The 288358-nt window shown below is 40.5% G+C and overlaps 1 protein-coding gene and 1 pseudogene across 11 annotated transcripts; one reads left to right on the top strand and one right to left on the bottom strand.

Annotated features, from left to right (window-relative positions):
• The first annotated feature begins 64988 nt into the window (after positions 1-64988).
• Positions 64989-226352, top strand: LOC135698743 (uncharacterized). 11 transcript variants are annotated; one of them, XM_065218852.1, is made up of 16 exons: positions 64989-65075; positions 65290-66207; positions 98552-98642; positions 116668-116727; positions 152873-153054; positions 181240-181386; positions 182292-182565; positions 196476-196539; positions 196711-196879; positions 196944-197059; positions 197132-197508; positions 197574-197780; positions 208968-209447; positions 224021-224236; positions 224486-224599; positions 224660-226352. In XM_065218852.1, exons 2-16 carry the CDS (start codon positions 66151-66153, stop codon positions 225064-225066), a joined length of 2961 nt encoding a protein of 986 aa, XP_065074924.1. In that variant the 5' UTR covers positions 64989-65075; positions 65290-66150; the 3' UTR covers positions 225067-226352. The 11 variants fall into 11 exon arrangements, with proteins under 11 accessions (XP_065074924.1, XP_065074922.1, XP_065074923.1 ...); XM_065218850.1 differs by having other exon boundaries at positions 224021-224251; XM_065218851.1 differs by having other exon boundaries at positions 152870-153054.
• A 46292-nt stretch (positions 226353-272644) lies between these two features.
• Positions 272645-277446, bottom strand: LOC135698812 (uncharacterized; annotated as a pseudogene).
• Positions 277447-288358: the final 10912 nt, after the last annotated feature.

The raw sequence follows: 288358 nt of genomic DNA, 5'->3' as shown, positions 1-288358 counted from the left end.
TATGGAACGTCATGTACGATGGAGTGCTGAGGATAAGATTCCCAGTAGGCGTGAAAATTGTTGGTTTTGTCGACGATGTCACGCTGGTAGTCTACGGGGAATCCCTCGAAGAGGTAGAGCTGACAGTGGCTACCTCCGTTAAACTTGTGTAGGAATGGATGAGATCCAGGAAACTGAAGCTTGCCCACCATAAGACGGATGTGGTCGTAGTCAACAATCGCATGTCGGTGTAGCCTGCGACTGAAACTCCTGGGGGTTATGCTCGGTGATAAGCTCAGCTTCAGCTGTCACGTAGGGTATGCCTGCAAGAGAGCGCCTACGGCTGTGGGGGCATAATCCCGCATGATGTCCAACAACTCGGCGGTGAGTGCCAGCAAGCGCAGGCTCCTCGCCGGGGTCGTAGTTTTTTTTTTTTTTTTCTTTATTAAAGAGACTTTCAGCCTTAGGCTGGTTCGTCTCTGTCGCGCCGGGGTCGTAGTATCTATCCTCAGATACGGAGGCCCTGCGTGGGTTGCGGTATTGGATATCGACTGCCATAGGCTTATGTTCTTGAGGGTGGCCAGTGCATACCGCACCATCTAGAGGGAGGCCGTCTGTGTCATAGCAGGGATGATGCCAATCTGCCTCATCATTAAGAAGGATGGGGAGTGCTATGACACGATGAGCGTTCGAGGGGCGCGCAACAACGCGCCCGTAGTATCGATTGCGAGGTGCCAGTCGGAGTGGGAAAATTCCACAAAGGGGAGGTGGACCTACCGATTGATACCTTCCGTATCCAGCTGGGTCAATAGGTGCCATGGGGAAGTAAACTTCCACCTGACACAGTTCCTGCCAGGTCATGGCTGCTTTAGGAGTTACTGGCATAGGTTCGGACATGGAAGTACTCCCACCTGCCCCGTGTGCGTTGGTGTCGAAGAGACGGCGGAACATGTTATGTTCGCCTGCCCACGCTTCGAGCCAGTAAGAAGCGCTATGCTAGCGATGTGTGGTGCTACCGAGAACTGGAGCGCTGTGGTGACTGCGGTCACCCACATAGTTTCAGAGCTACAACGAGTGTGGCGTGCCGAGCAGCAGTTGACTACTGCCCGACTAGAGCGTTAGAGTACGGCTAGAGGAGCGCTATAGCGCATAGGCCCCTCCCACGAAGTAATGCTTTCGGGCGGTTCCGGGAAGGTCAAGGGCCAAGGGCTCAAGTAGGGTTTACTGGGTCGGGAGTGAAATTCTCCCAACTCCACACCCTGAGTTACTTTCTCAGGTGTCTGTGAGCAGATTCCTCCTGTAACAAAAAAAATATGATTGGCTGTACATAGTTAGGCCCATACTTTCTCCGGCAAAATGATAATTTGAGTTGTTAACAGTAAAAACATGACAGGGAAAGTTTACAGCCAAAGTTGATGGCCTAGATATCCAAAACCTTATGAAGATTTTATGTTTGAGCTCACGGACTTTACCTGTACAGGGACGATATCATTAGCACAGAGGCGTTGTGTGCCTCATTTGTTTACCTGTGCACCAAGATTTGTTCGTTATAGTTTACCACAACATGTTATTTTTTGTTTTATTTTTCAATGCTCCATGAATTCGAGGGACATATTCTCCATCACTATATTAATCACTACCTAACGTAACATTTGAAGAACCTATCATCTTGTATAAACAAAACTTGTATGGCCCTTTTCGCGCTAACCGAAGTAGGAGGAATTGCAAAACTTAACTAATATCAGCTGAACATTGCATTAGGTTCTAAGTAATATTGATCGATTCTTTTCGTCGACTTTCTATTTCGTTAATAACTTGAGCACATAACCATTTTTTGTTGTGTTTGTCGTTTTAGATGCTACATTAAAGCTTCTTTTATCGATCTGTGTGCTGAAAATACTTGGGAATGTATTTACATGGCCGTGGAGATACAAAGAGAAAGTTGACGGAGAGAATCTGTCAATGTTACCTAGGACCTAATGCAATGTTCAGCTTGAATTCTCGTTTTTATCAAAAGGCTAACTCTTTCGACTGAAGTGTAATAAAGAATATCCGTTAAACACTTCCGAAAACATTTTTTGATACAAAACAAAATTCATAGTCCCCTGGGTAGCGAACATGAATTAATCAACTCTTTATTCATCAGAACAACACTATCAGAATGAACCAGGGGAAGCTCATAAATTTTGACAGGCGCACCGGCGCAACTATCGGTAATTCCGGAGAACTTCGAGATTAGGGCGTGATTGCTTTTGTAAACAAACACTTCATTTGACGATTTCTCGCAAATTAAAGATCAATCTCAAAAACTAACAACACAAACAGGTAGATGAATGGTTCCTCTATCATTTGGTATAGTTTGTTCACGAGAATTTTCTTTTATTCACGAGAAATCAGCGATTGACATGTTTATTTACAAAAGCTATTACGCCCAAATCTCAAAGTTTTCCGGAATTGAGAGATTCACAACTGACAACAGAGTGAGAGCCGGCTTTTGCGCTCTCTTTCTCCATTAAGGTGTATTCAGATCTAAGCGTACATTAGCGGAGCGGAGCAAAATTTGCGTTGGAATGAGAGAGACAACTAGTACTTTTCTCCCTCTCGTACCTTCGCAAAATCTCTCTCCGCGCGTGAAATATCGCTCAGATCTGAATACACCTTTCCTCTCTTTGTCTGCAATCAGATATCCAAGTGCACAGCGAGAAATGCACACTTTGGGCACCCATACATCACAAATGTTCTTCTAATTTAAACTCACACATTCAAACCGGTCTGCATGTATGATAACGTCCAAAGCGTACCAGACTGCTGTTTCCGTGTTGCTCCCGTTTGACGCGTGATTGCTGAAAGCTTGAATTACAACCAGTGGTGCAAACCGCCATGTATTGTGGAAAATTTGTGGTATGATTCAAGAGGTGATAGAAGGCCTGCTTGGCTTACATCAGGCATTTGGCCATTTTTTTTTTTTTTTTTTTTTTTTTTGTAAAATATTGTTTATTTAGGTCTTAAATAACATATTCAAGATATTTAAAAAAATATATCAATCTTCTAGAGTCAAAATGAAATCTAGCTCGCCTACATCTATTATATTATTAATATTCACATTGACAAAGTTGATGTACTTAATGAACGTTTTTAAAATTTGATTTCTTCTCGCTGTTGTCATGTTACCCAAGATTGGCCGTACAAGATCGTCGAAGCTCAGCCTCTGCCAGCCGCCGAGCGTCGTCGTCAATTTTCGCTGGATGTGTGCCCAAGCTGCAGCAACTCGAGGGCATTCGCAAAACTTATGTTGCAAACAGCGTTGCCAGGTCATTTTCAGAAAAATCTGGACCAGTTAAAATATAAAATCTGGAAAAATATGGAATACTTAAAAAAATCCAGTTTTTAATATAATTCAATTGAAATCTAAGTGATGTGCCAGTCTCCCGTAAAAATTGGTCAGTATAATCATCTGGAATTTATTTAAAGTACTACAATGGTTATGAATTACAATGCGACAGTTTTTAAAGTCAGACGCACATCCAACATTTTTAAAAACTGTTGCATTAATGGCCCTTCGCTCATTTTCAACTTCTATTCAATTTTCATACTGCCGTACTCTAACGGAACTATCCACCTACCCTCTTCTAAAGCATTTCCAACGAACTCTGATGAATTACATGTTTAAATAAATTATATAAAGCATATAACTTGTTAGCACTAATCATCCAAAAGCTGAAAAGTATTGACACAATATGCCCAAAAAGTTTAAATATCCATTTCGCAGAATTTCAAAAATTGAGTTAAATGTGGGCAAAATAGTGCAGAAAATATGTTTGGAATTGTTTTTTGAATTGTCATTAAAAGGAATGAGAAGCAAAGAACTAAAAAAATTTGATGGAATGGATTTTTAAACTAATAATCGATGTAGTTCTTACTATTTGATGTAGTACCAGAATTTAAAGATTTTATTAGTTCTAAATAATTCTAATATTACCTTGAGGCTGATCAGAAAAAAAAATATTCTTAACATCTTACTACACACAACACCCAGTAGACCAGTAGGTCATTTTATTTTGACGTAAAATATACCTGGCTAAAGAGGGAATCAAAGTCTAACATCGTGGTACTCACACACAGTTTACCTAAGCTACGGGTAACTCCACTATTCGCATGACCATAAGGAATAATTTTATGCCAAAGACTAATTTTATTATATTACTAAAATGGAAGTCTTATAGCTTCATTTTTGAAGTCTCAAGATCTCAAAATGATTCTGAAATCTGGAATTTATATTTTCCCTGGGTCCCAGATCATGAATGTTTTTGTTAGTCTGAATTTACTTGGAACTCTTCACAGTATATGACGCCCTTTTTTTTAGTTCAATCTTCTCAGAACCATCCGATAATTTCCTTTGAACTACTTTGTAGGTAAGGTTAGAATCGTGTTGAAATCCTCTTCAGTATTTTCTAATTACTCAAGTACTTTGCCAAAATGGTTTTGAAAGTCTCGCAGAAATTGCGCATAATTCCGTTAAAATAACTTAATTTTTTTTATTAAAATGAATCTCCATAGAAATATTGGACAGAATTCCATTGAAATTATTTTCACGATTCGTATCAGCATACTCCTCAAGTTTCATCATAAGAACTATCTATGATTTCTCTTCCGGATTATATTTTTTTTTATCCACAAAATCTCCATGCAACTGTCATCAGAGTTTACAAGACAATTGACACCGTCTTCAACCAGAGGTTGTACAGACTGAATATTTAACACTTGACAACGGGCAACACACCACACCCAGTAGACCAGTAGGGAAATTTTCAGTTTGCCAAAATTTGCACCGGCTGGAGCGGGAATCGAGGCCTCACTTTGTGGCACTCACAATACGCCTGAACGACGGGTGAAGTCACACGACCACGAAGCACACAAAGATGGATGGAACTCTACTCAGAATTAGCTTGAAATTCTTGTTTGATTTCACAAGGAATGCACCTTACACTTCACTGTGAACTATTTTCAGAATTACCTTAAAATTCCAATATATTGGATTGTAAATCAATTGCAGTGATATTTTTAAAGTAACATGTTTAAAAATAAATCTGCGAAAATCTGGAACATATTTAAAAAATCTGGAAATATACGTGGTCTGTCTGTGTATCTGGCAAGATGACTAAAAATCTGGAAGATCCAGATAAATCTGGAATACTGGCAACGCTGGTTGAAAAGTCTCGATTCCTGCCGCACAGTGCTGACAGTTTGGGTCGTTTGCACGGCCGATGACGTTCATCAGTCTACGGTGCTCCGTCTTCTCGTTCACTAGCAGGTAGAGATCAGTACGCTGGCTCGACGATAGCCTTCTCGATGATATGTTCATCCAGATCTTTTTCCAATTGATGCCTGGATGGTTTCGTTCCACTCTGGGTAGCTCAGTTTGTTCCAAGTAGAAACGATGGATTTGATCGCTGGAGGGGTTTTGTTGGATGTGGTGTGGAAATAAGGGAATTTGCTGTGAGAGAAGTTTTAGGCAAGGAAGATCAGCGGGGGGAGGAATATTTTGGGCGAGAAGGGACTGATAATAGGGAAGGGAAACGATCTCCTGCAGGTGACGATTGACTAGAAGTGCTTTGCATTTGATCGCCGGCAGTTGCAGTTTCAATCCACCCTGCCACCCACCACCCAAAAGGGCTCGCTTTTAGGTGCACTATTTTTCATGATAGTGATATCGACATGCTTAGAAATCAATGCATTAGGGATTACGCAGACCATCCCAACTGAATTTAATCCTTTTTGTGGTCTGAAGTAAAGAAGTACAGCTATAATGTATAAAATGTATAAAAATCTAAACGCGTTTTTTTAATTGTTTACACCTGTGTCGTGCACAGGTTGCACATGTGGACGCGACGCCACTGCATTAGCAACAATACATGACTTGACATATTCATTAAGCTTGAATCCATAATTCAGCATAAGTTTCTCGGACCACAATATTGTCTAGCGTCTTCAAATTGTCTTGGAGTTCAGATTATTTGATCTACTGGATCAACCAGGTCTTGCACGATATCTTCAGCAACGATATATGTCCAATCAGATTCATACAGCCAATGCACATCTTTAACGATTAATTTGCAAGTATATAAGTTGTACTACTTGCTGCAGAATAATCACCTGACTGGAACAATGTCTTTAGCGAAGAAACATGTCCAAACAGGTCCATAGAGTTTAGATTCTGTAGACAGGATTGGGTCTAAGTTTTGTGTGCCGGTTGATATGCAACAAGAGCAGTGTTTGTTTCACCAGTAGAGAACCAGAGTGAAAGTGGGTGGCTGTACGGGGAAATTTAGTGGGGGAGAGGGAAAAGAGTGAATTTTCTTTATAGAGTGTAACCACATTGACGGTGTGCTTGGGACGGCACTTAAAAATTTGCTTTCGAGGTGATCTACCCATGTGGTGAGCACATGGAAGTGATCTTAAAAGGCTATTTAAGGTCAAGTGTGCTGACAATAGACGGTAATTTTACAGAAAATTAACAAGTAAAAGTTCCAAAGAGGATAGCTATTTACTTTCTCTACGTTATTGGCTAAGTGAATTCTTGATTATTGCTTGTAGTTATTGGCAATAATTGATTTCCTCTCGCCTCCCTTACTGAATTTCAACGACAGCAAATATTTCATAACGCCTCTGAAAATAATTCTACCAAATCAATTGTCTTCGACAAAGTTGTTCCGAAATGTTGTAACTATTCGTTCCACGTTTACCTGCATTGTTTCATTAATTATCGCCCTTTGCCGGCATCGCCGGAAGTGGCGACCGTTCGCGTCCTATGACGGATTATCGATCGGCTTCGGTCGGTATGATAAATTAGGACTGTACCCACTGTTTACACAAAACAAGTTCGTCTTCCTGCATTGTTATCATTGCCGTCGTCGTTCGTCATCGTTGTGGTTGCCCTTATTTCGGTCTACGGACACGGACAAACAGCAGACGGTTTCGTATGGTTCATATGGTTGCATTCAGGCAACAATGAATACATACACGCGGGGCACATCAACTATGCCAGAGTCGAAGAGGGATGACGAATTGAAGTAGGTAGGTACCCAGTCAGTCATACTAGTAAACAATGTTGTTCACAAAGTTGTTTTGCAGAATAGGTCTGTGTGGACCGGCTCGAAGGGTCCCCGTTCGCGTAGTTGATGTAATTGATTGCCTTCCATTTCGCTATGGAAACAAGCCTTTCGCTCCCACACCCACCTACGAAAGGGGATTCGGATTTCCTCGGATTCCATCAAAGTTGGGGGCAAAATCGACAAAATTGGCATGAGTATGCTTGGTCGCCGCATCGCACATGGCTGCTTTTCTGTTCTAGACTTCCTCCATCTGTCTCTGTCTTTCTGGTTTGCGGTATCAGCGAAACTTTGTTTGCACCATCATAGAGTAGAGCGCCGGGACTGGATGGATGCGATGATGGATTGGATGTTGAGCGGTTTACCCCACGTTTCGAGAGAAAAAAAGGCTTCTCCTGAATAAATATTTGCGAGACTGGTGGGGGCCCCCTTTTCGTTCGGGAGGCGTTGAACCATGAGACACACGAAGACGAATTGGATCTGTCAAGGCAAGTGGACAGCTTTGTACGGGAAAATCAACCTTACGATTGAATTTTAGCACATCTTCTGCAGACCTAAATATACTTCTCGATAGCTCCGATTGGTCTGTAATGTATGCAGGTTTATTTTTCTCCTGGGAAACCATCTTTTTATGAGTTTCTGTTATGTACACAGAACATGGTTTGGGGTCCAATTTGCAATAAAAATCAATGAAAAATTTGGATCGTCCTGCTTTTCAGAACGGTAATGCGATAAAACAGCATGCAGTCATCCGACAATACAGTAGGGTTAACTACCTCATTTCCGGCCTATTAAGCACAACCCGCACTTAGTCTTTCTTAATCTGGCGCAGTTAGCACCAAACGGAATGTTATTATTACTGACGGCTTCCAAATTTATTTAACTCTCCGTACGTACCGTAAGATTTGATAAAGAGAAACCAATCGTTGAGATATTGTCAAAAGACTAACACTGCTTCTTCGGCCTACGGATTCTAAACTCGGCCTAACGCATTGAAACGCCATTGAAACGCCACAGAATTCACTTCGGCCTATCGAATGATGATAAAAATTGATTCGGTCGGAGCGCTTCTTTTGTTTTTGGGAATAATGGGTGCAAACCTTCATATCACGCGTTCTCATTGACTTCGTTCCGTAGCTTATTAACTTAAGTATCGTATCAAACGCATAATTGACTCGTTAACTCTGAAACCATGGATTTATTTGAAGTTTTCTGCTCGATAGGCCCAAAATGGGCGATTAGGACGAAGTAGTTCTCTACCCTATTCGATTTGATTCGCAAAAATGGCACAGTGTTCCATAAATCTTTAAGTTCGAGCAATAAACCGGACCATCAGGGCTGGTAGCGATCACTGCTGTCAGAAATAGTGATTTTAGTGACCATGTTGAATAAATAAGTGACCAAATAGTGACTTATAGTTGTAAAAATAGTGACTAAAAAGTAACCTAAGAGAAGGCGCATCAAATAAATGTTTGATGTTTTAGACTTATTCAATTATTATCTCAAAAACACTTATGTACGATATAAACCTTTGAAACGAAAGATTCAATACAACGTTTATAATCAAACCCACGGTATTAGTCACGGTGTCTACTAACTAAAAAAAACTGAAAAACCAGGAATCCTTAGGAAATTTTTTATTTTCTTAAAATGCCTGGAAGTCTCAAAGAATTAAAAAAAATTTGTAGTAAGGAAATTAAAAAAAAAATGAATTTTTAAATACAACCATTTAATTTTTCTCGTTATTTTCATTCTCACTTTGAACTTGTAAGATTCACAGTGGATTAATCTTCAGTAACAAATAAATTTAAACAAAAAAAAATGTATTTTTTTTTTGGTGTTTATGCATATTTCTTTAAAAAAAATAATCAGGCCTAGTTCTGGACATAACAGCAATAATACTTCAAGAAATTTTCAAGAATCTGGAGTCAAATTCCATGCACTGTTTTAAAGACTCGCGGAATTTTATTATAATTTCTAAGGACCTCATTCCAAGGGAGGTCTGGGAAAAAAATCATTCAGAAAAACATAAAATGTAATCTGCTTTCGAGGTAGTTCTGAAGAATTTTAGATTTCATGTGAAGCCTTAGTTATGAGTAGAATTACAAGAAACCCTTAACTGAGTGAGTTAAAGGAAAACATTTAATGAGACTTCTTAGGAATTTCTAAGGAACACAACTCTTGTGAACTTCACTGGAAAATTTCAAGGGCATTCTGAGGATAATTTCATAAAGTTTGTGGGAAAAATTAATACGGAGCACAAGTCCTTGGATTTTTTTTAAAATACTTAAAGGAGGATTACAATTATATCTGAAAATAACTCCATAACATCTTCAAAGGAATTGCAAAAATAAATTCAGGAGAGTTTGCCAAACTAATTATGAGAAGAAATCTAAGGAATTTCTGAGGAGAAATACCAATGAATTGTTAGGAGACTTTCAATGTGAGTAGAATTCCAAGGAAAGGAGTGAGATTGAAAAGGAAATCTGAAATGAATTCAATGAATACTCGGAAAATCTTTCCAAATGATTTCTAATTTTGGAGAATTTCAAGGAAATTCCGAGAAAAACTAAAAAAAAATTACTTCTGAAGATAGCTTCATCGAGATTTTGAGGAAATCTCCGTTGAATAAGGAGTGGACTGTTTTGAGGTCTTCAGGTCCTCTTGAAAGTTCTCAAATTTTTCCTGAAGTTAACGAAACTGCCTTGAAGTTCTTTTGTAGTTTGATAAACTTGCCTGATGCTCACAATACTTCTCCTCAAATTCTGAACTTTATAGGACTTCCTAAAGTTTCCTCAATTTGTTCGAACGATCATGGATCTCCTTTAAAGGTTTAACAATTCAGTGAAGTTCTCTAAACTTCTTTAAAATTTATGTGACTTCTATAATATTGACGCAACTGCTCTGAGGTTCTCTGTTGTTTTCTGAAATTCTCAAAACTTCTCTAAAGTTTTTGCAGTTCTCATGAAGCTTGTTGTACTGCGCTGAATTTAATTAAATCATCCTAAAAATGTTTAAGCTTAAGTGAACTTCTGAACTTATGCGAAGACCTCAAATAACTTTTTAATTTCTCTGAAGTTATATGAAAATCTGGAAACTGCTTTAAATTTCCCACTAATTTTCTGGAACTGACCTCCCCCTGAAATGTATGCCGGAGCATACTAAACTTCTTTCAAATCCTTAAGCTTCATAGATTTCTATGAAGTAATGTTTCAGAAGACCAGAATTTTTTAAACTTTTGTGGTTCATGGAATTACAACGAAATAATTAATATAGTTCTAGGATTTTCACTGAAGTTCTCAAGATTTTTCTGAAGTTCATAAAACTTCCCTCAAATTATCGACACTAATTTAAAACTTCTTCAATAGTCTAAACATTCCTGGTGCCTAAACGATTTTTGAATTTCTTTAAAGTTCTCTAGACTGCCCTTAATTTATCAGTAGTTTTTAAGAACCCGCAACTTTACTGACATTAATTAATTTGCCTTGAAGTTTCGAAAATTTATACATTAAGATTATTTTACAGATTTCTGTAAAATTTTAACGAAATCTCAACAGCTGAACGTTCGGTGAACAATTTTACTGATTTCCTGTAATTATTTGCAGATATCTGTGAACAATTCACAGATATTTGTGAAAAATTACAGGAAATATGTGAAACTGTTTACTGAACGTTCAGCTGTTGAGATTTCGGTAAAATTTAACAGATTTCTGTAAAAAATTCTAAGTGTGTACGTTAAGTATCAATACCATTATTAACACTCGCTAATTTTCCCTGAACTTATCTATGCTTTTCTATAGTTCTCTAATTTTGTTTAATAATCCAGCAAATTTTCTGACAATTTTCATAATTCTCTGATACTTCTGACGTTTTCGGATCAATCAGAGAATTCTTGGAATACCCTAAAATTCCACGGAACCCCTTGTAAGTCTCTGCAAATTTGCTTAAGTTAATGGGATTATTTTGAAGCTACCTGATCGTCTTCGAAGTACTTGGAACTTCGCTAAATATCATTAAACTATCTAAAAATAGCTAAATTTAGGTCTCTGGAATTTCTTGAAGATATCGCTGCTTGCTAAACGTTCTCGCTTTTTTTTTTTTATTAATGGAACTTCGTTGATGTTCTTTAATCAACTTAGCTAAATTTTCGCATTTTTTAAGTTCTTGAAATCTTCTTGATATAACACCCTTAAAATACCCTCACGTTTTCCGGATGTTCAAAAAATTTGTATCACGTTCCAGGAATTCGGAGAATTGCTGAAATTTTCGAAAATTCACTGAGTTTCTCGAAACTTCTTTAAGGTTCCTAATATTTGCTTGAAATTATTTGGACTGCCCTTTGATTCTCTGACCTGTCTTGATGTTCTCGAAGCTTCCATAAAGCTCTTAGTTCTGCTCGGAAATAAATAGAATTCCCGTAAACACCTTTAAATTTCCCTGAAATTTTCTGGACTTCTGTGAAGATTCTGAAATATTTCTGAACTTTTCATAGATTTTCTGGAGGTCTCTGTGCTTCCCTGAAATTCGCAGAACATCTTAAGGGTTCTCGATTTGTTTTACAGCACATCATGGAACTATCTTGAATTTATCTAAATTAACGATTATAGAATTTAAACTGCTCAAAAAGTCTGTACTAAAGTTACGGGAACTGCTCTTAAGATCTGAAATTCCCCAAATATTTCTAGATCTAGCTTTTCTGAGGTGCTTAGAACTTCTCAAAAATTTGCACAATACCCCTCAAGTTTTCTTAAATTTCTCAAGTTCATTTGACACAGTTGTGAAGTTCTCAAAAATTCTAGAAACTCCATAAAAGTTCCTGAAAAGTCTCGGATGCTAAAAGAACCGCTTTGAGGTTCTTACAGCTTCTAGTAAGTTTCCCATATTTTCAGCATGTTAACTTCCCTTATGTTCCTGCATTTCCTTTCATTCCTCAGAACTTCTCCAAAGTTCTTTGAAATAAATCATTTATTTTTATACTTAAGTCTGGTACTTTTAATATTTTCAATATCTTGAACTTGTACATGTAATACGAAACTTCAAGACATTGAATATTTTTATATCTTGGACTTACTTACTTGAAAAACTTAGGTAATTTTAGTAAATGAGTAGACATCTTGTGTATAGAGAAAGACGATTAAACGTCACAACGCAAAGAATAATCAATCTTCAAATAAATTCACGCTAAAAAAGTTGAAAAAAGTGACTTATTACAAGAAACATTTACTTTAGTGATACTAAAAGATACTTTTTAGTGACTAACTTGAATAAAGTGACCAAGTCATTAAAAAGTGACTCACTACCAGCCCTGTGAATCATGGACCAGTTTGGATTTCTTATTGAACTTTTAGTTGACAAGAATTGATCATTTAAATGAGTTGTCTGAAGAATCTTACAAAACGCGCAGAACCATTCCTGGCAACTTCTTGTGAAATTCTTGGGTCATCTAGGCGGACTCCGAATCCAGATTCTTCTCGTCGAAATGGATAGTAATTTTCCAGAGAACGATATAGGAACTTCCTGGAAGAAGATTTTTTTTTCCTTTGGTTTGTTTTTTCCGTCGATCTTGTTTTCCGTGCTGAACACCAATGCTACCGACGTGCCAGGAAGGCAGCTCCCACACCTGGACCCTACCTATCGACCCATCAACTCATGAACCGGGGACCAACGGCTTTACTTCCCTTCCGAATGATGTGTTATGCCTCAGAACATCCCGGCGTCACCGACTGGGATTGAACCCAGGCCTGCTGTGGTGCAAGGCAATCACGCTTACCACTACACCACCGGCGCCGCTTGGAAGATAATTTTCCATCGATATGCAACATTACACATTACATTTGAGTAACAAAAAAAAAAAAAAAAAAAACATAATTTTGTATTTGATGCTCAAAATCAGCCCCACCAACGCGTTTATGGTTATTGATATGAAAACAACACAGACGATAATGAATATGCATCCACGAATGAACAAAAACAAATATTGACTTCGAAACTTAGCGGGTGTTTTAATCAAGTGAATGTAGTCTTGTCCAAATTTAAATTCATGCAGGTAGTTGGTTTATCTTTTAGGGTTGCCTCCATTTTCAGCTAAGTTGTTCCGCCAGAGTTTCGTTGTTTCCATAGATTGACCACTCCAATCCATCTTCTGGCGTCCATCGCCATCAGAGGAGGTAGGCATTTACGAGCTGAACACCGTCACTTACGGAACGAAACCGGCTCCGTTGCCAGCAATGGCGATCGATATCCCTGGGCAGTTGCTGCGATTACCGAAGACACGTATATGGATGACGTGATCAGGGGCTGCGATACTCTGAAGGAGGCCAAGAAGCTGCAGATTCCGCTAGACGGGATGACAAGTAGAGGTGGTTTTCGGCTCAGAAAATGGACATTCAAATGTGCAGAGGTGTTGCACGGAATTCCCGAAGAGAATCTTGCGATACAAACATCCGAAGGAATCAATCTCAATCAGACCCTTCCGTCAAGCCATTAGGACTGACTTGGCTTCCTAATTCCGACGTTTTCCGGTTTTAGTCTGAAATCCCGCCTATCAATCCAGTTTAAGTACTTACCAAACGTCAGGTTCATTTGATCATCATCACTGCTAAGGTCTACTAGCAGCTTTTGTGGACTTTGGAGAATGAAGATACCGATACCTTCGACGGTGGGTGAATCTTGGAGAAAATTTCACGTCCAACTACCGATCCTTAACGATATTTGGATGGATCGTTGTGTAATCATTCCTGAAGCAACGCAGATCGAGCTTTACTGCTTCTCGGATGCATCGATGAAGGCATACGGTGGATGCCTCTATATTCGAAGCCAGGATCAAGATGTAAATTTCAAGTATCAACTACTCACTTCCAAATCCAAGGTTGCACCTCTGAAAGCCCGATCAATTCCTCGATTGGAGCTTTGTGGATCACTGTTAGCTGCACAAGGTACTCGAGAAGGTACTAAAAGCTACCAAACTTAATTTCCGCATGACGTTTTGGGTAGATTCGACGTGTGGCTTCTCCATCTACTTGGTCCGTATTCGTCGCAAACAGAGTGACACAAATCCAAGCGATTACGGAAGGTTGCTAATGGAGGCACATTGCGGGTGCTGACAATCCAGCAGATTTGGTTTCGAGGGGCGTCGGGCCGAGAGAGATCCTCAACAACAACTTTTGGTGGCATGGGCGAAGCTGGCTAGCTCAGGATCGGAACACTCGGCCAATCTCAGCGGGGAGGAATGCGAAGAGGAAAAAAGTCGGACGGCAGATGTCACCTCAGCTTCAGCGGTTGAAGAGTTCAACGAATGGTTCATTTTCAAGTCAGGTTTCTACATGGTACTGATTCGGTGCATCGCCATATGGTTGCGAATTATGCGGTCACTTCGAAACTCAAGAGTTCTATCTTATTCGGAAGGTCCTGGAAGAATCGGTTCCAAAAGAGCTGACAGTTGTTAGGAGGAATGAACCAGTATCCAGAAGGTTACCCTTGCGCTGGTATGGCCCGTTTATTTGCGAAGAAAGCATTTTGAGGATTGGTGAGCGTTTGACACTACCAAGCACCCTATGATATCTACTGCCAGCACGTCATCGCTGTACCAAGATGATCTTTGACTCAAAGATCATCTTCGTCTGCATCACGCTGGACAGCAACTTTTGTAGGTATCGATCCATCAACGCTTCTGGCCTTTATGAGGAAGAAATGTTGCCAGACAGGTAGTCCATCAATGCCTAATATGCTTCAGGTTGAAACCAAGGCTGGTGCAGCAATTCATAAGAGCGTTACCTGCATCGAGAGTCACAGTTGCTCGCCCTTTCTCGAAAACTGGTGTTGACTACTTTGGGCCGGTGTTTATTCGGCCAGGATCACAGCGTGTTGCTGTCAAGGCATTCGTAAGTGCACATCGAACTGGTGTCTGATTTTTCCACTGACAGGTTCCTGCAAGCACTTCGACGTTTCATCGCACGTAGAGGAAAGTGTACCGATTTGTATTCGGACAACGGCGCTAGTTTCGTTGGAGCCCGAAACCAGCGGCAGGAACTGTTTGTATTATGGAAGAAGAAACAACATCGAGATCAGGTGTCTAGGTTCTGCGAAAATGAAGGGATCGAATGGCACTTCAACCCAACATTGCCAGATATAACGATTTATCGGTATTTAAACCGATTTCCGAACTAGATACCGATATACAAATAAGGTTTCTCAGAATACCGATTTTTGAGGTTTTATACCGATTTATACTGATTTTTTAAATAATCAGAATGATTATTGCCTGCCCGCGCTCTGAATTTCAGAGAAAATTATTCAAATTTTCAAATTTTAAAAATAAAATCATCTTCAAAAATGTCTTATGGATACACTGTCGATTAATGTTTCAATTTCCTCATCGTTTTTGACTACCCATGAATCGATAGACAGTCGATGACTGTTTCTGGTAATTCCGGGGAATCGGGAAATACTTTTTAAACATTATTCAACTTCCTGAATTTTCTTCAAACTTTCCCCTGGAATTTTCTTCCACCTTACATCGTAAATTATTTTTCGATTCCTCTCGGAAACTTATTTCGACTTCCCTTGGAAGCTTCTTCAGTCTTCGCTTGAATGATTCTTCCATCTTCTCCCGCCAGATTTTTTCAACTTTCTCGGAACTTCAGGGATGCTTCCAGATTTTGACTGCGGATCCACACTAGCTGCAGAAACTTTTAAGAAGTTCTGAAACTTCAGAAAAGTCCGGACGTTTGAGTAAGTTTTGATAAAATAAAGAATGTTTCAATAACTTCTGTTAAAATTCTAAAACCCGGTCCAGCGAACTCAAGTGAACTTAATGAATCATCATAAATATTTTGGATACTTCACAAGTCCAAAGAACTTCCGGATTTTTTTCAGGACAGCTTAGTTTCAGGAGAATTGAGAGAACTTTAGGAAGCTCAGAGAACATCAGGACAGATCAATAAATTTCAAGGAAATCGTTGAAATTTAAAGGAGTTCCGAGAAACTCAGGCTATTTCCAAAAACTTCTGCAATGTTGCGAGGGGCTCATGCAAATTTAAGAAACGTAAGGAAAGTTGCATGATCATTAGCACATTGTTGATGAGTAGACTTATGTCCAACCACTACTCGCTAGATGCGCATCTCAATATAATAAACCTCGTGGACAGCAACATATGTCGGTGTGGACACGGTTACGACGACATCGATCACGCAGTTTGGCAATGTACGGATAATGACGCCGCCAGAGAGCGACTTTTGAATACCCTCGAGGCCCAAGGAAGACCTATCAGAGACGTGTTGGGTACCCGCGATCTCTGCTATATGCAGTCGATTTATGTGTTTCTGCAAATGTCTAGTATAAGAATTTAATTCGTTTGTCTTTTGTATCTCTTTATTAGTTTTTGTTTGTCTTGTCCCCCGTCTCAATGAGCCTCATCGTTGCCCACTGGTCACCATAGCCGGTCGAACTCCAGACGAATCTAGAACCACACTACCGTTCATACTGGCGACAACGCTCTGATGAGGCAACGATACCCTACTCCCAAGCTCCTCCCCTTTTCCTATCCTTCGACAATGTACCTCTCTAACCTCGAGTAAGCCGCGAGTATCCGGCCCAACTCCTACTAGACATAGAATTAAGTGAATTTTGTTACAAACAAAGAACAATGAATTATCGGCTCCGTAAAGCTAACGCGTTTGAGCCTTACAAATAAACGAACTAGATAAAAAAAAATAGCACATTGTGAGAATAATTTATGGGAAGTTCCGTGCTTATTAATAGCAGTGTTGATAGCTTTTAAAAATTAGAAAAATCGGAAAATCCGAGAACCTCAAAGCTGATGTTACAATAGAAAGAAAGAAAATCAGAAGCGCTTAAGAAATTTCGTAATCTTCAAGAAAGTCTAGAGACCTCCAAAGTTGATTAGAGATATTCCGATAGTCTCATTATAATCTGGGAAGTTTCAAGTATTTCAAAAATGATCAGAGTACTCCAAAACAGCCCTATTAACTTAAAGAAAATTACAAGAACTTTTAAGGAATTCCGAGGAAATATGGAATATTCCTAAGTACACTTCAGGAATGTTCCAAAAACTTCAGGGGAATTGCGGGATCTTCGTGGATATTTTATGACCATTTGAAACATTTTCTGGATCATTAGATTCATTAAATCATTAGAACATATCCCCCAGGAGCTCTTTCTTCCAGAATTATGTCCTTGTTTCTTTCGGCTGTTCCGTTAGCGCTCTGGCTTTCGACTTTCTCCAGAATTTTTATTTTCCAATCTACCTTAGGAAGTTTCTGCCAGCGTCTCCAGGAAGTTTATTTCGTCTTAAACTTCTCCCAGAAATTTCTATCGCCTAGTCGTGGATTTTTTTTTACTTCTATTGGAAGGTTTTTCCAAGCTTCTTCTGGCTTCCCCTGGAAATGGCTACTTGTTGAATTTACTTCCGATTTCCGAAACTTTTCTGCCTGTCTTTGAATTTTTAAATCTGAAAGTTTCTTTAAATTTTTGCCAGAAGTTTCTCAATTTATGTCTTGGAAGTTCCGCTGATGATTTTCCGACTTCTCTCAGAACTTTCCTCAAATTTCCTCCAGGAGAGCTTATTTCTTCTTTCTCTTGATGTTGTTTCCAGTTTCCTCCAGAAGCTAATTCAAACATTCCACGGAGTTTTCTTCCGGAATTTTCCGAACATAGTCCAAAAGTTAAAATTTTCTATATCAAAAACGGCAAAAATATAAAATTAATTGAAATAGTAAATACCGATAAATACCGATTTTTTAAAACCAACACTGCTTCAACCCTCCCAGCCCACACCACTTTGGAGGACTGTGGGAAGCAGCGGTACGATCGGCAGAACATCATCTCCTACGGGTCATCGGTTATAACCCAGTCACACTGGAAGACATGAATACGCTGTTGGTTCAAGTGGAGGGTTGCTTGAATGCCAGACCTCAGGCTTCGATTTCGAAATGATCTCGATCCGTTAACCCCAGCTCATTTCTTGGTTGGAACATCCCTACAATCGTTTCCAGAAGAAGATCTTCGAAAGGTGTCGACGAATCGCCTAAGGCATTGGCAGTTAGTGCAGCAGCAGTTTCAACATTTCTGGGATCGATGGAGGAAAGAGTACCTTTATCAGTTGCAAGGCAGATCCAAGCGCTGGAATCTACCTGCTACAATTGAAGTCGGAAGACTAGCCATCGTGCAGGACAGTAATCAACCACCGTTGGCGTTGGCGTATCGAATTATAATTTTGTATACCTTTCTCCTATCCCATCCCAATCGAGGAGGATTCTTTATTTTCAGAAACGGATATTTCTGGGTGGGTTAGCATGTCTGTGAGGAACACCCTAGCACCATCTTATCACCGTAACAGCCGACCAGATGATGACTCCGGCTATTGTTCTGGCCATAGATCGACCGGCAGTTGATTTTAGAGCCAGAACACTTTGGATTTCATTAGCATACGGGCAGAGCTGTTACAAGATTTTCTAAATTCGATCCGCGAAATCCGCGACTTCAAATGCTAATCCGAGACAAAAAAAAAACTGTTTTCATTGCCTAAAAATAGCATTTGTGTACTACTGCATGGCATTTCAAGCTTATTGCTTCATATTAGATTTTTGCCTGCGCTCAACTTAGTGTTCTTTGAACTACTTTCACATTTTAATCGTGAACTTTCTATGCTCTTACCATCCTATGCCAAAGAAAGTAGGCACATTTTGCAACCCGAAAAACTAATAGACCGGACGGGAATCGAACTCAGTCACCTCCAGCATGAAATTGCTTTGTAGCTGCGCCTTTACCGACTGTGCTTAAGGAGTATCGTGTGTAACCTTTGAAAAAAAAAATAAAAAATAACAATGTATCATCTTCAGTTGATTATGTATAGTATAAATTCTGAGAAATTAGTGAACATAATAAAACACCCTTATATTATGAGATTCTATGTATACCGGAAATTATGGGTTTTCCAAATCGCCCAGGACATCTGTTGATTTGTTCTACTAGATCAACCAAGACTGCAATAATGTCTGTAGTATCAACAAAAAAGTGTCTATGTGGATCATGCATGATCTATTTCCGAGTAATCACAGTGTCTATGTGGATCATGCATGAACTATTGTCATGTATACCAAATGTTCTAAGTTCCCAAACTGTTCCGGAGTTCAGATGATCCATTCTACTAGATCAACCATGACTGGGATAAAGTCTGTAGTATCGAAATATGTCCAAACAGATTCATAGCATCTACATGGATAATGTTTAATTATGTCCACGTATACCAGATGCTCCAGGTTCTCCAAATCGTCCTGCAGTTCAGATGACTTGTTTTACTAGATCAACAAAGACTAGGATAACATCTGTAGTATCGAAATATCGATTTGGAAATCCTAGAACATTTGGCATACACAGAAATAGGTTGGCATGATCCAAATAGACACCGCAACCCTGTCTGGGCATACTTCGATACTACATATATTTAATTAGTCTTGGGTGATCTAGTAGAAAAACAATACGATCCCCAGAATGATTTCAGAACCTATAACATCCCGCATACGTAGCAATAGGTCGGGTACAAACCACATAGACACCTTGAATCTGTTTGGAGTCCTGGTTGATATAGTAGAACAAATCAACTGAACTCCAGGACGATCTGGAGAACCTAGAACATCCGGTATACATGACAATTACTCGCATATATACGATTCGTTCATGATGTGACAACGAAAAATGCTAAGTTCATATTGGGAAAAAAAAGTAAAATGTCTCACATTGGACAGACCTCATGGAATTTCCATGTAAATCCGGTGTGACTTATGGAATTGAGATTATTTCTCGATTATTTGCAGGGTGTTTGGATTGAACCGGTAAAAAATTGAGAGCCAAATGAACAACAAAATTGATGACAGCAAAATAATCCGGGACGGAAAGGTTACATTGAATTCCACAATTTTTGTGACAGCACATCAGTTTCTTTGCGATTTTCGCGACATCATTTAATGTTTCCGCGACTGAAAGTTCAAATCCACGATCCGTTCCCTGTCGACTAATCATCCAACGATTGAGTTGGACACCAAAGGTTCGAGAACCCTCCCCCCTCTTTAAGGTAGGGTGGAGGGCTTCCATACAAATGAAACAGAAATTTCTGCACAACACGAGAACTAATCAAACAAATGGAACCAAATTTGGCATGTGGATTTCATAGGGGGTAGCCCCTTAGATAAGACGGGGGGCTACGTACAATATAGCATGCTTTTTTTTAATTGGCGCATAAACTTAAGCTAATTTTGAATCCCGAGCAAGGCCGGGCACACTCAGCTAGTAGACATCCCAAGTAACATTGCAAGTTTTATCGAGGTTTTAAAGCATGCTACAAGTCTAAATCACGGTCTTCAGAACCCTTATTAAGCCAAAATTGTTACTTGGGATATAAATACAACGTTAATTTGTAACAGTTGTCTTAAGATCAAGTCAACAAAGCGTTTAAAGTTTTGATCATCACTCGCCGCAATCTTCCACACAAGGTGCAACAATTGTCCAACCCTTCAATGCAAAATTGCCATAAGCATCCAATTCGACGTGCTTGCAGTTGAACGTGAAAAATGCAACGTCAAAAAGCAAACTAACCCCCAAATGGGCGCAGATGACCGACGAGACGCGACGCAACGGAACTAAAGTGCTGACTCGTCCCCGCTTGGGTCCGGTGGAAGTGTGACAATCGTTCTGTGTTTGTTTTATTTCACCTCGAGTGATTTTTCCCCGATTGGTTCTCCCGAAGCCTCGTTTATTCCCGGTACGTGACACGGGTTAAGCTGAATGCTGGGAAAATAATGGGACAACGCTGCAGAGAGCCATTCGAATGGACGCTGAACAGAGGGCACAGCGTTTCGATTCTTTTCTTTGTGGGCAAATTTGAACTGGTTTTCGGTCGCAACTGTTCGGGTGGTTGGGGTAGGACGGACAGATAGAAGATTTATGGCGAGAGGAACGTTGCGGTTTTTCAAATTGAAAAGGGATTTTTTTTGCAAGCGAAAGTCATTAGGCGATTAGTTTTGATTTGAGTGATAAATGTTACTAGCACAAATTACCGAATGGCACAATCTAGGTTAAGTAATTTCAGCATTGACTAAATTCATAGCAGTATAGTGTAACTTGCCTATCCTGCACCAAGCATTCAATTCAGATAAACAAGATGTGCATGACGTTAAGACTCCGCTCGATTGAACATGAAATTCCCTCGAATGGTTGTCAACTTTACGTATGGCAATTACACCCATTATCGCTCCATCAATTGCTCATGAAAATTTTACCGACACATCCATCAGCAACATCTACACCGATTAAGTCAATACCCACGAGATTGCACATAAGCCGACCGCCGCTCAGTTGAGTGTAAATAATCCACTAATCGTCGTCGTCGGTTGATTGTTCCAATCGACTCCGTCTGTGTGCACGCTAGGAAGCTTACATCCCAGTAACAACACGTAATTGACTACGGGTTCAATTGTGCGAACAACTCACCCGCAGTCGGGAAGCACTTTTTAATTACCCACGGTTCTAGCCCCTTTGACGGATGGATGCACCTAGGCCTCAGTACATTGTTTGAGAAAATTAATTGTCGTGATTTATCGATCTGAGCGTGTGGAATTATTACCTACGAGCCGCGTTGGAACAAAGAGATTAATCTTGAAAGCCTAATTCCATCTCGATAATCTCGACTGTTCCAAGTACTATCGACACAACAAACAAAATCTCGCTCCGGGTGCGTCTTGACTTGAAAGCGTCTGCATCCGGCAAGCAACATGAAGTGCATGCCCTACTTTTCCTATGGCTTTTGCAAATCCATCTCATGCACACACTCACACACGCTCGATTATCGATTACGTTACAGAGCGCAACTTGGTTACAACATATCTTACAAGGCTTCCCGGGATTTCTTCGGCAAAGCCGTATAGTAACAGAGTGGCACTGCACTACGAGTGACTGACAAACGACGGTAGATGTACCTATCTACTAGTGTGAATAGCGAGGCAAAGTGTCGCCCACTGTGTATGTGTTTTCGATCTTGGAAGAAATGGGAAAACATTACATAAACCAACTGCAAGCGCCGTGCCTTTCTTTAGATTGTCTATGAACACTCCATCGTTCTCGTCGTCGTCCTTGTTGGCAAGAAGTTGCGGTGGGTTCGAATGTAATCGGTTTGTCAGTTAGCAAGGAATGGGGAGCCTACTCCCATATTGCTACTAGTAATTTGAATGTCAATAGGGCAATTAAGGGTGCTCGACGTTAGGCATGAATGCGTTAGGCACAGCCCAAGTAACAATGTTGGTTTTATGAGGGTTCTATTAGACTATGTTTAGACTTGTAGAACACTTTTAAGTTATGAAAGACGTGTTTATCGTCAAGCACTGCACTAAGTTATACACAAACAGGGCCAAATTATTGGTATCATTGCCAAAGACCGGAATTTTGGAATCTTTTGAACTACGCAGTATATAAAGTTGATGAACCCAAGTAACCAAAAGTTCTAATAAAAGGCTATTTGTGGCTTAAGCAGCTTGGTTGAAGCTGGTCTATAGAATGCTAAGCAGCCTCATTTTTAGGTCGTTATAAGAACTTGAAAGTTCCGGTACCATAATTGAAGAGCATTCTAAGCAGCTTCTGGCGGAACTTGAACGGAACTTTTAGAAAATAAATTAAAAAAGCTTTTTGTCCTCTACATCAATTCTATATTCAGTTAGTACTTTTATGAAAGTTAATTCGAAAGTCAGGTATTAATGTGTATTGATTTATCAGCATTAGTAGTAGAATTGGAGCTGTTTGAAGAATTAAACCCAGTCCTTCTGCGTGAGAGCCCCAGCACGAACCGCTACGTCATCTGATATTATTCAAGTTAGCTGTTGTCCCGCCTACTGTTGGAGTTTTCAGTGCCAGCTGACTGGCTTGAATATAAAACACAACACCTTGATGAATTTTAAATTGGTGTTAGCCCGCATGGTATTCCAGCACACTTGTTCGTAGATCGCATCCCGAATACACAAGTTCGAATCCAGGAAATTACTCTTTATTTTTTATAGGTTTGGATAGAATGTTGATGCACTGCATAAAAATAAGAATTATGATTTATGACTGATCATTTCATATTTACGTACATTAACTTTTGTAACTAATAAAGACTTGTACGGATTGCTTCATGTGGCTTGAAAGTTCTGTCGGAACTTTATTTGAGCTCTATGGAACTTAAAGGTTCGGTCGGAACTTTATTTGAACTTTATGGAACTTGGAAGTGAGTTTAATCGTTGAATGCGGAACTTTTGGTTACTTGGGCAGCTGTTGCACATAGGTCATTCCCTTGGTTGTGTAATATTACACAGAATTTGTGAACAAATTTTGCTATAACATCAATATTTCATACATCAGCAAGAATTACTTTGATCGATATAACAACTATTTTTGCTGTGTATTCCTGGAGATATGACCAGATCATGTTTAGGTCAGAAATTAGAAGCGACATAATAAATTACTATACATGAGAGTTCTAGCACAAGATGGAAATCATAAACCATGGCCCACGTAGTAATGGAACAAACTCTTTTGCTTATTACAGCGCTCCAAGAGGACGTTTTCCGAAACTTTTGACGTTGACAACAACAATAACAATAACAGAGTTGCAAACATCTTTGGCGGTTTCTTCACTAAACTCAACGCTCGGAGTGGTTACAGCCACGATTTCACTCGGCTCGATGCATTTTCAGTTACAATCGAATCCGTTCAACCTCCGCATACCCAGGGCGATCCTTTGGATAGACTTTTCTCACAAGTCGAATTGTCCTTCGCACTAGCCAGTGGAAAAGGAAAATCAGCTGGTCCTGATGAAGTCGGGTACCCATTCCTTCGCCACCTTCCACCTATCGCCAGAAGGATCCTGCTGAAAAACTACAACCGAATTTGGACAGACCGAACCTTCCCCGCTCAGTGGCGACATAGTCTTGTTATCCCTATTCCTAAGAAGGACTCCGTGCGAACGGAACCGAGTGGATATCGTCACATATCCCTGACCAGCCGATGCAGCAAGGTCATGGAACGGATGGTCAATCGAAGACTAACGCAATTCATCCGAAACAACGACCTCCTCGACCACCGACAACATGCTTTTCGCCAAGGATGTGGCACAAGTTTTTATTTCGCCACTCTCGGACAAGTTCTGGATGACGCCCTCGAAAATGGCCTCCACGTGGACTTGGCCACGCTGGACCTTTCGAAGGCGTACAACCGCACTTGGACTCCGGGGGTTTTAACAACACTGGCCAGCTGGAGCATCGGCGGTAACACCTTTGCCTTCATTCGCAACTTCCTCACGAACAGAACTTTCCAGGTGTGCATCGGAAATACAAAATCAAACTCTTTTCCGGAGAAAACCGGCGTTCCCCAAGGCTCCGTGCTGGCGGTAACCCTCTTCCTCATTGCCATGAACGGAGTCTTCGAATGCTTACCAAAAGGTGTCTTCATTTTTGTGTTTGCGGATGACATCGTCATTCTCACAACAGGGCATAGACCCACCCTGATCCGCAGGAAACTTCAAAGCGCAGTGCATGCTTGGGCATCATCCGTCGGATTCGAACTATCGCCATCCAAGAGTCAATTCTCCCACCTATGCCTAGGAAAACACCGCGCGAAAAAGAATCCCCCCAAAATCGACGGAGAAGAAATACCTTTCGAGGCCACGATCCGCGTTCTCGGAGTATATCTAGACCGTCATCTGAGTTTTCAGTTTCACTGCGACCGGATAAAAAAGCAATGCGAAAGTCGATTGAACCTGTTACGAATTATCGCCAACAAGCACACCAACAACAACCGTGACGTTGGGCTGCGTATCACGAAGGTACTCATTTGTAGCAAACTGCTCTACGGTGCCGAGTGTAGAAATTTCGATAATGTAACCGATAAACTCGCACCAACTTTCAACCGATGCATCCGCCGTGTGTCCGGTCTTCTTCCTTGCACTCCCGCAGCATCCACGTGTGTCGAGGCTGCAATCCTCCCCTTTCGATACATATTCGCAAAAGCCGTATGTCCCAAAGCCACTAGTTTCCTGGTGATGACGAGGGAGTGTTCCTCCTCAAAGAGGCAAACAAGCTCCTTCAAGGTTTCACCCACCAGAACCTCCCCCCAGTGTCTAGGGTCCACTGGGTCGGAGACGAAGCGTGGGACCACTCTCCACCTAAGATCATATGGGCATTAAATAAACCAACCAAAGAAAATCTGAACCCCCACACTGTGGTCCCGCGCTTCAACGAGCTCATTAGAACAACGCTGAATGGATACGAGCTCATTTATACGGATGGTTCAAAAACAGCGAGCGAAGTCGGCTATGGCGTATTCGGCCTCAACCTAGATACCAGCAGATGCCTTCCTAAGCCTACATCGATCTTCTCGGCTGAGGCAGCTGCCATCTTCTCAGCCGTTGCGGAGTCCAGTTTTTCCTGAAAGGCCATCATTACCGATTCGGCCAGTGGGCTGAAGGCCCTTGAGAGTCCGAAGAACCGACACCCGTTGGTGCAAGCAATCAGAATGGCTTCCAACAGCAACACCGTATATGTCTGGGTTCCCAGCCACTGCAATATTAGTGGAAACGAGGCTGCGGACAAGCTGGCAGCGATCGGCAGATCGAAAACTCCAGTGGAACCGGAAGTCCCTGCAGCGGATTTAAAAATCAGGATCAAAACGATCATCGCTTCGGCATGGGACAAGGAGGGGGCTAATACCCGAGACCCTTTCTTAAGCAAAATAAAAGGAGATACGAAATGCTGGTCCGACACCAAAAACTGGAAGGACCAGAGAGTACTGTCCAGATTACGCTGCGGCTACACCAGATTCTCACACGATCTCGGATCCCGTGATGGATTCCACAAACAATGTATGGGGTGCTCAACCAAAATGTCAGTTGAGCATCTCATAATAAATTGCCTTGCACATCAAAACCTCCGAGACCAATACGGTATCGGTCTCAGCATCAGAGACGCACTATCCAATGACCTAGACAGCGAAAGATCACTTCTCGACTTTCTTAAAGACACAGGCTATTATCAATATACGTAGAACCCCGCAACGAACAATGACACGACAACGGACGAACGACGGCACTTGGACAACACCAGCTCTCTAAATGACATGTCAAACGGAAGAACAACGATGACAACCCCGCAGGCTACGGACATTGACACTCTCTCTCGGAAATTAGCCCCAACTTCGTTCACCTTCGTTCCTTACTGTTAATACAATCGACACAGAACTCTGAGATACTTAAACTCTGTAACAAACACTATGTAATTTATTTATTTTCTCTATCCGGGACCCCCTCAGGAGCCCCAATCCTTCAAAGAGACGAACCAGCTACAGGCTGAAAGTCTCTATAATAAAGCAAAAAAAAAATGACAGAGTTTTTTTTCAGATCATTAAACGCTTTTGTTTTGGAGACAGACCATGCAAGTGAAGCGTAGAACAAAATAACAGGTTGTATCCAAGAAACGACCGTATATTTTATGTAGGATTACGTGCTCGGTATCAAAAATCGGCGACTGTGTTAGGGAAAGCACGTTTTCCCATCACGGAAACACCTAGTTTTCTTATGACAAAATTACGCATTTTCGTGCACAAAACGCACGAAATTTTTGGTTTATTCAATAGATAATAAAAAAAGCAAAAATTGACTGGTGGAATTTCTTGCTAAAATTTTCCAATCGCGAGATATTCTCCGTCAATCATATAAATTCGAGTTTTCTTTTTCTTTTTCTGGAGACAACCTTACCTTAAGAATGTGTATGTACCACTTCAATACTGCACAATACAATTTGACCACAAATGTTTGGTTCCTGGGTACATTATCAATGAGCTTTGGGGGTGATGTGGCTGGCAGCAAGGCAAGCGAACGTTCAATGAAAATTAACTCTTAAACAACGATATTTAATGGGTGTCCTGAAGAGGACCGTTTTGTTATACTCATGTTGAGTAGGGTGTTCAACACGGATGAAGCTGGCGAGCTGTATGTTGTTTGGAACGAGGTTGACAAAAGGGGGAACTTCGGATCAGAAAATGGCTCCACTTTTCATTGGAGCGGTAGAAGGCATATTCTGCCTGCAGTTAAGATAGGCAGCATGCTATGATAGTGCTACGAAGAGCTACTGAATCTTATCAGTAACGGTGCGGCTTCTTCCTCTTTCTTCGGTGACTGGACGCTCATGTGGGCTGCAGCTCACTACTTGCGGGCATCCTTTCGTTGTGTACTGGAGAACAATGTTCAATGCCACACACCGAAAGCACTGCTGCTGATGACGACCAACCGTACACCCCCACACACGGTGATTGAATAAGCACAGTTCGGCGAGACCGGATGCACTTTTTTGCAGGCAATGGGTGATAATTTTGATCACCATGACAACAGTTGGACATTTGTGTAATTTTCAATAGTGACCTATTGAACATCAATAAAATGGTTATTTGAGTAGATTTGTAGAAAAATTACCAATTGATTGGCTTGTTTAGAATTAAAATCCATCCACTATCGACAGAGTTATTAGTGGTCAAAACCTGACAACTTTTCGTAACGTGGTCGATTTTGGTTTTTTGAAATTGCACCCCCAATAAATTGCTGAAAGACGTAATCCTACGTCAAAATCGTGCGCAATTACCTGGCGAATCCATCGTGGTCCGCGTCCAAGCTGGCTAAAGTGTTGAATTTTCCTAGAAACAACGTATGGCGCGTGCTTAAAACGTACAGGGAAACCTTGACGACGAATCGGAAGCCTCAAAGTAAACGCCGGAGTGGAACTGTCAACCGTCAGCTACATGGAGAAAGGTCGTGAGGTCCATCAGAAGCAATCCAGATATGTAAAAAGTATGATGCCACCCGTAGTACAGTGCAGCGAATTCTATACCGCGAAGGATTACCGTGCCAGTGGCAGCCAGAACCCGTACTCGAAAGCTGTATGGCAACCTGCTGACCAAGTCCGGTAGGTGCATACTAATGGATGATGAAACCTATGTATAGGCCGATTTAGGACAGCTTCCAGGACCAACATTTTACATGGCGAAGGCTCGAGGAGGATAGTGGCGCCGGTGGTGTAGTGGTAAGCTTGATTGCCTCTCACCCCAAAAGGCCTGGGTTCAATCCCAGCCGGTGCCGCAGGGATTTTCTGAGGCACAAAATCTCTGATCACGTCTTCCTTCGGAAGGGAAGTAAAGCCGTTGGTCCCCGGTCTATGAGTTGATGGGTCGATAGGTAGGGTCCAGGTGTGGGAGCTACCTCCTGGCGTCGGTAGCATTGGAAAACAAGATCGACGGAAAACAAATAAAAAAAAAGGCTCGAGGAGGTGTCCCTGGCAGATACAAATTTGTTTTCGCGGATGAATTCGCACGCAAATCTACGATCTGGCAGGGAGTTTGCAGCTGCGGCCAGAAGACAAAGGTTTTCGTCACTGAGAAAATGATGAGCTCGGAGGTTTACAAAACTGATCAAAACGGCAGCTTCTATGAAATGTCGCCCATGGGTAGAGTTCATGGGCATATGACCAAACCCCCCCCCCCTCCCTCGCTTCAGCATAGGATCCAGGCAGAAGACATAGTAAGGAATGGGTTTTCGGTGAGCTACACTTCAGTACAGGCCTGGATTTTCAAGCTTTCTTAAACCTGATCATACACATCATCATTCTCTGCTTGACCGTCAAGCAGTACAGTTCGGTTTTTACTCGCTATCTTGAGTTGTTCGCTGGTTCGTTGCGATAGTATTCGCGCTCTTTTTTTCGCGGTGTTTGGTGAAGCATCGCACGACCCCAGCATGGGGAAACCACCGCGTGTTGACGCGACTGCTATTCCGGCCGGGAAACGATCACGATCGGTGGAAAAGAAGGAGAAAGTTCTACCGTTCTTCGTAAAAGAATTTCCAGAAGGCTTGCGCCTTTTTCTTTGGTAAAGGTATCAAGTGTACCATGCGCCTGTGAACTGAAGACTTCAAGCAGATGGTTCCAACGATGAACCACTACAAGGCCGTCGAGGCGTTGTTGAAGCAAAAAAACGTGGAGTATTTTTCCTACAATATTGAGGCGACCAAGCCGCTCAAGGTGGTCTTGCGTGGCCTTCCCGACATGGAAACAGTCCCACTGTCGGATGAATTGAAGCAACATGAACTCAAGCCGATCCAAATCTTCAAGATGAATCGTCATGACGCTGCGTGACCAGCGTATCTGGTCCACGTGGAAAGGAATACAACATGCTTGAAGAACCATCAGAGCATTCGGGCCGTGATGTCATCCAATGTGTGAACTGCATGCTGTTCGGGCATGGAACGAGAAACTGGCCTACCGCTGCAACAATTGTGGCAAGCAGCACGCACCTGAAGTCTGCGAGCTAATGGAGCACGCAGATCCCAAATGTTCCAATTGTGGTGCAGCACATCGCACAACTATAGCAAGACATGTCCACTACGCAGAAACAACCTGGTCGCAGAAGGGTGCCTGCCACCTCCCAACGGCGCCAAATTCCGGTGCTACCGCCACTTCCACTCAACAACCATTTTGCATCGGTCCCTCCAACATCTGGGGTACCTAGGTGCTCCCCCTTCACAAACGACTGAGAACGCAGACACTTTGCTTACAACGGCGGAACTTGTTACACTCGAGACAGAAGTCATCATGATCATTCTGTCGTATCCCTCATCAATAAGTATGGACCGTGAAGCCATCAAAATTTCCAATTGGAACATTTGCTCGCTCAAGACCAAGATCATCGAGTTCGTTGAGTTCCTCAACGAACGAAACATCGATATCGCCATCATCACCGAAACGCACCTAAACCCGAGATTAACGTCCAAACCAACTCCGGTGGAGGAGGAGTGGCCATCGCTCGAAGGAGGAACAACTACTGTCGGCTGCTGCCGAGCTTCCAGCTGAAGATCATCGAAGCCGTAGGGGTTGAAGTTCGCCATCATTGCGGTTTACTGCCCCAAACAAGTCAACATCAAGGACAGGTCGGCAGCAGACCTGCTGTGAAATATTGTCAAGCTAACACGACGGCGGGAAAACGTCATCATCGCTGCCGACCTGAACACCAAACATCGAGCTTGGGGTAACAGTCAGTGACCTGCAGTACAACATCTTGAGTCCGGACACTCCCCGGTTAAGAAAGTCCGGTGCTCACGCCATCATCGACATCTACATCAGCAACTTGGCCAACAACATCTCGCAACCTGTGGTTTACCAAGAACTCAGCTCGGACTTTTGTCTCTCTTTAATAGTTTTTGTTTGTCTTGTCCCCCCGTCTCGATGAGTCTCATCGTCGCCCACTGGTCACCATAGCCGGTCGAATTCCAGACGAAACTAGAACCGCACTACCATTCATACTGGTGACAACGCTCTGATGAGACAACGAAACCTTACCCCCAAACTCCTCCCCTGATCCTATCCTTCGACAATGTACCTCTATAACCTCGAGTAAACCGCGAGTATTCGGCCCAACTCCTACTAGACATAGAATTAAGTGAATTTTGTTACAAACAAAGAACAATGAACTATCGGCTCCGTAAAGCTAACGCGATTGAGCCTCCCAAATAAACGAACTAGTTAAAAAAAACACTCAGCTCGGACCACTATCCGGTGGTGACCGAAGTGGGTTCGTTCGTGAACCGATTCAAAGCTTTGCGACACAACCTTGACACCAGTATCGAATATGACGTCCAGCCGGAAACGACCGGTGCCTGCGCTTCATCGATGAAGCAATTTCCCGGGCCAGGGAGCAACATGTGCCAGTATCCATACAGGTGAGTAATACTCTGAATCTTAACAGCCCAACTAAAGACCTCATTAGTATCCGCAACACCATTCGTAGGCAGTACCAAGCCAATTGCAACCGTTTCAAAGTCATTCAGGCCAGGGCCACCCTACCCCTTTCCTCTCTTCATCGGAATTCGGATCCATCCTTACTCATAACTCCAGTTGAAAAGGCCAATGCTCTTGGTCAACACTTTGTGAATTCACATAACCTTGGCCAAGTCATGGAGAGTCCTCACGAGCCTGCAGTATCGGAGGCAATGTCTAGAGTCGTTGCCACCCCCGTAGTTCTCTCTGACGAAAGTAGAATATCGGCTGATGAGGTGATGGAGTGGTCAACATCGAGTTGAAAAACTTGGGTGTTGACTTGCAGTGGTCTTCAATAAGTGTTTGGTGCTTGTATACTTCCCTTCATGCTGGAAGTTAGCCAAAGTCATTCCAATCCACAAGCCTGGCAAAGACCCTACAGAACAAAGAGATGCCAGATTTTTTTCTATGCAATTCCGTAGACTTATTCAAATCTACGGATTTCTACGGATTTTTTTTAGTCGGAGGTGATATTTTTTTTTTAGTTCTAAGGTGATATTTTACGTTAAATGATAAATCGATGAAAGAACTTTTGAAAAACTACTAGGGACAGGCCTCTGGGGTTGTACGCAATGGTGACGTAGGACTACGTGGTCTTACATAATAAATGTTATTTGCAGGAGCTTGTGTTTTGTGTAGGAATAGAAATTTGGGCGGAGTTATCTCTGTTTATACTCTTTAGTATGACTATGATTGCCCTGAAAAGGGCCGATTGTAGTACAGGCATGAATACCATGATACTGTTGAACCTGTAGTTTTTGCATACTTTCACTGATTGCTTCCCGGGGATCCTTGTTCAGCCATAGGAAGATGTGCGCGTGAGGACTTCCACGGTGCTGAAATTCAATCGTGTCAACCAGCTTGTTGAAGTACACGCAGCACGTGACTGGATCATCATTGACCAGAGTTGCTCTTTGTAGTGCAGTCAATTCCTGGATTGGATCTGTTAAGTCATTGCTATTGTGTCCTTCTGACAATCGATGTAGAAGATTCAACAAATGGGGCCACTTCATCTCATTTGCACTGAGTGTGAGAAACATCGTAGGCTTTCCCAATTGTCGCATCATGGTGAACAAATTTCTCTTACTTTGTTACCAATACTGTACTGAATTCGGTATAGATTTGAGGAAGGATTGATTTCACTCAATGCACTGCTCGATGAATAAGGCGGTCCTTAAAGTTGACACGTGTAATGTTTGTGGTCCCCGTGCACTTAAAAGTGCATTGCAAGCCTTCGGAAACTCTAAGGCGATGAACTTACATTGTCATATACAACAAATGTTGTGGTTTGGCCACACGCCTGTCTTGACGACGAATTTCACTGGATGCCATCATGAAATATGTCACCCGAACCCCTGACTTGAATTTCCGTAGATGGCCGAAACATATGGCAGGAAAAGCTATCTCTTCGCCGTGCTCGTCATATATTAATGACAGAGGAACCCTGTTTTGCGCGGGAGCGATCTCCAGGCATTTGTCCTCATTCCAAAGGAGCGTTTCCTGTTGCTCAAGCAGCAATTCTGTCTCATTATCCACGGCAATGCTCTATTTAAGGATCCACTGCAGGGGTTTCAAGACCATCTATGGCGATCTGATCAATTGTGATCCCGTAGCGGTGGTACAGTGGTGTCGTAATCTAATAAAAGTCACACTTTAACCGTAGCTTCCTGTATAAAGCTGGACAAGTACGACGACTTATGGATCACGTGGTTTTTGATGAACACGTTGAAGGCCTGATCATCATCGAGCTGACGGGGAAGAGAGCGTCGTGGTTTATCAGAGAGGGGAAGCTTAGTAATCCCCATTGCCTGCCCATGGCGCCATTCTATCGCGGCATGAGCCAGCAACGCCAGCCATAAACCTACCGTCTCCAACACTCCACTAAAAAGCATGAAATTAAGCCCGCCTACCAACATTAAGGTGCAAAAACTAGCCAAGGGGAGGGAAATTCGGTTTATAGGCATTATCGAAAATAAAAGTCTGCTGCACGGAGGAACTGACAAAATTGGGTCATTACTGTAGTTCCGAACAACCGCCGACCTGCATTGATTTGCTAATTTCTGTTTATTTGAGTTCTATTGAAATCAGTTTCAACCAAATTGATTTAAATTTCTCGAAAAAAAAAGAGCAAAAGGGAAATAGTCACCCTGATAAGCGAGGTATCGTTAATGGCTAACGTAGCTACTAGAAGATCCATACTGAGCCAACTGTAGCAACCACGAAATGGCATTGCAAAATCACAATTGCCACTTCCTTACGCCGGCCGTTTCCTACATCATGTACCGGAATTTATGCACACCATCGGTCTGACGTCCGTCCAACGCATTCAACGACAAAATGCATACATAGAAGAGAGAGGAGCGAGCGTCACTTATGCTCTTCAAGTGACACAGTTCCAGAATATCGCTAGATAGGTACCCAACGTTAATTTTAAGTGCGCACAGAGCTTTTTTTTTTACTGCCGTAGTTGATTCCGGATTCTATTCTAATCGCTCCAGAGCACTTTTGTTGCTATGTCAGTCGCAGTAGCAATCACCTCACCGTACTCTCTCGGGGTTGGAGTGACATGCCTATTACTTTTCCAAAGTTCATTTCAATTTCAAATGACAGATTCGTCGAAACGGTCGAAACGCGATTGGCAGCGGGCCGAGTCCAACAGGGGAAGACGACGACGACGACGACGATTGATGAGAAGCCCCATAGAAGCAGCAGCCAGCTCGTGGTGGTATAACTCTTATTGAAGAGTTGTTGTGACGCGCACGAGTTATGTTGATTTCTTGTGCGTTTTTTTTTTTCTGGAGTGGGACGTCTCAAGTCTCGCAACTGGAGCGAGCATCGGATTAACGGTGATTTTTCGTTTGTTTGTTTTTGGGGCTTCAGCGTAAATACTGAACCAAATTATGGACCGCCAGCGGAAGCAGTTTCAGTTTGACACTTGGGTCACCGAGCGGGCGGATCGGATACCGTAATGCTGTGAGAGAGGTGGAAAATTACTTCAAGCTGAAGCTGGGACACTTCTGATTCTAAATTCTTATCGGTGACTCAGACGAAATTTCGATTGCTTATTCCAATCATCCACATTTCTATGTTTACGACATGCTAAAAACAAAGTCTCGCAAAAAAGGAACCCAAATAGAAAACGACACAGACTAAGCTACCTACACACATCAGAGCTCAGCTATTCGAAGGCAGTTTTTTTTTTGTTGCCTTCGTTACGTCACGAACAGAACACATGGATCGTGTGTTTGTGCGGTCGGCGGTGGTCAGTAGTAAACGAAAACAAAATATTATTCATGTTTTCATCTTTGCTCGTAGCCCTTGCCGTTTCCCCCGATAGCATACAACTAGTGGCGGTTTGTGACTATAGAGTATGTTGCTGTCTCCTTTGCTGCTGATGCTCATAAACTGTGTGAACTCGTGCGTGCTGTGTGCCGTGCGGTGTGCTCGGTTTTCAAAGTTAGCTCGGCTTTAGTAGAGACGATCTGGGTAAACATTAACGGACGAGGAAAATTTGAACCTACGATGCAGATTATAGCGGTAGGCAGGATGTTTTGAAAGAATGTGCATACATAGTTTGTGCGAAACGCTGTACCCAACTATGAATTGATCAGAATATTATTAAATCTAGGTACTATACTGGCGGTCTTCGGAAGTCGGTCCCATTTGCGTTTTTGTTACAACTGATTTTTTTCAACTGAGATTTAGATACCATATACCCATATTTTCATAATACTAGATGAATTCAACAACATTGTTTTGGAAAACTTTGGAAAATATACAAACGGGTTGTGCCATTAGAGCAATTCCCTACGAATTGGCAAATCGGTTTATTGTTGTATTTTTTGATTTGGTTGAAAATTTGCAGAAACGTTTCTTATGACCGACTATGCTATTTTGCATCTTCATATCGCCAATTTTAATCCAGCCTTATTTTTGAAAATGGCCTATAGAAAAAAAAATCAAGCTTATCTTCAGAAAATGTTTACTCGAAAACTGTTTGCCCGATCGGTTTGGTGTCTTTGGCAAAATTGTAGATAATGGATGAGACTATTTGAAAAAAATATGCACTCTTAAAAAATTACCCAACTTTTTTTTTTAATTTCAAATAAAATCTTAAAAACAATTTTTCTCAAAAAAGGATTTTTTGTATTTTTTTTTTTATTTGTTGATAGGTTTTGGGGGACAAAAAATGCCATCTATTGCACTATAGGTCAAGATGAAGAAATGATGGACAAAAAAGTTATGTTTTTTTTAAACTCAAGTGTTTGTAAAAATATCCAACACTTGGTCCAATTACTTTTTTGACTTTATATAATGAAAGTACACCAAATTAATAATAAAAAAGCACGCAAGTAATTTTTTTCTAAGTCGCACAGTTTTCGAGATGTAGCGGTTTGAAAGTAGATATTTTTAAAATGCTGGTAGTTTTTACCATTTTTAAATGTATTTCGCCGTTATCCAGTTCCAGGGCTGTTACAAGAATGTCTAAATTTGATCCGCGAAATCCGCGACTTCAAATACTAATCCGCGACAAAAAAAAACTGTTTTCATTGCATACAAATACCATTTGTATACTATTACATAGCATTTCAAGCTTATTGCTTATGGCATGTTATATTTTTGCCTGCTCTCAACTTAGTGTTCTTTGAAGTACTTTCACATTTTAATTGAGAGCTTTCTATGCCATTACCAAGGAAATAGAGAAATTTTCCAACCCGAAAAATTAATAGCCGGACGGGAATTGAACTCAGTCGCCTCCAGCATGGACTTGCTTTGTAGCTGCGCCTTTACCGACTGAGCTAAAGGAGTATTGTTTGTAACCCTTGAAAAAAAATTAAAAAATAACTATGTAGGGGAAATGGATGTAATGTCAGCCTAAATAACCCTAATTTGAACCCATACATAAATTCAGCAATCGACTAAATTTTCAATAGGGACCAAAATATCAATAAGTACCGTTCCAATGACGCGTTCATTTATTGCGCATTTTGCACCTTACTGGACTCTGCACTTTGAAAGTGCGGGGATGAAATAAGTGCGGGCCATGCGTATGACAGATAGAGTTGTCAAAGTGACAGTTATGCTTATCCGAAGTGAATACAAAAACATTGGCATTTGAATGTTTGTTCGAGTTACAAAACACGATTTTTTCTACGAACATAATATTTATTCAAATATTTATCGTAAATTATACTTGTTTACTCCCTGCCGGTAAGTAAATACGTTATCTACAGATCGACCAGTTCAATACTAAATTGGTTGTAAGTTGCTTTATTCATAAATATGTCTGTTTCAGTTGATCATGTCTAATGTATTTCTGGAAAACGTTCGTGGTCGGCGAGCCAGCTGTAATACGAAGTACCACTGCCTATATGGATACTATTTTCTGAGAATTTCAAGGACTAATCTGTCCGTGATTTACAAGAAGAGTAAAACTACAATTTCGAGCTGGATTCTAGCTTACGAGAAGGATGACTTGGTCACGGAGAAGCAGCGGAAACAGATTTACAAAAAATCCGAGCAGAGCACAGATACTGGATTGTACAGCAGTACCCGAACAATCCGGTATTATTTTTAGATGAATGAAGCAATCTATTCTATCGGAACTTCGAAGTGACAATAAGTGCAGCGAGCATATGCAGAATTTTGCATGCAGAAGGTCTGACATGGAGCACGAAATCTTTCGTTTTTTTTTTTTCGGAGCTCAATTCAATAGATTGGGATTTGTTCAATCTCGTGTTTTTAGATGAAGTGTCTATAGATAACCGCGATATGTTGCGCAACCGTGGTTATGGGGTTAAAGGAGAAAAACTGGTTCTTCGCGGTGAATTTGTTAGGTGTCCAAGAGTGTCATTTTTGTGTTTTTTGGGGCAGAATGGAATGCTGGACAGTTTTGAAACGAAGGGAACATTCACTAGAAAAATATTTTTAGAATGCTGCCGTTCATTCGCTCTTCGAAACAAAAAGGTATGTCGCTTTCCGGGAGCGAATTCTGTGTGGATACTAGATGGTGCTCGTATCCACTGTGATCAGAACATCGTATTGTATTTGCGATCAATCGGAATCATTGCAGTTTTTCTTCCCCCATACTGTCCTTTTTTAAATCCGATTGAATTGGTATTCGGGATCACCAAAAATTCAATGAAGCAAACCTACAATGAAAACCGAAACGAAAATCTATCTCATGTAGCCATATCTACGTTCTCAGCATTTTCTTCTAACGATTGTACTACAATTTTCCGGCACTGTGGGTATCTACCCAGGGGAACATTCAATCCTACAGTTGGTTTGTCTAAAACCATCGAAAACCTAAATTTTGAATCTAATATGAGTGAGTAAGTGAAGTAATGTAACAGTTTATTTGGAGCAATAAAACCATGATAAAAATACAGATCCGTGTTTATGCATGATCAACATCTTGCATGTCAACAATTCGATCTGCTAATGTGTGGCTTAACTCGTTCTCTTCTGGGCGTAGAGTTTCGGACATTGCGGATACTAAGCTGGCATTTATTGTTGAACTAGACCGTAGTTCATTGATTCGTCTTTTTACTCTTTGTCCAACTTCAATCAGGAGATCCACCTCGGCTTCCAGTTCAGCTAGTTCAGACATAAATCCATCGTTGATCGTGCTTGCTACAGACAACCCACTCCGGGTTGTTTCCATTCTAATAGCTTCTGATAATGGCGCCGATCGGAAGAATTTCAGCAAAAAATTCGGAGGCATTTCAGACAATCGGCGTTCTCGTTCATGTGGAGAAGCCGAGTGAACGTAGTTAGCCCAGAGCCTCCAGGCACTTGAATGTCTGGTGAAATGATGTCCATGAAGATCCTGAAGTTCCTTTGCCAGATTAGTCAAGATCTGATTGTTTGGTGTTCCTGAACGATCTGCGTTTTGAAAACGAATTAGTTGTGTGTCAGCCAAATCCCAAAGTGATCTACAAGACACTGTGTTTGAATAGATGAATCCTTATATCCTTCTCTTTCCATGATACGAGTAGTTTGCTATCAATTTGATCGATAGTAAGACGTCGCTCATTGCACTGAAATCAGGATCATTATCAGCCCATGTCGGAACCTGCACACCGTTGTTTTCAACAAATACGATTTCCCGACACAAGACAGGTTGCAAAATCTTCCAAACACCTCGCATAATTTCCTCGACCGAATTCCCGGTAACTGTTGCAGAAGAGAATTGACTTCCCGAAGTTTCACCAACAAAACGTCGCTTGAAGAAAACTGCACGGAGAGCAAGTTGGCTGCTGGCTGGTTCACGAAGCTCAACGCGTTTTTCTGTTTTTTTCCGTTTGTTTGAAGATTTTGGACCAGAATTTTCCTTGTTGCTGACGTCACTTAGTGGATCTTTATCAGAAAATTCCTCATCGAGAGCTTCGAGTAGGTACTCTGCTTGGTAGCTGCATTCTGGAACGTCTTCAGGGAACGAAAACGTTTCGTTCTTTGAATCCTCCTCGTCTGCATCCATGGTAGATTCTGCAAAGAGGGTACACAAAACTATAAATTCTTAAGTCTTAAGATATTTCCGATAATTTAAGGGGTAAAACTTACATATGATGATTGTTCCGATAATAATTTCACTTCTTCTGATCGAAATCGTAGCTCGCAACTGATTTTTGTTCGGAATCAAAACAACAACAAAGTGTCTGTTTTGGTTTTTGTAGTTGTTTTGATTTCAAGATCTTACACTCTCATTGCATTCTACTCGAAACACGTGTAAAAATTTTGCAAACAATTCTAAATTACTTATTTGTGAACAATTATATGGTTTTCCAAGTATGAATTAGATTGAAAATGATTTTGAGACGTGTTTAAACTCAAATGGTACACCTTTTTTTGTTTCCAAATGTGTTAAACTCAATAGCGTTCTAGGCGTGAAATAACCAAAAAGTTCGTTGTTTTTCGTCAGCGTGCCATCAAAGTGCGACTCAAAATATTCCCAAAAATCCAGTCACCACTGCAACAGACAATAGATAAAATTGATAAATAGCAGATTTTTACCGATAGGCCCAATCTTAGATGCATAGGCCAACATTAGAGCCATTTCCCCTATCAACTTCAGTTATTTATGTGTAGTATAAATTCTGAGTAATTAGTGAACATAATAAATCGCCCTTACATTATTAGGTTCCGGCATTATTGAATAATTCCGGCTAAGATTTGATGAAACATTATTAAAAAAAAAAAAAAAATATTTTGCTGTCCTAAACATTGTTGTTAATTTGGCTCTAGTTTTCTCAATTTTTTTCCGATTCAAACCAAACACCCTGCACATAATCGAGAAATTTATTTATAAGCTACACTTGTTGGTTTTGTATTTACACGGATATTCCTTGGGGTCTGTCCAATGGTGAGACATTTTAATGATATTTTGTTTATTTATAATATGAACCTAGCACTTTCGTATATCTGTGACTTTGTATATGATGCTCGACTTATTATTATGTATACCGGAAATTATAGATTTTCCAAATCGTCCAGGACATCATTTGATTTGTTCTACTAGATCAACCAAGACTGCAAATAATGCTATTTCCGAATAATCCAGATGTTCAACGTTCTTCAAATCGTCCTGGAGTTCAGATAATTTGATCTACTAGATCAACCAAGATTGGGACCACGGCTGGCAAATGTGATTTTCAATGAAAGATCTCACGCGATATTTACAGAGATACTTCTGTCACTATCATTGGATGGGAAAACGATGACAGAGATTTCCTTCAAAATCTCATCGAATTTGTTGTCATGACAGAACGTGACAGTGTTGTAATCATCGTAATTACTAGTTCATTTAATGCTATTAAAGTTACTTGTACCGAGGAAATCTTAATAATATATTAACTCTACCGATTTCATACGGTTGTTTGCTAAAATTCACCTGAAGCAGTTAGAAATGTTGATGTCAAAACCGTATAAGATTTATTCTCATGAGTGCTTGATCATTGAAAATTCGTGCCTGTTGTAACAGCCCTGCAGTTCCAACAATATTATTTTCGGAAAGATCAGAAAATTTTACAATAAAAATGGCTCATCGATATGATCTAAATTATCCGGAATGTGTATGTTTTAAAACAATTTATTTTCTTGCAAATACATATTTCGTTCGTTAGCATATGCAAAGAACTTATAATTGCGATCTTTTGAGAATGATTTCATTTATTTTTACATTGTTAGATTGATTTAGTTGTAATAGAAATCCATGCTTTAATTCTTAGTAATATCAACAGTTTTCTTTTCATTATTACAGTTTGAAAAGTGTCTGACTTCTATTTGTCTTTCAGAAATAGAAATAAATGAGTGGTATTTTTAAGTTCCTTGAATGGTTATACCCCTTGAGTATTGTTCGTTGAGCTCGTGCTTATGAGTTTCATATTCTTCAGTAGTTGCATAAGAAAAGAAAATTTGAGTCAGCTGATCCTCAGTTCGCTTCTGAGCTCAATCGTATAGTTCCCTTGCATTTTTTATCGGATGTTCACGTTCTCTAGCTAGACTAGCTCTGGTAGCCATACGTTTCAGTGTTCCTCCTACTTCGGAAGGGAAGTAAAGCAGTTAGTCCCCGGTCTATGAGTTGATGGGTCGATCGGTAGGGTCCAGGTGTGCAAGCTTTCTCCCTGGCGTCGGTAGCATTGGTGCTCAGTACGGAAAACAAGATCGACGGAAAACAAATCAAAGGAAAAAACAAACATGATTTAGCGTGTTGGCGATACTGCCATACAATGAAACCACTGGAAGCGGATCCCGTTCTGATGGACGAGGCTTATTGGATAGCGGAAGATAAAGTGTACCTTTTATCTATAGTTTTATGATGTTTTGTATAGTTAACAAGAATCCTCGGCTCTGTAAAGTTTATGAGCCTTATCAAATAAATTAATAAAAAAAATCTAATTCCGGTTCCTTCAAGTCATCTCGATTTCAAAAATACTCATATTGAGAAGAGCTTTGACTGTGTTGAAAGGAAATAATCCTTTTAATTCCGTTATAATTGCTTATCTTTTGATAGATACGCGTATTTCGTCAAGTACTTGCAGACTTCATCAGTGCCAAGTACTCATATTGTGGGGTATTTGACAGTGGTTCCCAGTTTTTCTATAACCGGCAGCAGTCGTTTTGGATTTCAAAATGGCGTTAGAGGTAAGTTCCCAGTAACTACACGTCACCCCGATGTCAGTATTTTCCAGATTTTCTCAAACAGGAAGCCAGGAAGGATTTCAAAATGCTGTCAGACATACATTTCCGGTTCCGACACGTCACCTTGATTCCAAACATACTCAAATTGTTAGGTATTCCCAGTCCCTACACGTCACCTCGATTACATAATTAGCCATTTTGTGTTGTGTTGACCGTATTTTCCATTTTTCCAGAATCACAAAAGAACTTGTTGTTTGTAATCTTCTTCTTAAAAATATCTTGTTATTTGGGATTTACTTCGTAATAAAGGGACGTAAACTGAATACTACGTAAAACTTAAATTCGCAAACAGAGGCTTCAGTGTACAGCACATTCGTGAAATTTTCGGAATCTTTCATAATTCTTCGGAACTTCTTGAAAGTTCCTGCATTAATTAATGAAACTGTTCTGATTAAACTGGGTAAAAATCTTTAAACTTCTCTAAACATGTCTGAGCTTCCCTGCAGATCTCGGAACTTTGCTGATGTTTTCGGAAATTACCTGAAAGTTTTTTCTAATTTCCTGAACGGCTCAGTGCTTTCCTGATGTTTTCGAAGCCACCATGAAGTTCTCGCGATTCTCATGAAGTTCTTGGTAGTGTCCTGAAATTAATGAGGTTGATCTAAAAATTCTTGAACATCCCTGAAAATCTCAGAACTTCTGTGAAGTTCCTAAAATATGTTTAAGTGTTACTAAATTTTGCAGCATTTCTGTGGAGTTCCCTAAAACTCGTGGAACTTCTTAATGATAACAGACGAACCAGCCCAAGGATAAAAGTCTCTCTAATAAAGCAAAAATTATACTTCTTAAAGTTTCTCAAAGTATTACTGACCGTCGTGGTGCTGTCATGAATTTATCCACTCAAACCTTCACAGATCTTTAAACATTCCCGAAAGTCTGAACGTTTCTGAAGTTATTGTGGCAGACCTGAAGATCTATAAGCACCCCTGATGATCTCAAGACCTAGATTCTTTTAAGTCTTCACAATGTTTCGTAAGTTCCCTGAACTTCTCTGAAGTTTTTAATGACTTATCTTAAGTTCTATTTTTAACCTAAAGATCAGAGAACTTCAATTATGTTCTCTAGACTTCCATGAACTTCTCGGAACTGCTTAACTGATGTTCCCTTAATTTGCAAGAATTTTCTATCAGGGTTTCTAATTTTTCAAATAGCTCTCGGAACTGCTCTAATGTTCCAACAATTTTCCTGATATTAATGGAACTTCCCTGAAGACCGCAAATTTACAGAAATTCAGAAATACAGAACATTCATAAAATTCTTAATATATTTCATAATTCGTCGGAACTTCTTGAATGTTCCTGCATTAATTAATAGAACTTCTCTGAAGTTCTGCGATCATCCTTAAAACATCCCTGAGAATAATGAAACTGCTTGAACATCTTTAAACTTTTCTAAAATTCTCTGATCATCCCTGAAGAAATCGAAACTTTGCTGATGACTTTGGAAGTTCTCTGAGTTTCTTGGAACTTCTGTTAAGTTTCTGTAATTAACTTGAAGTTAACTGAACGGTTCCTGATGTTCTCGCAATTCTCATAAAGTTTTTGCTACTGCCCTGAAATTAATGGAATTGTCTTAAAAATCTTTTAACATCCCTGTTAAACATCTGATAAGTTCCCAAAAAGATGTTTATTTTTTTCTAAAATTTTCAAGATTTGTGTGGACTTCCCTAAAACTCGCGGAACTATTTAGTTTTTTAAAATTTTGCTGTCGTTCATAGTTCTGTCCAGAATTTATCGAATCAAACCTTCACAGATCTTTAAACATTCTGTCTGAACGTTGCTAAAGTTATTGTGACAGCCTTTTAGATCGATGAGCTCCCCTGATGATCTCAAGACCTAGCCTGAGGTTCTTGGAACTTCTTTGAAGTTGTCACAAATTTCCTCAAGTTCCCTGAACTTCTCTGAAGTTTGCTTGACTTATCTTAAGTTCTATGGATATCCCTGAATTCCTAGAACTTGTTATAAGTGCCTTCAGTTTTCCTGAAGTTGATGGTACTACCTCTAGGAGCAGCTGTACTCAAAATTAATATTTATGCAAACCAAGTAAATTTGAGTGACTCGTACTCAAAAATAATCAAAGTAGTCTGACCTTATATTCATCAACAAAAATAAACTACAGAGTGAAAATGAGGAGCAGAATCAGAATTATTTTCTTATGGGCCTTAGCAAGAGTGAAAATGAAGTGAAGTCAACACGTGTCACTCACGGTGAAGTGATTGCAATGTAAATCAAATGCAAATCACTTCAGGGCTGGTAAATGTCATTTTCAAAGACAAATCTCATGTGATATTTTCATCCAAATCTCATCGATTTTTTTGTCGTGACAGAACGTGACAGTGTTGGGATCACTGCAATTACTAGCTTATTTAATGATATTAGTGTTGCATGAACCGCGACAATCTTAAGACTATATTCACTCTACAGATTACATACTGTTGTTTGCCTAAATGAATCTAAATCAGCGAGATATGGTGATGCCAAAACCGTATGAGAATTATTCTCATGAGTGCATGATCATTGGAAAATGACAAAAGGCTCATGTTAGGTAGTTTCGTCTCGTGATAGTGAGAGGACCTGTTTTCTCATTGTCATATGACGGTCGTGATATTTTCCAGCTCTGACCGTGAGTGATAAGTCGTCACTTCACCGTGAAGTGACAACGGTAAGAAGGGCCTATATTCTTGTTACAAATCGTTATTTAGTCTATTGAATTAATTAGCAGCATACATCACCCCGATAAGTGAAATCTAAGAACTTCACTAACATGAAAAATGTATCCGTACCACCCGGCAAGACGTGCTTTATGAGGCTTTATGTGCTTGGAAAATCAGAGGATCTGCATGTCTACAATTGCAAATTGTAGCATCTCAAATAAACATGAATAAGTTGAGAATTCAAGATCGATGGGAGCTATATTTGGTTTGATCGAAACATACAATTTTATATTCGGCTATTCGATGACAATGTATTGCTTTTCTAAAGGGTGTCCACGATGAAATTGCCACACACAAAATTGATTCGCAAAATTCGAGTTTTCATCCGATTGCCATCAAATTTTCAGGGATTGAGAAATAACTATTAAACTTCATTTTACCATTTTACTCGTATTTTATTTACAGTCCATACGCAAATACCCGCACCTTGGCCTTAACCCCGGCCATAAGATTCTGCACAGCCTGTGAATCAACCGTTTTTTGCATGTAAACCCATACTTTCTTCAGTTCCTCGACTGTCTTCACTACCTTAGGTCGTTTAAGAAGGTGCTGCTTCATAATCGCCCAGTACTTCTCGATGGGGCGGAGCTCCGGAGTGTTGGGAGGGTTGAACATTTTCGGCACGAAATTGACCTTATTGTCCGCATACCACTTCAGCACGTCCTTGGAGTAGTGGCATGAGGCCAAATCCGGCCAGAAGATTGTTGGGACGTTGTGGGCCTTCAGGAGAGGAAGCAGCCGCTTCTGGAGGCACTCTTTTATGTACACCTGTCCGTTCATCGTGTCCTGGGTCACGAAAGGTGCACTCCGCTTCCCGCACGTGCAGATGGCTTGCCAAACCAGGAATTTCTTCGCAAATTTGGACATCTTCTGAGTGCGGACATGCTCCGGAACGCTGAACTTATCCTTGGCCGTGAAAAACAGGTTGCCGGGGATCTGTTTGAAGTCGGCCTTCACATATGTTTCGTCGTCCATGATGCAGCATTCAACTTTCGTCAGCATGTTGAGGTACAACTTCCTGGCACGGGTTTTGGCGGACTTGTTCTGCTTCTCGTCGCGATTAGGGGCCTTTTGTACCTTGAACGTTCGAAGCCCAGCCTTAGTTTTGGTCTTCTGGACAAAACTTCGGCTTAGGTGCAGCTTCTTAGCCACATCCCTAACGGAGGCGTTCGGATTTCGGTTGAAGGCCCCAACTACGCGGTTGTGATTTTTGGTGTTGTACGGAATACTTTTTCCTTCACTTCTGGGCTTCCGATCGGTGGTAAACCGTTCCTCGAACCGCTTAATCACTCGCGACACCGTGGAATTCGCGATTCCCAACGTTTTAGCGATGGAACGATGCGAAAGATCCTTGTTCTCGTGATGAATGCGCAAGATTTTATCACGCACGAGCTGTTCTTTCGACTTCATTTCCGCGAGTTTTGATCACAGGACTTCAAAACTTGCAGGATGTAAATAATGCACTATGAACTAAATCCACCCAAATTTTCATTAAATTCTACCCAACGGTTAAAAAGTAAGAGCAATTTCATAGTGTGGCAATTTCATCGTGGACACCCTTTATTAATCTCAGGTCGATCTTAGGGACAAATATAATTGCTTATAGTTATTTTTTTCTAAAAATCATGCGAACTAGCAACCAAATTAATACAAGGATTATTTTTCTAGAATAGAATTCTCTGAAAGTATTAGTGCAGAACTACGAGGTTGCTGGCTCAATGTTCTGCCCTAATTCTTGAGCATTAAGACAAATGTCAGAGAATACTATTACAAAGCAATTGTCGTAACTTTGATGCCTCTCGCAGTTTTAAACTGCGGTCAATTTAACCAAAAATGTACTTCAGCAAATTGGTCATATTTTGAATCTGCAAATGCAATAGTCAACGTCGACCGATAACAGGTCGCACTAAATTCGGATGCACGAAGAAGTAGGAAGATCATGGCATCTACGGATGGTTATCCAGTGTAAACCACATTTTTCTCTCTTTATTTATACAGGTATTCCACTAAGACGCCCACATTCATCAGGATTCACCATTCGATAATGGGAAGCAGCAGAATTTAGAAATATTTAACATCGTTGAAAGTCTTTGTTTGACAGTTGGGGAATAAACACAAAAAGGTTGCTGTGTTACCTTGAACCTCATGTTGAGCAACTCGAGTTGCTCAAAATTAACTCAAGTATTACTCATGATCAAAAGCTGTCTTGCCCCCAGTCCTACCTTTATGTTTTCAAAGCTTCCCTGAAGTGCCCTAAATGTTACAGCAGTTTTCTTACTATTAATACAGTCTGTTCATGAAACTTTTCCCAAATCCTCGGTATTTCCTTTCATACCTCTGAACACGTTGAAAGATCCTACAAGTTTTGTTGACTGCCTTCAAGTCCACTACTCTTCCCTGGAGTTCTCGCTACTCTTCTGGTGATGTTCCAGGAATTGCCCAGAATTGCCAGATCAGCTGTTATTACTCAGAGACCCAACAGATGTCGCTTGGGACTAGCATTCATACTCAATGTGTAAGCACTGGTGATCTCGAACTAAGCAATACCAGCGTCAGCCGCGTCCGAATGCAGGTCAAGAAAGCATTGGGTAGGAATGTGTTGACGTGTTACTCGCTATGTTGGAAGCCGAGGAGTCATCTGCACTACCACTATAAATCAAGGGGATGTTGGATAAAAGGGTTGTGTATGCAGCAAGGTTAGTTTTGGCAAACTGAACGCTGAATTACAGTGATGGGTTCGAGCTAAGAAAAAAACAAAAAAAGGCTGCTAACGAATGTTTTGGTCAGTAAGCAAAAATGGTTGCTCTTAGGCTACCGAGCCCCACATATCGAAAACGACGATGATTCCACAAAACATGATGAGCAATCAATATGACTATGGAACTCTTTAATATGATGGCGACTGGGTTTGATCCCACGATTTTCTGATCAGCAAGCAAAAACGGCTGACTGCTTGGATTACCCTAGATTGAGAAATCTCCTGCCGAAGTTCAGAGAACTCCTGCTGAAGTTCAGAGAACTTTTACCGAAGTTCAGAGAACTTCTACCGAAGTTCAGGGAAGCCTTGCCAAAGTTCAGGGAACTCCTGCCGAAGTTCAGGGAAGGAATGCTGAAGTTCAGGGAAGCCCATCTGAACCTCAGGAAAGCCCTGCCGTAGTTCAGGAAAGGCCTGTCAAAGTTCAGGGAACTCCTGCTGAAGTTCAGCGAAGTCCTGCCGAAGTTCAGTTTCTTAGGAGGCTTTCAATGTGAGTAGAATTCCAAGGAAAGGAGTGAGATTAAAAAAGAAATCTTAAATGAATTCAATTAAATTCTGAGAAACTTTTCATTTTTCGAAACTAATTCATAGCTTCTCTAATAGTCTAGAGTTTCCTGACGTTCTAAAAACTGCGCAAAATATTTCTAAATTCTCTTTACTGCCCTGTACCATAGTATTTTTTTTTAAGAACCCACGATTTTACTAGAATTGATTAAATTACCTTTGAGTTCTACAATTTTCCTTAAGTTTTATAAAGTTTATAAACGCTCACGGGACTTTGCCTTAAATCACTAATTTTCCCTGGAAAGTCCAGCCCTAAAGTTTTTCATGCTTACCTGAATTTCTCTAAATTTATCAAATATTCTGGCAAATTTTCTCATATATGTTTATAATACAATGAATCTTCTCAAGTTTTCAGATCAATCATAGAATTCTTCGAATATCCCATCATTCCAAGGAACTCCTTGTTAGTCGCTGCAAATTTCCTTAAGTTATGAGGATTTTTAGGATTTTATCTGATCGTCCTCGAAGAACTCGGAACTGCACTGAATATAACGAAACAATCTGAAAATATCTAAATTTCTTAGAAGTTCTTTGGTATTTCTTGAAAATATCGGTGCTTGCTCAAATTTCACGCATTTTTTTAATAACTGGAACTTCGTTGATTTTCTCTAATTAACTTAACTAAGTTTTCGAAAGTTTTGAGGTCATCCTTGAAATACTCTCACATTTTCCGGATGTTCATATAATTTTTATTGCGTTCCATAAATTTTTTCTGAGGAAACCGGATATTCCTGGAAATTTTCGTCTAACTTCTCTAAGGTTTCTGCAATCACCTTGAATGTTTTTTTAACTGCCCTTTAATTCTATGATCTGTCTTTAGTTCTATGATGTTCTCGGAGCTTCCTTAAAGCTCTCAATTCTAATGAAGATCTCGATTCTGCTTTAAAATAAGTGGAATTATCGTGAACACCTTTAAACTTCCCTGGAAATCTCTGGATTTCTGTGAAGTTTCTGAAATATTTCTGAAGTTTGCATAAATTTTCTGAAGGTCTCTTTACTGAATCTCTCGGAACATCTTAAGGGTTAAGATTGTTTAGCCAATCCAATAGTCTGGGCTAAAATTTCGGGGACTTACGCTTAAGATCTCTGGAATCCCCTTTAGAGATGAACTAGCCTAAGGCTAAAAATCTCTTTAATAAAGAATTAAAAAAAAAAAAAAAACTCTGGAATCCCCATGATCTCCATATCTAGTTTTTCTGAGATAAATAGAACTTCTTAAATGTTTTCACAATTTTGCTAGTATGAAACTTCAAGCCATTAGAAATGTTGTGATCTTAGACTTACTAAAATGAAGTGAAGCTGTTTCTTTAAAACTGATTATCGTGTCTTAAAAACGTTTGCGTTATGTTGTTGTTGTTTTACAAAAAAATAATCATATTTTTTACGCATTTCATAAATAGATTTCTTATTAAAAAATCTGGAAATTACCCGTCAAAGTTTTGAAAAATCCTGGAAAACTCAGGGAGCTATATTTAGTCAAATGAGTCGACATCCTGTAGATAGAGAAAGACGATTAAACGTAAAAAAAAAACTCTATACAAGGTCGTCAACTTCGAATTGTTCAAAAATTAGAACAAAATGTAGGCCTTTTCTACACACTGCAAGAAGAACGATCAATCTTGAAGTAAATTCACGTTCATTTTTTTAAATAGTGACTGATTACAATGAAGTGACTTTAGTGACTTGGCCTTAAAACAGGAGACTTTTTAGTGACTTGCTTGAAACAAGTGACCAAGTGACTCGCTACCAGCCCTGGAACATGCTTTCTGGAATTTCAAATTATGTTTCAAAATGAGCAAAAGCTGAAATCACAGCAGATTCAACAGTTTTCATTGTTTTGATTCAGCTTCAAAGCAAAAACAATATCATTATGAAAATACCAAAATATGACAGAAATAAAACATTTTAACTATTCACAAATTCATAGAACTGGTTATAGAAAAACAATTGATTATAATTCGACACCTACTCACTACAGAAACATTTCCACCTGTACTTCCCTGTAAAGTCATATTACGCTTGACCATGCTTGAAAGTGCTCAATCCTGACTTATGCCCTGTGTTTAATTCATTTTGTTATTCATATTCATAACACCAACCGCATACAGAACCCTTCCTGTCATCATGACCCAGCTCGCGCTTCGTCCAATTCAGCGTATCATTGCAATTAATCTCTCAACGTTGTCTGGGGTCAAACATACGAGAGCGAGACAGCGACAGTGGGAACTAAACAAAACTGCAGTACCAAAAAAAAAAACCCCCCGTGTGCGATGCTGGGAGCTGTGTGAGAGATGCATTGCAAGGGTAGAATAATTACTTGTGCTTTTCGCGTTCGGGGTCCGGATTCTCGCCACCTGATGTCAGAATTTTCTGCCTGCCCTGCCTCTCGCCGCTGTCGGCTGGTGTCGTTTGACTGACAATGCACTCACTCGCAACTCGGGGTACGCCAGCCTTTGATTGCGGTTGCAGTGCAGTGTTTAGCCGCGATTCAAATGCAAGCCGGATTTACACAATCACTGAAAATTTGCCTTCTGCCTTATGAGCTGCACCAACAACTTCTTTTAAAATCATCCGGGAATAACACAGCGAACAACACACTCACAGAACTGGAATAATACCGTGAAGAACGGAGAATCCATCGAGGTCACCCGCTGCCTCCGGAGGAGGTTTTAATTTTTTGCTCACTCTTTCTTCTTCTCTTCGCCTCTTCCGACGTTGGTTGGCTGGTTGTCTTGTTTCCCGACTGACAGACAAGCAGACACACGGATTTTTAAATTGCTCGGTCAAACTGGAACGCCCGGCCAGGACAGGCCGTTTTGCGCTGATCGATCGCGTATCGATTATCACCTCACTGGAATCAAAACATTTCACTTTTTCTCAGCCGGAAGAAACAGCACCAATTTTAAGGTTCTACAAAGGGTAAGTAATTTTGTGTTCTTCTTCTTTTTTAAATATCATAAAATCATCATCATTAGTTTACACATACATTCATATATTATGAATACGAAAATTTAAAACATGTATTTCGTGGGTAAAACACGAAAATTTCCTGGGTAAAACACATTCACTGCATTTACTTACTTGTGTTCTTCGAAGTATAGCACAATTAAACGCAATCGAATACACGAAACTCAAAACAACTGCTTCACAAAACTCTTGGTGAACAAAATTCATCACAAAGAAAACCATTTCTACTTTACTGCTTTGCTAGCAATCGTGAAAGTATCATTGAAACAGCGGTGCCAGATGTTTTGCCTCTAGCAATGAATTTAAGTATATTAAAACAATTAATTGCGAAGTCTGCCTTATTAACATAGATGAGTGGATGTATTTAATGGTGGATAAATATCAAAAACTGATTAAATAAAACATAAATGACCATTTTAAACATTTTACCGGTCCAATTAAAAAAGTCACAGAAGATTGAATTCAACACTAACAGGGTTGATGGCAGCAGTGCACGTAGCCTGTTATACACTTTCCCGCTCAGGGGTGTAAACAAACTTGCATACAGCGCAGTCTGGCAGTGCTTATGTTTTGTCTGCTACATTCTTATCCACTAGATAGTGTGACATCACATTTGCTGTTGTATTGAAATGAAGGAAGAAAAGAGATGGTTAAGTTTTCCTCACCATACCAGTTGATATTTATGAAAAATGGGCAGTTTTGGCGTGCGGACATGCACTTCCAATGAATTTTACCAATACATTTAGAAAATGATGATCGAAGAATATTTCAAAAAGAAGAAGTAAACAAAATAATGACCCTTTGTAGAACCTTAATCACTCGCAACGAAAACATCTCTTTTTCAGCTCCTGCCTGGAGAAGACACGCACCAACACAAACAAGCGCACTGGCGTCGACGGCGGTCACGGCACGACTCTTCCTTCAAGACCGTCAGAGATGTGAGAGTGTCGCTGCTGAGGATAAAACCCCACAATAATAACAATAATGCCTGACTCTTGAATGGGAGAGCACACAACTCCCGGATAACAAGCGACAACAGAGGGCCCCAACGCGGCGGGGACACACCACACGAAATATCGAGCGATCCAACGAACGACAGCGACGAACAACCGAACTCACGGGCAGTCCGATGACAAATGAATCGCGAGAGAGGATGCCACAGTCAACAAAGCATAGAGCATCACCGTCGTGATCCCGTTCTGCTGGTGTGAGTGTTCAAGAGAATCACTAGACTAGCTGTCAATTCCGTTGCCTTTGGAGATCATAAACGACGCGAGTGTGGGTGTGAATGTGAATGCGCGAAGAATGAGTTTTGTTTTTCTTATTTTATGCTGCCGTGAGAGTTTTTATGTAGGGAGATGTGAGCTGAGAGAGCGAGAGAGGAAGATGCTCCAGGTGAAGTAGGGAATACGAGAGAGAAAAGGTGGATGTCTTGGCTTCGCACGTGCGCAGAGGGCGGTTTGTTTGCGTTACGTGCATCATACTGGAACGTCAAACAGGTAACAGTGGTTGGCCTGTGGAAGATGGAGAGTTAATTTTAGTTGTGTTACAGAGCAGTGATGGCGATATAAATCCTGAACTTCTGCAACGGTTGGAGCAGACAAATAATACACTCAAAGAAAAGTTAAGTGAATTACAAATAATTGCTTCATAATTTTATACGGTGCCTAAACACAGCATGGCACACTGTTCGGCACGATAGGGCACACTTTGACAAGTATGACAAAAAGAATATAATATAAAGCGGCATCACTAAGGTTGACTACTCGATTGAATATTTTGTATATTCAAAAGTGATTCTAGTGAGAGAATTTTTTTGTCAGACATAAAACTTGCAGAACAACGAGTCAATAAAAAATTAAGAACAAGAAACCGGTTTCGAGGATCGTTCGAGAAAAAAAAAACTGGAGGTATTCTCATCCGGTTCACAGTAAAAATTCCAGCGGCTCGTCTTTTCATCCAGAACAGCTTCTATTCGGTCTTCACATCAATCAAGTTCAATCAAGTGGACGGTTGAAAGGGTCTTGTCGATATGGCAGTCAGGACGGCTGAAATGGGTTACCTCCAGTAATGGTTTGTCAAAAACCTTGAAGTCTGGTCATCCAATATGACGGTACAGTTCGGAATGCTATCGGCGAAGTCGTTGGGTCTTCCTATAGTACAGACTAACTGGATCCTGTGTGCATGAATCAAACCTGGAGACATTGAATGTCAGTTTATGTACGCAGGCTTGTAATTGCTGTGACCTTCTGAAAGCAAAATTGGCAAATTTTATATGTCATATACAAACTTTACCACCTCTTCTTACATCTTACAAATAAAAACTATCATTATAGTATCTCATTGTTTCATAATTACGAAAAATAGCATTTTAGCTGTAATGAGCAATTGCAAGCCTGTATGTACGTTCGTGGTACGTATCCTTGTTGGTGTAGGATCTTGCCACCAGATATTTCATAGTCTTTACGGAATTAAGTTTATGAAATACACTTAGGTTTGTTTTACCACTTTTTATTCACTTCCTTTCGTCTTAAGGAAATTTGCAGCGACTAACAAGGAGTTCCTTGGAATGATGGGATATTCATTATATTATAAATATGTATAAGAAAATTTACCAGAATATTTGATAAATTTAGAGAAATTCAGGTAAGCATGAAAAACTTTAGGGCTGGACTTTCCAGGGAAAAATAATGATTTAAGGCAAAGTTCCGTGAGCGTTTATAAACTTTATAAAACTTAAGGAAAATTGTAGAACTCAAAGTCAATTTAATCAATTCTAGTAAAATGATGGGTTCTTAAAAAAAATATGATGGTACAGGGCAGTAAAGAGAATTAAGAAATATTTTGCGCAGTTTTTAGAACGTCAGGAAACTCTAGACAATTAAAGAAGCTATGAATTAGTTTCGAAAAATGACAAGTCTTTAGAAATTCAATGAAAATAATAGAACAAAATTAATTGTTTAGTTAATATTATTTTAGACTAATTTCGAAAACTCCAAAGACGCACAGAGAGCCTCAGAAACATTTCGAGAACTTAAGGGAAGATCCGAGAACTTCAGAAACCTATATGTACATTTCGGGAGCATTTCAAATAAGTTTAGTAAAGTTCCAAAAACAAGGGGAATTCCAGGGGAGTTCAGTTCTATTAGTTTCACTAAATGATCAGATGTATTCAAGAAGTTCCCAAATTTTCAGAGAGCTTTAGAGATGTTAAGAAAATTATGAAGGGTTTTCACAGAAGTCCAGAAGTTCACGGAAGCTTAAACATTGTTAGAATTAAGTTCAATCAAATTCAGGGTAGTGTAACAAGCTTCATGAGAACTGCAAACACTTTAGAGAAGTTTCGATTTTTCATGCATATAACTATGAATCTCAATACAAACGAACGATAGCTATCATTGGATATTACTAACAATTTCATTTGTCATTTCGTATGAAACTCATAACGTATATGAATGAATAATATAGTTTGAGTTGATAAATTACTATATTAGTGATGGTGACGATTAGTACTTAATCTCTCTCTAACGACAACGATTTAAACTGCCCGACGTTTCGGCCATGGACCATGAACCAAAACCTAATCGCAGATTAAATCGTAGCCTTTAGAGTGAGATTAAGACTGAGAAAGCCGTTAAACCAAGCAATTATTTATTATATTTATTATATTGAGTGAATATAAGTGAGTGAAGTGACAATAGTTATCGCGTGGTGGCGTGATACTCCACGAGGTGACTAGGATCACTTCACTAGTTACCTCACCTTACTAGTGAGTAGAATAGGCTGCTGTATTAAAAAATGTGATTTTGGATTTTTAAGTATAGTGTTTATTCACCTAATAACATAGGGTAAACGACGGTTTTGACAATACCTTTACCTTTTATCGTCCCCTCTGTAAATGAAGTCCTTGAGCACCCATTTTTTGCATAATGATACATCATGTCTCAGAGCATCGACTGGTCAAATTTGAGCACTCAACGACTTTGTTTACCCCCCTCACGATAGTATGTAAAGGTATTGCCGAAGCTGTCATTTACCCTAATTATTACATTTATTTTATTTTATCTCCTTGACAAATATTTTTAACTCTACTTGACAAACGTATACTTATTCCTAAATACAAATTGGTTATTGACATCATGTAAACTGAATGGTGGACCATCTAAGTCTTCTATGCTAACTAATAACATTGTCTTCTCTCTTTCTATTGCTTCGTATACCACATAGTGTTCTACGTAACCTTTTATTTTCCATTTTCGGCAAACTATATAAACAGTATTCTCATCATTCACACACTCTTCTATCTCAAATAGTTTTAAACTGTGCCCATCTGTTTGCGTCACAAATTGACTTCCACAAAATAGCGTTCCCTTGAATTTACAAGAATAACTGGAGCTGCGGCTGGTGTCAAAATTGATTCCGTAATTGAAGGTGATTCCGATTTCTGTAAACGAAAATAGTAAAAATAACGAATCAGCTGGGATCTTTATACTTACGATTTTTCGGGTCCTCTTGTTTGCTGATACAATCATAGAGACCGCTTCCTATTTAAATATTTTTACTGATGCATTAAATTATTAAAACAAAAATTGAATCTGACACTTACCCGATCAGGTTGTAACTTTCGGCGTGTTAATGAAGCAGATATTGGTAACGCAGAAGCAGCAGCAGCTAGTTTAGGTGTCTGCAAATGTAAATAAAAGAGTAGACTTCAATTGAACAATAAGATTTAAATGTTACTTACGGGTTTGCGCATTCTTGCGCCACGTCGTGAAACTGGATCCGCCATCTTGTGTTTTGTTGATGTTTTGATTTGCACTGTCATAATAGTGTTCATAAGATGATCGTATGATTTTTTGCCATAAGCTGCGCCAAAATAATTCATACGATGGGTTTATGAAATTTGAATGTTTTCCGTACGCTTTTTATTGTATCAAATTATGAATACCATAAATGGAGTATGAAAACATAAGATACTTATGAAATTGGTTCAGGCTTATATTTCCATGCGTTCATACGATGGGGTTTATGAAATTTGTAGAGATAATTTCCTCAGTGTACATGACTCTATAATCCCTCTCCTAGTCTACGGTGAAAAATAGAATCATTAACATTTTGACATTATAAATTATAATATGGATGAGAAAAGAAAAAAAAAAAAAAGAAAGAAAGAATGCCCTTTTATTGTGGAGATCAAGTTACAAATTGTACCGCGATGGCATTTTCCGAATCCTTGAAGGTCGCCAAAATTGAGCAATGCGAAGGGACCCACGCGAAGGTGATGATGAAAGAGCGCACGCATAAAGCACTAAGCAGTTCTCGTATTTTCAAGAGAAAATACGAGAAGTGCTTTACCGGCCTAATGGAACGGATAGCCTCGACAGAACTGAGACTATCCGTAAAAATAAAGTAGTGGTCTGGAAGAAGTGAAGCAATAGTTTCCAAAGTGTAGTGAATTGCTGCCAGTTCAGCCACATACACAGAACAAGGAGCTTCAAGTTTTCGAGAGGCGCTATGAAATTCATTAAATACACCAAATCCAGCGGACTCCTCTATTAGAGATCCATCTGTGAAAAACGTTCTTGCAGAATCAACATGGCCAAACTTTGCAGCGTATAATGACGGAGCAATCATAGGACGATGATGCTCTGGAATTTCGCGGATTTCCTGCGTCATAGATAAATCAAAATTCACTGAATTGCCGAAATTGGAGAAGACTAAACGATTGAGAATATTTCTTGAAGGGCTGACATCCTGTGTTAAATATAGGCAGTACAAAGTCATAAAACATGTTTGAGGATTTAGCTCCAGAAGCTTCTCAAAGTTTTCGATCACCAGTGGGTTCATTACTTCGCAACGGGTGAGGAGCCTCAGAGATAACTCTGAAAAACGGACGGATAGTGGCAACATGCCCGCCAGCACTTCGAGACTCATAGTATGAGTCGAGTGCATGCATCCTAACGCGATACGAATACAACGATACTGGATCCGTTTCAGCTTGATGATGTGCGTTTTAGCTGCCGACTGGAAACAAAAACTACCATATTCTAAAACCGATAAAATCGTTGTCCGGTACAACGTCAGAAGATCTTGTTGATGGGCTCCCCACCACGTTCCGGTAATTGATCGAAGGAAATTGATCCTTAGTTGGCATTTTCGTCTCAGATACTCAATGTGGGATCTCCAGGTGCATTTGGAATCGAACCAGACCCCAAGATATTTGAAAGACATGGAATGAGTGATCGGCTTACCCAAAAGTTGAAGCTTCGGTTGTGCTGGGCTATGCTTCCTAGAAAAAACGACCAACTCAGTTTTCTCCGTGGAGAATTCGATACCTAGCTGAATAGCCCAAGTAGACAAATTGTCCAAGGTATCCTGTAAGGGTCCTTGCAGGTCAACCTCTTTTGGCCCTGTGATAGACACTACGCCGTCATCTGCAAGTTGTCTCAACGTGCAATTGTCACTAAGGCAGACATCAATTTCTCTAACGTAGAAATTGTACAAAAGGGGGCTTAAACATGAGCCTTGGCGGAGACCCATGTAGCTCAATCGAAAAGCTGTAGAGTTTCCATGAGAAAGCTCATATGTTTTTCTGACAGCAAATTGTACAAAAAATTATTCATTAATGGAGACAATCCACAAGCGTGGAGTTTCTCTGAAAGAACTTCAACGGATACTGAATCAAAAGCCCCCTTGATATCCAAGAACACAGAAGCCATTTGCTCTTTCTTAGCAAAAGCCAACTGAATTTCCGAGGAAAGCAACGCGAGACAGTCGTTCGTTCCCTTACCCCTACGGAAACCAAATTGAGTATCTGAAAGAATGTGGTTCGTCTCAACCCATTTGTCGAGGCGAAAAAGGATCATTTTCTCCATCAATTTCCGAATACACGACAGCATCGCGATGGGCAGATACGAATTGTGATCCGACGCGGGTTTATCAGGCTTTTTAATGGCTGTCACCCTCACTCGTCTCCAATCGTCGGGAACAATATTGAGCTCCAAGAACTGATTGTACAAGTTCAACATGCGCCTCTTAGCGACGTCTGGGAGGTTTTTCAGCAAGTTGAACTTGATTCTATCAGATCCCGGGGCAGAATTGCCACACGAAAGGAGAGCGAGTGAAAGTTCCACCATTGAAAAAGGCTGACTGATTTCGTCTACCGAATTCGCGGTTTCGCGAGGAATCAACTGCGACGGCACGGCATCCGGACACACTTTTCGCGCGAATTTAAGAATCCATTGATCCGAGCATTCCTCGCTTTCGTTGTTAGTAGACCGGTTACGCATTCTTCGCGCCGTACTCCAAAGCGTATTCATAGACGTTTCGCGCGACAATCCGTCTACAAACTGCCGCCAGTAACCCCGTTTTTTGGCCTTGATGAGGCTCTTGAGTTCGCGTTCAAGAGAAGTGTATGCGTTGAAATGCTCGCGTGTTCCGCGTTTCCGAAAAAGTTTAAACGCGTCGGACTTTTTACGGTAAACCTCCGTGCATTGTTGATCCCACCAGAGCGATGGTGTTTTCTTACGAATAGACGATCGCGGCACCGGTCGTGTTTGAGCTTGAAGTGCGCTGTCGACGATGAGATTAGAGAGGAAATTATATTCCTCCAACGGCGGAAGCTCTTCCACTGACGATACTGTATCGTCTATCACGGATTGAAACTTAGTCCAATCGATGTTACGGGTTAGATCATACGCGACGTTAACGGATTCTGACGAGTTGAACCCACTGGCAATCGAAATTTTGATCGGCAGATGATCACTACCGTGCGGATCCTGGATTACATGTCAAGTGCAATCCAACGATAGTGAATTGGAGCAAAAGGTGAGGTCTAATCTGCTACCATTCGAGGATGGACCAGCCAAACGTGTTACTTCTCCATTGTTAAGTATTGTCATGTTGAAGTTGTCGCAGAGATCATAATCAAAGTAGAACGGTTATCATCGTACAGCTCCCCCCAGCCTGTACCGTGGGAGTTAAAATCTCCCATGATCAACCATGGAGCGGGAAGTACCGCACATATGTCGAAAAGTTGTTTGCGATTAACAGAGACTCTAGGAGCAATATATACAGAAGCAATACAAAGGCTCTCACCTTTAATGGTAGCCTGACATGCGACAACTTCAATACCGGGGAATTCGGGAAGATTCACTCTATAGAAGGAATGGCACTTTTTGATCCCCAAAAGTACCCCTCCTCCACGCGAATCCTCACGATCCAATCGAATAATGTTAAAATCATAAAAAGGGAGATCAATTTCTGAAGTGAGCCATGTTTCACAGAGGGCAAATGCATCGCAATTATTGTTATGGACTAAATACTTGAACGAATCTAATTTCGGAATAAGACTTCGACAATTCCACTGTAGAATAGTGATCAAATCCCCGACCTCGTTTGGAAAATTATCCATCGAAGGAGATGATAGCTGCCAGAAGGGGCCATTTTGAAGTCAATTGCTTCAAGAAGGATTTCACAGTGGGAAGCAATGTGAGGACAATGCTTTTCAGAGGATCAGAAATGTTGAGGTATTTGAGAATACCGTCCACAATGTCATCAAATGAGAACAACCCAGATGAAGAAGGGGTTTCTGTTCTTAAAATTGGGGCATCAGGGGTTTTGGATGTCCCCGGAAGAGGTGGAAAATCCTGGGTATAGTCAGTTCTGCGGAATCCAGGAGGAGTAGAAATCTCCTTTTTTCCACCACTCCTTGATTTGGGCAAGCTGATTTGGGGTTCTTTATTTGCAATAATCCGCGAACGGATGCGCATTCGTTTCCGTGCAGAACCTTCCGGAAAACTGAAAGATGTTCCCTCCTCAGCCAAGTCAGAGTCAGTCTCGTCATCTGACAAAAGAGAAAAGGGATTTTTGTCATTGTTCGATGGCGTGGCTGTCTTAAGCATTTCTGCAAAAGACCGCCTGGAACGTTCCTTAAGGGAGCGTTTCATTGTCCCCGAGCTGTTTGTACGCCGGGCACGACGAGAGAGCATGAGGAGGAGTTCCGTTGCAGTACACGCATTTTGGTGCAGTAGCTGCGCAAGCGCCATCCTCATGCTTCTCCCCGCATGTGGAGCAGCGTGCCTTGTTGCCGCAGTGGGAGGCCGTATGCCCCAACCGCTTACAATTCTGGCAGTTCATGACCCGAGGTACAAACAACCGCACAGGAAGACGAAGTTTTCCCAGCTCGATGTATCGAGGAAGGGCAGATCCAGAAAAGGTCACCCGAAACGAGTCTGTGGGGGTAAAACTCTTTTTACCCTCGCTGAGCGATACTGACTTCATTCTATGAACGGCCAGTATTTTTACCGGAGGAAGCAAGGGGTTCTTGAATCGGTCAACCGCTTGCTTCTCCAGTATCTAGGGGTTCAGGCTCGCCTCAGTGACCACACCTTCGATCTCCACATCAGAGGCTGGAATGTACATCCTATATTCCAGTGTGAAAAACTGGGAAACAGCAATTTCATTGGCCTGTTTCAAGTTAGCGACGGTCACACGAAGTTTGTTGTGCCTAACCTTATGTACCTTGCATAAATACAACTAAATCTCAATGTTTTCTAATGTTTGACAACAGGAATACATTTGATTTCGATGCTGATGTAGACATCAAAATCAAACGTTGAACTAATGTAAATTTTTATTAGGGAAGAATTAGCATTGCCTGCTCCGCAATCATTCTCCCCGAAGCAGAAAACAGTGTTGATCCGTTTTCGGACGCGATTCCTGCTTACCTGAACAGAGCATTTTTTTCAATGATTTCCATAGATCTTGTTTTCCGTGCTGAGCACCAATGCTACGGACGCCAGGGAGGCAACTGCCACACCTGGACCCTGCCTATGGACCCATCAACTCATGAACCGGGGACCAACGGCTTTATTTACTGCTCCCCGGCTTCACTTTTAGGGCCACAATTAAATTATGGACAGAAGTATATAAATGAGTTTGTTATGATTTCATTTATAGAGAAACCTGCCCAAAATATGTGAAAAATAATATAAAAACTAATATTGTTCCATCAGCGTGAAGGAATTCAAAGAAAAAAAAAATATATTAAATAGCATTGATTTTCCACCAAAAAAGCTCAAAACTACCACTCACTCATCTGGTCATATCTCAAAAACTATTTGTCCAAATCATTTGCCCTTGATAACACATTAAGTAGAAGAGTTTTCCAAAGTGTGTGTGTGTGTGTGTGTGTGTGTGTGTGTGTGTGTGTGTGTGTGTGTATTCCCTCTAACCCCCACTGGCCGGCAGTGTTATTATGGAAGAACTCTCTCTACAATGTCGCATTTATGGTCATTGTAGACAGTTTTAGTCCGGGAGTTAGAAGGTGATAGCTCTATTGCAGATCCAGCATCCCATTTCAGAATTTCTGGAGAGTCACGCCCATTCCGAGGTTACTTTCACTCACAATAAGCCCCGCATGTATGCATGACCGTTATCAAATATATATTGGTGATACATACACGCTTCTAGGTTCTTTCCAACCCTGGCATGTATTTAGTTTAATTTTGATATTTAATTGGTAAACAAAAAATTGGACAGCTCTCACCATATTCTGCTCTTCCGCAGCCATTAATTGCTTCCTTTGGAATCCCTTGGACTTTTTCTCTAACGCTTAGTGTTTCATTCCGTGCTTGACCGGCAATTTCCTTCCGTAGATCGTCCTTGGTTGGTTGGTTCTAATACGATTCAGCCTTTTTTGGTCGGTTTGATGTTCACCATATGTTATTGAATTGCCATGATGATCTGGGACTAGGCTCACGTCCAAAGTCGCTGGTCCACCGAGCGCTCCGTGTGCGAAATGAGAATGAAAGAAATACGAAAGGATCAGTTTCAAGAAGTGACAGTTTCATCAGATTCCCCAACTAACCATACTCAAGCAAAGTAAGAATATACAAGGTATATTGCGACTATATTGTTATTTGGGTACTCATATGGCCGTCAGAATGGTTCATCGGTTGCGAAGTGAAGTATTTCTGAAAGTGATGCGTTATATTTCTCAATGTTTTGATTTTATCCTAACGTTACCTCGATGTTATATCACAGCCATACATACACAACACATTGAACGCCATCTATCGTATATACTTTCATGAGCAATACACTCAACAGATGATTGTAGTGTGTAAACGTCAAATGCTTGGTAATTGATAATGTGCACTACAAGTGGCGGTACTACCCAGTGATGCAAAATATCATGACACTCACGTGACACTCGTCTTCGCATCAACCGACTATTGCTGACAGATCGTTTTGTCACGCAGTGAGAGTTAGAGCCATGGCAAACAAAAATCACCAGTAATGGTCGCTGCTCACAAGCAAAACGTTACACTCGCTGCTGATGATGAAAATCACAACGAAAACAGTGAAGAATTCTGCAGTACGATCATGAGAAAAAGCGAAACGACAGGAGAAAATGAAAACAATGCCTACGCATTCCAGGTTCATCTCGGCAGGCACGACAGTGTGAGTTACAAACAAAGCAGGCAACATGAAACGGAAGCTGTTGGGTTCACTCACCAACACACTCACATAAGCAAGCAAAGCAGCAACTGCTTCAAAACGAGCACAGATGAGTGTCGTGATTGTCGGGAATGACCAGATCGGTGATGGATCACAACAGAAGACGACATTCATCAGTTGCTTTTAACTTCTTTCGTCAACTTGATGGATGGTCATGGAGAGAGCTTCGACGAGCACATTGATAGGAATGTACAAAGCGTTACTACCATCAGCTGTTTGGCGATCGTGATTGTGATAGGTCGCAACTCTGGTACTACCAATTAAGAAACATTTAAATTTACCGTTAAAACGATTTCGATGAACGTTTTAAGATTGTTACGTCTGCTTGTCTGTGATCATACCTTCACTATCGCAACTTCGGGTAATCTGCGAAAGTACTTGCAGTTTTCTCAGGCACTTTTGATCTAACTGCAATTACTCTCTCATACTCGAAATGTGCCATGACCAAATTGGCACAACTGACCGAAGCGGAGGGAAGTAGAAGAGTTTACCAAACTGTATTGAATCAGCCTGTTTACTGTAGTTACTATAACAAAAACAAAATGTGGGTACACCTATGTGAATTTAAATTAAAAAACCTTCAAATTGACGTTCTAAAGATTACAAATAGCTTATTTGGTTGTGGATTAATCTCTTCTGAAAGATGTAACTTTTTAAAATCTAGAAAATCTACACCCTAAGTACTTCAGAGCAAAATCAAAAAAGACGTTTGTTCAGAATGCCAAAATAAGCACTTTGGCCAAGTTTGGCTCAAATCAGTGACATCGACCACAGGTGATATACCCACTTGAGCTGGAATGACCCATATGTGATATTTTACCAGCGCCGAATCCTATCTTATGTGACGAAGACGAGTTCTCGTTGATGGGAGTGGATATCCACGTTTGATGAGTTCATCATACCCTCCTTGACGATTGTTTCACAGGACCACTTCTGCACTTTACGGACATGTTTGGAGAGAAGGTACAGCTGATCTTCACGAAGGTACAGCTGATCTTCACGAAAAATACTGTGCTCCACTTTTTTTCGATTTCTGGATTTCAGTTTAAAAAATTGTGTCTTTCACCTGTTACAAATCGTATGAAATAAATATGTTACGTTTTTTTTTAAATTTGGAATAAAAAAACACACTTCGGGTTAAAAATGTCTTAAACTGTCTTCGAGCGTCAATTGAATTGCATGTTCGTAATCTGCATTAACAATGGAACCCAAACCCAAAATTTCATCAATTTCGATACATTGGAACTACTTTAAATAAGTACGATTACATTTGCAAAAATCAACTTATTGGCACTCTTCGGTGTCACTTTGTATAAAAGCAAGCTGTCAGTTTGTCAGTGAAGTGTCAAACAGTGAAGTAACTATTTTGCTTTAAATCTTGATTTGAAAATCGAGATGAAAGTGTGTGGGTTCGAAAAAAATATCGCTGTGCTCAGAAAACGAAGTTCTTTCAGATGATATATAAAAACCGATATATTTTACAAAATTAAAGAACCCAATTCTCGAATAGGTTCGAACTTATTACATTTCTCAAAAGATTTCATTTCCGGACCGCTGGTTTGTGTCGTGTTTGTGGAATTAATTTCATATAATTCGTATCTCAACCTACATCGAGGAGCTTTTCACTTTCATTCATTTGATCGGTAAAATTACGTTTCTCACTGTATATATTCAATTTCAGAATCACAATCTTCATTCTCGTTCGGCTCTCGCAATGTTGGAACAGCTGTTGAACCATCCACATTTTTTCCCAGTTGGGACATGAACCTAGAATATCAATACGTGCACATTGAGGATTTCGTAATCTATGTTCCAACTTACGCTGCAAACTCTTGAACTCTCTTTAACTTCAAAAAGTTCAACATCGTCTTCATTTTTTACGCAAAACCTAATCCAAGCTAAACGAATTATTTGGTCTTTCGGAAATCGGAAAAGCTTTAAAGTTGGATTTGATATTGAGTTTCTACCACAGTTTAGCGCTTTGTACTTCATATTCACAATAAAAAAAATGAACAGTATCGATCACTTCAAAGCACGCAGTTCATTCCACTTTCGTTTCGCAAATAAAATTCCCAAATAACATCAATATCTTTCACGTCAATGTGGATTTCGGCATCACTGACAGCTAGATCGGTGTGTTCTGTCTGTCTTCATTTTTCAACGATTGCTACTGTCAAATCGACCAATAAGCAACTGGCTCGGATTTGACAGAAAATTGGCTCGAAATCGCTACCCGATTGTCAAATCCCATCCCAGATGGCTTCCTGTACTAGAAAGTAGTACATGTTGGATGGTATGGTACTGGATAACTTCATTGACATCTAAATAAATCTTAAATCATTTAAGTTTCAGTTTAGATATTTTTCTTATATGAAATGGTAAGTCAATAGCATCCTAAGAATATCTAGAGCATGTATAACACATCTAGATATAAACGTACTTTGTATGTATAATTGTCAAGATAATCAAACGTCTGTGGAAACGAGATAAATCTTGAACACACTGTAGTCTCTTTTTATTTTGTGATCTACACGGTTTTCATAAATTACGAGGCATATTTTACGTGAATTTCAGATTTTACGTGTTTTTTACGCGGATTCTGGAATCTACGCGGTTTTTTTTTAAAGAAAATTTACACGTTTTTTATCGGTCATTGAAGTCGGTTTTCTGCTAGCTCGCATCAGCGTGCGATGATTTCACATGTACCACCTGGCATGGAATCCAAGAACTACTCTGCGAGCTTTTAAAGTCAAACTTTGAAACCATTTTACGCTTTTGCATATCAGTAGCGAAGTATTGAAATGTACAGTTGGTAATCAAGAACGACATTGCATCATTTGTATTGATTTGTTTTTTTGAGAGCAAATTTGGACAGTGCAGCAATCGAAACTATTTACACTTCATGAATCTTCAAACGAATGCATAACGTTCATTAGTTTCATTATCCAAAATTGTCCACCCTCCCAACCAAATCACTACAACAAATCACTGTGCCATACTTTCACCCTACATAGTTTGACGCAACCGGCAAACAACAACCAAAAAAGAACGAAGCGAGAAAAACGTCAGATAAAAGCTCATGCGCCGCACAAACAAACACCCAACTCCATATAAGGGGTATCGATTTTCCACCCTTCGGCAATCGCCCCCTTACAATCGCTCGCCTATATTCTGGGCCACAGTCTACTGCATGCATGCGTCGCATGGTCAGGATAAAAAGGGATAGGATTTTATCCCCGTCGGATGGTCGTCGTCGTCGCCGTTTGTGTATGGGTTTGCCATAGGCCAGCCATCGGGATCGGTCCTTTTGCTGCGTTCAATTTGTCTCCAGCCATTAGCCGTGCAACATCAGCGTCGTCAGTCGTGCCTGGTTGGTTCAGTCGGAAATCAGTCACCTTTTTCAAATCCAAATCCGCAATCGATACATCTGCAGAGGGGTGGAAAAAAAGTGCACAGTTTGGCTGCTGGATTTGGGTGGTTTTCCGAGTTTTCCGAAGGACTTTTAGGATCTGGAAAGTGACTTTCGTTCTGCCAGTTCGGCAGTATTCAAGGATTTTTCGGGCAATTTTCTTCTTCTTTTCCAGGCTGGATGTCCATCGTTAATAGTGAGATAGCCACTTCTGTGCGCTAGAGCGAGAGCAAACGGAAGAAGTAAGCGGAAGACGAAGAAAAGTGGTTCACTGAAGTGTTCGGAAGAAAATTTATCGATTGGGTATTTCTGTCTGCTGCCAAGTCGAAAAGGGAGCCAGCAAAGCAGGGAAATCCCCGCCTCAGTGAGTGCGATAGTCCCTGGTGGACACAGGTGGGAAGCAAACAGGGCGAAATGTGGTGAATATTATAGAAGCAGGGCAAAAAAAAAGTGCGTGTCAGTGTGAGTAGCAGCAAAAAAAAAAGTGCTTGAAGGAATTTTTCCGTCGCAGTCGGTCGTACCTAGTTGTGAAATTAGGAAGGATTATTTCGAAAGAGTTCGCAGCACATGCAACCAGCAGAACGCGGAAAAAAAGTGTGTGGAAAATGATCTCATTTAATAGTTCGCTGAACGCCTACTCCGGTGTTTGATTGAGGAGGGCTTCCACGAGCGAGGAAAATCGATAAACTCGGATTATCATCGGCTCGGCTGACGAGGTACCTAATAGCTTTGCACTTTACACACAGAGCATATACGTAATCGCACGGGGAAAGGAGCGACAGACGGATTTCGTCCAACAACAGCAACAGCAACAGCAACAACAACAACAGGCCTACCATCCTAGACGTGTAACGAACCGGTTGGATAGACCGAATCCCCGACCTCCTAGCTCCGGTCGGAAAATCTTTCATCCACCTTATCCGCACCACTCTCACTCTCGAAGCCCTCGAGGTGCGCTATAGCTCTGCCGAAGGGGGTGTGCGTGCGATATTTTTTCTTCGGTGTGTGACCTGTTTATCCAAGAAAACCAGCCTTCATGATCGGATCATTTTGGAATCTGTGTAGAGCGTGCCCATCAATGCCTGTAGACAAGGTAGGATATCTCAATTTATTTTCCGCGGTGTGGTTGTAGACATAATGGGGGAGGGCAGTGATTTGACATTTGACATTTCAATTCCCTTCTCTTATCTATTTTGAAAATTTGCTTCGATCAGACAGGGTGGAATGTGGCAATGGTAGTTCGAGGAGAAGTGACACACGGTTTTTTTTTTGTGATACAAATCTTCAATCAAAGTTACTGAATGCAATGATTAAAAAATCTCAACTATATAAGAAATTACTTCCATATCAAACTAAAGTTGCGTTTATTTAATTAAAATTCATGAAATTTCCAAAACACGATGCACAAAAATGAAATTGACTCATATACAAATGAGAACACCTGTGTCAATTTTGAATTGTTTTATCAACGTTCGAAAAGCGTCATCAAGTAGGGGTATTTTTCCTCTTCCAGCTGGTATAAGGAATCTATCGAAAATAAACTGTAAACCAAAATTTCCTTCCAAATCCATATAAAACTATATTTTATTAAATGAAAAGTTGCTCGATTCTGTGTGTCATGTTCTTCTTTATAACTTAACATAGTAGAACAAACCAAAAAATACTTTATAAGGGTCGTCTGATAGATTGTACACGCTATTTTGAATCTACCCAGTAACTGGGTTAATGGCACCCAGTCTTGTAGCCAGGAAGGAGTTGTCAAAATCTGGGTAAACTAGCTTTGTTCTGATGAGTAGAATCTACCCATATTCTGGGTAAATGGTTCTGAGTGAAATTTTCCCAAACTTCGACATGGCGGAGCTTGTTTACTGTTCAAAATATCCAGTGAAATGTTTACTGTTCAAAATATACAATTCTGACGCTAAAAATGTTACAGCTACGGAACTGTTTGTATTGCGAATGCTACCGGCAGCTATAGTTAGTAAGTATATTGTTAGTTTGTGAACTTTAAACTTTCTTATAATTCTAGGTTATCCTGACATTCTGTGCCGCTTTTCTTGATGACAAATCTTTGTTGTTGTTCTTATTTAAAAAGTTTATTCTAAATCAAATCTCATTAAATGGTTAGCATTTGTAATGATATCCTTATTTGGGAACTACAATGCCTTATTTCATAGTTATACATTTTTTCGACAAACATTAACAGGCTAGATTAGCCGAGAGATGAGCTATAGTCGGGTGAGATTATGTTTGATAGAGCTGCTGCAGCGGTCATATCAACAAATTTCTATTAAATGGGTAAAGTTTACGCAGTTATCAAATGTCGACATCTGAGTAACCGTTACCCAGTTTTTTTTCGCAAGTACGTTTACCCAGATTTGGGTAAATGCATGTTTACCCATTTTTGGGTAGGTTCAGTTTTGACCGAACTGGGTAGACTCTACCCATTTTTGGGTAGTTTTCAAGTAGCGTGTAGTTCAGCTTTCTCGGACAGTGCATTTTCGTGTTTTTTAACGCATCGTTACAGTATACTTTTGACTATGTCAAAGTTTTAGAACTCTTAATATCTTTTTGAAGACGTTCTTTACGATAGGCTGCTTCGATGCACCAAAAAATGTAGAGTGCGCTTTGCGATTATGAGAGGAAACGTCAACCAAACCGATTGTTTACATCGATATTACATTTTTTACACAGTGTGCAAAACAGTGAGGTTCATTGAGTCATTTTGATATGAATATGAACGGCCATCTGGCTCATCATTCACTGCCTCGTGAGAGTTTGAATGATTGAGAGGTAAACGAGTCACTGACAGCCGAGCACTCAGTCAGTAGCTCAGTCAACACGTTTATTCTGCCGTGATATTTGTTTTGAATGACTGAGGACTGACGTACCCAATATTTGTTTTGAATGACTGAGGGCAAGACGGTTTTATGACAGGTGGGCAGGAACTCACGGTCTCCCAGTATTGGTGAGTTCTTTGCCGTTAATGTTCACGAAAAGTTCACTATTTTGCTATACAGAAATTCAAAACAAAAATTTTTATCTGCGGATTTGAACAGTTTTTGACCTGTTTCATACTACCGGAAGGTGTATGCTGGTCACAAATGCCGTGCCAAACTGATTTCCTACTCAATTAATCAATCTTTGATGTGAAATTCGCTAATAAACACGAGGCGCATTTCTTATAGCAAACATGCCATAACAAAATGTTCATGGTTCATTTTAGTAAACAAACTAACACTTCTTCCGACTGTGGCACCTATGTATTAGGCGCCGAGGACTGAGCGTACATTTTATATGGAAAAATTACTCAATTATATGCTGTGTGACGAAGGCAAGCGGTGTGCGTCGCCTGCTCGTGAGTGACTGAATGTTCTTGTTGGCTCTTTCATTGCCTCGTCCTTTGAAGCCGACGCACAATAGATACGTTTTCAGGTTTTTTGACAGTTTGCCCATGCATTATCTGTTCAAAAACCCGAAAACGTATCTATTGTGCGCCGGCCTTTACCGTTTGATACAAACGGTCTGCACAGAGCAATGGATTGAATAGTGCAGTGCTTTCACACTCAGCTTAGGCAGTCAAAAATTTTAAGCTTTTTTTTACATATCAAATAAACGTATATGTTTATGCCTATCTTGCAAATATCCATCGGGAGTGATCTTATTTTACTATTTTCCACTTAGGTCAGAACAAATCTCAAGTTTTTCTTTTGTCAAGCAAATGTTGGAATATCACAAAAAAAAAAACTTTCAGTGTATGTTTATTTTTTTTAGTATCGCTAATTATTTTGGGTATGGATACTCGCTTTGCTAGAGTTTATTATGTTGTAGAATATCACCTTACTATTTCAAAGATTTTTTACATAAATTGGCACTTGACCAGTACGGCATGCCAGGTCCTTGAAATCGGATCAGATTCAGTTTTTGAAAACGGATTTCATCGAACATCATTCCTAGTCTTGTTTGGAAACTCACTAGGTAAGCCGCCTTCAATCTGATCGATCCCTCTTGTTCGTTGTGCACATCTTCGTCTTGTTCCAGTCGGATCACTACCAAGAACCATTTTCATTGAGTCGTTATCCGACATTGTTACACCGTAGTCACCAGATTTTTGCATTCGATCTAAATTTCAATCTTTGAAAAATTGGCTTGTATTTAATAAAATTGACCTTGCTCAATCCATACGTGAAAGTTGAACCGGGTTTGTTATTCGAAATAATTTTGTTTTAGAAATTTGGGTTACCTTTTTCTGCAAAGATGGATTATGATACCGTCCTTTGAAATTTATGCTTAAATTTTATAGAATTGACCTTGCTGAATTCATATGTGATGATTATTTTTTACAAACACACAAAGCCAGGTTTAAATTGAAAACAAAACTACGATTTTTTGTAAAAAAATGGTTTTTATGTTCAACCAAGATGGATTTTGGTTCCTTACTTTGAATATTACGCTTGAATTTTGTTGAATAGACCTTCCTGAATGCACACGTCTAGTTAGATTTTTTTGGAATACGCACAATTGTTGAAAACTGAGTTTAAATTCAAAAAGGACGTATTTTAAGTATCAATTTGGGTTTCCTGTTCTGCCATGTTATATTTGTATAGGGAGGAACTATCGAAAACAGAACGTTTCGTTTGAGGTATTCCGCTTGATGGTTTATCCGGAATTTAGCAATACCCAAAAATCAATTGCTTTGATCCCAATTAGTGTCAAAAATCACGGTTTCAAAGAAGTATAAGGCTAAAGCGAAGGCTAAGAAAAAATGTTAGCGTTTGAAATATACGTTTTAGATGTAATGTAAAATGTATTTAAAACGTTTTATTTTTTGGTTTATTTTTTATTGCCCGGGGGGGCCCTGACTGGTTAGATTGATTGATTGATTTATCTTTATTTAGGAGCCTTTCAGCCTGAGGCTGGTTTGCCTCCAAGGTTGACTGGTACGAGCATCGAGTGACAAAAGAAAAACTTGTGAGTTGTTCCGGCCTTATCTAAACTGATTTATAGCTAAACTAAGGCTGTGAACCATTTGCCGAGTTAAATTTAACATTTTGAAAGTTATTTCTTATGTTCTAAATTCCCGTGCTGTCGATCGACCGGTTTTCGAGCCACGGTCGTCAAAATTTAACTTCTTGTCTGTCAGAAATAACCATGCTTGGATAGCAGGGTTAATCGATATCTTTCCATCTGTCAAATTTTAACCAAAAGTTAAAAAAATCGCCAAATGGTTCAGAGCTTACGCAGTTGAAATGTTATTCTTAGTCTTTTGAATTATGCATATACATTTTTTTGAGGTGGTATTAAACTTAGAGTTTCTAGATCATAATACGCCTTTTTAATCGAGGGGGGTGTCACATCTAAATCTCGATTCCAGATGCTCAAAAAAGCTCACACTAGCAAATCAATCTACGAAAAATATTCTTTCACTTCTCACATCTACTTGCACCGTGCATCATCTGCATGCATCATTCAATCTTCAGAATCGTCATCAATCTTCTTTCTATCTACTCTGTATGCGCGCAGATAACCACAGCAACACAAAATCTTTCCGGCATCGTAGATAGAGACACCCCCTCGTTTTTAATAGAAACAATCGATTCAACCCCTAGTGGTGAAAAAGAGAACGCCAAAAAGGGTGTTTTCAGTGTTCACTCGGCTGTCGACAAAAGCAGACCACTCTCGATGTGTGCTACGCGATCGTCTGTTTTCTCGGCAGCAACCATTGTGTGGTCCTCCTCATTGTTCTTCATCAGCAGTTCTTTCGGTCGATGCGTCGTCGACTTTGGAAAGCAACCGTTTCGTGATGAGTGTGTGAGTACTGACCACGTTTTGCGTCCATTGCTGCAATGGACGCGCTTTGACCCTCGTTGGCGTACAACAATTTGCCATACAATGAAACTACTGGAAGCGGATCCAGTTCTGATGGCGGAGGCTTTTTGGATAGCGGAAGATAAAGTGTTTATTGTGTTGTACCTTTTGACTATAGCTTTAAAATGTATTGTATAGTGACCAAGAATCCTCGGCTCTGTAAAGTTAATTCGGTTGAGCCTTATCAAATAAATTAATTAACAAAAAAAAAGGGTGTTTTGAACAGAAATTGTTTCCGTGAGGCATAGGAAGTGGAACACTTTCTCACTTTTCCTGACAAATTGATTCATCTGAAATGTTTCAAAACTTGATAGGCATTGGCGTAGCTAGACAATTTATCTGGAGGGGGCCTAGATAATTCTGGAGGGGGTCTGGCCCCCCTGGCACCCCCATTAGCTACGCCAATGTTGATAGGGTAAACGCTCCTATAGTTGCGGTACGTTAGAAGCGTTGGCTTCCATTTATTAACGTCCTTTTAAACAAACCACCTTGAGAAGGTGGAAATAGTTCATTCAGGACGGCTTAGAAGCGTTGGGTTCCTATAGTTGTGTATGGAGACTCCGTTCACAACTATAGGAACCTAACGCTTCTAACGTACCGCAACTATAGGAGCGTTTCTCCTAAACAGTTGAAAAGTTTAATTCTGTGTCGTTTTGCAAGGATCCTGTTGGTGAGAATAATGGAGAATTAGAATAGTACCTTAGTAGTTATGATCTTCCCGATTTCTTGTGTGTGAACAGATCTGTGGAAAATCGTAAAATAAGACAATTACCGATGGAAATTGGCAAGATGTTCAATGAAAAGTGTTCAATTTGGGTTGTGTATACATCCTTATTCAGATTAAAACAAACCGTTTGGATGACGTTTCCTGACACTCAAAAAATTTCACACGTTTGATCGAAGTGTTTAAACACTTGATTTTTTAAATGCAGAATCACATTTACTTTAAGTGTATTTCACCTTGGTTCGATGTGTTATACACGTTAATTTAGAGTGTTTCAAACTTTGAAATGTTGAAAATTTCACGCTACTGTTCAAAACAGATGGATTTAAAGTGTTTTGCATTTCAATACGATGTGAATTGCTTGCTCAGAAAGGTAAACATCGAAAACAAGAGTTGTGACTTTATCCTATATAACATTATGAAGGTGGCATGCAACTTACCTTTTCCCTCAGGGGCTGCCTGCTCTGTCGATTGAGAGGTTACGTTGGGCCCGCGCCGTCGCTCGTTGCTCTCTGCGTCGTCGCAGGCGTCGGGGTACTTTCTGCAGGGATTCTTGTAGGAATCCTGTGAGCACACGTGATTAATATTTTTGTTGGCACACTTTTCGGACGTAGGTTCAAAACTTCATCCACTCGCGCACTATTGTGGACCGTTCTAACGGCAGATTCTGGTCTGGTTTCTCGAACCAACACTAGGATCACGAAGGAGGCAATTCTTCACTCCTTCGCCTACCACACACCCGACGGACACTCGCGAACTACCAATCCCATGCAGTCGAGAACGCCTGTATCTAATGGCGGGGATTGGGGACTAGCTCGGCGGCAATTAATACACACGCCACTTGCAGGTTTCGGGATACTTCGTCCGAACACCAGAATTACGCACTATCGAGACTGGGTTTAGCTTCTTCTGGCCAGGTTAACAGCCCGTTTCACTCACCACACTAGGCGTCACACACGCGAAGGCAAAAATCCGTCTTTCCTTTTTCTAACACTTGACTTTATTCCGCGCGTCCGTACTATCCAAAAGGTTTTCCACAAAAAAAAAGACCCATCAAGCGATCGAGCGCCAATTTATCTTCTCCCTCGCTCGCAATGGGAGGACTGAACTTCCTTCCCACACACTTTTTCCAACCCTTGAGAAGGGGTGGTAGTTGTCTACTCGAGCAGTTTTGGTAGCGGACGGCGCTCAAATAGGCGAGTTTATTTTAAATATTATAACAATTTCTAGTTCTAACTCCTATCTTTCAAACTATTACAATAATGGGTATATTTTAATTTAATTGGACATGCTCTAATGTTACACCTATTAAACCGCCTCATATATGAGAACAACCCTGGCACAGTGAGATAGAACGAAGACTCCGGCAGCAGCACACCCCAACAGTCCATGATCGAATCCCAAATCAGACCCATTAAAAAGATATGTGATAGCTCTGGCCTCTGGCAGTTTTGATTATATATTTGTCGATTCATTTTTAGGGTCGGCAAAGTAGAAGTCGATAAAGTAGAATATTGTAGAATATTGTAGAATATTGAACTATGATGCGCAAAGCTATTGATATCACCATATAAGGCACATATAATCCAAGTGTGTCACAATTCAAATCCATAGTGTTCATGCATGGTTCATAGCATAAGATTCACACATGAAATGGATGTGTTTCACAATAAGCGCAAAATTAAGTGTGAGACACATGATGATGGCGTGTGGAATTTTTTGAGTGTAGATACTATAGATTCCATAGATAAGCGGAGGCACAAAAAGTTGTTTTGGCAACCATGAAAAAATTTGAAATGATTTTACTGGCATCCGTAAAAATGCTCATACCATCATCGAGCTCTTCGTCGTACAGTTTTGTTTTGTTTCATGCGGAAAATTTCAAAATTAAGTGCAAAGCAAATCTTTGCAACAATGAATCGAGGAGTGGTTTGCATTATGTTCTCTTCTTCCGTTTCTACGCGAAATAAATCGGAGTGTTAGTGTGGAAAGCGTTTTGTAATCATAATATTACAATACTTCTCCCACAAAAACACCATGATGACGCCATGCTCGTTTGGCTACATTAATTGACAGTTCGTTTGGCTACATTCTACTTTTCCTCCGCTTATCTATGGAAGCTATAGCACCGACAAACTGACATGAATGACCATAGCAAAGGCAATAAAATTACTGACCAAAGCACACTACTGACATCTGTCTCCGTGTTCGCGGGAAATATTTAGCTAAGCCTTGAACCTGCATGCAAAAGTTATGAATTGGTTCGTGTCTGATCTATTCTGGACAAATTATTTTTATCTAGATCAAAAAATCCTATGGTTTGGCAGTTCGGATCACTGCACATTTAAATCGACCGTTTACGATTTTCGGACATAAGCCAGAATCTAGGCCAGAATTAAGTGTCATGTCGGTTTGTCGGTGGCTATAGTATCTATAATGAACAGCAAAAGGATGCACGGAGAACCAAAACTACCCAACGGTTGAGTTCTTTAAACATACTTTTGAGTTGATGCCTCTCACTTTCTCTTTTGTTGATGTCAAGAACGAAAACAGCAAAACAACCCAAAATTGAGTTGTATTCACCCAACTCGAAAGTTCCGTGCGCAAAGTTAAAATTGAGTAAGTTGTGTAAAACTCAATTTTGAGTAGTTTGAACTTGACGTTAAGTGAAAACAACTCAAAAGTATGTAATCCTGTTTACATGCGAGTGAATGACAACAACTCACAATTGAGTAGACGCTAGAACTCTAAATTGAGTTGGCGCACGGAACTGCCAACCTGGATGAAAATAACTTAAAATTAGGTACTTTTTTCTTTCCGTGTAGGCGAATCCTATAGAAATTAAGCGATTGTTTCAGCCTCTGGCGGTGAAAAAGAGTGATTTTCATCGTAAAGCATAGGAAGAGGAACATATTTTCACCTTTCCTGATTAACTTATCCACCGCAGGTGCTTGAAATTATTATCCATGTGGAATATTTTGCTCTCTGTATCGGATTTGCAGTGCTTTGGCTGGTGCGAACTATTCCAGCAGTAATGATCTTCCGGAATTTTAATGTGTATAGCACAGAGAACAGATTTGACTATTCGACTTAAGCGCCACTAACGGTGACTTCCCCTCTTAAAAACCCTCTTGGCAAACCTGATGGCGCTGGCGTAGCACAATTTACACTAAACAATAAGTGCTGGTAGCGCCAAGTGGCAATTTTTGACAGAATTTTTTTCGATCCCTGTGCCAAATTGGTCGAAAGTGGAAAATTTATAGAGGATATCAGGAGATGTTAGTGCCACGTAACGGCGATGTTCCCACCTCGGTTCCCACTTATCTTTACACAAGTTTCTGACCGATGTTGGACGTCTGTTCTCTGTGTGAATAGTCTCAAATTTAAAATCGGCGGCAATAATAGAGCTAATAAACTATAGAGGAAGAATAGCGCTGCCGTCGAAACATCTTTTCCTTACATCTAATAGGGACACAACTGTCAAAGCGAGAAAAAACTATTATTCAACATCAGAACAAAGGGAACAACGCAAGGAATTCTTTCGACAGTGTTACTATTGAAACAGACGTTCAAGTTCGATCAAAAACTTGTGTAAAGTTAAGTGGAAACGTCGCCGTTATGCAGCGCTAGCATCTCCTGATTTCCTCTATAAATTTATCACTTTCGACCAATTGGGCGCTAGTATCGATAAATTATCTGTTGAAAATTGCCACTTGGCGCTAACAGCACTTAGTGTCTAGTGTAAGTTTTGCAACGCCAGTGCCATCATGTTGTCAAAGAGGGTTTTTAAGTGGGGAAGTCTCCGTTAGTGGCGCTTAAGTCAAATAGGAATGTTTACACAAGTTTTTAGAGAAATTTTGTTCGAGCCTCAATGTAATGTAAACAAACGGTTTGGTTGACGTTTCTTCTCGAACTCACGTGGTGCACTCTACGTTGGTGGTGCATTAAAAAGGCGTATAGGGCACCACGCGAGTTCGAGAGGAAACGTCAACCAAACCGTTTGTTTACATCAGAAGAAGGATTCTTCACAACGCAAATTAAAGTATTTTTCATTGAACATCTTTCCAATATCCATCAGTAATTTTACGATTTTCCACACATCACTGATTAGCACCTAAACTATTCACACACAAGCAATCCGGAAGATCATAACCACTAAGGCACTTTTAAATTTTCCATTTCTCTCAACAAAAAATTCCTGGACACTAGCAGGATCCTTGCAAAAACGATACAGAATTAAATTTTTCAACTGTAAATCAAGTTTTGGAGAATCTCAGATGAATCAATTTATCAGGAACAGTGAAAAAGTGTTCCGCTTCCTATGTCTCACGGCGAAAATTCTGCTAACAACACTCTTTTTGACATTCTCCTATTTACCACCAGAGGCTGAATCGATCGTTTAGTTTCTATTAAAAAGGCGTATGTCTCACGGCTGAAATTTCTACTAACAACACTCTTTTTGACGTTCTCCTATTCATCACCAGAGGTTGAATCGATCGCTTGGTTTCTATTAAAAAGGTGTATCGTCTAGCGCACTCTACATTGGTGGTGCATAGAAATAGCTTATGCCATGTGCTAAATATTTGCACGGCGCACAGTGGGACCATTCTGAAAAAAAAAGACGAAAACCATTTTCACACTTTTCCCGATGTTTTAGCGTTTAGGTGTCTTCGAAGAAGTTTCATGAAATGTTATTCTTAGTCTTTTTTATGCTTTTACATTTGTATTGAGGTAGTATTACATTTAAAGTTTCTAGATCATAGTACGCCTTTTTAATCGAGTGGGGCGTCACATCTAAAACTCGATTCCAGATTCTCAAAAATTCTCACACTAGCGAATTAATCTACGAAAAATCTTTTTTCATTTCTCACATCTACTTGCATCGTGCTTCATCTTTTTGCAGGAATTCTCAGAATCGTCATCAATCTTCTTTCTATCTACTCAGAATGCACGCAGATAACCACAGAAACACAAAATCTTTCCTGTATCGTAGATAGAGACACCCCCCCCCTCGTTTTTAATCAGCTGGGTGACATGCCGCCATGTTATTGAAACCAACATCTGAAACGTCACAATTCCAGTGTGAACTGCAAAAATGGCGTGACTGAATTTTCTTATTTTTATCATATGAAATTATTTTCCCTTTTATGCCATATAAATGGTTGACTTCGTGGTAGAAAATCAGAAAATAATGTTTTATGAGTCCTAAGTTTATTTTTTTACAAAATGTAAGCAAAAATATTAAGAATATCCATAATATCAGTCACGCCTTTTTTGAAATTCTGGCTTGAATCTTCTATTTGTTTACAAATTATGAGCTGTCAGTGGGGCCCGCAATTCGCGGACCCGCAGCGATGTTAGCTCTTTTCAAGGCAAGGCAAACAAGATAGGGATGCCACCCAGCTGTTTTTAATAGAAACTAAGCAATCGATTCAACCCCTAGTGGTAAATAAGAGAACGTCAAAGAGAGTGTTTTTAACAAAAAAAAAAAAAAAAAAAAAATCCGTGAGACATAGGGAGTGGAATACTTTCTCACTTTTCCTAACAAATTGATTCATCTGAGATGTTCCATTCTCGATTCTTACCGTGCATGCCTGCACGGCTAGAAAAAAGTACCCAAAATTAAGTTCTTTTCACTCATCTCGGCTCTATAGTGCAGGAACCCAAAAGTAGGTAAAGTGGGTCAAAGTAATTTTCATTTACTTGTGTGCAGTTCGTATGGAATTTTCCACTAGCTTTTTAACCAAAAGTAAGTTCGTTGTACCCAACAGTAGGTAAATATGATTATACTCAACGTTGGGTTCCCACACTTTACTACCCCTATTGGGTGGTTTTGCTCCTTCGTTTTTGACAACATTAGAAGGAGAAAAGGAGACAAACTAGTAAAAAGTAAGTAACAGTGAACTGGCTGTTGGGTACTTTTTTCTTACCGTGAGGGTTTGTTTTCGTTTCTTTGTTTATTTATAATTCGGTTGGCAGTTCTAACAGCAAGCAAAACACTTCTCACAGCTTAACAAAAAAAATCATCTAACTAACAACTCGTACTAATACCATAGAGGTAACTCTATCTAAGACTAGAAGGTCCCGAAGAAACGTGCTCAACTGTTTGTTCAGCTCTGGTTCTTCGGTCCCAAGCTAATCGATGCACCCCTCGAAACATAAGAAAATCCACGAGTCCCTCATTTTATCTGTCAAACTTTCATAGCGAATCAAAACAAACATAGTGCAGTACACTCAAAATAATTCGACAGTGAGCATGCATAAGGGCCTATACGCGATGATCGATTCTCTTCATCGATTTTCTCTTTGCATTGCTACAGCTAAGCGAAACAATTTTGTAGAATTTATTCAATGTAGAGTTGTAACAGGTTGCATTGGCTATCAAAAGCAACAGCAAACGCACCGACAAACGTTAAATCTAGCGAGTTATTAACAAAAGAGAAAATCGATTAAGAGAATCGATCATCGCGTATACGCCCTTATGAATGCTCACTGTCGAATTGTCACGTCAAAGCTACGTGAAAACATATGTGGATTTTTTCCATCGCACTTTTCACGTAACACTTACGTGATTTTCATGTAGCGATGAACGCATCCATTCCCACCATTTCCACTGGAGTTTCACGTAAATATTACGTTATTTTTTAGTATTATCTACGAAACCTTTCAGTGAATTTTAAATGAAATTATGATACAATTTATGTTAAAATCTTATCAAAAGTAATTAGAATTACTGTGATTTAATTTATAGTAAATGTTGCAATAATTGCAATGATTTTTACTTAGCAATTATTTCAAGCATTAAATGCTATATGAATATTACGCAATTATTGAAACGTTATCAGGATTAGAAAAAAGCCGTTATTTTGTCCAATGTTTATTATTATAATGACAACGAATACTTATTGACTATTTAACAGTGGTTTAGAATTATATGTATTAAACCTATTTTTGACACGGAAGAAGTAATGTATCGTCCAAAATCTGCAACAAATGACCGGCGATCTCTAAATCACTTAACAGCTCTTGCAGTGCGGTTTGTACGGTGGCCATGTTGGTTATTTTTTCATACGTGTGAAACACGTAGAAAGAACGTGAAAGTAGAACTGTCAGTATCGGCAGGATGATGTTCCCAACGTACGTGATTTTCACGTAAGTGTTATCGATTAACAAGGTAGATGTGAAATGTGTTTCAGATAAAATTCAGATGGTAACAACTAAATTCTACTTGTGTCAGGTAGCCTCACAACCAACAATACTTTTTTAGATCTACGTGATTTTTCACGTAATTTTGACGTGACAATTATTTTGAGTGTGCTAGAATTTCGACTAGAATGGGGTACGTTAATCGATTTGCTTGGGTCCAATAGGCTAGTTAAGTAGTGAGCCAATTCAAAATCGTTAGTTTCCACCGGTTGCTATTACCGTTCTTTGAATTTGTTTAATAAGCGTTATGTCCTGTTAATTGTTTATAGATAAATATGTGGACGATAAATTAAATATATTACACGTAATCTTCAAGTGCTGAGGCTCTAGAAAGCTGCAAAGCTTGTTCGACTTGAATTGAAAAAAATGAAAGCTAGCAGTCTCTTCGTCGCATCGATTTTGTCGATTGAAGCTGAAATTATGACGCCCTGATCATGGGGCCACGACATAACTGCTTTGAATAATGCTGTTTCAAAGCTTCGGATAACAATAGCAGCACTAATTGAAGACTATATACATATGGCACTGCTGGGGAAGATTTTCATCCATGGGATTCTTTGTTGTAAAATTCCGAAATGTCACCCATGTGGAGTTCTTCAGTGAACCACTTTACCATTTCCAACCATACGCTCGTGGATCGACGGCCCTTGATGCCGCCACACTGCACTCTTCCATTATCGCTCCAGTTCCTCAATTTCCCAGTGTTCCACATACTCGTTTTTAATCGGTCATAGTGTGCCTGGGTTGGCCCGCAGTACCGGCGGCAACGACGTACAGCGCAAGCTTCCTCACTCTAAAAAAGTGGCTGGATATTGTGCCGCACTTATCTTCCGCACACTCACACACACATACACATCGGTCGGGGAGTTGGCTTACGTTTCGCCGTGGATAAAATTTCGTCCACCTTCCACCGTCACGTACCTGAATGCTCGGAAAATGCCATTTTTTTCCTTTTGTTCGGTGACCAGCGAACAGCTGGGGCGCATACCTTCATAGTTGGGGCCACCTTCTTTGAGGAGGATGACGCAAGAATGGTCTCCGGTGGGTCGTAAGATTTCGCAATATTCGATTGGAAGAAGATGGCTCCTGTTTTTTATGAGCTCCCGATAACGGGTGGGTCTTGGATAAAGTGCCATTTAAGAAGGATGCTTTGGGCAGTTACTGCGGTTGTGCGTGTGTGTGGAATTAAAATCTCGATTGAAGCCCTTTCGTAAATAAACAAATGTATTTCAATCGTAAAAAAAATCGACATCCATGATTGATTTGTTTCTTTGAAAGTCAAATTACTTCAATTATGAATTAGTACCTATTCTGCATTCGGACGGGCACAGGACCCCCCCACCGGCGCAGGTACAGGTGAATCGTGAAAAAAATGTTACTTCATGCAATCATTTTGGTTTCCCCAATGAACTATGCGGGCATTTTTCCATCGCGTGCAGGTTCCGCAGATTGACATGACGGTAATAACCTCAATCGTTGATTCTGTCCGAGTCCGAACTGGTACCGGGCCACACCGTAGATAGAAGTATGTATACCTATCTACGAATCAGTATGCTGCTATTTCCAGCCAAAGCATGTGAGCAAACACATTAGAAACGAACCGGGCGACCTGCGGACGCTTGCCGTACAATGGCACACGGAGCGCCGAAAAAAGTCAATATTTAGAGAATTACGTCATTTTCGGATCCTTTCGAGCCTGACGGTTGCTTCGTTGGTTGCTGCTGGCCATGCGGGGGGAAGTCTTTTCCGTCTGTGTTCATTGGGGAATGGAAGGACCAGTGAATAGCTCGAGGAAAATTGCTTTTCTTTAGAAGGAATTCGCAGTTTGGTTATTCGATACACTCTAACATTATAGTACCCATTGATGAGTACAATTTCACCTATTTTGAAGTAAAGTAGCTTACCCACTAATGGGTAACAATTACACATTTATGGTTAGTTGCACATTACTGGGTAATTTTTTTTTACCAATTTAATGGGTAAACCTACTTTACTTCAAAATGGGTGAATTTGTCCCCATTAATGGGTACTTTTCAGTTACAGTGTATTAAACACAATTGGAAAATAAGTGGGGCTTTGCGTTCTCTAGAATAGGTAGTTCCGGACTTTATGCTCAGTTTCTGTTTATTTGTTTCCTGTGCTTTGTGGTTGTTTTACGTCTTCTGTGTTTTCGGAGTCTTTATACGAAATTTTCCAATTTATCTCTTTGTGATATTCATGACTTCGATTTTAATAACGAAAATAACAACACAAATTTCCATCCCGACTAATGGTGTAAAATCGATAGGATTTTTCTGAATCCAACAATTCCCGCTGTCTGGGAAGGGACACATCTCCGATTTCAAAAACATCAATGCCACCACCGCCAATCAAGTGCTCAATAATCCTCCGGAATTGATTCGGAAGCCCTAAGTTATCTGTTCCCTGTGCCGCATTTGATCAAGAACCGGAGCGGAGATGAATGCTTTCAAGGTTTTTGATTTATGCTCTGGTTTTGGCTGACGCACAGATTTGCTTGTTATCGGTTTCTGTTCACGGCGACGGAGATCCGACGGAGGGTATCGGCAAATGGCTTTGCGTGTCTATCTGTCACACACGTTCTCCGGGGTTCATGCTTTGCAGTGGCGCCCTATAGGAAGGCTGTGTCTGTGTCTGTGTCACGGAATAGGATCAATATTTGCTTGTTTACTGCTCTCGGCTCGTTGGGTTGGAAGTCCGACCCTTGCTCCCAACTGAGGAGTGTTGTTTTCATGCACAGACATTTTAGTTTTGGGATGTTCTTTTGTCGTATAATCGATGTGCAAATGTTTATTTTCGTACTTTCAACAATAAGAAGCTCAGCCGCTTGAATTCGATTGGCATTGGAAATTGAAAATTGGACCCATAACTGACTGGTGCTCTTGAGCTACTCAAGTTTTTTTTTAACAATATGTGAGGAAAAATATTTTCGTTTTATTCCAGAATTCATCAAACAAAAACAAGGGAAAACCAAAATTACCCAACGGATTAGATTTTGAAACCTTACCTTCTACACAGCAAAAAAAAAATAATTCTGATATCACATCAAAGTTGATGCACTTCAATCGTGTCAAACATAAGGTGTAATATTACTTGCTAAAATGAATAAAATTATCATTAATACTGTGCATGAACTAACATTACGCTGCTTTTACTGCATTTGTTTATTTTTATGGCAAAAAAATTAGTGCATCCTCTTGGATGTAATATTAAAATTTATTTTTTGCTGTGTAGTAAACCACAAGTTTTGACTTTAGATACTATAGATTCCATAGATAAGCGGAGGCACACAAAGTTGTTTCGGCAACCATGAAAAATAAATGATCTTACTGGCATCCGTGAAAAAAGTTCATGCCATCATAGAGCTCTTCGTTGTGCAGTTTTGTTTTGTTTCGTGCGTAAAAGTTGAAAATGAAGTGCAAAGCAAATCTTTGCAACAATTTATCGAGGAATGGTTTGGTTTATCTTTTCTTCTTCCGTTGTCCGCGAAATAAATCGGAATGTGGAGTGTGGAAGCGTTTTGTGCTCATAATATTACAATACTTTTCCCTCAACCAACACCATGATGACGTCATGCCAAAAATTTATTTTAAGTCGGATTTTCTTGAAACTTTCAGGGAATGAACTAATACATATGGATTATGTTTCGGCATAATTACTTTATTCAATTTCCTTTCCATCGCTGAAAACCCGCACCTTTCCCTTAAGACCCCTCATTACATTTTGTGCAATGGTGGAGCCGACCTTTTTGGTCACTTTCATCCATTCTTTCTTCAACTCCAGCTCGTTCTTAAACACCTTTGACGATTTTCGAACTTTGGCCTTCATTATGACCCAAAATCTTTCCACCGGACGAATCTCTGGTGAATTTGGGGGTTGGCGGTTTGTGGTACAAAAACAACTTTATTGTCTCTGTACCAATCCAACGTCGATCGCGTGTAATGGCATGATGCCAGGTCCAGCCAAAATAATGTCTCGCCTCCGTGGGACCGCAGGAAGGGTAACAGACGCTTCTGGAGGCACTCGGTGCGGTAAATTTCGCTGTTGATGGTACATATTGTGATGTACGATTTACTCAGTTTACCGCATTGGCATATGGCCTGCCAGAGCAAGTATTTTTTGGCGAATTTGTATACTTTCTTCTTCCTTATGTCTTCCGGAACATCAAACCATCCAACATCAAAACCCCGGTATCTACTTTGCGTCTGCCTTGATGTAGGTTTCGTCATCCATAACCACACACATCGGTTTCGTTAACCACTCTCGATAAAGCTTCCTTGCGTGGGATTTGGCCGCCGTGTTTTGTTGATCACGCCGGTTCGGTGCCTTCTGGACCTTGAATACACGAAGCCCAGCTCGTTTCATGGTTTGCTGAACGAACCAGGCGGAACACTTTACCTTCAGAGCCGCGTCGCGAATCGAAAGGTTCGGATTACGCTTGAAATAATCCAACACCTTCCGGGTTTTCACAGGGTCAGCTGTCTTCGATTTTCTTCCACTTCCAGCCCGCCGCTTGGTCGTCTGGGAATCTTTAAACGATTTTATCACCCGAGACACAGTTGTATGGGTGATTTCCAGTTGTCTTCCGATCCATCTCATGGTCGCAGTCGGATTTTCCATGACGGCGCGCAAAATTCTCCGGCGATTTTCTTCTTGTTTCGACACTCTTGGCTCTCTTGGCACTCTTGCCCCATATGGCACTCTAGCCCCACCCGACCCTACTTACGGTGTGTGATGTGGGTGTGTAGTGTGAGGGGGCCGGCCGGCGACGTTGGGATCAAGCTTCTGAGCGGTTGATGCTGCATGCGATGATGGTTACAATCGGGTGATTTTCGAGCTCGCTTCTAGCACTCGTTCCACGACGAGCTGGGAAAACTGCAGGCTTGTACGATCGGTCCACGTTCAATTTTGTTTAAGTTCATTTTATTGATAACCTTGATCGTTATTAAAAAAATTAAACATTAAATAATTGCTCAATCACAGCAACTAATTCCCTTTAATTTGTTTGTATTCAAAATTTCAGCTCAGAACGAGTTGTCAAAACATTTTTTTGTGAGCAAACAGCTTAGATTAGTTGTCACTATTATTTTACAATAGCTTTTAGCAGTTTTTAGGAGGAATGACCGGTTATTGCCACTTTTATTCATGTTCTATGGCTTTTTTCCTTTAATAATGGCAATTTTGTAATTCAAATATCTCGAGTTAAAAAAATGATACCTCTTCCATTTTTTCAGCAAGTATAGAACCAAATTTCTTCTTTCCATTACTTTCAATAGATTTCCAATTGGTTTGCGCGTTTCAAAGTTATATTAGTTTAAAAATACTTGTTTCAAACCTTAAAATGACTATATCTTTTGATTCAGTGGTCCAAACGTCATAATTAGGTGATCAAAATGTGTGTTTTTAAAGTTCTAAAAGTGTTCTGAAGAATACTTTTCTCTAAATACAAAGCAAAAAAGGTTATGGTCAAAAAAACTGTTTTTTCATGAATCACCCTAACCTTCTTGTTGTTTCAGTTCGTAGACTGCGTAGATGATGAGATAAAAATTTGACGTCTTGGACAAAGTTGCTTGGTTTTGCATCTTCTACAACTTTGAAGAAGTAAAAAAAGTTCCGAAAATTTTCCTTGAAGAGTTAGATTTTTGAAGTCAGCCTAAAACTGGATCACCCTAATGACTGATCCAATGAAAAGATGCGTTTTTCATTATCAACAATTCTTTTCAAGACATTAAAACGCAACAACCAGTAGATTTTGCGAAAAACCCGATTTCCATGTATTTTTCCGCTCTGGACCACTGTGCAGTGGTTGTTAGGATAAAGAAAATTTTTGATTGAAATCTTCCTCATGACTTACTAGTTTCCAACATCCTCCGGGCCAGCAACGAAACTGGCCTGTAGAAGAATTATCTTCGTAATCGGTCTACCGTATGCGTGATAATGTTTGCACCATCGTACAAATAAGGTTCCTGTTTCACCTGTGCATACAATGCCTTGGTTTTCTTTGCATGAACGTAACCTATAGCTCATACCATAGTAGGCTGTGTATAAAAGAAAATGATTTACTTAGTTTGACAGTTGCACCATGACGAAGTGGCAGCGTGTTCGTGATTTGTCCCAGGCGCAAATGTCGCAAAAAGACATTTCAATCGCCGTGGGAGTGTCCCGGTGGACCGTCAAAAGGGTTTTAGACCGAGAAAAGAAAGGACAACTATCCGCGAAGTCGTCCGAGGTCAGCTCTGGTTCCGAGGGTTATCGCTGATATCAAAAGGAACATTCGGGTGAATCTAGTGCGATCAATAAGGAAAATGGCAAAGGAACACGGGATCAGTGACTTTACGGCACGGAAGATCGTAAAGGAAGATTGCGGGGCGAAGTCGAGGGCACGGAAAAAAACTCACATGATGACCAACCGCATCCGGGAGCTACGAGTCGAACGATGCAAGAAAATATTGAACTTCCTTAAGCGAAAAAATCCGGTAATCCTGTTCACCGACGAGAGCATGTTTACCGTCGATCCCGTATCAAATTCCAGAACCGACCGGTATATTAGTTCTCTTCCGGTAAAAGACGTGGCCGACGAGCACAAGAACGTGTATCTGACCAAGCATCCTGCTAGCGTTATGGTGTTTGGATTGACCCGGTGTCCATTCCAGAAGGTGACAATGTCAACACGGAGGTCTACATCGGGATTTTAAGTAAGTATGTTCTTCCGTGGATCAAAAAACAGTACGGTCCGAAGCCAAATGTTGTATTTCAACAAGATGGGGCTCCGTGCAACACCTCGAACCGCACTCAGAAGTGCTTGCAGGAACATCTTCCGTTCTGGGCGAAGGTTATGTGGCCGCCATCCAGCCCCGATATTAATCCGCTGAATTACTCAATATGGCGCGTCATGAAGGCCAAGGCCTGTTCTAAACGCCACCCGAGTACCTGGAGAGAAATGGATCCAGACTACATTATTAGAACCTGCCGTGCAGTCCGGAAGCGTGTGGATACCGTAATTGCAGCAAGTGGAAACTCGAGCGATGATTAACATAGTTTAAGATTCTGAGAAACCTATCACTTATGAATAAATAAAAAAAACTCGAAAACAAATTTTTTGGGATTTTTTTTTTTAATTTTGACATGGCACAATGATACAAACATTATCACGCATACGGTAAGGTACGTTGATCTTGAAGTGCGTATCTTCACTGTCCAAACTTTGCCATCGGTTCCATGGTAAGCCTTCTCGATAATACCTTTGGGCCAGCATCCACGATGCAGGTTCTCATCGATGACCATCACCAAATCAACTACCGCGTACTCGTAATAGTTTCGGTTGTCTCTCCATTTACAGTCAGGGATCCTTATTGCCGGTATCCCTTATTGCCGGATCCTTATTGACGGGCTATTCGGGAATAAGGATACCCACAGTTTATGGGATTTTCACTTATAGGGGCTGTGGTGGATTATTTAATTTGTGTTAATATATAGAGCTATACTTCGACAAAGTTGTTGTACTGGGATAGATCAACAAGTCTGTGTCATTGGATTCAGGTTTAATTGGGAACTACGCCGCTAGAGGCGCTTCACTTTTATGTTACTTATGACGGGCGCTATCATATATGGACCTTAGGTCCAACATAGAATATTATGTGATCCTGGCCATATAGAAAGTTACTGTCTTGAGCAAAGTTGTTCAAGTGACCAAGTCCTTTTGGATGGTGGCCATATTAGTTCAGAACTCTCTCACTACACGGCGCTAGTGTGCACATGAACTTCCTTAATATGTTATGTCTGGAAAGCTTGTCCAGACATAACATATTAAGGAAAGATGTTGCTGTGCAATGTGAGGACACGCAACGGAATATGGATGATGTGTAGAGGGGCTGTTAATCGATTTCGGTCGCCATTTTAAAATCCAAGATGGTATCCATCGGTTCAAGAAAAACTGTCAAATACCCTACAATATGGCTATGGACAGCTTCGTATCAGTGTAGCATCCTTGCTATTCCATACCATTTGCATTTGGACAGTTTGATGTTGGCAATAAACTTTCCTTCAAATTCCTCAATGTGCTGAGCAGATGTGTATGTTTCTCAAGAACATATACTCGCCAGTTCAGACAACTTTTAGGTTTGCTTCGTGTGCGACCTTCATTGCATGCGGGTTAAACTGGCCCACAAAAATAAAAGTTCTAATTTTCCACTGGCCAACCCCTAGATTTGTGCCATTAAGTGAGCAAACCACTCTCTGAAAATTTCATCTTATTCGGATGTAACACGAGCTGGCGCTTTGAGTTTGAATTTTGTATGGAGAATTAGGATAAAATACATGAACAAATGACACTGCTACACTCTGTCGATCATAAAAATGTTACCTTATTATCGATTTGAGTCAGATTTTCAAAACTTGTAGTACAATCAATGAGCAGCAACTTTGCCCAAGATTGCATCATGAATCCAGTTAGTTTTATTGAGATATTCGCATTTGAATGTATATGAGCATTATGTATACCAACCAAATCTCCTACATGCACATTAAACCAAAAGTGCCAGCCCGTGTAACGTAAAAAAGAGCTGAAACATTCAGAGAGTGGTTATCGCACCAAAAGACATGAGCCTGGATGTTGGGCTGTGAAAAATATGAAATTTTATTTTTAGTGGTAATCTAGTTGATACGTTGCATAAGCTGCCTGTATTTTACTGCAATATACGAGCAGAATGCACATCATTAATTAATATCTCCATAAAACTAACTTTAATCGTGATACTGTTTTGAGCAAAGTAGTTCCTTATAGTTTAAACTACGTGTGCTGAAATTCTGAGCTTAATAGAGTCTGCTGAATCAGTTCTATGCCCAAAAGAGTGAAGTAATGTTATTTCTCCATACATTTCAACCAATATCCCCATAAAAATTGAAATCAATAGCGCCAGCTCGTGTTACATCCTAATGAGCTGAAATTTTCAGAGTATGGATATCTCACCTAATGGCACAAATCTAGGGGTTGGCCCGTTCAAAAAATTATAAAAAATTTCCCCCATATTAATGTGGGCCAGTCTAATGCGGGTAGTAAACATTATTATTTGTCATCCGAGAGTGCGCGAGTAAGTTGTTATGGTTTGTTTGCCACACTCCGAGTGAGAGACAACAACATTATTGGGCCTTATTACGGTTGTCACTACACGGTGATAAGGATTTGATACTCATAATAGGAGCCGTGATTGCCGTACAAATCAAATGGGAATCACTTCACCGTGACGACAAGTGACAAGTTTTCATCGTGAAGTGATTAAGAGATGAACCAGCCTATGGCTAAAAATCTCAATAATAAAGGAAAAAAAAAAAAAAAACATCGTAAAGTGACATCCGTAATAAGCCCCATTATGCTTTCCTGCGACCTTTCTCAGGGTGCGCCAACGTTTAGGTTTTGTCTTATTATTATTATGACCTAAACATTGCTGTTCACTTCTGGTCGAGAACTATTTTTTAACTAAAAAAAACTTTGATCTCTATAGAAGTGTAAACAAACCACTTTCAAAGATTTTTGATTCCCAGCGCTGGAGACGTGCTAGCGGCCCCAACAAACATTGGAAGCGAAATAAGAGCTTATTCAGGCAAAAATATGTTTCTTCAGCTAAAAAATAGCTTATTCAGCCCTTAATCAACACAAATTGTTTGTTGGGGCGTGCGAGGGGCGTACACATTTACTTTTAGTCAGCCTTTATTAAACAAGTTGTACTTGACGGAAGACGAGAAAAGAAAATTGATCCTGCACACTGTTTTGTTGATGGTGAACAGCTTTGTTTGAGTCCGCAGCTGCAAATTCCTTGCCAGATCATCAGTTTTCGCGCTGAATTTTCTGGGAACAACACCCCGTGCTGTGGTCAGATAAATTTTTTGTCCGTGAACCTGCCTGAAATCCATCTTGACATAAGTTTCGACGTCCATGAGAAGGCCCTTCGACAGAACACGGTCATACACCTAGTAAAACTGTTTTGATACAGCACTTATCGAGACGACACATTCATCACTGACACACGTGTAGTTTCAAAACAAATCACTGTCAAAAAATGTCAAATCCGACGACAAGAGCCGCTGCAAACGGCGCCGGTGGTGTAGTCGGCGCCGCCGGGATGTTCTGAGGCATAACATCTCTGATCACGCCTTCCTTCGGATGGGAAGTAAAGCCGTTGGTCCCCGGTTCATGAGTTGATGGGTCGATAGGTAGGGTCCAGGTGTGGGAGCTGCCTTCCTGGCACGTCGGTAGCATTGGTGCTCAGCACGAAAAATAAGATCGACGGAAAAAACAAACCAAAGGAAAAAAAAAAAAAAAACAAGAGCCGCTGCTTAGACTAAATACAGTGTGCGGATTCTAAGTGGACCAGACTTTATAGACACTTAAGGTGATTTATTTTGTACGTAGAAAACCGGAAAATGCTCATGTTCACAAAATTTGAGACCAGCTACGGCAGATTATTGACGAATACTAATTTCCACATGAGCTAACGTGATTGTTAAAAACGAAGCTGACTCAAGTGATGTACGTTGTCCGAGTTTCGAGTATACTGGCAAGGAAAAAAAGTTGATTGACATTTTTTTTCCGGAGGGTTTTCACGATCTCAATTTTGTTCAGTAGCATCTTTTTTTCAGCCAACTGGCTTTCTAAATGGTAGCCTAATCGAGTCAATTGAGAGTTATCAAAACAACTTTCCTAAAAGCATAGATACTCCAGCAAAACCCGAAAATGTAAAACCACTCTCTCCAATCAAACATTCCCTATGGATCTCTTTCCCTTCCTTGCACACACCCAACTGCACATTCCTACATATGGATGTACATATGTATGCGGCGCACGCACCTGACAGGAGTGACACGTGGAAAATCATGTGTTTCCATGTAGGGTAATAAATTGGGAGCAGTATCTAAACGATGACGAAGCAGGAGAGCAAACTCCATGCTTGTGCGGCTGCACCTATGTGCTCCATCTGCGCCAATGTATATAGACGACGTGGAAAAATTATCTGAAACAGGTACCCGGTTCCATCCGTCATCGTATTAGTGCCGGCCATTGAATCGGTTGAATTTCACTGAGAACAGTAAAAGTTCAGAGCCACTGTGTGTGGTACGGGTTGACGTACATAATAGATGGCGAATGACTTCGCCTGTTCGAATATGCGAAAATTGGTTTGGCAGAAAATCAGTTGCTCAATATTCAGTAGGGTTAGTGGGGACAAGGATTGAAAAATGGGCCCATAATGTTTTGCGTTAAAAGAGTTGAGGTAGGGTAAACATTTACTATGGCATAATCGCTCATTTTGGGCCTATCGAGCAAGAAACATCACATATGTATCTACGATTTCAGCGTTAACGATTCAATTATATGCTACAACGCAAAGGTTTTAAGAGCGCAAGTACACCCTTTTTATCGAAAACAAAAGAAGCACTCCAAGCGAATCTATTGTTCCATTCCATTTTAACTTTCATCCGTACGACGAAGACAATCCAATAGGCCTTTTTAAAGCACCTTCAATGTAGAGTGCACCAGGCGAGTTCGAGAGAAAACGTCAACCAAACCGTTTGTTTACATCAGAATAAGGATTTTTCACAACTCAAATTAAAACATTTTTCATTGACCATCCTGCCAATTTCCATCAGTAATTGTCTCATTTTACAATTTTCCACAGATCTGAACTGATTTACATCTAATTTAGTCACATACAAGAAATCCGGAAGATCAAAAGCACTAAGGCACCATTCTAATTTTCTATTTTTTCTTCAAAAATATTCCTGAAAATTAAAAAAAAAAAGTGGCTCTTGCTTACCTTACCAATTAGGCTAAGGCCTTGTTGTCCTCTGCTGTCCGAAGAATTCGTCTCCGATCCATGGCCACACTTCGCCAGTCTCGTAGTCTGCGAAGGCTCCGCAGGTCGCCTTCTACTTTGCCCACTGCACGCCTCTTCTTCTTGTTCCTGTTGGGTCGTTTTCGAGAACCATTTGCACTGGGTCGTCGTCCGGCATTCTTACGACATGCCCAGCCCACCGTAGGCGCCCAATTTTCGCAATGTGAACGATGGATTGTTCTCCCAGCAGCTGGTGCAATTCGTGGTTCATTCGCCTCCTCCAAGTTCCGTCATCCATCTGCATTCCACCGTAGATGGTACGCAACACCTTCTGTTCGAAAACACCAAGGGCGCGTTGGTCCTCCACGAGCAGTCTCGTGGCTCTAGAGGACCACCGGTCTAATCAGCGTCTTGTAGACAGTCAACTTCGTGCGGTGGCGAATTTTATTCGACATCCACCCAGCGTACCCCATGCTAGTCGAAATTAAAATACTACACTATGTTTGTTTTCATTCGATATGAAAGTTTGACAGATAACAGGGGCTCGTGGATTTTCCTATGCTTCGAGGGGTGCATTGATTAGCTTGGAACCGAAGATAGTACCAGAGCTGAGCCAAAAAATTGAACACGTTTCTTCGGGACCTTCTGGTCTTAGAGTTACCTCTATGCTACGACTTCGAAGTTGCGTGGTTGAAGTTCGTCATAGATTAACCTAACGCAGCCCGGGAATCCGAGCGATTTACAGTTCCATGTTCCGAGTTTCCAATCGTAGTCCTTATTTTGTCACGTAGGTCTGTGCTGATTGTTCCGATCCGTATTTCTTTCTTCGGTATTTGTAACTTTACATTTTTCCAGGGCGGCTTGTTGGACTCGCCGGGGGGAGAATCGTGCACATATCTATTTAGAGTCCCATGCTGCCACTAGAACGGTGATCAGCCGCTTCTAACATGGTGAACAGACGCTCGGATATGGTGAAGAATTTCCTCTATCACCGTACTATGGTTACTGTGCCAGTGTTCGCGTCGCACCTCTTCACTTTGCTATTGCCGGAATGGCAATATTTTCTAGGCTACGCCATCCAGCTGTGTCAATGTTTCAGCTGGTAGTCTTTTGTTATCATATGACTCGGGTAGGCGTGAGATAGGAACTTGTGAGGACCAGAGCTAGGTATATCGCTCCTTCCATTTTGTAGCCCAAAAAAACCATTGACCAATGGATGAAAAAACTAGTTCATAGGCGACTTGATGCAAAGAGCTAGAAAAGCTTTTCAACAAGCTAAATCAACTCAAACTGGCGATCCAGCCTTGCGAATGGAGAAGTGGAAGCCGCAGAAAACTATGCCTATGTAATGAGGGGGGAGCCCAAGTAACAGTGCAAGTTTTATTGTGTTTTACAAGCATTCTACAAGTCTAAATATTGATCTACAGAACCATAATAAAACACAAATTGTTACTTGGGAAGAGATTTGCGAAAAGAAACAGCAGATTGACCAAGGAACCACGATTCATTCTGCTTGTACTGGGGTCACTCCTAAATATCCGGGAGAAACTGAGCGTGTAGCGACCACAAAATGCAGCATCATAATCATTTTTGATGCTGGATTTTGTGGTCGCTACAAGAATTACAATGAATTATGTTTTGGAGAGTAGAAAATCATTGAAATTTGATCAGCAGGAATTTTTGGAGAAGCTCCCGGTAACCATCAACTGACTGAAGAAACTGGAAATGCTTGTTGTGTCCATGAACACCAATAAGGAAGGGAACCCCTGGTTTATTTTGATTTTTTTGACGTCGTACTACGTCTGTGATTTCTATATGAGGGTACACTTTGTGAAAACCAAAAATGGTCATGTAACAAAATTATGAAAGATTTTGATCGTTAATAACTCAACTGCCCCTGGACCAATTTCAAAATTTTTATCACCAATCGATCAGAAATATTTCTACGCATGTGTGTATGTGTGTGTGTGTGTGTGTGTGTGTGTGTGTGTGTGTGTGTGTGTGTGTGTGTGTGTGTGTGAGTGTGTGAGTGTGTGTGTGTGTGTGTGTGTGTGTGTGTGTGTGTGTGTGTGTGTGTGTGTGTGTGTGTGTGTGTGTGTGTGTGTGTGTGTGTGTGTGTGTGTGAGTGTGTGTATTCCCTCTAAACCCCACTGGCTGGCAGTGTTATTATGGAAGAACTCTCTCTACAATGCCACATTTATGGTCATTGTAGACAGCTTAAGTCCGGGAGTTAGAAGGTGATAGCTCTATTGCAGATCCAGCAACCCATTTCAGAATGTCTCGAGAGTCATACCTATTCCTAGGTTACTTTCACTCACAATAAGCCCCGCATGTATGCATCACCGTTATCAAATGGATATTGGTTATATATACACACTTCCAGGTTCGAAAATATTTTTTTCAAACTTGGCATGCATTTAGTTTAATTTTGATATATATTTTTTTTATAATTGGAAAGCTCTCACCATATTCTGCTCTTCCGCCGTCGTTAATTGCTTTTTTTTTTTTAATCCCTTGGACTTTTTCTTGGGTTACTTGGGTACTCATATGGCCGTCAGAATGGTTCATCGATTGCGAAGTGAAGTATTTCTGAAAGTGATGCGTTATATTTCTCAATGTTTTGATTTTATCCTAACGTTACCCCAATGTTATATCACAGACAAGCAGACACAACACATTGAACATTTATCATTGTAAATCCTACCGCCATCTGTCGTATATCCTTTGGTTGTAGTGTTTAAACGTCAAACGCTAGGGAATTGATCATGTGCACCACAAGAGGCGGTACTACCAACTAAGAAACATTTAACTAAGACCAAATTGGCACAACGACGCCCTATACGCTCTCTGAACGAAGCGCAGGGTATCAGAAATATTTCTACGCATCTGTTAAAATTTAGACTTTATCATTTTTCAAAATGTCGCTATTTAAAACTACACGAATGTGCAACTGTTGCTATGATTGTTAAAATTATCACCGAATGCTTGCGAAAAGCGATTTCGCTAATATAGATTTCAAAGTTGAATTCCATCCGGTCTCACCAAACGGTGTTTATTCAATCACCGCGTGGTGAGTGGTGGTGTTCTCCAGTACACGTCGAAAGGCAAGCAGCTAGCTAGCAAGGCTGCCCTCAACCGCTGATCGGATTCAGCTCCAATCACGTGGCGTTGAACATTGTTCTCCAGTACACAACGAGCTGCAGCCCACATGAGCATCCATAGAAGGAGAAAGAAGCCGCACCGCTATTGATCGGAATCAGTAGCTCTTCGTGAGTCGCTGTGGGCCATCTATGCCAAGCGCGTCATACTTAAGAGTATAAACAGAGAGAACCCCGTTAAAATTCCTATTCCTACACAAAACACAAGCTCCTGCTGCAGTTAACAAATAACATTTATTATATAAGACCACGTAGTCCTACGTCACCATTGCGTAAAACTCCGTAGAGTCGCCCCTTGAAGTTTTTAATTTGATTCCCATTTATTTTGTATTGGTTCTGAAGACCGGGATTAGGCATGGGATATCATTTGCATTCATTTCGTGCATTCATTTACATTCATTTGCCCCTAACTTTTTTATCAACAGAATACAGCAAAATAATTAATTAATTTAGCTTTATTTAGGAGGCTTTCAGCCTTAGGCTGGTTCGCCTCCAAATACCGCAAAATAATGTATAGAGCTTTTGTAGGTTATGCTATTAGCTACAACTTTTGTTAACAATTCAAATACGTATCTCTTATGCATGATGAACCAGAGCGAACAGAACCCACTTCTATTTTTCAATGAATGTATTTTACATTCACTGAAAAACAGTAACAAGTTCTGCCCGCTCTAATTCGTGATGCATAAGAGATACAGATTTGAGTTATGGGCAAAAGTTGTAGCTAATAACAAAACCTTCTTAAAGCTCTATACATCATTTTGCGGAATGCTGTTGATGAAAAAAGTTAGAGGCAAATGAATGTAAATGAATGCATGAAATGAATGTAAATGATTTTCCATGCCTGACCGGAATGGCATCTCTAGTTTTTTTTCTCATGGATTTATTCTTTATGGATTAGCGGTCACCATTTTGATAAAAAATTAGTGGATCTAAATTTTTGAATCTGAAATGTTTGGACAGGGAATGGATCAGGTCATCCATCCGGATTGGAGATGGCCTTAGGTAGTGTTTTGAAACTAAACGAAAACTGAAAAATACAGAGGGAAGGGCGGTCAAAATTGAGGAAATTCGCATACCTTAGACGAACACCATTAGGAAAAATAGACGGATTTATGTTAAGACACACAAATACACTCAACAAAGACACTTAGCTTCAAAATTCCTGAAAATGGTGAAATAAATCAAACGTCAGAGAGTTGACGCAATACCACGATTTTGTTGCTTTTGGAAGAATGAAAATTTTCAAGACACCAGGCGCGAGCTCTCAAATACTTCTTTAAATCTCACTAAACAATCTTGAGGAAAAAATCTCTCCACCATTTCCTACACCATTTCCTACACCATTTCCACCATTAGTTTCACATTTTCAGAACCATCAATTGGGTTGTTTAACTTCGAAAAATATACCGATTTTTGTACATCATCTGATTGAGCTTCGTTTTTTGAGCACAACGATATTTTTATCGGTCCCGTAGGTCGATTTTCAAATCAAGATTTACATTTTTGATCGTTGACACTAAATCCATTCGTTGAAAGCTCACTCCCATACAAAGTCCTACCAAGGGGCACTAAGATAGTAATTTTTTGCTAATGTAATCGTACTTAATGAAAATAGTTCCAGTGTACCAAAATTGATGAATACCCCTAAACAACCCAATTGAAGCTTAACGCTTAACGTACCCCATTCTAGTCGAAATTCTAGTACTACACTATGTTTGTTTTGATTCGCTATGAAAGTTTGACAGATAAAATGAGGGGTTCTTGGATTTTCCTATGGTGCGAGGGGTGCATCGATTAGCTTGGGACCGAAGAGAGTACCAGAGCTGAGCCGAAAAGTTGAGCACGTTTCTTCGGGACCTACTAGCCTTAAGGTGGGCTTAAACAGGGCAAGTCAATTGATCTACTCAGTTGAATTCAATTGGCTTGAAAAGTTGAGGCTGGTTCAACTTTTTTCAATTCAAGTGAGTTGATCAAGTCAGTAGAATGGCATGGTTTACACGTTCAATTCACGTGCAAGTCAGTTGAATTCAACTGACTTGCCCTGTCTAAACCCAGCTTTAGAGTTACCTCTATGGAAGTAGGCTGCGCTGCAAAAAATGACGTGTTTTTGTTTTGCTGCGTCGTTTTCGTTCTAGTGAAAATGTTATAAATTTACAATTTCATTTTTTAAAAGTGTTAATTTGAAAGTACATAAGTGATGTTGAAAAGTGCATTAAGGGGGTAGTACACTTTGAACGTCCAAAAAGTAAGGTATTTTCGTTAATTTTTTTAAGCAATAAAACACTCAGGGAGGGCAAATATGTTATAACCCATTTATTAGTCATCCTTCGAACTACAATTTGTATTTGTATTTGTATGTAATTTGTATATAAACGGCGTGGGAAAATACTCCTTTCCATGTGATCCTGGAACATAAATCGAACAAAAATCCTGATTATTAATGAAATTTGAGTTAGAAATACGTATTCCGATTTTTTTTAAATTAATTTTTTCAAAAAGTTGTGGTCTTAGGAAAAAAAAAGTCCATTTTTTCACCCTAAATGCTTACAAAATCGTTGATTAAAAATTTATTTTTGACAAAATCGAAAATGTGCATACGCATTTTTAAGCAGAATTTAATTCTGAACAAGAAACAAGAAAGCGATATCCAAATTTGATGATAACTGGTTAGAGTTATTTCCCACGCCAGTTTGAAAACCCCCGTTTCGAGATAAACGCGTTTAAAGATAAAATTGCTCTCTCAGCACGTCGATACATATTTTAGGAAATTGCTTCGTAAAGCGGTAAGGAATATTCTGGCGGACTTGGAGTCTTTTCTAAATTAAAGTATACATCCCAAGGAACATTTTAAGCCAAAAAAAAATGCATTTTTTTGAAAAATCAAAGTGTACTTCCCCCTTTAAGTGTAAATTTTCAAATTCTTATCTGTTGCATGTGGTGCCGCCTGTTCTAAACTACGCGTAGTTACGCTCAGCTAAGTTTATTTACCTTTTCGTTCCTCTGTCCTCGATTGGAAATATCCATCTAATTCAAGACAATCATTTCAAAACTTACTAAATACGCGTCACTCAAGTATTGCACTACTGCTTGATTGAAAGTTTCAGTACAATATCAATGGTGTATATTTACATCGATAATGTATTGGAGCGGGGCTTATCATGTGTGATAATAGCTTCGAAATGCTTGCGTTCTTGAAATAGGCTATTGTAGCTGCGGTAGAGCTGTCACCTTCTAATTCAAGATTCTTGCATTCATAACAAATCAGGGGAAACATGTCAGAAGGGTATAACTCGAAACGTAAGCAATGACTTTGAACGTCGATTTCTCGTGAATGACCACACACCCACGGAATCTGATTACACTAGCTCATAGAACAAAAATTTCTCTGTCGGAGAGGTTTGTTAGTTTGAGTGGGTAAGAAACTGACGATCCAAGTCATTGTTTACGTTTCGAGTTAGACCCTTCTGACATGTTTCCCCTGAAATGATTGCAGGCAGAAGTTATCCATAATGCCACTGCCAGACAGTGGGAGTTTGGCCAAGGGCGAATCTTCATTTTAATCTACGATTCCACATACTATTAATAACCTTTTACACATGAGAACCTCCTATCGATCAGAATGAATTGTGCATATGTTTAGGATCAACAAACATTTTCAGGCGCAAAGGAGCAACGTTTCTTAATTCCAGAATCGGAAGACTGTTTTGAATAATATGTTTAGGTAATGGGCAGCAACTACTTACAGCTTCTGTTTATTAAATGCTTGATATGACGATTGCCAGCAACGCCGGCTGGGCGTATCCTATGGCTTACCCTCCCTACTAATAAAAATCCACCCTTCCCGTGACCCGTAAGTGTCGGACTAACATTCCTCCCCTTTCCCCACCAGATGCAAGGACGTGGCCAGGACAGCACTGGTCTGTTGGAGGGAGGCGCATCATTTATCTAAGAGGTAGTAATTAATCACAAATTGCTATCTATCAGCAACGGATGAAGGTGGGTCTCCTTCTTAACAACAGTTTGGAGCTCGTCCCACCTATGACATTGTGCAACCTTGTTTATGCTATGCTATGCTATGCTCTTCAAACGATTATAGCAGAATTATTTTATGCATCGCTCTCGTTCCGCTTTTTTATGCCAATAATGAGCAAAAACGAAAAACGCAACATTGAAACGTTATTTTCCCTCTGAACATTCCAAGATGATAGTTACAAAAAAGTTTTCACTGCAAATTGCAGTTTACTAGGCTGTGCCAAGTTCTTTCTGGTAGCGGAGGCGGAGAAGTTTTCCAAACGATGCACAATCTATTTTTATTCCGCTATCCCTTTTGTAGCGCCTTCGCTTTGGATAACGATTTCCAACCAACTGTTTGGCTTTCTTGGCTCCATGGAGAAAATCCTTCCCTGCCCTCTTGAGGCTGGGGGCCCAAGCACTTATTTCCATCGAGCAGACAGCACACTCCATTTAATGTGCTACGGCAACGGATTTCAAAAAAAAAGCAGAAAACAGAAACCAACCCAAGCTCCCATTTCCATATTAAATCCATTTTAATGCAGTCCGGTTCCTTCCCACAAGCAGGACTCCCGTGCGAAATGGTTATTACATAATATTTCTTCCTTTTTGTACTCGTTTCAGCTCCACTCGGAATACAGAAGCACCTATCGATGGCACGAGTACACCGGGGGTCCCGAGGTCGTCCGCAAGCCACCTGTGCCAAATCAATTCGGTAATTACACTCCATGTTTTCTGGGGGCGGCCGTTCGGTGAATGAGGCGACGAAATGGGGTTCTTTCGGGGTCCGCCAATGTGATTCTGTTTTCAGTTCTTCCTTCTATCACCACCAAACAATAGTTCTCATGATCTCTCACCAACACCCCTAGAACAGTGAAGATAACCGTTACTTGCATAATTGGTCCCACGCCATAGCAGGGCGGTTTTCGCTTGTCTGGAGAACATCCGGAGCACCATTTTATTCGTCACTTTATTGTCCCGGCCGGTTCTTTCTTTTGCTTTTATTTCTGTCGTCATTCGTTAGTCGCACTTTCCGATTTTAGTGTTCTTAGAAAAGTGATTGTGTGCGAGGGTTGGGTGGAGGGGGGGGGGGGAGTGTTCCAAATTGAATCGTTGTTAGTGAAGAGTGTGACATAATCGTACGAGTCGCACAACACTCTCCTGCTAACCCCTAAACGGGAGGACCTAAAAAGGAGCACCGAGCAGCCGCGTCTGGAATGGTCGTAAAAGTGTGTTCTGAACGACCCTAGAGCCGTGCTGCTTTATTTTATGGGTTTTCTCCAGGTGGGGTTGGTATTGTTCGCGGCCAAAAGTGGAGCACGTCTGGAATAAGGGAGTAGTCGGAGCATTTCAGTAGTGCAGTAGGTTGTAAAGTAGGAATTATTAATGTGACAATCTATAAAATTATGCCTTGCTTGAAGTGGTGCAAGTCAGGCCGAAGGATGTTTCCAGCTGTTTCTCCATTTTACTATTATGCTGACTGCTGGTAGCGAGATTTGTGTGCGAGTTGTAAATATTTTGTTTTTCATGATGTGATGAACGGTCAGTTCTAGAGAGGAGAACGCTCTACTCGATAAAATCATTGAACCCAAATTGATGTGTAATAGCATTTCTATACATAATTAACCGTCAATTTTGAATAGTTTTCGAATGAGCTAAACTTCTTGTATTTTTTTTGCCATATACACTTTCTAAGTAGAGTAGGGTTTTGATAAAGAGTCGCAAATTGTTGAGATATTGTTTAAAATCTAATACTGCTTCTTGATTCTAAATTCATTCTACGAGTTTCAATTCCGTCCTAACACATTGAAAGGCCATTAGGAAGCTTCGTCCTACGGATAAACGTAGAAAAAGGGGATTCGCTAGGAACGCTTCTTTTGTTTTGTAAACCATGAGCGTGAATATTCATACAATGCGCTCTAATAAGATTTATGTCGTAGCTAACGAACTAACGCATCGGAACAAACCTTTTGTTGATTTGTGCACGGTGAAATAATTGATATTATTGATCTTTTATGATCGACAGAACGGAAATGGTCGATAACGACGAAGTAGCGCTCTACCCAATGCCTCCGGGAAAATGTGTAACGGCCAACTTGCAATGTTTGAAAAATCATAGCTGAGCCATTCATTGACGAATTTCAAATCTATTGGGACCATTTGAAACTTAATACTTTACACTTAGAGGAATGACTACAGAGGAATGATTTTGCAAACATTGACAATTTGCCGTTACCCATTTTAAATAACAAATAAAAAATACCCTCTTCTATATTTTGTAAATTTGTTTCATTAGGAAGCATGCAAAAAATGCTATCCTCGGTGAAATTTCCTAGTTGGATCCTAAAAAATTAACCTTTGCGTGCCTAACGTCTAAATTTGCATATATTTCATCATTCAATTATCTCTAAAAACAACATATCTCAATCTTTTTCAGAAATATATTCGCCAGAACGGAATTATTCCGGTTTCCGTTGGGGTCACTCTGGGTCGGCATTCGGCTTTACTGTCCTGTAATAATCATACAGTCGGTGAACATAATATTTCCTCACTCAAATTTTATAATTGGACCATTCCAGGCTATACCGATGATCCATAATCACATTGGACATCCCGGAAAAATTCCCGACCACGCTTTCCGGGGCGTGTTCCAGTGCCCCTAAAAATGTTTCAATGCCCCCGAGGAAACAAGAACCATATCCATATAAATTAATATAAAATGGCAACTGAACACATTTAACACACAGGACTGAAACATCGTCAATCTGCAAATAAATCGCATGAAGTCAAACTTACTATAGATCACTACGCGAAACCTAACCTAAATCTTCCCATCTCCTTTCCTCACTCGCAAATAATGACAGTTATGACGGGTCTGTTTTGGTCTTCATTCGTTCGTATCTCTTTCATTCTCATGGCGAAAGGAGAAAAGAAGACGGCGAAATGCTTTTGCGTGCTGTGCTTTATTGAAGCTCTGATGCTAATTTGACAGCTCTTGTTGTTCGTTTACGATTATACTTGACTTATGTCACCCCGCAAAACATTAAATAAATATAGTCTTCTAGATCATGACCAAGTAAAGTGTGATTCACGCAAATTTTACGTGCCAATTCTTTTAAAAATTATTTTATTAATTTTTGATTACCTTTGCGGACTAATAAGAGTGATTTGAGAACATATAATTTTCGTCATCTTGCCGCTTTTAAAGTTGCGAGAATTCGATGTAAATTTCTTAAAGCCTGACCCAACAAGAAATGTTTCCAATTAGGTTAGTGGTTGTCGAAAAATGTACACTTTCAATAGGGCCATTACCGGCCGAGTTCTACAAACTCATGAAGTTTGATATTCTTGTCGGGAATGGGTCATTTCCTCGGAGGCACCAGGACATGCTAGGCATAGCTAGTGTGACCGTGGACTGTCAATAAGGCCATTACCGGCCGAGTTTTGTAAAATCATGAAGTTGTATGTGTCGCACGACGGGTTTTAATTCTTGTTGAGAATTGGCCACTTTCTATAGGGTACCAGAACATTTCCAGAATGGTCAATGTGACTGTGGTCTCGCAATAAGGCAATTTCCGAATTTTGAAATTTTCGAATCATGTTTTGTAAAATCTTGAAGATTGATATGACGCACGACGATTTTTGGTTCTTGTCAAGGGGCAAGACAGCTCTTAATCAAGAGCAATTTCAGACTTGCTGTTTAGGCACCTCGAGTAACTCACATTGCTCAGTGGGCAAGATCACTGTCATTTGCTTTCTCACTTTTCTTCGGTTTCTCGTCGGCGAAGTCGATAGCGATGATCCTGTACTTGGTCAGATTAGATTTACTATCGGCCCATTTCCTTCCACTCTTTCTGACCCATATGCAGGATTAAATTTCGTCCAGTAGATCAATGCTGGAATTGAAGTCCGGACGACGATCGAGGATCTTACTCACCAGCTTCGGCGGTGGCAGCTGACTGGATACTCTGGCCTCTTCTATCCAGCTTTCCATATTTGGTAATGGCGGCCTGTTTGCTTTTTGACACTAACTGGAGGGCGTATACGCTAAGATTATTTTACAGATTTCTGTAAAATTTTACCGAAATCTCAACAGCTGAACGTTCGGTAAACAATTTTACAGTTTTCCTGTAATTATTTACAGACATCTGTGAAAAATTCACAGATATTTGTGAAAAATTACAGGAAATCTGCGAAACTGTTAACTGAACGTTCAGCTGTTGAGATTTCGGTATAATTTTACAGATTTCTGTAAAAATTTCGAAGTGTTTATGTTGTTCCATTTTCTTCTGTTTCTGAGAGAGGGAAAGGGAGGGGTTAAAATTTGAACCTCCATATAGTTTCAAAAAGCACAGTAAAGGATACATTTATTCATACAAACAGGCTGCCATTACCGAGCATGGAAAGTTGGATACCGGTGATTTCACGTTCTCCTCGGTGGACATCTGAAAACGATTTCTCTGGTTATTTTATGAGAACAAATAGCCTGTGTCCACCTACATTCAGTTAATTCACATCCAACTTTTCGAGACGGAAGAGTACGCACAAAAATCACTTCCAAAACAGTTACAGAAGCTGGTGACGGTGGTCCCCTTTGAAATTCTTCTTAGCATAGTTCGAGCCGTTTTCCGGACAAATTCCTGTTGATCCAAGTGGTATTGGAATACACATCGTTTGAATAGCAAATCTGAACAATCTTACTATGTTTACAAACAAAACTGACGTTTAATACGAGATAAATCTTTTCAAAGAGAGTAAACGGAGTGGGCAGAGAGAAAAAAATTGATGAATTTCGAGGTACATTGAGTTACTCGCTGCAAAAAAGCGGGTCAGAGTCGAGCTGTTTCACCCCTTGGTTCTTGTTGAAAATTGGCCACTCCCCGGGGGCACCGGATCTTTTCAGGGATGCCTAATGGACCATCGGTATAGCTGCCATTGGTCCAATTACATCATTTGATAAGAAAATATGATGTTCAACATTTGCGTAAATATTACATAACAGTAGCCCCAACGGAAACCGGAAGAACTTGGGAACCATGTATTTATCTTATTTTTTCCAGACAGATTCCAAAACTTTAATAGATTCCCGACTAAATGCAACTTGTTGTGCAGAAAAAGATTGTGATATTATGTCTCTAAAGCTAATTGAATTTGGAAATCTATGTATATTTAGACGTTAAGCACGCAAAGGTTAATTTTGGTTTGAGTTGTTTTTTGGCAAGAAAGGTTGAACACAGAACTATCCAGCTTTCCATGCTCGGTAATGGCGGCCTGTTTGTATAAATAAATATATCCTTCACTGCGTTTTTCACACTAAGTGGAGGGCGTTACTAGAATTTCGATCTATCAAAAAGTGGAACCAATTCAATATATTGTAGACCAAAAATTGAAAAAGTTCTACCAACTTTTATAAACAAACCGTTGATTAATCTTTTCTAACCAATCGAATGTAAATTACCAGCATCATTGGATAGGGGAAACTTTCCCCAACCAAAAGATGTTGTTAGTTTGCGTAGGCGAGCCTTGAGTCACGAGAAAAGGCTTTTCGCAGCCCGCATAATCGTAAACAATAAAAGGATGATTCACAGTATCATTACGTACCATAAATAAGTATATCTGGACTATTCTAGTCAGCGTGTATAAAAATGATAAGCATATAATACCATGAATTCTCCTGAAGATACCATATATTGTAATATGCAAAACAACTATATGGGATAACGGCGGTTAAGTATAATTACCATTCCATAAGGTTGATATTTTAGAACAAAATTTCAGGTTTACTGTAAGACATATAGCTTTTTTATAATCAATTTTAAAATCATAAAACTATATGTCATAACATTCTGGAACATTTGGATTATTAAATTTGGTTTTTAAAAGGAAAGTAAACGTTATACTCTGTAAATGGTTTATTGAGGTAATTTAACATTCTGGTGTATTTTCTAGTTATATTCAAACGATTAAATTCCATAAGGGCTCACCATATCCCATATAGTTTGTATTCATTCCTTTTTCTTCGATCAGGGACTATGACTGATCTTAACCTTACAACTACTGACAGTATGGTACCATTATTTAAGTGGTCTGCTAATATAGTGGTACCATGTTGACAGTAGATGTGCGATCGAATTCAGCCACTAATTTATTCTTAAGAAAAGCCTTCACTCAAACACCAAAGTAAATTTTCGAAAGAAATTCTTTCAGCATTTTAAGCTTTATTAATTAAGCTTTACATGATATTTCGATTCCCAATCAACTGTCAATTCTATGACCGCGCCTTGTCCGTCTGTTTTCGGGTGTATTTCAGGCATTTGCTTATCAATCAGGTCCAGCCTCGATCCAGCTCTTCGCTGCCGTCGCCCAGAATATCCCGTGAGTCGATTTGGTTGAAGTTTCCATTTACAGCCTCTGATAATGCTACGAAAAATGCACCCATCATTTCGAATAACCCTGCCATTCTCAGCAACTTCTGCTGGTACAATAACAGAATCCTGCGTAATCAAATCCAGCGATACGATGATATTTGAGTATTTGGCTTCTGCTTCAGGTGCAGCTGTAGATAGATCAGCTAGAACATCTTGCGATTTAATGACAGTTGAGTCCCCAGCTCTGTCTACCACTGATAGGTACACGTAGCCGATTCTTGATTCTCCTTGTGCTGCTTCAAGAGAATCTTGCGATACGATGATCGGGCCTTCAGCTCTGTCTGCAAGCTTCTCCTTGTCCTTAAGTGCAGCTTGCAGCTAAAAATTTAAAGTAAACATTATTTATGGATTGTTCATTTTTTCTTACAAATCAACTAACTTTCCAACGCACGCAATTCTGCTACGTTCAGCTCATACGCAGCTTGCACTTGTTGGCGTTTTTTTAGCCCGGAGTGCGGGATTCTAGAATTGTAGATTTTTTTGTAAAAAAAAATAAGGTGAAACAATTATAAAATACTCACTTTTATCTTGTTTTGCAACAGGTAGCTGAAGTTGCTTTCTCTTTGGTGGTATTGTTAGGCTGGTTTTTCAATTTTTGCGCTAGCTTGTCGATGAACGCCACTCAGAAATTTTACCCTTTGTGGTGTCAGCAGCAGAAAATCGAACGATGCTCACAACTACTAAAAAGAAAAACTATTTGTGGTATCAGCAGTGAATCGCAATATGATAAACATTATGAGTGTGCTCATAGTTTGTGTAGAAGTATTTGTTCAATGTTATGAACATGAGCATAAACGTCACCACTTAACGTTACAAGCCACAAATAATATTTGGCATACAGTAAACAATAACAATAATCAACGCTACTTGGAAAATTTATCTTAACGTTATTGCTTCTGTGACCATCCAATTAAAATTAGGTAGCGTTTACGAGCTCAAAACATTCTGACGTAGATTATAACACATTATTCCAACATTCTATGGGAAAAAGTAGCTGCATGCTGTATTGTTAATTTGGGATTGAATATGGTATGTGATTATTGAGGAAGACCAGTTTGATTGTAAATTGACGATAACACATATAGTAACGATATATTTTATGTTAAATTTATAATGAGTACTTTTCAGCAAATAGTGTTTGATTATGCGGGAGTTTTGTTCGCAATAGCTGATGTGCTCTTTTCTGTTGTTGGTCGTGATTTGTTCAATTGGTTCCGCTATTTGACAGCTCAATTGTTTCCCGAGATTCTAGCCGCCAGACTATGAATGTAGCGACTGTACACGGTAACCGCAAAATACCCAATAATGACTACAAAGTAAGCATTTTCGAGGGAAACTGGGACTACCCATTAAATGAGTAAAATGTTACCCATTTATGAGTAATTACAACTACAAAAATAAGTAGTTAGTATTCATTTTTGAGTAACAAATACTCATAAATGGGTAATATGTTTACTCATTTAATGGGTAGTCCCAGTCTCCCTCGAAAATGCTTACTTTGTAGTCATTATTGGGTATTTTACGGTTACCGTGTAGGCGTATGTTGTTCCATTCTCTTCTGTTCCTGGGAGAGGGAAACGGAGGGGTCAAAATCAATGCACAATGCTAGATAGAGCTGGAATTAGGGCGTAGCAGCTTTTGTAAACAATGACTTCTATCGATGATTTCTAGGAACTCAAGGCAGACCAACATAACCATCGGATAGTGGAAGTCTTTCCCTACCCGAAGAGGATGTTGGTTTGCGTGGGCGAGCCTTGAACTTCTAGAAATCATCGATAGAAGTCATTGATTACAAAAGCTGTTAGGCCCTAATTCCAGCTCTATCTAGAATGAAGGATACATTTATTCATACGAGCATGGAAAGTTAGATACATTAGTTGGTATTATGCTTATTATAAGACCATTGTTTCAGGATGTGTTCCATTTGGTGAATTTTCACTTAAATTTGACAGATGGAAAATTTTCAAATAAACCTGCTATTGTACCGGACTTATTTATGACAGACCAGGAATCAATTTTGACAAACACCTTCCCGAAAATCGGACCGTAAATAACAGAGGAATTTTCGAACATTATAATTTATTTTCGAAGTGTATAATTTAAGTGAACATTCACCAAATGGAACACAGCCTCATACCCCGTACAGACTATGGCTTATATCATGTAATATAGGCTGTCTTGCAATGAGCACTCATGCATCTAGTTTACACTGGAAATCCTATGTATGAGTGCTCATTGCAAGACAGCCTATATTACATGATATAAGCCATAGTCTGTACTATAGATTCCATAGATAAGTGGAGGCACAAAAAGTGTTTTTGGCAACCATGAAAAATAAATGCTCTTACTGGCATTCATGAAAAATGTTCATGCCATCATAAAGTTCTTCGCTGTGCAGTTTTGTTTTGTTTTGTGCGCAAAAGTTCAAAATGAAGTGCAAAGGAAATCTTTGCAACAATGAGTCAAGGAGTGGTTTGCGCAATATTTACTTCTGCCGTTTTCCGCGGAATAATTCGGAATGTGAGTGTGGAAAGTGTTATGTGCTTAATATTACAATACTTCTCACGCAAAACACACCATTATGACGTCATGCTCGTTTGGATACACTAACTGACAGTTCGTTTGGCTACATTCTACTTTTCTTCCGCTTATCTATGGAATCTATAGTATCTTTAATCAGCATGAGCCCTGTTCCCACTTGTTTAGTTGCCAAATTCAATTTTCGCTTGAAATTGGTCAGGTCAATTGCAGTTCCGTTCTTTTTCTTCAGTGCTTCACAATTGACCGGTATGGGCCTCAATTGGCCTTAATGGTCGGATCCATCTTCTTGGGAACCACTGTGACGCCATGTTCGCTGTACCACTGCTTGGTGGAATTTGAGCAGTGACAGCTTGCCAAGTCCGTTTCAGAACGTCACACACCGTGGATTTCGACAAATTTAAAAGTTTTGATTTGGGATTTTCGTTTGGAGCGTGCAGGATCGAATCGCGACGTACGGTTAAGCCATGATGTAAACAAATGAACTTATCCTGACAACCAATGCCTACTGTGATTCTCTACACTCTTATGCCCCGTACATACTATGGCTTACATCATGTAATATAGGCTGTCTTGCAATGAGCACTCATATATAGGATTTCCAGTGAAAATTAGATGTATGAGTGCTCATTGCAAGACAGCCTATATTACATGATATAAGACATAGTCTATACGGGGTATTAGCATGCTTCAGTGAAGTTTTGAAAAATTATACTGCCTTAATGGCAGCTAGTTTAATGTGCCGGATTTCTTCGTGTTCAACCTTTAGTTCAAAGTTCACACACATCTTATGTGGCTCTAGCATACATGGCGAATGAGAACCAACTGAACTTGCCTTACGGTTTCCCAGGTTTTTCCAGGAAGAAATTCTCGAATATCACGGAATTTCCATTTGTCATTAGGCTACACGCTATTTCAAAACTACTCGAATATCTCGATAACCTAGAATTAGGAGAACGTTCAAAGCCCAGTTACTAACAATATACTTTCTAACAGTTCCATATCTGTACATATTTTAGCATGAGATGTATACAGAATGCAAAAAAAGTTTATCCACCCCCCTACCAATTAACATTTTTTTTTTGTTTTTCTGGTGAAAATCAGTTTAATTTTATGAGTGTTCCTCCATGATTTATCAATTTATGTTTATTTATCACATTGCCGTTGAAAATACGGCGTTTATATCTTTTCTTGAGATTTCATGAGATAATTATGAAAAATTGTAAAAAATTCCGCAAAAAAAGTTTATTCACCCCCAAACGGATACTATGATTTAAGTGTGTTTTACAGAGTAATGGCAACAATTAATACGAAACTAACGATTTTAAATTGGCTCACTACTTGACTAGCCTATTGGTCCCAAGCAAACGATTAACGTACGCCATTCTAGTCGAAATTCTAGTACTACGCACTGTTTGTTTTGATTCGCTATGAAAGTTTGACAGATAAAATGAGGGGTTATTGGTTTTTCCTATGTTTCAAGGGGTGAATCGATTAGCTTGGGACCGGAGAGAGTACCAGAGCTGAGCCAAAAAGTTGAGCACGTTATTTCGGGACCTTCTAGTCTTAGAGTTACCTCTATGGTATTAGTGTGTATTCTGCAACTTTATCGAATGTAAACATTGTGTCTACCTGTCATTTAGTGCTCTTGAAGTTTTCGTGCTCAAAATTTCAGTTTCGTATTCAAAATTGGAAGCTATTTGTTGCAAAATGCCCAAAAAAGCACAAATTTCGATCAGTATCCGAAATTTGATTATTGAACATCACAAAACTGGCAAAAGCCACCGTGATATTGCCGATATTGTCCAGCTTCACAAAGATACGGTCGCTAGGATTGTGCAGATGTACAAAAAGCGTGGTTCTATCTCACCAGCTAAGCGATCGGGGCGTCCTTCAAAGACAACTGAACGAATTGACAGAGCTATCGTGAAGAAGGCGGAGCTGGACCGAGGACTATCAGCTCCGAAAATTGCGAAACAGATTGAAAGCGAGTTTTCCATTCAACTGACATCACAATCCGTACGAAATCGTCTTCATAAGAAAAGTCTTAATGGCAGAGTAGCGATTTCAGGCAATTTGCTGTCAAATCCGATCCAGTTTCTGACTAAGAGAAGAGGAGAGAATACGGGGGCGAAAACGGACCACTTTTCTGTCAAACGCGAACCAGCTCGTGAGTGGCTGATTTGTAGTGCGTAAGATACACTCAAAAAAATGAGCACGTCACTATAATGTGTTTCACACTTGATTTCGCGCAAATTGTTAAACACATCTATTTCATGTGTGGATCAGATGATACAATCTATTCAGTAACGCTATAAAGCCATTTGAAACACATTTGGATTTCATGGACTTCAAATGTCAGTGTCAACAACCAATCACATAATTGTCGAATATTCTACTCTCAACATCATATTGTCTATCGTATATGAATTGAGTGTCCTGCATAATATTAATCTTTTTTTTATAGTTTATTTAAAATGTTTATTATTAAATTACAAAAGGTAATAATACTGAACATTATTGAAATTGATTTTGTTTGGTCCAGACATGCCTCGTTCTTACTCCCGTTCTCCGTTACGGTCGAGAAATCACGCGAAAAGAACACATATTCCTCCAGCTGCAGTGACTACGACTGGAATCGCCATGCGGATGATCGTTCTTCCAAATTTCGTTCGACAACGAGTTTACGAAAATTTTGACAAAAATTGAACTGCACCTTTCTTCTTCACCAAAGATCATCTCCTTGCCAATCCTGGATTACATCAGTTCTGAATAGAAAAAGTTGTTTAGGTGGCATACTTTGAACAAATTACCATCCCGATTTTGTTTGCAGTAAAATTAATCCAAACTCGGTTTCACAGTACACACTTAAAAATAACTACTTTTACACGAGACGTAATGTATATTGGACGTAAATCATAGAACGTAAACAAACATTTCATGTAAAATTAAGTGTTCTCAAACCGAAACATCAGCTAGTCGACGAAGAGAACGTTTGATTGAATTGATTTTCACGTTTCTTTCAACTGATTCTTATGTCAAAAGGCCCGCTTACATGTGTCGGTCTCAGGGAACCGAAATTTACATGACTTTTTAGTAGTGTGTACCTTATCTGTTGCTTAAATCAAGGATGTATCAAGAAAATCATTCATAAATTTCTATTATGAATTACCTGAACAATATCGTGAAGATCACAGTTGCTTCTTCATCAGCTAATTAACCTGGGATAATACGGAACGAAATTTAATAACTCGAATCAACTTATGCAATTGACAGGTGGCAAACAAAGTTCTGTTGTTTACATTTGCAGAACAAGCAAATCATATCGTGCTGAAATGCAAAACACTTAAAATCCTTATGTTTTGAACAGTAGCGGGATTTAATAAATTGTGCAAATGGATTCAACGTGCAATGCACTTACATTGATATGGTAAGATTTTTCAACATTTCATAGATCAAAACACATAAAACTTAAGTGTAAAGCACTTCGAATGAATGTTTAAAACACATCAAATTAATTTGAATGTGCATTTGAAAAATCAAGAGCTAAAACACATGAATCAAACGTGTAGAATTTTTTGAGTGTAGAGATAAATATACACGGAGATGAAAAACTACCCAAAATTAAGTACTCTTCCCTCAATTCTGGGGTTCAGCCCAATAACCCAAATTTGAGTAAATCGCATATAGTAGTTTCCATTTAACACCAGCAAAAACAATTACCTACTCTTAAGTTTATTCTACCCAAAATTAAGTTTAATTAACGTAAATTTGAGAATATGCATTTTACTCAAAAGTAGCTTATTGGGCTGAACTATATCGTTGGGTCGAATCTCTTGTTCCTTTTTTGACAACAATAACGAGTGCAAGTGAGAGGCTGAAGTCAATATTAAGTAAAAAGAACTCAAATTTTGGGTAGTATTTTTTCTCCGTGTAGATATAGATAGAGATAGAGACAGCGATTAAAGAGTAAGAAGCCAGTTGTCACCTCTTCCTCATTCACGGAGAAAAAATACTGCCAAAAATTTGAGTTCTTTTTACTTAATATTGTGTTCAGCCTCTCACTTGCACTCTCTATATTGTTGTCAAAAAGGAACGAGAGATTCAACCCAACGATATAGTTCAGCAAAATATGTTACTTTTGAGTAAATTGCATATTCTCAAATTTACGTGAATTAAACTTAATTTTGGGTAGAATATGCTTAAGAGTAGGTACTTTTTTTTATGCTGGTGTTAAATGGAAACTACTATATGCAATTTGCTCACATTTGGGTTATTGGGCTGAACCCCAGAATTGAGGGAAAAGTACTTAATGTTGGGTAGTTTTTCACCTCCGTGTAGGTTTCTGATTGGTCGATTTGCCAGTAGCAATCGTGGAATAAAAAGGACAGAGGGATTGCATCAGTCTGGCTGGCAGTGATGCCGGAATCAATGTTGACGTCAGTGGCTTTGTTAATTGTTTATATTTGCGAAAGGAAAGTTGCAAAATTGAGAGCACTGCGCGTTTTAGGCGATGGATATTGTTGTTTGCTTATGGTTGTTTTTATTGTGTTGAGCAAAAATGATGTACAAGCTGCTAAGCTGCGGTAGAAACTCCGAATAAAATCCAACTTAAAATCGAAACAATATTTTACATTCCTGCCATCATTGGTCAACCTCGTCAAATGCCACGCACAACTTTCCGAATGGTATTCTTCAAAAACATTAAGGCTGTGAACCATTTGCCGAGTTAAATTTAACTCGTGGTTAAAAGTGACATTTCGAAAGTTATTTTCTATGTTCGAAAATCCCTGGGCTGTCGCTCGACCAGTTTTCGAGAAGAACTAAGCCAAGGTTGTCAAATTTTAACTTCTTGTCTGTCAGAAATAACCACGCTCGGATAGCAGGGTTAATCGATAACTTTCCATCTGTCAAATGTTAACCAAAAGTTAAATTAATCCACCTAATGGTTCAGAGCCTAAGAAGAATGAGAAGCTCGATTGTCAAGTTCCGTCCCGGGTCATAATCACGCATTTCCGTTCTATCGAGTAGAAAACATCAATGATGTCAATGATTACAATGTGCACTGATTAATAATACGTTTGCATCGCTACTACAGTTTAAAAGCTACAAAACGAAGCCTATAAGAGCGCAAAGCATGAATATTTACATCTATTGTTCTCATAAACAAAGGAAGCGCTCCTAGCGAATCACCTTTTCGTATCTTCGTCCATATGACGAAGAAAATTCACTAGCGTTTCAAATAAAGCCCTACAGTAAAAGTTTGGACGACTGTCACCACATAACTGAAAAAAGCTGTTCCAATCGAGCAAAGCGGTGCATTTTGACGATTCGATTGGAACAACTTTTGACAGACGTCCATACTTTTTCTGTAGGTTTTAGTTTCAAAGCGTTTGGATGGAATTGAAACTCCTATGACGGACTTGAGAACAAGAAGCAGTGTTATATCATAGAGGTAACTCTAAGACTAGTAGGTCCCGAAGAAACGTGCTCAACTTTTTGTCTCAGCTCTGGTATTATCTTCGGTCCCAAGCTAATCGATTCACCCCTCGAAACATAGGAAAATTCACTAACCCCTCATTTTATCTGTCAAACTTTCATAGCGAATCAAAACAGACACAGTGTAGTACTAGAATTTTGACTAGAATGGGGTACGTAATCGATTTGCTTGGGACCAATAGGCTAGTCAAGTAGTGAGCCAATTTAAAATCGTTAGTTTCGTATTGATTGTTGGTTATATTGTTAAATATCTCATCAATTTGTGACTCTTCATCAAATCTAACGGTACGTATTGAAAGATAAATAAATTTAGAAGTCATATTTAGTGGAAATTGTTTTGTTCAAATCCGTTCAAAAAAAAAAAGTGTCAAGCACCAGTCGTGCTTAGTAGGACGGAAATTAAACCAAAAACCCTATGTGTTTACTATGCACAGTTTGAATGCATATTGCCAAAATATCACTCTGATCGCGGAAGTAAACCAAACAACGAATTTTTGATCGACGAAAGAAGATAGGCCACAGTAAAACATTAATCGAGGATTGATCAAAAATGCAAATTTCCAAATGTTGGGTGTATTGGTCCACCAAAAACGTGGATCCCGTTGCGAATTATCAGTTGAAGAAATTCCAAATACAGAAATCCCCTGAAATTTGCGGTGGATGGTGCCTTGCACCATTCCGCGGCAATCCTCCAACTAACTGACCTGTCAACCATATACTAGTTGCCTACAGAAGATCAGCTCGATAGGTTGGAGGACAGCGGGGAAATACCTAGCGCTGGGTGAGGACTGTATCACCCACCCTGCTATTCGGGGGATTCCTGTGCAGAATCTGTACTCATATCAACCTATGAATCATGGGAAACCACAGAGAACAGACGTCCAACTCCGGTCGAGAAACTTGTGTAAAGATAAGTGGGAACATCGTCGTTTCGAGGCGCTAGCATCTCCTGATTTCCTCAATAAATCTTCCACTTTCGACCAATTTGGCACTAGTATCGATAAATTTTCTGTTGAAAATTGCCACTTGGCGCTACCGGCTCTTAGTGTCTAGTGTAAGTTGTGCAACGCCAGCGCCATCAGGTAGTCAAAGAGGGTTTTTAAGTGGAGAAGTCGCCGTTAGTGGCGCTTAAGTCGAATAGGAATCTTTACACAAGTTTTTAGAGAAATTTTTTTCGAGCCTCAACGTCTGTTCTTTGTGGTGAAACCAAACTCCTGATAGCCTCGTTTAAGTGAATGACTTTTATCAGACTCTGGAGGATCTACAAGCAGACTGCACAATGGTCCCAAAGCCGTATTAAGACAAACATGTTTGTGCCCAAACCATCAGTTTTATGTATGTGGCGTCTTCGGGAAAGTTTCTTCATAGGTTTTCGTCATTCTTTTTATGCTCGTGAAATTAGGGTGGTCCATTAGATTGGTGAATTGAAAATACAAATTATTTGTTATTTGAGATAGACCAATGTAATGTTCTAAAAAGTTTTAGAACAATCAATTTGAAGCTACTTTGCTAAGCACCAATTTTTTTTATCTCTTATGGCTTATGAGTTATGATTATTTTGAATAAGCAGGTTAGGGTGGCCCCTAAAAACAGTTTTCTTTGTGTTCAGATCAAAATCAAGAAACACCTGTTTTGAAGCAGGCCGTTTATCGCACAGCTCAAAACTGTGATTTTTATAGTTTAATTAGTTAATAGAGTAGTATAAAATAGAATTCAACTTACATTTAATAGTGCTCTTTTGTTTACGTCTTTGACCTGACAAATTCAATTAATTTCGCGGACCTGAGCCTAAATTAAAGAATGCAGTTATTGCATATTACATCTGTTCAAATAGTGTTACTTACAAATCCCAAAGAGTAATTTTATAAGTTCACTAAGTAGCAATAGTAAATGTAATTAAATCGTAGTCAATTAACTTTCACTGATTTGCTTTTCTGTTGACACTTCGACTCCTTTTTCTTCTCCTTTCCACATCATCGATCCTTGCGGTTTGACAGCTGTCTAGGCCGCCCTTGACGTTCGCCTCTTGTTCTCACTTCTTAACAGGCCCATCAGTGAGCCCACTGGCGTTGTGTCCAGCGGCGGTGGCAACAATTTGAATATATTTTCATACGTTCATTTCTCGTAAAAGGCACTTTTAGCACTTTTAATAACGCATATTTTTGCTGAAACAACCAGGTTGATATCTTTTTTGATTAGAAAGATATTGGCGATTTTCTTCGAAAAATGACTCTTTTCAATTGTCAATCTCTTTAAATGGAACAATCCGATATTCTTACTTTTAATCCCATTTGAAAGATCATTTTGTCTTCTTTTATTGGTGAAACATCTGTGAGAGTGGTTTTTGATTGAAGTATTAAATTTAATTTAAAAAAGTCATAAGAAAATAGCCATAACTTTTCAAATAAAAGAGATAACATCTTATTTGCTCGAGCAAAAATATGCGTCGTAAAAAGTTCTTAAAGTGTTTTGAACACAGTTCTTTCGAGAAATGAACCTGTGAAAATATATTTAAAGAGAACCGATTTTTAGGGGCGACCCTAAACTGCATATTAAAAAAAATCATTACTCATGAACCATACGAGATAGAAATATGGTGTCTGGAGCAAAGTTACTTAAAATCAATTGTTCTACAACCTTTTCGAAAGCTGCATTGATCTATCTCAAATAATAAAATGTTTATATATTCAATTCACCAATTTTATGGCACGGAATGCTTCACCGTTTATTTCAAACAATATGAGAAAGGAACCTAAAAATAAACTATCACAATTGTCTTCCATACATTGATTTCTCGCAAAAATCTTAGAACTTTAAATGGCGCATTTTTTGCTCAAGACACCATATTTCTATATCATATGGTTCATGAGTTCTGATTAGTTTAAACATGCAGGCTAGGGTGGCCCCCTAGAAAATCGGCGCACTACAAATATCTTTTTATTCGTTTATTTATCGTAGAATCTTTGTTATTGACACATTTAAAACTTTTTACGACGCTGTAGAAATTAAGTTTTTAGCTCTTTCATACGAAAAGTTATGGCTAGTTTTTGCTGAAAAATATGACTTTATAATTAAAAATGAAATGAAGTGCTTTAACCAAAAAATATTCTCGCAGGTTTTCACCAAAAATGAATAATAAAACCATTTTTCCAATGGAATCAAAAGTTAGAAAATCGGTTTGCTTCATTTAGAGATATTAACAGTTGAAAATAACCATCGTTTCGGAGGAAATCACCTTTATCTTTCTAATCAAAAAAGATAGCAAACTGATTGCTTCAACAAAAATATGCGTCATCAAAAGTTCTAAATGTGTCCACAACCAAGTTTTTACGAGAAATGAACGTATGAAAAGATATTCAAAGAAAACCGATTTTTTAGGGTCACCCTAGCCTGCTTGCTAAGAAAAAATCATAACTTATGAAAAACAAGAGAAAGACATTTGGTGCTTTCAGCAAAGTTGCTTTAAATTGATTGTTCTACAACCTTCTAGAACATTGCATTGGGCTATCTCGAATAATAAAAAAGTTTGTATTTTCAATTCACCAATTTTATGGACCACCCTTATTTCACCAAAAATATGAAGATTTTTTCCCACAAAAAAACTGACGGTTTGGGCGCAAACAGTTTTGTCTTCCTAAATACGACTTTGGGACCATTGTGCACTGCACTTTAATCGATGACCTGGTTGCTCTTTCCACTGAACGCACATGTGCTGGGATTTTGCAACTGTTTTCGGCTAACTCTTGCATGGCTGGAGAGCCGGATTTTAAGTTATGAAAGCCATCAAAGGGTTCTTTGAACGAGAATTTCGTTTGCATTAATGCCACCACACAGTTGAAGCTTTCCACGGTATGGGGAAGACCACCCAAAATGCACTCCGGGGTAAAACGCCTGATGCGGTTTTTCATAGTTTTGTCGTTTTAAATTCATGAATTTGATGAACAGCATTACTAGGTCAGTACTTAGCATTTCTTCACAAAAAATAAATCCTACAATTAGTAATGGGAAAGCAACGCAAAACCACATCGGGAGTTTTATCTCGGTGCATGTTGGCCTGTCGCACCCTATATGGTATGAGCAAAACGGAAAGGATCAACATGGGATTTTCCTTCCATTCAGAACTAATGCTTTCTGATGCTTTCGCCCTCTGCGCGCCAATCAAATACTGTCTCTACTAACAATTTCTTTCAAGCAAATATACATCTGGATTTTCTTCCTCTCTATCTCTATCTCTAATGCAAAAAATCCCACCCCCGTCGGTGCATCGTGTTACAGCCAGCTCCAAGGTGGATCACTTTTTCTCCAAATCAACGGAGGATGATAAATTTATCGAAGGTGAAACTCTCCGTCTATCGCTTCAGTCTCCTCCAGCTTGTCTCCCTGCCTGCCTATTGCTCTTCGATATTTGCATTTAGAGACTGATTAAAATGTCTGCTCACCAGCAGTATGCGTTGATTGTGTGTGCCTGTAATGCCATCTCCCCTGTAGCTCTATCTTTCTTCCCCTCCTCCAAACTTTTTTTTTTTTAGGTTTTACCCTCATTACAACTTTTCTGTGCCTCAGCATCAACTAACGACTTTTTTTGCCTTGAGCCTTCTATGTGTAATGTATGCAATTTCTCATCCTGAATTTCCTGCTTGCTTGAAGCTTTCCATATGATTGCGGTTTATTGCTTGCCGTTCCTTTTTTTTGTATACAGGATGTGTCCCTTTCTAGCCTTTTCATTGCTCGTCCTGCGAACTCCGAAAGATACGTTGGGGGGAAAAAAGAGGGTTTAGGGATTATTTTGCTTCACTCCGGAATAATTATGACGACCAAAATGTGCATGTGAGGGCAACACATTCAGCTTGTAACTTATTAAAAATAACTCAAATTTTGGCCAAAGGGTCCTTCTAAAAAAAAAACCTTTCATGTTACTTAATTTTTCTCAGATGAACACGATGTCCGGACAATTGATGAACAATAATTGGCAATAAATACTATTCTTCAGATGTCATGCATGGGCCCATTTATTGGGACTTGTCGGTTGGAAAGGAATTTTGCTATTCAAATCGAAACGCCGAACCCTTTAACTAATTTCCATAGTTGTTCAAGCGAATAACTTCCTCGCACAATCCACAAAACAATCGAACCCACATCACCGAAATTGGGGAAAAACCCCCATAATAGCATGAAAGAAAACTTGACTGATCTGCTGGGAAAACCCAGAAAAAAAGGCCCAATACACGATTTTTCGCTTTATTATACAACAACTTGTCTGAAATCTCGTCCCTGTTCCGGTTCTTACACCCACACCGCTCATGATTGGGAAATCTTTATGTACTGGACGTAGTCGGCAATAATGGACGGGAAGTGCGGGTGACTCCTCACGACGAGACGTGTTACATCATCAATCACTTTCTGCCATGGCCAAGTTTGCGTGTCTGCTGGTCTGAAAATAGCGATGGGTCTATGGATCCGTCGGGATATATTAGGCTCCGAAATATATGATGCAGATTTAAATAGAAACAATTTATCAGTTCGAACACTTCTACGAAACATCAGACTCATGTCGTAGCAATTGCGAAAAAACAATCAAACCCCTACCATCATCATGACACGAACGGAAGATGCCCTTTAGTCGATGAAATTATTTACTGAATATCGCATGTGAAAACGAGAGCGAGGAAATGCGAACACCTAAATCTTTTTTATGACTCGGAAAATTGACAGCAATGCCATTAGGCGGAGCTTTGGTGGGTTATTTAACGGTCATTACTGCCAACGATTAATTAATTTTTGGGAAAATTAATGGATTTTATCGGACGCATCTCCAGCAGACCTGTGGAGTCGGGCCGAGGTCGGGTTGGGACCGGAGGAATTTTAGAAGTATCTGTGGTTAAAATCAGAGGTATGCTTTCTATTCAACAAACATCATTGGCAGTGACTACGAGTCCGGATCCTACCACAAATGCCTCCATCTCGGACTCCGACCCGGCTCCGACCCGCCTCCGCAGCCAGGATCTTTTTCGCTCAAAACACATTGGTGTAGCTAGAATTTTTTTCTGGCGAGGGTCTAAGAGGGGCCTGTTTCAATTTTTAGTATTGCTAAACTACCGTCAGATAACTACTCGTGAAAATGCTATTCAATCAAATTGCGGCAAGACAACTAATAATATTCCCTTTTAAATATATAATATTTTTGACAAATTTTAGATCCCCTTCCACCTTGTAGCGACATTTACTATACCTAATACACTCTCCCAAAAATGCTGCGTCATTTATGCAATAGGCATAATCCTGATTTTCAACAAGCAATGCTCGTTTGTTCAAGTTTTTTTTTTATAACTAAATCACTTTGAGTCCAGATCTTATTAATTTAAGGGTCTCATTCATTAATTCATAAAAATCAGAGTTAGATAAGGTATAAAAGATTTTTGTTTTTAGATTTTTAATATTTATCATCAGTAAAATCTCAGGCCTAGGAAAAATAAATTCAAGGTCTTTGAATTTTTTAATTGAAGCCTGCCCACGTTAAATTTTCTGACACTTTTTTTTCAGTGTAGTTTTTGAAATATTTCACAAAACGCTGAAACGTTTCACTTATATGACAGCTGAAGCTATTTTTGTCCCTTGATTTGTTTTCCGTCGATCTTGTTTTCCGTGCTGAGCACCAATGCTACTGAAAAAGGAAAACGGAACGAGAGATTCGATTTTCTAATGACTATCGTTCAATAAGCTACTAGTGAATATATCCGGCATAACATTTGATAACGGCATAAAAGCATTTGTAAACAAACTTTCGAAGGCCCTTTACGCGCGAACCAAAGTACGCCCACGCAAACTAATACCACTTTCGGAAAGGTGATAGTTATCCCTATCCGATGATGTTGTTCCTGGGGTACTTTGGTTCGCGAGTAAAGGGCCTTAGAAAGTTTGTTTACAAATGCTTTTTTGCCGTTATCAAATGTTATGCCTGATATGAGATATTATCAAATTTGAGCCAATTGAACTTAATTTTGGGTAGAAAATACTCACGAGTAAGTAATTATTCTTGCCGTAGTCAAATGAAACTACTTTAAGCGGTTTATTGAAAATTAGCTTATTGAACGGAACATGGGAGATGAGTGAAAAGAACTTAATCTTGGGTAATTTTTCGGTTACGTGCACGCAAAAGTATTTTGTACGAACAGCAGCAAAATCCAACGTAGTCGGTACTCGATCTCGACAAAAAGCTAAAACTGCCGATGGTTCCGTGTTTAGTGTGCGAAAATCGTTTGACCAGCACTTAACTGTGGATAGGAAGGTTGGAAGTGGAACAAACCTAAAAGTATGCTCTCGAAAAATGGACCAGAAGGTGGTAGCCATTGTTGAGCTCCCAATAACCCCAATTCAGTCCTGCATACTGCCGCCTTCGTTCATCATAGTTGTCTCGGCCCTGAGGTTGGCGGTGACATAATTTGTCAATTCATAAAAAAAACAACCACTGGATAACTGTTCAAAAGACAGTTTCAACGTGTTAAATGCAGTGTCTTTTAAATTCTTTAAGTGTTGCTGAATGTTTGATTTGTCTAGGCATCAAATTAAAATCATTTATTTCTTTAAAATAGGGAAAATTTTAGCTGTGGCAATACCTTAACCTATTATCGTAGCAAAGGTACAGTCCTGGACCGTATTTGCTCTGTTCGAAGAAAGATCTTCTCTATCAATGATCGATGCAGAGCTGGCTGAACAAATGGAGCTAATCGGTCCAATATCTCCTGTGACCTACCGCTGGACAATACATATTTTTCAACACATATTTAGTAGTAAGCATCGATATTGGAAGGATTAAGATCCACTTCTGGATGAAGACAAACTGATCGACATACAAAATGCTGAACTCAAAGTGCAAATTGATTCCAACCACGCTGGGTTAATAGTTCCCCTGAAAACTGTGCAGTATTCAACAAAGGGTTCACAATTGACGCGCTGTCATCTTGGTTGGACAATACATGGTGAAATAGAACCTGCAACAGTGGAAATCGCTGATAAATTTCACGTTTTCATCTGCAACGATCAAGATTTGGAATTGACCAAACTAATAAAAGTAATGTACAAGGTTGAAGATTTTGGTTTCAAGCAACAAGGTCCAAAGATGTCCGAAGAAGACAAAAGAGCATTGGATATCATGAACAGGACGCTGAAACGTTGTGGGGACCGTTTTTTTTTTTTTTTTTTTTTTTTTAATAATTCGTTTATTTTTCCAGGCTCATTTGCTGTAGCTTTGCGGAGCCGATATTCATTGTTTAGATAACAAAATTACTTAAAACTAACGTTAGTAAAGCGGGGGCCGATTACTCGCGGCTATCTCGAGGTTAGGGGTAACAAATTGTAACAAATGGATGGCAGGGTAGGGATTGTGAACACAAGGTTTGGAGAGCAATGTGCTCTTGATCTCGAACTAGGCGACACTCTGATGAAAAAGACAAACATGGGGGTACACCGATGGGTAGCTAACAACTTGGGAGAACACAAGATGACACTAACTTCTAAATCCTCAAATCTATCCGTTTTAAAAACACATAAATTAAATTCAAATAGTCAAGGTCTCGGCTCGCCAAGACATCTCTAACGGGTATCGCGGGTTGTTTTCCTCGGGCCCTGAGGGATGTGGATAACTCAGATCTGGCAACACGGTGTAAGGTACACGACCAAACAACATGCTCGATATCGTGATAACCACTGCCACACGCACATAAATTGCTGCCTGAGAGCCCAATTCGATAGAAGTGCGAGTCTAACGAGCAGTGATTGGACATAAGCCTTGAAATAACGCGTATAAAGTCGCGGCTCATGTCCAACCCTTTGAACCATGGTTTGTTCGACACCTGTGGGAGAATAGAATGTAACCATCTTCCCAATTCACCATCATTCCATTTTTGTTGCCAACTGATGAGGACTTGCTGGCGAGCAATGGAGAAAAATTCGTTGAAGGCGATTTGTCGCTCAAAAATATCGCCTTGCATAGCGCCCACCTTAGCCAATGAGTCCGCTTTCTCATTACCCGGAATTGAGCAATGAGATGGGACCCAAGCTAAGGTGATAGTATAGGAGCAGTTAGATAAAGCACTCAGTTTAGATCGTATTTCAGGCAGGAAATACGAGGAGTGCTTCATCGGCCTCATTGAACGAATAGCCTCCAATGAGCTAAGACTATCCGTAAAAATGAAATAATGGTCAGAAGGTAGTGAGGCAATTCGCTCTACTGCGTAAAATATAGCAACGTATACGGAGCATGGTTTCTGCAGTTTATAGGAGGCGCTATGAAATTGATTAAATACACCAAATCCAGTGGAAGCATTTATGGTTGACCCATCTGTGAAAAATCTTTTATCGTTACTTACATGGTGGTACTTGATTGCAAAAATTGAGGGAACAACCATCGACCGATGGTGATCTGGTATTCCATGGATTTCTTGCATCATGGTCAGATCAAAATTTACAGAGGAACTATAGAAGGCTTGGAAGCAATCACGATTGGAGATTAATGAAGAAGGACCAACCTCCAGCGTCATGTACTCATAGTACAAACTCATGAACCTTGTTTGAGGATTTTGGTCGAGCAGCTTCTCAAAGTGTTCTATTACCAAAGGATTCAATACTTCACAACGGATGAGGAACCGGAAAGACAGCTCAGCGAAACGATCTGTCAGTGGGAGAACACCCGCGAGTACTTCGAGGCTCATCGTATGCGTCGAGTGCATACAGCCAAGCGCGATTCGGAGGCAACGGTATTGAACTCGTTGCAGCTTCAAGATATGTGTTTTCGCCGCGGATTGAAAGCAGAAGCTACCGTACTCTAGAACCGACAAGATGGTTGTTCGATACAACCTGATAAGATCTTCCGGGTGTGCTCCCCACCAAGTTCCGGTAATTGTACGAAGAAAATTGATTCTTTGTTGGCATTTTTGTTTTAGATACGCAATATGTTTTCCCCATGTGCATTTGGAATCGAACCAGACACCTAAATACTTGAAAGATATACTTTGAGTGATTGTTCTACCCTTTAGTTGAAGCTGTAACTGTGCAGGATGATGCTTCCTAGAAAAAACAACCAACTCAGTTTTCTCCGGAGAGAATTCGATACCCAGCTTCATAGCCCAAGTAGACAAATTGTCTAAGGTATCTTGCAATGGTCCTTGCAGGTCCGGTGCACTTGGCCCTATAACGGACACAACGCCGTCATCTGCAAGCTGCCTTAGCGAGCAATTTTCATCAAGACAACCATCAATGTCTTTAACGTAAAAATTATAAAGAAGGGGGCTTAAACATGAGCCCTGGGGGAGACCCATGTAACTAATTCGTGAAGTTGTCGAGTTTCCATGAGAAAAGCTCATATATTTCTCAGACAACAAGTTGCTCAAATAGTTGTTCATAATTGGTGAAAGCCCACTATCGTGGAGTTTATCCGAAAGGACATCGATACAAACAGAATCAAAAGCCCCCTTAATATCCAAGAAAACTGAACCCATTTGCTGTTTTTGCGCATAGGCCAGTTGAATTTCAGTTGAAAGCAACGCAAGACAGTCGCTCGTTCCTTTGCCTCTCCGAAATCCAAATTGCGTATCTGAAAGTAAACCATTCGACTCGACCCATTTGTCTAGACGAAAAAGAATCATTTTCTCCAACAATTTCCGTATACAGGACAGCATCGCGATGGGACGGTACGAGTTATAATCCGACGCGGGTTTACCGGGTTTTCGAATGGCGATAACTCTTACTTGCCTCCAATCATCCGGAACAATGTTGTGCTCCAGAAATTGATTGAATAAGTTCAACAAGCGTCTCTTCGCGACGTCTGGGAGATTTTTGAGCAAGTTGAACTTGATTCTATCCATTCCTGGAGCTGAGTTGTTACATGAGAGGAGAGCAAGTGAGAATTCCACCATCGAAAACGGAGAATCTATTTCGTTACTACCCGACGGACTATCACGAACGTTGGTTTGAACCGACACCGAATCCGGGCAAACTTTCTGCGCGAAGCTGAATATCCAACTGTCTGAGTACTCCTTGTCTTCGTTGACCGGTGATGACGCGTTGCGCATTCTCCTGCCGACATTCCAGAGTGTTCTCATCGAAGTCTCTCTCGACAAACCATCGACGAACCGACGCCAGTAACCGCGTTTTTTGGCTTTAATCAAGCTCTTAAAAGTTTTCTCGAGGTCGGTGTACCGCTCGAAATCCTCGACCTTACCGTGTTTGCGGAAGCGTTTAAACGCGGCGGACTTCTCGCTGTTCGCGTCGGTGCAATCCTTATCCCACCACGGAGTGAGAGGTCGTTTGCGAACGAAAACACCCGGAACGCGTTTCGTCTGTGCTTGAAGAGCGCAGTCAACGATAAGTCGCGATAAAAAGGAGTACTCATCCAGCGGAGGGAGTATGTCAACCGAATCAGTACCACCGAGAACCGCGGACGCAAATTTTTGCCAGTCGATGTTTTTCGTGAGGTCGTACGCGATGTCAACCGAGCGAGTGGAAGATGAACCATTGGTAATAGAAATTTTGATTGGCAAGTGGTCACTACCGTAGGGATCTTGAATTACTTTCCACGAGCAATCCAACGATAGTGAACTCGAACTGAGGGAGAGGTCTAATCTACTTTCTCTTGCTGGAGGTTTGGCCACTCGTGTTACTTCCCCAGTGTTTAGAATTGTCATATTGAAGTTATCGCAAAGGTCGTATATCAGGGTTGAGCGGTTGTCATCGTACAGTTCCCCCCAGCCTGTACCGTGGGAGTTAAAATCTCCTAATATCAACCGAGGCTCAGATAAAGCTGAGCAGATATCTGAGAGACCTTGGCGAGAAATCGCAGTTCTTGGAGGAAGATATACTGAGGCAATACTGAGGCTTTTACCTCGAATATTTACCTGACATGCGACAACTTCAATGCCTGTCACGGAAGGCAGATCGATTCTATGAAAAGAATGGAGCTTATTAATCCCGAGAAGCACCCCTCCATACGAATCTGCTCGATCAAGGCGAATAATGTTAAAATCGTGGAAAGGGAGATCGGTGTCTGAAGAAAGCCATGTTTCACAAAGAGCAAATGCATCACAAAGTGAGTTGTGAACTAAAAATTTGAATGTGTCAAGTTTCGGTATAAGACTTCTACAGTTCCACTGAAGAACAGAGATCATATCCCCGACCTCATTCGGAAAATTATCCATCAAAGGATATGATCGATGCAAGGAAGGACCACCTAGAAGCTAGTTGCTTCAAAAGAGTTTTCACGAATGGAAGCACTAAATTAATAATGTTCCGAGTTGAGTCAGAGACGTTGAATATATTGAAGATGCTCTCCACAATTTCAGAAAACGTGAACATGGCATCATGTTCTTGCTGATTATTCAGCTGTTTTTCTGGCTGAAAAACTGGGATATCTGGGGTTTTAGATGATCCCGGAAGTGGCGGAAAGTCCTTGTTAAAATTACAAGATTTAAATCCCGGTGGTGGGGGTTTTGGTACATTTCCGCTACCTCTTAAATTTGTCAAGGTAGGTTGGTAGTCCATACGAGAGGCCTTACGAGGTTTTTGGGTGACGTTTATTTTGGACCGCTTCCTCGTGTTGCCATTAAAGACAAAAGGACTACTCTCACCCACCTCTGAGTCAGAGCCCTGATCATCATCTGGCAGGAGGTGGAATGTGTTGTTGCTTTTTGGGGTGGTTTGGGAAGATGAAGCGGTCGTTTTTAAAATTTCTGCTAACGAGCGCTTAGAGCGAGCTTGCAAAGACCGCTTTAGTTTTTCTCCCTGCTGTTTGTACTTCGGGCAATCACTCAGAGCATGCGGAGCATCCTTACAGTAAACGCATTTTGGGGTAGCATGACAAGGACCCTCCGTATGCTCCTCCCCACATTGATCGCACCGCGGTTTGTTGGAACAAAAGTCCGCGGTGTGACCTAGTTGTTTGCATTTCAAGCAATTCATTACCCTCGGTACAAACAAGCGTACAGGTAGTCGAACCTTCCCAATTGTGACGTAGTCAGGTAATGCCGATCCTGAAAAGGTCACACGAAACGAATCTGAGAGGGTATACTTTTTTTTGTGCCTATGTGCGACACTGACTGCAGTTGAATGCAGTCCAGTATCTTGACTTTCGGGAGGGCACGGTTTTTGAAAATGCCGAAAGATTCGACTTGCAGGAAATCCTCACAAGTCAGACTCGATTCGGTGACCACTCCTTCAATTTCTACGTCACAACTGGGGACGTAGACTCGATATTCGATCGAAAAAAGCTCACAGGCAACAATCCGGTTTGCCTGTTTCAGGTCATCAACGGTAACGCGCAGTTTGTTTGACGTTACCTTAAAGATATCGGTTACGGCCGAAAAATGTTTTGTCAGATCCTTCGAAATCCGAGAAATATTCAAAGGTTTTTGTTTGGGCCGGAAAAAAACAACCCACGGACCTTTTGAGTCGCTTGGGTAAGCTTTATGGCGGGGGGTCGCAGAAATTTTTAAGGGAACGGTTGGAGTAGGGGGAACAGGTGGACGAGGGGGCGATGGTGGAGAAGGGGGGGCAGGGGGTGAAGGAGGTTGTTGTTTAGACATCACCTTTGGGTAAGCTCCAGTGCTCGTTTTGGGGTCCGAAGTAGAATCCCCTGAGGTATCCATTTCCTCTTCAGTGAGAAGCAGATTTTCGAATGATGGAGATTTAACAGACTCATCATCGGAGATATCTGCTAGCGAAATACCCCCGCCATCAGTGGTTTCATCCATTGCGGGGTCTTAAGTACCTCCGCAACAGATTTCGACATAAAAAAGGAAATATATATATATATTTATATATATATATATATATATATATATGCGTTGAGAAAAAAAAAATAATAAATAAAAAAAAATAAGAAAAAAATAAACTTATCCAAAAAATATAACGGTAAAAATAATACTTAATCCAACAAAGCAAAAAAAAAAACTTTAAAATGGAAAAAAATAATGCCAGGAAAGTTAATCAACACTATAGGGAGATTAATCAACTTGCAAAAAAAAAAACAGTAAATGAAAAAAAAAGAGAAAAAAAAAAAAAAAATGAAAATTTTTTCAGGAAAAAACAAAAAGGTGTCAGAAAAGTTAATCAACACTGTATGGAGATTAATCAGGTTGCGGAGAACGGAAGATAACCGTTTGTTACTTAACTCTCCACACAAGCGCACGGAGTGTGGCTGATGACGATGATCTATCCTGATGTGAGAATGATGGTGATAATCGTTCTATTGTTGCCCTCGAGTGTTTGCAACAAAGCACCGGCTGGCTCGCCGGCTGGTGAACTCGATGACCTTGAGTTTGCCGTTTCGTGATGCGATGAAACTTGTTGGTTAGAGATGTACAGCTCATCTGCCGGACTCGGCCGGAAATGACTGCTTCCTTTCTCGAACGATTGAGCGGCAATTACAATTCCGCGATGCTCACTGCACTGTTGTATACTACAACACCACTCAGTATGAAAGCGGATTGAAAAAAAACCTCAATAGGGGAAAAAAACTAGTACCGATTACGGAGTGCAAGCAATACTTGACCGAAACAGTCGAGCGTTCGATGTGGAATGGGGGACCGTTTTGAAGTTGGTCAAATCTATAAATGAAACAACTTCACGTTTCGTGACAGGAAGCCTCGGGCTCTTCGTCGTCTGGCTATTATGGAAAATAAGATAGATTATGACCCGAAGTTCGCTTAACAGTATTGTCAAAAGATCAAAGATTATGTGGCAAAGGGCTATGGGAGGAAGCTGAAACGTGGAGAATTGACTGAAACACTAAATACTTGGTACTTGCCACATTTTAGTGTTGTTAGTGCTAACAAATGGACGCCAAAGCAAAATCCCACAGTTTTACCTTGAATGTTTTGTTGCTAAAAGGACCAGATTTCGTTCCGCCATTAATAGGCGTACTAATGAGAGGGAGACAGAAAAAGGTGGCTTTCATGGCAGATATTAAAGAGATGTTTGATCAAGTCCTTATCAGATGGTTGGATCAAAACTCTAAACGTTTCTTCTGGCGTGGCATGGATCGTACTTCAGCTCCAGCAGCATACGTCATGATGGCTATGATTTTCGGTGCTGTGTCGTCTCCGTCAATTTATAAAGAATTTCAATGCGAAGGAACTTGAAGATCACTTTCCTGGAGTAGAACGTGCAATAGTCAAACATCACTACGTGGATGACTATTTTGATTCAACAGACACCGAAGACGAAGCAATTAATCTTGCAAAAAAGGTTATCGACAGAGATGCCAGATTTTTTCCATGCAAGTCCGTAGACTTATTCAAATCTACGGATTTCTACGGATTTTTTTTAGTCAAACGGTTTTTGTTTTTTTTTTGTTCTAAGGTGATATTTTACGTTGAAAAGAACTTTTGAAAAACTACTAGGGGGCTGTCTCTTTGTAGGGGTTGTGCGCAATGGTGACGTCGGACTACGTGGTCTTATATAATAAATGTAATTTTTTAACAGCAGCAGGACTTGTGTTTTGTGTAGGAATAGGAATTTTATCGGGGTTCTCTCTGTTTATACTCTTTAGTATGATTGCTCTGAAAAGAAGCTTTTGATATGAATTTTAGTTGGGACATGTTCAGAAATTTAACTCTTTTGGAAAATCTTGGTGGCCTTGAAAAGTGCCGATGGTAACACAGGCATGAAAACCATGATATTGTTGCACCTGTAGTTTTTGGCATACTTTCACTGATTGCTTCCCGGGGATCCTTGTTCAGCCATAGCAAGATTTGCTATTTGCAGTGCAGTCAATTCCTGGTAGGATCTGTTAAGTCATTGCCATTGTGCCCTTCTGACAATCGATGTAGGAGATTCAACAAATGGGGCTACTTCATCTCATTTGCACTGAGTGTGAGTGACATAGTAGGTTTTCCCAATTGTCGCATCATGGTGAACAAATTTCTATTCCTTTGTTGCCAATACTGTACCGAATTCGGTATTGATTTGAGGAAGAATAGATTTCGCTCAATGCACTGCTCCATGAATTAGTCGTTCTTTAAGGTTGACGCGTTTAATGTTTGCGGTCCCCGTGAACTTGAAGGTGCATTGCAAGCCTTCGGAAACTTTAAGACGAAGAACTTTCATTGTCATATACAAAAAATGTAGTGGTTTGGCCAAACGCCTGTCTTGACGACGAGTTTCATTGGATGTCATCATGAAATATGTCACCCGAGCCCCTGGCTTGAATTTCCGTAGATGGCCGAAACATATGGCAGGAAAAGCATATACATAATGACAGAGGAACTCTGTTTTGCGCGGGAGTGATCTCCTGTTGCCCAAGCGTTTCCTGTTGCCCAAACAGCAATTCTGTCTCATTATCCACCGAAATGGCTTGGGACCGAAGATAGTACCAGAGCTGAGCCAAAAAGTTGAGCACTTTTCTTCGGGACCTACTAGTCTTAGAGTTACCTCTATGGTACGAATGCCGCCATGTTTCACGCACAGTATGACATATTTCATTGGGATATTTCATAGGAGGGAAGAGCTACAGAGTCGCCGTCAACGTCAATTCTGTCAAAAAGCGGATAAGTGAGCAAGAAAACGGTTGACAAGTTACAGGGGTGTATTTTACTTTATGCTTCTTTCCCTTCAGTATCAGATTATACTCTAGATTATAAAATTCGAATCTGAAGGGATAAGTACACTGAAGATAAAAAAAAAAATCCGTAGAAACTGTACCGAATTCCGTAGATTTTGCCTACGGATCCGTATTTCCGCAAAAAAAATGTAAAATCCGTAGATCTACGGAGATTTCCGTAGATCTGGCATCCCTGGTTATCGAGGCGCACAAACAAGGTGGGTTTAAGGTGTGTTCAGACTTGAGCGAGAGCGAGAGTAGCGGAGCGGACTTCGGGTATTCGGGTGCGCTCGGCTCTCTGAAGATGGCTTGATTGCTACCACGCCACAGCGGGCCACAAAAAAAAAACGTTCCCGACGATATTTTTCTGGCTCCGCTTGGCGAAAATTCTTGCTCTCTCACTATCTCTGCATAGCATCGGCCGAAGAGAACGAGAATTGACAACATAAAAAATAGGTAGGTAGGTACTGCATGACTGCCGGAGTGATTAGTGATTTAGGCGTAATTTTAGTAGAACACCCAACAAAAGACACCGAATCGGCGAATCCATTGAGCGGAAGGGAGAGAAGTAGGTAGTGGTAATAAGTCGATATCCCTTTTATTTCATTGCACGCGCAGCTCAGCTGCGGTGCTATTTAGATGGAGGAGTGCGCAGCTTAGCTACTTCTGCATGCTACTATGAAGAGGCTAGCATCCGCGTCTCTTATGTCGTAAGAACCAGTGCTACGAATGGGCAAGGGGGAGCACGGGCCACACACCGTCTCTTATAATTCAATAATACATTACACAGTCCACAGATGTTGTTATTCCAAAAACCTTCACAGATCCAGTCCACAAATGTAATTATTCCAAAGACCTTCAAGTCATGCATTAGTACTCTTCTGGTTGATAAGTAATTATTCTGAAGATCTCATATTGTTCAATAGCTTAAATCATTCCTCTAAGATATTCTTGCAAGAAAGTCGGTAGATCAATAATAATAATAATAATAATAATAATAATAATAATAATAATAATAATAATAATAATAATAATAATAATAATAATAATCTGTAGGGAGGCCACCCAACCGGGAAAACCGGAGAACCGAAAAATGACCGGTAAATAGCCGGACAAATGCATTCAATCTAAAAATATTTTGGTACATATTTTCGTTGAGTTCTGTTAATGTGTTAACTAAATATTCTATTTCCTGTTCTGTATTTGATCAACTGATGGTCTTTGGAATAATTCCTGATCACCGGATTTTCTCGCAAGAATATCTAACAAAATTGATTTGATTTTTTTGAATATTACTAGTTTACAGAAAACTAGAACTAAAAAAATGAAATTTCACTTTAAAAAAATGTGTTTACCAAAATAAAAATATCTCCGACTGTATTTTTTTATTATAAGGTTAAATTAGAGATGATAAAAATTGCTTTCGATCGTTGAAAACCCATTTTTAGTGAGATTAATGGTACAACCACTACAAATATATGCAGGGCTGGTAGCGATCAATGCTGTCAAAAATAGTGATTTTAGTCACCATGTTGAAGAAATAAGTGACCTAATAGTGACTTATAGTTGTAAAAAAAAGACTAAAAAGTGACCTAAGGAGAGAAAATTTGTCGAAAAACAGGAAATTTTATTTTTAATAATTTTCTTACTAAGAATACATTTAATATTCCTAGTTATTTTCATTCACACATTGAACTTTAAAGATCCAGAATGGAGAAATCTTCAGTAACAAATACAATTTTAAAATTCAGAGGCATGTGAAGCCTAAGCCCAAGATAGTAAACTCCAATCGAATTTTCATGAAAAACCTCCGTTGAATATGGAATGGACTATTTTGAGGTCTTCAGAACTACTGGAAAGTTCCCAAAATATTCCTGATGTTAATTAAATTACCTTGAAGTTCTTTTGTAGTTTGAGAAACTAGCCTGATGCTAGCAATACTCATCATGTTTTTAACTTCTCTAAACTTTTTCTAAAGTTTCCAAAATCTAACGAACATGAATCTTCTATAAAGTGTGAACCTTTTTTAAAATTTATGTAATTTTCTGTTCTGGAATATCTCTGCTCTGAGGATATATGTTCCTTCTTGACGTTTTTTTTGTTTGGAGCTTTATTAGCGAGATCAATTTATTTCTCGAAGCTCTTAAAACTTATCTTAAGTGTTTGCAGTTTTCATGAAGCTTGTTGTACAACCATGAATTTAATTGAACTGTTCTAAAAATGTTTAAGCTTGCGTGAACTTCTAGACTTATGTGAAAAACTCAATAATTTTCTTAACATCTCTAAAGTTCTCTGAAAATCTGGGAACTTCTTGAAATTTCCCGCTAATTCAGTGAAACTAATGGAGCTGAACTCCCCTGAAGTTCCCTTTGTTTTTGAGCTTTACGAAACTTTTTTGAGATGCTCCCGAAATGTCCGTTAAAGTTCCTGAAGTTCTCGGATCTTCCTTGAAGTTCCATAGACTTTTATGAAGTTCTCGAAAAGTTTCTGTAGATCTCTGTACTTCTATGAAGTTTTCGAAGATATTCTGAAATTTCAGGAACTTCTCTAAGCTTCCGCAGCGAAATAATCAAAATAGTTCTATGATTTCTCAAGATTTGTCTGAAGTGCAAAAACTAGCTATTGGGTCTCAAAATATTTCTCAATTTCCTTAAAATTCTGTAGACTGCCCTGAATATCTTAGTATTTTTATGTTCCTATAATTTTTATTGCGTTCCAGAAATTTTCTCTGATCAATCCGAAGTTTTCGAAAATAACGGTTTCTGCGATTTCCTTGAAATTTTTAGAACTGTTCTCTGATCTGTCTTGATGTTCTCGGAGCTTCCATAAAACTCTCAACTCTAATGAAGATCTCGGTTCTGCTTTAAAATAAATGGAATTCTCGTAAACATCACATCCCTGGAATTCTCTGGATTTCTGTGAAGTTCCTGAAATATTTTTGAAGTTTTCATAAATTTTCTGAAGGTCTCTGTAATTAATCTTTCGGAACATCTTGAGGGTTCTCGATTTTATTTCAGAACATCATGGAACTATCGTGAATTTGTCTAAACTCACCCTTATAGATTTTTAAAGTTTCGGGGACTTCCCCTTAAGATCTTTGGAATTCCCCAAAGATCTCTAGATCTCTAGCTTTTCTGATATCAATAGAACTTCATTAAAGTTCATGTGCATTGGGCAAAACTCATGTTGCTTTAGTTCTTGCCAAATCAAGAGTGGCGCCTCTTAAATCGCAAACGGTTCCCAGGCTCGAATTACAAGGATGTGTTCTTTCTAGTCAACTGATGAAGGTGGTACAAGAAGAAGAAGTCGTCAACGTACTTTTGTACGGACTCCAAGATTTGTTCGGCTTGGCTATGTACAAAGGAAAAACTGAACGCTTACGTGGCATCCCGAGTAGGAAAAATTGAAGAAAAAGTCATCTAAATTTGCAAGCATCAACGAATGGCTGAGTGGTTCAGAGTTTTTAAAGCTCCAGCAAAGTGAGTGGCCAAATCAAGAATGCGTAACAATGATATCAAATGAATTCGTCAGTCGGAAGTTGAAGCTGTAAAAGAATCGGTATACTATCAAGTTTGTGAGGATACCATGGATTTGCCCAATGTCAGTAGATTTTCCGACTACAACCGTTTGATAAGATCGACAGCTTGAGGACGACCGGTTATGTGAAAAAGTCAAGCCGATTGTTAGCATACTCTCCCATCATGGTAAAAGGATGAAAGGTCGCATTCAAGATAAGAGCAAACCATTTGATGTGAATAATCCTGTAATTCTATCAGACAACCATAATTTCACGAACGTACTGATCAAGACAGGATTGGAAACTATTATAAATAACCAAGCCAACCGTTGCGCACATGGGTAATTTACCCCAAGAACGGACGACCCCCTTTGTTCTTCCTTTTACTTATATCCAGGAATCGACTATTTTGGACCACTAACGGTGAAGGTTGGACGACGTTTAGAGAAGCACTGGGTTGTACTCTTTACATGCATGACAAGCCGAGCGGTACACCTTGAAGTGGTTCCTTCACTGGATACGAGCAACTGCATAATGACCATACGATGTTTTATGGCAATTCGTGGTGTTCCTCAGAAAATCCTTGCTGACAACGGAATGAATTCTACTGGGACCAATCAAGAGCTGAAGAGGATGGTAAAGGAGCTTGACCAGCAGAGAGGCGTAGAGTGGTTCTTTATACCTCCAGGTGCGCCTCATTTTAAAGGGTGCTGGAAGCGTTTAGTGCGTTCGGTAAACACAGGTCTTCGTGCTATGCTAAAGGAGAGAAGCCCTACTGATTTGGTTCTGCGAACAGTATTATGCGAAGTAATGAACGTTGCCAACAATCGACCATTGACAAATGTGTCGGATGATCCTCATGATCCTGAGCCGTTAACGCCTAATATGTTATTACTTGGACGAAACAACGATATGCAGCACGATCACGATTTTGATGAAAGCAGTTTGGTGACTAGAGCCGCCTACAAACATGCACAAATTTACGCTGACCGTTTTGGGCGCAAATGGGTGCCCGCTAATCGCCCAGAATTAATCAAACGACATAAATGGAAAGACAACCGAAACTATTACGAGTACGCGGTAGATGATTTGGTGATGGTCATCGAGGAGAATCTGCATCGTGGATGCTGGTCCAAAGGTATTATCGAGAAGGCTTACCATGGAACCGATGGCAAAGTTCGGACAGTGAAGATACGCACTTCAAGATCAACGTACCTTAGACCGATTACGAAGATAATTCTACTACAGGCCAGTTCCACTGCTGGCCCGGAGGATGTTGGAAACTAGTAAGCCATGAGGAAGAACAATCTTCATTATCCTAACAACCACTGTGGATTCAAGTTCAATAAAATCTGTTATCCGATAATTATCGCTGTGTTTGATTCTACATTTACAAGTTAAATAAGAAACCAGAATTTTTACGAAGAAGAGTTCCTACCGTAATTTGTGCAAAGAAGTTTCAGTCATGTCCCCAGGTGAGCGAACTGTCGGTGTGATTCCGAACCAGCCGCCTGAAACAAATGGCATCATCTAAATTCTTAGCTGTAATGAATAGCACAGTATCATCTGCAAAAAGATTAATGTCGCAAAATTGTAAAACACGTCGCCAGTCATTAATATACATAATACATAACAGGGGTCTTAATACACTTCCTTGGGGCACTCCAATGCTATTCCCCACGGAACTGGAAATATATTCATTAAAAGCAGTCCTTTGAGTTCTGTCAGACAAATAGCTTTCAAACCATTTAGATGCAGTGCTCGTGATTCCAAAGTGTTTGATTGATCTTAACAATAAAGGCCTAATTGTTTCAAAAGTGCTAGGATTGATTTTGATAAGGTAGAACTATACCAATTTTCACGAAACTCTGTAACTTTTTTCTATGGAATTGCTGATGACCTAGTTGCAGGAAAAATATCGAGCAAATAAACAAATTTTAGATTTAACCGCTCAGAATTCGGTGAAACTTTGCATATATGTTTGCTAGGGGCAATGAGCCAAGTTTTTGCTGGAATTCAGTCATTTTGACTATCACCTATTTTTTTTTAAATGGTGAGTTCGATATTTTTGAATAAATTGCAGCACGAAAATGGTTCATCTAATCAAAACGACGCTTAAAATAAAGTTCTAGGAAACGCACTGGAAAAATATCACCTTTTTTTTCCTTTGGTTTGTTTTTTCCGTCGATCTTGTTTTCCGTGCTGAGCACCAATGCTACCGACGTGCCAGGAAGGTAGCTCCCACACCTGGACCCTACCTATCGACCCATCAACTCATGAACCGGGAACCAACGGCTTTACTTCCCATCCGAAGGAAGGCGTGATCAGAGATGTTATGCCTCAGAACATCCCGGCGGCGCCGATTGGGATTGAACCCAGGCCTGTTGGGGTGAGAGGTAATCACGCTTACCACTACACCACCGGCGCCGTTGTAAAAAATATCACTTGTTATCGTCAAAAAATAAAAATAAAATAAAACTTGTAAAACTTCTATGACCAAAAAAGTAAACTAACTTTAAACTTATGGTTATGTGAAATGGACACATTGTGCACTTTAAAATTGACCAAAATCGTAGAACATAAACTTTAAGCAAAATTTTTGGACATTGTTTTCACGAAATAATTCTGTTATTATTGGATTTTCTGAACCCCATCGATATTTTTTTTTTCAAATTCTTTATAAGCATGATTTCTAGCCCGTAGACTAGTTCAACACGGGACTAATACATCTGTTTTCTGCATAAAAAGCAGTAACAATTACTTGCGGAAAAACATTTAAAAACTTTCGTTGAAGCTCAACGAGTTTGGAAAATTTTAATGTGTCCATTGTGTCCATTTAAGAAAATTTTAAAAGATCCAAAATTTCCGAATTTTTGCATAAATGTGAATCATTGCCCATAACAAACAATTATGCTTAGGGTGGGTCATTATGATCATTTCTTCAAAACAATGCGGTTCCATTTGGGTTCCTGAATAGCATTGCAAAAGTTGGGGACGATTGCATTTGAAATTTGTATGGGAATTAGTATAAGAAAACACACTTTTTTCCAAATTCATTCCTAGAGACCACAATTTTGCTTGAACGATTCAATTAATCATGCAAAAGTATAGATAAGAAAGTGCCTAACAACTTTGCCGAATGATGTACGTTGAATCTAATTTCCGAGTTCAATAAGAAATCCACCCCTGACCCACTTCAATAGCAATATTTTGTCCAGGTGATCGAACAGAATCGAAAAGAGCACGTAGAATGTATTAAACTGAAATATTATCATTACAATCCTATGACATTTATGTGGAAACGGTTGACATAGTATATTGCATCAAAATAGTAGAGAAGAAAGAAGGGGTAGAAAGAAGGTAAATGTTTTTGTAAAACCTATGCGCGCATACCTACAACTTTACTTTCATTCATACAAGTGAGGGTTGGAGGTGAGACAGTAAGACCCCCCACCCTATCCAATTACGCCTATTGGATAGAACAAATATTTTTGAATAACACATCTTAACATACCAACTCGACAAGATGACAAACACCGAAGTTATTTCAGTTCGAAGCTTTACTTCCAATGATATGAGTGAGGGGGTGGGGGATATAATAAACCACTGCCGCTAATTAATCTTGCTACGCTTATGATATTGAGCAATTGTTTTTGAATAAATTATCTTAACATACCAAATCAATAATACAAGAAACTCCGAAGTTATTTCAGTTTAGAACTTTACTTCCATTGATATGAGTGAGCGGGGCGGAGGGAGGTTATCGTAAGAACCTGCCCTTTTTAACTACAAATATGAGATAGAGCAATTGTTTTTGAATAATTCAACTGAATATGCCAAATTGATAAGATGAGAAACTCTGCAACTATTTCAGACCAACAATGTTGGCAGAAAAAGTGATTTTTGGCACTTAATTCAAGCCAAAAATATTTGAACAGTTATAATTTTTTTTAGAGATAGTCGAACACAATGGCAAAGTTGTTGAGTACTTTCTGAGCGACGCCGGTGGTGTAGTGGTAAGCGTGATTGCCTCTCACTCCACCAGGCCTGGGTTCAATCCCAGTCGGCGCCGCCGGGATGTTCTGAGGCATAACATCTCTGATCACAGGGAAGTAAAGCCGTTGGTCCCCGGTTCATGAGTTGATGGGTCGGTCGATAGGTGTAGGGTCCAGGTGTGGGAGCTGCCTTCCTGGCGTCGGTAGCATTGGTGCTCAGCACGGAAAACAAGATCGACGGAAAACAAATCAAGGAAAAGTACTTTCTGGACTATATCTGTACATAGTTATGGGCATGATTCAAGGTCCTATGAAAACCATCTTTTTCCGATAGCTTTTTTATTTCAAATAACTCTTGAAAGTCATCTTCTAGAGACATATAGAAAGCTTTAAGACACATAGTTCATAGCAATATTTTTTGTCTGTATCTCTTCTAATAAAATAATGTACCCAATTATAGTAAAAATTATGAATAAATTTAGATTGATTTTATGCGAGTTAAAAAAATGTAATACCTACATTTTTTTCATATTATTGAAAATAACATACGCTCTTTCAAATGCCTTAAAAAAAAACCCTTTTTGTTTTGTTTGCCCAACCAGTGATATTAACATTTGAAAGGGCATATTTTTAGTAGAAAGATGTCAATAACTCTTGATCGGCGAAACATATCGACAAGCTCGTTGCAGCGAAAAAGTTGCGCATTCGAAAGATCTAAAAGTTATTTGAAAACACCCTTGCTGATAAATTTGAAATAAGAAAACTAGAGCAACACAACTGTTTTTTTAGAGACACTCTAACTCAATTAAAAAAATAGCTCTAAATCGGTCAAGAGAAGTTCTTTTTTACAAAGTTGCTTAAAATTAGCTCAGCTATAATTTTGCCGAAAAATGTATACCTTGATTTCTACAAACAAAATAGTTAGATTTTTGTTTTCAATGATAATAAGAACTACCCTAGAATTAATTGTCATAAAATGAGGGCCTAGCTATAAAGAACAGAACTATGTAGAAGAGACTTCAGGGCTAAAGTTTCAATTTCGGGCTCAACAAATATCCTTCCACTTAAATCTGCATGCTGGACCACTGTGCACTGTATAAAGATAACTATTTATATTTAGATGCCTTGGCTAATTTTTATATGAAACAGTACACAGTAGCTTCATTTGCTCAGGAAACGAAAAACAAATTTCTCTTACTTCCAATGTAAGGTTAGATTTATTACATCCTCTGCATATGTTTCATACAACAAATGTAATGGCAGCTCTTGCAATGGACTGCAACGTACAAACAAGTTTTTCCAGAATACATATTATTGTATAATACCTTTATGATATGATTTTCTAGTAGCAATGCATATCTAATCTAATTGTGTCGCGAAACATTGCAAATCCGGCATACTTTTCATGCAAATCTGTAATAGAATCTTACATTTTCGGGTTGGGTGAAGCGCTTTTTTGAAAATCACGAAAAATAGAAAACGCTTCCTGCACATAAATTTGAATTTTTAAAAATTGGTCGGAAATGTTGCTTCCTCTTCAAATTTGGTTCAGATCAATAGAAGAAATCAATTCCGTCGATCTTGTTTTCCGTACTGAGTACCAATCCTGGCGACACCAGGAAGGCAGCTCCCACACCTGGACCCTACCTATCGATCCATCATCTCATGGACCGGGGACCAATGGCTTTACTTCCCTTCCGAAGGAGAGATTGTATGCCTCAGAAAATCCCGGCACCGCCGACTTGAATTGAACCCAGGCCTTTTGGGATGAGAGGCAATCACGCTTACCATTACACCATCGGCGCCACCAAATTTCACGTTTGCTTCTTTTTTCTCAATCTTGACTCAGAATGACCCATGCATAGAAATTTACAGATTTATATCTCTATTTAGGCCAATTTCACATTTAACAGGACTGATTATAAGCTCGAGCGCATCTTGAATCAAATCACTGTTTCAACTTAAAGGCTTCACCTACTGGCCTGCATCTTATTCCTATAATCCGCAGACATTTGGAAGCATCTCCTATCCGCATAACCATTATTCGCCCATTTGTTGTTGAGATCAGCCGCATTCTGCCTTTTGCTATTGATCGATGCGATAACCCACAGTTCTGCCGTAACACAATTCCACATCCGTTCGGCTTAGCAAAGCATGCTCAACCCGGTTCCACATGGCAAAACTTTTGGCATCTACTCAACTAGGCAAATCTCGAGCATGTGTGGTGCCAAAACAGATGGAAATGGATGCCCGGGATTGCCTTAATTAACCTCGTTCGGTATATCGGCCCGATAACCCGAATCGATTAGCATATTGCTATAATGGTTTGCGAACGTTTAAAAGTTTGATGAACGCTTCTCCGCTGCAGTCTGGTAGAATTGAATTGTCCCGCGCCATGATGATTCTTGAGGAAGGCAATTTTCCGCTGATTGAAAATCTCCATATTCATAGCCCCGCGTTGCTTCGTCTCAACCAGTCATCAAAAAATAATTCCACGGTGCATTAATAGCAACCGCCGAAGGTATGTGGGAAGTTATAAGCCATACAAGCAATTCACCCTTCTTCCACTTGAAGCAACATTCAATGCTGTTTATGTGATGTGCTTTCGCAGTGGTAGGTATCCCCATTTTCATATGTAGTCGTTATATAGTGCTATATTGGAAGCAGACAGTGAACAAACATCCCCAATAAATTGAGCTATTTTCCTCGGATGATGGTTCCATGTTTTTGCGTCATAAAAAAATCCGATCGGTTCATTCCCACAGTGTGATAGGTTGCCACAAATGTTATACAAGGGTGCGTCTTTATGACACATAGTCACGTATGACAAATATCTATTGTAAGAATGATTTCAGAGAGCCGGTAGGGGCGAATTTGTGAACTACGGAATTCGATGCGTTCAATTTTCTAACATCCGCCTTAACACCCAGGATCTCGTTTCCGGCTTCTGTTTTAATAAATGTCAAACTTTTAAATTTATGCGCTCGCCGAGACCTCGCGAGATCAATCTTTGTTGATTCTCATTGGTGTTCACATCTGCTCAAGCACATTACCATCAATTTCGTTCGCCGTCCGCTGGCATAAGCATAATTTAATTCGTGTCAAAATTTGCTACGAAAAGGCTGAGATTTTCAGCCTGACAAGGCGGCGATGAACTCATGCTGTAAATAAAGAGGAAAAATGACGACATTCTAACCTGAACCCGATGGTTGGGGTTGTGTAAATAGGCGCTGATGGACTCAGACACATGCTACATGGCTATTTCCTCTCTACGAACCATGAAATAATCATTGAAGAAGGCTTCACTAAGGATGTCAAATAACTGGCCTATGACAGTTGATAGGCAGTCGGTTGAGAATTTCACCTACGGTTGATTGTAATAGTTATTGCTATACCACTACAAGTGGGATGAAGGCTTGATTCACTGACAATCTATGTTCATTGACTTGTAATTTAATTAGCGAATAAATCTACATGAATTCATACGATGAAAGTCGCTTGAAATTCTTGAAAATAAACCTTAAGGATAATTGAATATGAAAAATTTGAAGAACTGCACGATTTACAACCACGGGAAGTGTACCAATTAGGCTCCACTAATTGGTCATACGGCCTAAATCATATTCAAAATAAGCTTTTCCAAATTTTTCAACGAAGGCATATAGAGCAGCTTTGAGACTTGTATCTTGTGAAATTTGTACATTTTTTAATTTAATGAAAATGTTGAGGTTTTAGGCCGCCTGGCCAATTAGACTACCACTAGAGCCACAACTGGCACACTTCTCCCATTTGCTTAATTTTTTTTTTGTATCAAAAACGCAAAGGTGGTGCGCAGGAAGGGTGGGTGATGAAGACTATCTAACTCATTTTTTCCTTGTTTCAAGATCATCCTCGGTGGACAAAGCCGAGGCATAAAAAGTAACAAGGACTAAGATGTGTTCCTTTGAATACTGAAAAATCCTGTTCCCCAAGTTAGAAGTAGTCAGGACTAGGAATCGGCAGTAGATCCCTTAACGTACCACGAAAAAGGTGATTTACCCACGTTATCCAGAAGCAGCTGTAACTATTTATTTCAAGCAACTATTTACAAGCAAAAGTAATCGATTGGTTCTTTTTTCTTCTCTAAAGAGATTTTCAGCCTTAGGCTGGTTCGTCTCTGCATCGTTTGGTTCTATTTTATAAGTTTGCACCAGTGGAGTAAGTCGTACGATGGGTCTTTCCATGGTTGAGCCTCAATCGGTTTTATCGGCTGCTAGTTCAACGTTTATCGACGGTTTCGCTTTACATGGCCTCACGCAGATCAATGGTGTAACGAATATGAACGCTCGCTTTTTAGACCTTGTTCTGTCTAACGAAGCTGCAACTCTGGCATGCACCGTTTCGGAAGCCATCCCAAGTAACATTGCTAGTTTTATAGTGGTTTTAAAGCATGTTACAAGTCTAAATCATGGTCTACAGAACCCTCATAACAACTTGGGAACCACTGATCTTTCTTGATGCAGACCACCCTGCTTTAGACGTCCTGATGAGCCTCCCAGTGCCAATCGTTTTTGAGGATTGTTCCGAAAATAATCGTACACTGGATTTCCGTCGAGCCGACTATGTTGCGATTAATGCTGCTATTTCCGGTATCGATTGGTGATCGATTTGTACCTATTGCCACCCCACACCAAAGCCACCGTGGTCTAACGGTCACTTGCGTTGACTGAAACGGTATAGGGCTAAATCGCTACGAAAATACTCCCAAAATCGTTCGTACATTACGAAGCAGGAATACATCCGCACGACTATAGGAAATTCAAAAGTTTCCAGTATCGACGATATGTCTTTCGTACGTAATCATTTCTTCGAAGAAATCCAAAGCGTTTCTGGTCGTTTGTAAATTCTAAAAAGAACGAAGCCGGTTTGCCATTGTCAGTTCATCTCGGTGAGCAAACCGCTAAATCTGAATTGCTCAACATTTCATGAGTTCGTTCAATGAATATTCGGCCTCACCAAATCAAGTCACGATTGCTATAAGCGATTCTTCAACAGTTGCACTTGAGCTCTGTCCGTCAATCTAGCTCTTCAAAGGTTGAACCTCTCGCTTGCTGCCGGGCCAGACGGCATTCCTGCGTCCGTTCTGAAGCTGTGTTCGGAGTCGTTGCTCACTCCCTTGGTGAAGTTATTTTATCTGTCACTACAGGAGAGTAAGTTTCCTGAGGCGTGGAAATGTTCGTATATGTTCCCCGTCCACAAAAAAGGTGATAAAAGGAATGTCCAGAATTACAGCGGAATCACATCACTATGCTGCTGCTCCAAAGTATTCGAGATTATCATCAACGAGGCGCTCTTCAGCTCTTGTATACATTACATCTCCACGGCTCAGCATGGATTCTATCCAAAACGGTCAGTTACAACCAATTTGACCGAATTCGTGTCACTCTGCGTTCGGACCATGGACTCTGGCGGACAAATCAACGCTTTTTACACTGATCTCAAGGCTGCATTTGACCGAGTAGACCTCAACATTCTTTTGAGCAAGCTTGAGAAACTCGGAGTGTCTGGATCCTTCATCTCGTGGTTCCTATCTTACCTTACGAACCGTTCGCTTTGCGTTAAGATTGGAGCTTCTCGTTCTGAAGTGTTCACGAACGTTTCCGGCGTTCCCCAAGGAAGTAATCTTCGACAACGAGCTTTCGTGTCTACTGCCACCTGGATGCCGGCTTTTCTACGCTGACGATGTTAAAAATATTTGTGATTATCAATTACATCGCTGATTGTGAGGAGTTGCATCAACAAGTGCAATGTGATATTATTTCACCACAAGCAAAACCCGATAATATTTTATTATTCCATTTCCGGGCAAACATTAGTGAGGATTAGCTAGGTCAAAGATTTGGGAGTAACACTCGACAGTGAATTGGCCTTCAAACCGCACTACAATGACATTCTGACTAAAGCTAACAGGCAGCTTGGCTTTATGTTTAAAATATCTGAAGACTTTCGCGATCCGAGTTGCCTGCGGGTGCTGTACTGTTCGTTAGTACGTTCAATCTTAGAGTATAGTGCTGCCGTCTGGTGCCCATACCAAGCATGCTGGATAGCCAGATTTGAGAGTGTACAGAGAAAGTTCGTTCGCTACGCGCTTCGTCATCTGCCTTGGCGTGACACGGCTAACTTGCCGTCTTATGAAGGATCGCTGTCGTCTGCTTGGAATTGACACCTTGGAACAAGGGTGACGGAACGCTCAAGCTGTGTTTGCTGCTAAGATCATTATCAGCGAGATTGATTCCCCCGAATTACTTCGGCAGCTTTTCTTTTACGCACCTGAGAGAGTGATTAGACAGCGTAGTTTTGTACATCTCGCAGCTCGTCATCGGCAATATGGGTTGAATGAACCTATCCGAGCCGTCGCTAATGCGTTTAATGACGTCTATGCATTGTTTGACTTTAATGTGCCGTTTACTGTTTGTAGGACAGTCTTCTACCTGAATTGGAACGTGTCCTGTTTTTGTTTTAATCATACTTTTTTAATTCATTAACAAAACGATATGTCAGATGAATCATTGGGACAATAAATAAATAACTTATACCCATAAACAAATCACTAAATCTATTTTGCGTTGTTTTTTTTTTATCGACACTTTCACCTACGCCTACATCTGTCTTTACTGTACTGAGGGTCACATTACGAAATCGAAAATGAGGCATGTTACGAAATTTGGAAAGCTTTCAAACTCATATTTCTTAAACCCCTTAATGGGAAATATCCCAAGTAACATTGCAAGTTTTATGGAGGTTTTAAAGCATGCTACAAGTCTAAATCATGGTCTACAGAACCCTTATAAAACCGAAATTGTTACTTGGGATGTCATGAAATATGTAATTCGACGGAGAGTTTATCCAGCATTTTTTTTGTGATTAAAGGGTGGAACGAGCAATTTCTGTTTAGCGTGCATTTAAAAAAAATAACAATTGTTGATATTCGAAGGACAGCGATGCCGGTGGTGTAGTGGTAAGCGTGATTGCCTCTCACCCCTAAAGGCCAGGGCTCAATCCCAGTCAGCACCGCCGGGATTTCCTGAGACATAAACTCTCTGATCACGCCTTTCTTCGGAAGGAATTAAGAGCCGTTGGTCCCGGGTTTATGAGCTGTTAGGTCGATCGGTAGGGTGCAGGTGTGGGAGCTGTCTTCCTGGCGTCGGTAGCATTGGTACTCAGTAAGGAAAACAAAATCGACGGAAAGCAAATCAATGAAAAAAAAGAACAATAATCGAAGGTGTGTCTTCGAAGTCCCTTGCCATTTTTTGGTTTTGGAATTTTGCATTCTGTTTTTAAGATGGCTACCAAACAAGATAATCAGAATTTTAAAATTCTACACGCGCATTCGTTAAATTGTAATCATTAATTGTGAAGGATTATTTTAAATAGGCTCCTGGTCAAGTATCTTATAACTGCAACCGGAACAGAAATAGTTCAGGACAACTTAAGAAATAATCAAATTAAATTTTCAATAAAACTATATGATCGGGAAGGTGATTTTCACTGGAGAGCTGAAGAGCGATTATCTTTGTGACAGCTGGCGTCATCATCCAGAATGTTTACGTGAGCGAGTTTTTGAACAAATGCGTATTGTTATTTATTAGAAACCAATTATACCCTAAGCTGTGTTGGCCTGATGCCGTATCTTGTCATTGCGGTAAAGTTAAATGACAATTGTATGAAATCAACAACGTTGCAGTTGTAGCCAAAAACTAGAACCCGCCAAAGTTATTACACTTTGGCCATTTTTAAAATATTGAACAATCATCACGAGAAACCTTAAGAAGGATCCATTAAAAGTTGATATTGCGAAAACAAAAATTAACAATAATTAAAATAAAATGGCGTACATTGTCAAATGACTTAATTTAACAATACAATAAGGTTGTGCAAAACTATATGGAAGAGTTCAACCGTGAAGCTCGTTAATTAGTATTTGGCAAAGCATAAAGTGAACTCAAGAACATCATGGCTTCATGTGAGAGTAAGCTGCTAAAATAACATGTAATACATGATTAACAATAAACAGTTTCGGCTTGGCAGTCTGGCAATCACTCAATCAGAACAAATTAATTTTGTAATTTGTCCCTACGTTTCGGCTCTGATTAGGGCCGAAACTGTTTATTGTAAAACCTCACAGTCGAACACTCCAACACAATATACATGATAAATTTATCAACATTATTTTTCTACACTTAATTTTGCGTGACTACTTTTTCTTATTCCTCCCTTATAAATAGTACAAATAGTGAAAATAATTAAACAATAATGAAATTTGACGAACAACATAGAAACATTTCACGAACTAATCATAAAAGCGGACGGATGGGAAAATTCTATATTCCCTTGCACGGACATCACTTTCGAGCTGATGCGTAAATTTGCCTCCCACATCGCAATCTGGCAAGACGGTGTATCTCATTGGAGCTTGGTGAAAACACTCAAATAAAGAAAAAGGAAGATCAGCGGAAATGTTCGTTCACAAAGAGTCAGACAAATCACTTCCACCATCAGTCTCTGCTAAACAGTCAAGTTGGTCGAAGCTACCAGGCATCACTACAATTTGGAAACGACGTCTGGACCTTAAGCGGAACCTTAGCGGTGGTCTGATCTAGATTCAAATTTATGTCACATTTGACCCAGCTATAATGAAATAGATCAAACTGTGTGCTAGCGCACTGGTTGGTATATTTTTTCCGTTCTATTTCTAACGTCAAAATAACTCTCACAATCTACAGTTTTAATCCAGGAAACTACCATGAAATTGACCTCCGATGGCCACCTCAATCTCCGTTGCCAGCAGAAATTTCGTAATCGTCGAGTTTCCGTCCGAATCGTTTGACACCATCCGAGCTACATTATCCAACCCCCTACAATGAGATACAGTTCTTGAAACTATCGGAAACTTCAGCAGCGCTACTGCTCCATAACATATTTAAGCTCCTATTATGCAACATCGAATGCGGCAAGGTGGCTACAAATTTAATGCCCCCAAACCAATCATAATTTCCTGCAATGATCAACTAAAAATTGGAGGGTGACCCCGGCGTAGTGGTTAATATCCATACCTCTCACGCCAAAGTCACGAGTTCAAATCTCACCCCCGGACAAGGCACGAATGACCCAAGAGTGTTAAAGTAACAATTCAAAAAAAAAAAAAAATAATTAAAAATCGATTAACAAGTTTTCGAACTAACAAGCCGAATTGACCTGCAATTGGGAACATGCGACTTACCTTAATGACTCATCTCAGGGGGAGCCTAGCTTCCGTCTAAAGGGTTAATTTTTACGTTGGGAGAGGGGACTCTCCGTTCCGCTGACACACCAAAATACACCACCTTCACGAATGACCCTTATTAGCACGAAGCGTCCACTCGAACCGTACTTTTTTTTTTTGGTTTTCGCACCGGACCAGAAAACGGGGATTATGATTCTTCACGCACTAGCGTCAACTACGACCGTTATCTTCCTAGAGGCCGAACCGCTTCCCTCGCGTCGAGCAGCCACTCTCGTTTACACCCGCGAACGAATAGAGGCGATCGCCTTCTCGTTGTACACTGGCTACACCTTTAGACGGACTCGATTTTCGACCTTATCGTTGGGAGGTTGGTACGCAAAAGACCGACGTCTCTTTTTTTTCGATCCTTTGGGCGGAAGCTGCCCACCGATCGTTCTCTGCGTTTTGGACGCCTCCTTGTGTCGGAGTGGGGTTTGGGGTTTTGCGGCAAGCCGGAATACAATTTTATTTTAAATTTATAAGTCTAATTCCTACAAGCAGTACAAAAAAAAAAAAAAAATTGGGAATTAATTTTTGATTATCTATGGGACATTGCAAATATGTAGCATTATCCAGAAAATATTCTCTATTTTCCGCTACATGTACCAAGCTTAACTGTAGAGGAAAAGGAGGAGCCTAGAAGGAGCTGTCAAATTAGCACCAGAGTACCAAAGAAATTTCGAGTTGTTCGTAGATGACTTGCGTTGAAGTCCTGTGGCATTATCCAATGCAATCTGTTCAGCTTCTTCCGTTTCCATAATCACTGCACCGTAAACCAGTGACTTGAAATCCTTCTCTGCGCGGATCCAGGTCTAGAGGAAAAATTAATAATCCCAAACGTACACTCCGAGCACGGTAAATAAGGTATCGTGGAGCTTCCGGCCATTATTTTCCGCGATTGAATAGATGGTAATGATTTCGTTTGTGATCCTTTCGTCAGCAACAGCAGCACTGGTATTCAAACTCCGCCAGTATCAACAGCATTCGATGACCACGATGAAAAAATCACAACGCCAAAAGAAATCAAAACAAAACCTCAAGTGAAACAGCTGTCAAACTGGCTTGGAACAGTGTTTGCCTTGATCCAAATTCAGTCCAAAATAGACACAATTCCGGAGTGATTTGAGATTTGGGCGTAATTGTATTTGTAAACAAACAGGTCAATCGCCGATTCCTCGTGAATTAAAGCTCAATTTTATAAACAAGCTATACCAAATGAAAGAGGAATCATACCTCTACCTCATAGTGCTATTAGTTTTCAAAATTGAGCTTTTATTCGCGATAAATCGGCGATTGATGTGTTTGTTTACAAATACAATTACGCTCAATTCTCAAATCACTCCGGAATTGCCAAAATGGCCACTTCATGGTATAGTGCAATGTGATCAATCTGAGTCTTTAACCAGCCTTGGCCTGGAACGAGACTTTTCGTCTAATGCAAATGCGTAAGAAGAAAGAGAAAGCAAATGTTCACATCAGTTTACGAAAAAATATCGCCGCACATTGGAGATAAAAACACGAATTTTCTAAAAAAAATAATGAACTACTGATCCCCCAGAAGAAATTTAATAAAAAAAACCACTGAGGAAACACAAAAAAGAGTTTAACTTTTAGTCATCAGTTTTGCATGAAGGTCTAAAAATGTTATGTACCAACGTGTTCGGTATCGTGATAACTTTTACCACAGCCACACACTTACCTTATTGAAAGAGAGCGCAATTCGATATAAATGTACGTCTAACGAGCCGGAGCCGTGAGTGGACATGATCAAGAATAATGCAATAATGTTTTCGACAGTAGATCTATTTTTTCTTCATCATGCCAGCAATGAATCTATATGGTCGTGACATTACCGTTTCAAATCCAATATAAAAGTAACGTTTTTCAAAAATGTTCTTGGATCGTGTGTTCAATCATGTTTTCAGGGCATACAGTCAAACTGACTAGCCCTCAACTGAGCTGTCAAAAGACTCGCAGGCGAAGGTGCATGGAATCCCTCCACTTCGCATTTTCACTGGTACTGATCAACATTGGTACTGGTTGTTGGGTTTTATAAGAGTAATTCAAATTGATGTTTTTTTTCGACACTTCAAAGCAATCATAAAACCTTTCATAAATCAAAATTGCATTGGCACCAGTTGGTTTTATAGCATGATTTATCAGGGTATAATAGATAGCTTTTAGTGTATTTTATAACTTACTTTTTATGACCGTCATAAAACTATAATAATTGGCTTTAGCTGCACTTTAACCTTTAAAATATTCGAATAAAATCGATCAGTTCTAGATTTGTTACTTGGGATAGGTATTTAAATGATAGCTCCTTATAAGGAAACTAGAACAGCAGGTCAATCTCAACTGATATTTTATTTTATTTTTAAACATTATGAATGATGCGTTATCATATTCATGCACAGGGAAAACGAGCCAATTTTCTACTTCAAATGATGTTGAACCCGTCCCTGCTTGGTGTACATTATGACCACATCCTGTACATGACTTTCGAAAGATATGCTTCAGACTAGTTTAAAAATTCACTTGCAGGATACCTGAGACTGATCGTCAACTTGTTATTTTTTTCTCGAGACAATATATGACTTTGGCTCATGGCAGGTGAGCACATTTCCTGTTGAACTGATGATTTCCATCGTTCCTCGTCGTGATTCAATTATTTTAAAATATTTATGTTGTGTAACCACGTCGATTTCACACCGTGTAATTTTTGTACTACATTGACCCGAACCACGCTTGACTCAAATAGAGATCTAGCACTTATCTCACGTATCATTGGTCATGTTGGTTCGGTTCACTTATAGATTTACATGTTCTAGTGAGGGCTCGAGAGAAAGAGGCAGTTAATCAGACGCCATTAGTACCCTTAATTCAAATAATTCTACAACCCACACAAAACAATCTACAGAAGTCATATTCATCATTCTCTATATTCGGTCTCCAACAATGTTCCCCACTGGTTTCAACTCTTTCCGGCTGCTGATAGACCGTTGCTTTTCACATCACGAAAGGCTAGGTTTCTAGTTTGCATTGGAGGGCATTATAAAACCCTAATATCCAGGACTTTAATTATCCTAAGAACACAAGAAAAACTTCGCACCTCCAACACTTCTCGCGTCATCCTCAATCGGCTGGCGAACGAATAGTATAAATTTGAATATCATTTTTTCTTCACATACGTCCCACGACGGTAGTATTCTCCGAAGTTATTTTCTTTTTTAGACATGGCATTCCTCCTTGGTTGCCACTAGACCGATTTATCCTTGCGATTACAAATCAAAACATTCAAGTTGTCAGAAATACCGGGTTGCCGGGTTAGTTATTTTACAAACAATCGCAGCTTGCTCTATGACCGGCACAATCGACACTCCTACGGCACACTGATAAAAAAGATGATCCAAGATTGGTGTGCGGAGTGACCTACCTCTTGCTAGAATTAGTAATTTGCGAGAAATCAATGTTTGCCAAGTTAATTGAAAAAAAAGCCGATATGTAAGGAGTCACCCTAATTTATTTATAAAAACCAGTACAAAATGTGAACCGTGAGAGATAGAACATTTTGTTCATCAGCAAAGTTGCTTGGTATTCAAATCTTGTAACAGCAACCTGAACAGGAGCTTGATCGTAATTGTTTCGTTTAATAAGAAGCTCGGTGGTCTTGTGGCGACCTATTTTTACCTGAGCAGAAAATCATGGGTTCAATCCCAAGCTGCTTCACATTTTTGAGCTATCGTCTTTCTTTCATAATATGATATAAAGCAAAATGAAATTCGGTTGCAGGGACGAGTATGCAAAAGAAGTAATATTTGAGATTCAGGGAAGACGGGTTGGTCGGAAATCCATATCAAATCCATCTTAAGAGAAGTTTTTGAGGTCGTCGCCGGAATCAAAACCTAGTCACAACAAGTTTAATGGCAATTTGATCGTACCTTGATTTTGTGATATAAAGGGCTTGGTGGCCTAGTGGCGGCCGATTTTGCTTACTGAGCATAAGACTGTGGGTTCAAACACAAGCTCCAATTTACCAAAATAAATCCTGCTGCAATCTCAACCCTTTTATCAAACATTCCAGTGATTTCTAGTGGACGTGCAGAGGTTTTCTCGGCTTGCATTAAAGCGAGTATTATGTCAACATATTCCTATCCACTCCATTCTTGACCAGCATTCAGACGTCACTGGCGCTGGTATTGCCTAGTTTTAGATTACCAATATTTACACATTGATGATGATTGCTAGTCCCAAGCAACGTTTATTGGTTTTCTGTGTACTTACAGCTTATCCGGCAATAACGGAGTGGCATCCTCAGGCGGTCAATCATGCTCATGCTCCATATGAATGAGATCACGATCTTTCAAATGCAACTAATAACATACAAATCTACTTGCTCCATTTTGAGATATCAACATGGGGAAAAATTATATTTTTCATCAAAATTCATTTACAACTTGACAATAAACCGAATAAGCAAATTAGTTACTTCAATAAAAACATGCGCCATCGAAAGATATAATTGTATTTAGAAGCAAACATTTGCGACAACAAATATTTAAAAGCGGTCACCCTAAACTATCTTTTTTAAAAGCAGTATAAAGCGAGGGATGAAACATGTATTTGGAGCAAAGTTTCTGCAAATAAATTGTTCTACAACTTTGTAGAATATTGTGCTGGTCTATCCCAAATTACTAAACATATTTTGAACTCAGTAATCATAGGCACTACCCTTATTCTACTTGCACCAAAAATTGGCCAACAAGTATTTACAAACTTGTCTGAAGACACCATTTGCCTAAAACTAACGGTTTAAGCGCAAAAATTTGTGTCTTTCTTAATACGGCTTTGTGTACTGAGGTAAATCAGAGCTAAACTGTCGACGCCATCAAAGTGATGAGCAATAAATAGCATACTGGTCACAAATTGGTTGTTGAAACGTCTAGGCAACTTATTTCAGTCATAAACAAGTTGCTGCAACTTTTCATAATGAAAATGTGCTACTCGGGGGAGGGAGTATGAAGGGCTACTGTTGCGGGCACTGGCAGCACTACCACATCTACTCCTCGGTCGCAGTTGGTTCCCTCGGCATTGGAAGATCTCGCCTCTGCCTGACAGCTTACGTCAACACGATGGCAGCCCACTTGGAAACGGAACCTTGTCATGACCACCAGTCTTCACTGTCCGTTTTGCCAAAAATCTCTGGTAGCAGAGCGATCCAACAGCTACCTTTCCTATTATTCTATTAAACAAATGCGTAAAAGCCCGAGTTTGAGCTTGGATTTAATGCATCAATCCCTACGCAAATACAGTGAGATCTCGATTTCGCAAACACGAAACGGTATATCAAAGAACCCAGCATTGTATTATTAAACTCGATGTTTCTTAATATTGCAATCACTACGGAAGCCAATGAAAGGACTTGCAGGAGACCAGCTTCAAGATACGGCTGTAATAAAACTAGTAGAAATCAAAAAAGGCACAAACTACGTGTTGCCAACATCGAGATCTAAATGTATACTATAAAATCAAATTATTTGTTGGGGCGACCCCGGCGTAATGGTTAGCATCCATATCTCTCACGCCAAAGTCACGAGTTCAAATCTCACCCCCAGACAAGTCACGAATGACCCAAAAACGTTAGAGTAACTATAATAATAATAAAAAAAATATTTGTTTTTATGAATCGGAACCGAAAATCGAACGTTAATAATCAACCCAATCGATTTCTAGTGTGTTTGAGATCGATTCATTAAATCAATAGATTTATGGAGTTTCAATTCAAAATCGCCCATTTCTACACAGAAAAAAATTCTGAATATTACTGATGATGTATTTATTTTCACCCAAACTACCAACATGCAAGAAATATTGCTCACAAAAATGGATGGTTGCATACAATATTTAGAATATTTCATGACATGTCTCATAGCTTTACATGATCTAAAATGTAAACTTGTATGGAGTGACGCACGTGACGCTCCATTTATGTGCATCATATTGAATAGAAATTTACACTGCTTTTTCGAAGGGTAAAGTTACGGGATATCTGCTTAATAAGAACCTGAAATTCAAGCCAAACAATGCACAATGTCCTTAGTAACATTGACAGATACTCTTAGACCATGTAGGACATTTTCAGTTTTTATCAGCACACTGTTCAATGAAATCTCTAGCATCAAATATGACAAACACAGATGAAGAGAATCGATCAATGTTACTTAGGACTTTATTTATTGTTCGGATTGAATAGAAATTTAATCTTATCACCAAATATACTATAAATACGGTCAGAAAGTTTCTAAAACCATGATCATTTAGTTGGTTGTATAGTTAGTTTGTGCAGTAGAATCATCAAGACTGTTATAGGTTACAGAGACGAATGATGATAAGATACAAACAGCAACGTAATTTTCTAAACATATACTGGGGGTCGATTTTCCGGTTCTCACTGTTTCTAATCAAGCAGCCAATCGATATTTCAAGAGAACTGAAAATCACCCCTCATGATTCAAATGTTACAGTCAAAGAACAGCCCAATTTTCTAAGCAAAGACATCAAAAATCGATTTGATGTGCGTCAACACTTGTTCACTCAAATCAATAAGACAAAATGTGATTGACACTGTTTGCCATCATTCCTACTAGAACTAATAAATTTTGTGTAGAATATCCATAAACCACACTAGATGCTATTCCACTGATACAAACATTTAGTAATCACCATCCCCGTAGGACACGTAGCGGCGCAAATCAGTTCCCTTAGCGGTAATGTACTTAGATAGCTTTAATGTTTGTTTGCTTGGGGACCAAACTCTGTCCGGCCATTATTCGACCACCATCGATCAAAATTCGTCATTGTCAATTGTCACAGACAGATTTCGATCCCAACCGTCAGCGTGCATTTGTTACATAACTAATCTGCCCTAGATAGTGAAATTCGCCATAGCTGTAGCCTGCTAGCTTAGTTGCTCTGAACCCCGCAGAAATCCATCAATAACCAGTTCTAATAACATCTTCAAAAACAATTTTCCCATTTCCATTTGCCACAACGACGCTGTCCGTCCTCGTGCGCAGCAGCTTCGGTCAACGAACCGCCCTTGCCGCGGAGGAAAAAATGTCCGGAACTGGCCTACCGGACGCACGAGTTCATGGCGGCGAACCAGCGAGGAGGCAACGAGTCATCGGCGGCCCAGGCAGGAGGAGGAGGAGGAGCCGGTCACGATAGGCCCGATGCGGCGACGACTCACTCACGTGCTAGGGTAAGTACCTTCCGTGCGGATGCGCCCTCGATGTCCTAAATGTACCATTTTTACGAACATGTGGATGTGTCCGATACCAGTTGCGAAGGGACAATGGTGAGAAGTTTCCGGTTAAGGAGCACTCCCGGTCCCAGCTCAAACTACGACCACCGAATGCCAGATAAATGAAAATCAATGTTGTTTTCTTTGGTTGATTTTCCTCATTTATAGTTTTGATTTGTTTCGCAACGAGCAACCACGGCGTGATGGATTTATTTTCTTTTAGTGAGAACAGATTTATCAGAACACTGACTAATCAATCAGCACCGTTTGCGTAGGAGTGATCCGTGAATAATCTGAATTAATTACAGTGGAAAGCAAAGGCCATTAAATACGAATTACGTGCCGTTGTTGGCAGCTGAAAGCCGCAATGACCGGGTCATCAATTTCACACCGCTCCGGTGTTGAGTTGAAGGTCGACCGGCTTGTTTGGGGGTTGTGGGCCTCTGTTCCCATGTGGCATCTTCTATGTAACAACGGTGTAAGTGGTCAGGTGGCCAAGTTACACGATTTGCCACTTGGTGTTCATTCGTGTATCGGGCTTTTGGGATGGAAAACCGTTTAATTTTGGAATCGAAAAAAAAAATAGATTCAGGGCAGATTACGTGAAAGCATTTTGGGAAGCAATGGACTCAGGGGTGGCTTTTGAATCTTCTGACTAATTGATTTTTCGTTTTAACGCTGTCATGTTGTTTGTGAATATTTGAATAACAGGATTTTCTTATATATGTAGTTTTCTAGAACATGGTTATGTTTATAAATTCCTTTCTTTTGGTAAAGTTGTCTTAATGTATGTTTACGCAGCAAAAAGTGTTTAAAATCAATTCTACACACTTAAAAATAACTATTTAACACATGTTTGCCGTTGATTGTGTTTACCATTTTAGGAGTTAATTGCCGAATAACTTGAATTAAATTGGACTGATTGTGTCTACTATCTGGAGCTGATGATATTACGATGGTGGGAATTGCCTTTTATCGAAGCCAACAAATCAAGAAGACTGGCAACTTTGCCAGAATCCAAGCGACAGATACAGTAGCGCTACACTTGAGTAAAGGTGGAAGCAACGCATAGAAAAATTAGCAAATACACAAACCCTTCTTCTGAGGATGTAATCTTTGCTATCAAATTCGTTCGAAGCATTTACCTTTCAGCGGCAGATGGCGCAATTGTACCTGTCTCATAGCGTTCGTATGAGAAAATGGTAGAGTTGCCAGTCTTCTTGATTTGTTGTCTTCGCTTTTATGGTATTGTTCACTGATTCCTGTTATGGTTTCGATCGCTTCGATGGATGGTGGCATACTAGACGCACTTGGTCACTTTGTCTTTGAAATTTCGTAGGTGGAGCACTTTTGCAGCATTGGTAAGAATAGGAATGAACGTTCTATAGTGAATCCTGCACACTAAGATTTTTTACAGGAGTCAGTATTTTTTTACGGGTTTTTTGAATTGCTGAAAAAGTCGGTAAAAATTCAAATGACCGTTATCCGTATGGAATCAATGAAATCGACCAATTTTATTTTCTATCATTAAATGGGGTTAACAGAACTATGCATGTACAAGTTCAGGACAAATTTTATCATTAATAAATTTTCCACAGATTTTTAAACTTTTACCGAACAGTTCCGCAATTCAAAAACTCGGTAAAACCGTACTGACTCGATTAGTGTGTATGTGATGCTGTTCCTTCTGCTGGGAGATTCGTTGCGGTGATTGTGCCGTATGTGACAATCCTGGCCTGACTACGCCCAGTCGAAGGCCTGAATTCCCAGAGGAATGCAGGTAGGATTTTTGAATTCTGGTTGAATCTCGGTAGGAAGGCTGAGCTCCGAATTTGTTCTCACCTTCAGTGAGCCAAAACCGGGGTGATTCAACCAGATATCCTTCTACTTGTTACTGTCTGGATGATGTCGATGGTGAAGGTGATTCTTTAGGTAAGCTTTGATAGGAAAGTCCGATTGTTCGTGGCTGTCCGGTCCGGTCCGTCCTCAGGAGTGGATAACGATAAGTCCGCAATCATGGTCACGGCATCAATGATTCGTCCAGTGGTAGATCAGGACCCTACGTTGTGATTTGATGAATAAAATACGATAATGATTTCGGCCGTCCTGTCATGACAGTGGCAGATGCTACTGTGTTATGTTTATTGTACTCGTATTTCAGAGACAGCACATTACAGAGAAACAGTAAGAACAAGTGGTGGTATCTATCGATTGTTAGGGTTGATATAATCTACTTAGGGTCAAGGCGGTTAATGTCGCTTGCATTAGCAGTTATCTTAACTAATTTCTGAAAAAAATTACTTGTGTTTTACCCAATTAGTATCAACGTTCCGTCATATCGTATCTTCAAGTAATCTTTGCAAGCGCCACATTCGTTCAGGCTCTTTGGAACTACATGTGATGAAATATGAAACGCACCTTTTAAAGTGAATTTCACATAACAATGTTCAATACTTACTCACACATGAAATCTGCCTCGGCCAACCTGGCAGAACGCGCCCTAACTCTCACCGAACCAAAGGGCAGGACATGAAAGTGGAACCAACATGATGTGCATAAACTCGATAAAACCAACTCTAAGACCAGAAGGTCCCGAAGAAACGTGCTCAACTTTTTGGCTCAGCTCTGGTACTCTCTTTGGTCCCAAGCTAATCGATGCACCCCTCGAAACATAGGAAAATCCAGGAACCACTCATTTTATTTGTCAAACTTTTATAGTGAATCAAAACAAACATAGTGTAGTACTAGACTTTCGACTGTAATGGGGTACGTTCTTCGGTGTACTTGGGACCGATAGGTTCGTCCAGTGTGAACCAATTTAAAATCGTTAGTTTCAACCGGTTGATAAAACTGCGTAGGTTCTCGTGAAATACAGTGACCGGCACAAAAAAAGATCCACCAATCGAGGATAGCCCAAAGATTTTCGATGGTGTTCAAATGGGGTGGCTATTCTATGGGCTTTATGCACCAAGAACGGAAAAAGTGAGTGTTTTATTTGCCGTGTGCTTGGGATCGTTATCCTGCTGAAACGTGTCCCATTTTCAGAATGGATTCTTCCAAATTTTCACAATGAATATTGATAAACCCAGGCATGGAAAATCATTTACATTCATTTCGTGCATTCAGTTACATTCATTAACTTCTAACTTTTTTCATCAAGAGTATTTTATGAAATGGTGATTCAAACTTTTATAGGTTTTAATATTGTAGCCCGTCAGCCTTACGAGCTTTCCGTTGAAAGTAAAATGGCTTAAGCGCCACTCCCGAGGGAGACCATTTACCAATTTTGAGGTTGCCCGACCGTATGAGACCTTGCAGGATTAGGTTCCTATTTTTCCCAAATTTTGGGCGGAAAGCGAGTTGGCTGACTAGAGCTATTCAATTAGAAAAAGTATGTCACAAATAGTGAATTAAATGCAACTGAGGAGAAAATGCTGCCAATAAACCGCCCGGGCCAAGATTAACCAATGCGAGTGGTTATCATCACAGGCAAAGACTCTACTTTCACCCTGAGAAAACCCGTGTTAGATTTGGAAGTTTTCCAGTTGGTTTCGGAGCCAACCTCTCCAGTAAAAACCTCAAAAGAGAAAAAAAAACTACAGCGGAAAAAAAACCGGTCACATGAAAATCTTCCAAACAGATTCACTTCTATCTCATCAAGGCAGATCTATAACAACCTTTTTTGGCATAACGAAATTACAGGACTTAATTGCATATTTGCCTATTCAAAACCAAAGAGAGCTTTATTCCATAATGTTTATTGTCTAGGCGCGAAAGTTCATGTTCTGTTCATTTTGTTTGCTTTGTCTACCTAAAGGGTGTCCACGATGAAATTGCCACACACAAAATTGATTCGCAAAATTCGAGTTTTCATCCGATTGCCATCAAATTTTCAGGGATTGAGAAATAACTATTAAACTTCATTTTACCATTTTACTCGTATTTTATTTACAGTCCATACGCAAATGCCCGCACCTTGGCCTTAACCCCGGCCATAAGATTCTGCACAACCTGTGAATCAACCGTTTTTTGCATGTAAACCCATACTTTCTTCAGTTCCTCGACTGTCTTCACTACCTTAGGTCGTTTAAGAAGGTGCTGCTTCATAATCGCCCAGTACTTCTCGATGGGGCGGAGCTCCGGAGTGTTGGGAGGGTTGAACATTTTCGGCACGAAATTGACCTTATTGTCCGCATACCACTTCAGCACGTCCTTGGAGTAGTGGCATGAGGCCAAATCCGGCCAGAAGATTGTTGGGACGTTGTGGGCCTTCAGGAGAGGAAGCAGCCGCTTCTGGAGGCACTCTTTTATGTACACCTGTCCGTTCATCGTGTCCTGGGTCACGAAAGGTGCACTCCGCTTCCCGCACGTGCAGATGGCTTGCCAAACCAGGAATTTCTTCGCAAATTTGGACATCTTCTGAGTGCGGACATGCTCCGGAACGCTGAACTTATCCTTGGCCGTGAAAAACAGGTTGCCGGGGATCTGTTTGAAGTCGGCCTTCACATATGTTTCGTCGTCCATGATGCAGCATTCAACTTTCGTCAGCATGTTGAGGTACAACTTCCTGGCACGGGTTTTGGCGGACTTGTTCTGCTTCTCGTCGCGATTAGGGGCCTTTTGTACCTTGAACGTTCGAAGCCCAGCCTTAGTTTTGACCTTCTGGACAAAACTTCGGCTTAGGTGCAGCTTCTTAGCCTAACGGAGGCGTTCGGATTTCGGTTGAAGGCCCCAACTACGCGGTTGTGATTTTTGGTGTTGTACGGAATACTTTTTCCTTCACTTCTGGGCTTCCGATCGGTGGTCAACCGTTCCTCGAACCGCTTAATCACTCGCGACACCGTGGAATTCGCGATTCCCAACGTTTTAGCGATGGAACGATGCGAGAGATCCTTGTTCTCGTGATGAATGCGCAAGATTTTATTACGCACGAGCTGTTCTTTCGACTCCATTTCCGCGAGTTTTGATCACAGGACTTTAAAACTTGCAGGATGTAAATAATGCACTATGAACTAAATCCACCCAAATTTTCATTAAATTCTACCCAACGGTTAAAAAGTTAGAGCAATTTCATAGTGTGGCAATTTCATCGTGGACACCCTTTGCCTAATTGCCTCTACCTTTCCCTCTTTATCTACCTGTCTATCGAGCGTGTGTGTGTTGGGTTATGTTCTGGTATGTTTCATCCTCCTGTGCGTGTTCAAACGGCTCTCATTTGGGTTCACGTGCAAACGGTTAGAATGTGTACGCCTCGCAAGACCGGAAAAGTGCTACGGTTGCGGGCTCTCAAGTTTCAAGTCAACATGCGCATGGACGAAACATTTCACAAGGGATTCATTCAGTACTCACGGACCATTTATGCTGCAATACAGATGACGGTGATGCGGCGGATGAACGGAGGGGTTGGCGGTGAATCACCCGGTGTCTTTCCTTCACGGATACAGGTGGAAAATGCTGCAGATGAACGCGTTGGTCGGTTTAAAAACTCCTGATGCTACTGACGCGGTACGATAGCTGATCGCGCTTCGGTCGTCCCCAAAAAGATGATCGCGGGTTTTGTTACTAATGTGGCCGTTTCGCCCTGCCTAGGGCGCGTTTCTAACGGTCGCGGCCCTCTTCCGGCGTACCCCGGGTTACCTTCGAAACCGACGGTGGGGCCAGAAATGGTCACTAGCTGAATGAGTGGTGTGTCGGGCGTGCACAACCTTCGCCACGAATCTTCTTCCTCCAAAATCACTACACACGCTTCACACACTGCTCGGAACGAATAATGCCTATCGAAATAACTTACTAAACACACCACGGCGCGAGATTACGGGTGGACCACTCCTGCCTCTTCCACTGATCAGTCCAAAGTCTATGCTCCTTCTTCCGTGTTGCCTTGATGGCCGTTCCTATCACCCGATTTACCCGCTCGGTGTTGTTGACTTGCGGATGATATGCGGGAGTCAACCAGTGATTTACGCCGTATCGCTGCAGCAGATTTTTGAATATCTTCGAGACGAACTGTGATCCGTTGTCCGTGAGGATGATCTCCGGGACACCAAACAACCGGAAGATCATATTCTCCACAAATTCAACTAGTGGCTCCGCTTTAGCCTCCCGAAAAGGCTGAACAAGGACAAACTTGCTGAACACATCCGTTGCTACTAGCAGACAGGTGCAGCGATTTCTTCCCGACGCTGGTAGTGGCCCAATGTAGTCCAACGTGACAAATTGCCATGGGTATTCCACCGGTTTCTGCGATCACATTGGAGGTGTCACGTTAATGTTTCCTGCCTTGGTCGTCTGACAGATCAAGCACTCCCTGCAGAATTTTCTAATCTGCTCGTTCATCTTCGGCCAGAAGTATCGTTCCTTGATGGTGGCTAGGGTCTTCTCGAAACCGAAGTGGGCTTTGCCATGCTCCTGCTGAATAATACAGATCCTTTCCGCTTGCATGGGAAACTGTTTCCACGAGAATCAAGGGTCGTTCTGACGGCTGGGACACTTTACGTACTTCCAGATTTTCCCGTCTATCACACGATACTCGCCATACCGCACGGCGTCGGCTTGGATGTTTGTCGCTAGTTCCTCGAACTCCGGATCAAGCTGGATAGCCATGACCATCTCGATCGATCTGGACAGACAATCTCTCTGGTAGAACCCAGCAAGACCCATCAGTCTACGAATGTCAACCCATAGCGTAGTCCAGGATTGGTTGAATCCTTGAATGGTCAATGGAGACGCCTCGCTCGGTCAGCAAATACCCCAGATACATCACCTGTTTTCTGCAAAACCTGGATTTCTCCAACGATATGGTTAATTTTCCCTTCCTCAATCGTTCTGCTACTATTCCGAGGAGTCGGGTTTCGGTGGCAATCACAATGTCGTCTAGATAAACAAAGACGAAGGGTTGAAGGTCGAATCCAATGACCTTGTTCATCAACCGACACATCGTGAAAGGTGCGTTTGTTAATCCAAACGGGCACACCTTGAAACGGAACAGCCCTTTCGACGTTCGGAACGCAGTGTAGTTCCTGCTCTCTTCGTTTAAAGGGATCTGGAAATAAGCATCCTTTAAGTCGATAATTGTGTAATATTTTGCATGGCCTAGCCTGTGGAATATATCCTGCATGTTTTGCATCGGATATGCGTCCTTGACAGTCATCGCATTTATACGGCAGACACGTATTTTCCCATTGGACTTCCTCACCGGGACCAGCGGGTTAGTCCACTCGCTGTAGCATTCTTCGATTGCGTCCAGCTCCTTAAAACGCTCGATCTCTGCATCAATCTCCTTCTGGATGAAAGGGGAACATTTATAGATTGGTTGGTTCCTCGGCTTAGCATCCTCCTTGTGTACGATCTCGTACTGGATTAGGTCGGTTCGACCTAGCTTCCCATGGAGCGGTAAACTCGAACTCCTTAATTGCTTCGATTAGTCTATTTCTCTCGCTTTCCGACAACTCGTGTTCCGTCTCGATGTTTTCCGGTACTGGTTCTGCCGGCACGTTACGTCGGTATGTCGAGTGTCTCATCCGGCTCTTTCTCTTCCACCTTCGGTAGCTTCCCTGTTGGTTCTATGTTGAAGCAGATGTACGGCTCTGTCACAGCTTGTAGGGTCTCGATTTTCTCCAGTCCGTTCCCGACGTTCGGTTGGATTCCAAAACTTTCCCAAAAATCCGCTCCTAAACTGAGAGTTCTAAAATGTTGTTAACCTGGAGTGGTACGAAGCCAACGGAGTCACTTTCGTACCCAAGTACATGAACCCCCCTACGCATCGGCAGGGTTGCTTCCACTCACTTGCTATAAAAACATATTTTTCGGAATTATGCAATCATTAGATGGTATAATGATATGTTGTACTTGTAAGTAACGAGGAGAGGGTGTAAAGTATGTGTTTGAATCATAAAACCTGTCAATTTCGCTTTCAGAGCGACACAATAAGCGATCTTATGATTCGTGAGCGTTCACTCAGAGTGAGCACTCACGAGTCGTAAAATCGCTGATTGTGACGCACTGAAAGCAATATTGACAGATTTTATGTGTCAAACACATACTCTACGTCCTCATCTTCTAACTTACAAGTACTAACTATAACTATACCATCTCATGATTTCATAATTCCAAAAAACATTTTTTTATAGCAAGTGAGTGGAAGTAACCCTGCGCATCGGAACTAAGGCCCATCGAAAAATACTGGGCTATTATGAAGCAGGCACTACGGAAGTATCGGAAGGTCAAATCTGAGGAAGACATGAAGAAAAAGTGGGTTTCCGAAGATGTTGCACAGAACCTTATGAGTGCAGCGTACGGTTATGGTATTTAAGTTGAATGAAATAAATATGCCAAAAGCTTACTAATGGGTTTCTACAGCATTTTTTTTTCCGTGATGCAATTTGATGTGGGACACCCTTTATGTAACGCTCCATTTATGTGCATCATATTGAACAGAAATTTACACTGCTTTTTCAAACTGCTCAATGTTTTCTACGTAGATCGAGTGATTTCAAATTTCAAAACAATGATTTTTCATGATATTGAGGGCAGTTTTTAAATCGATTCCAAAATGCTAGCGGGATAAAACGTCTGATTCATGGTGCAAAATACACCGCAACATTGGGGTAAAATGGTACCGCAAATGATTATTCCTTTATTAAACATCAGACATACGGTCTCAATAGAGCGTTAAACTGGTATTCATAGCGTAACACATCTTAAAAATATACGAGAGATCAATATATAATTAATTTACTCTCGATGATTTTAACAGCTGTGTCATGTTTTTCACAAAATACAATTGTTTAAAAAATCAGTATGCCAATACATGATTTTAGGATCAGGAATTATTTGTGAATCCTCCGGATGAAAACAAACAGAGACCGTTTCCCGGAAAACTGAGAAATAGTTATCGTTGTTTTCCTACATGTTGGCATTTTACCCCAGGGGGTGAATTATGGGCCGTTCTCCTCTACGTGAAACTAAGGCTCTCGGTCACCTTGCCTCAAACTGTTTCGATTTTTATAGTATACTTTTCCACACAGGTACTCTGCCCGATAAAACACTAAACCATCGTCGCCGTTGTTGCTCTTGTTGACACATTATTTTCGTTGTTGTTATTGTTGTCGTTGTAGATGTCGGTGTCATTATTTTAAATTCAATTAGTTTTGTTTGTTCGGTTCGTTTGGACATTAAACACATATTTGATGAAACTGTACATTTCCTCACCTATGAAGCGATGGGTATTGGTCTGGTGCCCGAGTTTCGTTCCCACTAATGGACATTGAACAGATTCTCCCTACCATACATGTACGTAGGCACTAGCAGCAAATATACATGTACTTATCGGACATGCACCTGCCAGCTGCTGCCCAGCCACTTCTGTGGTTCCTCGTAGATGCGGAATAACACGGTTTCGTATTCCATGAAACACGTAAATAAATCTGCATAGAAATAAATCTGGCTGGCAGTTTCTCATTTAATAGCCCTTTGACGGCTCTCGAACGTATCGATTTTCGCGTTCGTTGCAATGTGCCTTATAAATAAAACATTTCGGAACGGTTGTTCAGATGTGGAAGGATTTTTTTTAATGGGAGAAAGTACTGTTTTGTACAATCATACAATCACAAGACAGAGCCAATTGCTTTCGTATTTGCACGCGTGTCATTCTCATTTCCATTCATCATTGCTCTGGCTGGGCAAGAACACAATCGTTGCACACGCACACACACACACACACATACTCACATCACATCGCATTCAGCACAAACACACTGAAGCAATGAAAACACAGGCGCCATAACAACATCATGTTTTTACGTTCGTTTCAGTTTAAACAAAAAAGTAATAATTTCCACCCCAAATTCAATGTTGTCGTAATTAGAGTACAAACAAATCAGTAGTGCCACCAATAATTGGCATCCCGCTATTATAAATGTATAGTTTTTTTTTTTCTTTCACCGCAATTAGAAGTAGTGGTCCGTTGTGTTTGTTGAAATCATTATCCGTTGAAGAATGTTAATTAAAATGAATACGTTATTTGAAATATCATGGAACGGAAATTCCAAAACCAAGACAAACCATCATCCGGTCGCGGATCTCTTACTTGATTTGTAGCTTAATTATCGTTTCATCGTTTTTTCATCAGTTTTGTTGAGTTCGGTCCTTATATTAAGAAATATGATAATCCATCTGTACTGTAGCATGTGCCGTTGTGAACAATTTTTATCTTTCTCAAATTGGTCGAATGCTGTTTGGGTTTATTGTTTTCTTTTGTTTTTACCGCTATGCTTACTTCAATCATTAGTATGTAGGATCGTCATCGTCATCCAATCTTGCTTAGCTTTTATACAAGTTTTTCAATTGTTCATTATACTTAAGGAAACAGCAGAGGAAAAAGAGAGATCTTAACGAACGTTCTATTTTTTTAATCAAATCAAAACAAATATGAATTAAAGTAAAATTAATTTTATCGCTGAACTTTCCAAGTGATAACATTTTAATACGATGAGCAGCTAATTAATGCACATTTGGGTGCTTCATATTGTAATAAAAATATTTGCAATCTTAAAGGCCACCTTTTAGTTTGATTGATAACCCAAAATATAAGCCTATTAAAAAAAATGACAAAAATGATGAAGGTTTAGCGGTCGATCAAATGGCCTATAAGATATCATTTATTTTTTTTTTCGAAATTAAGCACATTAATGCACATGCATTACTTTTTGAGCTTTCAACTTATTTATTAAAGAAATAATAAATCTTTCTATGAAATTGAGTCATAGCTTACTTTCAGTAGACATTTAAATTTAAACGTTTCTGTTGCATAATAGGTTCAAAATCAAAATATCTATTGGTTAAGGGTCTTTCCAGTTTATCCATAAACAACATTTTAGCTTCGAAATACACTGGAACCTCTGGAACCGGGGGTTCGCAAATAGAATTTGTGCGTAAGGAGCTGTTCATAAACTACGTAGACTGATTTTTAGAGGTTTTAGACTTCCCCGCGTAGGTAATGTCCCCTAAAGAGTCTACATAGTTTATGAACAGCCTCTAAAACTACAAGGTACAGCCCTATGGGGTTGTACGCAATGGTGACGTAGGACTACGTGGTTTTATATAATAAATCTTATTTGTTAACTGCAGCAGGAGCTTGCGTTGTGTAGGAATAGGAATTTGAGCGGAGTTATCTCTTGGGTGGTGAGACCAGTTGGAATTCAACTTTGAAATCTGTGTTAGGGAAATCGATTTTCTCAGGCAATCGGTGATAATTTTAATTATCATAGTAGAGTTGCACATCCGCATAAAAGCATATCTTTTGACAGATACGCGTATTTCGTCTACTTCTTGCAGACTTCATAAGTGCCAAGTAGTGTGTTGTGGTGTTGAGTACTTGACTTGGCACTGATGAAGTCTGCAAGTAGTAGACGAAATACGCGTATCTGCCAAAAGAAAAGCAATTATAACGGAATTTAAAGGAAATAAACCAACCCACTCAAAGCTCTTCATAGAAAATTACTGTCACAATATGGGTATCTTTGGAATCGGGGTCACGTGTAAGAACAAGAAATCCATGTCTGACGCCATTTTTAATCGGAAACCTTCAATTAAATAACTGGTGATGTGCATCTAGAACACGAAGTTGAGAGCACGCAACAAGCTAAGATGCGATAAGCAATAAGCTTGAAATGTGAAATAGAAGAAAAATCGTCCCTCATCAAAAGTAAGAAAACAACGTTCAATAAACTTCTTATCACCTTAATATACCTATCTTCAAAATAAACATTCCATCAGCACGAAAGAAGCCAAAACGAATGCCACGAAACCTGTAATTATAACTTCCGGAACAGTATCCCTACGCAGACTCGGACCAAAGTTCGCGATTTCCGGTTACCGTTCTTGCATGTTGTGCCGGACATGGAGAACATTATTCAGTTTAACTACGATAAACGAACCAAGGATACAAACCGCTGGCCTCATTATTTACGGGTTTGGATCACAGGTTGATAAGCTCTAACCACTCGGCAGATGGTGTACAACGGCTCAGAAAATCATCAGCAAGTTGCTGAGACATGGGAAATCGTACCATAATAATTAACCATATTCTCGTTCACGTTCGAACCGTATTTTCCATTCGACTGCAAACGAGAACATGGATGAATGTATCCTAAGGACTATGAGGAGAAAAATGTGCACCATATTTGAGGACCAAGCTTGTATACACTAGGACCGTTTCACTCAGTCAGGAGTATACAATCCTAGACTGAGTAAAATTTTCATGGATTATCTCCATGTTCTAGAAATTTTTCCTGATTTTCCGCGGCTGCTGTCTGGAAGATTCAACTAGCTTTTGAGTAAATCCGTGTACAATGCAATGGAAAACCAAAACATAATAATCTTCCTCTTCGTGCAACTGCGCTCAACTACTTGACTATCATCTACAAGTCATGCAAAATTGTGTCTTCATCTTAAGCATCCCAACCACCACCACCACCAGCAACTTTGCACAAGAAACCAATTTGTTTTATCTTCAATGGTTCATGTTTTACAACAAGTTTAGGGTGACTAAAGTAGGTTTTATCATAACTTTTTCCACATTGATTTCTTGTAAATTATGTATTCTAGTTCCTTTCAGAACAAACTGACTACGTAGGTTTTTGCTGAAGCTATGTTACTATGCTGCTATCTCTTTTTGGTGGAAAGCTATGCACGATTTTCGTCAGAAAAGTAGAATGGTCTGTGCCTAGAGGCACGAACGGAAGCTTGACGTAGGACCGCTAGTGGACGGGACAAATATGATGAACCTTCAGTTCTTTTAATTGATCGATAATCTATTATCTTAACTCTTTCCGTTTTTGAATTGGTGGCCTTGAAAAGGGCCGGTTGTTTTTCGAATGGTGGCCCTGACCGTTTGGAACGGATACCGTGTAACTGATGAAACAATAGTGATTATTGATACCTGTAATTTTAAAAGCTTGTTTGCGACATAAAATTCAGAATGATGATATTACTACTTACCTACATCAGCAAGTATAGGCCGATGGTAAGAGAAAAAGTTGATGAATACTTTACATCTAAGATCTGGAATATGTAGCGCAAACACCGTGAGTGGTCGTAGCAAACGTGTTTGCTCTTAGTTCTTTTAATTATTCGAAAATATATTATCTTAACTCTTTCTGTATTTGAATCGGTGGCCCTGAAAAGAGCTTTTGGTTATTCAAACGGTGGCCTTGAATAGGACCGTTTGTTGTTTTTTCCTAGTGTCCATCGAAAGGGTTGTTGAAGTTGGAGGGTACCGTACGAATAGGTACTAATCACTGATGTCTCAATGAGTGGGGAGAAGAGCCCACCTTCAATTCACGAAATTTTAACAATAGGGAGCTGACAACTCCACTCTCCCCATCCAAATCGCTTCAATCAGGCACCTTCCTGATGGTTCCACCCCCACAATGCATTTACACGATTATATGGAATGTGGAATATAAGAATATCATACTATGATTTTCTGCTAAGTAAGCAAAAACAATATCTGCAGGGAAATCAAGCATCTCAAAACCACAACACACGACGACAAAATATGATTAAGTTTTCACTTGGTATGTAATGAACAATAGATATATGCGATAATTCATATAGTCTCTGCGGTTGATGGTTAATGTTAAAGGTCAAAAACTGAAGCACTAGTACTAAAACCATAGAGGTAACTATAAGACTAGAAGGTGCTCAACTTTTTGGCTCAGCTCTGGTACTCTCTTCGGTCCCAAGCTAATCGATTCACCCCTCGAAACATAGGAAAATCCACTAACCCCTCATTTTATCTGTCAAACTTCCATAGCGAATCAAAACAAATATTGTGTAGTAGTAGAATTTCGACTAGAATGGGCACGTTAATCGTTTGCTTGGGACCAATAGGCTTGTCAAGTAGTGAGCCAATTTAAAATCATTTGTTTCGTATTGATATCTGGGCGCAGAAAAAAATGGATGTATCTCGGAACCATCTTAATGAAATAAAAATGTTGAGTGCTCAAAATGAAGTTCATTTATTGAACTTTAGCGTAAAAAATTATTCCGATTTGGTTTTGATGAAATGTCGAACTTTTCTTCGAATACCACTAATCATATTTTGGACATTTCCTGGCCCTTGTATATTGAATGGGTGCGATATCCTTCGCAGGTGTGGAAGCTGCCTTCCTACACATTCAATTGCCGTCAATAGTTGGCAATCGATGTCCGTCGGTGATTGGCACTAGATTGTGGAACAGAGGCCGACGTTAAATAAAGGAAAAAAGGAGAAGATATTTTGGACATTATGTTGGCCAACCTGATCGGCCGTTTTGACCAACCATCTCTTAATCTCTGTCGCATCCCGAGTCATCTTTTCACTCTTCTTCAACTTCTGTTTGACAACTGTCCAATATTTCTCAATTGGGCGGAATTGATGGCAGTTGGGTGGATTGATGTCCTTTTCGAAGAAATCTACTCCGTTGTCTCGAAACCACTATAGAACCATAGAGGCAACTCTGAGACCAGAAGGTCCCGAAGAAACGTGCTCAACTTTTTGGCTCAGCTTTGGTACTATCTTCGATCCCAAGCTAATCGCTGCACCCCTCGAAACCAGTGTTGGAAAAGTTCGCGATATTTCACGAAGTTCACCAAGGGAAAAGTTCGCGAGTCATAGGGAACTTTGATGAACTTTTCCATCACTCCTCGAAACATAGGAAAATCCACGAACCCCTCATTTTATCTGTCAAACTTTCATAGCGAATCAACACAAACATAGTGTAGTACTAGAATTTCGACTAGAATGAGGTACGTTAATCGATTTGCTTGGAACCAATAGGCTAGTCAAGTAGTGAGCCAATTTTAAATCGTTAGTTTCCACCGGTTGGTAGAACATCTCCGCTGTAGAGGCAGCTTGGAAAATCAGACCAAAACTTTACAGGTCCATTGTGAGCCTTAATTTACGGAAGAATCACTGGCGTGCACAGGGTGGGGCAAGGTGGGGCAATTGCCCCACCTTTTATAAATAAGATTTTTATTTGCTCGTTTACAAAATTATGATGTAAAATAGCTTTCTTGATAACTTGATTTTAAGATAAAATAATATTTCATAATATAAGGGCACTGGAAACCTTTTATTGCGTCAATTCGTGGTGGTAAATCGAATAAAAAGCTTTTTATCGAATATTTCTGGTGTAAAAATGTCATCAAGGTGGTGCATGGAGGGATTAATCAAAATTAATAACTCTGGTGTAAAAATTGAATCACGCTAAAAATTTGGAGGTTCACATTTAACTGAAAATTTCTGGTGGAAAGTTCGCAACACTGAGGTGAATGTAGAAGCAAGGTTTAATCATTTTTCTGGTGCATAATTTGCATCTTTCTGATGAATGCGAGCTTCATTGAAAATTTATGGTGGAAAATTTGCACCATTTTTGTGCATTAAGAGGCAAAGCCTGAAAATTGCACCACAAAGGTGCATGGTGAAACAAACTTTACTGACAAGTTTTGGTGCACCGTTCTGGTGAATGCAGGAGTATGCTTTATTGAAATTTTTGGTGCAAAATTTGCATCGCTCTGATAAATTAAAATATTTCTGGTGGAAAACTTGCACTGGTATGGTTAATGAAGGCACAAACTTTATTTAAAATTAAGCTACATTGAAAATTTCTGGTGGAAAATCTGCACCGTTCTGGTGAAAGGATGGGCAAGCTTTTCCGAAATTGTTTTGTCTTAATTTTGCATCCTTTAGCTTAATAGAGAAGCAAATTTTAATAATAATTTCTGGTGTAACATTTGCACCATTCTGATGATTGGAGGGAAGCTACTTTACTGTAGATTTATGATGAAAAATCTGAAAATAGGGGCAATCTTTATTTGGTGGAAAACCTGCAACATTCTGATGACAGGAGAAGCAATCTATATTGAAAATGTCTGGTGGAAAATCGAATAAGGAAATCTGCAGCAATCAGAAGATTGGAGAAGCAATTTTTATTGAACAATAACGGTGAAAAATTTGCATGGTTCTAGTCAATTGAAATTTTCTGGTTTAAAATTACCTGACGGCAAGTTTGTATTGAAAATTTCTGGTGTAAGATTTGAAACAATCTGCTACATGGAGGGGCCAGCTGAATTGAAAATTCCTTATGCAAAAATTGCACAGTTCTGGTGAATGGTTCTGCTTTATTGAAAATTTCCGAGAAGAACCTCAAGAGTAATGAATTCTGAGGACAGTTTCAAAAGAAAAGATTTCTGGGGATGATTTCATGAAAATTCTGTGAATAATTTCTAGTGCATTCTGCAGATAGTTCCATGATAATTTTGAACATAATACCGAGAGAATCAAATTTTGAATGAAATTACAAAGGGATGTTGAGGAAAAATTTCAAGGATGTTCCGAGGGTAATTTCAAGCTCATCCTAGAAAGAATTTTTGGAGAATACTGAGGAAATTATTCTGAAATATTAGGGGAATTTCAGTTCCAAGGTGTTCTGAAAAAAAAAAAAGTTCAAAAATATTCCGAAAAGAGCCTCAAGGATATTGAATTTTTAGGACAGTTCCAAAATATTTCTGTTTCAAAGAAAATTCTGCGGATAATTTCTAGAGCATCCTGCAGATAGTTCCAAGATAATTTCGAAATGAATACCGAGAAAATTATGTAATATAGACTGTCTTGCAATGAGCACTCCCATATAGGATTTCTAGTGAAAACTAGATGTATGAGTGCTCATTACTAGACAGCCTATATTACATAATATAAGCCATAGCCTGTACGGGGTATAAGACAAAGCGGCTACAAAATCACTATATAATGGAACATTTCATCGATATTGTGCGCATACTTTGTAAAGGTGGCCGACCACTTCGTGAACATTCTGGGAAAATGTGCCTCCCAGTTGGTGGCTAACTACGATCCTGTGCTGGAAAACACTTGGCGGAAGGTGTCAAAAAATGCCAGTACACAAGTAACCGTATTCAAAATGACATGATTACGTCGTTGCACAATGTAATGTTGCGGAACATTGCGAAAACCTTGCGAGGAAAACTAGTGGCAATCATTGCAGATTAGACGAGCGATTGTGGCCACCCCGAGCAGTTGGTGATTTTCATCAGGTATATTGATAATGATCGGCAGACGGATACATTCGTGGGTGTGAGACGGGTGTTGACAACAGACGCGATGACCATCTTCAATACCATTTCTGAGGTCCTGACAGCGATGCAGATTTCTTGGGAGCAGTTGATGGCAGTAGAAACACTGGAATAAGAGACCAGCGGAGAAAAAAAACATGAATTTGGCAACACGATAAACATCAAAGCAATCCTGGCATCACTAACATTTGTAACTGCTTGCCAGTGACTTCGCACGAGCGAGTTCATGAGTGATTGTTAAACTCCTCCCTACCATTTGTAAACATTGCAGATTGGAACCGCTTTTGACAGTTAGATTGGAATCATAACAGTGTATCCGCTGGTCTCTTATTCCAGTTTTTCTAGATGGCAGTATGTTTTGACAGTTCCAGCACGATGGCTGGCAGCACTGCTGAAGTACAAACCAAGTGCAAGGACAAAAACAGCAATATATTTTTATGAAGAGCTTTGAGTGTGTTGGTTTATTTCCTTTTAATTCCGTTATAATTGCTTATTTTTTGACAGATACGCGTATTTCATCTACTACTTGCAGACTTAGATTGGATTGATCAAGAGCAATATACTGTTTGTTCACTGCTATGCGCACTGTTTCAACCTTGTACTTGTTGACGCAGTGTGCATGCGAAAGGAGAATGTAATTCTTATTGGTCATTTATGTCGGTTTGTCGGTGCTATCACTACCAGCTGATGTGACTTCAGCTGAATCCAACCACCAAGGCAACAACATTGCAGCAAATGTATCATTTCGGTTATTATTGCATCCATTTGACGAACCGGTTATCATCGACATCGTCGATGGGATTAAATTGTCAATTCCATTGGCTGTCTGAAAGCAGTTTGCATTGCAGAAGATGAATCACCACCGGAGCAAAAAATTAACAAAATTAGCTAAATTGAACAGTAGGCAAACAGTGGTGGATGGACAGCACCATCCACCACGCACTTTGAAGTACTCCCCATCTCCAGATTAAATGCACCATAGAAAAAAAAATTGCCCCTCCTTAACAAGATCCCTGTGCACGCTAGTGGGAAGAATACGTTTTTTTCAGGCACTCCTGCTTGTACATTTTGGGATCCATAGTCTTGTTTGCCACGAAAACCTGGGTTATTTGTCCGCAGCTGCAAATACCTTGCCAGATCATAAGCTTTCTTGCAAATTTATCGGCAAAAACGTATTTGAACTTGCAAGGGACATCACCTCAACCACTGGCTTAATAGAAATTTATCTCCTGGAAGCTGCCCATAATCCTTCGTATTTTGTAAGAACCTAATTGTACACCGTCCAGGCCACTAGATTCTGTCCAGTTTGGTTGCGTACTGGCCCGAAAAGATCCAAATTCTTCTCGCTGACGAATCCTTCTGACGGCGCTTAGTTCCTCTTGCTATGATCCTGCCGATCGATAGTATGCCACTCACGCAAACGCTGCACCCGGTCAATTTAGTCAATTTCAACGACTTCGCGATTTTCCACGTGAGTGTTCAAAATTAATTTTCCGTTCGCGGCTTATATCAAGTGTAACTTCTTTTAACAAAAAAATACATTTCGTTAGATCAACGTGGATTTATTTCCGGAAGGTCTGTGGCTACTAGCTTGCTGATTCTAACTACTACCTGTTTTCGGCTATGGAAGATAAAGCACAGGTTGACGTAATCTTTACGGACCTAAAGACTGGAACGAGCAAAAATTGGTTGACAAAAAAATCGTTTCTTTCAGTCAAACACAAAAATCTTCTTATTTTTCTTTTGGTAGTTCAGTTCATATATTTAAAGGAAAAAATGTTCGTTTATTTTTTGGTTTGCCAAATCCGAACTGCCATACCTTCCGCTTAACCCCGTCCATTAAATTTTGCACAGTGTTCTCATGGACCTTATTCGCCGCCGAACGCCAGTTAGATTTAAACTGCTGCTCGTTTTCCATGGATTTATTAGTTTTTTTGAGATTCCGTTTGACCGAGGCCCAATACCATTCGATAAGGCGGTGTTCTGGGCTGTTGGGAGCGTTGTGGTCTTTGGGTACCACAACCACGTTATTCGCATCGTACCACTCGATTGTCTTTTCCCATAGAGGCAGCTCGCCAAGTCCGGCCAGAACATCACAGGTCTATTATGTTGCTTTAGGAATGATAGCAGCCACTTTTCCAGACACTCTTGGACGTAGATCTTTTGATTGATGGTTCCCGTAGTAATGAAAATGCCGCTTTTTAGACCACACGTACATATGGCCTGCCAGACGAGATATTTTTTTGGGAACTTCGATAGTTGATGGTTTTGAAAATTTCAGCCACCTTCCCTTTTCCTGATGGGATATAAAACTTATGTCCCGGAAGCTGCTTGAAATCCACCTTCACATAAGTTTCCTCGTGCATGACGACACAGTTGAACTTTGTGAGCAGATTCGTATACAGCTTTCGAAACCGCTGCTTTGTCGACGTGTTTTGTTTGTAATCTCGGATCGCCACCTTCACCTTTTTCTAAACGTCAACACACCAAATTTAGGTTTTCAATATCAGTAAAACGGATTGCTGGATCATGACCAGCAATCCAATGCTTTACTGAAAAACAGCAAACGATATTTTTACTAAAAACATCAGCTAACATAAACTAACACCCAGTAAAAGAGCTGTCAAACTGTTAGCATCACAGTCGCAAGTATTTTTGCATTCGTACACCACCATTCAAACAGCCGGAAGAGGAAGAGCTAAAAAACTACAAAATAGATAAAATTATGTAGGTAAGGACACTGGCTCGGACACTGGTTATATTTAATAAACGATACTTGGAAAGGAGTCTGACGATTTTATCTTTATTATTCGTATATTTACAGAAGCTTGAAGCTCATGTAGTGAAAACAAATTCGATTTACTGAATTTAATTGTTTAATCAGCAAAATGCTGCCAAATGTCAAAATTTTTAAGTGCTGAAAGATCAGTAAAGAAATATTGCTGATTTTCAGTAAAAGGTTGTCATTTTGACAGAAGTTGGAATTGCTGAAAAAATCAGCAGCATTATTTTGCTGGAATGTTTGCTGATCTTTCATCAAGTCTAAAATCAGCAAAATTGTGCTGATGTTCAGCGATTTAAATTTGGTGTATAAGCAACCCGGCTCGTTTATTGGCCCGCTTCACAGAAGTATGGGAGATTTTGAGCTTGCCAGTGACGTCCCGGATGGAGAGGTTAGGATTCCGCTTATATTTCACCACCACCTTCTTCGTCGTCGCTGCCACGTCCGGATTCCAGGCTTCCTGGCGGTCGTTAAAACGTTTGTCACGGTCGATTTGGCCACATACAGCAATTTTGCCAACTTGGCGTGTGAGAACGGTGGATTCTCTTGCTGCGCGAGCAAAATTTTGACACTCTGCTCTTATTGCTTGGACGTCATTTTGAAAACTGGAGAGCAAACGGTGAAAACTCATCACAGCAACCATTGTATATACACTCAACTTACAAATTCGTTCCAGACTTTAAAGGCGGTTTTTGACCAAATTGATCATAAAGTGTTGCTCTGCAAGCTATCGTGGTTGGGAGTAGGCATACCAAAATTACCGCTTCATGGCAGTATTACAACGGCTGTTGCTTTCTTTTTCCTCCGACAGCCTTGCGATTGAGCTTGTGCAGTACACGACAGCTCGTTCTTAATCATGTATTTAGTTCGTTCGGCTATGACAGCCTTGGATGGTCATTCGTAACGTTCCTCGTACATACAACAAGCAGTCCACCAAACTGCCGATTCGTTGCTGCTGTCTTTAAAAAAATTTGGCCCGATATTGACCCGACATATACACATAATTGACCCAACATTGACCCGACATTTTTCCGAAGTCGATCATAAATTTACTTTCTATTCATCCGACTTTGAGCCGACATGTCTGTTCGGAATATTTTTTTTTGGGTTTCAATTGTATATAATGTCTCGTGACAGCCTTTTCGTGACAGCCACTTGGGTAAGCTGAGGGATGTCGTCGGTTTGTGAAGGCTGTCATGAAGACAGAAACATTGAAAAGCTGGTCATAAAGAAATGTATAACTACAGCCCATTCAGTTCACTACGTTCCAAGCAGTGTTGGAAAAGTTCGCGATATTTCACGAAGTTCACCAAGGGAAAAGTTCGCGAGTCATAGGGAACTTTGATGAACTTTGATGTAACATAAATGAATAACTCTGGTGGAAAAATTGAATCACGCTAAAAATTTGAAGGTACACATTTAACTGAAAATTTCTGGTGGAAAGTTCGCAACACTGTGGTGAATGTAGAAGCAAGGTTTATTCATTTTTCGGGTGCATAATTTGCATTGTTCTTATGAATGCAAGCTTCATTGAAAATTTATGGTGGAAAATTTGCACCATTCTGGTGCATGAAGAGGCAAAGCCTGAAAATTGCACCATAAAGGTGCATGGTGAAACAAACTTCACTGACAATTTTTGGTGCACCCTTCTGGAGGAGCATGCTTAATTGAATGTTTCTGGTGCAAAATTTGTATCACTCTGATATATGAAATGAACAGAAAATTTCGGATGGAATACATGCACTGGTCTGGTAAATGTAGGCACATGCTTTATTTAAAATTAAACTGTATTGAAAATTTCTGGTGGAAAATCTGCACCGTTCTGGTGAACGGATGGGCAAGCTTTTCGGAAATTTTTTGGTCTTAAACTTGCATCCTTCTGCTGAATAGAGAAACAATTATAATATAATTATATGATTATAATTTCTGGTGTAAAATTTTCACCATTCTGATAATTGGAGGAAAGCAGTGATGGGCAAAACACCGGTACATCACCGGTACGGTTTTCTAAAGCATAACCAGTGTGCTGATCTGTTGTACCGAGTGTATGGTGCTGCTGTCGGTTCGGTTTGATAGTTGCAAGTAACACCGCACCGTGTTCACCAGTTCGCTGCACACGGTGCGGTTCTGATTTTCCAGTACCGGTGTTCTGTGTTCACAAGGATGATGTTTTGAATTCAAGAACCGATCCGGTACTGTTGTGTGTTTATGTGCGTGGTGCGCATTATTCAGAATTGCCAGTGATGGCAGATAACTAAACAGAAATTGTATTTGATGAATAATATTATGCAGTGTCAAGTCGAAATAGCGGTTTTTGAATACAGAAAAACTGTGAATTCAAATGATGTATTACGCAATGTGGGTATTTCCAGAATCGGTGTGACGTGGAGATCGGAAATCGTCAACCAACGCCACCTTGAAATTCAAGATAGCGGCTTCCGGTTAAAGAAAAAAATTGAAACACCTTTAAACACCTGTCAAATACCTTTCAAAATGGGTATTTCCGGAATCAGGGTGACGTCTTGAAACCGGAAATCAATGTCTGCCGCCATTTTGAAATCCAAGATGGCGGCTTCCGGTTATATTAAAACTGGGAAATAATGCCAAATATCATTCAATATGGGTATTTTTGGAATCAAAATGACTTATATATACCAGAAATCAATGTCTGACGCCATTTTGAAATCCAAGATGGCGGCTTCTGGTTAGATTAAAACTGGGAAATAATGCCAAATATCCTTCACAATGGGTATTTTTGAAATCAGGATGACGTATATATACCGGATATCAAAGTTTGACGCCATTTTGAAATCCAAGATGGCGGTTTCCGGTTGTAGGAAAGCTGGGATATAAAGCCAAATATCCTCCAATATGTCTATTATTTTTGGAATCAGGATAACGTATATATACCGGAAATCAATGTCTGACGCCATTTTTAAATCCAATATGGCGGCTTCCCTTTATAGGGTATAGGGTATAGGGTATTTTTGGAATCAGGATGACGTCTTGAGAACGGAAATCAATGTCTGACGCCATTTTGAAATCCAAGATGGCGGCTTCTGGTTAGATTAAAACTGGGAAAAAAACTTTACACGTCATCCCGATTCCAAAAATACCCATATTAAGGGTATCTGCTAGTATTTCCCAGTTTTTCTACAACGAGAAGCCACCATCTTGGATTTTAAGATGGCGTCAGACATTGATTTCCAGTCTCTATACGTCATCCCGATTCCAAAAATACCTATATTGAAGGATATTTGACATTATTTCCCAGTTTTTCTACAACCGGAAGCTGCCATATTGGATTTCAAAATGGCGTCAGACATTGATTTCCGGTCTTTATACGTCATCCTGATTTCAAAAATACCCATATTGAAGGATATCTGACATTATTTTCCAGTTTTTCTATAACCAGAAGCCGCCATCTTGGATTTCAAGATGCCGTCAGACATTGATTTCGGGTATGTATACGTCATCCTGATTCCAAAAATACCCATAGTGAAGGATATTTGGCATTATTTCCCAGTTTTTTTCTAAAACCGGAAGCCGCCATATTGGATTTCAAAATGGCGTCTGACATTGATTTCCACTCTCTAGACATCACCCCGATTCCAAAAATACCCATATTGAAAGATATTTGACATTATTTCCCAGTTTTTCTATAACCGGAAGCCGCCATCTTGGATTTCAAGATGGTGTCTGACATTGATATCCGATCTATAAACCTCATCCTGATTCCAAAAATACCCATATTGAAGGGTATTTGCTACTATTTCTCAGTTTTCCTATAACCGGAAGTTGCCATATTGGATCCGGTCTAAATTGGTCATCCCATTCCGAAAATACCCATATTGAAGGATATCTGACATTATTTTCCAGTTTTTCTATAACCAGAAGCCGCCATCTTGGATTTCAAGATGCCGTCAGACATTGATTTCGGGTATGTATACGTCATCCTGATTCCAAAAATACCCATAGTGAAGGATATTTGGCATTATTTCCCAGTTTTTTTCTAAAACCGGAAGCCGCCATATTGGATTTCAAAATGGCGTCTGACATTGATTTCCACTCTCTAGACATCACCCCGATTCCAAAAATACCCATATTGAAAGATATTTGACATTATTTCCCAGTTTTTCTATAACCGGAAGCCGCCATCTTGGATTTCAAGATGGTGTCTGACATTGATATCCGATCTATAAACCTCATCCTGATTCCAAAAATACCCATATTGAAGGGTATTTGCTACTATTTCTCAGTTTTCCTATAACCGGAAGTTGCCATATTGGATCCGGTCTAAATTGGTCATCCCATTCCGAAAATACCCATATTGAAGCGTATTTGCTAGTATTTTCCAGTTTTCCTACAACCGGAAGCCGCCATCTTGGATTTCAAGATGGTGTCTGTCAATGATTTCCGGTCTTTATACGTCATCCCGATACCAAAAATACCCATATTGAAGGGTATTTGACAGTATTTCGCAGTTTTTCTACAACCAGAAGCCACCATCTTGGATTTCAAAATGGCGTCAGAAATTGATTTCCAGTCTCTAGACATCACCCCGATTCCGAAAATACCCATATTGAAGGGTATTTGACATTACTTCCCAGTTTTTCTATACCCAGAAGCCGCCATATTGGATTTCAAGATGGTGTCTGACATTGGAGGCGAACCAGCCCCAGGCTGAAAGCCTCCCTAATAAAGATAAATAAATTAATTAATGGTGTCCCGCATAAACAATAACCATAAGATGCGCCTAACCACCAATTCGGGATATCATCCCAATTTTATGTGGTATGGTCGCACCATCTAAGATATCGTCAGTATATAGTACACGTTTATTAGGGGTCTGACATTGATATCCGGTCTATATACGTCATCTCGATTCCGAAAATACCCATATTGAAGGGTATTTGCTAGTGTTTCCCAGTTTTCCTACAACCGTAAGCCGCCATCTTGGATTTCAAAATGGCGTCAGACATTGATTTCCGGTATTTATACGTCACCCCGATTCCAGAAATACCCATATCGAAGGGTATTTGACAGGATTTCTCAGTTTATCTGCAACAGGATGCCGCCTTCTGGATTTCAAGAAGGTATCGGTTATCGATTTTCAGACTATAGGCGTCACGCGGACTCCAAAAATACCCATATCGAAGGGTATTTGTCAGACTTCAAAATGATTTCTAGTTCCTTCGCTACCAATATTGTCTATCAAAATATTTGGCAATTGAATTAATAACTGTCGCTTGGTACAAATATTTTACTCACCGTTTTGGGAGCACTGCTATTTAATTCTTGCCAATGTTCCGAACCAAGAACGGTATACCCGGTTTTGGTAACATATAATTGAACCCTGCACACCGTTTATATCTCGTGTACCAAAACCAAAATTCTAGCACACCGGTTTTCGGTTTTCAAGCTGCGGTTCTGAATATCAACTCGAAAACCGGCACACAGTTTTGATTTAGAACACACTGGTACACTAAAACTCAACCGAACCAGGGTACACGCTTACATAAACACAGGAGTATTTTTTGAACACGAACCAGCACACGGTGCGCACCGGTTGGTTCAGTTGCCCATCACTGGAGGAAAGCTGCTTTACTGAAAATTTATGATAAAAAATCTGTAAATAGGGGCAGCTTTATTTGGTGAAAAACCTGCAACATTTTGATGATAGGAGAAGCAAGCTATATTGAAAATGTCTGGTGGAAAATGGAAAAAGGAAATCTGCACCAATAAGAAGATTGGAGAAGCAATTTTTATTGAACATTTACGGTGGAAAATTTGCATCCTTCTGTTCAATTGAAATTTTCTGGTTTAAAATCTCCTGGGGGCAAGTTTGTATTGAAAATTTACGGTGTTAGATTTGCAACAATCTGCTGTCTGGAGGGGCAAGCTGAATTGAAAATTCCTGATGTAAAAATTGCACAGTTCTGGTGAATGAAGGGGCAAGTTTTATTGAACATTTCTGGTAGAAAAACTACAACGTTTTGGTGAATGGACGGACAACTTAAACTTGACTTCCTAGAAGAACCTCAAGGGTATTGAATTCTGTAGACAGTTCCAAAATAAAAGATTTCTGAGGATGATTCCATGTTAATCCTGCAGATAATTCCAAGAAAATTTCGAAAAGAATGCCGTGACAATTTTGAGTGAAATTCCAAAGGGATTTCAAGCAAAATTTCAAGCGAATTCTGAGGATAATTTCTACTTAATTCCAGTAAAAATTTCTGAAACTCTAAAAGAATTTTAGTTCCAAAGTGTTCTGAGAAAAGTGAAGAGTTCTAAATATAATTTCAGTGGACCTCTGAGAAGAATTTAAAAAGAGCTCTTAGGAGATTTCTAAAAAATCGGAGAAGAACCTCAGGAAATTGAATTCTGAGGACAGTTCCAAGTACTGCAGAAAATTTTAGAAAGGTAACTGAAGAATATATTTTTATTGGTTTAGATTTTTAACCTGTAAAGAAGAGCATGACGCAAAAAATTATTACAATATTTTTCTATCAACATATTATTCCAACTGTAACTTTATGAAACTTCCAAGAAATTGTAGAAACTTCAAAAACTATTTTCTATGTTATTCTCGATTTTCAGAACCAATTCTACACAATCAAACATTTCGCTCGACGATCCGATTTCTACAGGGTTCAGAAATTGGAAGACAGCGACCGACTTGCTGGGCAAACAAAATCGCAGTGATACCCATGTTGGTAGTATGGAAGCGTGGAAATTTTTTAAAACCATGTACTTTGTTTGTTCACTGCTATGCGCACTGTTTACATGCGAAAGGAGAATGCGATTCTTATTGGTCATTCATGTCGGTTTGTCGGTGCTATTACCATCATCTGACGTGACTTCAGTTGAATCCAACCACCAAGGCAACAATATTGCAGCAAATGTATCATTTCGGTTAAAAGCCTACTATCACAACTTTTTAACGAACCGATCATTATCGACATCGTCGATGGGATTAAATTGCCAATTTCCATTGGCTGTCTAAAAGCAGTTTGCATTGAAGAAGATGAACCACCACAAGAGCAAAAAATAAATAAAATTAGCTGAATTGAACAGTAGGAAAACAGTGGTGGGTGGATAGCACCATCCACCACGCACTTTGGAGTACTCCCCATACCCAGGTTGAATGCACCATAAAAAAAATTGCTCCTCCTTAACAAGATTCCTGTGCACGCTATTGCTGTGGCGTGATCCTTTGAACCTTCCAGCGTATCCCGATAGATGCCGTCTGCTTGACCTCCAAATGTTTGATCGAAGACGTAAGCCACAACAGACTACGTTTATAGCTAAATTACTCAACGGTGACGTCGATTGCTCTCATCTTCTGTCACTGCTTGATTTCCATGCTTCAGGTAGGATGTTACGTCAGCAATCCCTGATGCAACCGAGCTTTCATCGTACTCTGTATGGCTACAACCAGCCTATTTGTGCAATGCTTCGTATATTTGTATCCGTCGAGTCCGCGTTTGATTTTGGTATGTCCACACCTCAATTTGTGAATAGAGTAAGAAGACTGAACCTTATTTAAGATAACGAGTAGTTTATTCATTAGGACAACTTTATCAGATGAATTAATAAATAAATAAATAAATGACTCAAGCTTTACCTCTATATGTTCAACATGACGGAATTAGGCGGTTAGGCCGAAGTTTTCTCTCTATCCTACTCGCTAAAATTTATAAAATGCATGCATTATGGAATCTTAAACAATCGTCACAAAAAACAACTCATGTTAATAAAGGTGCTCAAGACCTCTAAGAATCTGATTTGAAAATAACTTTGCTTATATTTTATTTATTATGAGATCTCTCTTGTTCCGAAACAATTGCATCGCCTAAATCATTACGTTATCATTAATGAAAACTCGGCTTTTGATTAGATATTTACATAATTTATTTCATTTCCATGAAAAACATACACACCACATAAAAAGTTCACAACACAATCGCAATTATTACAGATGCCAGTTTTTGCCTTTTATTGTTTATCGCTTCGTCTTTAAAAACCATTTCGATTTGAGAGTACAGTTTCTGCCAATACATACCCAAATTTTAAGACAAACCCTTACAATTAAAAACAGAACATATTTTCTATTTTGTACCCCAACCCCAACTCGACCATTTGGAAAAATTCGAAAATAAATTAAAAACCCGATCCAAACTCAGAGAACCGAAAAAACAAGCAATATGTATTCATTTTAATTACAGTCTGAAGAACGCGGAACGACCCCTTCCCGTCGCAGTAAATCGGAAGGACCACCAGGGGTCGCCAACGGACGGCTACCGACCGGAACCGGAATCGCTAACGGAATCGCGCACGAGCCGGTCTCGGTCGAGGTCAGGGCGCAGGAACAGGTAGGACACCGCCGACGGTCTCAGTCCGCCGACGTCGATGTTGATGAATTTGTTGTATGATGTTATGGGCCGGCTTCCCTGTATAGAGCGTGAGAGTGAGTGGCTGTGTGAAACACCCTTCAACACACTGACACTTGTACACCACTGACTTTACCACCGATGGCAGAATGCTTTGTTCGAGAATTATGAACCTTTGGTGTGAGAATTGTATAGAAGATTGGACAGCTTTCAGTAAGAGTGCACCTATGATTTTGGTTGAGTGCGTCCTGGATTGTTACTTTTAAGATACTTTACACCCATTGCCATCTTGATATTGCTTTTGATGTCGTAAGAAAACTGCCTCTGTATCTGTTTTCTATTTGAAGCTTCTGTTTTGCAGTTACTCACGCGGAACAAGTTGTTTGTTATCAGTTTGGTTTTAAATTTTCAGTTCAACCGTTTTGTTTGTCGTATGTTTTGTTTATCCGAGTATTAACTTCCAAAGAAGATGTATCGATCGCATTACATTCATCATGAATCATCGACATATGAGAGACACTGGATGCATTCTAGGTGATCCCAAGCGGAATTGATGTACAAAATTTGTTAAATATAATTGATGGACTGTGTTTAAGGTTTCCCTCGTATGCTTGAAATACTTCAAGTCATTTATGTTAGTTAAGAAATTTCAGTCTGAATCTGCAACAAACTTAAAAAGAAAGTGAAACTTCCCACAAAGAACCGGACTGAAATTGTTTTAGTATTAAGAAATGTTCTCAAACACACACATCATAAAACATATCAAAAAATAAAATTGCAATATCCAACTAATCGCATTCTCCCATTTTCTTGTTCTTCCTTTTCTCTCTTTCTTCCCCGCGGCCACACATACAACATCCGATACGACCGTACGAACCAAATTGCAGCCGGGTGAGTCTAGTGGCCTATTCAAAAAAACTATTAGCAAATTGAGCACAGAGTATCGCCTGCAGTTCGTGTGGCCCAACGTGCGCAGGGCGATCAAGGGGGCCGGTGGGCCGTCTGGCCGGGAGGATTCGGTAATCGAGCCACCGCGCAAGTCCCTCTCGATGGGTGCACTGAAAGCTGCGCAGGCCGCCGCCGCCGCCGCCACCAGTAGCAGCAGCCACCATCAGGCGGTACCCACCGTGCATAAAAAACGAACCACAAACGAGCGAGAAGGTGCGCGAGACAGAGAGCGAGCTAATACCAATGTACCGACCGTTGTACCTCTTCACACACATCGCCCTGTGCCCCCCCCCCCCATTCTTTGATTAGAGACTTTTTCCTGTTTTCTTCTCTAGTGCGGGAATTTCCGATTTCCTATAATATGCTAGTTTCAAAATGTTCAGAACCGACGGGACACATTTCGAGTGTTTCGAATTTAGATAGCGCCTGTTCTTTACTGGTTGAAATTGTGTCCTGAGGCTATTTATCTTCAGCTTGGTTGAAATATTTACTCTTCTTCATACCTTAGTATCGCTCCCGTCATGATATTTAGTAACTCATTCCATTTTAATTGTATAGCCTCTGGTAGAGATGCCCTCTCTTCGTTATACGTCATTTCACTCATACATAAAACCCAGAGATAGATAAAATACAACCCATATTTAATCATTTCACAATCAACTAATACAATTAAAAAGAGTAAGTCTTGTAAATACTCCAATTACTATAATAAGGTTTAATTGTTTCCTCGCAGAGTCCTTTTTCATGCAATTCAAATGTTGGATTTATAGATCTATAAATCACAGCAAACATTCACTGTTAGTTTCAGTCAAATACACACTACGAAAAGTTCTAGATAGAGTTGGAATTAGGGCGTAACAGCCTTTGTAAACAATGACTTCTCTCGAGGATTTCTCGAAAGTCATGGCTCTCCCTGGCAAATCAACATCACCATCTAGTAGGGAAAGACTTCTCCTACTCGATGGATATGTTGGTTTGTGTAGGCATGCCTTGAATTCTTTGAAATCAACGAGAGAAGTCATTGTTTACAAAGGCTGTTATGCCCTAATTCCAGCTCTATCTAGAGTTATGGAAATTTTGCCCCCCTTATACTAACAAATGTAAGTGGCCCTTAAGCTGGGCTTAGACAGGGCAAGTCAATTGATCAAGTCAGTTGAATTCAACTGACTTGAACGTGAATTGAACGTGTAAACCATGCCATTCAACTGACTTGATCAATTCACTTGAATTGAAAAAAGTTGGACCAGGCTCAACTTTTCAAGCGAATTGAATTCAACTGAGTTGATCAATTGACTTGAATCATCTAAACCCAGCTTTATGGCATAAGACTTAGTTGAAAGAGACGAGCAAATACATTCAATCAAACGTACGTTTCGTCGAAATCCGTATGTTTCGATTTCGGAACACTTAATTTCACATGACATGTTTGAGTACGTTCCACGACGAACGTCAAATATGAATTACGTCACGTGTAACAATAGTAATTTTGACGTGTGTACATTTACAAATCCTTAATATTTTCCCTTATTAAATGTATTGAGGAAAAGGGCCCTGCAAGGATTCACCTTAACAACAGAGTTACTTATTAAATTATGATAGTGTGGCTCGTATGGTATGGCAACGGCAAATTGTATTGTTTTATTCTAGTGTCCAGTTTTAGTATTTTATTCGCTTATGTTCCATTTGGATTTTTAGCCCCGTTTTTCACAATTATTATAAAACCTATCCCATCTGAGAAAACCCATTCTGGCAGTGGAAATGATATAAACTTTCCAATGTTTGGTAATCCCGCTGACTAGCGTGGAGATATTTGTAAGACTTTTCGTCTCACAGTTCAAGCTGTCAATTTATTGTGAAATGTGTGCATCTTCTTCATAAAATCAAAAGGCATGCTTCAACCGATTGAAAAGCTCACATAGACACGACTCAATTACGAGGAGAACCTACACGGTTCATATTTTTATTTATTTATTTGGGGTCATTCGTGACGTGTCCGGGGATGAGATTTGAACTCGTGACTTTGGCGTGACTGGTATGGATGATAACCACTGCACTGGGGCCGTCCCTTAGGGTTCCCATTTTTTCAGATCAATGGTTGGTTCTTCCAGTAGCTGGTGCAATTCGTGGTTCATTCGCCTCCTCCACGTTCCGTCATCGATCTGCACTTCACCGTAGATGGTACGCAGCACCACGAGCATTGTCCAGCTCTCGTTGCCGTAGAGGACCACCGGTCTAATCGTGCGGCGGAGAATTATATTCGACCGGAGCGTCCTCCGGAGTCCAAAGTAGGCACGATTACCTGCCATAATGCAGGTAATCTGTAGGTATCATTTTCAGCGGTCACCAGTGAGCCCAAATGCACGAACTCGTCGAACACCTCGATTTCGTCACCGTCAATCTTAGCTCGGGTTGGGAGGCTAAGATTGTCTTCCCTAGAACCTCTTCCTCGCATACATTTCGCCTTCGACGCGTCCAATCCACCTAGGTTCAGCCTTTAGTCTGATGTACGTTTCCGTCATCGTCTCAAAGCTTCGTTCCATGATGTCGATGTCATCGGCGAAGCCTAGAAGCTTGATGGACTTCCTGAAGATCGTGCCCTTCGTGTCTATCCCAGCTCTTCTGATGACACCTTCAAACGCGATGTTGAATAGCAGACACGAAAGTCCATCACTTTGCCGTAACCTCCTCCGAGATTCAAAGGGACTCGAGATTATCCCCGATACTTGAACAACGCACATCACTCGATCCATCGTCGCCTTGACCAATCGCGTCCTTGTATCCGGAAATCCGTACTCGTGCATAATCTGCCATAGCTGATCTCAATCGATTGTGTCGTATGCGGATTTGAAATCGATGAACGAATGATATGTGGACACGTTGTATTCGCGGCATTTCTGCAGAACCTGCCGAATCGCGAAAATTTGGTCCGTGGCAGCGCGAGCACCCATAAATCCCACCACGAACTCTCTTGCAAATGGTGACAGGCGGTGGCATAGAATTTGGGAGAGTAACTTGTAGGCGGCGCTCAGCAGTGTGATCGCGCGGTAGTTACAGCAATCCAACTTGCCGCCCTTTTTGTAGATGGGCATGCGACACCTTCCATCCACACCTCCGGTAATATCCCCTCCTCCCAAATCTTGGCAATTACCCAGTGCAGCGCTCTAGCCAGTGCTTCACCACCGTATTTCAATAGCTCACTTGGTAGTTGATCTACACCAGTTGCTTTGTTGTTCTTCAGCCGACCGATCTCCTCCTCAACTTCTTGAAGATCAGGGGCCGGTAGCCTGTCGTCTTCTGCGCGTGCTCCAAGGTCTGTTGCCGTGCCACCTTCGTTTTCTGCTGCATCACCGTTGAGGTGCTCGTTATAGTACTGCTTCCACCTCTCGAGCACCTCACACTCGTTCCTGAGAAGGTTACCGTCGAAGTCCTTGCACATATCGGCTTGCGGCGCGTAGCCTTTGCGCGAACTATTTAGCTTCTCGTAGAACTTCCGTGTGTCGTTTACGTGGTGCAGATTTTACAGCGCCTCGCGATCTCGGTCTTCCTGCTGACGCTTCTTCATTCGAAAAACCTGTTCCGCGCTTGTCTGTATCGCTCCACATAAAATCTCGTGCGGTGTTGCAGCATTCTCGCCCGCGGTGCATTCTTCTCCTCTAATAACAGTTTTCATTAGCCGTCAAATCTGTAATGTTTTCGGTCCGGGAGTATGTGACAGTTTTTTAGAATCTGAGAGCCACCACGTTAAATTAAACAATGGCGTCGGACATCGATTTTCCGTTCTAGACGTCATCCCGATTCCGATAATATTCATATTGAAGGGTATTGGTAGTATTTCCACCTCTTTCTGAAATCGGCTGCCACCATCTTTGATTTCAAGATGGTGCTGGAAATCGATTTTCGGTCTCTGGACGTCATCCCGATTCAGAAACTATACATATTGAAGTGTATTTAGCAGTGTTTCCCACTTTTTCTGAAATCAGCCAGCGCCATTTTTGATTTCAACATGGCGTTGGACAACATTTTTGGTCTCCAGACGTCATACCGGTTCCGAAAATATACATATTGAAGGGTATTTGGCAGTATTTCCAACTTTTTCTGAAATTGGAAGCCGCCATCTTGGATTTCAAGATGGCGCTGGATATCGATTTTTGGTCTCTATACGTCATCCCGATTCAGAAAATATATACATTGAAGTGTATTTGACAGTATTTCCCACTTTTTCTGAAATTGGTAGCCGCCATCTTGGATTTCAAGATGGCGCTGGATATCGATTTTTGGTTTCGAGACGTCATCCCGATTCCGAAAATATTCATATTGAAGGGTATTTGGCAGTATTTCCCACTTTTTTCTGAAATAGGAAATACCAATATTGAAGGAAATTAACATTATTTCCGGCCTTTTTTAAATCTGACCTCCGTTTTAGAAGGGATGGTTTCTTGTCGTGATCCTACTTTTTAAACGACCTATAGACTTTGTCTCAGGGAACAGAATGAGTGACATATAGAATAGATATAGAATAGAATAGATAGTCGCGACTGGATGGATTCTTGATTTTGTCGTGGTGATCTTGTCGTGCGACAAGAAATTGTTGTTTGACGAGAATTTTCCAGGATGACCATTTTTTAATGTATCTTGTCGTGCGTCAATGACAAACGCGACAATTCCCATATCTGCTCCTGCTGCTTAAACCAGGCCAGTGACAAGGCCTATACCAACAGCAGCGTTTGACAGTAGGCAGCATGTCCCGAGCTCAAATCATCTATTTTGCTGTGCTGGGCCAGCTGTCACTGTATAACATATTGCCGGTTTAAACGGTTGAAGGAGTGTGACGTCAAATTTCGTTGTCCATTTAATCAGCCAGAAAACGAAAGAGATGATAAATTGACTGTGCCTCACCTGTTTACGCTCATTGATTTTCCATATGTGAATCGAGATGCGAATTTGGTTCCAAACATAAACAAACCATCTTTGCTTACGGCTTTGTTGTCGTTTGAGACCAGTTTTTCGAGGTATAGGCGACGATTGTTCGTGCCGGCGCCGGTGGTGTAGTGGTAAGCGTGACTGCTTTCTAACACCCCAATGGGTCTGGGTTCAATCCCAGCCGAGGTCGGTGGGATTTTTCTGAGGCATAAAAATCTCTGGTCACGTCTTCCTTCGGAAGGGAAGTAAAGCCGTTGGTCCCGGCCCATGTGTGTTGAATGGGTGCGATATCCGACGCAGGTGTGGAAACTGCCTTCCTGCACATTCGATTGCCGTCAATGGATGGCAATCGATGTCCGTCGGTGATTGGCACTAGATTGCGGAACAGAGACCGACGTTAAATAAAGGAAATAAGAAGAAGAAGAAGACGATTGTTCGTATCTGACAGTCATCTAACCCAGCGTTAATCTCAGTGTTTGCAGTATGAACTAGAGGTGGTAGAGTGACGTCGTCATTCGCTTGCTCAGCAATGTTTACAACATTTTTGCTTCTAACACCAACTTCACTGTTGGCCCGGACTTTATATAAAAAATGCACACACAGATCACAGCACGAGTTGAACTGCTATCGTTGAAATCGAAACGCGAACTGGTCTAAAGTAGGGGAAATGGATGTAATGTCAGCCTAAATGCCCCTAATTTGGGTCTATACATAAATTCAGTAATTTACTAAATTTTCAATAGCGACCAAAAATATCCATTAGTCCCAATGACACGTTCATCTACATAAAATTTACATAGTTGAAGATGCTAATTTCAAATAACAGACTGTAGTGGTAATTTTTATACGATAGATGGAGTAGATGAAAGCATAGAGTTGATAGTTCCGTTATAGTACGGCAGTGTGAAGATTGCATATAGATATTAGAATAGCGAGCTAGGACAACTTTTAAGGAAGGTACAAATCGGTTTTTTCATCTCTCTTTACCAAACTCTCCCTTTGGAGAGGGATGGTGAGGGGTGTCCCCCCCGCCACCACTGGCAAAAAGAGATGAAAACCGACCCGCTCAAGTACCAACGGTGTGTTTGAAACAGTTCTACCGGTTTTTTACCGCACTTCAGTTGTTATTTGAAGGAAGGCATCCAGTCGTAGGTTTGTACCTTCCTTAAAAGTTGTCCTAGCTCGCTATTCTAATATCTATATGCAATCTTCACACTGCCGTACTCTAACGGAACTATCAACTCTATGCTTTCATCTGCTCCATCTATCGTATAAAAATTACCACTACAGTCTGTTATTTGAAATTAGCATCTTCAACTATGTATGTATGTTTCCTGTAATTTAGCCTTAATGATGGATTATTTTCGTCATCCGTGAGCATATCAAATTCATTATTCAAATAAATTTCATCAGAAGGGAGATCAAGGGATTACCCTTTTCTGTTGCGCTTAGGCGCCATGGCGACAGAAATTTTTTTATTCAAATCGACTTCCAAGCAGATTACAATATTAATCTGAAGGATCGAAGAGAAATTTTCCAAATCGTTATCCAAGCAGGATTACCTCGGGTATGGTACAAAATCGACGAGGAATAGGAAACGAACAAGATACATAAAAAAATTGCAGGTAATATTGAGCACTGAAAAGTGTAGTTTAAATTTGTCGTAGCTTTAGGTAGCAGTAAAAGTTCCTTAAGCAAAAAGCAAATAAAACCGCAACGCAAGAGACCACGATGCCCGATGGACAGAACAAAGTATGTGTTCTTATCCAATGCATTATGACTAGAAAGTCATTTGGTTAGTTTTTAGTAAGACAGAACTGGAAATCAGAAGAAGATGAGTTGCACAAGTTAATTATTGACATATGATCTGAACTCAACTAGTATTGCAAGTTTAATCAAGGTTTTAAAACAAAAGGCTGTGATATAACCAAAATTTCTGTTTGGGAAATTAGATTTCTCAAATGTGCTAAAACTCATCAGAATATTTATTTCAATGATGACCAACAACTGCTCAAGATGGATTAAAATTATTTCAATAGCAATTAAGGCAACAAGTTGCAAAAAGAAAAAAAAAAAAAATCAACACGAGTCGTAGTTTATCCTTGCCGAGCTGGATAATTACCACGAGTGTTGAAATCGAATTTTGCAAAGCCCAAGTAACAATTCAGTAACGATTAGCATCCACTCTGATTTATGATGGTTTCATAACGGCAATGAACAATCCATTTAGTTTAAATATAGCATTTCAAAGTGTAAAACATTCCTGCTTAGTAATTCAGCTTTTTGCTGTTTTAAAAACATTTTATAGTCTGGCAAGAAAGTCAAAAACTGTCTTGTTTTAAAAATAAATTCAAAACAGTTATCAATCCCTCCTTAAAACTGTTCTGTAATTCAAGCATAAACGTCAGTACCAATTGTTTATTAATGTCTTGATGAAATACTTTATATACGTGTTCTATCATTATAAAAGCAACCATAAAACCATTAGGTTTTGCATTAGAGCAAAAAGCATTTATTGTTGCTTTTTAGGCTTTTAAAAGTGCATCATTAACTCCCCAATTACTCTGGTTCCTCAAAGTTGATAAATGCAAAATTTATGACAATGAAATCTCGAAGGATAGATGAAGTAGGATGAAAAATTCAAGTCAATTTCAGCAAAATTTACTTCTTTAGAAGAACCAGCACACCATCAACGACTGACCATCTGAAGGAGAAGAGCAAACTGAGCGGGGCCATAAAACATTGTCTAAAGTTGAAAAACATACCAGCCTTCCCCAGATCTTGCGAAAAGATGACAACCGACAGCAAACCACTGAAACTGTTAGTTAGCGGAGATTAACTGGTTTTCGATCCATAGCAGCGATTTTATTCGGCGAAAGAATCAACTCTTCGAAAATTTCATTCAAGCGTACATCTCTGCATCGTTGGATGGTGCAGTTCTGTAACCATCCGGAAGAAGGGTATCTTTTTCGGGAACGATTGCGCTTTCAGTTGTTCGAAATGCGAAATGTTGTACAACAGTATCGCAAACTGTCTGAGTAACCAATCTCACAATCTATCGGGAGAAAACTACCAGCGCAACTATCGAAAAATAAACAAACTGAACGGGTTAGGATCAAGCAAAATGGCTTTAGATAAATACAATTCAGCCTGAAAGTTTTCTTCATAAAAGCCATGTTAAGGAATTCTTGAAAGCAGAACAACTTTTTTCACAAATGCCCCATGAAAATCAACTGTTATGCCACCGCCATGCCATGTTACAATTAGTTTGCTTGTTTTTTACAATCTTCGATTTTCAATCTATATTTCCTTCGATATAACTATATTTTGGTAAATTTAGCAATAAGTAAACATTTAAATGCGAAAATAATAAAAAAAATCTCGGCCAGGCTCGATCTGAAGAATTTTTTTTTCAATCGACGTTTTACGAGGGTGGACTTAAATTTTTCGCTTTTTTCACGTAATTTTCACATAAAATTTAATATGGCACTTAAAACTAGGCCACTTAAGGAGAACTATTGTAATAATTTTGGATATTCAACAATGTTTTTATACCATCAGTTTCTATTTTAATTATTTTGATAAAATCGGATTCATAAATCCTTTGCTATCTTGATTGATGCTTTTCTAGTGGATTCAGCATGCGGCTAAGGAAAATGGCTCGGAAAGGGTTTTTATTGTTGCTTACAAATGGTTCTCAATGCGTTCGTCATACAACCTTTTGCAGTAAATCAATCTTGAAGAGCTTCGAGAATACACCCTTCAGAACCTTCTCCAGGATGGGCCAACTAGACATATTCTAGTCTTAATGAGGTTTTGGTGGATGCACTAATGACAAAATAACCTTCACCAGGGTTTTATGAATGCTGTTTAATAGTTGCTTTGAGTATTTCATAAAACTTAAAATGTTACTTGGGAGACTTGCATACACATTTTTTTTGCACTCAAAAGAGTGTCGAAAAGTAGAACTTTTCGGCACTGAATGCTGAAAAGTAGTACTTTTCGCAAGGGGTAAGTCACTCCGCACACCAATCTTGGGTCATATTTTTTTTTCAGTGTGCCGATTGTGCCGGTCATAGAGCAAGTTGCGATTGTTTGTAAAATATCCATCCCGGCAACCCGGTATGTCTGACACCTTTAATATTTTGGTTTGACATCGAAAGGATAAATCAGTCTAGTGGCTTTTCGTATTTAAATCTCTAAACCTGGGTTTAGATTAGGCAAGTCAAATGATCAACTCAGTTGAATTCAATTGGCTTGAAAAGTTGAGCGAGGTTCAACTTTTTCCAATTCAAGTGAGTTGATCAAGTCAGTTGAATGGCATGGTTTACACGTTCAATTCGCGTTCAAGTCAGTTGAATTCAACTGACTTGATCAATTGACTTGCCCTATCTAAATCCAGCTTAAGTGAACCGAAAAGTGAACTGCTGGTCTGAGTTCCTCTCAAGGTTACTGATATTCGCATCATTTCTCTCATATTCGTTCATCGTGTGCGACGGTACTCGAAGCATCGGTATCTCAGCCAAACTCTTGAATGATGTGGATGCCCACTTAAGAGCAAATCGTAAAGAATGCTTGGTGAGAGAGGAATGTGAGTGCCGATGCACCACTCAAATCGTCGTGCTTTATGCTCTTCTTGTCTTCGTCGTTCGCATCGCGAGCAGTGGAGGGCGTTCTGCTTATACTTTATGGGGTGTTTACATTTGTGTGGATTTAATCGCGCTAGTGTACTCACCAACTAGCACGAATTTCTGTTGCTCCTGAAATTTCATGCTGGTAGACGCTGATGCCCTGTTTACATTATGCTAGTGAGCTTTTTTGCTAGCAGCTAGCTCATTAGCACTGGTGAAATAGCATAAGTGTAAACACCCTATTAGTCTTCATGACGATGCGAATGGTTTTTCGCATCAGCGTGATGATCATGCGTTGATCCTCACGAAGATGCGTTTAGTTCATTCTTCAACGCGAACGGGAGTAGTTGATTCGACACGATGAGTTGTAAAGGTCGTGAATCGTTGCCGAAAAAAAAATATAGTGATGAAGTGGAAGAAGTGGCAGGAGTCAGGAGTGGATAAAAAAGTTGATTGATATCAATATTGATAAACGGTATCCGTATGAACAAGAAACGCTAATTTCAAACGACATTTTCTCACAATCCATCCGGATGTGGCGATGGGCAATCGAGTACCACTTAGCGAACAAAAAGTGCAAAAGTTTTGGTGGACACAGCAGGGAAGAGAGTTCTTCTTGGAACACTCATGTTAGTTGCTGAGAACAATTTGCCTTTTTGTTATCCGGAATGGAAGGCAATTAAACCATAAAGTTAACTCTAAGACTAGTATGTCCCGAAGAAACGTGCTCAACTTTTTGGCTCAGCTCTGGTACTATCTTCGGTCCCAAGCTAATCAGTGCACCCCTCGAAACATAGGAAATCCACGAACCCCTCATTCTATCTGTCAAAATTTCATAGCAAATCAAAACAAACATTGTGTAGGACTAGAATTTTGACTCAGAATGGGGTACGTTAATCGATTTGCTTGGGACCAATAGGTTAGTGAAGTAGTGAGCCAATTTAAAATCGTTAGTTTCCACTGGTTGATTGAACTGTTGAATGAACCAACTGCCGCCTCTCGTTAGTGGGGCAGCCGATATAATTAGAAAAGAACTTATGATGATGATGATGAAACTTGCCGGGTTACTTCGCAATAAGCTCGATTTCTTAAAGATGGACTCTGCGATGTGTCACGGCAAATCGGTTTTTGCGATAAACCTGACTGTATCCAACGATGAAGGCGACGTTCACATTTACCATCTTGGTTAGTAAGTCTTTATTAATGTATCCAACTAACTGTAAAGAAAACATAAACTCGATTACAAAATGGTAGTTGAGAAAGGAACACAGTAACCTCCCGTTAATTCGCACCTAGTTAATTCAACGTCCAAGTTATGATTAAAATTAAGTTTCTAGAATAAGAGTTAGTTAAAAAAACTCTGACGTACAGAAATGTATAATTTTATTCTTGCTCGAAAACAGTGTGGGAAGGTGGGAGGTTTCCAACAAAGAGCAATGAACTATCAGCTCCGTAAAGCTAACGCGATTGAGCCTTCCAAATAAACGTGCTAGTTAAAACAAACTTCAGTGACCAGCAGTGCCCTATTTTATTTTCAACAATCAAATGCCTACGAGACTGAGCCGAAGTTGTGCCGATGGATGTGCCCAAGCTATAATTTCGGCACAATGTGCTGAGTGACTTACCCTTTGACTTTTCGACATTGTTGTTTAAGTCATACAAATTCAGTCATTCAATAGCAACACGATATAGTGGTTCTCAGAATTTCGTAACAATGGGTAGTTTTGTTGCTTATCGAAAAACATAGGACCGAATTTTTTTATTTTCTCATCAGGGAGACAATTCCATGTTAGGGTGGTCCAAAAATCGATTTTCGCCTTTTTTTTTTCAAAAAATGATTTTTAAAATCATTACCTTTGAACCACTGAGCCGATTTGAATGATCGAAATATCATATGAAAGTTTATTAAAAATACTTTTCAGAAAATATATGCCAAGTTTTGTACAGAAGAACTTTGATTGTATTTGTTTTTTTTATGGTTTTCATGGTTTGTAGACAATGGGCGTTATTGAAATAAGTGAGTAATTTAACCATGTTACATTCAATATGTATCAATGCAGGGTAATCTAGTCGTATTGGAGTAATGAGCGATATTTCTAAACATGATAATTTCTAAAAATCGTAACTCAAAACCGAAGAAAAATACAAACGATGAAAACCATAAAAAACAAATACAATAAAAGTTATTCTGTACAAAACTTCAATTTTTAAAACTTTTAATATTTATTCTAAAAAGTATTTTTAATAACCTTTCATTTAACCTGAGATCGGCTCAGTTGTTTAAAAGTTATGATTTAAAAAAATGTCATTTTTGGGAGAAAAAAAATAGAGAAAATCGATTTTTGAACCACACTAATATGGAAATGGTCACCCTAATGAGAAAATAAAAAAAGGGTCTAATATTTTTCGATAAGGAAAAAACTACCAATTGCTACGAAATTCTGGAACCACTATATCGTTTTGTTATGGAATGGTTGAATTAGGCAATTATGTTTTTCAAAACAGTATCAAAAAGTGACACTTTTCAGTAATGAGTTCTAAAAAATAAATTTAGGGATGCTATAGACCAGGCTTAATTGGTTACTGATCATGAATATTAAGTACGAAATGTTGAATAAAATGTATATCAAGACTTCTTTTAATAAATTCGCAACTTTGAGAGCCGTAAGTAGATTCAGTTTATTCATTTAGTGTGTTAAAACAAAAACTGGGTAGACTTTTTTAAACGAAAAAGGATTGTCGCATGTTCGTATTTGTATTTCATATGCGCTAGAATTTGATAATTGAGACCAAATCATAGAGGTCCCCACCTTAAAAAATAGACCAGGGGTCCCAAGGGTGGTTAAAACGGCCCTGACCATGCCAGGCCTGGTCTGAATAACATCCAATGATGCCAAATATTTGAGTTGATTAAAATGCTGGATTGGTCCAAATACAAACCGCATCACCATATAAATATCTGATCTTTTTTTATTGTGCTGTGTTTTTATTAGTACAACTCTTTCTGAATAGGCCTTGACATAAGCAAGTTACACTGTCAAACGGAAAAATGATCATTAAATTCGCCAAAATAATCACCGAAAGGGTCATAAATTCGCCGAATCGTACTAATTTGGTCAAGTAAAAAGGCTTTTACAACACACAAATGACCTTTAATCCACCAAAATGACCACAAAACCACTAATTTAGCCTGGAATAGGCCATCGAATCGTTGTTAAAACGGTACAATGGCAATGTTCAACGTTAAAACGGACATTATAATGCCAAATAGGCTTAAAAACGGCTGATGGACCTTATCGCCATTGTCGCCCTTATATCGAAAAAAAGGCGTAATGTAGTATTTGTATCATAACTGTGACATGTTTTGTACTAGATCTTTTTGCACATTTCACCATAAAAGCACCAAATGAAGTATTGAAACCAGCGCTGAAAAATCTCGACAATACGCAGCGATGTTCAAAATTTTTCTTTGGTCACTCATTTGAGCCTAACAGTCATCGTCAAAGCAAACCATGTCAATTGTCAATGACAATGCTGTCAGTGACGAACATGTGCAGATTTTTGTATTAGCTAAACTTGAAACGGATTTAAATTAGTTGAGCAAAACAATTACGTTAAGCCGTTAAAGTGAACAAGCATCTATGTCCTGAACGTCTTGGATAACAATAATGTAACTCAGAATGCACAAAATTACACTTTTTGTTACCAGGTGAATCTTTGTCATTGACGAAAAAATGAATAAGTTTTTAACAATGGTTTTTTGAGGATAAAGTCTAGTCACTGAATGTGAAATACAATTTCGTCAATACGCGCGAAAGTCTGTCAATGACAATGACAAATCTCAGCACTGCTTGAAACTCCAAATGTCCTCGGAAGACCTCAGAATATCTTTTTAAATTCCCGAAACGTTGTTCAAGGAACTTATTTCACTCTCAGACTCAGCACTGTAATCTACTCGTAATCCAATCGAAAATGCTGCCTTATTTTTGGGTGGTTTGTTTCACACTTAATTAACCTGTATTACAAATTGTTACTGACGTGTCATACCTGCCGCACTGCCATTATTAATAGGATCTTTACTAAGTGATTATCCGTAGTAATCCTCGAGTAATTAACCCCTTACCACGTGCCATTAGAAAAAAAAGACCAAAGTCCTTGAGTCCCCGTGGAAACAATACTGCATTACCAACATATACACACCCTTCATAGAAACCGATGATATCCCAGCAATAATAAACCACACTAGAAACATGCAAGCGACCAATGTCTGCCCCCTCTCTGCTCTTGCGAGGTACCTTTTTTTCCACCTCGGATTATAACAGTTACATGCCAGCGATCAGTATTGTACTAAATTTTCAAACCAAAACAAAAAAAATATACTGCTAGTTACCGTATATACTCTTCTGCATCACGTTACATGTTGCTCTCTCTATATATGTATGATTTAATGACTTCTTCTTGCTAGCGTTCTTGTCGGTGATTTTTAACGGAACATTTCACTTTTCATCTTGTTCTCTTCCTCTTTGTTTTTATATTTCCTTTCTGTTTCACCTCCATCTAACCCACTTGCAGCGAACGCTCACGAACTGGAACCGCTGGTGAACGACGTCGACGCCGAAAAGCCGCAGCATGAAAAGTAATTATGGTTCACTTTTACAGCCCACCATCTCCCCCCTGCATCCTAGCAAGAGAGGGGGGTTTGGAAAATCACTCCAACAAATCAACCAATTTTGCTAAATGCGTTTCTTCTGTTTTCAATGACAATAACGCGGTAACTCTAATTTTTCGTCCCCCCCCCCCCCGCAAGACGCGACATGGTGGTCGAGCACAAGCTGAAGGCATACAAATCGGAGAAGGAGCGATACGGTTTCGAACCGGAAGCGGACGGAGGAGCCGCCTTGCGGAACAGTGCCGCCATGGATAGCGCCTGGTACAAGGAAGTGCTGGAACTGCGGAAGAAAGCCGGTGAATACAGGGTAAGGCAGGATTCGTTATTTACATACAGAATTGAATTATGATGTTGTCCGATTTTGGTTACAGAACCGAGGATGGGGCGGAGAGATCAATCCGGAGCTGTTCAACAAGCAGCAAGAGCTCTGGGAACAGGTGTCCAGGCGAAGCTCGCTGAGTGCCCTGTCGCTGGCGTCCAGTGTCAGGTGAGTTGTGCCCACTACGTTGATATTATATATGACTAGGAGCAAGTTTACTAAAAGCATAATTAATTTCAGACCCATCACCAAAGAGGAGAAGGAGAAGGAAAACAACAAGAAGAGTTCACCAACGAAGCCGTACGCTCCGGGCCGCGGTAAGATTCCCGGCAGTGCACGGCCAGTCGAAATCGGCAAGACCCTTCCGGACGGATTGGCGTTTTCCCGTAGCCGAAAGGACAACATTCGACACCACTTGGAGCGCACTACGGGTCCGGATGCCGAGGAGGGAGCTCTGCTACCATCACCCACTCGGGAGAAACTGATGCCAGCGATTCCCCGATCCAAGGGTGACAGTCCCCAGCGGGGAAGTCCACAGAAGACGGGTCTCTCGCGGCATGGAAGCCCTCAGAAGGGTAGCCCTCAGAAGAGCAGCCCCAAGAAGATATCCAATAAAGGTTCGTTCTGCGGTAGGATCTCCCGAAATGAACAAAGAGTCTAAGCTTTGCTTTTCAATTTTTAGGACGATCGCAATCGGTCGGTCCGACCGTTGCACCCGATGCCAGCGTACCCAGCGTACCCAGCGTCGTAGGAGGTTCACCGAAGCGTCAGATTCGCTCCGGTAGCACTGCCACTTCCTCAACCGCTGCCTCGGCAGCCAAAGCGCACAACAAGAAGACGCCTACTACGGCCACGACCCCATCGCAACCGGAGCGCCGACCCAGACCGAGTAAGTAATGGCATTCCAAGCTGCCGGAATACGTCACTATCTCTCTCTCCTTCTCGATGTATGTACATGTAGAGCGCGCCCGTATTAGACGATTCTTTCGCCCGTTATAACTCGAAATGCGGGTCTCTTTCTTTCTATAGTTAGTTTTCTTTGATTTTCACTCATCCTTACGGTTTAATTGTTTTGGTTCCACTTGTTTTTTTTGTTCTACCAACAACACTCTACGCCTTAAGTGTGTGGGAACAAAACCCCATTTGTCCTGGAAAGTAGAGCGCACACACACACACACACACACACGTTAGCAGAAGGGAAAAACACACTAAACAATCCACTTCCACATACCAGCCTATGAACGAACACAAAATGCGATACTCCAACTCCGTTCTCTCCTGAATGTTGAAAGCATGCAGTTTAGGCCAATGTACAGCATGAACGAGTACCAGAAAAAATCTCTTTAATGTTTTGTACTTCCAACCCCCACCCCCCTTCTCCACTACTTAAATCTCTATCGTCACTTTTCATCTTCCCTCTCTTTGTTTCCCTCTTCATCATCTGTTCGAGTAAATTACAAAATGTGCGTCAACAACCGTAGGTTAGTAATCATACCTGGAACGACAACGGTTAACTGCTTTCGGTTATGATGACCACTCGCGTGCACAGGTTGGGGGTAGGACTAGTTTTAACCTGAATTTTGGACCTTACTCAAATGTCGCTTCAAATACTGTTGAATATTTTTTTTAAACTTATTGAAAGATTTCTAGAAATATTTCCTTGAAAGAACGTTTCTTACGTGCCATCCTCAAACAACATTCACGATATATTAAGATCGTCCTCTCCCCATCAACATTCGAGGTTTTACAAGCCAAAAATAACAGATGAAGCAAAAACTGTTACTTGGGCCTGGATTCTCGGAAAGAGCTTTTCCTTCAAGTGATTTTGACGTAGGACTACGTCTGTGGTTTCTATATGGGGGTACACTTTGTGAAAACCAAAAATGGAACATGTAACAAAATTATGAAAGATTTGGAGCGTTAATAACTCAGCTGCCCCTGGACTAATTTCAATAATTTTATCACCAACCGATCAGAAATATTTCTACGCATCTGTTAAATTTAATACTTAACCATTTTTCAAAATGTCACTATTGAAAATTGCACGAATGTGCAACTGTTGCTATGATAACACAGATTTCAAAGTTGAATAGCATCCGACCTCACCAAATGGTGCTTATTCAATCACCGTGTGTGGTGGTGTCCGGTCGTGGGCATCATCAGCATCAGCAGCAGCAGTGCTTTGGGCACGTGGCGTTGAACATTGTTCTCCAGTACACAACGGAAAGCTGCCTGCAAGCAGCGTGCTGCATCGCACATGAGCATCCATAGAAGTAGAAAGAAGCCGCACCGCTATTGATCGGAATCAGTAGCTCTTCTTGAGTCGCTATGGTCTGGGACGGGACTTGACAATCGGGTAGCGATTTCAAGCCAATTTGCTGTCAAATCAGAGCCAGTTTCTGATTGGTTGATTTGACAACCGTGAAATAAAAACGACAGAAGGATCGCATCAAACTGGCTGACAGTGATGCCGGAATCAATGTTGACGTCAATGGCGTTGTTCATTCTGGAGTGAGATTTGGGCGTAATTGCTTTTGTAAACAAATTCGTCAATTACTGATTTCTCTTGAATAAAAGCTCAATCTCACAAACCAACTATACCAAATGATAGAGGAATCATTCCTCTACCTCATAGTGTTATTACTTTTCGAGATTGAGCTTTTATTCGCGAGAAATCGGTGATTGACGTGTTTGTTTACAAATACAATTACGCCCAAATCTCAAATCACTCCGGAATAATTGTTAATATATGCTAAAGGAATGTTGAAAAATTGAGTGTACTGCGTTTTTTTAAGTGATGGATATTGTTGTTTGTTTATGGTTGCTTTTATTGTGTTGAGCAAAAATTATGTACACGCTGCTAAACTGCAACAGAAACTCCAAATAAAATGCAAAATAGAAAAAAATATTTCACATTCCTGGCATCATCGGTCAACTCCGTCAAAGACCACGCACAACTTTCCGAAGGGCATTCATTTAAAACATTAAGAAGAGTGAGAAGCTCGATTGTCAAGTCCCGTCCCGGGTCCATCTTTGTCAAGCACGTCATACTATAGAGTATAAACAGAGAGAACCCCACTCAAATTCCTATTCCTACACAAAACACAAGCTCCTGTTGCAGTTAACAAATGAGATTTATTATATAAGACCACGTAGTTCTACGTCACAATTGCGTACAACCCCATAGGGCTGTCGAGCGTCGTCGAATCTATCTGACATGACCTTCTCCGATTTCATGAAACTTGAAAAATTTGCAGAGCTTCAGGAAAGTTCATAGGCAGAACATCAAGGAAATTCGCATAACTTCAGAGAAATTTGCAAAACTTCAAAGAAACTTTGTCTATCTTCAGATAACTTTTGGAGAACTTCAGAAAAATTCGTAGATCATCAAAAACTTTGCAGAATTTCAGAGAGGTTCACTGAACTTCAGCAATGTGCAAAACATCAGAAAAGCTCGCAGAACTTCAGGAAAGTTCGTATATTATCAAAGAAATTCAAGTTGAACAAGAATATCAGGGAATTTTGAAGAAATTCATATCTGTTGCGTGTTGAGCTGTTGAATAGTTCCAGAACAATGAGCATACTGAAATCTTGGGTATTTAGGACAATTTCTGAGCATATAATATGGTTATTTTCGGAACAGGGACAACGCGTAGATGCCGAAAATCGATATCCGATGCCATTTTGGAATCCAATATGGCGGTCATCTGGGTATTTTCGGAACGGGGACGACGCGTAGATGCTGAAAATTGATTTTCAATACCATTTGTAGGCTATGTGACATTTCTTCTGAAATCGGAAGCCACCATCTTGAATTTCAAGATGGCGTCGGACATCGATTATTGGCTTCTAGATGTCAGCCCGATTCCAAAAAACCCACATTGATCGGTATTTGACAGTATTTCACAGACAAAGTGTTTGCGATTTTCAGAGTTGATTGGAAATGCTATCTAACATGAAGCTTTAGTGTGATAATTTATTAGCTAGATAATGATCTTAGAAGAGGGTAGGTGTATAGTTCCGTTAGAGTACGGCAGTATGAAAAGTGAATAGAAGTTGAAAATGAGCGAAGGGCCATTAATGCGACAGTACAAAGTCAAACGCACACCTTTTGCCTGCACTAGATTAAGAAAGACTAAGTACGGGTTGGGCTAAATAGGCCGGAAATGGGGTAGTTAACCCTATATCATTCAATTGAGTGTAACCTACACACAAACGGAGCTCTGGTCGACAATCCGGCGAAAAAGCTAAGCCAACCCGACACCAACCTGACTTCTATCAAACCCCAACCCGATGTTGACCCGACATTGACCCGACATTGCGTTTAAAATTTGTATGGAAATTAGTATGGGAAAACCAACTTTTTTGCATTTTTATCCCTAGAGACCACAATTTTCAAATATAGTCCAGGAAGTGCCTAACAACTTTGCCAAAGGAAGAACAAAGCTATAATGTATCTAAAAAAAGTTGTAACTATTCAAATATTTGTGGTTTGATTTAAACACCAAAAATCCCTTTTCTGCCAACACTGCCGGTGTACCAATGGGAGTCAAATTCCAAACTGAAATATTTTCGGAGTTTCTTATCTTGCCGATTTGGTATGTTCAGATGAATTATTCAAAAACAATTGCTCTATCTCATATGTGTAGTTGGATGGGAGGGGGGGGGGGGGGGAGGAGGTAATAATATATCCCGTCTCCCTCACTCATATCAATATAAGTGAAGTTTCAAACTGAAATAACTTCGAATTTTCTTATCTTATCGATTTGGTATGTTCAGATAAATTATTCAAAAACATTTGCTCAATCTCATTAGGGTTGTTAGAGAGCGGGGTGGGGGAGGTGTTTCAGCTTACTCTATAAATAGTTTTTAAAACGAAAATTGTTGTAGTGTAAATATTTAATATCCACTTGTCCGTGCATTTGTTAGTGAGGAGATGTTGTTTGAACTATTAGCAGTTGGAAAATTTTAAAATTCTATATAAAGCTTTTATTTGAAATATTTTACTGCCATTAGGGCCACCCGCATATAGAAAACGCAGAAGTAGATGAGATACAACGAGGAGTTGCTTGCTTGATGGTTGTCAACATATGAGGGGTGAATATCAGATATTTATCTGAAATTGTATATTGCACCAAAAGAGTAGGGAAGGGAATGGGGGTACTCGCTTTACATCAAATGTTTTTGAATAACCCATCCAAACAACTCGAGAGCTTGAGCTTGCTTGAGCTTGATTGACCGCCCACGGTTGCTACTCTGTTACTGCCAGATCAGCTGTAATTACACAGAGAACCAATAGACGATGCTTGGGACATCCTCAATGTGTAAAAACTGGTGTTCTTAAATTAGGCCATACCAGCGCCAGCCACGCCCGAACACAGGTCAAGAAAGGAATGGGAAGGATTGTGTTGACATGACACTCGCTTTGATGGAATCACTGGGATGTTGGATAAGAGGGTTGGGTTTGCAGCAGGGTTCGTTTTGGTAAACGATAAGCTGAATTGATGTCCTAACGATCATATAACGCGAAGGAGCTTGGGACTAAACCCACGGTCTTCTGCTCAGTAAGCAAAAACGTTTGCCACTAGGCAGACGAGCACCTTTTTAATCACCGAGTTGCTGTTATTACCATGTAGTCATATTAACAAATAAAACGATTGACGAATCTTGAATGTGGATGGGCCTGAGATTAGACTCATGATGTTCTGCTCAGTAAGCAAAAACGGTTGCTCTAAGGCCACCGAGTCCCTCATATCACATAATACCGTTGCTCAAATTTGTGTATCCATTCAAACCCGGAACCAACGACAACAACGAGTTTCGCAAAATACACGATACACAAGCGATTTTACCATAAATCTCTTTGATATGTAAGGACCTGGGACCGCGTTTTTCTGCTCAGTAAGCAGGCCACTGTAACCGACGATCTTTCAAATCCGAAAACTAAAAACTACGAAAAAGTACTTAGGACTTCATTAAGTTCCACTTTCACGCGACGTTCAATGACAGGGTCCTATCCAGGATTACATCTGAAAAATCCAACTCTGGCCAACGCCCACCTAAACCTGTTCTAATCCACTTGAAATGACTAACGAATGGAAGACTTTGACTACCCAGCCATGCAATAGTCTCATTCCGTGCCTTATGGCAACTTGATGATTCTATTGCGCTCATCTTTTGGCACCACCCAGGGGAGACTTGGTCCTGTACCCAATGCTTAACTTATCTCCATTCCACTCAGCTACTCGCAATTTCTTGTGATATAGTGGGCGGAATATTATTATATGAGACAATTCAATGCAGACGTCTTTCCAAATTTGGCAGATCGACAGGTAATCGGTGAGTTACCACGATAGTTGCTATTCAACAACTCGACAACGTCCCATCGTCAACGCCTGCTATGAGAATTTCCCATTGCAGACGCCAACGAAATAACGTCATCGAGCTATCGATCAACTACCCTGGTTATCGCCTGGTACCTTATAGCACGATGCTAGGATGCGAACCGGAAGAATCGATGAGCTACCTCTCCCCCTATGTTAAGCTCACCTAGGTATAGTTTAATAAGTAGCTTTATAAGTATTTTTGAAGTGACAAAGAAACTTCCCTGTTCGGCGTCTGCCAACTATCAATTTACTTCTCCTATTGTTTTCGTTGTTTACAACCCCTGTCCGCTTTATCCTTTCATCGCGCGGAAATCCCTCGTATGCCGGTGGGTGTGGTTGCACTCACTCGTCAGTGGCGTAGATCAGCGGTGGGTGTACGTGACACACATTTGAAGCTGGCGTAACCAACAACTCTCATCATGTCTTTCACAGTAGTACTGTCAACCTCATCCACCATCCTTTTCCATCACTTCTCCAAATCAGATGGTGTTTTGATTGTTTTGTCACATTTCTTCAATTTGCGCTTGATAATTGCCCAAAATTTTTCAATGGGACGAAAATCTGGACAATTTGTGTGGATTGATGCATTTCTCAATAAAATCGATATTATTCGATGACATCGCGGCTGTAATGGCAAAGTCAGGCCAGAACTTTACGGGACCTTCGTGTGATTGAATGAACGGCAAAATTATGTTTTGGAGACAATCTTCCTTGTAAAGTTGTCCATTGACTCCAGTGATGAAAATCTTTGTTTTCTTTCCGCAACTGCAGATGCCTTGCCAAATCAGCAACTTGCAAGTGAACTTATCTTCAAAGACTTTTAGCAAAGTAACAGTTTTGGCCCGGGATTTGTTCAAAGTCCATTTTTACGTAAGTTTCATCGTCCATCAAATCACATTCGTTATACTTGGACAGAACTTGCTCGTACAGCTTCCTTGCACGGTTTTTGGCAACCAGGTTTTGTTTCAGCGTCCTGTTGGGATGTTTGCTGGCATGGTACGACCGGAAACCTACTCGCATTCAGATTCGCCGAACTGTACTGTGTGCCACACTGAAACTTTTTGCCAAATCACGACCGGAGATCCCAGGATTCTTTTGGATTGCCCTTATGACCTTCACTCGTAGTTTTCGGTCATATGTTCCACTTCTACGTTTGTTTTGTTTTGCACGATCCAACGTTATTGTTTCCCGGTATCGGTTAAGCACGGTATTTACAGTCGATTTTGGAGATTTGAGAGCCTTTGCAATCATTCCTCCTGACCACGTTGGATTTTGCACGTGAGTGTGCAGAATTTTTACACGAATGTCACGTTCCATCTTCGATAACTTTTAAACAAGTATAGGAATCCTGATGAAACTTTTTCTACTAAATAATCCTTCCGGATCAAAACGCTGTCAATAGTTTCTTGGTACGACAACTAGAGGCGCTACAAAAATTAAAAAGAAGCGACCAAATACTAACTGGAACATACCTTAGGTGGTGATTAAGTTTGAATGTTATCTTTTGTTTTAAAAAGCATGTATTCAATTTTCTATTATGTATTGAAATTCAATAAAAAAAATCAAAGAAATAAATAATGGGCTTGCAATTTGTTATGCTGTGCATACTTTAATATGGAAGGCAACATTTCCCTCTTTGAAAAGTTATTTTATAGGGGAAATGGATGTAATGTCGGCCTAAATGTCCCTAATTTAGGCCCATACATAAATTCAGCTATCGACTAAATTTTCAATAGTGACCAAAAATATCTATTAGTACCGTCCCAATGACGCGTTCATCTAGATAAAATTGATAAATAGCAGCATTTTAGCTATGGGCCTAATGTTAGATCCATAGGCCAACATTAGAGCCATATCCCCTAAATTAAGGGGCTACGGGTCATACGGAGAAATGAAATTCGGGGTATTAATGGAATTTTGGGAAGTGGAATCCGAGGTAAAGGGTGTCCACGATGAAATTGCCACACACAAAATTGATTCGCAAAATTCGAGTTTTCATCCGATTGCCATCAAATTTTCAGGGATTGAGAAATAACTATTAAACTTCATTTTACCATTTTACTCGTATTTTATTTACAGTCCATACGCAAATGCCCGCACCTTGGCCTTAACCCCGGCCATAAGATTCTGCACAACCTGTGAATCAACCGTTTTTTGCATGTAAACCCATACTTTCTTCAGTTCCTCGACTGTCTTCACTACCTTAGGTCGTTTAAGAAGGTGCTGCTTCATAATCGCCCAGTACTTCTCGATGGGGCGGAGCTCCGGAGTGTTGGGAAGGTTGAACATTTTCGGCACGAAATTGACCTTATTGTCCGCATACCACTTCAGCACGTCCTTGGAGTAGTGGCATGAGGCCAAATCCGGCCAGAAGATAGTTGGGACGTTGTGGGCCTTCAGGGGAGGAAGCAGCCGCTTCTGGAGGCACTCTTTTATGTACACCTGTCCGTTCATCGTGTCCTGGGTCACGAAAGGTGCACTCCGCTTCCCGCACGTGCAGATGGCTTGCCAAACCAGGAATTTCTTCGCAAATTTGGACATCTTCTGAGTGCGGACATGCTCCGGAACGCTGAACTTATCCTTGGCCGTGAAAAACAGGTTGCCGGGGATCTGTTTGAAGTCGGCCTTCACATATGTTTCGTCGTCCATGATGCAGCATTCAACTTTCGTCAGCATGTTGAGGTACAACTTCCTGGCACGGGTTTTGGCGGACTTGTTCTGCTTCTCGTCGCGATTAGGGGCCTTTTGTACCTTGAACGTTCGAAGCCCAGCCTTAGTTTTGGCCTTCTGGACAAAACTTCGGCTTAGGTGCAGCTTCTTAGCCACATCCCTAACGGAGGCGTTCGGATTTCGGTTGAAGGCCCCAACTACGCGGTTGTGATTTTTGGTGTTGTACGGAATACTTTTTCCTTCACTTCTGGGCTTCCGATCGGTGGTCAACCGTTCCTCGAACCGCTTAATCACTCGCGACACCGTGGAATTCGCGATTCCCAACGTTTTAGCGATGGAACGATGCGAGAGATCCTTGTTCTCGTGATGAATGCGCAAGATTTTATCACGCACGAGCTGTTCTTTCGACTCCATTTCCGCGAGTTTTGATCACAGGACTTTAAAACTTGCAGGATGTAAATAATGCACTATGAACTAAATCCACCCAAATTTTCATTAAATTCTACCCAACGGTTAAAAAGTTAGAGCAATTTCATAGTGTGGCAATTTCATCGTGGACACCCTTTAATATCAATGAGTCCTCTTCGTGCATCTCAGAACATGTCAGAACAACAACCCAAGTAACACAAATTCATAGAATTATGTTGAGTAAACTTCTATACAACCAAATCAAGCCATACAAATGTTATATAAACTGTTCTAGAACATGTGTGTTGCTTGGGAAGTGACACCACAGAATGAAAAAAAAAAAAAAACCAAAAAGAAATAAGAATTTAATGTTCTAAGTAGATTTTTCGAGCAGTTCTTTGGAGTTTTGATTTACTGAAAAAAATATCCCAATTAGCAAATTTGCCATGAATTTACACTTAAATAATTTTATTATTTTATGATTTTTCGTTTTCTAAACAGTGAGAAGCCCATCGACATTCTGCCAAATGACATTCTTTTAAATTACCAGAGCTCTATTAATGATGTGTATTTCAATATTAAGGTTTACTTCCATCCCGGGAATGAGTGAGTGATAATTCTCGGAAATCGAGTATCTCCAAACCGAATAGGTATAAACTCGATTCTGAATAATCATATAAGTGTTGGAAACAAGGCCATTCAATTTCGTTTTGAACATCCATTTAAATGAAAAAATAGCCGGGAGCCCAATGAGTTTTCCTGAACAGCCTCTTTCCTAAAGTCTTTCAATGAAGAAAACATGTGGCTGATGCATCCTACCAACTCCTCTGTTAAACTTCTAGGAATTTTCTTCGTTAATATTAATAGGCAAAAGCCTGCCCTTCCATTAAACACCTATGCACGCCAGTGGATGAGACCTGCGAAGCTCTAAGGGAGTCCCCTATTCAAGCACTTTTCCATTTCAAACGCGAAACGAAGGATAAATGAAGATTGGCATCCACCGCAACACCTTCAGCTAGCCAGCAGAATAATAGCGGTAAACCTCCACACGGACGACGAGATCGACTCAAATGAGTGGATTTGCTTACAAAGCGAATGAAATTTTCGGATCTTTTCCAGGAAAATCAATGAAAATTTTACTCAGTCTAGGAGTATACTAATAGACTGAGCGAATCCTCTCGCGATTTTCCTAGTATTCGAGAATGTCTATCTTGGAAAATCTCGGAAAATGCTATTCACTTTGTGAGAAAATCAACGTTTTGCAAAATTGAGTAGAATTCAACTCAATGTTGAGTCGCTTCCCTTGTCCGTGCAGTTTTAAAAACACAAGCACACTCACACCCCACACAGTGAAAACAGGAAAAACCTTCTAACGCTTTCACTTTAATTCATCTTTATTCCGGTACACCCGGAACTAACCTCCCAAACCACCCTCAATTATCCTCTCCTCAAGTGTGGTTCGTTCGCTCGGTGCAGAAATAGTTTAGCGCAGTAGTCTTCCTTGCTCGTCCTCTAGCTTAGTCTGGAATGCGAAACTGGAATCCCAAACTCCGACGCCGGTGGTTATTGTCTAGTAGCAAGCGGATGGTAGAAAGGTGTGGGCAAGATTGTCATCGCCATTATCAACTTTCACACTCCTAGACACTTGACTTACAACAACCAGCCAGTTGCTCCGGGGAAGCAGGGAGAGTTAGCTTTTTGTTTTGTTTTGTTCGTTTTCTGTTCAATTTTTCCTGGTTACGAGGGATGGAGTTACATCATATGTGTCTACAGATATATACATACATAGATATACGAGATCCGCATACAATCGGTAGTTTTCTAGCAAAATGGATGGATGTCGTCTTCCTTCTGTGACAGACAGACGGTGTATGTGTAGAGATAGATAGATGGGTAGATATATAGAATAGATAAATAGGTAGATAAATAGTCGGATTGAGATAGTTTGTCACGGCGGTGTAATCGAGGTTGGGATTAAAATCCTAGAAATGATTGGAGTGCCTTAATTGGAAAAATGCTACTTTGACTTTCAGGCTTGATGATTAAAAGATTACGTTTCTATTGGTATGATATTTACGGTGCACAATTCTAATGAAATTATTAACGATACTCTAACTACTACAAATAAGGTAGCGATCATATTAAAGATAGGTTTCGTAGAACTATTGATTAATAACATTCGTCAGTACCCTCTGGGTGGACTAAGTTCTTTATATAAATCGTTGGAAATAATTGTCTTTTTGATCACTCAAGTTTTACAAAAGCAAATCACAATTTCTCAAAGCATAGCAATGCTCTCCGATTTATGAAGGCGTTCTTACCTACAACAAAAATCAACACGTTCCAATTCTGTTCTTTACATACATACTCATCCGAATCGATCATACATCATCCCATCAACTCATGCATTATCATTGTTCACCACCATCACGGTTTTCCCCTTCAGTTACGCTTCCTAAGTTTCCTTCCACCCACTTCAGTAGCAGAAAGCTCTTTCTCTATCTGTCACACTCTCTCTATCTCTCTCTCTCTCTCTTTCTTAGTCTCGATAGAAACATTTCATATTAATTTGTTTTCTATTCTTTTCCGGATTACTTACCATTTTTTTCTAGCAACCCTATCCACAACCACCAATCATTCCCGCTCTAAGAGCAACACTCTGCCCCAAAGTGGCCCCACCAGAGTGCATTCCGCTCCTCCCAGTAGACCCCCGGTGGCGACCTCGACCACCACCACCACCACCACAACCACCACCAACAACAACAACAACAGCAACATCCAGAACAACAATACCATCAACAACAATAACAATAACAATAATAATCATCTTCCCAATCAGACCCAAGTCCCACCACCGCCATCTACCAAGCCCGATCAATGCAATAACAACTCCATCCCCAACATCACATCTTCCACCACCACCACCACGACCCATCCTTCACGCGCTAAGCTCACACTCGGTACTAAGATTGGCTCGCAGAACCGGCCTCGGGCGGCCAGTGCCAGTTCGACGTTGAAAAAACTAGAACCCTCGTCGGCGGCGCGCAAAACCGCCAAAGGCAAAACCGAATCGGGACCCAAATCCGCCGGAAGTAAGTAGCGAATCGCTTGAATCAGACCCAAAACGACTGAGACTGAGTACAGTTTGAAATTATGCCTCACCCTAATTATACCACTGCTAATGCATACTCCTGTCACCCCTGGGGACCCTCCGCGATCGGTGTGCCACGGCACGGTACGATCGGGAAGGGACCAGGATTGTTTGAAAGCTTTTCCTCGTCCTCAGAAAAAAAAAAATAAAAGAAAAACGAAAATCATTGCACATAATCCCGACCTCCCAAAAACAAAAAAATAGCGTCAAAATTTGCCACCGTTTTCGATACTCATGTCCTTAACTAAGTTATAGTGTGCGTGTAACGTTTCCTTCCAAATTTCTCCGGACCTACTGCGAATTTCAATTGACAGAGCAGATTGGCCTCATCTTCGCGATGAAGGCTGCGCGCGGAGAATCTGTTTTTTGGTGTTGTGTTTGAGTGTTGATGTTTCTCTCAGTTGTAACTTGTAGTAGTGTATCGTAGTGGTCTTAGAACCTACTAGCTTTGTTTCCAGTAGCTTTGTTTTCCAGTGTTCATGTCACTTTTATTTCCAGTCATAGTGTTTGTGTTTACTCATCTCATTCATAGATTTGCTTATTTTTTTTTTCATGATCATATTTCAATGTTTAATCATAAATCAATCGCCGTTTGGGAAGAATTTCGATATCTGTAACTGGCTGTAACGTGGGGCAGTTCTACTATTTGGAGAATGTAATTGTTGAGCAATGATGGAATATCATTGGTCGTGCGATCGATGTACTTAGCAGTGGTGGTACTGATTGCTCGATTATGGGCCAACCACTTACGAAATACCAATAAGCGAAACTTAAAATCCTCAAAACACTAAGAACCGAAAAACCACTGCTTCACCCAGCAATGTGAAAATCAGGTAAGTATTTATGGAACCCCAGGTTTCTTTATTCTCGTACCTACACGGCAAATGTATCTAATACTTATGTGAGTCCCGTTCATTCAAATTTGCAAAAGCGCAGGTGGCTGATAGAATGAGAAAATTTTTGCTCAAATATGAGTACATGTCACTCATATTTGAGTGAAATTGACTCATATATGAGCGTTAGGGGGGGACTCACTGGGATATTGGGTAATAGGATTGGGTTTGCAGAAGAGTTCGTTTTGGTTAACGATAAGCTGAATTGATGTCCTAACGATCATGTAACGCGAAGGAGCTTGATTGAGATTGAACCCACGGTCTCTGCTCAGTAAGCAAAAACGTTTTCCACTAGGCAGTCGGGTTCCTTTTTAATCATCGAGTTGCTGTTATTGCCATGTAAGACTTGTACTCGCACCATTTTTATCCGTGTGTAACTTTTTTTTATCCGTGGGTAAAAATTGACGAAAATTTGTGTATAACTAGTTTGGAGTGAATTGTTTACATGTGCAAAATTTCATAACAATCGGTTCAGTGGTTATTGAGATGTCATCGAAACAAGAAGAAAATCGCCGGAGAATTTTGCGCGCCGTCATGGAAAATCCGACTGCGACCATGAGATGGATCGGAAGACAACTGGGAATCACCCATACAACTGTGTCTCGGGTGGTAAAATCGTTTAAGGAGTCCCAGACGACCGAGCGGCGGGCTGGAAGTGGAAGAAAATCGAAGACAGCTGACCCTGTGAAGGCCCGGAAGGTGTTGGATTATTTCAATCTTGAATGTGGATGGGCTTGAGATTAGACTTATGATGTTTTGCTCAGTAAGCAAAAACGGTTGCTCAAAGGCCACCTAGCCCCTCATGTACCACATTATACCGTTACTCATGTTGTTATAACTATTCAAACCCGACACCGACGACAACGACAAGTTTTACAAAATACATGATTAACAAGCTATCTTTCCATACATTTTTAATATGAAAGGACCTGGGACCGCGTTTTTCTGCTCAGTAAGCAAGCTACTGCAACCGACGATATTACAAATCCGAAAACTAAAATCTACGAAAAAGTACTTAGGCCTTCATTAAGTTCCACTTTCACGCAACGTTCAATGTTTCGATTTGCTCTTTACGCATTGTTCAGGCAACCATAACATGCTATGACCGACGTGACGATTTTTTGAGCCCTGGTTAAACAAGCTATTTAAATGAAAGGACAGAGATTCTGGACAGCCACCGACGACGATCAGCGCTTCCCGTGCTGGAGGTTTGCCACATCATCAACACAGACAAAGCGGTAAACAAGCGAAGCGATTGTGACAGTTTGAGTACAACTTACGCAGGGATATGACACACACTAAGGAAAACGAAAACAAACCAAATAAATAGATTGACAAATACCAACCAACTTACACCCAACAGACAATTAGACCCACAAATGTTACCCACTTGACTAGAACGATACAAAATGACGCTTTAAAACCAAAGTGACTAGCGCAAAGAAAGTAGTGACCGAATGCTTTTCCGTTTTTTTTTCGTTTGTCCTGTTTGATAGTAATTATGACTGTAGAATGTGTATTTAGACTCCGACAACTAATTGACGATTAATTATAGATAAATTGATGCAAGATTTCGATCAAGTGACGATAATCACTGTTAATCACAGATCACCTGACCAAAAACGTTATTTTCTGTAAGTCACCAAAATTGTAAATTTTGAAACATCTTCAGCTATGTAACAATTCTTTGTAGATCCCTTGAAAAAGATGGAATATACCATTGAAACGTTGGGAGTAGAGGAAAAACATCGTTTTACTCGCTAAAAGACTGAAAGCCGATAAATAAAATTACGATTTCGAATATCACTGTTTATGTCATCAACAACAGAAATACGCGATAATTCATATAGTTTCAGCGGTTGATGGTTAATTTTAAATATCCTAACGGTACTGCCTACGGTGACTACGACACGGCGATAGCGACAGCGACTACGACGGCGAATATGACAACGCCTACGACGTCGACAACAGCGAATTTGTAACTTACCATTTGTCTAGGATATAACAGCTTTGCCCGGCACCTCCACTTGAGCTTCATGTCTGCTATATGTCACTGTTTGCAAAAATGTCTAATAGCAATTACTATTCTTGTAATACTTCCTTCAACGAAAACAAATTTTCTCGCATTGCCATGGTCAACTGGGAGGAGGTTTGCGTCTAGTGCTTTCTCAAGGAACCGTTCACGGCAACCAGCTACCAGCCTTCCAGTCTTGGGCGTATCCAGCGAGGCATCCTTCAGATTGTTCACAATCTCCAACACTGGCGAGAGACCAGCAAACGAGCACTTTCGCAAGCCGTAAACTCGCTGATTCATGGCAACGTCGGCCACCAAATCACCAACAAAACTCACAACGGACACATTATCAGCACTTTCCTCGGCTGATTTGCCAACCGGACCGTTTTCAAACTCGCACACGGTGACGAGACTCCCGATAGAACTACACGCCGAAAGCGTGACATTCGAACACGGTGAACTGGCCTCCCGGGAGGCAATGAAAATCACAAGCACACTTACACACCACTGGTTACAACAAACACACGTGCAAAGAAACCGATCCAATAAACGTCACTCTCGCAAAAGCAAACCTGTCGTCGTTGAACGGCAAAAAAAAAGAACTCGGTGAGCAATTTTGTGATTCGGAATTTCCACTGAAAATCAACCGGAAATGCATGAATTTCATTACACCCAACTGCGAAACACGTTCAGAAGCACTTTTTGTACACTTTCGGTATCAATTTCGGTCGAAAACACTTAATTTGTTGTAACTTACAGCGCGTAAATAAACTGAAATTTAAAATTATCACTTGCAATGCCATGAATTTCAGCGGTTCCAGTGGTGTAGTGGTAAGCGTGATTACCTCTCACCTCAGCAGGCCTGGGTTCAATCCCAGTCGGCACCGCCGGGATGTTCTGAGGCATAACATCTTTGATCAAGGGAAGTAAAGCCGTTGGTCCCCGGTTCATGAGTTGATGGATCGATAGGTAGGTTCCAGGTGTGGGAGCTGCCACCTTGGCGTCGGTAGCATTGGTGCTAAGCACGGAAAACAAGATCGACGGAAAACAAATCAAGGAAAAAAAATGCCTCGAATTTCTGGTCCGGGAGAAAAAGTCAAACAACGCATGATGCTTGCAAACATAATGAATCACGTTTTTCTCGATTCTAAAACTTCCCGGAAAGTGAGAAAACCACCAATCACACACGTATAACCTAGAGTCGCTATATTCATAGTCTGGCGGATAGAATTTCAATCTATCATAAAGCGGAACCAATTCATTGGCATCATTGGATAGGGGAAACTTTTGCCAACCCAAAGATGGTGTTAATTTTCGTAGGCGAGCCTTGAGTCACGACACAAGGGTTTCCGAAGTTTTGTTCGCAATAGCTGATGTGCTGTTGTTGGTCGTATTTGCTCGATTGGTTCCGCTATTTGACAACTCAATTGGTTCCCGAGATTCTATCCGCCAGACTATGAATCTAACGACTATAGTATAACCGTCTGGGAGGCAGAGTGCCAGCGCTAATCTGGCAAATGCAGCCGAAAACTATGAAAGCGAACGCACGCACAAAACAGAGAGCAAACTTAAAACACAACCGTATCCGAAGGGGTTCGAAACTGCACTCCCTTTACAAATTTTAGTAAAGCTGGGTTTAGACATGGCAAGTCAATTGATCAAGTCAGTTGAACTCAACTGACTTGAACGCGCATTGAACGTGTAAACCATGCCATTCAACTGACTTGATCAACTCACTTGAATCGAAAAAAGTTGAACCAGGCTCAACTTTTCCAGCCAATTGCTTTCAACTGAGTTGATCAAATGACTTGCCTAGTCTAAACCCAGCCTTAACTTGAGTCAGATTAATTTGCCGCTTATGTTGCTCTTGGTCCCACTCAATGTCCTTTATATAAGGTCCGATCCAACAGGCTTAAAGGTTTAGTGGTTTTCGTATTCCATTGCAATGTTTATCTTTTTACACGAAACAGCTGTTGGCAGTGCTGTCAATCTCACTGTTTGCAGTATGGAATGTTGTGGTAGAGTAACGTCGTCTCTTGAGTGCTTAGCAATGTTTAAAATATTTTTGCTTTCAACACCAGCCAGACCTTATATAAATGTCATTGGGTCCCACCGTCTGACGCTATCTGGCTGTCAAATTAAATTTCCACTTTCTCCACTGCTTGTTCTACTACCGTAAACGCCAAAATACACGGTTCATGTGATTTGATAAAACTAGGCTGACTAAAAGTAAATTGGTACGCAAAAAAGGACTTGTTATTCGTGATTAAATAAGTTTAAAAAGTACATTCATTATGGATCAAAGTGCAGCCCTTTTGATTCGTCAAAGCACGGTTGTACAACGCTTTTTGGCCACAAAATCTGGTTTGGATGTTTACTGGCTTTGTACGACTTGTATCCTGCCCTGGCAAGGATGTTCCGCACCGTTTGAAAGTTGGCGTTGTACCTTCTGGCCACATCTCGGATCGAAAGACCGGGGTTGGCTTTAACGCACCTCAACACCTTGCTGCGCAGCTGACGATCCCTGGTTTTCGTAGGTCCGCTGATTCCTTTCCACACTCAGGGTTTCTTCCTTGAAGGTTTTGAGCACTCGACAAACTGTTGTTTTCGGCATCTTCAGCCCTTTAGCAAGCTTGGAACCGGACCAAACCGGATTTTCCAGGTGTTTATGCACAATAGTTTTTCTTCTTTCGAGTTCCATTTGACATTATTTCTGAACACAATCGACTGCTTTGATCATACTTGCACCAATTGTTCTCCTTAGAAGTGTAAACAAACCACTGTCAAAGATTTTCGATTCCCAACACTAGAGGCATGCTAGCAGCGCGCAAGGGACGTACCAATTTACTTGTAGTCAACCTTTATCTATTGCACAGAGATGAATGGATGGTTTATTGTCCCACTAATCTGTTTACCTCTGGCTCGCACTCCTTCAATTGAAATGGTGCATTAGTGTGCGCCGATTAAACGTCACGGGCGTTCATTTTGCACTTCAAGTGTGTTGACGTTGTTGGCGAGACCCGTCGCTAAGGAGCGTTCGACTACACTGAGGAAGAATCATCATCCATCAGAACCATTTATGAATTTTAGCCACAAGAAATCGGTATGAGTTTTATTGATTTGCCTTATGTAAAATAATGTTAGCAAAAACACAATAAAATGGAGCAGACTAGAATCGAATCATGGACGTTGAGATTACGGGGCCCGTGTTTTGACAAATCGTCTTTCAACGCTTGGCAAAATTAAATGGTTAAAGGCGTATAAGAGCTACCTCATGTTAGACGAAAATCATTCATAAGTCACGCTTATGAAATTCATATGTATCGTTCATAAGTCGAGCCTTATGAATTTCATAAGATTATTTGCCTCGATGTAGGTAGTTGAGCTTATTTTGCATATCAGTGCGTCGTTGCTAATCATCATCAGCCTAATCGAAGTCGTTGAGATGCCACATAGTAATAGGCTTCCAAAGTAGCCCACAGTCCGTGATCTTGTCGATTGCGATGAGGAACAGTTGTGGCGATAGTATCCAGCTTTTAATGCCTGCCTTGTTCAGACTATATATTCTTCATACAAGTCCTATCCTCTTTTGCACAAGCCCTGTTCCCACTTGTTTCGCTCCTAAATTCCATTCCCGCTTGAAATCCTTCAGCTCAATTGCAGTTCCACCCTTTTTCTTTACAATTGACCAGTATTCTTCAATTGGCCTTAGCTCCGGACTATTGGCCGGATTCATCTCCTTGGGAGCCACTGTGACGCCATTTTCGCTGTACCACTGTTTGGTGGAATTTGAGTGGCCAGAATATGCTGCTCCAAAAAAGGCAGTAGTCTCTTCCGTAGGCACTCCTCCTGGCAAATTTGCTGGTTCATGGTCCCAGAAGTAACAAAAGTTTCGTTTTTTAGCCCACAACTGCAAATTGCTTGCCAGACAGACAACTTTTTGGAGAATTTAGACTTCTTTTTGATTTGACGGTTGCTTTACCCAAGTACCTACCAAGCCCGCTAACTACGCGATAATCGCCCTTTTTGCGATATAAGGTAAATATAGGGTTTCCGAACTTTATATCAGTCGTATAGCAGCCTTATATAGCAAAAAGGGAGATTAACGGGCTTGTTGGTTACTTGGGTGTGTCGCTCACTCTTGAGCAAGGTCATGTAGAATTCAGCTGCAATGATGATGTCTACAGGACCGGGTTCGTAGAAGCGAAGATCGGCTAGAAGTGACGATTCTGGGCGGTTCCACCCACTGAGCTTGCAGGTTGAGGTTGGCAGTGTGGAGGTCAAACAAGAGAGGACATGGAACTTCATCTCTTGGGCGAACGATGAAATGTTTTGCAACCTCGGACTGACTTACTCGTAGATGACTCTATCCTCTATTGTGGGTCTGTTTTTTTTTATCAAGTTCGTTTATTTGTAATGCTCAATCGCGTTAGCTTTACGAAGCCGATAATTCATTGTTCGGTGTGATTATCCGTACACTGCCAAAGTGCGTGATCGATGTCATCGTAACAGTTTCCACACCGACAGTCCACGAGGTTTATTCTATTGAGATGCGCATCTAGCGAGTAGTGGTCGGATGGTATGGATTGTGGCTGTTGTTGAATTTGTGTCGGAAGATTTGACAGCGATTGTGAAACGTAGGATGTATCTGGCGCACAATGTAGTAGCATAGAGGCAACTCTGAGACCAGAAGGTCCCAAAGAAACGTACTCAAATTTTTGCCTCAGTTCTGGTACTATCTTCGGTCCCAAGCTAATCGATGTACCCATCGAAACACAGGAAAATCCACGAACCTCTTATTTTATCTATCAAACTTTCATAGCGAATCAAAACAAACAAAGTGTCGACTAGAATGGGGTCCGTTAATCGATTTGCTTGGATCCAATAGGCTAGTCAAGTAATGAGCCAATTTTAAATCGTTAGTTTCCACCGGTTGGTAGTAGGGAGTGGTGCCGCTGTTGGCAGTGCTTTTAGACACCCTTTTCGCAGTTTTGAGCCACGTGACCAGGATTTAGGCCAACTCCGACACAATATCGTTCTGAAGACAACTTTCTCACGTTCTGAAACTTGCAGTCGTTGAAATTTGTCACACACAAATGTAGAATGCCATCGACCATTGAAGAATGGGCACTTGCCGTACGCCATCACGGCGGTATGGTTTCGATAATCGTTAGTCGAAGTGGATTTGGTGAGGTGACGATGGTTTCGTTGCAGCAATGGATTGCAGCACGGAACAATGGTTTCGCAGGAATGTCATCAGGTTCTTGTACGCTGGCACATCCTTCGAATTGTGATGAGTTTCCCAGTGCCGTACAGCGGCTGAATCTGAACCATGTACGCTAGAATGGTACTTCACGCAGCTGTATCCTCAGCGACCTTCTGAAGCATTTGCAGATTCTTCTCGAATGTGCTGATTAGATTGCTCAAGCCATCGTCGTTCTCTTGTCTCAAACCTTCCGCTGCAAAAAGTGAGTCCAAATAAGCCTTCACGATCAGTTTCTTGTTTTCGTAGCGGGTCACAAGAGCCTTCCGTGCTACACTGTAGTTCGCTGAAAATAGCTCTACGGAATCGCTCTCCAGTAAGGCCTTTCCCGATAATGCCGACCTCATGTACCTGTCCATGTCCGTTAGCTGCTTGTTGTCGTGAATCAGGTTTCGGAAACTGTCACGGAACGTCACCCAGTCTTTGATATTTACACTGAACAGCACACCTACACAGGCAGCTTCACCTTCGAAAACGACGATTCGGATTGGCCGTTTGGTTGTCCGTTTCCAGCAGACGTCGAGGTAGATCGCAACAGGTTTTGTTTCGCCAGCAAGCAGGCCTTCACGATGCAGTAGCGATCCTCGAAGCTCCTTAAAGCAAGCCGATTGTCTTCCACGCGCTTATCATCAACTTTCTTAGGATCAGATTCGTCGTCATCAGCAACTCCGTTTGTTCTCGAATACGGTAGAACTCTTTGCAAGCTGCCTCCAGCATTTGCAGCCGTACACTAACTTGACATCCGTCTCTGGTGGGCTCATAACTCGTCACAAATCGTAAAACACCGTCCAGAGTGTTGAGTATCCTACGTTCACGGTTGCCCAGTGATTGTAAGTCTGCCATTGTAGGAACCGTTGCACTGCGATTAACTACGGCGACGTAATTAATCAGATATAATTCAATCTCGACGTTCCGCAAATCGCGACCTTGAGACAAATGACTTCTCAGACGACAAAACTGCAGCGAAAGGGGAGCAACCCGGGAGGACAAACAAGCTGAAAAATCCAGCAGACTTCCGAGACCGTTTCAGAGAAAATAATTCGGCACAACTGACAGCCACAGCATGCTGATAATCTGACTAATTTTTCTCTGAATTGGCAATACACTGTGCCAATGGCCTTGCGCCAGACTATCAGCACAAATATGGGCACCCTCGAGAAAACTAATCCCACATTTTCCGAGCCACTACCTGCAATTGGCATTGCCGTTGGCTTTCACGGCCTGATAGTCAGTTTTCTTATGGGGTTGTTCATAAACTACGTAGACTCTAGACTACGTAGGATGACAAATGTCTATGTTTCATACAAATTTTCAAAAAATTGTATGGGCGATTGTCTACGCGGGAGAGGGGGGGGAGTTTATGAACAGCCTCTAACTGCTGCACTTACAAGCAGCAGTCCGCAGTGAGTATTTTTAATGATCCTCACATTGCACAAAAAGTGTCCGATTTACACGAAGGACCAATAGGACCAAAATGTTCGCGTCCGTCGCGGTCAAAAATTTCGGACACTAACTAAACATACGTTTTACAGAACATGAAACACTTTATTTAACGTGAACACTAGCTTTATTACAAACGGGACGAAAAGAGGCGAAGTGTCTTCCGTGACGGTTTATTTCAACAGATAAATACTTTACTCTATTGTTCACGGGGGCAACAATCAAGAATTTCGTCGTAGCTCACATCAATGTGGTGAATATAGGGGTTAGAATTACTGCATCAGCCTACTATTTCTAGCATTTAACAATGCGAATCAAGTGTAAAAGAGTAAGCTGTTAAGTTCTGTCATACCTCCGTCCGTTTTACCGCTGTCAGTTTGCCCAAAAGTTTCAAAACCATGGTGCATCTATGTATGGTTGACAGGGATAGAGTCCCCCTGGCTAATTCTACATTCTACCCAATGAGATATACATACAGGAGTGGCACATGATAGTGTTTGTTTGTGCTTGAGAGCAATACTACGAAACATTTTCGGAGATGAAAAGTGGTGACGACACAAGAACCAACTCTCCGAACAAAAATCGTGATTGTGACGTCGCAGCTTTATTGTCTCGGGTGCCTGAAGCTTCAGGTACACGGGACCACACTACCACCCATGAAGTTTACCCCGCTTACTAATACATTCGTAAGAGGCACTGCCTCACCTATAGATAAAGCACATAGCATTCTACCTACACGGCAAGAAAAAAATACTCAAAATTAAGTTTAAAAAAACTCAACGTTGGGTTCTATCATTTGAGGTCCGCCGTTGAGTGGATCAGAAAAGCGGCGTTGGTTAAAATTTACTCAACTGTTGAGTAATAATAAATGAACTCAAATATAAGTTTTTTTTTTTTTTTTTTTTTTTTTTCATTGATGTTGCTCTTATGCGCCTTTAACCTTTTCAGTTTTACAAGCGTTGATAGACGACTGGTCAACACACGGGCCCCGTAATCTCAACGTCCATGGTTTGGTTCCAGTCTGCTCCGTTTTATTATTTTTTTGTCAAATTGGTCAACGATCAGGATTACTCAAAATTGAGTTTTCTTCTTTAACTTAATTTTACCTAGCCCCACGGAAGCCACGTGATGAGTGAAAGGAACTCAATTTTGGGTACTTTTTTCTTACCGTGTAGGTACCTACATATACAACACGATCGACAATGTGTACATAGGGAGTAGGGTTGGTCCTACGGAGAGATTTTCTCCCGAACGTATTGCTAACTAGGGATGGACAAGTAAGTGTTGGCATCGATGCTTTTCTCCTAACAATATCCTTCGCAGAGTTGATAATGGAAGAGTTACGCATACTGAAACCAAAATCTACCTATCGAGCTGTCAAACCGTCTACCTATCGAGCATAGTAGACAAACTGACTCTGTTGCGTGGGAAGTATTGTTATTGAATCTAGAGGAAACTTTCACAACCCAGGTGAAGTCATCCGAGGTGTAAACACAAACAAAGGTTGTCAAAAAAATGCCCATTGATCGACATCAGTGTTGCAAGCCTCACCCTGCGTAACTCTTCTATTATCAACTCTGATCCTTCGGTCCTATTTTTTTCGGAATCAAGTCTACCGGACTGTCAGCACCTGCCACATGTCTCCAGTCACAGCCTTCCGTGATCACCTGGATTTTCGCACCGCTGTTTGCGACACATACTGACCACGTAGACGTATACAGCTATCCCCCGAAGGACGTGTTACCCACTTAGTTGCACCCACCGCTTTTTTTCGGCGGGGTTTCAACCAGTCGGTCTGATTTTTTGCATGTGAGTAGGGTCAATAAAGAACTAGCCACTCGCAGAAAATCAAAGCGCTTGGTTGAAAACCCACCGAGACAAAGCGGTGGGTGCAACTCAGTGGGTAACGTGTTCTTCTGGGGAAAGCTGCAGTCGATATATTCATAGTCTGGCGGATAGAATCTCGGGAACCAATCAAACTGTCAAATAGCGGAAACAATTGAGCAAATCACGACCAACAACAGAAAAGAGCACATCAGCTATTGCGATCAAAACTTTGAAACCCCTTGTGTCGTGACTCAAGGCTCGCCCATGCAAACTACAACCGTCTTTGGGTTGGGGATAGTTTCCCCTATCCGATGATGTTGGTTATTTGCGTTCGATTAGTGAGGAACGAATAATCAACTTTTTGTTTATAAAAGTTGATAGTACCTTTTCAATTGCTGGTCTACAATATATTGAATTGTGTAACGGGTCAAGTGTTTTGGAACTAGGAATGCTTACAATCTTCACTTAAGCGCCAGGTAGATACGATAATCTACCGTGAAGAAGCGAGGGACTCAAACAGACCCGTCCCGGCTCTGAGACCTCAGGGCGAGTTCAATCGTAACAACAAAAGGCGAGCAAAGCGGTTGCGAATTCTGAAAATCAAAACTTAACCAACAGGGGAAAGACTCATTCAAATCAGTAAGAGGGGTTTCCTTTGAAGGTTTGCCTCTGCTTACCTACGGGAATAATTAACAACGTTCACGCGAATTTAACCAATTAAACGCTTCCGTCACTCTTTCACGTGTTCGATCACTTTCGAATCTCTTCACTGCGAGGTGCATTTCAGGTGTTTATTCATAAAACTAGGGCTAGTAGGGGGTACATCGAATAGGGTTTTATCTGTGCTAACCTGACTTCTGTAGCGCTGGATGTCGGGACACGTGTCCGTGGTTCAGCCTCGGCGATACGTGGGCCGAGTGCGTGGGTGGCAAATGTTCGTTCGCTGGTGTCCGTTGTTTTGTCGTGTAAGAGGTTTGTGGCTCTGCTAGCGTATTACACCACTCCACGTGCAACGTTCGCTACTCGCCACTACGTTGAGGTTATGGTGAGGTTGGGATTCACCAAGCCGTCGTGCTTTCGACGTTCGCGCAAAGCTTCCCAGAGGTAATGCACGTGGCTGATCTGCAGATGGCGTGTGTGAGGTTAGGATTGAACCGTTTGTTCCGACTCCAATCAGTCCAACACGTGTACGGTGACGTCCCTGCGAGTCGACCTCAATGAAGGGATCCGTCCTTCGCTCGGTCGTTCTGGATCCAAGACCCGAGGGGTGCACCCTTGTTTGAAGGGATTGTTCCTTCAAACATATCACCGTGATAGATTTTATAATTTTCATAGCTGACGGATTTACCTTTCGAAATGGCTGGCACTTGCCTGTGCAAGCGAAGCGTCCTCACACTTTACACTATGGCTTCCCTAGCTGTAAACTGAACTGGCTTAGTAAAGCAAAATTTACTCGCACTTTTATTCTACAAACCCGGAAAAAATCACTAATTCAGCAAACGGCTTTTTTTTAACCCCTAGACCTTTCTACATCGACTAGGTACTCCTACTTCTTTTAATTCTTGCCTTCACTAGATAAACTATCTTTGACCGTGTGATCGGTAACGCAGTTGAGATCAGATAGCATTCATTTGGACAGCCGTGTACTTTTACGACCCCGTATCGAACCGAAGTTTGTCAGGTCAGAATTCGTGTCCCATTATACACACTTGGGAGAGTTTTTCCGGTGGCATAAACTCTACCTACCCGTCGTCATTCGACATTCCTCGCCTGACGTTTCTGACCGGTTCGAGTCCAGAGACTAGGAACGCGATTCGCTCGTGTGAAAATAGTAATTTTAATGGGGTTGTGTAGGACTGTATTCTAGGACTTATTTTTTTGAATACTTGTAACCTTGTTACAATTGGTTCCGCTTTTTGATAGATCGAAATTATATCCGTCAGACTATAAATATAGCAACTTTACGTAAACGGAGGTGCCTGGATGGAAATGTTGTGCAGCCTTGAATATTGACGTACCTTTCCGAAGAGTTGAGCTAAGTATGGATTGAGTTTTAAGAGTAGCGACCTTGGATTTCCACGATAGAAGCCTAACCTTGATGTTCCCGTTCTGATCTTGACTTCGCATGATGAGGCATGCGCCAAATGCCTTCTTCGACATATCCGAAAAGAAAACAATGGATCTCCACCTTCGCTGGGTTGGGAATGATCACGCAACGATCTATTCAAATTTAGTTAAGGTAGCTGAATATGGAGTTTTCATCCTCCAACGTCCATAAAAGCTGCATTAACGAACACCTTTGCAGCTGTCGTTGTAGCACGGATAAATCCTAGCGGATCGAACATCGTAGCGATGATCGACAAAACCTTGAATTTGGAAAGAATTTCATAGCTATCAACAGGGGGAACATCAAACTAGAAGCGGAAGATATCTTTTCCGAGCAGTCAACTTAAACTTAAAGCCTTTATTGATGGATCTGGATCGAGATTGATGCCGTCCACTGGATAAATCGCTAGATTATCGTCGGAGATACCGTGCAATACCTCTGCACTGTTGTATTCCCACTGAGCCGAAAACCACCGCTACTTGTCATCTTATCCAGTTGGTTTTGCAACTTCTTGGCCTCCTCCAGGTTTTTACTATCTACCATACATTAACACACGTTAAAGTAACATGTCTGATGTTAAATGAATACATCTGAACAGACGTGTACAAATGTTGTGGGTGATTTGAAATATTTTTTTCACAGTGATATTATTCCTTTCTACAGATCGAATCTTTCTAAGCCACATTTGCACGACATCACGATCGTCATCTTCATCCATCCTTCTTTGTTTTGTCTCACTTTCTTCTATTCTTCTTTCCGTACAAAAAAAAAGTGACCTATCGTCTCTTTTCCGGTTTGGTTTCCATTCCTGTTTTTGGGTTGCTCTGTATTTCTTCTGTCTTGATCTTGATCTTGATTTCCCGGCTGTGTCCACGTTGTAGATTGATTAGTATTACACACCCGCCAGCAGCCCAGCCCCGCCAGCACTGATTGAGTGATACTTCTGTTTGGCTCTACTCATTTCATGCAGACGAGGACGACGCCGAAAAGGACGGTGGCGTGTCGGTGTCCAGTGCCAGCCCACTGCCGCCACCGGAAATCACCGAGCAGATCATCAAATCGCCGCCGGAGCCGACCCGAGTCAAATCACCCGAGCAGATCATTATGCGTTCGCCGGATCCGGTCAACTGGACCGTTCCCCTGGACACGGGTAAAACCTTCACCGTCACCCAGAACGTACGAGAAGGTGAGTGCCTCGCAGGTGAGCATCGGACATTCATTTCATTTTCTTCCGTTTTTTATTTCGATTGGCATGGTGAGGGAGATTATTAATCTCGAACGTGAGTAGTATATTCTTTGAAAAAAAAAAATAATAAAGAACTTGTAAAATTGCATGTTAGTGATGAAATGAATGAAGGCATGGTGTTTCCACGAGGATCCTATCTAGTACAGAGAGTACAGATGATAATGCTTATGATATTTTTGTGTTTCGAAGGTGATCCTATGATCCGACCACATAGCGAAATCAAGGCTTCTACTCCAGTGGATCATCCACCACCAGCACCACAATCAGCACCGCCAGAGCTTTCAGAGCAATCGAAGTTGCCCAGTACGTATCCTTCGCCATCCTTCTCAGGCATTGCCGCTAACCTTGTTCTTTATCCCGTAGATACCAAATTGGAACCCGATTCGATCAAGGAGTCCGAAGACGAAGATGAAGATTTGCTGAAATCCAAATCGTCGATCGCTTCATCCGTAAACCAGCCGATATCGGTAGTCGTTCCAGTTGAATCTGTTGCAGCAACCACCACGGCAGTCCCGCAACCAATCACTACTGAGGCGGTGGTTGAGGCCAGTTCTGCTCCTGCCCCAGCACAAAGCAACCCGGAGCCAGTTCGGTTCGATAAACCCGTACCGGGATCAACGCTGCGCTGTCTGGATGATCCGGCTTTCGAGACGGACATCAACTCACCGGTCGGATCTCGGAACGTGGCGTCCGAAGTGCTGGATAAGGCCCGGGACCGGTTCGACCGCTTCTGGGGCAATCCGGATGGATCCAAACCGGACGAATCCTAAACCCTTGCGGACGCAGTACGTACACAAATACTACCCCAGTTGTAAGAGCTTTCTTTAGCATCTAATTACCCGAGTTCGTTTGGCTCAGTGTATAATCCGGAGCCGAATGGGATCCCCCCCTAACCCCCCTTTGAATGGTTTTCATCTTTGCGCGCTTGTATCCACGCGGGGGTTAATCTCTTACTCTCGATTCTCGATGATTTGATATCTCTAATCTCTACGATAGGCAGAATGTTATCACATAAACCACATCACGACAGGGTAGATTTAGGATGTTATTACTCTATCTATATATATACACACACACACACACACACACAAAACACATCACATATACTCGAAGAAAAAAAAAACACCTGTTCACAGCATTACTTTCGATCCTGCTCTTTGAAAATGATGGGAGGAGCTCACAGAGTACCCACATACGAAACAAGAAATGCACTCCAGTTTCCTGTCTTGTTATCTAATGTTTAGAAGACGCGAAAACCATATATTGCAGTCGAATACTATTTGTGTAACATCCAGACAAAATAGGCTAATGATTACCAACTACTCACAGCATCGTTCGGGCACGACCTCAAACAGAGACAGTACACATTGCATTGCAAACATGAAGTAGAATCATCGGCGGCCACGCTTTCACAAATTCATCTTGAAACACACTTTGTTAAGCCGCAGTTTCCAAATCGCTTTCAGTAGTAGGATTCGGGATCGATCTCTTTGCAGCATGATCTCAGGGAGCAAGCGTTTCTCGAATTGGCCATTAGGATGAGCGGAATAGCGAACGGATGGGATTCCGTGGGACAATTTTTGGTATGATTTGGAATGTTATTTTAGGATGTTCAGACTAGCATGGCTTTTACTTTCGTCAATGTTCAGTTCGATCTTTATAGATCATTTGGTCGATACAGATTTACAAAAAATCGGCCATTTTGAATTTGGTGTATTCTAAATTTGTCAACAAATCATAACACGAAAACGTCATTCCAATCGAAACGACATGTGAGACAAAATTGTTAAAAATAGTTATTTTCAGAAAAAGATGCACAGCTTCAAAAAGATGCGTCACTCATAACAAAACGGCCAGGCCTACTGTGCAGCATTTAAGGGGCAAGATGATTCAGAAAACATCGGGCCTGTTTAAATCGAAGATTTAAACACGATACTTCAGAATCCAATAAATGGATGAAACGTGGACATCTCGTACCGTACGTTCCGATTTTAGTAATTATATGATTGATTGGTCGTTGGAAGCATCAAAGCTAGAAAGGTTAAGTGATGCTCCATTTTCTTCTGACGGTTGCGGCATGAGCACCAACTCGTGTCCTAGCCTTTTATGGCTTATAGCTATAGCACCATTACTCGCTTTCTGAAAAGAAAAGAGGGAAAGGAAAAGGAGAACGAAAAAGGAAAAAGAATTATGTGAAATCTATGAACATAAACAATATTTTTGATTTGAAATATACAATATAGAAATGCATAACGGCGGTGATCACTACCTGAGTCTTGTCACTGTTATCAAGGCATAAAAAGTAACAAGAACTAAAATGTGATCCTTTGATAACTGGAAAATCCTGATTCCCTAGATGGAAGTTGTCACAACTAGGGTTCGGTGGTAGATCTTATACCACCACCACAAAAAGGTGATCTCCCAACGTGACTGGTTTGAAAAGATAAAAATATACAAAATGGAATATACAACTCACCAAGTTTAGCCAATTGAACCTGAAGGCTGCTTGACATGTGTTGATGCATAAATCCAAATTGTAGAAGAAGCTTGATGAAGTTCAACATGAACTAGTCCGGTTTATAGTAGTTGCGCGGAATGTCTTCCGTCGATTTAAGATAAACAAATGTTCGGATGTATGTAGTCGGTTTTTGATGTGCATTGGCAAGCAAAAATTGGTCGACACAAAAATCGTTTCTTTCAGTCAAAATTCATATCACAAAAATCTTCTTATTTTTGTTTTGGTAGTTCAATTCATATATTTAAAGGAAAAAATGTTCGTTTATTCTTTTGTTCTGCCAAATCCGAGCTGCCGTGCCTTCCGGTTAACCCTTTCCATTAAATTTTGCACAGTGGTCTCATCGACCTTATTCACCGCCGAACGCCAGTTAGATTTAAACTACTGCTCGTTTTCCATGGAATTATTAGTTTTTTTTTTAGATTCCGTTTGACCAAGTCCCAATACCGTTCAATAGGGCGGAGCTCTGGGCTGTTGGGAGGGTTGTGGTCTTTGTGTACCACAACCACGTTGTTCGTATCGTACCACTCGATTGCCTTTTTCCATAGTGACAGCTCGCCCAGTCCGGCCAGAACAGCACAGGTCTATTATGTTGCTTTAGGAAAGGTAAAGGTTGCTTTAGGAAAGGTAGCAGCCGCTTTTCCAGGCACTCCTGGACGTAGATCTCTTGATTGATGGTTACCTTAGTAATGAAAATGTCGCTTTTTAGACCACACGTGCATATGGCCTGCCAGACGAGATATTTTTCGGGAACTTCAATAGTTTGATGGTTTTGAAAATTTCAGCCACCTTCTCTTTTCCTGATGCGGTATAAAACTCCTATCCCGGAAGCTGCTTGAAATCCGCCTTCAAATAAGTTTCTTCGTCCATGACGACACAATCGAACTTTGTGAGCAGATTCGTATGCAGCTTTCGGGACCGCTGCTTTGACGACGTGTTTTGTTTGTAATCTCGGTTCGCCACCTACACCTTCTTAAACGTCGACAACCCAGCTCGTTTCTTGGCCTGCTGCACAGTAGTGTGGGAGACATTGAGCTTGCCAGCGACGTCCCAGATGGAGAGGTTAGGATTCCGCTTATATTTAACCGCCGCCTTCTTCGTCGTCGCTGCTTCGTCCGGATTACGATTGCCGCCATTTCCACGCTTCCTGGCGGTCGAAAGACGCTCCCGAACACTTTTAAAACGTTTGTCACGGTCGATTTGGCCACATCCAGCAATTTTGTGAACTTGGCGTGTGAGAACGTCGGATTCTCTTGCTGCGCGAGCAAAATTTTGACACGCTGCTCCTCTTGCTTGGACGTCATTTTGAAAAATTGAAAGCAAACGGTGAAAACTCATCATAGCAACCATTGTATATACACACAACTTCCAAATGTAGCATTTGAGGTTTTGTTTATGCATTTTTAACAGAAATACACCAATTTGAAGTTAACCAATTTTTGCGCGTTCCAGACTTTAGTCAGGTTCAACGCTGCGACTTAACGAATGATGGGACACCTCGTGGAGGTTCTACTTGGCTTCTGAACAGCTTCTCAGCGGAAAATCATAGGGACCTAGAATGATGAACTACAAATTGTCTCTTGGGCCTGGTTTTGGCCATATCAGCAACCGAATAAAGATTCGGAAAAATCTCACCATATTCTACCAGTTACTCAATACTATCCAAAGCCGTCACGAAACTTCCTTCTCCCATTCTTTGCGAGTATGCGATATCTTCGCTCTTCTTCCGTTTTGCCCGCAAATCTGTTCCAGAGGATTCCCTCCTCGACACTTCATTTTTGGGTTCTTCATTTTTTTTAAATGGGTTTCCCTCGACTAGGTCACATTTCTAAAGTTTTTTTTCTTGAAACACAAAATATACTTTAGTAATCATCTACCGCGTTTGAAACTTCATAGCATCACACAAATTCGCTCGAAAAAAGTACAGCTGCAAAAATAAAACACGTCGACTTTTCATCGCGGCCTACCATGATTAAAAAAAAAAATCAAAAAATTGACCAAACAAAAATTTTAAAAAAATGTTGAAAAGTTGTCGTTTATAGAATTTTTGTAACACTTTTTTGATATGTTACCCAAATTCGATAGATTTTTTTTCCGTGCTGATTTTCCCTGCACAGGATTCACTTATTCCTACAACTTTTTCTAAAACGTCATTCCGATAGGAGGTGGCGTTTTTGATTTATGATTGGATGAGAAAGCAGCTTTTTACGAGATTCAAAATGGCTAAATTTTTGCAAAATTGTGAATGATTGACCATAACAAACAATTATGAAAAGTTTCATTCATTTCAGATCTATTTACTAGATCTCAAGGATCTGCTCAGTTACGAGGATTGAAAGTAAATTCCCAGAATTTCAGACTAATGGAACATTGGGAATGTTCAGAAAACTTCTGCAATATTTAAGGAACCTCAGAAAAGTTCCGGAAAATTCAAGGCGGTTTAATTAACTTCAGAGGAGATGCAGTAAATTCCGAGAATTAAAGGAACTCCAGACAACTTCACAAAAGGCCTGAAAACATGAGGAAATTTGAGGAAACGTTATGATAACTTCAGGGAAGTTTCGAGAACTTTTGGAAAGTCCAGACTTTTGGTGTGGTCTAAAGACCTGTAAGGATGAGTTTCTAGTTTTTGAAATCTTCAGATATATATCAGGACTTTAACAAGACCGGTGAGCTAAAGAGAAGTTTTAATATTTTTACGACAGTTTCATTAATTTCTCGTGAACAGTATTTCGAGTACTTTTGGAACATACAAAACCTCAGGGCAGTTCCATTAACTATATGTAACAAATTTTCGGAAACTTCAACAAAATTCTGAGCGTATCTGGAAATTAGCGGAGCATCATGCGAACGCCGGAGTGGTTTAAGGAAAGTTCTGTAAACTTCAGAGCAATGTTGAAAACTTATGCTTAAAAATGCCAGACTTCAGCAATTATCAGATACGAGAGTAGTATCTGAAGGAGGCTTCAGAAACCAGTTTCCTACCTAGATCCTTCCAATCGAAATTGTTACCCATTAACCTCGAGCCTGCCACGCGTAATTGGTAACCAATACTAACCTAGAAATACTGCTATTTAAAATGTAAATCAAACATTACTGATCTTGACTGAGCCTAGTAAATAAACGAACTAGTTAAATAAAAAAAAAAAAAAACCTCAGCGTAGTTAAAACAATGCCTGAGAAGTTGAGAGGAATTAAGGGCAAATTTTATTAAATTTAGAGTACTTTGGGGGAAGTTTAGATAACTTTCAAGCTGTCACATTAATTTAAAGAATTTGCAGGAACTTTCAGGAAGTTTCAAGGACATTTGGAAAATCAAGGTCATTTAAATTGCATGATCTTCAGGAAAGTTTGCTAAATTGCCAGGACATTAGGCAAGTTCCAAAAACTCCAGGGATGAGTTCAGAGAGAGAAGTTAAGCGAAATATAGTGGTTTTGAAGAACGAAGGGAGGAAAGTTAAGATCTGAAGTGTAGTTTATTTATTTATTTATGTTAAGGTCAACAGGTAACCCCAATGACAGTATACTAATTCTAAACAAATTAACCTAAAATACTCTTGAAATTGCACTTATTTCTACAACGGGAACCATTGAAGTCAAATACATTGTAGCATCCGCATACGATAGTTGAAGGCATTTCAGGATGGCATTGACGGGAGAACGCCGGACATCCCGGTGGATGAAGGATGAAGAAACATATAGCGAATTCGTTTATTACTCAGTTCCAACCTGGATCGGGTATCAAGATTGGGTCTGCTTGTTTTCTGACAACCGTCAGTTTGCTCGTTTGTTTTTAAAACCTAGCTCAGGTTGAGGTTTACACTGACAAAAAGTTCGGTTTCGCACTGGGTTGGAACTGGTGTTAACCCCGATAATAAACGAATTCGCTAATAGTCTCGAATCTTGACAGACATGTTTCGACCAGTCAGGTAGGAGTAGAGCCAAGTAAGCAGGCCGTCGTGAACACCTTTCCTGTCGTATTTAGCCAACGCAATCTCATGGTTCATTTTGTCAAATGCTGCGGAGAGGTCAGTGTAGATGGCATCGTCTTGATGGCCACGTTCTACTTCACAAATGATGAACGAAGTGAACGTAACGCTTAGGCATGAAGCCATGCTGATCCGTCGAGATACAGTGTGCAAAACTTTGAACCAATTTCTCGAGTATAATCAACTCAAAAAGTCTGGAGGTAGCACTTACCGAAGCTATTCCACGGTAGTTTGAAACAGTCCTATTGCAGCCTTTCTTGTGGATTGGGAACACGAAAGACTCTTTCCAGCAAGCTGGGAATACGCTAGACATCAAGGAGAGATTGAAAACGTTGGCTAGAGGTGTCGCGAAAGCAGTCAGGCAGTGTTTGAGGACTAACGATGGTACGCCATCTGGGCCGGAACCCGTTGAAATTTTTAGCTGCCTTCCGGCTGAAATAACCATTTCGTTGGTGATAGATGGATGGATGGAAAATTGATGGCTATTGGCTGGAGAAGGTTGATGGAGAGACGTTACTAGACGCAGCAATTACATCCTAAGTGCTGAGTCGTTCGTTGTTGAAAACACTGCTGAATTGTGTGCGAAACAAGTCGGCAATACCCACGATAGAATCCACTTCCACTATGTTGTTCGTCATACTTGAGGGTAGTCCGCTTTCCTTTCTTTGGGCATTCACCAGGCGCCAAAAGCTGATTTCTCCGCTGGTCTTGGTGTGCTGAAACTAGTCTTGGCACAGAGAACAGGCGTCCAACTTTGGTCAGAAACTTGGGTAAAATAAGTGGGAACATCGCCGTTACGTGGCGCTAGCATCTCCTGATTTCCTCTTTAAATTTTCCACGTTCGACCAATTTGGCGCTAGTATCGATAAATTTTCTGTTGGAAATTGCCACTTGGCGCTGCCAGCACTTAGTGTCTAGTGTCATTTGTGCAACGCCAGCGTCAAAGACAGTTTTTAAGTGGGGAAGTCGCCGTTAGTAGCGCTTAAGTTGAATAGGAATCTTTACACAAGTTTTTACGAAATATTGTTCGAGCCTCAACGTCTGTTGTCTGTGGTCTTGGTGTGCATGGTACAGTTGGCTGTTGTTGTGCTTACTAAGAGCAGCCTTTTTCATTTTTTTTTCAATCGCTCAAACACTGAATTTGACCAGGCCGGTTTAACAGCTTCGCGACTGATTCGCTTATACCTCGTTCTCATTACGCTCTATATCACGCGATATAACGAGATGATATCGATATCAAGTTACGGTGACTTGATATAATGTTGCTTAGTTTGTCATTTATGACGGTGAGAAAAAAGAACAACTTTGTTATTGTTTGCATGTGCAGCATCAGGTATTGGAGTTTGCTGTTGAAATCTATCCTGACGGCGGTATCGAGTGGAAGCTTTCAGAGCGTACGAAGCAAGTACCGATGAGATCCGGATACTTCTGACCAATGAGTGTCGGAATATTTACTGCAACCTGACCAGTTTCATATTAAACAAATGGAAAGCTGCTCAACGCTGCATTTTCACTTTCATAACGATGGCTTCCTGGATCAGGACATTGCGTCGATTTGGCAGGCTACACAGAAAGCCCACATGGACATTCTTTAAAAACGGATCTTTTTAGTATCATCGAACGTATGAGGCGGAAACAACATGCGCAGTGCTCAGCACCATTGATTACAGTTGGATCACGCCCGCTAGAAATCTCTTATTCACCGACTTTCACCTTGATGTTGATGACTTCCCATCGGGAGACCTTCTTGATTTCCTCCTACGGTACCTGGGCAGTCGACACAAAACGGCGTCCGTCCTGGTGACGGGGCGTTTTGGTTGGGTACCGGAGAAAATATTTGATTTGCTACATTTTTTGTTCGACGGGTACACTCCAAAGGTGATCACCACCGTGAAATCTTCCATTAGTTGGCGACAGTTGAATGGTATTGATTGCGGAAGAACTTCGTCTCGGGTAGGTGGGTTAGGAAATTCAGAATGGTTGCTTGAAACTGCCAGCTCGAATTTTTTAAATGTTTTGATTGACTCGACGGAAAAGTGCTATATCAAGAACTATTCATGATACAGATTGACAGATCGTTTGTATGAGATCACGTAATATAGAACGTGATATAGCTGCTATATCACGAATCACTCTATATCACTTGAAATGGCGCGTAATGAGAACAGGGTATTAGGTACGAATTGATCGATTGCGTGTTGGATGTCGTCGATGCGGCGAGGTTAGAATCACATTCCCGCAGGGCCTCTTCCCAGTCGACATTTGAGAGAAAATCATTATTTTCGCTGAAGTTGGCTTCGCCAAAGCTATAGAGATCTCGCTCTACAGTGTCTTTGAAATTACGATGAACGTTGAGCTTTATGCTCACCAGCAGAGGAGGATGATGTTTATAGTTTTTAGCAAGCGCGGAGGGGCTGATATGATGGAACAATCAGTGCACATCTCCTCACTTAAGAAACAGAGATCGAGCATGCGGTTGTCATGGTTCGGAATTCGAATCATCTGTCCAAATCTTGCAGTGCAATAGGCATCCAGCAAATTACATGATGCCTGACCAATCGACGAACGGGATGCACAAGGAAAGTGAAATCCACGAGCATTGCACTTCCAGCAGAGGCCGCGTAGGTTGAAGTCTCCCAGGATAATTAAGTCGTCATTGGCGCCCATGTGCGAAACAATCCAATCGAGTGACAGCAGGTGCTTTTCGATGAGGGTACCGTCGTTTACACGATCCGGAGGAATGTGCACCAAGCCCGAGTGGTGATGTAGTGGTATGCGTGACTGCTTTCTCACCCCTATGGGTGGTCTGGGTTCAATCCCAGCCGAGGCATAAAAATCTCCTGTCACGTCTTCCTTCAGAAGGGAAGTAAAGCCGTTGATCCCGGACCATGTGTGTTTGAATGGGTGCCATATCCTACGCAGGTGTGGAAGCTGCCTTCCTTGCACATTCGGTTGCCGTCAATGGATTCCAATCGACGTCCGTCGGTGATTGGCACTAGATTGCGGAACAGAGACCGACGTTGAATAAAGGAATGAAGAAGAAGAATAAGAATGTATACCACGGAAATGTAGAGGGTAGAGTCACGAGAAGTAATTGACACCCACAATTGCTCAACGGACGAATTTTCAGGAGGTGATAGTAACCGTAAGTTGTAGCAGGAACGAACGGCTAAAAGAACACCACCGCCAGTGCTTATACTGCTGTAGGATGGCGACCGGTCTTGGCAGAAAACGGTGTATGTACGGTCGAACTGACTGACTGGTAAAAGCATAGATATCATAGATCACGATAGTTTAAAGGTCTTGAAGAATAAGTTCCTATAAATATCAATTACATTTCTGGGACTTCAGTGACAACCTTGGGACTGCGTACATTATTTGAATTTAGAATTTCAGGAAATTTAATCGTTGAGAAGTCCTTATAATTTCAGGACAGTCCAATGAAATCAAAAGAGATTTAGAAAACTTCAGAAAAGATCAGGGAGCTTCGCAAAAGTCCAGATAACTTCGGAGGAGATCGGAGAATTCCTGTTAAATAGCGGGAACTACAGAAAAGTTCCGAGAATTCCAGAAAAGTAACGGGAGTCCAGAGGAACTTGTGGAAAATAGTGGGAACTTTAAAAACAGTTCCAAGAGAATTTTAGAAAAATTCAGAAATAAATCAAGAATTTGACAGAAAACCAAGGAACTAAAGAGAGGTTTAAGGTTTTAAAGACAATTTAATTAATTTCTGAACAGAAACATTGTAAATACTTCAGGAAAGCTTCTAGAGCAACAGGAAACGTAAAAAACCACATGGCAGTTCCACTAACTACAAGTAAATGGCTGGAACTTTAAAGTAACAATTTCCGAAAAGTTCAGCAAAGTTGCTCTGTAAATTAGCGGAGACCAATGATCAGAGAAAACATGTTTCAGACAACTGCAATACCTTTTATGAAGTTCCGAAATCTTCTGTGGTGTGCTGTTCGGACAACTCCTGATAAGTTTAGAGGAATTAAGGGCATTTTTTAACATTACAGAAGTTTGCAATAGCTTAAAAATCTTTACAGTAGTTACGCTTCTGTAGATACTCCTTGCTGTAGATCTCCCCGTTTACAGTCCTGGTAGTCACTCCGTTTGCCACATGAGCAGGTCGCTTGCCAAATCATGTATTTCTTGGCAAACTTTGATTTTTGCCCATTTTGATCCTAAATTATAACAGATGCGTCTCCAGTTGGACTAGGAGCAATACTACTTCAGTTGCTTGAAGGCACACCGATGGTAGTATCCTACGCAAGCAAAAGCTTGACGGATACTGAGAAACGTTACGCACAAACTGAAAAAGGAACAGTATGGACTGGCCGTTTCTTGAACTTGTAAAAATCAGTGTCTGTCGTTGTTTCCTGGCTGTTGATGCATTCCTGAATCGGGACCGTTAGGTGTTCGTTCTGATGATCTTCATGGCAATAAATTGATTCTTCGGTTGAACTATCTGGGGTGGTGCTCCTTGACAAAAGCTTAAAATCAGCAACATTACGATGGAAGATTCGACCAGTTTCAGTTGATCGTAATGTTGCATTAGATCCATTAAATTTAGTTACTTCAAATTCTTCCGGGATAAACGTCGTCGACAACTTGTTTTTTTTTTTTTTTTTGCATTCGCTTAGTAACTACCACGTCCCTCTCCTTCATTTGGGAGGTTTCAGCTTGATGGCGTGAATTGAAATATTCAGCATCTCTAAGGTGCATTGCTGTGTAATCCTTCTCTCTGATTTATTTCATTATCACCTCGAAATTTCAAGAGCGCAAATATCAGTTCTCACAAAACATACAACAATGCAACTGAAACTTCAAGTTTGATGCAGTGCAGCAAACACGGAGTTCCAGTTTCACGAGCGATGTCACAACAGTATCCGAGATTTGTGCTCTAGAAAACTTGAAGTGATAGGGCATATCAGCCATCATGACGGCCATTTTGAGACTCTTCAAGGAATCACCTTGAGTTTCATCTCCCAGTCCTTATCTCGCGCTGCTTCCTGATCTACAGGACAACCGAATATATGCGATGAAGGAGCCACCTCGGTTGTGCTGTACGTTAATCCTAGATCAGAGTTGGATTCCTGGCTAATTTTCATGTGCTCTAGAATGGTTTTGTTGACCCGATACACTTCACCGTTTGCTTACGGTCAGTAAGGTGCAGTTTTACGGAGTACAATGCCGTATTATTTGCTGTACCGCTCAATTGCCTCTCTGATGAACTGAGGTCGATTGTTCGATTTGATAGTTCTCGGAACCTCCGTGAACCTACTCAAATAATCTATAATCTATCTATAATCAGTCCATTGGTGCTCTTGCATTCTCGTGCGCTTTAGAGTCTCTGCACTGTTCGAAACATTCATGTAAATTTATGCGAGATATAGCGCACATAAAATTAACGCTAGATTTTTGGCGATATTTCGTGTAAATTTAAGCGCAATATCGCATAAATTAGCAATATTGTATGCAAGCTTGTAAACGATTTTGCTGATTATGCCAAGTATAGCTCAAAATTAAACAAAGGGAGATTTTACGCGATAGTTAAAATTCAGAATGTTTTTCTGTATGACGATATCAGAATACACTGCTTGCATTTCTTTACACATGACTCCGCTTGCTTATCAAGGCAGGGCCACCACACCTTCTGGCGCAACCGGAATTTCATCACAGCTATCCCAGGGTGTGATTCATGTGCCAGACTGATTACACGCTCTCGTAAACTAAAAGGTTTCACCAATTGATTTCCTCTTAGTAGCACTTCGTCAGCACTGTTAACTCACTTGCGAACGGTTTGAACTCCTTTGGTAAAGTTTTCAACGATGCAGCTTGCAAAGATTCCAAAATTGGCTGAATAGTTTATCTTTTTGTGTTTCTTCTCAGACTTCATTGAATGTTACGTACTTACTGAACCACGGTTTGTATCTACCCTTAAATTGTTTCATCAAACGGTTCAGTTGCACATTCATTCATCCTAGACAGGCTATCGGCAATATTAGCACATCCTCTTGTGTGTCCAATTTCGAAAGTATAAGCTTGCAGCATAAGAACCTAGTGCTCAATATGTAGATACGCAGAGCCTTGCAATCAGTTAGCAGGGTAAATTTCCGTCCTTGGAGGTACAATCGAAATTTTACAACCTGCGCTGATAAAAATCATTCCTTCTACACTCAACTTAGCTGAAAATGAAGACAACCTTAACAGATAGACCAACTACCTGCATGAATTTGAATTTTTACATAAACACATTCTCTTGATCAAAGCCACCTCTGAGTATCAAAGTTAACATTTTTTTTTCATTCGTGGCTGGTTGTTTATTATCACCTGTGTTGTTGTCAATATTAATATTCGTCTTCATCTTGGTGGGGATGATTTTGAGGATCAAATTGCAAAATCATTATTTTCATTTAACACAAATATAGCACTGTAGAACGTGTTGTGTTGTTTTTTACATAGATTGATGGAAAATTATTGCCTCATGCTGAATTGATGATAATATCGAGGTTTTAGGCTCTGGAGTCGGCAATATTCAAAATAATCATTTTGCCCAACATGAATTTGATTATTTTGCTTTTGAGGATCGCTTCTGATTTCTTGATAGAGCTGGAATTAGGGCGTAACAGTTTTTGTAAACAATAACTTCTCTTCATGATTTCTCGAAACTCAAGGTACGCTAACGCCAACCAACATAACCAACGGGAAGGGGAAGTCTTTCTCTACTCAATGGTGACGTTGATTTGAGTGGGCGAGGCTTGGATTTTTAGAAATCATTGAGCGAAGTCATTATTTACAAAAGCTGTTACACCCTAATTCCAGCTCTATCTAGATTTTGACAATTTTGGGTTGGATAATCAAGCAGTGATGAATATCAACGAACGCGTATTCGTTGATGTAAAATGAACTCATTTGTTCGCTTCGCTCGTACTTCGTAGCGAAGATACTCAAAACGAACGCAATTCATCTACACTGGGTTGAAGCGCTACTCAAGCAACGGCGAGGCTGGTGACCGACGCTCTTCAGCTATGACTAAACATTTTGCACATGACGCATTCCAAGCCCAATTATCATGGCAATATGAGTGATCAGATGGATCCCAATGCTCTTCGGAAATCGCCAATGTTCCATCGGCATTTCTACACAACAAACAATCGTCTATTGAAGAAACGCCTTCTTGGCCATTTTATTCAACTGCATGCTTAATAGTACTTGTACTATTTTTAATAATAACTTCTGTTCAGGCTTTGTTCAAACAAATCTGGAAAATTTATTCAACCTCAACATTGAACCACTGGTGTTGTTATAAGGTATTTCGAGAAGCTTTTATTCGACTTATATGAGTTGTAACAGAGTTTATACGATAACATTTTTGATTATTCAGTGTTTATTAGACATCACTGCTTCCTTAAAACAGTGATGCTCTGTATACGCTGGATTCTCATGTGAAGTAACGTTTAATTACATTTATTAAACGATTATTCAACTGTGGGAAAATTAACCCGAAAATAAGAGGGCAGGGGGGGACAGGGACAGGGAAGGGTGTTGTGTGTTTCTTAAGTATATTGTATTTCAATATTTCTGACGTGGCTCGCACCACACATATATTAGAAAATTTATTAAATACTTATACATGCCATGGTATGGGATTCGAACCATGTACCTTCCGATCACCAGCCGCTTGCCTTGTCATCTGAGCTATCCTAGAATTCATCATATGGGCAACTCAATAATCTATAAAAGCTTGCATGAAAGTAGATACCTATCAGCACTCCCGATCGCAACTCTAGCTCCTTCAAGGCCCTGTGGGAATGATTAATTCATTCGTCGTTGTTTTAAATGAGACCAATGTTGCCTCTTCACATCTCCAAGTCGAAAGAAAGGATGCTCGGTTATATTTTAAACTAGATCAATGCATTCATTATCGTGAGTCATGTGATCGATAGTACTATTTAAATTAATTATGTTCTACACAAATAAAAAAAAGGTTGAACTTGGGATTGAACTCACGACCTTCTAATTGGAAAGCGGAAACGGTAACCACTACTCTACTGATTTCGCCTTTTTGTAAGACTGAATCAGTGTTGTCGATTAATGAATCTAATACGTCGTTTATAAAGCATTTACAAATCATGTGATTACAACATGGACGCATAGTTGTATAAGAGCTATTATGCTGACTGTATTCACCTTTATTCAGCAATATTGTAAAGTAATGCTATGAAATCTAATAAAGGAGCTGGAGAACATTTATTAGACGTCAAATAAAGCATGTTAGTAAATCAATTGAAAACAGTCGAATTAAAGTGTCAATGTATGTACAAATTACAATTATTCAGTTTGATATTAGATCAAACTTCTGGCGTTGAATTGGGAAGACATTTAACACTTTTACAGCTTTTAATAAGTAAATTAATCAGATCAGAGTGGAACAATGAGCTTTTTCAGCACATGATTCGACAACTCTTTTTATTCAGCATTGTACACTTTTATACAGCATTTATTCAATATATATGCTTATTTGTGACTTTGAATTGTTTGTTGGGTGGAGCTATTTTGCACCCTTATACAGCAATATTGTAAAACAATGCAAAGAAATCTAATAATGGAGCTAGAAAACATTTATAAAACGTTTAAAAAAGTATTTTATTCAATCAATTGAAAACAGTCGAATAAAAGCGACAACCCAACAAACAATTTGAGCTGAATAAAAGCTGAATAAGTAATTTTTGAGCTGAAGAAGTATATTTTTGCCTGAATAAGCTCTTATTCAGCATTCAATGTTTGTTGGGAATGTATGTGCAAATTACACTTATTCAGTTTGTTATTAGATCAACCTTCTGGTTCTGAATAAGGAAGACAGTCAACGTTTATAAAGCTTTTAATAAGGAAATTAATCATATCAGAGCAAACGGCGGAATAAGAGCGCATCTATCGATCTCAATGAGCTTTTTTCAGCACATAATTCGACATCCTGTTGTATTCAGCATTGTACACTGTTATACAGGATTTATTCAATGTGTATGCTTATTTGTGACTTTGAATTGTTTGTTGGGCTATGCTGCCTGCTATAGACTACGTCGGATGTATCATCCAACATCAACATTTCCTAGATAGTCCTCTTGTTTCTCTTCCGATTCCAGAGGATGTTCTTCCACACATCCTTTAACAAATCTTGGATACACGGGGAGATGGCAACCAAAAGTTCGTAAAAGGCAAGGGGTAAGTCACTCAGCACATTGTGCCGAAATTAGATTCGGCACAGTTTTTTCACATTCATCGGCACAATGTCGTGAGTATTGTTGTGAATAAAATGGGAGCACTGCTGAACAACTGTCATTGAAGTTGTTCACAACATTACGTGCTGTTTGACTGAATATTCAGGAACATCCACTAATTGTGTATACCAAAGGAACTCAGTCCAGCAGTATTTTAGATCTTAATACGAAATATAGGTTCTAGAGTGGGCTCAAGAGAAAGAGGCAGTTAATCAGACTCCAATAGTACCCTTAATTCAAATAATACTTCAACTCACACAAAACAAACTACAGAAGTCTATTGATCATCCTCTATAGTCGGTCTCCAGCAATATTCCCCACTGGTTCCAACTCTTTCCGGCCGCTAATGGACCGTTGCTTTTCACATCACGAAAGGCTAGGTTATTGCTCTGCCTTTGAGGGCAGTATGAAACTTTAAAACACAGGACCCTAATTCCAGCTCTATCTAGATTTTGACAATTTATGGTTGGATAATCACAATGACATCTCTAGATGATTTCTAGGAATTCAAAGCACGCCCACGCAAACGAACATAACCATCAGAAAGGGGAAGCCTTCTTCTATCCGATGGTGATGTTAATTTGCGTGGGCGAGCCTTGACTTTCTAAAAATCATTGAGAGAAGGCATTGTTTACAAAAGCTGTTACACCCTAATTCCAGCTCTATCTAGATTTGACATTAGCACGGTGATTAGAATTTTTTGTAGGATTACTCAGAAGTGAGTAAACATTGTTTTTAGGCAAACAGAGTAGTAGTTACTCATTTGGCTAAATCAAAGTTACTCAGATTTTGACATTTTGTACAAAAATACCAAACTGAGTAGAAGTTGTAGTATATATGATAAGGTAGTAATGAATTAAACATACATTTACCCCTATTTATTTTGTCGGCAAAATGCATTTGGCAGCACTAGAAGTCGACATTCATGAAATAACAAAATGACAGATACACGCTAGAGTGATCGAACATGATTTCGGAAAGCTCCGAATACACGAATGCGGTTCGTGTCATGAAAATCGAAGTACGTCTACAAACGACCAAAGCACAGGACGCGAAGGGAGGTAGATAGGACGTATGATTAAAATGACGCTATGGGATGGAAGAGTGCGGAATGATATGTATGAACGCATTCATCACGCTCGTTCATGGCTCGATTCGTTATTCTGTTGACTAATTTTAGTGGACGGACGCTATGAACAACGTGGGACAATTTGGCTGAAACAGTCATAGTGACAAATGGTCGATGCTTGAAACATCGACCAGGTCACGACACAAAGCAGCATCGTTGAAAAACAGAATAATCAGCAACGGTCCGAGATTGATATCCTTTGGATCTACAGACTTGTTTGAAAACGGCGAAGATACAGAATCCTCAATCTTCACTCAAAGTTCACGCTCTGTTAGGAACAATTCAAAAAAAAAAACAAACAATTTTATCGAACGCCGCCTTCAGGTCGGTATAAATTACATCGACTTGCGCTTTTCTCTAAATTCTCGTGGTTAGCTAGTTCGTTTAAGTCAAACTATTAGGTCTAGATTTGTTTAAATACCATTGCTTCAAGGTAAACTTACCACTAGATACATGCACTTAAAAGTATTTATATTAAAATCCAAATCCTAAAGTCAATTATACATAATCCTTTTCGCACCACCCTATTACCTGTAAATCGATGTCGGCCTTCGACATGTGCCTCATATACTCTCACTGACCCGAGATTATCACAATAGCCTATTCTGTGATAGCAGACCAACCCCAGCTTCTCTGGTTCTCTGGATAGTAGGCAGTCATCGAGAGTGTAGCAGACGGTAGTAGCCGAGATCGGAATACATCGGATACATAGAGAAGACAGTTGATCACCGATCTGGACGTACACACGTTGCTATCGGCCGTACAATATAGGTCGTACAATAAGAAAGACTCTAGCGGCGTCGGTGGTGTAGTGGTAAGCGTGATTACCTCTCACCCCAGCAGGCCTGGGTTCAATCCCAGTCGGTGCCGCCGGGATGTTCTGAGGCATAACATCTCTGATCACGCCTTCCTTCGGAAGGGAAGTAAAGCCGTTGGTCCCCGGTTCATGAGTTGATGGGTCGATAGGTAGGGTCCAGGTGTGGGAGCTGCCTTCCTGGCACGTCGGTAGCATTGGTGCTCAGCACGGAAAACAAGATCGACGGAAAACAAACCAAGGAAAAAAAAAAAAATAAGAAAGATTCGGTCCATTTGCCTTCTCTTGGTGCCCACAAGATTGACTCACTTTTGAGTAACATTGAACACTGGTAAATGATTAAAACTTAAAACAGACCCTGCCCCAGACTAATGACAGTACTTCACGTTCTGTTTCAAAGTACTTGTTCTCCAGTTCTGTCAATGCTTTGATAGCCTTGAAAGCATATGAGATAATCCTCCAGTTGCCATTGGCATCCTCCTGTAACAATACAGCCCCCAAACCAGTTGCACTAGCATCTGTCATCAACTTCGTGTGATCCTTCGGATTGAAGAATCCAAGGTGGTGAATTTGGCACATTGCGTTTTTGATTGCTTGGAATGCTGAATTGAGCACCTGATCTAAGCAGCTGCCTACTGATCTATAACCAGTTCTCAATTTATAATGACAGCACTGGCTAGCAGCCGAGGAGGGTTATTTCGTTTGTGTGGTTTTCGCTCGAGTTAATTAATTTTTCAATGCTTGGTGACGATAGCTTCAGGGGAAGCTTCAGAAGAATTTAGCTAACAAGCTTCCTTAGCGATGGGTTATCTACATCTTAGTTATTGAAGCCATTTTCTATTGCTTATGATTCGATCGTCCTCGTTCCCAGTGCAGAGCGGTCCAGAAGGATACATTTCAGGAAAATAATAATAAGTGCATTAAGATGAAGTTTAATCCATTTGGTGTCATCGAGATAGTTTCAACCCCTCGAGATTGGTTTAAATACATCCGTACATTCATGGTATTTACCGATAATCATATTCCACTTACTATTCCGCTCATCTTCAATTGGCCTACAGAACTAAAAATGATGACGTTATTAGCAAACCAGAACCATAAATTCCCAGCAAATACAGCAAACCGTAATGCCTCCATCACCTTATTGGAAAAATACCACTAATTAGAGGAAACTCGTAAAACACATCACATCAATAAACCCACACACACAGGCACATACAGATAGTCACAGTAGCTACGGGGCAATTACTAAATATGCATCCAAGCTACTGCCTCAGCCACCTTTATGTCCAGCCTGGAGTATCTTCCGAGTGGAAGATACACATCGGCGGTTGTTTGATAACGGGAAAAACTAAGTAATCCATTTCAACGAGTGTCACGGGTTGGAAAAGAGTAAACAACTCGTTCAAATTGCTAATTGCTTTTTTGTGTGTGCAGAAGAACGTTCATATTCGTAAGAATGTCACCCACGAGGCACACCCTTATTTTTTCCCCCGCTACGTCAACCGGAACAAGTGACTTTTCCACGTTGGTGTGATGGTAATTTTTTTTTTGCATTGCTGGGATCGTTCTGGAATGATATGAAATGTGATTGGTTCCCGTAAAAAATGCTAATAAATTTTTAAATTGAAATTCTGGATCGGATTAGTCCTCCCCTCCCCTAAAATAAACCTTTTAGCATTCATCCACTAACCAAGCGAGTTTCGACTTAGAAACTTACAAACCACAACCGGTAACTAACCGAACCGGATGTGGGCAGGTAAACCGCTTTGCATTATTAAAAAAGGAAGCGATACAAATATGGCAAAAAAGGAAACACATCATCCGTCTATTGTTAAACTACATCAAGATATACATACATACATACCCACACATACAAAAAAAGAACGGCTATCTCAGCGCTTATTGCAACCACAAAGAAAAAAAAAACAAAGTTTTGTCTTGCAGTGAAATAAAAAAAGCTCTCCACAAATACACTCAAAATTCACACGAACAGGTTTTGATAGAACAGCCGTCACATACTTACACAAGTATGCACATCGGGTTTTAGATAGGTCAGGAAATCCAATCAATTAGAAATCAACAGCAATTTACTACTGTGCTAATAGCAGCTAGAAAACGAAACCCGACCATGGGTAACTCAGTCACTCACACAGCTCAGATAAATACATAACCGCAAAGGGAAAAAGAAGAAGAAGGTAGAAAAAAAAACGGTAAGTGTCTAAAGAATGGCCCGTCCATGATTGATTTTTGTTTTGTTTTGCCGACGCAAAACGAGCGAACTACGGCCACGTTTACACGCATACACTCACATTCATACAAACATTGCTACAGGTTTTTTGTAGGCACAGTCCGAGGCTGTGTATTAGAAACGCTTTTTCAGCTAGTAGCAGATGCTTTTTCGAAGGAATTTTCTGGAAACAAAATAACAACAACAAAACCGCATAAACGCAAACCATCTGTCCTCCGTTGTTTCGGTAGAATCAACTGCCGAATCGAATCGCCGCGCCAGTCTAGTTTTTTTGTATACGACCACAATTTGATAGAAGAAAACGGAAGAACAAATAGTTTGAATGAGCAGAACAGGGATTTCGACCGGGGATGAAAGAGGTATAGGATTTTTAATGCTTTGCAATACATTTTTGAAAGTGGATGATGGCAGGAGTCTAGGATTCACTTGATGCAGTTGCATCCCACCGGGAATTCAGTTGAATCCCACCGGGAATGCAATGGAATTCCATCTGGAATTCAGTCGAATTCCATTGGGGATTCAGTTGAATCCCACTGGGGAATCAGTCGAATCATATTGGGGATTCAATCGGATCTCATTGGGGATTCAGATGAATCCCACTGGGGATTTAGTCGCATCCCACTGGGGATTCAGTCGAATCCCACTGGGCATTTAGTCGAATCCCACTGAGGATTCAGTTGAATCCCACTGGTGATTCAGTCGAATCCTGAATGGGATTCAGTCGAATCCCGAATGGGATTCAGTCGAATCCCGAATGGGATTCAGTCGAATCCCGAATGGGATTCAGTTGAATCCCGAATGGGATTCAGTCGAATCCCACACGGGGATTCAGTCGAATCCCACACTGGGATTCAGTCGAATCCAACACGGGGATTCAGTCAAATCCCACACGGGGATTCAGTCGAATCCCACACGGGGATTCAATCGAATCCCACACGGGGATTCAGTCGAATCCCACACGGGGATTCAGTCGAATCCCACACGGGGATTCAGTCGAATCCCACACGGGGATTCAGTCGAATCCCACACGGGGATTCAGTCGAATCCCACTGGGGATTCAGTCGAATCCCACTGGGGATTCAGTCGAATCCCGCATGTGATTCAGTCGAATCCCGAATGTGATTCAGTCGAATCCCACTGGGGATTCAGTCGAATCCCACTGGGGATTCAGTCGAATCCCACTGGGGATTCAGTCGAATCCCACTGGGGATTCAGTCGAATCCCACTGGGGATTCAGTCGAATCCCACTGGGGATTCAGTCGAATCCCACTGGGGATTCAGTCGAATCCCACTGGGGATTCAGTCGAATCCCACTGGGGATTCAGTCGAATCCCACTGGGGATTCAGTCGAATCCCGAATGGGATTCAGTCGAATCCCGAATGGGATTCAGTCGAATCCCGAATGGGATTCAGTCGAATCCCGAATGGGATTCAGTCGAATCCCGCATGTGATTCAGTCGAATCCCGAATGTGATTCAGTCGAATCCCACTGGGGATTCAGTCGAATCCCACTGGGGATTCAGTCGAATCCCACTGGGGATTCAGTCGAATCCCACTGGGGATTCAGTCCAATCCCACTGGGGATTCAGTCGAATCCCACTGGGGATTCAGTCGAATCCCGAATGGGATTCAGTCGAATCCCGAATGGGATTCAGTCGAATCCCGATTGGAATTAAGTTGAATCCCCGTGTGGGATTCAGTCGAATCCCCGTGTGGGATTCAGTCGAATCCCGACTGGGATTCAGTCTAATCCCGACTGTGATTCAGTCGAATCCCGACTGGAATTCAGTCGAATCCCGACTGGGATTCAGTCGAATCCCAACAGAGATTCAGTCGAATCCCGATTGGAATTAAGTCGAATCCCGAATGGGATTCAGTCGAATCCCCGTGTGGGATTCAGTCGAATCCCCGTGGGGGATTCAGTTGAATCCCACACGGGGATTCAGTCGAATCTCGAATGGGATTCAGTCGAATCCCGAATGGATTCAGTCTAATCCCGAATGGGATTCAGTTGAATCCCGAATGGGATTTAATTGAATCCACGTGTGGGATTCAGTTAAATCCTTGTGTGGGATTCAGTCGAATCCCCGTGTGGGATTCAGTCGAATCCCCTGTGAGATTCAGTTGAATACTCGGGTGGGATTTAGTTGAATCCCGTTTTGGGATTCAGTTGAATCCCGGCTTGAGAATTCATTCAAATCCCGATGTGGGATTCAGTTGAATTCGTTGTTGGGATTCAATTGATCCAGTTGAATCCCGTTCGGAATCAAATTAAACTCCTGTGCACATTCACTTAATGTTACTTTACTTAAAACGAACAGACTCTCATAACCGATCCATAAAAAATTTACATTCACACAGGACTCAAGCCATTCCACCAAATAGCAAAAAACAAAACCGTAGCTAGAAAATGAAAACAAAAGAAGGTCATTTCCCAGCTTTACAGAGAAAGTAGTTCGAAGTTTGTAATCGATGGAGGCAGTATTGTTGACATAATATAAAACAACTCACGTACGCTAAGAGCGAAAAAGAGTCCTCCAAAAGTGGTGACACAATGTATTTTTTGAGCAACATCACTGAAGCCTCACAAAACACACAATTTGAGAACAATTAAACCAGAAGAAAAATGATAAACTGCAAAAGAGATGAAAACACATGCTAGTAGAAGAGTAATAAAACAAAATGACAACAGAAAACAGGACACAACAAATTCTGATAATTGTGTGAAACATATAAAAACGGATATTTTAAACGTTAATAAAAAAAAAGAAGAAACTACATTTGCTAGAATAAAACTGATCTAAACGAAAGCAAAGCAACTGAAAACCTTTGACGGGTGAAGAAGAACAAGTCACCAGGGCAAAGAAAAATATTTAAAGGAAACAAACACAAACAGCATTTACATGTTACTTAACGAAAATTATTATTAAAACAAAAGGAGAAAAAAGTGGTAAAAAGAAAATCCAAATTTAAACTGTTGTTCGTCACACTAGAAGTAAAAATTAAATTGCAAAACAAAACCAAAAAAAAAAAACAAAAACAAACCGCTTAAAGATTAAAAAAAAACAGCAAAAGAGATTAGTTTTCGCTTTGTGATATTGGTCAAACAGAACAGAAAATAAAAAAATGAGAAACAATACGATGCACGTAGGTAGGTGGTGCACACCGTACGTAACGGGAATGTGCTGGATTGGTTACTCTTCGCATACATTTAGCTACCGGATGGAAAAGAGGGGGACGAGATGCGGGCCCAAACGAAACCCGTTGATGGATTGATCGATCGATGAATTGCCTAATTGAGTGGAACACACACGAACGGGAGGACGAGGTGAGGATGATAATAATTTATTTACCTTCGGCCCTGCTGAGCCAAAAATAAGTCCTAACAACTTGTTGGAAAGCTGCAGCAAGGACGTACGGGGAGGTACGCAGGCACCTATATGTAGGCTATGTATTGATTAGTTTCCTGTTGATAACGCTGATATATGTACGTAAAGGATATGTTGAGCAATAGCGCTTAGAAAAAGAAAATCAAACTATCGCACTGCTTCAAGTCGAAAAAGAATAAATTACTCCCATGGTAATGGATTTAAATGAAAAAAAAAAAAAAACTAATTCGATTGGTCGTTAGATTTGCCTTATTGCTTGCGTTGCGATACTTCTTTGCGGTAGGCTCATTTGGCGAAATTCGTTCAAAATTCAACTAAGCACTTTTTTTACAAACCAGACATAAGATTCGAACCGGGCAGGACGCGACGAGTTATGAAGAAAAGAACCACAAGATTGATAAGGAAATTTTTATGAGATTTTATAGACTTTTATTACTAGTTGTACGAGATTTGAAATGTTTCTCCCGATTGGCAGCAAGGATTTTTTTTCCAGTTTCGTTTTTCTTTTTGTTCACAAATTGCTTTAAATTTAAGAGAAAAAAAATGAACTTAACCGCTTGAAACCAACTAAATTGATGCCACTGGCGAGAATTGTACTGAAAGGATTCTGTGAAACGATTACAAATAGGAATGCGAGTTGCGAAAATTATTCAGTGGTAATAAGAAAACAAACACTTACCGTGAGGGATGGGTGCGTTTTCAGTTGAAATTAGTGATTTATATACCTAATAATCTAATTACTACAAAAGAAAAATGAAAACAGAAAAAAAAACAACAGTCGCTAAGAATAAAGATAGATTTTAAAGTCGAAAATAAAAGTACACAAATACAAGAAGGTGAATCGCTTTCAGTAGGATACAAAAGAAAGTCCCTGCACACCGTCGTTGATAATTTATACGCTTCTCAAAACAGCTACCCTCGTAGATGCAATCAGAACGGACAGTTCCAGGAAGATTTCGACAAACATCGCGTCACTCTCTACGTACGCAGAAAATAGAAATGGTGCTCCTTCTCCCTCTTCTTCGCTAGTACCTACCATACATGCAAACACGCTACTTCCAGGAAGTGATGAATGCTGTGATTGATTCATGTTCCGAGCAACGCTAAGCTTGTGTGTCTTTAATAAAACGTGAATCATCGATCGAAAAAAGCATCCCACACAAATTCGATGCCCGGAGGAAATTTCGGGCTGAATGTTTATCAAACTCATTTTCACGTCTTGAATTGAGGCTATTTTGTGGTGATTCTGTGGGTAGGTTGAGTTCGCTGGATCAGGATTCCCCTTAATAAGAAATTTACACGAATAAGACTTGCACTCTTTTGAAGGCTGGTGATTCAATCCCATCAACTCAGTAATGTAGAGGGCCCTGGGATAAAATCGCACGCTGTTCAGCCTAGTAAGCAAAAACGGTTGGACTAGACAACCGAGCCCCATACATTACAACAAACTATTTCCAACGACGATTGTTCGTGCTCGGTGGCATGGATTTATTCAAATAATACTGTACTGATCTAATAAAATATTTAATGATTTCATACGGATTTACTTTCTTTGAAATGTGTTTTTTAAAAGCAAAAAAATTACACTTTTATATTTGTTCTAACGTACTACCTTCTTCACCGGACCGTATAATGGAAAATAGAGTGAGCCACTCTGCCGTGGCGTTTAAATAAACTATTTGCGCTTATGCTACGTTCAGACTACAGATTTATAACATGTTATAGCGCTATCTTGATGGTGGTTTCTGTGTTGCAATTATTTGACAACCGTTATAACATGTTATAACTCTCCAGTCTGTACAGCGTTTTACTCAGCATTTCTACTCGTTACCTTCTGATTGGTACATCGCAAGGTGTGACGCACCGGGTTGATTTCCTAGCGGCTCCTCAGCTTCCCGTCTCGTCGTCTTTTATTTATTCCTATCAAAGAAAGGAAGATCATCTCTGCTTCGAAAGTACGCTTTTTACACGGAAAATATTCATAGTATAATACCAATTTCAATGACAAGTACAGCTTGGCTGCTAGCGGTTTTATAAAAATTAAATATTTTTCTACCAATACAATCCATTCCATTCCGACCGTTCGTATGGCTGAGTTCTGTAGTTATAACCTCGCATCTATCAACATCAACAACATCACGAACCGAACGAAGATCGACGCACTTCGGTCTTTCGTACGAATGCTCAACTGGACATCGTTTTTCTTCAGGAGGTAGACAACGAGCAGTTCTCTCTCCCTGGTTTCAACGTCGTCTGGAATGTGGATCACGCGAGACGAGGAACGCGAGGTGTATTAAGGTGTATTCAGATCTGAGCGTACATTAGCGGAGCGGAGCAAAATTTCCGTTGGAATGAGAGAGACAGCTAGTACTTTTCTCCCTCTTGTACCTTCGCAAAATCTCTCTCCGCGCGTGAAATATCGCTCAGATCTGAATACACCTTTATAGTAGTAATAAAATTATGTTTATTTCTGTTGATTATGATTTTATGATTATGATTACATAGATTTAACATTTCAATTGATTAGCCTACCTGGCTCTTCATCTTTGTTTAATTTGATATTCTAATATAATATCTAGGGACACGCAATAACCTTTTACTCCAACGTAGGAAACGGCTGCAGTTAAATTAATTACATTAACTACTGCTTTAATTACATTAATTTCACGTACTACATTAACTACTTTTTAACTCCATTAATTACAGTCAAAATTTCGTAATTACAATCCGCATCGAACGTTCGACTGTTCCGGTCAAGTGTTGCTTGCACTCCGTTATCAATACTAGTATTTTTTTGTTCACCTATTGAGGTTTTTTTTTTTTCAATCCGCTTTCATACTGAGTGGTGTTGTAGTATACAACAGTGTAGTGAGCATCGCGGAATTGCATTTGCCGCACAATCGTTCGAGAAAGGAAGCAGTCATTCCGGCCGAGTCCGGCAGATGAGCTGTTCATCTTTAGTCAACAAATTTCATCGCATCACGCCCATGCAACATCAATGTCATCGAGTTCACCAGCCGACGAGCCAGCCGGTGCTTTGTTGCAAACACTCGAGGGCAGCGTTGCCAGCTAATTTTCATAAAAATCTGGACCAGTTAAAATAAAAAATCTGGAAAAATCTGGAAGGCTAAAAAAATCCTGTTTTTAACATAATGCTATTGAAATCAAAGTGATGTGGCAATCTCTTGTAAAATTCGGTCAGTATGATCATCTGAAATTTATTCAATGTACCAGAATGTTTATGAATTACATGTTTACATAAATTAGATAAAACAAATAACTTATGAAGCATTGCTTAAATCTTCCAAAAGTTAAGAAAAGTATTGTCACAGTGTGTCCAAAATGTTTGAATATCCATTGCACAGTATTTCAAAAATTGAGTTAAATCGTTGGTGAAATACAGCGGAAAATATTTTTAGAATTTCTTTTTAAATTGTAACTTTTTTTAAAAAAGAATGAAAAGCAATAATCAAGCAACTTTGATGGGATGGATTTTTTTAAACTAATAGTAGATGTAGTCCTTACTTCTTGATGCAGAACCATAATATGTTTTAAAGATTTTAATAGTTCTAAATAATTCTAATATAACCCTGAGGTTGATCAGACTTACAATGTAATTCTTGACGTCATAGGAGGGTTTTTGATCTAATTTCCGTCTTACTAAGGACAACCCGTGCTTTACCTCTCTTTTCTGAACGAATTTAAACCAAAAGTGGAATATTTCTGTCAAAAATGACTTCTAAATTTATCCACCTTTCCATACGTACCGTTGGATTTGATAAAGAGTCACAAATTGTTGAGATATTGTTTAAAATCTAATACTGCTTCTTGATTCTAAATTCGTTCTACGAGTTTCAATTCCGTCCTAACGCATTGAAACGCCATTAGATTTTCTTCGTCCTACGGATAAACGTAGAAAAAGGGGATTCGCTAGGAACGCTTCTTTTGTTTTGAGAACAATGAGCGTAGATATTCATACAATGCGCTCTAACAGGATTTATGTTGTAGCTAATGAACTAACGCATCGGAACAAACTTATTATTGATTTGTGCACGGTGAAATCATTGATATTATTGATCTTTTCTGATCGATAGAACGGAAATGGGCGATTACGACGAAGTAGCGCTCTACCCTAGGCAGTAGGCAATTTTATTTTAAAGTAAAATTCACCATGCTGAAGTGGAAATCAAAGCCTTACATCGAAGTATTCACACACAGTTTAACTAAACTACAGGTAACTTAAATGTTTGCATTAATATTACGAATAATTTTATTATATAACTAAAATGAAAGTCTGAAAGCGGAATTTATATATTTCCTGGGTCCCAGACTTATACGATAATTCCCTTTGAGCTGCTTCGTAAGTAAGGTCATAATTTTTTTGAATTTTTTTCAGTTTTTGCTAAGTACTCAAATACTTTGCCAAAATAGCTCAGAAATTGCCAAATGTTCTTTTGGCATAATTCCGATTAAATTTCTCAAAATTTTATAAAAATGAATCCCAATAAAAACATTGAACAGGATTTTATTGAAATTATTCTCACGATTCGTATCAGCATACTCCTTAAGTTTCATCATAAGAACTTGCTTTGATTCCTCTTCTGAATTCTATTTCCATTCTTCACAAAATCTCCATGCAATTGTCATCAGAGTTTTTAAAAGACAAGTGACACTGTCTTCAAACCGGAGGTTGCACAGACTGAAAACTTAACACTAGAAAACTGACAACACACCACACCCAGTAGACCAGTAAGGAAATTTTCAGGTTGCGAAAAGTTCTACTGGGTGGAGCGGGAATCTAACTCTCACTTCGTGGCACACACAATACGCCTGAAGGACGGGTGCCACCGCACAACCACGATGCTGACAAAGATAGATGGAACTCTACTCAGAATCAACTTGAAATTCTCCTTTGGTTTTGCAAAGAATTTGCCTCACACTTCACTGTAAACTATTTTCAACATTACCTTAAAATTCTGAAATTCTAGGGCAACTCAGAATTCTAAAGAAATTCAGACTGCTGTAGCTCAATATTCACCGGTACTTTAAAAAATGCTAAAAATTATCAGATGCCTTTCAAATTTTCCTTATGAATTATCCTCAAAAATCTCACAAACATACTTCAAAGTCCTGGTGGTTGTCTAGATTCAAATGCCTTGCTAATTTTTCAAGGCTGAATTTATTGTTTTCAATCCTGAACAGTTTTCGATTTCTCTAAATTAAAAAAATACGAAAATTCCTCTATATTGAAATTTTGATTTTTTTAAATATATAAAATATATAAAAATTCCAATTAAACAAACATTTAGGCCCACTATTTTATAAAAGTTTGAAGATTTTTTTCAGCGAATAATCTTTAGAAAATTGCTCCATTTTCATAATTCTGCAACCCATTAACATGCAAACATGTTGTAACAATTGCATGTACGATGTTGCAATAATTTCCAACGTTGATGGTCTTTTAATAATTAAAGAAACAGTTTTTTTATTTTTTGATTAGAGTGTAAATCTGTTGCAATGATATTTTTAAAGCAACATGTTTGAAAAATCTGGGAAAATCTGGAACACATTTTAAAAATCTGGAAATATACGTGATCTGCCTGTGTATCTGACCGGATGACCAGAAATCTGGAAAATCCAGATAAATCTGGAATACTGGCAACGCTGCTAGAGGGCAACAATAGAACGATCATCACCATCATCCTCACATCAGTAGATCATCGTCATCAGCCACACTCCGTGCGCTTGTGTGGAGAGTTAAGTAACAACCGGTTATCTTCCGTTCTCCGCAACCTGATTAATCTTCATACACCGTTGATTAACTTTTCTGACACCTTTTTGTTTTTTTCCTAAAAAAGTTTTAATTTTTTTTCTTTTTCTTTTTCATTTGCGATTTTTGTGCAGTTTGATTAATCTCCCTATAGTGTTGATTAACTTTCCTGGCACGTTTTTTTGCTTTGTTGATTAAGTATTCAGCCATTGCATAGCAAAACGATATAGTGGTTCTCAGAATTTCGTAACAATTGACAGTTTTGTTCCTTATCGAAAAGTATTAGACCCGTATTTTTTTATTTTCTCATTAGGGTGTCCATTTTCCTGTTATGTTGGTCCAAAAAATCGATTTTTTTTTCTATTTTTTTCCAAAAAGGGCATTTTTTAAAAATCATAACTTTTGAAACATGGAACCGATTTGAATTTGATCATTGATCAAATGAAAGGTTCTTAAAAATACTTTTTAGAAAAAATATTTTTTTTTTGAAAATTGGAGTTTTGTATAGAAGAACTTTGATTGTATTTGTTTTTTTATGGTTTTCAATGAGCGTTACACGTTTTTATGTTTTTTTTGAAAATTTTTCAAAAAATCAGCGATGTATTTTTTTTTGTTTTTGAGTTACGATTTTTTTTAAATTATCATGTTTAGAAATTTCGCTCATTACTCCAATACGACTAGATTACCATGCGTCTCCATTGGTAAAAAGCTGACATAGCCACATAATCCATATAAATTTTCTGCTTCTGCTTTTATAAAGGGTGATACGGTCAAAATTTGGTCAATATCAACCTGACGTATTTCTTTCAATTTTGCATTAAAAAAAACCTGAACACCCCTCATTTTGAAGGTGTGTGTGTGTAGAATGTTGCTCCTATTTTGATTTTGGAATTCACTCTTCAGTTGTCAAAATGCCGTCCAAGCAAGAAGAGCAGCGTATCAAAATTTTGCTCGCGCATCGCGAAAATCCGAGCTACTCGCACGCAAAGTTGGCAAAATCGCTAAAAGTTGCCAAATCAACCGTTACAAATGTAATTAAAGTGTTTGGGGAACGTTTGTCTACAGCCAGGAAGTCTGGATCGGGGGGAAATCGAAAACCGGAAGCCGCTGAGACGACAAAGAGAGTTGCCGGTAGTTTCAAGCGAAACCCTAACCTCTCTCTCCGAGATGCCGCAAATAAGCTGGGTGTATCGTCTACAACCGGCATCGAGCCAAAAAACGAGCCGGACTATCGACTTACAAGAAGGTAGTGACTCCAAATCGCGATGATAAACAAAATACGACGGCCAAAGCGCGATCCCGGAGGCTGTACACGACGATGCTGACGAAGTTTGACTGCGTGGTAATGGACGACGAAACCTACGTCAAAGCCGACTACAAGCAGCTTCCGGGACAGGAGTTTTATACGGCAAAAGGAAGGGGAAAGGTAGCAGATGTTTTCAAGCACATGAAACTGTCAAAGTTCGCAAAGAAATATCTGGTTTGGCAAGCCATCTGTACCTGTGGCTTGAAAAGCAGCATTTTCATAGCTTCCGGGACTGTCAACCAAGAAATTTACGTGAAAGAGTGTTTGAATAAACGTCTGCTGCCTTTCCTGAAGAAACACGGTTGTTCCGTACTGTTTTGGCCGGATTTGGCATCTTGCCATTACGGTAAAAAGGCCATGGAGTGGTACGCCGCCAACAACGTGCAGGTGGTTCTCAAGGACAAGAACCCTCCCAACACGCCAGAGCTCCGCCCAATTGAGAAATACTGGGCTATTGTCAAGCGGAACCTAAAGAAGACCAAAAAAAACTGCTAAGGGCGAGCAGCAGTTCAAGGCAAACTGGCTTTCTGCGGCGAAGAAGGTGGACAAGGTGGCTGTACAAAATCTGATGGCAGGGGTCAAGCATAAGGCCCGGCGATTCGGATTTGGAAAAGCGGAAGCCTAACTGAATATTTTTCCTGAATTTTATACTAATTGAACTTGAAAAAGAAATTTAATTTGATTTTTTAAATAAACGATTTCACCGATTTACACGCGTTTTCCCTTGACCAAATTTTGACCGTATCACCCTTTAGCCTTGTTTATTCAAAGTGAATACTTCACCGAGTAAATAACTACCTAGACAGAGCACATGCTAAAATCATACGGAAAACTTGGTAGGTAAGGTGTTCGTTCGTAGGTACAATGCATGGTGGTATATATAAGGATGAACTTAGAAGTGAATAATCAGTAAGGAAATTAAAGCTCTGTTAATCCAAAGATATTCTGTACAGCCAGTGTTTTATAAACAATGAATTTCAAGTGTTCTTGTTGTTGTTTGTGGGTTTCAAATGCTTTAAAGAGGAATCTTAGCCAAGCTCTTCAAGCTCATGCGGTGAAGAAAAAAAGTGAAATTTAACCATGTTACATTCGACATGTATCAATGGAGACGCAGGGTAATCTAGTCGTATTGGAGTAATTAGTGTATAATAGTTTCAAAAAATCATAACTCAAAAACGAAGACAAATACATTGCTGATATTTTGATATGTTGCGTAGAAAAGCCTAAATTTTCAAATAAAAAAATATAAAAACGTGTTGCGCCCATTGTCTACAAACAATGAAAACCATAAAAAACAAATACAATCAAAGTTCTTCTATACAAAACTCTTATTTAAAAAAATATATATATATTTTTTTCTAAAAACTTTCATTTGATACTTTGATCATTCAAATCGGTTCAATGGTTCAAAAGTTATAATTTAAAAAAAATGCCATTTTTGGAAAAAAAAAATAGAAAAAAAAATGATTTTTTGGACCATCCCAACAGGAAAATGGTCACCCTAATGAGAAAATAAAAAAAATATGGGTCTAATACTTTTCGATAAGGAACACAACTGCCAATTGTTACGAAATTCTGTGAACCACTGTATCATTTTGCTATGGAATGGCTGTATTATTTTAACCGTTATATATTCTGGATAAGTTTTTTTTTCTTATATATTTTTTTATTTTTAATTTTTTTTTGCTTTCTTTACGCATATTTTTTTTTTTCTTGTTTATGTCGAAATCTGTTGCGGAGGTACTTAAGACTCCGCAATGGATGAAACCAATGATGGCAGGGGTATTTCGCTAGCAGATATCGCCGATGATGAGTCTGTTAAATCTCCATCATTCGAAAATCTCCTTCTCTCTGAAAAGAAAATGGATACCTCAGGGGATTCTACTTCGGCACCCAAAACGAGCACTGGAGCTTACCCAAAGGTGATGTCTAAACAACAGCCTTCTTCACCTCCTTCCCCCCTTTCTCCACCATCGCCCCTCGACCAACTGTTCCCCCTATTCCGCCGCCATAAAGCTTACCCAAGCGGCTCAAAAGGTCCGTGGGTTGTTTTTTTTTTCGGCCCAAACAAAAACCTTTGAATATTTCTCGGATTTCGAAGGATCTGACAAAACTTTTTTCGGCCGTAGCCGATATCTTTAAGGTGACGCCAAACAAACTGCGCGGTTACCGTTGATGACCTGGAACAGGCAAACCAGATTGTTGCCTATGAGCTTTTTACGATGGAATATCGAGTCTACATTCCCAGTTGCGACGTAGAAATCGAAGGAGTGGTCACCGAAGCGAGTCTAACTTGCGAAGATTTCCTTCATGCCGAATCCTTCGGTAGTTTCAAAAACCGTGCCCTTCCGAAAGTAAAGATTCTGGATGGCATCCAAATGCAATCAGTGTCTCTCATTAGCACGAAAAAAAAAACGTATTCTCTGTCAGACTCGTTTCGTGTGACCTTTTCAGGATCGGCGCTACCTGATTACGTCGTAATTGGGAAGGTTCGACTGCCTGTACGCTTGTTTGTACCGCGGGTAATGAACTGCTCAAAATGCAAGCAACTTGGTCACACCGCTGACTTCTGCTCCAATAAACCGAGCTACGATCAATGTGGCGAGCTGCATGCAGATGGTCCTTGCTGGGCTACCCCAAAATGTGTTTACTGCAAGGATACTCTGCATGATTTGGTTGATTGCCCGAAGTACAAACAGCAGGGAGAAAAATTTAAGCGGTCTTTGCAAGCTCGCTCCAAGAGGTTACTTGCAGAACTCTTAAAAAACGCCGCTTCATCTTCCCAAACCACCCCAAAAACCAAAAACACATACTCCATTTTGCCAGATGATGATCAGGGCTCTGACTCAGAGGTTGGTGAAGGTAGTCCCTTTGTCTTTAAAGACAACACGAGAAAGCGATTAAAAAAAAAACTTCACTCAAAATCCCCGTAAGACCTCTCGTAGGGATTACCAACCTACCTTGACAAATTTAAGAGGTAGCCGGGTTTTAAATCTTGTAATTTTAACAAGGACTTTCCACCACTTCCGGGATCATCTAAAACCCCTGATATCCCAGTTTTCAGCCAGAAAAACAGCTAAAATAATCAGCAAGAACATGATGCCATGTTCACGTTTTCTGGAATTGTGGAGAGCATCTTCAATACATTCAACGTCTCTGACTCAACTAGGAACATTATTAATTTAGTGATTTCTTTTGTGAAAACTCTTTTGAAGCAACTAGCTTCTAGGTGGTCCTTCCTTGTGTCGATCATATCCTTTGATGGATAATTTTCCGAATGAGCTCGGGGATATGATCTCTGTTCTTCAGTGGAACTGTAGAAGTCTTATACCGAAACTTGACACATTCAATTTTTACTTCACAACTCACTTTGTGATGCATTTGCTCTTTGTGAAACATGGCTTTCTTCAGACACCGATCTCCCTTTCCACGATTTTAACATTATTCGCCTTGATCGAGCAGATTCGTATGGAAAGGTGCTTCTCGGGATTAATAAGCTCCATTCCTTTGATAGAATCGATCTGCCTTGCGTGACAGGCATTGAAGTTGTCGCATGTCAGGTAAATATTTGAGGTAAAAGCATCAGTATTGCCTCAGTATATCTTCCTCCAAGAACTACGATTTCTCGCCAAGGTTTCTCTGATATCTGCTCAGCTTTATCTGAGCTTCGGTTGATCTTAGGAGATTTTAACTCCCACGGTACAGGCTGGGGGTAACTGTACGATGACAACCGCTTAACCCTGATATACGATCTTTGCGATAACTTCAGAGTGGCCAAACCTCCAGCAAGAGAAAGTAGATGAGAACTCTCCCTCTGTTCGAGTTCACTATCGTTGGATTGCTCGTAGAAAGTAATCCAAGATTCCTACGGTAGTGACCACTTGCCAATCAAAATTTATATTACCAATGGTTCATCGTCCACCCACTCGGTTGATATCGCGTACGATCTCACGAAAAACATCCACTGGCAAAAATTTGTGGCCACGGTTCTCGGTGGTATTGAATCGGTTGAGATACTCCCTCCGCTGGAAGAGTACTCCTTTTTATCGCGACTTATCGTTGACTGCGCTCTTCAAGGACAGACGAAACGCGTTCCGGGTGGTTCCGTTCGCTAACGACCTCCCACCCCGTGGTGGGATAAGGATTGCACCGACGCAAACAGCGAGAAGTCCGCTGCGTTTAAACGCTTCCGCAAACACGGTAAGTTCGGGGACTTCGAGTGGTACACCGACCTCGAGAAAACTTTTAAGGGCTTGATTAAAGCCAAAAAACGCGGTTACTGGCGTCAGTTCGTCGATGGTTTGTCACGAGCAAGGAATCAAAAATATCTCCAAATGACAAAATAACAAGCGATCAACGAACCGAATAATAACGCTATGTCAGAAGTGGAAAACAATAATGATATAATCTTCACCGTTCTTTTTCATGACAAGCAGCTCGTGCGACCCAACTCATTCGAGGCGGTAGAAGGAAACGAGCAAATTGTTGGCAAGCTGCTTCACGAAGTAAAGCCGAAGATGATACACGTGTGTTAATGGGATTTTTTTTTTGTTATGTCTTTTCCCGATTCATATCAAGCTATGTCCTCATCCGTGTATATTGCAAAAAAAGCAGGCAAGCAATATATCATTATCCTTCTACCACTCGGATCGAGCTTTGTTACAGAGCGAGTTTGTCATGGTAGTCGTAGCAACCGTTTTGTCTGTATCGTTGGTTGCCTTATGTGTTTGGATTCGCTGGTCACGAGAGACTTCCATGAGAACGCTCTGGAATGTCGGTAGGAGAATGCGAAACGCGTGATCACCGGTCAACGAAGACAAGGAGTACTCAGACAGTTGGATATTCAGCTTCGCGCGGAAAGTTTGCCCGGATTCGGTGTCGGTTCAAACCAACGTTCGTGATCGTCCGTCGGGTAATAATGGAATAGATTCCCCGTTTTCGATGGTGGAATTCTCACTTGCGCTGCTTGTAACAACTCAGCTCCAGGAATGGATAGAATCAAGTTCAACTTGCTTAAAAATCTCCCAGACGTCGCGAAGAGACGCTTGTTGAACTTATTCAATCAACTTCTGGAGCACAACATTGTTCCGGATGACTGGAGGCAAGTAAGAGTTATCGCCATTCGAAAACCCGGTAAACCCGCGTCGGATTATAATTCGTGCCGTCCTGTCCTGTATACGGAAATCGTATATAAGCAAAGCTTCCGACATTTTTAAAGAAATTTAGTGTTGAATTGTGAACTTTTCTCAATGTTATTATTTTTTGACGTAGGATTACGCCTTTCGGCAACATATTGGGGATGAAATTTTCAAAACAGCAAAATCGACCGCATTACGAAAAGTGGTCAGGATGTGACCACTTATAACTCTGTCAATAGCGGATGGATATTAATTTTAAACAAGCCAATCGATTGGAATATCATCTACAAATCTGCTAAAATGAACACATTATCAATTTTCAAGAGGTCACTATTGAATATTAAACGAATGTGCAGCTGTAGCTATAATAATGAAAATTATCACCGATTTACTGCGAAAAGCGCTTTCTCTAACACAGATTTAAAAATCGAATTCACTTCGGTCTCACCGAATGACGTTTATTCAATCACCGCTTGTGATGAGTAGTGGTGTCCGGTCGTCATAATCATCAGACTTTCTTACTTTTCAAAATGTCTGCTCAAAATTGCACGAATGGTCGCACGAATGGTCGCACGAATGTGCAACTGTTGCTATGATAATTAAAATTATCACCGATTGCCTGCGAAAAGCGCATTCCCTGAAACAGATTTACCTAACACAGATTAGGTACCGTCCGGTATGCTCAGTTTCTGTGATTGATGTGTTTTCCCTAATTTCAAAAATTTCATTTCCGCGCCGCTATCATGGAACATCGAGGAAAAAATATCACAGCATTGTTCTAACATGGCTTCCAAGCTAACCAATCGGTCCTTTCAGGACCACAAATGCCTGAAAAAAGAGTTCAAGTAAGAGCTTGTATCCAAGAAATATCGTCCAAAACACCGAGAGAGCACTCCAAAAACAGAACTCTCAAGTTGCATTATCGAACTTTTTAATATTTACTAAACTTTTGCTGTGACATCATAACTACCTTTCGTAATCGTACGTCAAATCTACGGTCGTGTCTTGGATACAACCTCTTACTTTTCTGAAGATCATAAAGTTATTTGAAATTTGCAGGACTTGCTATAGCTTGTATTTATTTACTAAATTTCTAAGATAATGTATGTTCTACTAAAACAGAAAAATTACGCCTAAATCACGAATCACTCCGGCAGTCTTGCAATACCTACCTATTTTTTACTTTGTCAATTCTCGTTCTCTTCGGCCGATGCTATGCAGAGAACAGTGTTGTTAATTTTGTGGTGTGGTAGCAATCAAGCCATCTTCAGAGAGCCGAGCGTACCCTACTGCTACTCTCGCTCTCGCTCAGGTTTGAATAATGAAAGACCACATAGGGGAAATGACGGCTTCGGCATGACAGACTATTTTCGGCAACCCAAATTGAAACACTATTTTCACTGGATATTCTTACGAAAACACTTCGCTGAATGCATGCAAACGATTCTTTATGCTTTCAGCTTCAATTTGACTATATTTTTACCACTGAGAAAAAGCAATCTAGCAGGGTTTTCTTGAAATGAAACACACGCACTACAAATTGTAGCTGATTTCGAGTTGCCGATAATAGAACAGCAGATTTACATGCACTTCAAATGGAACGGTTGCCGAAGAAAAACTGGTTGCCGACAATACTCGCTCTCACTAGAGAAGATTGGAGCTTTGTAAAAGCGTTTCAAAACAGTTTTTGACAATTCTTTCGACTGAAATTGTTAGAGCAGCTGGCAGCAAAAGATTGTAAACAAACCAATACTGCATATGTGTGCGTTACATAGAGAAAAAGGCTATAGAAAGAAGCTCGCTGCTTAGGTTGCCGAGAATACGTAAATTCCCCTACTTACAATTCTCGCATGTCGAGAAGAGCCTGTAGCATTGGTACTCAGTACGGAAAACAAGATCGACGGGAAACAAATCAAGGGAAAAAAATGCTTAATAACATTTTTATTAGAAGTATGAGTTTTAGCCATTGGCTAGTTCTTCACTTTGCAGGAACAATATCAGAGGTATAAGGCCTGCCTTGGGAAAGACAAATTAAATTTACAGAGTTTTGTTTGGACGACATTTAAAATTTGGGAAACACAAGAGCAAGCTAAACCATTGACATTGAGTTAACTTATTGACTAATCCGAACAAGGCAGAGCTCCACCGTGGAAGGTGGTGCCCCCATCCGGTAGAGATGCTGCGACGGCCGCAAGAAAGGAATTAAATATTGAAAAAAAAAAAACAAATCAGCGACATCAGCGTCCTTCAGAAAGGAGATCAGAGTAGCCAGGATCGAAGGTTCGTCGCCCAGTATGTCGCCGATATTCCCCGAAAGGCCGTAGACGAGAATGTGGATGTTGAGTGGCAAACGAGTAAAGATTCGGTTCATCGCTATTAGGAAAATCGTCACCGCAATATCCGAGCCTTGCGGCACTCCTGTTTCCTCCGGGAAAGAAGAAGACTTGGTGTTCCTCACGGCGACTTTAAACGAGCGTTTGCCTCGGATAAAGGAAAGGATATTTCCCTTGAATCACCAGGTGATGAGCTCTTGAAGTACTAACGGCGTCCATGTTCTGTTGAAGGCCTTGGAGTTATCCAAGAAGACGATTTCCGCGTGGTGGCCCTTTTCCTGCGTGTTCTTTAACAGTTCTCCCAGCGAAGCGAAATACGTGGAGGTTCCCTTTTCTGCCCGGAAGGCATGCTGCCGGTGGTCAAGGTATCCATTTTCTTCCAATGCAGCGCGAAGTCGACGATTGACCATACGTTCCAGCACCTTGCTTGCGCAGCTGGTTAACGCAATCGGATGGAATTTATCGGTACCTCGTGTGCTGGCGTTGGCCTTTGGGATCGGGATCACCTCGTTGTAAATGTCCAATAATTTGTCCTTCCCGCCGATAGGAAGATTTTGTAAAAGGGGATTGCCTATTTTGTCTAGGCCGGCCGAGTTGCCGGTGCTGTATCACAATACAAACTGCAGCTCCTCGAAGGAAAAGTCTTGGTTAATTGGAGAGTTGCTGCTGTCTTGGGGAATTTGGTAATTGGCGATGTCGGCAGTAGATGGTCTTGTTTTGCGGAGAAAGGTGGGCTCATATTGGTTGATAGCGGAAAGCTTGGCAAAATATGTGCCGAGCTCCTCAGCTACGGCATCAGGGTCGGTGATGTTTGTTCCGTCAGTCTCGATTGAGAGTGGTTTGGTGCGCCTTTTCCCGCTAAGGGAATTAACTTTTCCCCAGAGGTCTGCGGACGACTGGGCAGCATTTATGGGTATGGCTAGTCATGCCACATCTAGGATTATGCTCGTGAATTCTGGAAAATCGGTAGGATTCTTTTGCTCTAATAGTGTTTTGACATAAATCTCATAGGCCACCCAGTCTACCTGATCGTATCGCCATCTTGGACGCCACGTCGTTACAGGTGTCGACCCCGCGCAGAGCTGGATGAGTATTGGATGGTGGTCACTGCCGTGAAGGTCCGGGATTACGGTTCAGGTAGCCTTGCTTGCAAGGGAGCGGCTGATAGCAGTAACGTCAATGGCCTAGGACTGCCTGCCGTTGAAAAAGGTAGAAGAACCGTCGTTAAGAACGACCATGTCCTTTTGGTCGAAGGTGTCTGCCAGCGCTGTGCCTCTTGGATCGGTGCGTGTATCGCCCCAGTTGGGGTGGTGGGCGTTAAGGTCCCCTACTAAGAGCCTAGGTTCAGGTAGGCTACATAATATTTCCGAGATTTGTCCATTGATGTTTGGGATTCTGCCGCACGGTAGATAGGCCGAAACTACCGTGATCTTATAGTCTCCTTCCAGTTGTACCCCTTCTACGGGTAGGTCGGTATCCAGGTCGATACAGCGGGAAGGGATGCTTCTTAGAACGCCGATAGCGGTAGATTGTCGAATGTTATTGCCCTGTTAAATGGTCCACTGGTATTTACCCCAGAGGGTTCGATCCATTTATTCAGTGGTTACTCTATTGATCTCCTGGAGAGCAATAATCCATGGATGATCATTTTGGGTTAGCATTTCCAGGTCACCGAGATTGTTGAAAAAACCGTTCACATTCCATTGGAGGAGAAACGGAACTGGCTTAGGCAAAGTCGGAGCAGAGTTAGTGTTTGCTGGATCCGAGAAAGTAGTCCGGATGGATCCATATTCTTTAGATAGTGAGGATTGACTTACGTTGATAGCGATGCTCGAATAAGACAGAGCCCCACCGGGGGCAGGTGATGGCGTACCACCCACTCCGGCCAGGGATGACCCAACAGCGGAGATAGTAGGGTGTGATCATAAGGCTTGCGTCTAGACCACACGTCTATTTTAAGTACGGGTAGAATTAAGGTTAAAGCACAGAGTTAAAGACACATAAGAAGCGCTCATAAGGGAACTAATTCGTATGCCCTTTATTCAAGTCGTCTCTCATATGAGCACAAGCGCATGAGTTTGCACCTGGGTGTAAACTTGTTCATTTAACTTGAGTACAAACTTGCGTACAAATGGGCTTGTACATATTCGAACATAGCAAGCGGAGAACAAAATGAGTGCAAAACATTCGTGTTTTGTTGTACCGTGAAGACTGTCGGGGACAGCTGTACTTGCGGAAAGAGAGAGGTTTTTCAACGGCATGATCGCTTACTACCTTCGCTACCACACGCAACACGTCATCCTTGCACTAGGAGCTTCATCGAAGGTGCCACACAAGGAAGAAGTGTTAGTGTGTTTAGAAGAATGAACTATGCACATTTTGTTATGGCAAGTTTTGCTATGAGAAATGCTCCTCGTGTTTAATATCGAAATTCTCATCAATGGGTGACTAATTGCGTAGGAAATCAGTTTAGAACGGCATTTGTGGCCAGCATACACCTTCCGGTCGTATGAAACAGGCCAAAAGCTGTCCTAATACGAACATGATTTTTTTGTTTTGAATTTCTGTATGGAAAAATAATGAACTTTTGTTCGTATGTATGTTCATTTTCCACAAGGCTCTAACAGCACGAATTTGCCTACCCGGCCTCGACCGCGAAAAAGAACCTTACGCTTAACTCCACTCATTAGGTTCTGTAAAACATCTGGCTGCAGCTCGTACAGAAGGAGCTCCGGAAACCCACTTTTTCTTCATGTCTTCCTCAGATTTGACCTTCTTGGGATGCTTCATAATAGCCCAGTATTTTTCGATGAACCTTAGTTCCGGTGCGTTGAGGGGTAAGGGGGGGGGGGGGGAAGGGGGGGTGTTCGTGTCCGTGGGTACGAAAGTGCCTTGGCTTCGTACCACTCCAGGACAACATTTGAATAGTGGCACGAAGCTAGATCCGGCCAGAAGATCGTAGGGCTCTCGTGTTGCTTCAACAGAGGAAGCAGATGCTTCTGTAGACACTCCTTGAGATAGACGTACTCCTTTTGCCACATGAGCAGATCGCTTGCCAAATCATGTATTTCTTGGCAAACTTTTAAAGTTTCTGCTTCCTTACTTCCTCCGGAACATCAAACTTGTGCTGAGTGGTGAAGAACAGTAGCCCCGGAAGCTGCCGGAAGTCCGCCTTGACGTAAGTTTCATCATCCATGATGAGACAATGAGGCTTCGTCAGCAGCTGGGTGTACAGTTTCCGGACCCATGACTTTCCCACCGTATTTTGCCGTTTGTCAGGATTAAGAGCCTTCTGCACTTTGTACGTATGCAGTCCCTCCCGGTCCTTGGCTCTCTGAACGAAAAACTTGGACAGATTCTACATTTTGGGCACATCCCTGACCGAAACATTGGGATTCCGCTTAAACGATTTCACAACACGATTGTGATCCTGATCACTAATAGAACATCCATTCTGACTGCAATTTCTCCTTCTATTCGATGCTGAGAGTTTCGTAGTTTAATCACACGGCTCACCGTTAACTGCACGATTCCGAGTTTGTTTTTTCCGATGACCCGATGAGAGAGTTGAGGGTTTTCCAGGTGCTTGCGCAAAATCAATTCGCGACGTTGCTTTTCGGGTGACGCCATTTTTTCCAACTTTCGAAAAGATACAGTGTAAACAATACACTTTGAACAACTTTTCTCCAAAGTTTCAAGAGATAATACCCAATGTGTAATTTTCTACAGCGTTTTTTTCGTAATGCAATTTGATGTGGGACACCCTTTAGATAAATGCAGACAGGACTTCTTGAAATGCTAAAAACAAAACTTGTTTGTACAAATTGTTGCTGCTTAATATGCAGGATGAACTGTAAAGCTTGCGGTCATTTCAAAACGTAGTCAGAAATTATACCATTTTATTGCAGGTTAAAATCAGAGACGTTGATAGAGACACGCAAAGAAAAGTTCTGTCAAAACAGCAGCACGGTTTTTGAGGGATATTTTAGCAATGTCACTGGCAACCATGTTTCTTCGAGTGGCTTCAAATGACTTTCATTCAGTGCCGCAATGCTGTTAAGAAAATTTGAACGTTCGACTGGAACTGAATAAAAATGAAGTACGCGAAAACATTTTGCAAAAATAAAGCTCCATGACAGTCTTTTGTCATATTTTATTCAATCTTTTAAATTTGTCGAACCTCTCAACGGAATCCCTTTATGAAGAGCTGTGAGTGTGTGTTGGTTTATTTCCTTTTAACTCCGTTATAATTGACCACTTTGTCAAGCAGTTTTAGCGTGACTTTCTACCAGCGATTTCAAACGCACACATTTTGGCTACTTCTCTCTCCAAATAATGTTCTATTTCAAAGTTCGAGTGGTAGTAAACGTCATTTTAACTGCTCGAATGAAGTGGTTAATGCTTAACTTTTGACAGATACGCATATTTCGTCTACTACTTGCAGACTTCATCAATGCCAGTGATGTTGAGTACTTGTCACTGATGAAGTCTGCAAGTAGTAGACGAAATACGCGTATCTGTCAAAAGATAAGCAATTATAACGGAATTAAAATGAATTAAACCAACACCCTCAAGCTCTTCATATTTTACTGTTTTGCTTGCAGCGCAATCATGTTTATTGCCATAAAAGTAAATATAACGTTCCGATTCGAAATTGTTTTTATCACTAATAAATGTTGTATTCAATTGAATCAACAATAAATAAATAAATAAATAAATAACAGATAGGAAAAATATTTCGTGAAAATAATTAAACACTTTTTTCCTCATTGAGAACAATACTCCTTTCCGGTGAATTGAGCGAACAGTAATGTTTATTTACTTTGCTCGTTTGGTTCAGCGTTTGACGGTTCGTTTGGTTCTTCTTGCTTCAGTCTATGCGTGTCTCTATTCAACGTCTCTGGTTAAAATAACAAAAGCGAAAACTGTAACGGGACATGGGAGGGTTAAATCTCGGATGCAATACAACCTCCGCTTAAGCGCCAGACAAGCTTTATCTTGCCGCGAAGGAGCACGTTTCTCAACAAAGAATCCCGTACCCGGCTGTGAGACCTCAGGGCGAGTCCTTAATTGTGCCTTAACCCACGGCCGAAACTTCGATACCCGTATGACGTATGAGGGAACCTACGCTACATGTGGGTCATAATTATTCCTCGGCTAATGTGCCAAATCAAAATAAGAAAGCACTAGTGTATAATTGGTATAATTCGTACAACGTCCTGGCGTTCTAATAGTAGGGTTAGTATGGTGCAAACGTTGGATCGATCTTACTTGTTCTCATATCTGTTCTGCTACTGGATTCCGGCACTTATCCTCAGCACTGAAACTGTTCTTTAAAACTTGCACCACTTGCAACTACAATTTTTATCGTGCATCACTCTGAACTTGTTGTTATTTTGTATTTTCTGTCACTTTAACTTTCTTACTTGCCGCAATTTTCCAACTTAACTACTCCGTGGTCTGGGCTTGAAAGATCGCCTGTTACAGCGCTCATGGGCCTTTACCCCGAATCATCCGACGATACCCGAGATCGTTTTATTCGCCGTTTTTCGGGTATATCCGATTTCTACCGCATAGAAGGGTTTAATAAAGCATCTACTGTGGAATCGCAACAAAGAAGGATCAGAGACGTGGAACGCGATGTTGCTACACGGAGAAAGTATTGCATGCATTTAATTATTTTTTCCTTGCTGATTTTGTTTATTGTTTGTTTACTTGTAACATCGTTACAACACGCTAAATAAAAAAATATTAGAGGAAGAAAAACAACATCGATGTTGATTTTTCAATCGTCAGAGTAAACGTTTTCTGGATCAGCATTTGTATGAAGTAACTGTTCCTTTCTTTGTCTTATATCAATTATTTGATGTTCTGTTCACCAATTTTGATAGTAAAACTTGCTATTGACGTCATCTTCTCCTCTACTCGGTATAGTGGCCGAGTTTTGTCACCGAAACACAAACACGTCCATCCGTCCAAAGAATAGTCAACAGAATAACGATTAGTTTGCATTCCCGTCGTTTGATCCTCTCACAGTAAACGCAAGCCTATCTCTATCTCCTTCACTCCCTCATGGATCCGAGCCTGCCTCTCGATATTATCGCCTCACAATCGTGTCTTCGAAAGCACGTTCGCCTCCTGACTCGCGTCATATTCGTGCTTCCGAATGCACGCTCACATTCAAGCAGTCAACCTACTTGTTTATATCGATCAATGTCGACTATACGCTAAATATAAACTACTTAAACCTTGTTTATTGTATATCATATTCGCAACCAATTTAAAGGTTATGTATGAGCAGGTACAAAATAATGGCTTCCTAGATAAGACGTATACTGAATCAACTCAACTAAATCTCTCATATTTGTCCAAGTGACCAACTTCCAATCCTATACACTACACTCGGGAGGCTAGTTAAAGAGTAACCAGGAATAATCACCATTGTCAAGACTTTATTGTTCTTCTCGAAATAAGAAAAATAATGCTAAAATTAAATTATGACATTAAGCTTGTGTTGAGTCGATTGAGCTCATCATCAAGGAAACACTTCATGTGATAGGCCAAGCGTAACGGAAATAAGATAATTAAACCTTTTTTCGGGTAATACGGTGCAAAACGCTAAATAGGTCGAACTCTGAATCTGTGCGTGGATAATCAGGTTAATTACCTCTCTTGTATTTTATCTTTAATTTAGGTGCGTAGTAACGAGAAATCGTTAAAAAATACTCTTTTAAACACCAGTTCTTTAAGAATCTTCTTTAGAAAGCATCTTTAAGCATCTGAATTTAAGAAGCATTTTTCATCTATTTTCTAGAAACATTCCTTAATAGAATTTAAAGAAAGATTTCGAGTGTTATATTTTTTTTTTTGGTTGAGCTTGAGCGTTTCCAAAGGTTTTGGCAGTATTCTACGATTCAGAGGTTCAATTAAATAATTGTCAAGCAAGCAATTTCTGGGCTACCCAGAAATTCAATTCTATGAAAGTTCCGGGTATCATTATTTTTTTTTTGCTTCTGCCCCTAGTAGTGATAAGATTGTTTACATCAATTCAGTCCTTCAATGGAAAGAAGAACCTACGTAACACACTTGACACAGATGGGTTTGATGTCCTCTACGAATCGATTAAAGACGATGAATTTTGGGTGTTCCGAAAAATGTCATCTGCGTTCGAGGAACTGGCAAAAAAAGAAAACACGACAAGCGAACCCATCCCGATTGTGGTTAATCCAATGGAACTTGTTGTTGTTGTTGATGTTGTTATAGGAAATAAGTTCCATATTTGAAATTCAGCACAAAGCCCTTTTTTCCACTCTGGCTTAGCTGATAAGTAGCATTGAATGTAACGCACAAGTGGTCAACGCTCTGCACCGACGACGAGCAGCAGGATGCCATACTCAAGATATGGAATCACTTTTCCAGTCAACTGCCTTCCAACTCCTGAGAGCATCAAGACATAATCCCAAGAGGATTGAACTTTTCGACTCGTTGTCAGATTAATGGAGCTTTCCAGCGAAAGTGGTCCTCTTATTCGTCGGGGACTGCGCTTTAGCTGAAGCTTGCCAAATCATCATCCCCATACGACAACGACGAAGCTTTATGATTTTCCGGAATTGTGGAAACACCTGGATCAAAAAGTTTGCATGGGCTTTGGTATTAATCTTCGATATGGATGAACTGATGTCATGAGAGTGTTGTATGTGTTTTTGGCAGGTTTACAGAGTGATAAAATGGAACGTTTTCTTGCTCACCAGTTTGTCATGCTGATTTAGGGCATGTTTTTCGCTGAAAAATTTCCAAAGCGGGAAGGTTTACAAGCCTTCAGGCTTACATAGTAGATTTAGTTGTTGGCATGTGTGTTGACACCACTGCCAGCACATTTCTAAAGATTTGTTAGCGCCATACCGATAAATAATTGGGCCAAAAATAATGCCGATATTCTGTTCTGAGCAATTTTCTCACTATAGTTTCTCACAAATAGTTTTTCTAAATAAAAACCATTGAAAATACTTTGATTGGTTGTGAACTTCATATTAGATTTATTTGAGCAATATTAGGAAGCACTCATATGTGACGGATGGAAACTATTGCAACAGATGCAACAAACTACATTGTGTATCCGTTCTTATGTAGGTTGGACTCGATTATCTTTTTTGTTAACGTAGGCTAGGTCTTTCTTTGCTATACTGGGCGTAACATTAAAAAAATCGAATTGGAGACATGTATCGAAAATGGGGACTGTTTTCATCAAAATTTCCCATGCATTTGCTAAGACCACAAAGTGTCTTTTCTAACAGAGCCATCACATTGCACACTGGGGACAAAATCAAATTCAATAACTTCGGTGCTCGCTGGAACAAGAGACTAATAGCGAATTCGTTTATTATTCAGTTCCAACCTGGATCGGGTATCAAGATTGGGTCTGCTTGTTTTCTGACAACCGTCAGTTTTCTCGTTTGTTTTTAAAACCTAGCTCAGGTTGAGGTTCACACTGACAAAAAGTTCGGTTTCGCACTGGGTTGGAACTGGTGTTAACCCCGATAATAAACGAATTCGCTATAAAAAATAAGCATTCTTATAGAATAAAGTATCAGGAATGGATTGGAGTGGGTTTCATCTTGGGCACGATAGGGTAAAATGGGGTTTTTCACAGTTTTGCCCTAAAGTCTCCTATTTTGCATGATTTGAATGCTGTATCTCAAGATACCGATGATATAGACGGATGATTTCTTCGGCAATGTTGATAAGAAGATCAAGGACTGTTGGATGATGGACAGAAAAATTCGGAATTCTTCCGTTAGCTGGCACTAGGGAGCATTCGAAGTGTATATGTTTGTGCTGCTGTATCTAAAGATCCTGACTATTTAGACGGATGATTTCTTGGGCAAAGTTGATCAGGAGGTCAAGGACTGTTGGATGATGGACAGAACAATTCGGATTTCTTCCGCTAGGTGGAACTAGTGAGCATTCGAAGTGTATATGTTTGCGCTGCTGTATCTCAAGATCCTGACTATTTAGATGGATGATTTCTTCGGCAAAGTTGATGAAGGGGTCAAGGACTGTTGGATGATGGACAGAACAATTCGGAATTCCTCCGCTAGTTAGTGCTATCTATGATCTTCTCTGGCTATTACGTCCCAACTGTAACTTAACGCCTGCTCTCAACTTAGTGCTCTAGATGCACTTCCACAGTTGTTAATTGTGTGGCAGTACAATAATATACTATGCCCAGGGAAGTCGAGAAATTTTCCAATCTGAAATCCTAGACCAACCGGGATTTGAACCCAGCCACCTCCAGCATGGTTTGCTTTATAGTCGCAGGCTTTACCGACTGAGCTTATGGAGGCCCCTTGATCTATGAATGTAATCAAACTAAAATGCGAGATGGTAGCCTAATTAACAAGTTTTGAAGACAATTTGGTGAACCTAGAACGTCTTAAACAGACGGTTTTACTTTTTCTTGGCGTTTTCTAATGTTAGTGCAAGAAAGTGAAAGTGATCGGTTGGAAATGCATTCCACAGTGTTTTCGTTTATCATAATCGATGATTCTGAGAGTCCAAGAGCTTCTTTGGAGATCCGAAGGAATGTTATGAAATGTTTAGCTAGAATTAAGAGATGCAACAGTCTTTCAAGTTGTTCGAGCAAGAACTATGCCGGCCACCGAAGGTCTTACTTTGCTGCTGTTTAGCAGCCACCGAAAAATGTACAAAGTCCGGTTTGCATGAACCGAATTACTGACCGGGGGCTTGGGTCGCCACAAGCCTTTTTCGTCCAGGAAACACCACTATTTCTTCAGATGTAGGCCACTTGAGAAGCTCGTCGACCTTTTCACTAAGGTCCGACTGAAGCTACACTAATTAAGTACCACCGCACAAATGACAAAGTCCCGCAAAGTTGCACGTCGAACGTTAAGTACCCAGACCGTGATAAGAAAGTGAAGCACAGAACTATCGACCGCACGTCTGTTTCAATTCGTTTGTTAATGACTACTTATCTATATACAATTTTTTACATAGGGAGTGGGTTTGCATCGACCGTTTTGGTTAACGGTCAGTGATCGGTGGACGGAGGCTGATTGCGCATGCGCGCTCTATCCACTCTTTACAGAGAGATTTACACTGTAGGGTGTTGTGTGGTGCGTTTAGGTAGATATTTAAATAAATGCATGTTAGCTCCATCTCCAACATTCCGGCCACCTTGAAACGCGGAGGCGTTTCAACAATCATCAGCGACTTCAATAAATCGGTTGCGTGTTGATCTACGGTGCAGTTGATCGATTCCATCGTGGATCCTCGCCAAAAACATGGAACAAAAAAGAAAGACCAGGTAGATCGAACGACGAAGCTTAGGGACATTGGAAACGCAATTACCTGAACTAAGCGCGGGTGCGCTTCGAGCAAGTTTTCCCTTTCGGGTTGCTCTACCTGGATATTTAGAAGGCTGGATTCGGTGACGGTAGCAGAGCGATCCTTGCTACTGGACGGACGATGTCCTTGCCAGGTGCTGTTCGTAATGTGACGACTCGGACGACACCATCCTTGCCTGGATGGAGCTTGGTAATTCTACCGAGCGGCCAGCTGGCTGGAAGAACGTTGTCCTCCTTAACGATAACGATTCTGTCGACTTCCACAGTAACAGGTGGATTGCAGCCTTTGATAGCACGTGACTGCAATTGTTGCAGGTATTCGGGATACCAGCGAGACCAGATGTTCTGGAGATGTTTCTGGGTCAGCTCGTACGAGTTTAGGCGATTGTCAGGAACCCCACGCAGGTCGGCTTCCGGAACAGCATGCAAATTACTTCCGACGAGAAAGTGTCCTGGAGTAAGAACTTCCATATCGGATGGCTCACTCGGCATTGATGTTAGCGGACGGGAGTTGAGGCACATCTCGACTTGGGCTAGGAGAGTCAACATGTCTTCGTAGCCGATGCTGATGTTCCCGATGGTCTTCAATAGGTGCTTCTTCGCAGACTTCACGGCAGCCTCCCACAAGCCTCCAAAGTGAGGCGCTCGAGGTGGAATAAATTTCCAACGGATCTCGTTCTCGGAACACCAGTTCAGGACTTTCTCACGGTCGGAATCGTTCACCTTCAGCATCTGGTAGACACGGTACAGTGCGTGCGAGGCTCCTTTGAACGTAGTGGCGTTGTCTGAATGCAGTTCAGCAACCTTTCCTCTGTGGGCGACCAATCGACGAAGAGCTGCTAGGAATGCCGCTGTAGTAAGGTCACTCACTAGCTCGATGGGTGACTTCAGTAAGAACGGTCCACATTAATCAACGCCGCAGACGGAAAAGGGTCGAGTTGGTGAGACTCGGGATGCCGGTAGGTCTGCTGTGCTCTGCTGGACTAGTGTGGGCTTGCTACGAAAGCAAGTGTGGCAATGGTGAAAGACGGATTTTACAAGATTTCTGCCGCCCAGAATCCAATACTTCTGGCGGAGAGTGGCTAGCAGGAGTTGCGGGCCTGCGTGCAGAAGCTTCAAGTGAAAAGAACTAGCCAGCAGAGTCGACAGTGGATGTTTGGCAGCGAGCATGATCGGATGCTTGACAAAGTTGGAGAGTTCAGCGTTTCGCAGCCGGCCACCAACACGAAGGATACCGTCTTGATCGATGAATGGTCTCAGCCACTTCAGCTTGGATGACTTAACGACTCTTTCACCACTGACAAGATCGGAAATCTCTTCTGAAAATGTCTGCTGTTGTGCTAGACGACATAGGCGTAGTTCTGCACGTTGAAGTTCCATGGTGGTGAGTGGAGGAATTGGCTTGTCTTGAATGCCGATGCTGGTGTACTTGTCCGGATCTGAACGGCGCAGCGATGCACGTTCTCGTAAAGAACGAACGTAGCGTAAGCAGACAGCTGTAACACGACGAAGCTTGGAGAAACCAGAGTAACGAGCAAACAAATCGTCGCAGAAGTCCACCTGAACAACGGTCATCGCAACGAGTGTTGCCTTACGAACTTCTTCATCAGTCGCTCCCGTTTCTTCTTCGGATGGAATTGGTTTCGGCCAGGCTTCCGGAGCACGTGACAGCCACTCAGGACCGTTCCACCAGCGCTTGCATTGCAGAAGGTCCACTGGATTCAGTCCTCGCGAGATATCATCAGCAGGGTTCTCGATGCCAGCAATGTGTTTCCAGCAGTTCACGTCGCTTGCGTGCTGGATTTGCGCTACTCGATTCGCTACGAATGCCTTCCAACGGCTAGGCGATGATTGTAGCCATTGAAGAACGGTGGTGGAATCCGTCCAGAAGAAAGCAGTGGCAGATATCTTCAGGGCAGCATTCACCTTCTTGTAGAGCTGCGTCGATAATCGTGCAGCGCAGAGTTCTAGCCGGGCTATCGAATGCCGACTGGATAACGGCGCAACCTTGGATTTGGCCGTCAGAAGTTGAATTGAAACACCGTCACTAGTTTCGGCCCGCACGTAACAGCAGGTCCCATACGCTCCCTTGGAGGCGTCGGCGAAGAAGTGAAGCTGAATGCTAATAGCGTTAGGCAGTGAGACGAATCGTGGAACACGAACTTCACTCAGTAAATGGAGAGTAGCATGAAAATTTTTCCATTCTTCTTGCAGCTTGCGGGGAAGTGCAGTATCCCATTCGCAATCTTCACCATTCTGCTTCAAGGCCCACAAACGCTGCATGAAAAGTTTGGCGACAACGATCGTAGGACCCACGAGACCAAGCGGGTCGAAGATTTGAGCGATGTAAGACATCAACTTACGCTTCGTCAGGATCGCAGCGGGAAGTGGTAGCTGGACCTTGAACCGAAGTACGTCATTCGATGGTTCCCAGACGAGACCGAGAGTTGAAACGGCTGGCTCATCTTGTAGGTCGTGTAGAGGGTTGAGTGCCAGATCTTCCGATGGAACGTCCTGGAGAACCTCAGGAATATTTGATGCCCACTTCTTGATTGGAAATCCAGCAGCACTGAGCATCTCTGTTACCTGCTTGCGAAGCTGGATGGCAGATTCTACATCGTCGGCACCAGACAGAAAATCGTCAACGTAGAAATCGTGGATCACCGCTTCTACAGCAACTGGAAATTGGTCTCCATTATCTAAAGCGATTTGTTGCATAACCCTCGTGGCCAAGAACGGAGCAGCCGCAGTACCGTAGGTGACTGTCTGCAGTTCGTAGGTGGAAATCGGATCGGTGGGGCTCTTCCTGAAGCGGATTCGTAGGAATCTTCGGTCACTGGCGAAATGAAGCATTTGGCGATACATTTTCTCCACGTCGGCAGCCATAGCAACGAAGCGAATGCGAAACCTCAGCACCAGTGCTTGAAGATCTTCCTGAACGACTGGACCAACCAATAACGTGTCGTTCAGTGAATATCCCGACGACGTCTTGCACGACGCGTCGAATACGACCCTGACCTTCGTTGTTGTACTCGACTCCTTGAAGACAGCGTGGTGCGGGATGTAGCAATGAGGAATGTCATCGTCTACCGGTTCGTCAAGCTTATTCATGTGTCCTAATTCGAGGTACTCGTCAATGAAGCGGTGGTATGCATCCTTGGTAGCAGGATCACGTTCGAGTCGCCGCTCGATGCTTCGAAGACGACGATCTGCGATTTCCCGGGAGCTTCCTAGGACAACTTCGGGATTGTCGGTTCGAGGAAGACTGACGATGTACCTCCCAGATGGATCACGAGTAGTGGTCGCTGTGTAGTGTTGCTCACAGCGATTTTCTTCACCGATAGTGGTGGAACTTCAGGAGTGCGGTTTCTAGAGGATCGTCCTTTGTCGAAAGATTGCAGATCCGATTTGACTGATTGGATGTTGTTCCAGCGACAGCCCATCCGAATGGCGTTTCAGTCAACCATGGAAGATCATTGCCCAATGAAATCTTCCGACCAGTGTGTAGCTCCCAGAAGGCTTCACTTCCGATGATAAGGTCTATCCTTCCTGGGATATGGAATCGTGGATCTGCGAGAGTAACATCCGGGAAATTCCACGACGAAATATTGATCGGAATTGTAGGCAGCTCCGCTGACGGATTCTTGAGGACTAGGAATTGAAGTTTCGTGGAGAATTCCTGCGTCCGCGATTGAACCGTTGCGGTGATAGCGCTTTTAACGTTCTGCGTCGAGAGGCCGATTCCTGCTATTGATATGTCCACCTTTGACCGTGGGTTGGTAGCCGGCGTCGGTGGTGTAGTGGTAAGCGTGACTGCTTTCTAACACCCCAATGGGTCTGGGTTCAATCCCAGCCGAGGTCGGTGGGATTTTTCTGAGGCATAAAAATCTCTGGTCACGTCTTCCTTCGGAAGGGAAGTAAAGCCGTTGGTCCCGGCCCATGTGTGTTGTGAATGGGTGCGATATCCTACGCAGGTGTTGAAGCTGCCTTCCTGCACATTCGATTACCGTCAATGGATGGCAATCGATGTCCGTCGGTGATTGGCACTAGATTGCGGAACAGAGACCGACGTTAAATAAAGGAAAAAGAGACCGTGGGTTGAATAACCGCTTCGCCAGCGGCTTCGAAATGAAGTTGGACATTGACGCCGAGTCCAGTAAGGTCCTTGCCTGATGCCTTCTGCGATGATCATCGACGATATTCAGGACAACCGTTTCCAGCAGAACGATGCTGCATGCAGTTTGGACTGCCATGCTGACATTGGGGGAAGCGGAGCTCCCACATGAAGGACCCACACTTGTGGATGGAATCGGTTGCTGTACAGGAGAAGATGATGATCCGGAGGAACTCGAAAATGCCTTGGATGTACCGGAATCGTGCAGCAGAGAATGGTGTCGTTCGTGGCACGTTCGGCACGTAAACTTCGAGGCGCACTTTTTCGATTGATGTCCGCTTCCCAGACAGTTCCAGCACAACCGTTTCTGCGTCACGAATTCTCGGCGAAGGCGTACATCCTTCCCGAGGAATACTGGGCAGTTGCGAAGGACGTGGTTGTCAGAACAGGACAGCGGACAAGAAGTATTCGAACTGGAGGATGCAGTGGCGTTTGCTGCGAACTTGAACTTGGAGGGCTTCGGTGTGCTACCGGCCACCTTTGAAGATGCCGGTTGCTGCTGTTGATCGTAGCCAACGGAGTTTAACACTCGAACACGCTGGTAGAGGAATTCTACCAGTTCGTCATACTTGACGTCGTCCTTTTCGCTCGTCTTCTCTTCCCAGGCTCGCAAAGTGGATTGATCCAGCTTGTACGACAGGAGATTTACCAACGGAGTATCCCAATGCTCCACAGGTTCGTTCAATTTCGCCATGGTTCTTAGAAGCTACTGCTTGCTTGCCATGCATTAACAACAATGGAACGGACTCACCAGGTACTCGTAGAAAGTGTTGAAAGTTCGATCCAGTCCTAGCAGTGGTACGGTGTACCACCACAATCAGCAGTAAGCTTGTTGTCCAGTAGGCTTTCTTCACAGTGACGCCGAAATAGCGTCGAAAATGGCCTTTCCAGGCGGCAATGGGGGGTCAATCAACTTGACCGATCACTGTTTCCAAAATGGTTCTTCCGCGTTATTCACCACACAGCACTTGGAATTCGTCCAAGCGAATATTCTTCCACACAGCACGAAATTTCACCGCCGACGGGGTTCGAGTCACGAGTACGGAAGTTGTCCACACACGGGTAATTAATTAGCACCCACCGAGATGCTAATTTGCACGCACGATAGCACAATTGGCTGCAACCGTTTGTTCGATTGTTCTTCACTTACAATCAATACCGTGTACCCGCGATGGATGCCGCGGAATAGCCGCGGAATAGCCTTCGATCCGGCTCGAAGGACCAAATGTTCGAGCAAGAACTATGCCGGCCACCGAAGGTCTTACTTTGCTGCTGTTTAGCAGCCACCGAAAAATGTACAAAGTCCGGTTTGCATGAACCGAATTACTGACCGGGGGCTTGGGTAGCCACAAGCCTTTTTCGTCCAGGAAACACCACTATTTCTTCAGATGTAGGCCACTTGAGAAGCTCGTCGACCTTTTCACTAAGGTCCGACTGAAGCTACACTAATTAAGTACCACCGCACAAATGACAAAGTCCCGCAAAGTTGCACGTCGAACGTTAAGTACCCAGACCGTGATAAGAAAGTGAAGCACAGAACTATCGACCGCACGTCTGTTTCAATTTGTTTGTTAATGACTACTTATCTATATACAATTTTTACAAGGGAGTGGGTTTGCATCGATCGTTTTGGTTAACGGTCAGTGATCGGTGGACGGAGGCTGATTTCGCATGCGCGCTCTATCCACTCTTTACAGAGAGATTTACACTGTAGGGTGTTGTGTGGTGCGTTTAGGTAGATATTTAAATAAATGCATGTTAGCTCCATCTCCAACACAAGTATTGGCTTCACGTGCAAACCATCGTTCATTTGGTGAGTTAGTTCCAGTTTATTTGTTTACTTGTTTCGACACCATATTTTCAAAGATCCTCGTTCATGCTGTAATTTGTCGAGCTAACGCATGTCCACAGGTCCAATAGAAAGGTAGGCAGATTTTCGAAGTTTTTAATTCGTTAGATGTTGTAATGGAGATTTGTGTTGTTGGATGCGAAATGAGATTGGAGGGCGGATGTTTGACGCATAGAGCCTGTCAATTTCGATTTCAGAGTGCCGCAGTCGGCGGTTTTATGATTCGTGAGCGCTCGCGATTCGTAGAATCGTTGTTTGTGACTGCAAGTGGATTTGGCGGGTTTTGTGTGTCAGACGCTTGCTTTTTGGCCTCTTCTTGTGTGCAGAGTATCATTAAAGCGTCTAATGGGTTTGAGATTCTGGTTGCGTGAAATATATTTGTAAGAATATCTTTTTTAGATTTTAGTAGTCACGTTTTGTTTGTAGTTTATATTTTATTTCTTTCATGTAATCATCGTAAATAATAGATAGTTCATCCATATATTCGTACTTTGACGCGAAGCGCTGTGGATTATGAGATGCTCGATGGCCCTGGAGGGATCGATTTTGCTTACTGAGCTGAAAATCATGGATTTAACCTCAAGCTCTTCCACAGCACAATAAATTGCCACCATCATTTGTATATTTGATATTGAACATTAACCTCGGAAACTATTTGCATATCAAGCGAAAACGTAGTCCTTTATTGTCGCGAAGCGTCATGGTTCTAAGATGCTCGATGACCCTGGAGGGATCTTTTTTGCTTACTTAGCAGAAAATCATGGGTTTAATCCCAAGCTCTCCGTCATGACTCTTAAAATTCATGATCACTGAACAAAATGAATATGTTCTTTCGATAGCCGGCTATCGAGAGATTAAATAAACAACAAATAAACAATACATAATTTTGGTTGCATCGCCAACTTGAGGTGAATCCAACCGAATACCCTACCCAACCCTCCAACTCCGTAGCACTTATGAGGGTGTCGCTAAGTCGGTGGCCTCTCGTTAAGTAAGTACTACATCAACATTTCCTTCCCTATCCCTAGTTATGGTAAAGATGGGCGTGGCCGGGAATAGCGACAGTCATGCTTCTGTTACTCTTGTTTAGATTGGAATGAATGTTTACTCCCCAGCATTATTCCTGAAAGTAGTCTAACTGAGAATTTCAGAAGAGACGTGAGTGTCGCTAGTATCCAATATACGAAGTATATCATTACAACGCTAACGCTAACCTAGAACGTCTTAAACATATCGAATTCAAACGTAAATAATGTGCATGATATGATTAAACCTGTTTGGAGATGTTTTAATACAAAGGGCTTTGAATCAGTGAACCTGGATGAGAATTTGATCTGAACTCAAGGACAATTTGGAGAGCCGTGAGTATCTTATACACCTCAAAATCAACTATTAACGAACAGCAGAAACTGTATGAACGTGTTTCGGAAAGTTTTGTCGGTGAGATCATCGTGCAGATTTAAGTTGATCCAGTAGATCAAATAATCTGACCTCTAGAACAATTTAAAGAACCTAGAACTTCTAATACACCTTAAATTGATGTTGTTTGGAGATGTTTAGTTGCTAAGGACTTTGTATCAGTTATGGTTGATCAGGTAAATCCTTTGATCTGAGCTCAAGACAATTTGGAGAACCTTGATTATGAATCAAAATAAATCAAAAACGATCCGCAGAAACTTTATGAACATGTCTTTGTAGGTTTTGTCGCTGAGCACATCGTGCAGTTCATGGTTGAGCCAGTAGATCAAATAATCTGAACTCCAAAGCAACTTGGAGAACCTAGAACATCTCATACACCATCAATTACAACGAAAATTATGTGCATTATAGTCATGGACCTGGGTGCATAAACTTGCAATTATTATAAAAATTTGCCAAAAAAAATTTCATTCTGGTAAAAAATGTCAAAATTAAGCGGAAAATATGAACCTCACTGTTTAAAACATCTTTTGAATTTTCAACATTCTTATACGGTGGACGTCACTTATCCGTAGAAACAGTGAAAACATATTACTCTTTCTCCGAAAATGTATGGTTACGTCACTTTGTCTCCAGGCTTCCAAAACACATTTTTATCACGAAGAGAGTGTTTTCTGGTGTATCTTAGGGTATAGATTATGAATATGAAGAAAAGTGAAAATTGACCATGGTGGCGTTTACGTCACTTTGTCATCTCACGGCAGTAAGGGCCTTGTACCGGTTATGACTGACCTGGTACACTATTTCATCTGAGATTAATGACAATTTGGTGAACCTTGAGCATCATATATACATCAAACTGATCATGAGCGATGTACAGAACCTCTTTGAACATGTTTGAGCAAGTTTCAGCGCTGAGGACATTGTGCAGGCCTTGGTTGTCAAATGTTATGTTATAAACTACAGAATGCTTTGGATGACCTAGAACGTCACTTGAGCTTCTTATATACATCCAAATAGATCAAAAACTATGCGCAGTAACTCCTTGAACATGTTAGGGCAGGTTTCGCCGCTGAGGTATTTTGCAGGACATTATCAAAAAGTGATGATCGGGTCATAGAACTTGTTATCAATTTGATATTTTACTTTGCTCGAGATTTTGATTACATAGATCGCTACGGAATAATTTCAAATTTGGTCATACAATTCCGGAGATACGGCCGGAACAAGTTCTTAGTGTCTCAGGGAAAATAACCAGCTTATGAGTAAGTTCAAAACCCATCATGCAACACAATAAATTACATCAGAATTCGAAAACAAGTTCAATAACAATGATATCTAGTACCCTGAACCAGATTTGCTGAATCCGGATATGTTCCGGGTTGCACCGGGGAAGTGGCCAGATTTGACTTTTTTTTAAATCAATCATGTGCCACACAGCGAATCCAAACACATAAAGCAACCAACGATACAGACAAAACGGTTGCTACGACTACCATGACAAACTCGCTCTGTAACATAGCTCGATCCGAGTGGTAGAAGGATAATGATATATTGCTTGCCTGCTTTGTTGCAATATACACGCATGAGGACATAGTTTGATATGAATCGATAAAAGACATAACAAAAAAAAATCCCATTAAGAAGATGTTTTCTCGTGATTCCCCGTTCTGAAGTGCATTTAATGAAGAACAATCCCCAGTTTAGTTTTCGAGAAGTGGTAACGGAACCAACGGTTATGGCTCAGGTAAGGCCGGTACTTTTCCGAGACCTCTTCCATCCCGACAATTTGTGACGTTGCGAACAATTTCGGCCTGAGAACCCTTTCACATCGGGAAGCAGCCGACCAACGGAAACATGGATGCCATCTCGAGAGCGGCAGAAGAACCCAGTTTACGGACAGTCAACTAAATTGGTGAGTTCGTTCCAGTTTAAATTTTTTTTTTTGCCATATACTTAGGTAGGGTAGGATGGTCTAGGACGCGCCACGTGGAATCCCGGAACTGGTAGTGAGAGTGCGGCGAGGAGCCACGTGGGGCCGTTTTGGTCTCGCCTATGTATTTATAAACATTACTTACATTGGCTTTCCTTCGAGTACGGGCAAGGTAATCGACGAGCAAAGACCTATCTCTAAACGTTTTAATGTTTGCAAATTTACAGAATTTTTAGTTTCGTGTTTCGCGATCGCGAAGCAAAATGGGTATCGTCCAGTAAAAGTTCGAATGGTGTTGGAATATTGGTTCTTCGAAATGGCAAAGAGTATTATTTTCTCGCTTTCTAAGCGGCAGTACAGGCAAAGGTGTTATATCCTAGACAAAAAGTGAGATCCAAAATCACTGTTGTCGTCATCGCCGTCGTCTTCGTGATAGTGTAGTTTTTTTTTTTTTTTTTCCTTGATTGCGTCGATCTTGTTTTCCGTGCTGAGCACCAATGCTACCGACGCCGGGGAGGCAGCTACCACGCCTGGATCCTACCTATCGATCCATCAACTCATGAACCGGGGACCAACGGCTTTACTTCCGTGATCAGAGATGTTATGCCTCAGAACATCCCGGCGGCGCCGACTGGGATTGAACCCAGGCCTTCTGGGGTGAGAGGTAATCACGCTTACCACTACACCACCGGCGCCGCTGATAGTGTTGGTTGAACCATACGTATATTTCAAATAATCAACCGTTATTTCAATATCCGTTTATTCAAAAACGATCGTCGTTCATAGTGATTTTACTCTGCTTACTGAGCAGAAAATCATGGGTTCAATCCCAGACATCTTTACAGTAAAGAGTTGATAATATTGGTTCGTTTTCTCATAGCTCCGCATTCGTGTATTTATCAAACTGCGATTTTATCAAAGCAATCATCACATCACTTATCAAGGTGAATCCTGGGCCAAAGAACCCCACCTTACTAACAAAACCTCCCTCCTGTGACCTTTGTGAGGACGCAGAGGTAAACACGGCCCCCATAACAACAAAGGTCACTTTAACTTTCTTTCCCATCTTCCACCTGGTTGCAAAGACGTGGCCGGCGTCATCATTGATCTTTAATATAAGGAGTCACTGAAACTTTTAGGGGAAATGGATGCAATGTCGGCAAAAATGACCCTAATTTGGGCCCATACATAAATTCAGCAATCGATTAAATTTTCAATAGCGATCAAAAATATCCATTAGTACCGTCCCAATGACGCGTTCATCTAGATAAAACTGATAAAAAGCAGATTTTTAGCTATGGGCCTAATCTTAAACCCATAGGCAAACATTAGAGCCATTTCCCCTACAATGAGAATTTTCGGTCACTCCTAACCCCATTCACTGTGCAATTTCACTGATTCTGGCCAATCACGGAGTAGCAACCATTGATTTGTGGAGTCAGTCTAAGCCGTCTAAGCATGTCTGATGCAGAGAAGCAAGCTACTGATTTAATTTTCAGATTTGTATGACAAGGTTGCAAATACTCATTTCAGCTAAAAAAAATGTTTTTTTTTTTTTTTTTTTTTAATTATGAAATATATTGGATAATCCAAAGCTATGTTGATCATTATAGCATTAAATTTTGAATAACAAATGATAAGACAATCTTATTCAAATGTCGTAATAATACCTCTGACCAAGGAAAAATGATTTATATAATTTTCATAAAAGTTGACGATACAAATACTAATGAGGAAAGGAATTCCGCATTTCCTTTTCCCAAGTCCTTTTCCTCTCCTTCCCTTCCCTTCTTCTCTTTTCAGAAAGCGAGTAATGGCGCTATAACCATATGCCATATAGGGCTAGGACAAGAGTTAGTGCTCAGGTCCCAACCGCTAGAAGAAAATGGTAGCGAGCAAGGGCGCTATAACCTAGGCGAATACAGCATTCCCTCCGTATAGGTTACGTCCGCACACCGCTCTCTGTTGTCCTTCGACTGAGGTCGGCTGGATCGATTGAGGGATGGCAGTGGGTTGGCGGTGCCGTCCACGCTTGTACGGAGGGAGGACTGTACGCTCGAACACAAGGGGTAAATACCTGTGTTCCATCCCAGGAGATCGGACAACCAAGGAGTGTACATTAACTTTCTTAGCTCTGTCACTCCCAACGATTTATATAGCCTATTTTCAAATCCTGCATACGGAGCGGTTGGTACGGTATGTCCCCGCTCTTTGATTACCTGTGGATTAAATGTTAACCACTGTCTATACTTATTAAGTAGACATGGTAAACATTCACTTCCACAAAAAATAACTAAACGCTACACAGTAGGCCTGGCCGCTTTATTGTTTGTTTTACATCCTTGATGTGCAGCAGGCATTAATAATGACAAGAAAAATGATAGATGTATCATTTTCCAGGATTCTTTCAAGTATTGTCTGTGTATGTGTAGACTAGACTAGACTAGACTAGACTAGACTAGATAACAAAAAAAAAATCCCATTAACACACGTGTATCATCTTCGGTTCTACTTCGTGAAGCAGTTTGCCAACAATTAGCTCGTTTCCTTCTACCGTCCCGAGTGAGTTGTGTCGCACGAGCTGCTTGTCATGAAAAAGAAGGAAGAAGATTATATCATTATTGCTTTCCACCTGACATATCGTTATTATTTGGTTCGTTGATCGCTTTTCATTTTGTCATTTGGAGATATTTTTGATTCCTTGGTGCCACATCAAATGACGTGAGAATTTTTAAATAAGATCATTGGTAGTCATATTGAGTGTAAATAGGGTCACACCATAGGTGCATAAATTGGAATTTTTCCTTTACATATAAGCAAGTTTGGTCTCTTAATATCCATTAAAATATAAACTACAGTAATGACCTGATTTTATCAGTCCCTTTACGCATTCCCATATCCATAATTCGAAATCTTTTCAATTAATCTTCTTGATCGATGTTTAGGGTAAACTTTGGTGCAATAAAAGCATTGAAATAGCGCTTGGGTTTCGTAAAATATTAGAAAATATTTTCAAAAAGGGGGCTGATAAAATCGGGTCATTATTGTATATATTATATCTTTAAAAAAAAATCCACCGGCTGGAGCGGGAATCGAACCCTCACTCCATGGCACACGGAAAATAGCTGTTAGACGGGTGACGCCAATAACCACTCGACCACGAAGACCACTTTGACGCGAAAATGTCGTCATCGAAACCCAATCCAAAAGAATTATTTGTTTACTCTTGTTTCTTGCGTGACAGTAGCTCAGTGTAGTGTAGTTCTTACGTGGTGTTAAGTGTATTCCACTGAATTTCATTAAGCAAAATGCTGTCAAATAAAAATATCGTTGAGGAATATTTTGCGTCTGGTCGAGATAAAAGCCGTTTACTTGACTTTGTGTCTAGGGCACTGTCGAAAGCACCTGCGGCTGTTGCGCAAGGTGTTAAAAACTGGATTGGTCAATTTAATCGGCGATGGTCAAAAACCCACCGTAAAGATCGGTTCTTTAAGAAGAATGCAGAGTGGCTTGAAAGCATATTCGAGGTAAGAGTCCCTGGGCGTGCTTAATTTTAGAAAGCAGCATAAATTAACGAAGAAACGTTTTTAATACGATACCGTCGAACATCAAAAAAATTAACAGTTCGGAAAAATTGTACCTATTGAGCGAAGTGCTAAATTTTCAAAAAAACAACGGATTCCAAACCAATTTAAATTGAACTTGAATGAAAATTAGTAAAAGCGTGGAAATGCGTTAATGTAAAGCAAGACATACTACTGATGAAATCTGTTTTTGTTCATGTTACTAAATAATCAATAACATCAACCGCGATTAGAAGAAGATTTGTTTTTGATATTTGTATGAATATTTTATAAAAATCCTAAACAAGAACTACCGACTCTAAATTTTACGAAAAAACATCCAACAGTCTTTGGCCTCCTGATCAACTTTGCCGAAGAAATCATCCGTTTAAATAGTCAGGGTCTTGAGATACAGCAGAATTAACATATTCACTTCGAATGCTCACTAGCGCCGCCTAGTGGAGGGATTCCGAATTGTTCTTTCCATCATCCAACATTCCTTGAACTCCTGATCAACTTTGCCCAAGAAATCATCCGTCTATATAATCGGTATCTTGAGATACAGCATTCAAACCACGCAAAATAGGAGATTTTAGGACAAACTGCGAAAAACTTCAACTTACCCTATCGTGCTCAAAATGAAACCCACTCCAATCGATTCCTGATACTTTTTTCTATAAGAATGACTATTTTTTAGTCTCTTGTTCTAGCGAGCACCGAAGTTATTGAATTTTAACACATTGTTTCGATTTTGTCCCCAGTGTGGTTATGGTCCAAAACTGTTGGTAGAAAATGGGGTTAGAAACCAACAATGACTATGTGGATTAACACATCAGTAATCGGTCCAAAAGTAACTTATGCTTCGGCCAAAAACGAAAGAGGCTACCGAACAGAGCATGTATTGCTATAACGAGTGCGATGCGCAGCATCCTATCAAAAGCGTTAGATGCAATTCTCAATTTACTGCCCTTGCATGAATACGTGCAACTAGAAGCGGAAAGAAGTGCTCTAAAGCTCAAAAGGTCTTAAAAAAAGTCATGCCGGGTGACCTGGTTGATCACCTAAGCATTTTACAATACTTCCAAAGAGGACCAGTGATGAGTATGAATGGAGACTGGATGAAACCAGAGGACAATTATGTCACTCCCTTCAATGTATGTGAAATGTTGCGTTCGGATTGGGAAGTCCGGTGGTTCTTGCGTTCGTCAAGGTCAATCATATTTTTCATAGATGGCTCAAAAATTGATTTACTCGCTGTGCTTTTTCCAAATGAGAAACATTGGTTCCATGTTGTAGCTTAGGGTATTTCCGTTGATATCGTATATATTTTTTATATAGTAGGAGAAATTGCTCTAATGTTGGCCTATGGATCTAATATTGGGCCCATCGCTAAAAATCTGCTATTCATCAATTTTATCTAGATGAACGCGTCATTGGGACGGTGCTAATGGATATTTTTGGTCGCTATTGAAAATTTAGTCATTTGCGGAATTTACGTATGGGCCCAAATTGGGGACATTTAGGCCGACATTACCTACATTTCCCCTATGTGTTACATATTTTACAAACATATCAAAAAACAATTTTCGTGTTTTTCGCCATTTTGAAAAAAAGCACTCAAACCATCACTTATGAAATGTATTTCCGATACAGCCATAACATATTCATTGTTGTATTATTATTGGTTATGAAGTTTTCTGGTTACATACTTATTTTTTACTAAATTTCATATTTAAAGAACTAAATTGTTTGAGTTTCACTAATTGTTCACTACATTCATCGAGCATTATCAAAGTAACCCCAAATCAAAATACTGAAGTTCGGTCACAAAACTAAAAAATAGTGCAAATGCTTTTATTTTCGTTTAACATATTACTAACAAATTAGAGCTTGGATCCTGAGCACTTGTTTTAAAAATATAAAATTTGAAAAACATTCATTGCTGTAAAAAATATTAAGACTATTCTTTAAAAAACTATAAATGTTACCCCGTTTTACGGCACTTAAAATTCTGAAATAGAATATTTATTAGGCATTAGGTTAAAATTAAAATCAGCTTTCAAATTTTTCAAATGAACAGTAACGAAGTTTCCGGTATTTTCACATGCCAGTACCGAAAAATCACCCAGTACCACAACAGGAATCGCAATCGTTAAAGAGGAGAAAATTCGCCTCACAATGCGAGCGAAAATATGTTGAGATAAAAAGTTAGTTACTGCAAGCACCGCTATTTGGCTGTTTTGCATTACATCAGCATATCTCTTCCATATGCGAAAATTGGGCAATATTAGGGCTACCATATTCATTTGCATACTCAGACAACTCCGGAAAACCGCAACCAACCAACCATTTTCCTCATCCTCGATGTACCAAAAAAATATCAACCAACTTCCCGTCATGGACCACCGCACATCATAAAGCAGTGGGTAGCAGCACTTCCAACCATGATGAAACAAAACTTTTCAAAATTTTAAAGTTATTCGTACATACATCAAGCTGAACATTGCATTAGGTCCTAGGTGAGATACAAAGAGAAATTCGACGAAGAGAATCTGTTAATGTTACTAAGGACCTAATGCAATGTTTTGATATGAAGATTCTTCACACGTTAATACCTTCTAAACCCTTTTGGGGAAAAAGTTGTTCCCCAAGGAAATTTTGAATCCAAAGACAGATACTTCGATAGCGTTACTTGAATTTAATTTACTGAAGTGTGGTAGTTGATTTGTTTGTTGTTTTGTTTTTTTTTGCAGTCCCTTGATCGGGGATTAGGCTGGACGTCCCCGTGGTGGGTGGTGGATAAACTTTATTTGCTGCATGAGGTTTTCTTTCGGATAACTTC

The sequence above is a fragment of the Ochlerotatus camptorhynchus genome, unplaced genomic scaffold (assembly GCF_037179485.1).
Source record: "Ochlerotatus camptorhynchus isolate MF236.1 unplaced genomic scaffold, CSIRO-AGI_Acam_v1.1 ptg000094l, whole genome shotgun sequence".
Taxonomy (NCBI): domain Eukaryota; kingdom Metazoa; phylum Arthropoda; class Insecta; order Diptera; family Culicidae; genus Ochlerotatus; species Ochlerotatus camptorhynchus.
Note: the sequence above shows the minus strand (reverse complement) of the source record. Positions and strands in the feature narration are given on the sequence as shown.

What these genes read in the sequence shown, in the direction of transcription:
- LOC135698743 (XM_065218849.1), top strand. Translation starts at nt 66,151, where the DNA reads ATGATCGGATCATTTTGGAATCTGTGTAGAGCGTGCCCATCAATGCCT. An exon ending in AGAAGGTGAGTGCCTCGCAG is followed by an intron (nt 224,252 to 224,485) that starts GTGAGCATCGGA and finishes TGTGTTTCGAAG; the next exon opens with GTGATCCTATGATCCGACCA. An exon ending in AGAGCAATCGAAGTTGCCCA is followed by an intron (nt 224,600 to 224,659) that starts GTACGTATCCTT and finishes TTTATCCCGTAG; the next exon opens with ATACCAAATTGGAACCCGAT.